Source organism: Pongo abelii, chromosome 8 (assembly GCF_028885655.2).
Source record: "Pongo abelii isolate AG06213 chromosome 8, NHGRI_mPonAbe1-v2.0_pri, whole genome shotgun sequence".
Classification (NCBI taxonomy): Eukaryota; Metazoa; Chordata; class Mammalia; order Primates; family Hominidae; genus Pongo; species Pongo abelii.
Window position 1 is genome coordinate 88,581,210 of NC_071993.2, and position 288,358 is coordinate 88,869,567.

General features: G+C 34.0%; 2 long non-coding RNA genes, 1 other non-coding gene and 1 pseudogene across 3 annotated transcripts; 2 read left to right on the forward strand and 2 right to left on the reverse strand.

Moving 5' to 3' along the window:
* Positions 1-25,462: 25,462 nt before the first annotated feature.
* On the forward strand, positions 25,463-135,836 carry LOC134762012 (uncharacterized). Its single transcript, XR_010141449.1, has 3 exons — positions 25,463-25,503; positions 127,762-127,835; positions 134,283-135,836. It is a non-coding gene; the product is annotated as an uncharacterized LOC134762012 (long non-coding RNA).
* Positions 42,765-45,166, reverse strand: LOC129048298 (uncharacterized). The gene is made up of 3 exons (XR_008510528.2): positions 45,022-45,166; positions 43,219-43,265; positions 42,765-43,116 (listed from the first exon to the last, which is right to left on the reverse strand). It is a non-coding gene; the product is annotated as an uncharacterized LOC129048298 (long non-coding RNA).
* LOC100432922 (glyceraldehyde-3-phosphate dehydrogenase-like) lies at positions 130,530-131,809 on the forward strand (annotated as a pseudogene).
* Positions 135,837-224,158: 88,322 nt separating the features above from the next.
* Positions 224,159-224,262, reverse strand: LOC112135341 (small nucleolar RNA U13). The gene has a single exon (XR_002916637.3). It is a non-coding gene; the product is annotated as a small nucleolar RNA U13 (small nucleolar RNA).
* Positions 224,263-288,358: the final 64,096 nt, after the last annotated feature.

Genomic DNA, 288,358 nt, shown 5'->3' on the forward strand with positions numbered 1-288,358 from the left:
ACTCAAACATCAATCATTTAACTGTACAGCCTGGGACATTTTGGGCATGGCAAATTCTAATGGAGGAGACTGCTGGAAATTCTTAGCCACATAGAAATCTGACTGCTTAATTTTGAAAGCTGCAGAGCTGTTAGTAAATTTTTTTATCTTGTTTTTACATGTAACTTAGAAACTACTCTGAAAAACTCTCTTAATAGTTTTTATGGATGAGTGTGGTGGCTCACGCCTGTAATCCAAGCACTTTGGGAGTCCGAGGTGGGTGGATCACCTGAGATCTGGAGTTCGAGACCAGCCTGGCCAACAAGGTGAAACCCTACCTCTATTAAAAATTAAAAAATTAGCTGAGCTTGTTGGCACAAACCTATATTCTCAGCTACTCGGGAGGCTGAGGCAGGATAATCGCCTGAACCCAGGGGACGGAGGTTGCAGTGAGCCAAGATCGCGCCATTGCACTCCAGCCTGGGCAACAAGAGAGAAACTCCATCTCAAAAAATAAATAAATAAATAAATAAAAATAAAAAAGAAAAGAAAAGAATAGTTTTTACTTTATTTCTCCCAAAATATGTCAAAAATGGCATAATGGCACACTTGCTTTTTCTGTAGTCAAAACCATTTGTAAATAAACTTGAAATGTACAGTGTAGAATCCAAGGGCAGAAAATAAAGGCTGAACATAAAACTAAGAACCTGTCCAGCATCGAGGCAGTGGCTTTTTATCAATTTCTCTCACTCCAGGGCAACATTTGTTCCCTTACTCTTGTACTCTTTTTATCTCTATTGCTTGCCTGTGGCTCAATAATATTATTCTTTATAACAATACGGAGGCCATATGGCTTTGCTCATTTGCTGGATGAGCATCCCTATTATATTCTTCATCTCAATTGGAATCCTCAAGTGAAAGAGGCTTATTGATTTCCAACCAATAAATGGATAAGTTCCACCTAAATCAAGTGTTCATTCATTGTCCAATCCACTGGACCAGGCGGGCTTGAATCATACATGGAAGGAAACTTCCTAACATGCTAAATGGATTGGCTCTCACAGAAGATGATCTTGAGTGAGCAGGTTTCCTTACAAAATATAATATACTAAGATTGTGGTATTCAGACAGCTCTTCAATCTTTAAGGGAACTGTGGAAGTAAACCAGGGGTGACATGGGATTATTAAATATTGTGGACCAGGTGAGCTCTAGGCTTCTCAATGTCACTTAAGGTAACTACCCTGCACTTTCATCTATTTTATAATATTGCCTTTAGTTTTTTCCATGAAAGTATTAGGTTTGGAAAAACAAGAAAAACAAGCTTAAAATTCTTTCTCTAGTGAATTGGTTGTGTTTATAAATCTTTAGCTTAGCCTGAGTCCCCGTTTGTGAAATGTATAAATCCTTTTGATACATTAACAAACACTTGGAAAATGACTTAACTTATTAAGTTGAATTCTCTAATATAAGGGTTATAAGTGAAGGCTTAATTACTCAGCATTACTGAATTCAATATACCTGCCTTTTCAGTTTGCCTAGGGTGACAAATACATTTCCCATTACAGCTTGCCAATGTAACACAGCCTTATTTCATTTTTATTGTAAATAAAAGTACATTCTAATATGTTTTAGCTGAATACAGCAATGTATATATTCAACAGCTTCCCAATAGGGAAAATAAAAAAAAAAGTTATTTCTTTAGCACAGAGCTTTATTTTCCTTTTAGATAACAGAAAAATACTTCATGTGAAATAAAACCTTCTTACAGGTAATGAGACCCCATAGAATTTTAATGAAAGACAATTGAAGACCCATTTTTAAATAAGCCATTAGGAAGAATTAATATAATTAAGAATAGAAAGAATAAGATAAAGATATAAAAACAATTAACCAAGGAATATTTCTATATTTCTTCCTCATTTTCTTGAGTTTTAAAAGATGTTGAAACATTTTGACAGCTATAGAAAATGACCTAGGGAGTTCACTCATGATTTCGCTCTCTGTTTGTCTGTTATTGATGTATAAGAATGCTTGTGATTTTTGCACATTGATTTTGTATCCTGAGACTTTGCTGAAGTTGCTTATCAGCTTAAGGAGATTTTGGGCTGAGACAATGGGGTTTTCTAGATATACTATCATGTCATCTGCAAACAGGGACAATTTGACTTCCTCTTTTCCTAATTGAATACCCTTGATTTCCTTCTCCTGCCTAATTGCCCTGGCCAGAACTTCCAACACTATGTTGAATAGAAGTGGTGAGAGAGGGCGTCCCTGTCTTGTGCCAGTTTTCAAAGGGAATGCTTCCAGTTTATGCCCATTCAGTATGATATTGGCTGTGGGTTTGTCATAAATAGCTCTTATTATTTTGAGATACATCCCATCAATTCCTAATTTATTGAGAGTTTTTAGCATGAAGGGTTGTTGAATTTTGTCAAAGGCCTTTTCTGCATCTATTGAGATAATCATGTGGTTTTTGTCTTTCGTTCTGTTTATATGCTGGATTACATTTATTAATTTGCGTATATTGAACCAGCCTTGCATCCCAGGGATGAAGCCCACTTGATCATGGTGGATAAGCTTTTTGATGTGCTGCTGGATTCTGTTTGCCAGTATTTTACTGAGGATTTTTGCATCAATGTTCATCAAGGATATTGGTCTAAAATTCTCTTTTTTTGTTGTGTCTCTGCCAGGCTTTGGTATCAGGATGATGCTGGCCTCATAAAATGAGTTAGGGAGGATTCCCTCTTTTTCTATTGATTGGAATAGTTTCAGAAGGAATGGTACCAGCTCCTCCCTGTACCTCTGGTAGAATTCGGCTGTGAATCCAGCTGGACCTGGACTTTTTTTGGTTGGTAAGCTATTGATTATTGCCACAATTTCAGCTCCTGTTATTGGTCTATTCAGAGATTCAACTTCTTCCTGGTTTAGTCTTGGGAGGGTGTATGTGTTGAGGAATTTATCCATTTCTTCTAGATTTTCTAGTTTATTTGCATAGAGGTGTTTGTAATATTCTCTGATGGTAGTTTGTATTTCTGTGGGATCGGTGGTGATATCCCCTTTATCATTTTTTATTGCATCTATTTGATTCTTCTCTCTTTTTTTCTTTATTAATCTTGCTAGCGGTCTATCAATTTTGTTGATCCTTTCAAAAAACCAGCTCCTGGATTCATTTATTTTTTGAAGGGTTTTTTTGTGTCTCTATTTCCTTCAGTTCTGCTCTGATTTTAGTTATTTCTTGCCTTCTGCTAGCTTTTGAATGTGTTTGCTCTTGCTTTTCTAGTTCTTTTAATTGTGATGTTAGGGTGTCAATTTTGGATCTTTCCTGCTTTCTCTTGTGGGCATTTAATTGCTTCAAAGAGAATAAAATACCTAGGAATCCAACTTACAAGGGATGTGAAAGACCTCTTCAAGGAGAACTACAAACCACTGCTCAAGGAAATAAAAGAGGATACAAACAAATGGAAGAACATTCCATGCTCATGGGTAGGAAGAATCAATATCATGAAAATGGCCATCCTTCCCAAGGTAATTTACAGATTCAATGCCATCCCCATCAAGCTACCAATGACTTTCTTCACAGAATTGGAAAAAACTACTTTAAAGTTCATATGGAACCAAAAAAGAGCCCGCATCGCCAAGTCAATCCTAAGCCAAAAGAACAAAGCTGGAGGCATCACACTACCTGACTTCAAACTATACTACAAGGCTACAGTAACCAAAACAGCATGGTACTGGTACCAAAACAGAGATATAGATCAATGGAACAGAACAGAGCCGTCAGAAATAATGCCACATATCTACAAGTATCTGATCTTTGACAAACCTGACAAAAACAAGAAATGGGGAAAGGATTCCCTATTTAATAAATGGTGCTGGGAAAACTGGCTAGCCATATGTAGAAAGCTGAAACTGGATCCCTTCCTTACACCTTATACAAAAATCAATTCAAGATGGATTAAAGACTTAAATGTTACACCTAAAACCATAAAAACCCTAGAAGAAAACCTAGGCATTACCATTGAGGACATAGGCATGGGCAAGGACTTCATGTCTAAAACACCAAAAGCAATGGCAACAAAAGCCAAAATTGACAAATGGGATCTCATTAAACTCAAGAGCTTCTGCACAGCAAAAGAAACTACCATCAGAGTGAACAGGCAGCCTACAAAATGGGAGAAAATTTTCGCAACCTACTCATCTGACAAAGGGCTAATATCCAGAATCTACAATGAACTCCAACAAATTTACAAGAAAAAAACAAACAACCCCATCAAAAAGTGGGCGAAGGACATGAACAGACACTTCTCAAAAGAAGACATTTATGCAGCCAAAAAACACATGAAAAAATGCTCACCATCACTGGCCATCAGAGAAATGCAAATCAAAACCACAATGAGATACCATCTCACACCAGTTAGAATGGCAATTATTAAAAAGTCAGGAAACAACAGGTGCTGGAGAGGATGTGGAGAAATAGGAACACTTTTACACTGTTGGTGGGACTGTAAACTAGTTCAACCCTTGTGGAAGTCAGTGTGGCGATTCCTCAGGGATCTAGAACTAGAAATTCCATTCGACCCAGCCATCCCATTACTGGGTATATACCCAAAGGACTATAAATCATGCTGCTATAAAGACACATGCACACGTATGTTTATTGCGGCATTATTCACAATAGCAAAGACTTGGAACCAACCCAAATGTCCAACAATGATAGACTGGATTAAGAAAATGTGGCACATATACACCATGGAATACTATGCAGCCATAAAAAATGATGAGTTCACGTCCTTTGTAGGGACATGGATGAAATTGGAAATCATCATTCTCAGTAAACTATCGCAAGAACAAAAAACCAAACACCGCATATTCTCACTCATAGGTGGGAATTGAACAATGAGAACACATGGACACAGGAAGGGGAACATCACACTCTGGGGACTGTTGTGGGGTGGGGGGAGGGGGGAGGGATAGCATTGGGAGATATACCTAATGCTAGATGACGAGTTGGTGGGTGCAGCGCACCAGCATGGCACATGTATACATATATAACTTACCTGCACATTGCGCACATGTACCATAAAACCTAAAGTATAATAATAATAATAATAAAAGAAAAAAAAAACAAAAAAAAAACAAAAAAAAAAGAAAATGACCTAGGAACAAATATACGCTTTATTTCTGACATAAAATGATATGCTTATTGTATTTCTCATAAAACTCAGCATAAAACTATATACCTGATAGTTATCTAAAAGGAGTTCCTAAAAATAAATATATACATTATTAATATGTGGCATGTGTGAGTTACTTTTGAAAAACTACAAAATTATTCAATATATTTTAACATATGATTTAGTGAGTATCAATATGGTATCCATTTCTTGATTCTGTTTTTTCATAATGCACTTAAATATCTATGTTAATACTTTTGAATAAGTGATTTATTCTATGAAATGTTTTAATGAGAAAAATGAATCTCTATAAAGCAACTTCATTTATATTTTGTTCCTGTCATGTTACATTGCTGAAATTTTGTGTTATACTAGATACGACTCATTTTTAAATATGTAATTATATATGAAGTTCTCAATGTTAATTTCTGGAGGATACAGAATAAAAATAGAAGAAAAGTTAAAAAATGTAAATTATATTTTGCATATGAATAAGAATATTACAAATACCATATTTATATACTATGTTTATATAGCTTTACACTGTGCCAACAGGTATATATGGCAGATATAGAATAATAATATCTCTGCATAAATATAAAATCAAGATACATAATATTTTTAAATATTTTTCATTGAAGTATAATTGACATAAACTGAACATATCCAATGTATATTATTTTTAAAGTTTCGGCATATTGGTGCATGAGAAAACACCATGGCAATCCAGATAATGAACATATTCATTTCCCCAAAGTTACTTTGTGTCTTTAGTAATCGCTAATTCCCCTCTTCCCTACTCAATCTCCATGCAACTACTAATCTATTTCTGATACTGCAGAATGGTTTACACTTGGTAGAATTTTATGTAAATGTAGTCACACAAAATCTATTCTTTTTTGTCTGCCTTTTGCACTCAACATAACTACTCTGTTGATACTGGTAACAATAGTTCATTCTTTTTTAAATTAATAGATTTTATTTTTAGAGCAATTTTAGGTTTATAGAAAAAACTAACAAAGCACAGATAATTTCCATACGCTTTCTTCTACCCTCCATATTCTTTATGATTAATATCTTGCATTAGTGTGGTACATTTGTTATAATTGATGCATCAATATTGACATATTATTATAAGTGAAAGTCCATAATTAGTTTTATATTAGGGTTCACTCTTGGCATTATACATTTCATAGGTTTGGACAAATGCATATGTCATGTATCCACTACTATGGTATTATAAGAACAGTTTTACTTTCTTAAAAATTTCTGTGCTTGATTTATTCATCCCTTCCCTTGGAGACTACTGGAAATTCTGATCTTTTTACAGTTTTTCCCTTTTTAAGAGTGTTATATCATTGGAATTATACAGTATACAGCCTCTTCAGATTAGCTTCTTTCACTAAGTTGTATGCATTCTAGGTTCTTGCATGTTTTGTATGGCTTGATAGCTTATTCTTTTATCACTGAATATCCCATTTTATAGACATACCAGTTTATTGAACCATCACTCACCTGCTGGGGGCATCTTGATAGCTACCAAGTTTTGTTATGAGAAAAGCTGTTTTAAGGAGTCATGTGACATTTTTGTGTAGAAATATTTTTGACTCATTTGGATAGGAGTGAAGTTACTGGTCCATGTGGTAAGACTACGTTTAACTTTGTAAGAAATGCAAAGCTATCTTCTAACGTGGCTGCGTCATTTTGCATTCCTACAAGCAATAAATGAGTTTCCCTTGTTCTTTTGCTCTTTATCCTCAACACAATTTAGTGTCGTCAGTGTTTTGGATTTTAGCCATTTTTGTAGGCATGCGGTGGTATCTCGTTCTAATGAGCAATTCTCTAATAATATATGATGTTGAGCATATTTCATTTGCTTATTTGCCATCAATATGTTTTCTTTGGTGAAATGTCTGTTCAGATCTCCTGCCCACTTTTTAACTGGATTATTTGTCTTTTTTTCCTTTTTGAATTTTAAGAGTTCTGTGTAGTGCTCATACCAGTTCTTAATTGGATACATGTTTTGTAAATATTGTCTCCCAGTCTTGGCTTGTTTTTTAAATATAAACTATGTCTTTCTTAGAGCAGAAGTACTAATTTTTATAAAATTCAATTTATAACATTCTTCTATAGTCTCGCATTTTTATATTTAAATCTATTATCCATTCTTGTATATTGTGTAAACACAATGTCTAGATGCTTTTTTTGTATGTGGATGTCCAATTGTTCCAGCACCATTTGTTGAAAATATGGTTTTGTGTGTGTGTGTGAAGTTATATCTCACATTATGAGCATACCGTGTTGGATTTATTTATTCACCCATTGATAAACTTTGGGTTGTTTACAGTTTATTGTTATTATAAATAAGTTTGCCATGGACACTTTAAAACACATTCTTGTATGTATATATGTTATACTGTTTTCTGCTTAAAGAGCAACAGTAGAATAAGTAGGTAAAATGGTGGGTGTCTATTTAACTTTGTAAGAAGGAATCTATATTTTTTCCCCAGAGTGGCTGTATCATTTACTTTCCTACCATCAGTATTTGAGAGTTACAGTTTTTCTAAATCATCACCAACACAGAAGATGATGAGTATTTTTAATTGCATTTATTCTAGTAGGTGTGGAATGGCATCTCATTTAATTTGTATTTCTCCAATGGCTAAAGATATTGAACATCTTTCGATGTGATTATTTGCTGTCTCTGAATTTCCTCTGGCAAAGTATGTGTTCAAATATATTCTTTTCCTTATTGTTTATTATTGGTCTGTAATTTGCCTTATAAATGAGTTTACATATTTTGGATACACATCCTTTATCAGACATAATTTGGAAATGTCTATTCCGAGTTTGAGTCATATAGGGTAGAAATATAGAATTTTTTGTTTTTATGAAGTCATGTTTATTGTTGTTGTAATTGGTTTTTTTGCTTGTTCTCTAGGTTGTTCTTTGGGCCACATCTAAGAAACCTTTGTCTAGCCAAAAGCCACAGATAATTTCTCGTTTTTTGGCTTCTGGGAGATGTACAGTTAAATTTTATATTTAGAACTGTTATCTAATTTGATTAAATTGCTCTCTATGATATTTGAATTGATGAAAAATTAGTAAATATTAATATTTTTAAAAGTGGCCAAATCTTGCAATTTATATCTAATAGAGAAGAATAGAAAATCCCCCATATTTATTTCCTCTTACTTCATAATACTAAAATTTGTATTTAGGCATTTGGTTTCTCAGATAAACATTACATTCCCCAGTATATGGTTCTATCTGGCTTGGTGACAACATGATGAACATTAAGATGTGAGTAGAAGTAATACATACACTTTATTTTCAGTATCTCTAATTGAATGGAATATAGGCCCATTTATTCTTCCAGTTTATTACACTGAATGTTGACATGTTATTTCCAATATTGAGACAATCAGACAATGACAAGACTTTGAGAGTAACAATGTAAAAATTATAGAAGTTGTCTGAGTTTATCAACAATCCCCTGGATTAGAGCCCCCTACCAGTCCTAGGCCATCTAATATATACACATTTTGTTCAGTAGAAATAAATATATATTTTTTATTGTACTCTAAGTTCTAGGGTACACGTGCACACGTGCAGGTTTGTTACATAGGCATACGTGTGCCATGTTGGTTTGCTGCACCCATTACTCATCATTTACATTAGGTATTTCTCCTAATGCTATCCCTCTCCCCTCCCCACCCACCGACAGGCCCTGGGGTGTGATGTTCCCCACCGTGTGTCCAAGTGTTCTCATTGTTCAATTCCCACCTATGGGAATAAATTTTTAAACCATTTTAAAAAGGTTTTATTACATTCTGATTAAACATTCTCAGAAAGAATAAATAATTTAATACAAGAAGTGGGCCACTTCATGTAACAAAACAAACAAACCACCACTACAAACAACAACAAAAAACACTAATGAATGTGGCTTTAGCTTTGCAACAGCATGACAGACTAGCAAGTTAATGACATTTGTTTGTTTGTTTGTTTTTCTTTTTTTTCTTTTATTATTATTATTATTATTATTATTATTATTATACTTTAGGTTTTATGGTACATGTGCGCAATGTGCAGGTAAGTTACATATGTATACATGTGCCATGCTGGTGCGCTGCACCCACCAACTCGTCATCTAGCATTAGGTATATCTCCCAATGCTATCCCTCCCCACTCCCCCCACCCCACAACAGTCCCCAAAGTGTGATGTTCCCCTTCCTGTGTCCATGTGTTCTCATTGTTCAATTCCCACCTATGAGTGAGAATATGCGGTGTTTGGTTTTTTGTTCTTGCGATAGTTTACTGAGAATGATGATTTCCACTTTCATCCATGTCCCTACAAAGGACATGAACTCATCATTTTTTATGGCTGCATAGTATTCCATGGTGTATATGTGCCACATTTTCTTAATCCAGTCTATCATTGTTGGACATTTGGGTTGGTTCCAAGTCTTTGCTATTGTGAATAATGCCGCAATAAACATACGTGTGCATGTGTCTTTATAGCAGCATGATTTATAGTACTTTGGGTATATACCCAGTAATGGGATGGCTGGGTCGAACGGAATTTCTAGTTCTACATCCCTGAGGAATCGCCACACTGACTTCCACAAGGGTTGAACTAGTTTACAGTCCCACCAACAGTGTAAAAGTGTTCCTATTTCTCCACATCCTCTCCAGCACCTGTTGTTTCCTGACTTTTTAATGATTGCCATTCTAACTGGTGTGAGATGGTATCTCATTGTGGTTTCGATTTGCATTTCTCTGATGGCCAGTGATGGTGAGCATTTTTTCATGTATTTTTTGTCTGCATAAATGTCTTCTTTTGAGAAGTGTCTGTTCATGTCCTTTGCCCACTTTTTGATGGGGTTGTTTGTTTTTTTCTTGTAAATTTGTGGGAGTTCATTGTAGATTCTAGACATTAGCCCTTTGTCAGATGAGTAGGTTGCGAAAATTTTCTCCCATTTTGTAGGTTGCCTGTTCACTCTGATGGTAGTTTCTTTTGCTGTGCAGAAGCTCTTGAGTTTAATTAGATCCCATTTGTCAATTTTGGCTTTTGTTGCCATTGCTTTTGGTGTTTTAGACATGAAGTCCTTGCCCATGCCTATGTCCTGAATGGTAATGCCTAGGTTTTCTTCTAGAGTTTTTATGGTTTTAGGTCTTGTAGAGGGAAATTTATAGCACTAAATGCCCACAAGAGAAAGCAGGAAAGATCCAAAATTGACACCCTAACATCACAATTAAAAGAACTAGAAAAGCAAGAGCAAACACATGCGAAAGCTAGCAGAAGGCAAGAAATAACTAAAATCAGAGCAGAACTGAAGGAAATAGAGACACAAAAAACCCTTCAAAAAGTACATGAATCCAGGAGCTGGTTTTTTGAAAGGATCAACAAAATTGATAGACCGCTAGCAAGATTAATAAAGAAAAAAAGAGAGAAGAATCAAATAGATGCAATAAAAAATGATAAAGGGGATATCACCACCGATCCCACAGAAATACAAACTACCATCAGAGAATATTACAAACACCTCTATGCAAATAAACTAGAAAATCTAGAAGAAATGGATAAATTCCTCAACACATACACCCTCCCAAGACTAAACCAGGAAGAAGTTGAATCTCTGAATAGACCAATAACAGACTCTGAAATTGTGGCAATAATCAATAGCTTACCAACCAAAAAAAGTCCAGGACCAGATGGGTTCACAGCCGAATTCTACCAGAGGTACAAGGAGGAGCTGGTACCATTCCTTCTGAAACTATTCCAATCAATAGAAAAAGAGGGAATCCTCCTTAACTCATTTTATGAGGCCAGCATCATCCTGATACCAAAGCCTGGCAGAGACACAACAAAAAAAAGAGAATTTTAGACCAATATCCTTGATGAACATTGATGCAAAAATCCTCAATAAAATACTGGCAAACAGAATCCAGCAGCACATCAAAAAGCTTATCCACCATGATCAAGTGGGCTTCATCCCTGGGATGCAAGGCTGGTTCAATATACGCAAATCAATAAATGTAATCCAGCATATAAACAGAACCAAAGACAAAAACCACATGATTATCTCAATAGATGCAGAAAAGGCCTTTGACAAAATTCAACAATCCTTCATGCTAAAAACTCTCAATAAATTAGGAATTGATGGGATGTATCTCAAAATAATAAGAGCTATCTATGACAAACCCACAGCCAATATCATACTGAATGGGCATAAACTGGAAGCATTCCCTTTGAAAACTGGCACAAGACAGGGATGCCCTCTCTCACCACTTCTATTCAACATAGTGTTGGAAGTTCTGGCCAGGGCAATTAGGCAGGGGAAGGAAATCAAGGGTATTCAATTAGGAAAAGAGGAAGTCAAATTGTCCCTGTTTGCAGATGACATGATAGTATATCTAGAAAACCCCATTGTCTCAGCCCAAAATCTCCTTAAGCTGATAAGCAACTTCAGCAAAGTCTCAGGATACAAAATCAATGTGCAAAAATCACAAGCATTCTTATACATCAATAACAGGCAAACAGAGAGCCAAATCATGAGTGAACTCCCATTCACAATTGCTTCAAAGAGAATAAAATACCTAGGAATCCAACTTACAAGGGATGTGAAAGACCTCTTCAAGGAGAACTACAAACCACTGCTCAAGGAAATAAAAGAGGATACAAACAAATGGAAGAACATTCCATGCTCATGGGTAGGAAGAATCAATATCATGAAAATGGCCATCCTTCCCAAGGTAATTTACAGATTCAATGCCATCCCCATCAAGCTACCAATGACTTTCTTCACAGAATTGGAAAAAACTACTTTAAAGTTCATATGGAACCAAAAAAGAGCCCGCATCGCCAAGTCAATCCTAAGCCAAAAGAACAAAGCTGGAGGCATCACACTACCTGACTTCAAACTATACTACAAGGCTACAGTAACCAAAACAGCATGGTACTGGTACAAAAACAGAGATATAGATCAATGGAACAGAACAGAGCCGTCAGAAATAATGCCACATATCTACAAGTATCTGATCTTTGACAAACCTGACAAAAACAAGAAATGGGGAAAGGATTCCCTATTTAATAAATGGTGCTGGGAAAACTGGCTAGCCATATGTAGAAAGCTGAAACTGGATCCCTTCCTTACACCTTATACAAAAATCAATTCAAGATGGGTTAATGACATTTGTTATGCCCTAGAAAATATTTGTTGAATTGCCACTTTAATGACTTTATATCAACCAACTCATTATCAACAGTAGAAAAGATGATTAAAAATACTTCAGTATGTTCACGTGTTGGCTTGTTAACATTTTTAAGAGTCTATAAGACAAAAATGCATCCAATGTCGACAAAAATATTTTTCAAATATGTTGTATATACCTACAACTAACTACTTTGTGAACAAAAGTCACTATATAAGTATGTAATTTCTGACACTTAAGAAAGCTTATTGTGCAAAAGAATATATACGTTCTAATACTAAATTCACATATAAAATAATTGACTTATTTAAATAATTTAAGATGCTCTTTTATATATTTATATTAAAACATTACAGCAAATAAAAAAGGCATTATACAGGCTACTTATGGTTTTTGACGTTTTGGTCTATAATACATCTATCAAAGATTGTGGAAATAAACAATATATTCAATTGGATTTAATTGCATTATTACATGCCAAGTGTCGTATACCGTCTGTTTGCACATAACATTTTTAATTTAAGTAAAATTATTATCATAAAGTTATATGAATTTATTTTATTCCACGTTATTATTTATGTATTGTTAGGAACATTTGCTTAAAAATCATATTTGGACACAGTAAGTATCAGATACTTTACATCTTTTGAATCAGTTATTTTATAACAGTATATACTAAACATCATTACTCCTTTACAAACTTAAATAATGCAATGCAAATTGGACAAAAAATTCAAGGAAGATCTGGGATCAAAAATGAGGTACTGAAATATCACATGTACTCCATAATTATATACAAATATTTTGTACCCATAATATTTAAAATACAAAAAATTAAAAGGTACATTTTCCTCAAAGTGCATGCTGCTTTTGCTATGCAAAACTGCAGGATACGGAAAGAAGTGTTTTAAACCACTGAATCATTTTATGTGGAGGATAAAAGGGATGATACCAAATGTACCACTTCATGTAGTGCACTGATACATTCAATATGAATGATGTATTAACTTCAAGATAACATGAGAAAGTTAAATTATCTAACTTATTTCAAACTAGGAAACTAGGGGGTAGTATGTTCTGATTATTATAAGCCAGAATTCTGCTTGTCCGTTTCTATTATTAGAACAAAAGCATAATTTTTATTCTTGTCTTTAAAATAGACACCTTGATATAATTCTCCATAAATGTAGCATGATAGTCTGTTTACAGAATTTATATCATTCCAAGACTAAATTTCTAAAGTGAGAAAATATTAAAGGATATAAATTCACTCCTCTCGACAAAATTCCATATTTGTTATGCAATGGCTTGAAAATGTATGGAAGGGGAGTATGGAAACACTCCATACCTGGAAAGGAGTCTATCCATGCCTTTGAAATAATGGTTATATAGTACTAGATTCTCATCAGTGCCTGGCTATGTAATGTGTATGGCTTAAGATTTTTAAGAAAGAAGGATAACGTGCTCAATATAAATTATTTCAAGCACCTTTATTGGAATATTGAGTCATATATTTGCTTTCTGTAAGTTCTTTTATCTATAAAGTATTAGTTGAGAAAGGCAAATAGAATATGTGGAGGAATTAAAAATTCAATTGGAGGGTGGTAAATGACAACCAAATTTTTCATTCACCACATTAAATGTAAATGGATATTATACTCTATTTAAGCAGCAAAGTTGCTTTGTTTTGTTTTGTTTTGTTGTTGTTGTTGAGACAGAGTCTCACACTGTCACCTGGGCTAGAGTGCAATGGCACAATCTCGCCTCACTGCAACCCCACCTCCCAAGTTCAAGCGAGTCTCCAGCCTCAGCCTCCCATGTAGCTTCTTAAGATGTAAAGATTTTTAAATTAAGAATATTCTTGGGATGAACCATTTTGTGTTGGGTAAAGATTTTTACTTATGTATTTTTTATCATTTTTTTAACTTTTATTTTCAGGTCAATGGCACATGTGTAGGTTTGTTATGTAGGTAAACTAGTGTCACAGAGGTTTGTTGTGCAGATTATTTCACCATCCAGCTATTAAGCCTAGTACCCATTAGTTGTTTTTCCTGATTTTCTGCTTCCTCCCACCCTCCACCTTCCCAGAGGCCCCACTGCCTGTTGTTTCCCTCTATGTGTTCATGTGTTCTCATAATTTAGCTCCCACTTGTAAATGAGAACATGCAGTATTTGGTTTTCTGTTCTTGCATTAGTTTGCTGAGGATGAAGACCTCCATCCAGCTCCCTCCATGTTCCTGCAAAGGACTTGATCTCACTCTGTTTTATGGCTGCCTAGTATTCCATGGTGTATATGAATCACAAAATAAAGATGGTTCTTAACTTTTAAATTAAGATTTTTGAATTAAGATGAATCTTGATTTTTAAATTAGGATGGTTTTAAGATAGTTTTATAGATAGATTAGATAGCTAATCTAGCTGAGCTAGATAGGTAGAGATATCTATTGATAGATATCTCTATCTAGATATAGATAGATAGTTCTCTATATAGACCTATCTGTCTATCCATATATCTATATATGTCTACACATCTCTCTATACACATATAGATATATATTTATATCTACATCTATATTTCTACATGTATATAGATATGTATATATCTATGTGTATATATGTGTATAGATAGATATATACATAGGTATCTATATATGTATATACATGCATATGTATATCTATCTACATTTATATAGATATCATATACACACATAGAGATATATTGGTATGTAGATATATATGTAGATATACATATATAGATATCTACATATATACATTTATACATAGATATAAATAGATATAGAAATACATATTGATGTATCTATATATGTATATATACATATACATATCTGTATCTGTAGAAGGTATCTACTATCTTCTATCTATATATCTTCTATCTTCTATCTATAGAACCATCTTAATTTAAAAATCTTTCATATATGTATATAAAAGGTAATCAAACACAAGCCAAATGAAAATTTGTTTAGCTATGTTAATATCAGACAACAGAGATTTTAAGGCAGAAATTATTACCTGAGAGGAAGATGTATACATCATCCACGTAAAAGAATTAATTATTGAGGAAGTTGTCAAACTTGTGTATTTATATTCATGCACACACACTTAACGCACATGCATGATTTATAGAACTAAATGGAGCAACAGGTACATCTTCAATCATAAAGACTTTAATGTACCTTTTTTGATACCTGATAGCAAAAAGGATACAAAATATCAACAATAATACAGAAATTTAAAGCAGTAAGATTAAATACTTTGACATAAAAACTGCACCCCAAAATAGCAAAACACACATTTATTATAGTGTATTTGGAACATGTTTCAAAATTTACCATAGATGTCTATAGATATCTCTGTCTATCTAGGTAGATAGATGATAGATAGATAGATAGGAAAACAGACAGATAGATAGATAGATAGATAGATAGACAGATAGACAGATAGACAGACAGATAGGTAGGTAGATAGATAGATAGATATAGGCTGAGGTTAGGCCCCAAACAACAATCAATAAATACCAAAAATTTGAAATCTTTGACAGTGTTTTTTGTACAACAATTTTATTAAGCTGGAAATCTATAGCAAGACTTTGAAAGTGAACAAATGTTTGGAAATTAAGCATCACATTTCTAAGTTATTCATGGATCAAAAAAGTAATTACAGTTAACATTAAAATATATTTTGAATTTAATAATAACAAAAGTTAAGAATACTGCTTGTTAAAAGTTGGGAGACTTAGGCAAAACACAGTTTGGAGATAAATATATATGGTTACATAAATATGTTAAAAGTAAAGCTTGAAAATTAAAAATCTAATCATCAATCTCAAAAATTTAAAATGTAAAGTCAAATTAAATCTAAAGAATTAGAAAAGAGAAGATACATAAGAAGCAGGAGAAAAAGAAACAATCACAAAATAAATGAAATCAGCAAAAGCCAAAGCTACTGTGAAAAGACTGATAAAAATATACCATGATGATGCAAGAAATTAAAAAAAGAGTATACACAAATTCCAAACATGAATAATAACAAGGAAATCGTTATGCATTCTATACTCATGAGAGAGAAAAAGAGAATTTAATAAGTAACGTTAAGTCAAAAATTTTGAAATAATTTGATGAAATAGATAACATTTCCAGAAAATCGTTAATAGTGACACAATAATAAATAGCAAATCTGAATAGCTCCACATCTATTAAAAATAAAATTATAATTAAAGCTTTCCAAATGTAGTGAGTCAAAATCAAATAAAATATTAAAAATTTGAAATGTTTCCAGGAAGAAACATTGAATTCCTAATATAAAATATAACATATTATATGCAATCCCTTTACTGAAAATTGTAAAATTTTATTGAGAGAAATTAAACACGTTCAACAGAAATAAAGATGTACCATGTTCCTATGTCATTCCTGGTATTAGAAGAAAGATTTAGTATTTTAAATAAATCTATATTTGTAATACACTGAAAATCACAATACGGTGATTAGTAATAGCATAATTTGTCTGCATTATATTTGGTGGCAACTGAAAAACTGACTATAAAATGCAAATAAAAACACAGTGTATAAATAACTTCGAAGAAAAAATATAATGTGAAGACTTACACTATTAAATATAAAGTTTTTATAAATGTATATTAATTATGACATTATGGAAAAGGTGCAAGTATAGATATTTCAATGAAACAGAATAGAGAGCTCATAAAGAGAACCACACAACAATATATTTAGCTGATTTGTGAAAAAAAATAGTGCTTCAGTACAGTGAAGAAAATATTTATTTTCAATAAATTGTGTCTTTCATACATCCATGCAAAGAAAAATGAATATTAACATCCAACCTCACAACATACACAAAAATTATTTCCTATAGAAGCCAATGTGTAACATAAAACCGTACAGTTTTAAAAAGCAGTATAGAGGTAGCTCTTATTATTTTGAGATACGTCCCATCAATACCTAATTTATTGAGAGTTTTTAGCATGAAGGGTTGTTGAATTTTGTCAAAGGCCTTTTCTGCATCTATTGAGATAATCATGTGGTTTTTGTCTTTGGTTCTGTTTATATGCTGGATTACATTTATTGATTTGCATATATTGAACCAGCCTTGCATCCCAGGGATGAAGCCCACTTGATCATGGTGGATAAGCTTTGTGATGTGCTGCTGGATTTGGTTTGCCAGTATTTTATTGAGGATTTTTGCATCAATGTTCATCAATCCACAGCCAATATCATACTGAATGGGCAAAAACTGGAAGCATTCCCTTTGAAAACTGGCACAAGACAGGGATGCCCTCTCTCACCACTCCTATTCAACGTAGTGTTGGAAGTTCTGGCCAGGGCAATTAGGCAGGAGAAGGAAATAACGGGTATTCAGTTAGGAAAAGAGGAAGTCAAATTGTCCCTGTTTGCAGACGACATGATTGTATATCTAGAAAACCCCATTGTCTCAGCCCAAAATCTCCTTAAGCTGATAAGCAACTTCAGCAAAGTCTCAGGATACAAAATCAATGTACAAAAATCACAAGCATTCTTATACACCAATAACAGACAAACAGAGAGCCAAATCATGAGTGAACTCCCATTCACAATTGCTTCAAAGAGAATAAAATACCTAGGAATCCAACTTACAAGGGACATGAAGGACTTCTTCAAGGAGAACTACAAACCACTGCTCAAGGAAACAAAAGAAGATACAAACAAATGGAAGAACATTCCATGCTCATGGGTAGGAAGAATCAACATCGTGAAAATGGCCATACTGCCCAAGGTAATTTACAGATTCAATGCCATCCCCATCAAGCTACCAATGACTTTCTTCACAGAATTGGAAAAAACTACTTTAAAGTTCATATGGAACCAAAAAAGAGCCCGCATTGCCAAGTCAATCCTAAGCCAAAAGAACAAAGCTGGAGGCATCACACTACCTGACTTCAAGCTATATTACAAGGCTACAGTAAGCAAAACAGCATGGTACTGGTACCAAAACAGAGATATAGATCAATGGAACAGCACAGAGCCCTCAGAAATAATGCCACATATCTACAACTATCTGATCTTTGACAAACCTGAGAAAAACAAGCAATGGGGAAAGGATTCCCTATTTAATAAATGGTGCTGGGAAAACTGGCTAGCCATATGTAGAAAGCTGAAACTGGATCCCTTCCTTACACCTTATACAAAAATTAATTCAAGATGGATTAAAGACTTAAACGTTAGACCTAAAACCATAAAAACCCTAGAAGAAAACCTAGGCATTACCATTCAGGACATAGGCATGGGCAAGGACTTCATGTCTAAAACACAAAAAGCAATGGCAACAAAAGCCAAAATTGACAAATGGGATCTAATTAAACTAAAGAGTTTCTTCACAGCAAAAGAAACTACCATCAGAGCGAACAGGCAACCTACAACATGGGAGAAAATTTTCGCAACCTACTCATCTGACAAAGGGCTAATATCCAGAATCTACAATGAACTCCCACAAATTTACAAGAAAAAAACAAACAACCCCATCAAAAAGTGGGCAAAGGACATGAACAGACACTTCTCAAAAGAAGACATTTATGCAGCCAAAAAACACATGAAAAAATGCTCATCATCACTGGCCATCAGAGAAATGCAAATCAAAACCACAATGAGATACCATCTCACACCAGTTAGAAGGCAGTCATTAAAAAGTCAGGAAACAACAGGTGCTGGAGAGGATGTAGAGAAATAGGAACACTTTTACAGTGTTGGTGGGACTGTAAACTAGTTCAACCCTTGTGGAAGTCAGTGTGGCAATTCCTGAGGGATCTAGAACTAGAAATACCATTTGACCCAGCCATCCCATTACTGGGTATATACCCAAAGGACTATAAATCATGCTGCTATAAAGACACATGCACACGTATGTTTATTGTGGCACTATTCACAATAGCAAAGACTTGGAACCAACCCAAATGTCCAACAATGATAGGCTGGATTAAGAAAATGTGGCACATATACACCATGGAATACTATGCAGCCATAAAAAAGGATGAGTTCATGTCCTTTGTAGGGACATGGATGAAATTGGAAATCATCATTCTCAGTAAACTATCGCAGGAACAAAAAACCAAACACTGCATATTCTCACTCATAGGTGGGAATTGAACAATGAGAACACATGGACACAGGAAGGGGAACATCACACTCTGGGGACTGTTGTGGGGTGGGGAGAGGGGGGAGGGGTAGCATTGGCAGATATACCTAATGCTAGAGGACAAGTTAGTGGGTGCAGCGCACCAGCATGGCACATGTATACATATGTAACTAACCTGCACATTGCGCACATGTACCCTAAAACCTAAAGTATAATAATAATAAATAAAAATAAATAAAAAAAAATTAAAAAAAGTAGTATAGAGGACACTTCTATGACCTTAAGATTTAAAAAAAGATTCAAAAACTAACCATTGAAGGCTAATAAATAAGATAAATAGGTTAATAAATAGTAATAAAATAACATAAAAATAAGAATTTGAAATTATAAAGTAACTCACTGAGAGTGAAAAGGCAAGCAACAGAATGGGAAATGCAATTTGCAAACATAAATACAATAAGAACTCTTAAAATATACTTTTTAAACTCTACAAATGAATTTTTTGAAAAAATAAAAATGTGACCAGGTACGGTGGCTCACGCCATTAATCCCAGCACTTTGGGAGGCCAAAGTGGGAGGACCACTTGAGCCCAGGAATTTGAGACCTGTCCGGGAAACATAGTGAGAGACCTCTGCCTCTACAAAAAATTTTAAAAATTAGCCAGGCATGGTGGCTCTGGCCTGTAGTCCCAGCTACTCCTGAGTATCTAGGCTCTTCTGAGTCTGGGAGGTCAAAGATGCAGTGAGCTCTGATCAACCACTGCACTCCAGCCTGGGTGACAGAGTTAGAGCCATCTCCAAAAAAACTTTTTTAAATAAATAGTTAATAAAAGTACAACCAAATGAAACATCAACAAAGGCCTTTTCAAAGCACTTTTTACCACACAGAATTTAAAAAAATTAAAGAAAAAAATAAACAAAAGGAAATCAAGCTACTTATTACTTATTAGATAAATTCAAATTAAAAATAAAAATAAATTCTACTCTATAATTATGAAAAAGCTAAATTTTAAAAAATAAAGTGTATTTAGGGTTTCTATAGAAGCTGCGCAAATGAAATTTGCATGCGCTGATGAAGGGAATGTAAATCGCTATGACTCTGAAAAATATTCGACTTAATCTTGTAATGAACGTATCCTTTCTACCTCATTGTCCAAATCCATCCTGACTGTATATGCATATATGTGTTTGCGTGTTTGTGTGTATGTATACATATATACAGTGTGTGTATATAGAAATACATACATAAATGTGTACATATACTTCCTCCTAAAGTTATGTATAATAATCTTTCTAGAAGCATAATTTATATTAGCTCCAAACTGGAAAATATATATCAAATATAGAATAAGTAAGTACAATGTGTTACGTTTACACACAAACTGCATGTTGAGTGAAAGAAGTAGCTGTAAAGTATCAACAGATGTGAGGATAATGGTGAGAGGGAGAGTAGCTACTGCGTAAGGGAAAGAAGGAATTTCCTAGAATTCGGCTCAGATTTTATTACTTCACATGAGTCATCTTTATAATGCTGTGCTCACTTTTGGATAATTTTTCAGGCTGTACATTTGATGTTGGTACGTATGTCAGTGTTATACTACAATAAATATTTTAAAAATCAACATTCCAGAAGTGTTATGAAGTGGATAAATTCCTTTAATGTGAAATCATGTTTCTTATATTTTAATTAGAGCTGCCTTTCTAACTGCCTGAAATTAGGCCAGTTAGTAACTTGTCTGTTGAGTTTACTCACCTGAAAACAAGGAGTTAATAAAAGTAGCACCTTCACAGGTTTATAATGAGACTTAAATCAGTCTAATACTTTTAAAAAGCTTATAATTGCACAGACCTACATTAAGTTCCATATAAGTGTATAATAAACAAATAATTATTAATTATTAAATTAATACTACTTGTCCATCCCTATAACAGGTGCTAGGACAATAAATGTTATCCATTCCCTTCCCTTAAGGAAAACAAAGACTGTTAGAAAATATTAATGTGAAAAGTGATAATAGCTATGGAACAGTGTTCTCAGAGTAAGATACTCAAGCTATTTGTATAAGAATCTTCTTAGTGTATTTTTGAATTTATTCTAAAAATTATTGTGAGCAAATTTGGCATTGGGGCTAGAAAAGTTCATTTAAAAAAATAATGGCAATTTTTTTAAATGCTAAAGGTGAAGAGCCAAGGCTGTATATTATGAAAAAAATGACACAACAAGAAGCAACAATACAGGTTTGCTTATGAAGGTCAAGAGAAGCTTTCAAAAATACCAAGATACAGGAACGGGATCTTAGAAAAGAATAGGAGTTTTCCAAATGGTCAAGTAAGGTAAAACTATTCCGTGAAAATTAAACCATATGAGCCAAGGCCAAGAAAACTAAAATTATATGTAATATTTCAAACATTTAAAGTTTGATACAGCAGGAATCTAGTTGCTAATGAGAAGCATTTAGAAATAAAGCAAAAGCCAAATCCCTGTCATAAGATGTTTAGACACAATCAAATAAGCAATGAGAAGACGAGTGAAAAGATTTAATCTCAGAAGAAAGGCACATATATATTTAATCCTAGAAACACACACACACACACACACACACACACACACACGCACACACAGCATCATTGGAAATAAGGCTTAGAATAAATTACCAGTGAAAATGAATGTTGATTTTTTACTATATTTTTATGAAAAGGTTTTATCTCTTTCATATCCTTTGCATATATCCATATATGCAAACTTCAATAATGTAATTTTTATAATGATCACGGTATTGTACTCCTCAATATTTTGACATTTCACTCTCAGTCTTCCTTTTATATAAACTCCAAGAAACTTGGTCAATTATCTCCAGACTTTATAATCTTCTAAATTGCTGCCTTGATCAGCCAAGATCTTTTTGAACTTCAGATAAAGATGCATTTTATCAGCCACCATCCAGTGGGATCAATTTGTTGGTGCCAAAATTGAGATCTCTTTTTAGTCCGTTTGATTTACGTGGAGTCACAAATACCAAGGCATTAATTCCTCAGGGGACTTATCCACCAAACATTCACAAAAACTGTTTTCTTTTTTTTTTTCTTTTCAAGTATTTTGTTGCTTATTATTTTCCAGTTTCTCAGTTGATGTTCACTTCATTCACTCTTGCACTGCTACAATAAGGATTGCTCAAAGAGTTTGTGATAATAATAACTTTCATCTTGGAACATGGTAACTGATTTTTAACAGCCCAACTACTTTAAATCACTAGACATCAGCATTGCTGTCATAAAATTAGTTTTACAAACACTTTCAAATAAGATGAAGGCAGAAACTAAGACAGTGGCAGACGATGGTTAAGTATAAGGGTTGTTAATTAAGTAGAACTGACACATTTCATTATCAAATGAGAAGAAAAAGGAGATATTTTAAGTAACTCTACCATGTGTCTTGCATACATTAATCTAAGAAGGTAACATAGAAAGGAAAATTAAAGAAGAAAAATAATTAAATATTAGGTATTGGAAGTACCTCTTAAAAGTTCAGAAGTTCTCAGTAGACAGATGTATTTGTAGAAGTTTTAAAGAAATAAGTAGTAACAAAAGTGATGTGTGATAACCAAAGAGGATCAATTTCAGAACACTGGTAAAAATAATGTTTAATGAGCGAATCAAGCAACCGAAATGTATGATATGTTCTCCAAAGACTTGTACAATAATGTTCATAACAGTTTTCATTATGATAGAGTAATATTTGGGAAACAACTCAAATATTCACCAAAAGTAGAATGGATAAATAATTTGTGTTTACTCATACAAAAGAGGTAAGAAAATGAATGTACTATAATGATATATAACATTGAAGCAATCTTCCAAACATTATCATGCTGAGCAAAAGAAGCCATACATAAAAGAATGCATACCGTATGATACATTTATATTAAGCTCAAAATCAGACAAAACTAATTTATAGTGTTAGAAGTCAAGATAATGACAAACCTAACTGGTCACTAACTGGAAGAAGTCAAAATGATGATATCTGAGGTGTGGGGGCTGCCCTGTTTGTTGATCAATGTGGTGATTATATGAGGTTGTTCTATTTGGGAAACTCATTGACCTACACTCTCATAATTTAGGACCATTTCTGTGTCTATATTATGCTCCAATAATACAAAGTAGCTAAAAATATAGAAGTAGAATCAGGAGAGGCTATTCCATGAATCCAAATGGAAAAACGGATACGGCATGGTGGCTCACATCTGTAATCCCAGCCCTTTGGGAGGCTGAGGCAGGCATATCATTAAAGCCGTCTAATTAAGACCAGCCTGGGCAACATGGCAAAACCTTGTTTTTACAAAAACATAAAAATTAGCTGGGCACAGTGGCACAAGCCTGTGTTCCCAGCTACTCAGGAGGCTGAGGTGGGAGAATCGTTTGAGCCTGGGAGGTGGAGGTTGCAGTGAGTGGAGACAGTGCCACTGCCCTCCAGCCTGGGGGACAGAATGAGGCCCTGTCTCAAAACAACAAACAGCAGCAACAACAATAACAAATGGGAAAGCATTCTGGAAAGAAGGATGTGACCAGTAGTGCCAGACTCTGAAATCCATGAAGATGAGTATATGTCTAGGTAAACTCCTCAGGTGCCAGGAAAAGCTATTCACAGTGAATTGCTTCACAGAGCGGATATGCTATAAAAAAGGCCATAAGTCTCTTTGGGGAAGGCATGGGGAAATATTTACTGTGAGTGGTGCATCAATAGTGCAGAGTCCTCCAGGCACCCTGTTTAATCAAAGGGCTCTGAGTCAGAAAATTAACACAGAAACTGGGTGAGAGGCTATATGGAGTCCAGCTTTTAGCTGCAGACCTGAAGAATTTCTTGTTATATGAATTAAGCAATATTCTAAAAGGGTCTCTATTTTGTTCTAAGGATGTCAAAATCATTTAGCCACTGCCAAAGTTTTCTTGGTCCAAGGCACTCTGATGACCTGTACAACTCTACCAGCCTTGATTGTAGATATACCCACATTTTGTTTGGTGGTTAAGTTCTATAATGTTGTATCTGATTTTCTGGAATCACATCATTCCTACTGAAATCTGTGAGCACTTCTCAATTGTGGCCTCCTTTATGGTTCATGTCTGGCCCACAGAAGTGAGCAAATAGTACTTTCAGTGATGGAAAATCTCCCCCTCACCCATATGTTTCTTAACGCCTTAGTTAAGGGAGTCTCTTCTGGATCTTCTCATGGAATGTAATTGGGGAGCAAGTGTGCAGAAAACACATGAGAATCCATTCCGTTTTTAGACGGTTCAACCTGTGGGAATGTTTATGATTAATTGGCTCTGAGACAAGGGCATTAATAAATAATGTAATACTGTTGGTTGATTGAACAAATTCTGTAAAGTTAGCACAAAACAATAGCTACAGAAATTACATGTATTTTCATCTGACATGGCTTGGTAATATTAGAGAAAGTATAGGTTTTAGAAATGTTACACTGAATGTGTATACAGGTTGAAGTAGCCATTTTCTCACTAGTTATCAGATAGGTAAGTAGTAGGACAGAAAAGCTCTTTCCTCTCTAAGCTATTCATATTTTCAAGCATTTATTCTGAGTGTGTTAATGATTTGTAAAACACACATGGCATGACTTTGATTTCTCCACTATGAATGGTGTTTCAGCAACTGGGCATCACGTAGTTTCCTTTACAAGTCTCTACGTTTTGCTATAGTCACACATTGTCATTACTTCAAAATGTTCACTTGTATAATTCTTGCCTCTGAACTGAAACATTTTACTCTTATTGTCAATAAGCTCTGCTTTTGTGGTGAAAAGATTATAATACTGGTACATGAGTCTTACAACATTTTCTGCATAACTAACTGGTTGAGATTGTACAGCATTGCTGGAGACCAATGGAAGCAGAGCTATTTATGGAGGTAGACATAAAAATAGAAGCATCCACTGTTGGATTTCCTGGACATATCCCAGCAATAGGCAGAAGGTAAGCACTGAATAAATATTTGTTTAATAACTGAATGGTTGGATAAATGTCAAGTGCCTGGTAGAGACAAGAACAATTAGGACTATGAATAGGAGAGCTTTAAATGAAGCAATATGTTATGACTTAAAATAAAATTAAATGAGGAATTGAAAACTGGGAGTCAAGATTACTTTCAAGAAGCTTGGTTGTAAAGAGAGCAAATCAAAGTTACTACAAGTAAAATTATGAGTGTTTATTTGTTTTAAGACTCACTTGTACATAAGTATAACATAGTGTTACACTTAAGGCTACCCTCTTAGCAAATTTCAAGTAAACAATACAGTATTATTAACTATAGTTCTGACTTCTTTAAAACTTAAAATCTGTTATGGCAGATTTTTGATATGACTAGATTTTCTTTGTAAAAAATTAAAAAAAAATCTCCCAACCATCAACCACAGAGAACTAAAGTTCTAAAGTAGTATTGTCCAGAATCATGCTTATGACAAATATGTGTTAATGTGTTGTATAGAAGTGTCAGAATCTATTTTACTTATAGTTATATTTCTTGTAAAGTTAATCTTTGGGCTGTACTTCATACCATAAGCTTCAATTAATACATGCAAGACTGATTCCCTTGCTCTGAGACCAACAATTGATCAAATGGAATTTAGGTTTATAATAGGATAAACAGTATTATGAAAAGATAAAACAAATTATGACAGCTAAGTCATCAAATATTATAATGAGCATATACTGTCTGTTTCTATCAAAGAGAGAATGGTAAGAGATAATTTTATGCTATGTATTATTTCATCCTCTTCTATCTTCTGCAATTCATAAAGTTATGTGATAGCAGTTTGCAACTTATAGTCTAATAAATATTGTATAATTTAATTGAAATAATTGGGTCATCACATTTAAACTCTCATTACATTGACATTTTGTACTCAGGAAATAATTTGAGATTATTTCAGTTTTCCAAAAGATCATGAGACGTAGTTTGAATTCATTATAACAGTGTAAAAACAGTGTCTTTGAAATACTTTTTTTATAGATAATACACTAAAGCTGAAAACTTTCAGCATTTTTCTCTTTATTTTCCAGTTCTACCATGACCTTAATACATTGACCTTAAGCCAAGGAAACAATTGTTATCTGTGAACTCTCCATTCAATATATCAAATGAGAAAACAGGAGTCATCTTCCTATATTCAAATAGCAAAATGAATGTTTAAAAATCTTAATTTAGAGAAAGATTTGTCATTCGTTATCTGCATGTCTGTGCTCTAGCAGTATCATGTTTCCTATCACATTTTTTTTTCCCTTAGAAATTAGTGGACAGAATTTTGAGAAGGGGTTTTGTTTTATTTTCTTCACAAGTGATTCATGAGGGTCCACATAATTATGTAGAAGCAGAATTGTGTTACTGTTTTGGTTCTTTTTCCTGAAATGCAGTCCCAAATTCTTCTCTTCAGTGACTGACCATCAATTTTACAGAATGAACAATTTCACCCTCCTCATTAGTTATATGCACCAGATTCACTTCTTGTGGGGTCATATTTGGGTCATTGCATTTGGTTAATAGGGAGATTCTGTATTGCAGTATACTCATTTTGATATTGTATTTTTCTCACATAAAACTGCAAAGGAAACTCTTTTCAGAGTGAAGGCAAACCTGCAATCTATGGTTACAATGGAGTAGATCCTGCAAACACCTTGAAGTGCCTTTTTAATGGCTCTTGTATATTGAAATGAGTGCCTAGAGGTCACTATATGTCTATCGTATTGAAAAATGAAATATTTCAGTATACTGAACTCAAACATATAATCTTGTGATTCAAGTGAGTGTCCCCTTTCGCTCTATATCTTTCCATTTCTGCTATGTTTTTTGCTTCCTGATATTACTATTAACTTTATGTCATTTAAACTTTATCATAGCACATGCCTTTCAAATATCTCTTCCTGAATTGTTTCTAGAACCCTTTCTGGTTATCCTTAGTTTTCTCATTTTTAATTGCTAGTATCATTTTTACCAAGATTCTTCTTTTTAACACTCTATATAGTCTGGTTGCCATTCTAGAAGGTAAGTTATTGCCCAGGTTGTACCTTGGTAAGTTTTTAGCAAGTACCTAATTATGTTACCAGTTCAGCCTTGTGAGTATTCTGCCTGACATTATTTATTTTAACAATTCTCAGCTCTTTTGGTGACTTCATCTTCTTCTTGTAACAATTTTTTATTCTAGTTTGAATGCACCCTGAGGGGGAATAATGCCATATTTTCTTAAGCGATTTATTTGTATTTACTCAAACAAAAAGTAAGCACTTATTGTAGATGTTCAAAGTGAATATAATTCAATTGGCCAGATTTGCAACATTTTAAATAGAAAATATTATCTTGGACAGCCTAAAGCTTCACTACATCAATTTCTATGTTTCATCCTCTGAAGTGATTTTCATCCTCTGTTATTTATGTAATTATGGCCTACATAGAGCTAGAAATGTGTAAGAAGTGTAACATTCTAAACTAGCCTTACAGAGAAGCTAGATATCTTGTAAAGAATGTGTAAGAGGAAATAGAAAACAAAAATTCTCTCACTGCTTGATGATACTAAAATTTCTATTATATCTTTTATGAGGTTAGGGTAACATTTGTAACATTATTGAACAAAGAAAGTAGAAACATAATACCATAGGCCAATTTTATCTTGAACTAAAAGTGAGGCAGAGGAAAATGTTAATGCTACTAAATGAGTCAGTGGTTAGCTCAAACCCAGGGTATATTAATAAAATTACGACATAATTATCAGTTTATTTCAGGACTGTAAAGATGGCTATGCATTATAAAATCTATTTTTTAATGCACCAAAGTAGTTAACTAAAGTAGAAAAATACATGGCTATTGTAATAGATAAGCAAAAGTTCAATACCTGGTTTCAATAAAAACTCATTGAAAACTAAGAATTAAAGTAACATCCTATCCTATAAACAGTAATAAAATTTATAATAAAAGTTTTCTTTAAAGGCAGGGAATGAGATAAAGATTCTCACTATCAATATGAATAATATGATTACATGCAACAAGTTGGTAACAGCAATGATTTGGAAACTTGGAGATACAAAATATCCACTTTGGGCAAGAAAATAGCCATTATTATCCTTAAATATTTCTTGTGATTGGTTTCTTGAATATAATAGTAATCAAAACGGGGAAATCCCCATTCAAGAATGAAAGTTGAAATTAGGTAGGAACTCAACTGAAATTTTAGTCACCCCCATCAACAATGGAGACAAGAAATTCTGTATTAACTAGCTTACAGAAGTTTAGTATATATACAGTTTTTTTCATTTATTTCATCAAATTTTCCATATTGATCTTATAAAGAAAAGACAGTTGGGACTGTTAGCATTGTTTGAAACCATGAAAACTATACCTCTTGGACTAAAAGTGAGGCAGGCATGGGACAATGTCAAAAACATAGAATTAAATAGCTACTCTGTAGCCTGAAGGCCTTGGTCAGAAAATGGGGAAGTGAAGTGCTTGGTCAGAAAATGGGGAATTTTGGTCCCCTCCAAAATTCATGTTGAAACTTAATCCCTAATGTGGCAGTATTGAGACGTGAGGTCTTTAAGAGGGCTCCGCCCTCATGAAAGGATTAGCCCATTTATAGTTTTGTGTATTTAAATAGTTAATTAATTAATTGGTTATCATGGGAATGAAACTGGTGTTTTTGTCAGAAGAGGGAGATAGACTTGAGCACAGCATGTTATCATATGCGGCACTCTCACCATGTGATGCCCTGTGCTGGCTCAGAAGTCTGTACAGAGTTCCCATCAGCAAGAAGGCACTCACAAGATGCAGCCCTTAACCTTGGAATGTTCAGCCCCCATAACTGTTAGAAATAAATGTATTTTCAATATACGTTACCCAATCCAAAATAGTCTGTCAGAAAACAGACTAAGACAAGTAGGATTGTGAGGACAATGGAGAGTTGGCCTGACTCTGAGATCTGCACTAGACGTCAGCACACAAATGAGGTACAAGTCACACTTCTACAAATGTATTGCAAATTATCAGTGATTATTTTTATCACATGAATATATTGTCACACATTTATTTGACAGAGTTTGGAAATTAAATAATAATGTGTATCATTGATGGAGAAGGAAACCAGGTTAGGAACACATGCCAATATCCAAGGTCAGAGAAGGATGCAAACCTGTCGGGTAATATTCAGATGAAATGGTCACTCATCAATACGTGAGCAGAACAGATAACACTGTGAGGAAAGAAGATGACTAAAAACAAGCATGTTCTACTGAATAATATTTGTTTAGGCTGGTGCTATTAAATATTCATCAGAAAAAATGTATTCTCCAAGCAGTATGTAAATACTTTTGAGATTCTCCTAGTTCCCATAGCAATAGTAAAAGTGAGAAGATGCTAGCCAGAGAGCTCTCAAATCTCCTTTTTCATCCTCACTTGCTTTTGCTGACCTTGCTTCTTACTATACTGTGAAAAGAAGAAAGTGTCTACAGACTCTAATTACCATATCTACCCTCCTTCTAGAGCCTCTGTTTTTCACCACCTCCTATGCACGAACTATATATTTCCCTGTCTCTACAGACAATTCCTTCATTAGTGCCTTAGATCTTACCCTCTCTCATCTACTACAGAGTGCTGTGGTCTTAATTTTTCCTTATTTCTCCTTCTTGACCAATTTTTCCACCCTACTTCCTTGAAGCAACTTCCATGTCAACTACAGACTAACCTATTTCTCTGCCTCTTCTTCCGACAAAATTTCTTGATAGAATGGTCCATTGTCACTATCTACGGTTATTTCTTTTTTTTAACTTTTATTTGAAGTTCAGGGACACGTGCAGTTTGTTATATAGGTAAACTTGTATCATGGAGGTTTGTTGTACAGATTATTTGGTGACCGTAACAAGTGTCATTTTGAAGTCATGAAAATGGAAGTTTAGTTACTGTGGGTTTAAAAGAAAATGAAAATAATAATGTGTACAATTTGTTTTTCATTTTCTTTTAAACTCAGCAGTAACTAAACTTTCATTTTCATGACTTCAAACCGACATTTGTCAAGGTCACCACATACTTAATGTTGCTAAATCCATTAATCGTTTTTCAATACTCATAAGCCTTAAACAGATCAGAAATATTTGATATACTTCCTCCACCTTGATACACTTTCTCTACTGCTTACAGCTAAGCACTGAAGGACATTTACCTTGGGGGCATTATAACCTTAATACAGTTTTTGGAAACATATTCCAGCAGATGGCAGTACTGTGCCATGAGGAAAGGACACATTTTTGATTTGCACAAAATTGCCATTAGTGCTTCCTAGAGCTGGGTATCACATGGCTTTTGATTTTTCTTCTGTTTTATTTCCAACACCATCTCAATCTCTTTTGGTAGTTTCTCTGCTTCTCCCCAAGGTCTTTACATTGGAGTATTCCAGGCATCAGGCCTTAGACATCTCTTGTGTATTCATGCTACTGCTTTTGATGACCTTACTCGTTACCATGCTCTAAACACTCTTGAAAAGCCAGTAACTCACATATTTATATCTCCATCTCAGAACACTTTCTTGACTTTCCAGCTCCTATTTGCATTCCACTTGAATATTCAATATACATGTGAAAATTTTAAAAAGTCCCAGAACCTGAATTCCTAGCTTCTTCCTACTTATTTACACCTAAACCTGATCCACCTATCCCCATGATGGCAACTGTAACTTTCCATTAGCTCAGCAGAAACTTTGAAGTTATTTTTAACTCATATTTCTTCCCTCACACCCACATTTAATTTATTAGGAATAACATTGGCTCTACCTTCCAATCATAACTCCAATCCCCCAACTTATAACCAAGTCCACAGGTGCTACTCTGGTCCACGCTGCATCTCTCACTTGCTTCACCAATCTTCTGACTCATCTGCCAGTTTCTCTGCCTTCTGTCTTGTCGCCTTTACTCTATTTTCAACACAAGAGTCAGAATAAACATTTTGTAATGGAGTGAGTTTCATTTCTTTGTTCAAAGTGATCCAGTGTTTCTATACCTCACAAAGAAAAAATTCAAATTACTTACCATGTTCTGCTAAGTCCTGTTTTCACTGATCTTTATACCATTCCTGGTCCTCTGGTTACCCTCCCCATTGCCGATTCCAGTTTGCTGTATCACAAACATGCCAGGCATGCCGTCTCTTCAAGGTCATTCAGTGCTTGTTGCTCCTGCCTGGAAAGTTCTTTCCCACCTATTTACATGCTGTGATCCCATTTTAGGAACTGTCAGAACTGGAAATTGTTCTTTACTTGTTTTTCAGCATCTCTTGAAACAGTGACCAAAGCATGGAATGTAAGCTTTTCAGTTGGATATACCCAAACCAAATTTCAAACTTCAACTACAAAGCTAGTTACGTCATGTACAAGGCACAGGTAGTTACCTTTTTTTTTTCCCCAGTAGTTTCCTACCAGTTATAATTCTGTGAAATGATTTACAGCAATTTTTCCCTCCCTGCTTAGCACTCCCAAGTATCTGTTGAGAAATCCAGTATTCTATAATATTTTTTAAAACTCAGCCTGACTCAACTTGTGTGTCTTGTAACTAAGAATCCCAAAAGATAAAATATCCATAGTAAATAAACAACTCCTACAAATCAATAAATGTCAAAAAGCCTCAAAGGAAGGAAACTTTATTAATATTTAAAATTCATCTGTTCTTTGATCCAGCAATTCTTTTTCTGGGAAAGGACTAGAGGAAAGTTCTAGTTCATAAAAACATAACACCAGAATAGTTATTTTGCCAATGCTCATTGTGACTAAAAGAAATTAAGAAGAGCCAAAATATCCACAAATTGGGAAATGTTCAATTTAATCCTTTAACATAACAACACTATGAAATACTGTGTAGCTACTAAAAAGGAATATTAAAATTGTACCTCTTTTTTCAGAAGGTATCTGTAACCCTAAAGTAAAATCAAATTGCACAGAAATATTAATAATATGAGAGCATTTAAAATTATTTTTAAATCATTTTTTTAAATTCATCTGTGAATGAGTGGCTTATAAATGTTTTATGACTTTTATAATTTTTAAAATATGGATTAATGCACATTAATAAAGCATAAGTATCATTTGCTGAGTTCTAGGAATTTATAAAAAATTTGCTAAGACATGACTTTAAATTATCAATGGACAAAACAAATATTCTTTACTCCTGAAAATTCAGTAGTCAACAAAATCGTAATTCATAGCATCAGCAAGAGAATTTGCCATTTGCTTCTGCCAGACAGTAAAATTTTTCTTTCACATTTCTGATAGCCTTTGCAAAGATGTAGGCAGATGTGTTAGGTCTGTGAATTCAAAAAAGATTTTAGGAACATCCAACCCTTCTGCAGGAGTTTTCTTTCTAGAGTCTCCAGTGATTTGGGGCAATTCCCAAGGCATTCATATTGCTCACAAACTGGGTGTGGGAGTTAGGGTAGTTATTAGTCAGTGTCTTTCCTCTTTTTTATTCTCCCCTCTGCTTCATCTAATCTTTGTCACATCTATGTGGCAAGCTGCTTGAGAGAGCCTCATAGAGGCCACTGTTGACAGTGCTTCGAGTTAGGCTATCACTGTCCATGCCTCCTGATGTTCTCATAGCTCCGAGTCTTTTGTCATTCTGTCATGCTGCCAGGCCTGTGAGTGATGGCCTGCTCCAAGAGTTTAGTAGATAATTCAGTTCACCTCACAACCATCAGATTTTCAGGTAAAACTTCCATAAAATATGTTTTTTTAAAAGAATATAAATTCCTCCTTTCTTTTTTTTTTTCTTGAGATGGAGTCTCGCTTTGTCACCCAGACTGGAATGCAGTGGCGTCATCTCGGCTCACTGCAAGCTCCGCCTCCCAGGTTCCCGCCTGCCATTCTCCTGGAGGCCATTCTCTTGCCTCAGCCTCCGGCATAGCTGGGACTACAGGCGCCCGCAACCACGCCCGGCTAATTTTTTGTGTTTTTAGTAGAGACGGGGTTTCACCATGTTAGCCAGGATGGTCTCGATCTCCTGACCTCGTGATCTACCTGCCTCAGCCTCCCAAAGTGCTGGGATTACAAATTCCTCCTTTTCTTAAAGCCTAAATTACAAGAACATTTTTGTCAAAAAACATTAGAAATGCAATTCTGCATATTAACTTGGGTTCACTCAGAATAGCATGTTGTCCAATAGAAGAGAAACAAAATAACAGGTTTATAAAAGACCAGTTTACATATCTACTGTCATTTGATTAAATTGAGTTTTTTATTGTTTCAGTTAATTAATGACAAACACAAATATATGTCTTTCATGGTTTATGTAAGTGTTTCAAACTTCTATTGCATTGCCATATATAATAGGCATTAGAAAGATTTATTTTGTGTCAGATGTTAAGTTTTCTATCAACATTAATGCCTTCAATCATAAAAGTAAGCCCTAGATGTAATGTACTATTATGGCCCCCATTTTATAAATTACTGAAATTCAGAGGGGTTGCCAAAAGGTGGATGGGGCCAGGATCCTCACATACTCAGTTTGAATGAAAATTTATGTTTTTAAATAATACATCACAGTTCTAGACTTTTCACAGCCCACAAATATACCTATTTTGCTATATGAAAAGAAAGAAAACATAAAAATAGGTAAACTATTATTTATTCTTCTCAGCCAAGTAAATAGGCACTCCACTGACAAAGGTAACAATGGTTAAAGGCGATAATATTTAGAAGACACCTTCAAATTGTAATCTTTTAAACACTTATGCAGAAAAAGAAAAAGTTTTAGATCCTCATGTAAAAAACTGAGCCACATTACAGATCATCTTTGAGGATCATGTATGTTTAACCAAACAAAAGACATGAGATTTTCTTGTTTATTATAGGCAATCAATGCAAAGGGAAAATTTCTTCGTCCTCACATAGAATTGATTACAATTTATTATTCAGTGTGAACCCAAAAGTGTAAAAATTGAGCTAAATTAGTGAGAAGTGTTTAATTTTAACACGTTTTTGGCATAAACTTGGTGCTATAGTTTGGATCTTTGCCCCCCTAAAACTCATGCTGATATTTGATCCTCAATGTTGGAGGCAGGGCCTAATGGGAGGTATTTGAGTCATGGGGGTGGATCCCTTATGAATGGCTTGCTGTTGTCCTCACAGTAATGAGCGATTTCTCACTCTATTAGTTCCCTAAAGAGTTCATTTAAAAGATCCTGGCACCTCCCCTCTGCTCTTGCTTTCTCTGTCATCATGTCATTTCTGCATATGATGGATCCCCATCCCCTTCTGCCATGAGTGGAAGCAGCCTGAGGCTCTTACCAGAAGCAAATGTTCATACCATACTTCTTGTACAGCCTGCAGAATTGTGAACCAAATAATCTTCTTTTCTTTGTAAATTATCCAGCCTCAGCTATTCCTTCACTGTCAACACAAATGGACTAAGACACTTGAGTACCTTATTTAATATGATCTATAGGTACTGTCAAGCATTATTATTGCTATTTTTAAAAGAGTATTATCTGCTCCAAGGTTAAACAAAATCAAAAATACAACATTAAAGTTATTCTTAATGATTCAATTTCTTTCTTCTACTATATCCCACAGAGCATTGTTAAAGTGAGAAGCAATAAAGACCTAGTTTAGATAAATTTTTCTGTAATACTCAAGCAAAATAATTCAATGGAGTACACTAAACCACAACATCAGCCATGTCATTTTACAGAAAATGTCCTTAGAATTTGCAATGTAATTATGTATTAATGGAATGCCCCATAGAGGAGAAACCTAAAAGTTATGATCAATATTTAAGTTTCATAGACAAGGAAACTAACTAAAGAATGGTACTTTATCACAAATGATGTATTGATGGCATTTCTTATTTCTCCACATCTCTTTTATACTCAGTAAATTTCACTGAATTAGGGGGACATTTTTATTAAACACCAGAGTATAGAAACCAAAGCAACATGATGTCTGTGAGTTCCATGCCAGAAGCTAGTAGGGTTTTCACTCCCTGAAATGAAATTTCTCTTTCTAGTCTACTACTTTTGTGATCAAGATGCTTTGTAAGAGCTGTACAGTTGATGATCTTTGATATAATTCCCAGGTCTTGATTGAGATCTATGTTATGGTGAAATTTTGGTCTCCTGAGTATGAGGAGCTCAGTAGGTAATTTTCCTACAGGTAAACATATTTTGTTTTTCTCTGATAATGAGATGTCTCCTTTCAGTTATGTCTTGTGCTACAATTGCCATCAATAGATAAGTGGTTTAAGTCAACAGGAGCTGTGCTTTTAATAGGCACAAATATGTGGTTCTACTGATTTTCATTTAAATCTGTATGCATTTGGGGACATAATACCTGTTTACAGGACACAGCATAAATAAGAACATACTTTTGTTGATGAAAATAGGTATCTTGGTTAACAAAAAAATAGATGTGGAATTTAGAAACAAAGCAAATGTTCTAATTTAGTCCATTAGACTCAATGTAAAGAAGTTTGACAGTTACTCCATGGACAGGGGTACAGGATGCATATATTCAGACAAGAGAAGATCTCCTTTTTTTAATATAAGGTAAACCAGATTACATATTAACAAGTCAATTTGGCCTACTGATGGTATTTTTCTGTCGTTTCACTGGTCAGTAGTCTGGTTGCTTTACTCCTGGTATCCATAAGAGGGTGGCTTAGTTGTTGATCAATGGGGTTATTAACCAGTGAGACTTTGATGGCTGTAAATGGCTACTTGCAATTTATAACCACCTGCTTTAGACTAACTCAGCTGTCAGTGCCTGTACTCAGAAATCCAAAGGGATATAAGTATTGATTTTTTTTTTCAGCTTTAGGAAAAAACACTTATGAGCTTGGTCATTGGACATTGATCTGTAAAAGTAGTATTTTTCAACTAAGAATTATCAAAAATATAGAGTTCTAGTTATGAGCCAACTTTCAATTTCACAAAGTATTTCATTCTGAGGACACTGACGTATGAGATGAAAAATGATAAAAATAGAACAAAAGACAGGGATAAGTTGTCATTTAATAAATTAAACATACATAATTTATCTCACCCATGGCGTAGTAATTGCAGGCTTGAATAATTTCCAAAACTTTTCAGTCTGAAAACAAAATCCACACCAACTCTCTTTGGCAAGGTTGACTGTGGCAACAGGGTCGTTGAGGAAAGAAAAGGAAGGAGGATACACAGAGGAAGAAGTTGCTGTGGAAGTAGAGAGAGAAGGCAACATCTCATAGTGGGCTTCTACCTCTTGGTGACAGATTACAGCAAAGTTGCCCTCAGGTTCCTCTTGCCTCAGTGTTGAGATACATGATTGCTATTTTAGCTTAGTTTTCTTTATTGCTGGAATCTTAATTTTATTCTCTGGCTCTTCTAACTTAGGCTGTTTCTTTATAGATTAAGTATTCTGGAAATTGGATTTTCAAGTAGTTATTTTCATCTGACTAGGCAACCCATTTAGTATCAAAAATTGTCCCTGATGCTCTCTATTGGCCTAAACGTTGTTATTAATGATATCAATTACCCACTTCACAGGCACTGTATTTTCTAGTCTTACCAGATAAAGAGGTAAAGTAGAAATAAGGTAATTAATGCTTCTGAACCTTTGTTCAGTTTGGCCTGCTTAGAATGTTAAAGAAATTTTTTTCTTTCCCTTCCTCCCTCTCTCCCTCCCTCCCTCTTTTCTTTCTTTTTCTTTCTTTCTCTTTCTCTCTCTTTTTCTTTCTTTCTTTCTTTGTCTCTCTTCTTTTTTAATGTTTAAATTTTCACGTGGGCTTTTTGGGAAATGTTGAGTTCCCTCTTATACACAGTTGATCACTGGTTACTGTAATTTGGGTCTAAGAATAAATTGACTTCCTCATATGTATCTTTTCTGCTTCTTCCAAGGTATTTCTTACTAATTGCAAAATAAAGTCTTCTCTTCTAGTATTTGGTCTGACCTCAGTTCCTGACACAGAGCTTCTAAAGTCTTTGTAATTTCCTGACTCATATGAGCATCTTTTCTTCTAATGAGGTGGCTCTTGGTGAGCTCCTGGCTGGGGGCTGTTCACCAGAAAGACCAGGCAATAATTAGAATCTTGGAGCTTTCTACCTCACATCCCACTCTGCAAAGAGGGGAGAATAGCTGAAAATTGAGTTAATAATCAATCATGCCTTACATGATGAAGACTCCATAAAAATTCCTGAACTATGGGGTTCAGAGAGCCTCTGGATAGGGGCAGCATATCCATGTACTGGGTGGGTAACACATTGCAACTCCACAGATAGTGTCAGAATTGAATTGAATTATAGAAGACCCAGCTGGTGTCCACTGAATAATTTCTTGGTTTGTAAGCAAAAACCCCCACATATCTGCAAGTTTGTCAGAGTGTTCTATTGAGTAGTGTGCAAAGAGAGAAAAAAACAGAAATACGTAGAGATAAAAAAGTTTGCTTTTTATTTAGAGTAATATATGATTGTATATTCTTCTGTAGAGTTTATACAGTAATAAGCTTGAATTTTTCTTTATAGTATATACTATGATAATAATCATTTACATGTTTACGTATTAATCAGAACTCTTTAGTTTGTAAATGCCAGAAACACCTAAGTCAAGGCAGTTAAATTAGAAAGGGTACTTTACTGATTTGTATCAGTATCAAGTCCATGAACAACACTAATATGGATGGTTATATGCAGAATGCTCAAGTAAACGCACTCACCACACACACACACGCATACACAACACCATTTTCCCAACTCTTCATTCCTCCATCTCTTACTTCCCTAAATATTTAAGCAAATTCTCTCCTCCTTAAGATTGACGTTCTTCAAAAAATTAGGGTCTTCCTCACTAAACAGAATCTCAACTGCAGAAATGAAGAAACTAACTCTAAGTTTCTGAAATCTGTTAATTAAACTTCAAATGACTTGTATTCCTATATGACTTGGTTTAAGATCAAAGCTGCCCAGATACATAATCTGGCTTGGTCTAACACATGGCCTTACAAAAGCCAATTTCACAAAAAGGGGGAGGGGTTAGATAAGTCAGGGAAACAAGGGTGGAGGGAAAGAGATTGTGTTGGTGAGGAAAAAAACCCAGAGGTTCACTGCAAAGTAATTTAAGCACCAAAAGGATGTGATCGCTTCTGTATCTGTTTTAGTGTCAATCTTCATTTATAGACATAGCCGTAGAACCTAACTTAGTGCTGGACAAATTATAGAAGCTCACTAAATACATATAAATGGCTATTTTTGCATCCTACATATGTCTCAGCCATACCCTACTTAAATGCAAATTCCTTTCCTCTTTTTTTTTTTTGAGACAGAGTCTCACTCTGTCGCCCAGGCTGGAGTGCAGTGGTGCGATCACCACTTATTGCAAGCTCTGCCTCCCGAGTTCAAGCGATTCTCCTGCCTCAGCCTCCTGGGTAGCTGGGACTACAGGCTTGCACCACCACGCCCGGCTAATTTTTGAACTTTTAGTAGAGATGGGGTTTCACCATGTTGGTCAAGCTGGTCTCGAACTCCTGACCTTGTAATCTGCCTGCCTCGGCCTCCCAAAGTGCTGGGACTACAGGCATGAGCCACTGCTCCTGGCCTCCTCTTACTTTTTTTGTAACTTTCACTAGCTTTGACTACAGTGAAATACTCTATTTGTATTTCATAACCAATTTCATATCCAAAAGCATATGGGAATATTTATGTCATCATAACAAAATATCAGTGTAAATTTGCATTCTATTTACTACAGTTTTATTTGCCAAGTTATGAACAATTACAAAAATACAAAATGAAATATAAGTATCTCATGTATTAAGAGAATAGTTTTAATTTATTATTTTTCTCATGTGTACAGACACTAAAACATTCTACAACTTTTCTATATTTTATTAAAATTTATATATGAGGCCAGGTGCTCATGCGTGTAATCCCAGCACTTTGGGAGGCCGAGGTGGGCAGATCACCTGAGGTCAGGAGTTCAAGACCAGCCTGGCCAACATGGTGAAACCCCAACCCTACTAAAAATACAAAAATTACCCGGGTGTGGTGGTGGGCACTTGTATAATTCCAGCTACTCAGGAGGCTAAGGTGAGAGAATCGCTTGAACCGGGGGTTGCAGTGAGGTTGCAGTGAGCCAAGATTGTTCCACTGTACTCCAGCCTGGGTGACAAAGCGAGACTCCATCTCAAAAAAAAAAAAAAAAAAAAAAAACAAACTATATATGCATATATAATCTCAATTTGAAAGATGATAGGGCACAAAGCATGTGAACACTTTGGCTTTGTACCAAATGCCACCATATGAGTTTAATCAAAGGAGATAAATTGTTTAACTATATTTCAATGAACAGTACAAAATACCACTACTTTTTAAATTTAATATTCCCTATTATAGGTGTAAAATTTTTGAAAATTTATTCAACAGCTCTAATATGTGATCCTTACTTCTTTTATACATAATATTGGTATGATCTTATTTAATAGGATTATAACAAGAATAGATAAAATATTCCACAAAAAAATGTGATTCACACATACTAAGCACTCAGAAAGTGGTAGCTATTATTATTTTAGGTATCTTCAAATACTGAATATTCTTCCAAATTCTTTGTTTCTAACAGCGAGGATTTAAAATGATATTAGCTGAGTCTTTTATTAAAGGGTACTGAATTGACAGAAGCATTTCAGGAATATCACTGGGAAAAATAATAATTGTAATTATTTGCCTGATAGTTTTCATCACTAAGAGAAAACTAAAATCACCTTCCTGCATAAATTCACCTATTTGACAATTTAATTATTTGAAAAAGCTGATAATATTTCTCCATGGAATAATATTAACAGATACATTTTAATTAATATTTTAGTATTTGTAGTTAATAATTATTCATACAAAACAGTCACTTGCTTATATTATTTGATTTTGTATTAATTACCATATAAATGATAACTCATATTTAATAACAATGAAAGAGATTTTCTAATATTAAGAATGTACGTTCCCTGGAAAAACTTATATTCTAATACATGTACAGAATTCTATAACAGAATGATAAACAGGTTGATAGATACAATGTTTTCAAACAATTAAATAGATTATATAATGATCAATTCTATCAGAGAAATCAAAAGAATATGTGAAAACAAAATGAAAATAAAACAGCATGCGATTTATGAATAGTGAAAAAGAGAACATTAATATATGATGAATTTTTGATGACAGGTATTAAATCACTATAGCTTTTAGATTCCATTCATTTATATAAAAATACATATTTTTATCCTTAAAGAATATTTTTTATCATTTTTGAAATTATATACTTGGCAAATATCTAAAATATACATTTTTTTAAATGTAATTTTAAATGTCAATTTAAAATCAGCCAAGGAATTACACAATACATTTAGGGGGCTTAGAGCAAAAGAAAAATTTAAGAACATATTTTACAACAGCCAATGCAATAAAATAGTGATGTAGGAGGCCTAAAAGTTGTTAATGTACTGACCAAGTAAGAGACAATTTGTGAACTGACAGAGATGAACTTCATTAAATAATTAGTCTATATTTTAACAGGTGAAGAACAGAATGTACGCAAGCTGAGGACGTAGAGACTCCAAGTTTAGATTACTCATTTTACATATGAAACATTAGAAAATGTTGAAAGTGATATTATTTCTTGAAAGAAAAATGACCTAATTGGAATAAACTTAATTAATTCATTTAAAATCTCAACACCAAGAAAGATGTTTTCATAGTTTTACTTACATCTTTTAAGAATGTAGTTGAGGAAGTTCTGCACACTAATTAGACCTCCATGAAGTTGATGGCTTGATGTTTTTCTTCAAAAATTTAATGATACAAACAGACTTAGCACAATATAAATGAATTAGGTTTATATTCTACTTGGAAAGCATTCTACACAGTAAAAAGGCAGAAAACAAAATTCTTCACTAATAGGAAGCTATTTTGTGACTGTGACAGTTGAAAAGCAACACCAAACTTGCTACATTTCTCTCATTCTTGGAACCTAAAAAAGAATAGGTATGGATCTACTAAACCATACTGAAAAATAATGTTTTAAAAAAGCTATTGCACATTTTCAACAAATAACTTAAATGTACTAAGTATACTGAATGTTGAATTTTAAAACTTAGATGTAGACACTTCTTGTAGACCATCATCATATGAGCCTCTGTCTAATGAAACAGTTGATTCCACTATTTATAGGAATAACTTATTTATTCAATATCTACATATGTATTCTGTGCTAGGTAGTGGCATGCTCTGTCCACTGGGGATACAGAAATCAAAATATTTCAGAACTCAAGGAGATTTTATGCCACATAAATGTTGTGGTGTGTCGGCTTTTCTCTTTCTCCTCCACTACTCTTCTCGGAGTCTTGTTCGCATCCTTCCCATTTCCAACACCTGCCACACAATCAAGTTAACTTTTAAAGGGAGGGGTGTTGTAGTATCATTGAAGACGGTAGACATTCTGAGAAGAGGTTGTATTGCCAATATCAATAGTCTGATTTTCTTAGAGATTCTTACTAACCCTAGATATCTAAAGATGTTACTGAACCCCAGTAGCCAAATTCCAGCTCTGTGGAACTCATCCTGGGTTAAACTACTAGAAGGGAATGAATTTTGACTGAACAATTACAGTAGTTAACAAGAAATTTAATTATTTTATTAATTATTTATTACAAAGAAAGAAGATGTTCTAATTTTTAAAATTATGTATTATACAAAGGCATAACAGATTTTCCAGCAGCAACATTGCATGAAAGTTAGCAATAAAATACACATTTTTTCTTCCCAAAGTTGATTATTTCAGCACCTCACCAACATAATCAAAGACTCAGTTTCTATGTAACATTGTGCTCACCATCCTTGGCATGCTGGCATTGCCTTTTAGGCTTATTACCCTCATGACACCAAAATGGTTGCTGAAGTTTCTGGCTTTACCTGCATTTGGAAAACTTAAAGGCAAAAAGGCCTGAAATCACATTTTTAACAAATTGTATACAAAGCACTGAGAACATAGAATCTTGTGTCTAGGTAAATTGTCATTCAATTATGAAATCTTGACAAAAATATTCAGATAAACAAGCTATCAAAAAGCCTGCCACACAAATCCTCCTCTCCCCACATTGGAAACTGTTATTGAAGAGGAGAGACAAATCTATGAGAATCCAAAGAGAGGCAGTGAGTAGTACTGATCAAGTATTACATTATAAGTAGCTGGAAATGGTTATAAGTCATAAAATGCTGAGAAGCCTAGGAATTAAGAGAAAGTCTTCAGATAAAAGTACATTCAGATATTCTGTAATATGTGAATTATTTGTGAGTGGACAATATTATGTAAAATGTGTTTGTGTACAAGTGTGTACTGTGTATGCATGAAAAGCTAAACAACAAATAGTTTAACATGGATGGCACCACTCCTTTTCCTTGCCATTGCATGATCCAAGGATTGCATATTGTAGATCTCACAGTGCTTATCTTGCTCAGACCGATTACCTCTCACAATTGAGGGGAAAAAAATTAAATTGTTACTCACTTACCTATCTTTATAAACTTTCTTGAGCTTAGCGAAATCCCTGGACAAAAATAAGTGCCTAGTATTAGTTTAACTAGATTATGACAGTGACTCAAAATAAATAATGAGACCCCTGCCCCTTTTCTTTCGTTTCTGTACTTACCTTCTTACTGATTGAATTGTTTCTCTTCTTGGGATACTATGTGGTTCCTACATGTACAAACAATAAAAATATAATACATAATAAATAACATATATCTCAAAAGAATCTGAGGAGAGTAGATAAATAGTTCACATAAGGGATTCTTGGGTATTGAAACTGGTAAGTATCTTGACTGTCATGTTAGAACCTACGCAGATGATAACACTGCACATAGAATTTGCATGCACCCACAAATGCATACAACTGAATAAAAGTAAAACTGGATTAATCTGAGTGGATACATTGCATAAATGTTAATATTCCAGTTGTGATATTATACTGTAGTTTTACAAAATTCTAATGTCAGGAAAAATGGGTAAATTTTACCAAGGATCTGTCTATATTATTTATTTATTTATATTTTATTGACGTATAATATTAACAGATGTATGCAGTTTCAGGGTATATGTGATAAATTTAAAACAGTCCAATAATTTGTAAAGATCACATCAGTGTACTTCAGGTATCCATCATCTTAAATATTTGTTTTTTTCTTTATGCTAAAACCATTTGAATTCTTCTCTTTTAGCTATTTTAAAATATACAACAGATTATTGCAAACTATAGTTACCCTACTGATCTGTGTAACACTAGGTCTTACTTCATTTATTTAAGAGGATATGTGTGCCCATTAATCACCTTGTCTTTAACCCTCCCCTTCCCGCACCTCTTTTGCAATTGCGTGTGAATCTACAATTATCTAGATTTTTAAAAAAGAATCTGGTAAGTCACATCTTAGTATGGATATGTCAAAAATTACATTATATTTGCAATTTGCATTTTCTTCTCTATATTGTTTATGAACTGTGTTTTCCTTGTAATAGATTAACAATTATAATCAAGCAGATGTTTAGCGTTTTAGGTAAATAAGGAGTTTGGCATCATGGGATGTAGGAAGCCTCTGACTCCACCTATAAACAATATCATCCTTGTTTGTGTATTAATTTATCCAGTACTTATAATTTATTCATATGAATAGATACAAATTAATTGTGCATAACCTAAAGATTGGTGCATAAATTAGGCAATACATGTGCTATTCTAATTGTAGAGATATGTATACATTTTCATTTAATACCTATCTTTCAATAGAATGTAAGGTTCATGAAACTCCAAGTGGTTTAATGTTTTTTCCCCTTTCCTAGTAGCCTGCCTGGCATTCAATTAGTATTCAACAAATATTGGAGAATGAATGAATAGGTACACAATTCTGTGAAATATATAGAGAAAGATATTTCTGACTGGAGATAGTCAAATAATTTTGAAAAACGAGATGTTTGTAAGAGGACTTGGAACTGGATTAAAAATTATGAGCTAGGAAAGGAGGAAAAGAACATTCTAAGGGATTGCTTAACATCTGCAAAGGCGGGGAAGCAGAAAAAATTAAGGGCAAGACATATTTGGGGAATGGTAAGCAGGATATAAAGGCTTAGAAAAAGAGATTTGAATTAATTTCTGAAACGTTTTATATATCATATAAGTACCGCGCGCTAACCGATTGCGCCACTGGAGCTCCTATCATGCTAGATAATTTTTATTTATTCAATAACCTTGACGTTTTCAGGCAGAGAAAGGAAGCAGTGAATTTTTTATTCTAAAAAATCTAATCTGGTCTTGCTTTATAACTTTGTTTGTGGGGATGAGGTAGAAACTGGCACAGGCGTCTGGAAGGAAGGAGGAATGAGAATATGCCTTAGTTTTCTTGGACTACCATAAAAAAGACAACATATTAGGTGGTTTAAACAACAAAAAATTATTTCTCACAATTTTGAAGCCTGGAAGTCCATGATCAAGGTGTCTGCTGATGCAGTTTCTCCTGAGGACTCTTTTTTGCCTTGAAGATGGCTGTCTTCTTTCCTGTGTTCACATATGGTTTCCCCTCAGTTTGTGTGTTGTCTTGTGTCTTAATCTCCCACTAAAAGGACACCAGTCATATTGGATTAGTGCTCTTGCTTAGAACCACAATTTAACTTAATTATCTCCTGAAAGACCCTATTTCCAAATACAGTCACATTCTGAGGTACTATGGAGTAAGGACTTCCCTATATAAATGTTGTGGTGACACAATTCAGCCCATAATGGAACACAATTATTAATTCTGATGACAAGAGAATTTTCATAATGTATATCTAGACATAAATGCTATGTCTATAGACAGTCATCAAGAAATATTAAAGTTTTTTTTTTAGAATAAAGCTTTATTTTCTGTACATGGAATCAAGTTTTCTGTAGCCCAGCCAGTTCATCAGATAAGAGTATTTGGCTAAACATCTCCAAAACCTTCTCTTTATAGTTCTATTTTCCTCAATCTCCCTTCCAAGATTGATTTTCATAGAAACAGGTGAGAGAGTTTCATTAAGTGATAAACAGGCATTCACACACTAAGCTGTTACCTTTCTTCACCAACAGAAATGTGCTATCATTGTACTTCCTGGCTGTCACATGTGGCATCTCTGTGGCATACCTACTGGCCTTTTTCCCGAGACATTTTCAATGGTTGACTATAATCTCATTATCCTTTTAATTCCATACATTACATCACAACAAAATAAATTTCTAATCATTCACCAGCATCAAAACTACAATCACTTCTCGTGAAATTTCTTCTATTGAATGCACGTAGAATTATTTACTATCGGATGGAAAGTTAAAGACATTTCTACTACAGAATGAAATTCTAGCTAATTAAGTTGGTAATGGAACTTAGATCTATCAAGCATGTTCATATTTTACAATAACTTGAATTAACTAGCTCTAGTGATGCTAATGTGATTTTGACATTATTTTCAGTGACAAAGTCTTAGCCTATTTTAATCAATTAAATCTGCAATTACATTAGAAAGTGTATAAACCATTTATTGAAATTATTATAAAGAAGCAAACAACTGAAAGTAATAAAAAAGGATTCATTTCTGTAACTGAATGCATCGTGGCATCTATCTACATAGTGCTCTCATATTCTTTTGCATATTTCCATAAAAAGACATCCATACAGTATCATAATTTTGCTTATAATATAGTATAAGATAGTGTTATATAGTATACTACATGCATAATATAGTATTTTATTATTATATAGAATATATAGTGTAATATATGCTATATATAGTATATTATTAATAATATAATATATTATTTTATGATAAAATATAATCTAATATAGTATAATATAGTATACTATACTATGTTATATATATATATATTAGAATAGAATATAATCTAGTATACCCTGATATACTGTGGTATAATGTAATATAGTGTAATATAATATACCACAGTATACTATATTTGATTATATTCTATTCTAATCTATTCTGTTACAGTATGGTATAATATATTATAGTACACCATACTATAGTGTACGTAATACAAAACATAATATGATATGGTTTATTTTTCTACTTCTTCCTTTATTCTACAGGCTATGTGAAGATATTTTTGCATCTTATTCTAAATAGGTAATAATTAAAATGACTTTAAATGAATGCCTAGAAAAAAATAAATGAAGTGTCAAGTATAAACATTAACAAACTCACAAGCACTGACACTTTCATTGCCTTATTCATTGCTTTGAACCTCATAAACGACTAATTTTTATTTGTACTGTAAATTAATGACTAACAGTTAGAAAAAAACCTAAAGTAGGATTAAAAATATCCTGAGCCAACATGTATCTGATCTGACCCTAATTCTTTGATGAGCCAAAGATTTTCTCCCAGATGCAAAAGGAAGTCTTTGAAATGCTAAAAATTGGAAGAGAAGGATAAATAAAAAGGCAATTTCTGGATTCTTTGCAAAAACACTTTTTAGAGATTTGTCTACTTGGTGAAATATTATGAAAATGGATTGACGAAACTAAAGTTGATCTGTTAATATAACTATTTTTTAGTTAGTGATAGTAAAATTTCATCTTTATCAAATGTTTGTGATGATTAGGACATTACTTAATCATTTGATTTTGATTTCACTTTTAATTTATAGATTAATGTGTAGGTTACAAAACTAAACATTTTTGCATATCCTATGATGACATGTGAGTGAAATAATATAATATGTAGTGTTTTGAGTCTGTCTTCTTTTACTTAGCATGATGTACTTGGAATTCAGTCATTGTTTCATTTGTCTGTAGTTCATTCCTTTTTACTACTAAGATTATAATACTACATTTATCCATTCTCCAGTTGAGGGACATTTCAGCTCTTTCCAGTTTTTTGCGATTATGAATAAAGCCGCTATAAACATTTGCTTACAGGTTTTGTATGAACAACAGCTTTTGCTTTATTTAAGCAAATACCTGGAGAAGGAACTGCAGGATCAAATGGTTAAGTTTATACAGTATTTAACTTTATTGGAGAGTTGTAAACCATGTTTGTTTTTGTTTGTTTGTTTTGCATACTGAATTTAGTTATCACTTGCTGTGTACCTACCCCCAAAAGTAGGTAGCTTAGAAGAGCAAACATACATTATTTCACAATTTCTGTGGGTTAGGAATTTGGAACTTGATAGCAGGGTAGCTCTAGCTCAGGGTTTCTCATGAGGTTGTAATCAAGATGTTCCCAGGCTACATTCATGAAACGCCTGACTGAGAGGAGAGGGGTCCATTTCTAAGCACTCACATTGATGTTGCAACGTGGTCTCAATTCTGCCACATGGAAATCTTCATAGGGCTGTTTTAGTGCCCTCAAGACATGTTAAGGGAATCTCCCAGACCAAATGATCCAAGAGACAGATCGATGAGAAAGCAGCAATGCCTAGTATAATGTAGTAACAGATGACACAGATCTTCATTTCCACAGCATTTGACTTGATGAAAGTGAATTACTAAGTGCAGACAACATTCAAGGATAGATGAGTTAGCCTCCCATTTGAAGGAGGGAGGAGTGAATATAAAAGGATTACTAGATATATATTTGATAACCACTACACATAGGGATATCTACTATCTCTAGCATAAATTATCAAAGAGCTACCCCTTTTCTATTTAATTGTCTTTGGCTTTCGAAAAGAAATCGAATTACCATACGTATGTATTTTAGGACATTCTATTATTTAGCATTGTTTTATATGCCTCTTTTTTATTCAATAAAATACTGTCTTGATTACTACAGATTTGAAGTCAACGATCAAGTCGTCTAGCTTTGTTCTTACTTTTCAAAACTGTTTTGTCTCTTCTGGCTTCATTGACTTTTCATGTAAATGTTGTCAATTCCTTCAAATGTTCTTTGGAATTTTTATTGGGATTGCTTAAATTTATAGGTCCATATGAACACAACTAAGATCTTAATAATACAGAATCACAATCTATAAATACACTATATTTGTTCATCAACGTAATTCCTATATTTAATCAATGTTTTATAGTTTTATTATTTTCAGGATACATATATTACATGTATTTTAGGAGATTTATACTTAAGCATTTCATGATTAATAATACTACTGTAAATAGTACTTTTTTTCTAGGATCAGTTTCTAATTGTTCATTAGTAGAATGAAAATGTTAACATTTCTTATTAACCTTGAATTCTGAAAACTTGTTTAACTCATTTATTAGTTTTGTTAGCATTTTGTTGGTTCTTCACTAATTTCTATCCAAACAATTTTGATGTTTGCAAATAGATATAATTATATATTTTTCCTTTCCAGTCTGTATGTCTTTTATTTCTTTACTTGCTTTACTGCATTTGTTAGGACCTCCTGTATGATACTATGCAGGAATTGTGATAGTTGATATCCTTGGTTTTTTCCAAACTTAGAGAGAGAAAACCCAGTTTTTCAGCAATATGTAGAAACATTATGTAGAACTGTGTGTGAGCTACAGTTTTTGATTTGTTTGCCTAAGATATCCTTTCTCAGATTGAAAACATGTTCCTCTATTTTTGGTTTTCTGAAAGTTATGTATCATAATTGGATGTTAGATTTTGTCAAATGCTTTTACTACATCTATTATCTTTTTTTTCCTTTAGTGTGCTGATATGGTGAGTTACATTGGATGATTTTCCAATTTTGAATCAATGTTTAATAACCAGATAAAACAAAATTGGTCAAGATATATTATCAATTTCATATGTCCCTGGATTTGATTTACTAATAATTTGTTAAAGTTGGTTGCATCTATGTTCATGGGAAATAATTATCTATAGTTTTCTTTTAATGTAATATCCATATTGAGTTTCAGAGGTGTATTAATTATGCTGTCATAAAAGTGAGTGATTTTGAAGGTGGTCCCTTCATTCTTTATTGGAGAACTGATTATGTAGGATTGATATAACTTCTTCACTAAGTATTTAGTATAATTATGCAAGAAGCTCCATGAATATTGAGATATCTTTGGCTATATTTTTTAACAACAAATTCGATTTTTTAAACAGATATAAAGTTACTCTATTTCTTCTTGGAAAATTTTTGGTAGTTTATTTACTTAAAAAATATTTCCAATTAATCTAATTGGTCAAATTTAAGGACATAGAATTTTGTTAAAGTATTTAATAGCCTTTTAATATTCCTTTAATAGCCTTTTCTCTTTTTTTCTTTTTGTATTTTTTGTCAGGTCTAACTAGAAGTCTATAAACTCTATTGATATTTTCAAATAACTATCTTCATTACAGATTGATTTTTCACCTCTGGTTTTCTTTTCAATTTTTTATCTATATTTTAATTTTTTTTCAAGTTTTTAATGTATATTTTATTTCCTGATGTTAGCTTTACATGTAATTTGCCCTTCTCTTATCACAGATGATTTTTGGACATCTGTATCTTCTAACAAAGACACTGAATTTTATACATTTTCTTTAAGCATTACTTTAGCTTCATCATACAAATATTGGTAAAAAATTTTTTCATTGGCATATATTTTACAGAATCTCTTTTGACTTCCTCTTTGATCCACTGGTTATTTAGATGTATGTTCTTAATTTCTAAATAGTTGGTTTGTTTTTTTTTCAAATATCTTTCTGTTACTGAATGCTATTTAATTATGTCCCAATAATACAGTTTTATCAGATTTCAGTATTTTGAGCTTGTTCTTCTGTGTCACCGGGAATATGATCCACCTGGGTGAATAACACATGGGCACTGGAAAACAATATATAATCTCTGTTTCTACAGAGCATTTCAGGATGTTGGGTAAATTACGTTGGTTGACAGTGCTGTTTACTTCTTTGTACTTACTAATATGTCCTGTACTTTATCTATCAATTCTATGAAAAACTGAGATATAAATTTTGCAAACTTGTCTATTTCTCTTTATAGTTCATCAGTTTTGCTTCATATATTTTAGATCTCTACTTTTAGGTGTATGGACATTTCACATTGTTATGCTTTTCTGAGTAATTGCCCCATCATTATTTATTTATTATTTATTTATTAATCACATTATTATTTATTTATTATTTATTTCCATTCCCTCCTACAGCAACATCATTAGCTCCTCTTTTTCCACAGGGTACGACTTTTATTTTTTTCCATAAGTAATATAGAAGAATACAATCTGCATGGACTTTCGTGTCTTTCCTCAGAAACTGATGTTCTGCTTCCCCAGGCATGCACCATGGGAATGGCTTTCTCCGGTCCCGTCTGTCATTCTGCCTTCAATCTTTCTTATGAGGACAGAGTAACATCTGTATCATGTGTGGAAGCTAGAAATCTAATCAACTTACTTTAATTGGAAATTTCATCCACCGAGTGTTCATTTCACAACCCTTTTATTGTCTGATCTTATACATGGAAATCTTGAAGCTTAAAGAGCTTTTAATTTGCCCAAGATCAGACAGCTAGGAAGTGACAGCGCTATGTTGCTTCTTTATTTTTTACTTCACTTATTTTTCTCTATACGGGGAAAAAATTATATTCAGAAATCAGATATATCTTAAACTGTTGAAATATTTATTAATATCAGTAGATCAATGGAAAGACATTTATATGCAGTTTTTTTCTTTTGCACACGTTCTATAATAATGTGAAAGGCTAGAAAAATATAAAAATGTTTTCTCAAAAACAGGCATATGGATAGGGATATGACAGTAAAATGCTCTTTGATTCTACTCCATTTTCTTGAATAGTGTAATGTAACTCTATAATTCTAATAATTATTATTATTATTTTGAGACGGAGTCTTGCTCTGTAGCCCAGGCTGGAGTGATCTTGACTCACTGCAACCTCCGCCTCCCAGATCCTGGTTCAAGTAATTCTTCTGCCTCAGCCTCCCAAGTAGCTGGATTTACAGGTATGCACCACCATGTCCAGCTAATTTTTGTAGTTTTAGTAGAGATGAGCTTTCACTATGTTGGCCAGGCTGGTCTTGAATTCCTGACCTTGTGATCCGCCCGCCTGGACCTTCCAAAGTGCTGGAATTACAGGCGTGAGCCACCGCACCTGGCCAACTCTACTATTTTCAAGACTCTAATATAGTAACATAATTGCCATATTTGAAAAAAAAAACTTCTAAAACAGACTATAATATCATTACAATATCCAAATGTCCGTAAGGGACATAAAAGCCTATATTTACGAAATTGAAAACAATAAAAAGGCTAAACATAGCAGTAAGATTTAGGAGCAGTGTGAGTTAAGGCTGGATATGGCAGCAGAGACTCAATTATGTAAGGGAAGAACATGGTACATACTTCTAAAACATGATAGTAAGTTTCAACTTTACCACCAGACCAGTGACAGCCATTGAAATACTTTTACAAAGCAAGAGATATGATTAGTTTTCATGGATGACACAATTTCCAATTTTTGTGATATATCTTAATTTCAAAGAGTTGAATAAAATATCTGATAAATTCCACTATTGCCTAAAATGTATTTAAAATCAAAGCTTTTAATCGAATTCTCAGACCATCAAAGGCATAAACATTTATTTTAAAGTATTAGCTTTAAATGTTATCTATCAATAGTTTTTATGGAAAATATAATGGAGAAATAAGGTGAATATAATAGTAAGGTAGCTTAAAAAATCCTCTGAAGTGAGTATTTAAAAATATGACTTCATGATTAGACACATCTATAGCCAAACCCATTTGACTGTATATTACAAGGTCTTAGTTACCATTTAATTAACTGAAGACTATAAAAACACATTGAATGGTACAGTAAGTTGTACTGGTTATCATAATACATTGGTAAGTAAGCGTCAATCATATTGTGGATTTCTAAGTCCTTACTCTTTTTATAGAACAGAAAATATAACCAGGAAGTTTTATTAGGAGATGAAATTAAAATAGGGAAAAAAAGGAATTTAGCAATTATTGTCTCTTCTAATTCAAAATGTCAGCTATAAGAACATACATCTTTCCATATATATAATTTTGAGAGTGGAATAATATGGAGTAAGGGAAGTTTTGTGTTTACATTGTTAATCGGCAAAATATAAAACTTAGTAAAATGCAGAATTAACAAAATTGCCACATTTCGGGCAGATCACAAGGTCAGGAAATCAAGACCATCCGGGCTAACACGGTGAAACCCCGTCTCTACTAAAAATACAAAAAAATTAGCCGGGCGTAGTGGCAGGTGCCTGTAGTCCCAGCTACTCGGGAGGCTGAGGCAAGAGAATCACTTGAACCCGGGAGGCGGAGGTTGCAGTGAGCCAAGATTGCGCCACTGCACTCCAGCTTGGGCAACAAAGAGAGACTCTGTCTCAAAAAATAAAAATAAAATTGCCACATTTAAACTTTTTGTGAGTAGTAATAATAGTAGAACTCTAAAAAAGTTTCATATGTGTTTAGCTACTCCCTAGTCCATACGCAGAATAGTGGAAGATTTCAGAATTCACCTAGTTTAAGATTTGGTAACAAAAGTCAAGGTAGAACAAAGGTTATTTTTAAAGAAGATACTGTAAGAGGCTAGTCCTCCTACACCTAAGGCTCATCTCCGCATTCCTCTAGCCATATGCATGCTTGCTTTCATTTTTATTGCAGTGTAACATAAGCTATAAAGTTTATGAACTGTGTAACTCTTAGGTGTACAGCTTGAATATATTTTATGTATGTATACAGCCATGTAATCACAATCCATATCAACACATAGAAAGTCCAGGTTCCCAGAAAGTGCCTCATGCCCCTTCCCAGTTAATACTTGCCGCAGGGAAAAAAAAAAAAAATTCATTTAAACATCTACCATTATTTTATGCTATTTATCAAGAATTCGTCTTCTTTTGAAATTCATTTAAATTATTAGTATTTACCCTTTTCTGTCTGGTGTCATTCACTTAGGATAATAAATTTTTGATTTACAGCTATTATTCATATCTGTAGTTTGATATTTTTAATTGCTATTTATTATTCCATTATATTTCATTTGCCTATTTATGTTCATTTGGTTTATTCTCAATTTGGGGTTATTATTAATAAAATTATAAAAAATACATTGTTTCACTTATCTTTTAATAGGCATACATGCTCATTTTTTTTTCTTTGCTCTGTAACTAAGAGTGAGATTTCTTGGTCATAAAATTAGCATGTGTCATAGAATTAGCCTCAGTTAATACCACTAAAATGTTCTGATGTAGTTTGACTACATTCTCACAAGGAATGTAAGAAAATTTTAGTTATTTCATATTTTTTTCAAGCCCTGGTATTATCTGTCTTATCTTTTTTAATTTCAACCTTTCTGATAGGTATATACTGATATTTCACTGTAGTTCTAAATTTGTATTCATATGATCAAAGGTGTTACACAATTTTTAATATATCTACTAGCAATTTATATATATATAATCTTTCTTCAGGCTATCTTTTGATTAATATGATGTGTTAAATTTAATGATTATATGTATATACATATATAATTATATTAGAGAAGCATATATGCAAATAGAGGAACATCTGATTAACTATCAGAATTGGGAAATTTGATTTTTTCTATTATTGAGACCTAAGGAAGAAATTGAAGTCATACTTCATAAGCTATTGGAAATAATTTTTATATATAAGAACCCTTTGGAAAACAAAAAATCACACATTCATTTTTCATTAAGAAACATTCGCTGAAAGAAATTTTATCAGCAAGAATCTAAGACCTGGTTCTATAAAATCATTGCCATAAGGGCTTTAAAAGCTCAGGAAATCTAGGACTTGGAGAAGTAATAACTTATTTACTGTTTAAGACCCTAAGGTGACCCTGTAATTTCTACCTGCTTAGTATTCACTTTTGTATAACTAACTCCTCTTAAGAGTGGGAGATACTTGTCGCTTGCAGCTAGTTAAGAGAATATGGCAAAGATGATGAGATATTCCTTCTGTCATTATAGTTAAGTTATAAGACTTCATCTTGCTGCCAAGAAACCAAATGAGCTTCAAAGTGGATTAATCCTAAGTCCAGTCTCCAGATGAGGACACAAACTGGCTAATAACCTGATTGCAGCCATCTGAGATCCTACCTAGAGGATCCAATTAAGCCATGCCCAGACTCTTGACCCACAGTAATTTTGAAATAAATGTGTGTTGTTTTAGGAAGCTAAGTTTGCAGTAATATGTTAAGTAACAATACAGAGCTAATACTGTAACCATTAAATGCATAATTAATATAAAACAATCTACTCAACTACTTATATTTAATTATCACAACAATCAAATTCCCATTCTATCGAGTAGAATTTTGAAGCTTGAAATGATTATGCTTTTTCAAAAGTTCAAACCATTTGGCAGTGTTCAAGCCAAATTTAAATTTGGAAAGCCCATTGCATTTCTTTCATACTGCACACCCTATGTAACATTCTATTCTATGGAAACAGACCAGGGCAATTCTTCAATAATATCAAAGAGCTCAGGCATATTCAAATTATTTTGTCTAAATGTTGTTTATGATGTTGACTGCAGTAGGATGTGAGATCAATGAAAATTGATAGCATAGGCATGATATACTGATAATGAAAGTTGATATGCACAAAAAGTTGATATGCATAGATGTGAGACCTATGAATGCTGGGAAATAAACTGTGGTCAACAAATAGACTCAGTGTAACTCCCCTGTCACAACTTTGTTCTGTCTGCTCCTATTGATGAAGCTGTTCTGGCAGAAAGTAAGCACTACATAGATAGGGTATGAAAACTTGTGAAATCTTGAAAAAAATTCTGGAAAGGGAACCATCTTGAAAATACAGCTAGCTATGAAGAAATTATTCCTTTAGCACCTTTCTGCACTATGTTTCAATATTTCATTCAGAATATATATGTATTCTCTTTGAAGAACATTACCTTTTGCTACTGAATAGCTAAGAGAAACCTTGGGTTTTAAATAAGTAGTTTAGGCTCATTATAATAGCATAGATTATAAAAAGCTGATGGTCAAAATGGAATAAATTTCTAATCCTGTGGGAAGGCTAATAAACTTTATTATTTTGACCTAATAATCAAGACATACATACATATTGTAAGATAACTCCAATAATTACAAAAAAAGTTCAAAGGAGAAATGATTTTTAAATTTACAAATAAAATGTACGTAAGTAGCTCATATTGACATGTAGTAGTTTTAGTAAGAAGACATTATTTATCTTAGTAATGACAAGGTTTCTATTTTTCTAGGTAGAATAGCTGTGGTTTTTACCATTCAACTTTGAGTTGGTAAAGGAGATAATTAAGGCAAACTAGTTTAATAGGAATATGGATAAGCCTGAGTAAGAAAGTCCTTGGAATAGAGGAATGGCATAGATTTTGAAAATATTCAAGTGTATTTGTGTAGGGCAAGTAGAGCAGTGCTGGCCTGATTGTTGTGTGGGTGGAGGGATTCCTGGGGGTGTCACACTCTACTACTAAATATTTCAACTTGAAACATGTGACTTTAACAAAGTTACAAAAGAGATATGACAATGTGATTTTCTTGGGACAAGTCCTATACAGTGTGCGTTGCTCTGTTCCTGCCTTCTTGGTTCAGACCTTGCGTGTATGCAGGTAGCAAACATAACAGAAGTTACTACATAACAGTAAGTCACCATAACTCAGGTCCTGAAAGAAAATATTGAATCTACACCTGTAACGAAATCTAAGAAGTGGAAAACAGGAGAATCACAAAACAACTAGATATGGCCACAGTTCCAACCACATTTCCCCAGGGCAATGTCTGTGTAATTTTATATCAATCTACCCCTGATGCTATTGGAATCCAATAGCATCATTTGACTAACAACGTACATATAATTGGCTGCCTTTATTTTCCTGTTTTATTTCTTCTTTCCCTATTAATGTCTCATAGATTCAATTACAAATAAACTTCTTCCTGTACTTAATTCTAATCAATGCTAAGGTTTTAGCAAACATCAATTTTGCTAAGGGTTTGCTTTCTAGGAGAACCTAAACTACGACATTTGGTGCCAGAATTGATCCTAAGAAGTAAATACTCAGGATACAATTCTGGAATTGATCACCAGACAGCTAAATGGCAACACTGATCTTATTGCTGGTGGGTTTAGGGAAGCAATCACTGTTCCCATATAATTGAATCACTGTTGCTAATACTCTGACCTATGTTAAATTGTTATGGAATCAAGATGGAAGAGGATGCATATGATAATGCAATACCCCTGTTATTCAAGAGTATTTAGTCAGCAATAATTCAAAAAGCTCTGGAGGTATTTGTGGACTATTAGTGTCATTTATGATGTGAAGGCAAAAAATGCTAGGCTTGGGTTAGACAAAGATTAACTCAGATAATGGGGTAAATATAGTGTTAAATGAGCATTCATCTCTTGCAATCACCCCTACCTTTACTCATTGAATCCAAAGAAAAAAACAGGGGTCAAATATCACTATGTCACGTAGAAAGTATTATTTTAGATTTGGTAAGGGAGAAGGTTACAATGTTCTATCAAGGAGGTACAGAACCTCAGAGAATGTGCTTAGAATTTTATTTTGAAGATGGTGGAATGGGGATTAGGTGATAAAAGGCCAGGAAGAATATGGAGGGAATTCTCTTCTGTGCTTTATGACTGAATTTCCAGGCAAGGCACTTGGAGCTTGTTCTCATGCACTGCGGAGTGTATCTTTGAAGTGAGGATACATGATGGCTTACCATGAATGGGGCAGAAATGCTGTAAATACTTTGTCAGAGTGTGGGAGAAACTGTCAAAAAGCTCAGAGATGTCAGTCTGTTGCAACAGATATATTTTATAATATCAGAGAATCTACCAACTTACTAAATTATTCAGGAAGAGCCAAAGGACACACTCTTTACCAAAGCAATAAATAATTTACTAAATAGAGCAGTCACCAATGTTGTTTATAAAGATAATGGTTGCTCTCTTCTGCTGGCCAGAGTTGCTCTTAAGGGATGATTCTGTAGCCAGTGGCAATTGTAACATTCCAAAATAGCATAAGACAGGTAACTGCTTAACTGAGACAAAGTGACATGATACGGTATTGAGTAGTAAGGTCAACATGGCTATCAAAAGACCTTAGACCACAGGGTCTGGGGTGTTGTCTAATAAATCTGTATTGCACTATGGGTGAGCTAGATGACAGCTAAGAAGGACATTACTTGACTTAAATACATGAAAAACCTCAAAAGTAGGTGAACAGAAGGCCAATGTTATCCATAATAGTGAACATAATAGTAGAAAATCTGAATTTATTTTTCAAATTTTCAGGCTTAAGCTAGTTCTCAGACTTAGATGCCAGACATGGAAGGAGAGGCTTAGTCACCTTAAGAAAAGCCCCAGCAATGCCTCAGCAAGCATACATCATAACATATTCACTAATACTTTCATCAATGAGACCTATGACCATTTTCTGGAATAACTGTCCACTCTAGAAAAAGAAATACACAGCTGTTACAAGACTTACTGCATGCAGGTTCTGAGCAGACACTGATAGCAATAGAAAACCAGTCCCATCATAAACCGTATTAGACTGAACTTGTGCAAAGACAAAAACTCATATTGCAGTGAGAGTAAGCTGCCCTGACACCCTTCAGTCATTCTTGTGGTCCCTATGTTCATAGTCAGTAAGAGTATAGTTAGCATTCTGCAGAATAATCATACCGGTTCCCAGATATATGGAATAAAATATACTAAGAAAGAATGGTTAATTGGAAGCTACTGAACTGATCCTGTCTCTAGCCAAGTAAGTAAATTAGAAACGATGTTTCATCCTATGTAGACTGGAAGAGATTGATGCCACACAAAAAGACTTAAAGGAGGCTAAATTAGTGACATCTATCTTATGTCTATTCAATTTATCATCCCAATCCCAGTAGAAGCCAGATGGATCATTTTGCATGGCAGTGAGCCACAGTTAATTATTTGTTAGCCCTAGTCACAACAGCTAGGCTGGATGTAGTATTTTCAGTGGAATAGCTCAACACAACTTCTGAGACTTGGCATGTGTTAAACTATTTAGTCAGTATGCCATTTTTAATTCTCATGAAATAGGACAATGCAAATTAACGTTCACTTGGAAAGGTCAGTAATTCATTTCATGGCTTTGCTCCATTCTTTTTCTCAGTATCCCACTCTCTTTCACAAGAGATCATCTGGTCTCCACATAAGTGCACATGAAAAGTAGAAAATGGCACGTAGTCCAGATTCTCTGGCACGACACATGAATTCTAGTAGTTGGGAGGTAATCCTGCAAAGATTCAGGGTAAACCACATTAGTAAAGATTCTCAAGTTTCAAGGTCCGAACCATGCTAGAACACCCACTCTGAATGAAGGACAGTTTATTGTACCCTGCATCTTCAATGCACTAAGAGAAAGCTAGAGAACTTAGTAGGCCTTTTTGTATGTTGAATATATGTCACATTTGGGAAGGCTCATGTCGCCTACACAGAAAGGTTACAGAGAAGGCTATTAGGTTTGAGAGGTCCAGAGCAAGCAAAGCTTCTTCAGAAAGTTCAGTGCCCTGGGCACCTCTTCTAACACCTGGAATTCAGAGAAGGAATTTTGAGAGAGACACACTTTGGGGCCCATCTAGAACCTCCACTGCCACCACCATGTTTACTCTGTTCTGAGGCTCATTGTGTAAGCATTATGCAACTACCTGGATATTTAATTCCCCTTCTGTGGTAGAAACTGTCTGTGATCATTGACCCAAGACACTAAAATCCACACACGTTCCCCTCACTCCCATGACATCCAAATGATTATTTCTTTTCCAGACTTCTTTGTATACAGTTGTCTAAATTTGATCCTTCAAGTATCTCTCACCAGTCAAACCACTTGCCACTTTCCAGGTTCCTGTAATTAATTAAGACTTTCTATATCCAATTTCTTTTTGAAATTTACTAGTATCCTCTAGACATAGTCAAACCCAATTCTAAATATGCTTTTTTTTTATTAATGTACCCACCTTATGTTATGATAATACCAAGTTTGTTATGGACAATTATAGATATATTTTCTTCCTTGGATAGGTAGCATCCAGTGAGTTTCAAACAGTGAATATTCCTTGTTGTATGTGACCCGGGTTTGTCCCAGAACTCTACAAGTTAATGTAGCGACTCTGTCAGTATGGTGAGGAGGATTGGGGCAGAGTGGATGGGTCTTGCTCTTTTTAATACCTATTTCTAGAATAACACTCTCCTTTTATCTGTTTTTTACTGGATAAAAGGTGCAAAGTGTTCAAAGTAAACAAAATTAAAATATACTGCTTACAAGAAGAAATTCTTAGTAAGTATGAAGTTATATATCTGGCTCTCTAGGGGTTTGCAATCTACTATTAAAAATAGCACTGAAATATTTACAGCTGTGCAACAATGTACATTGATAGTACCGCCCAAATTATTCAGAAGTAAGAGGGTTTTTTTTTTTTTCTAACTGAAAGAGAACTTTTTAAAAAGTGGAAGATAAATCGAATTTTTAAACTTGAAATCTAACGAATACGAGTTTTGTGAATATGAGAGAAAACATATTCTAGGCAGGGAACATCACGTGATAACATCTTGGGTATAAGAATTAGCTTTCTATTGCTGGGGTGGCAATTCAACAAAAGCTCAGGGGCATAAAACAAACTGAACTAATTATCGTACAGTACTGTAGGTTAGCAGTACAACACCAGTCTCATGGGCTGACATCAAGGTGATGGCAGAATATGACATCTTCCGGAGGCTCTAGGGGAGAGTTGATTACCTTGCTCATTCAAGTTATTGGTGTAGTCCAGCTCGTTGTCATAAGATTAAGGTCTTATTTTTGTGTTGGCAATGAGCTGAGATCTGTTCTGTTCCCAGCTCCTAGAGGGAACCATATTCCTTGGTTAAAGTGAAAACTTGCGTTTTTCAACTCACATTTCTTCTTTTGCTTCTTCTGCTTCCAAGAACTCATGTGATTAGATTGTTCCCAATCAGACTATTCGGAGTCATCTTATATTACAATTAACTTATTGGCAATGTTGATTCAATCTGCATCGTCAATATCCTTATACCATATAATATGATGCATTCCTAGGTTCCAGGGATTATTAAGTGGGAACCTTGGGTTGGGGGCATTATGGCATTATTATGTCAACCATAGTCCAGATATCTAAAAAAAAAAAAAAAAAAAGTGCAGTGGTCAGAACACAGAATGAAAACAAAGTACTGATGTGAGGTTATGTTGGAAAGGTAGTAATGGCTAGTATATGTAGACTGTAGTCTTCTAAGGAATGCTGGCTTTATCCTATGTGCAATAAAAATCTATTGAAGGAAAATGAAATTGTTTAAGGGTAAAGAGTGTGTGTGTGTGCGCGCGTGCGTGTAGGCAGATGAGCTGGTGATAATATGATTCAATTTGCATTTTAAAAAGTTGGCTACGTCTATGTTATGAGGAATAGATTGGAGGGAGCACAGCCTGATGGAGGTAGACTAATTAGGAAGCTACACCTGTAGATTATGAAGGAGATGAGTGTAACTTAGATAAGAGTGGGGGTAGTCAAGATAGTGAGGAGTAATTGAATTCCTTAGGAGGTAAAATTGTTAGGAATTTTTATATTCAAAGTGCTGTGAAGTATATTATGTATAGGAATAAATAGGACAGAATTAAACTATAGGCAGGCGGATTTCTGCTTAGCAGGTTCAAGTGACAGTGAAGGCATGGTGAATATATATTTCTGTAGAGCAGGAAGAATGCAATATAAGAGGCTGAAATGAAACATTTCTAACTTGCAAATATTTGAAAATAGAAAATTTCTCCAACTCAGCTTTATAATATTTATGTAAATGGTTTCCAGATCCACTGAATCAGATTCTTGAGGAGACCTATGAATTTTGTATTTAATAAGCTCTAGAGAAGAATCTCAGAAAGCCAGACTGCCACTGACCTACAAAGACTTTGAAACACAGCCCTACATAATCATTATTATTCCTTGAAGATAAAACATACTTAATAATTACTACATTGAAATACATATTATAGAAGAAAATATTTAAAAGATAAAATATAAAAATACAGTGCAAAACAACATTTATACACCTATACTTAATATTTGGGCCTTTAAATTTTAATATTTATATATATTAAAGCCATTTCCTTTGTATTCTGACAGTGCTTATATTTAAAGTAATGAAAAAAGTTTGCTCCAAATTATAATATGGTCTTACTTTATGGGAAGCCCCCACTCAGAAAACATCTGCATTTATTGCCCTGTGGTGTACTCCCTTGGCACAGTATCCAAGATACTATTCACAGAGGAAGTTGTTTCACACCAGTTTGAGGACCTGAAGCATAATGAGAAATATAAGTACAATTCAAATGCTTCTTTTTTTCTGCCTATGAGACTGGGTAGGAAGGAATGCTTAATTTGTACACTTGGGACACATTCTATCAGCAAATAAATCACTTCCTGGAAGCCTGCAACTGTTGACGAGGCACAAGAAATTTTTGAAAAGTAGATTTTACAATTTCTTCTCTTGGGAAGTCTTAAGAATTTTTTTCTTCAGTCACATTCATCTTTCTAACATATAAATACGATTATATTTTCTTGCCTACATCCTATTATTTTCCCGTTGCCTGAAGAACAGATTCTAAACACACTAATGTGATTCTAAAGCCCCTCATTATCTGGCAGTCCTTTCCTATAGCCTTAGCTTTTAGCATTGATTTTCCTTTCTCCTCCATAAGGTAACAGTAGAGAGTTACTAGGCAGTGAAAGACTCAGAAAGAATACGTATGCAAAGAAAAGCATCCTTAGATCCAGTTCCTCTGGAGGGACAACTCAATTTCCTAAGTACTCTTCATATTAGATCATTCTGTATCCTTATAATCAAGAACCCATTTTTGATTACATATCTTGAGTGAGTTTACATTTTTTTCCACCAATGTAAATATAACCATACAAGATGTTCACCTGCCAGAGTCTCAATTACAGCTATCTATAGTCCTGGATTCCACCCAGTTCAGCATCTCGTAGGTTTCCATTTTTCAACAATGCATCATGGTTAGGTAAATGTTATTATTACAAAATGTATGAAAGTGACAGATTTGTTCCACAAGCCTTCACTTTTTACCTCAACTTCTGCTATTTTCTAAGCAAGCATGCTCAGTGAAGATGGTTGTCATTTACTACCGTTGTAGATACAGCATAGATAACTCCTTCCTTGCAAAGTACATCTTGCAAAATGAGTTCAGAAGCACAACTGGAGAGGCATCCAGTGCTTCTCTGACTGTGCTGGGCATTTGCTGAAAAATTGGCAGTACTCTTATAGGTAATCCTGCAGTGTTCAAAATGTTCTAATACTTTAGGTCTCTTGTAGGTCAGGTCAAGGATAAATGTGGAGAATTGTACATTAGGTGTACATGAAATGTGCTCAGAAATAGGCTGCACAGCTCAGAAAAGTGAACAGAAATAGGCTCTCATAGAGCTTATAGAAAACAGTTGAGCATTCTTGCTGCGGTGTTTTGGCTTTAGTTTTTAGGAACAAATTTTTATTCTATAGTACATCCTTTTGAAATAATAAGTTTAAAATGAAACTTTAGGTACTGCAATTTAAATACTAAAAAATGTGGTGATTAAAGTATAATTTGAATAAAATTTTCATTGACATTTAAATCCTATCATTGGGGCTTCTGTGATTATAGTGATTTCACAGAAACCAAGAAAATCAGACGATAAATCCACTGAAGAAGCACCAATATCCACATCAAAGGTCAAATATTTAGAACACTGTGCTTGAAAGCAGTGGAAACATATTCAGCTACAAAACATTGGTTTACCCATTACTGTAAGAAGTCTAACTTTCCATTGACATAAAAATAAAAATCGACCATTCTTGTGCTGAAATGTAAGTGAAATGGTATCTTTAATGTTTTAGCACCATTAGCAGAAGAACAATGCCAATGATGAAATTATACTTATCATCAGTAGCAATAGATGTTTCTAGTAAAAAATCAGGTTATCTATCATTCCTCACGCTGGACAAACAGACTCAGATAAATTCAACTATAGAGTCAACAGGAAACAAGATTTCTCCATGGAATATTCTGCAGCTGTAAAGTGTCCCAACAACTCTTTTATTTGAGTGATTACTATTTTGTTACTCAAGAATGATTTTATATTCTAAAATAGTAGGCCATACAATTTTTTTTTGAAATTATATTAGTAAATAAAACATCTTACTCTCTTCTAGAAGATCTAAGTCACCCTGACATAGCAAAGCAGTCTAATTTCCAACACAGATATAGAACATCAAACAAGTGGCTTCCTGATGTAATATTCCACATTTATCTTAACTTTGTAATTCCCGAGGGAGAAAGACCCTGTGTCAGCTTGGTTATTTGGAACTGATATTGACTCCTTTATATACAGCCCTGCTTTGTTTGTGTCTGTTAAAAATTTTCTTGGCATAAATTTCACCTAAACTCAACCCTTGTCCATGACTCTATTACAATGTCATATGGCCTTTTTTAATTCTAATGTTTGTTGACTAATTTTTGTCTTCTGCCAGGTCAAACCCATTATTGAGCCTAGTAAATTGTTTATTCAATTCAGTTGTACATTTCAACTCCAGAATTTCCATTTGGTTCTTATTATGATTTCTATATATTTATTTATATTGTTTATTTATTGAGACATTGCCATCATGACTTCATGTTCTTAAGGATGTGCTTTAGTTCTTTGAAAATATTTATGATTACTACTTTGAAAGTTTTTTGTCTGCTAAATCCAACATCTGGTCCCTCTCACTGTTTCTATTGCCTGCTTTGTTTATTTCCTTTCTTTCATGTGGTTTCTACTTTCTTGTCTGTTGCATAAATCATCATTTTTTGTTGTTGAAATTTAGATATTTTCGGTAATATATTGTAGCAACATTCTATACTCTTTTCACCCTTCCCCACAGCTTGTTACTGTTGTTCACTTGTGTATTTGTTTAGTGACTGACAGAACTATTTTAATGATGGTACAACCTTGGGTGTGTACACTGTCACCTTGAGATAACAGTGATTTGACAGGGTTCTCTTTGACTGTCTCTTTCCTAATTACATGGAGCTATTAAGCTCCATTAATTAAATGCTGATTGTTCTATTGTTTTCAACAATGATCTGGCACATAAATAACTTCACAGATTGATCAATTTATATTCTGGCTCCTATAACTAGAGAGTGTTTGCAATTTTCCTTTATAATTAAGTGATTTCTCTGGAAGTTTATTTTGTTTCTTCCTTTTTGTTTTTAGGGTATCTGTTACAGATTTTGCTTCATGATTACCATGATGCTCACAGAAAACATAATAATATCAAGTTTTTTAAGCACTTAACAACCTAACTTTCATAGAAAAAAAAAATCTCTGTTTTCACTTGGCCCTCCATTTTGGTGTCACAATTTACTCCTTTTAATATTGCACAGCGTTTAACAAATTATTATACTTATTATTATCTTTAATAGATTTGTCTTTTAACCTTCATCCTGAAAGTGTAAGTGATTTACACACCACCATTACAGTATTAGAGAATTCTGAATTTGAATGTGTCCTTACCTTTTCCAGTGACTTTTATACTTTTACATGTTTTTGTGTTACTCATTAGCCTTCTTTTCTTTTAGCTTGAAGTACTAACTTTAGCACATTTTATAAGACAGTTCTGGTGGTGATGAAAATCCCCATCTTTTGTTTTTCCTGGAAAGTCTTTATTTTTCTTTCACTTCTGCAGGACAGCTTTGCTGGGTACCATATTCTTCAATGGCACAGATTTTATTTTTTTTCCTTCAGCACCATGAATAAATCATCCTACTATCTCCTGGCATGAAAAGTTTCTACTGAGAAGTCTGCTACAGGCATATTCGAATTCCATTTATTTGCGTATTTTATCTTGCCGCTTTGATGATTCACTCTTTTTCTTTGAGCTTTGACAATTTGATTATAATATGTCTTGGAGTAGTCTTCTTTGGGTTGTATCTCACTGGAAACCTTTGACCTTCCTGTACCTGGATATTTATATCTTTTTCCTGGTTTGATTTTTTTGTGCTATTATTCTTTGAAATAAGTTTTCTATCCCTTTATCTTTCTCCATTCACTCTTGCACACCAATCACTCCTGCACACCAATCACTCATACATTTTCTCCTTTAATACTATCTCATAAATCCCATAAGCTTTCTTCATTTTTTCATTTTATTATCCCCTGGCTGTATGTTTTCAAATAACCTGTCTTTGAGCTTATAGAATTTTTTCCTCTTGATCAATTCTGCTGTTAATACTATTACATTTTTCACTTTGTTCATTTAATTTTTCAACTCCAGGATTTCTATTCGATTTCTTTTAATTAGTATTTTAGTCTCTCTTAAATTTCTTATTCTCATCACTTGTTTTTCTTATGTTTTCTAATTGTTTATATGTTCTCGCAGATTTTTTAGCTTTCTTAAGACAGATACTTTGAATTCTTTGTCACACAGTTTATAAATTTCCATATCTTTAAGGTTGGTGACTGGTACCTTATTTTGTCCATTTGATGATGTCATGTCTTCTTGATTGTTCTAAATCCTTGTCATGTGTTTATCTTTGCACATTGAAGAAGTAGGTACTTACTCCATTCTTTGCACTCTAGGTTTGTTGAGGAACATCCTTCAATAGTAAGCCCATCCTCAGATTCTGACTAGGTCATCTAGTGTTGTCCCTAAGCCCTGACCACTGCATTTCTTGTAGTGCTAGTGGAAGCCCTAAACCCAAGACCATCATTAACTGAAACAATGCTGAACTGAACAATATTTTGGCTGCTAAGACAGGGACAGCACTGGGGTATACTCAAAACTCATGGCTGCTGAGGCCAGCCTGTTGCTGTGAGTTATTTGAAGCCCAAGGCCACTGTAGTCAGCCAGTAGTGATGCAGGCTATAACTAACGTTTGTCTCACAGGAGTTATGTGTTCTTGTCTGGTGTCAGAATGGGTTTAGATGCTCAGTCTGTGGTTACTACCTTAGAGTCAAGAGTCATGGGGTAATGCCTAGTGCTAGGTTTTACTATCATGGGCCCAATATGGGATTTTTCAGATAAAATTCTATGCCTACTTTCCTCTTTCTCTCTCAAGTGGATGGTATCTCTTTCTGCACTGTGCTGTCTGGGGTTGGGAGAGGGTTTGTGTGGTAATGTAAAACTGTCCTGCCTGCCCTCTTCAATGTGTCTTTTATCACTGTGCTATAATCAGGTGCTGTGATCTCTCACCTGGTTCTCTTAGCTATTCTGAAGATATTTGGGGACACAGATAGTTTCTCAAATTACTTTTCTGTGGAGGGACAATCACTGGAGGGGGCCTGTTCTGTCATCCTGCTTTGGCCTCTTTTCTCCCACAGACTGGTTCAAATTCAGGAGAGTTTTAGAGCTCTCTGTTTATATGGCCTGCATCTCCACTTAGACAAAGTCTCTGAGCTATGGACCTGGAGCTGATGCCAGGAATAATGACCTGCTTCTTTGAGTCCACTGCTACTTTGGAAGAGCTCTGGTTAGGAATGGCAACTTCTGGGCATTGTTATTTCCCTTTATCTTTATGTAAAGAAGAATGGAAGCTCTACTCTATGAATGAGCTAGGTGGGAGCAGTTGGGCACAAGTATTATCAGCATGCTTCTCTGGCAAAGACCTCATTTATGAGTGAGATCTAGTGGAAGAAGGGAGCCTCCAACCTCTTGGCCAAACTCTCCTGGAATTGCCTCTGTATCAGGTAGCTGGGGTAGGAAGGGAATGAGAATACTGATGTTCCACCCTTACCAGGAATATACCATAGCCTTCAGATGTAAGGTGAGAGAAGAAATCCGATATTCTGGATGTACTTATTAAGAGTTAAAATCCATTATACTGGGGTAGAGGGGCTATAGGAGAAAAGGAGTAGGTTCCAGTTCTAATGTCACAGATTCTCAGTGCACTTACTGAATGTTAGATTTTCTTGAATAATTTTTTTATTTGTAATTTGCCCTTAAGACCATTTCAAGAGACTTCAAATATTCTTTTATCTTTATTTTTCACAATTTACATCTGTTTCACTAGCGAGCATGTCTGTCTGCAGAACTCCTCCCATTGCCATTCTTGAAGTGACAATCAGAACTCTTATTTTTAATCAGATAGGTTATATTCTATTCTTTAACAGAAAACAGAAGACCAGTGATTTCATCCCATAACAATTTTGCTAAAATTCACTAAATGAGGAATGAAATTACTAATTTTATTAGCTTTTTTTTTCTTTTATTTGTTAAAAAAATCCTCAATTCAGTCTAAGGAATAGTGTCTATTTAAATATTTGAGATAAAATATTTATGCATTCTAAGATTGATAATGCCTATTTGTTAGCAGATTTGATCTAATCTTCCTAGTTACCTTGGCTCCTAAAGAAGGAGTATTTGCTCAAAAAATATATTATTATCAATTGAGAAGTGTTGATTAGAATGACAACAATTTCAAATATGTTGACCAGAAAATGCAAATTTAAATAAGGGTTTTAATTGTGTGAAAAAATTAAAACTGATAACAATATACTAGAAAAATTATTTATTCAGATAAACATCAACAGTTCACTTTTGAGAGATAATAATATGGGACTATATACAAAGAATGACTATTGGCTTTTTCATGTTTAGATACTCAAAATGACAATATTATATTTTTTGTAAAGTATAGATATATTATTTAGATATTTATATTTATAAAAATAATTTTTGAATATTAATTATTCTAACAATATAATAAATCTGTATTAATATTATATAAGTATTTTAAAGCAATAATTACTTTAATTATTTTTAGGGCACTACTACTTTATATTTGAGTTGACCTTGCTTGAGTAAAAAGTTACTTTATCTCCCTAATGAAAGGCACCCATGTTAAGACGTAAGTCAAAAATTTAGACTTAAAAAAAATGAAGCAATAGCAACTACTACAAATGTTGTGATTTATCTTAACCAGTGGTATCCAGAAATTCAAACAAATTACAGGAGAAATTTATTAAATTTTTCATTGTACTATTATTTTCTGTGAATTATAAAAAGTAGACTGTGGATTAGAATTGGTTGGTTAAACCCATAGCAGTGTAGAGCAAAGATGAAATCTGAATTATAGACAAACATTTTGGCTTTATAATTTAGGTAGTCAAAAGGAGGCCAAATTTAACCAAAATTTAGTAATTAAAAGATCACTGAATATGCCTTAAAATATGTCTTTTAAATTAAATTTTTCTAAAGGTTTAAAATATATGTATATATAAAAGAGATTATTTTAATGAATCTTAATACCCACATCATCAAGATTGAATGATGTTTAACATGCACCTTGTTTAATTTGTTTATTTTTGATTTACCAAAGTATTTGAATCAAGAACCGTCATCATGGATTGTCAGTATGCAGCTTTTTAAAGAAAGGATTGTTTTTCAGCGACGGAAATTTGAAAGTTTCTTAATTTTATCTAATACTCAACACACTTTCACATTGACAGGTAAAACAAAATAGTATTTTTATCATTTGTTTAATTGAAACAATAAGACAAGTTCTGGGGTACATGTGCAGAATGTGCAGGTTTGTTACATAGGTACACACTTGCCACGGTGGTTTGCTGCATCCCTCAACCCGTGATCTACATTAGGTATTTCTCCTAATGCTATTCCTCTCCTAGCCCCCCAACCCTGATAGATAAGATTTTTTAAGAATAGATTTACTGGTTATAAATCTTTTCTAATCCAACTTCATTGCCTTATCGGAGGAATAAGATCAGGTTTCCTTCATAGTGTTCAGAACTCTACAAATACTATTGCTTCCTTATGGACACGTTAATCTTGTTTTTTAAAAAAAAAAAAATATTTATTCTGTTTCCTGTGAACTGAAAACTAGAGGCAAAGCCCTCAGTATTTTTTTTCAGCCTTATTGCAAGACCATAGTATGATGCTTCTATTTCATTTTACATTATATCATGAAGCACTAAAAGTCCACGCTTAGTGATGGGTCACCAGGTTCAAGTTGTGACAGCTTGAACCCACCAGTGCACCTTTTTTGTTTTCCCTTTATAATGAACAAATAATTACCACGGTAATACATTAATGTCTTGTGAATATCGAGTCACCAAACAAGTTTTCAAGTAATGGTTTTAATATCTGTTGATAATTGTTGACTGCATCAATTATATCTTGAGGGGTATTTAAAAAGCAATTTTATGATATATTTTCCTACTTCTACAAAACTCAGAATTTTTACAGAAAACTGAATCAGAAAAATTCCTGTTCTTTAATTTATCAATTTTCAAAGTAGGTATTTGGTACACTAGCTATTTTAAATAGTGTCAAATTATTATTTTTTAAACTTATTTTGAACTATTGGACTTTTAGATAATTTATGTGTCTCAATCAACTGCAGTAGTCATTAGAAGATTAAATTAAACAATTTTTGTTTTTATTTTTGTTACTCTAATGATCAAGTATTTGCCCTATATGATTCTCTTCAGACCTGCCACCCTATCATTTTGGTTCTGACTCATCAGTCTTTGATATTGTGCTTTTTGGTCAAAAATTTACATTCTAGTTCCAATTTTATGTGTTTCTCTCCTGCCTCAGACATAAATTCAACCATTTTTTCCCAAAGAACATTAATTTCTTATATTTGAGAATGGAATTGAGAGACAAAAATATATCTGGTAATAATGCACATCATTACTGGAAGTTGCTTCCTGGTAATCATTTTAGTATCCAAAATTATGAAATACATATCTAAAAAATAAAGTAACTATAAAGATTTCCTACCACTATTCCTAATTTCCATTTAACATAACACAGTTGTACTCATTTCTTTATAATAATTTTACTTCTATATTTTTTCTTTCAACAAAGAATTTATTCTAAATATCATTTCATAGTATTTATTTTAACACTTTTCTTACAAAATAAATACAATTGATAGTTATTTTTTTTAATCTGAAACTTTAAAATGTCTGTACACCAGAAAAAAGTGAAAATTCTACAGGGTGAAGAACTCAAGGTAGGGAATATTTCTAGAGTTCAAAATTGAAGTTTAGTAGGTAAAAATCATGGCACCAACAATCCCAACACAGAAATAAGTTTAATTAAAATCACAATTTTGTTTTTCTTATAAGCAGCTGTTATCAATTTTATGAGTAATATAGATGGTTAGTAACTTGTATAGAATAAACATTTTGTTGCCCTGCACACAATTTCTTTATTAGTAGTTCTGCAATGCTTTCCACAAAATCAAAATTATAAGATGCTTCCCTGGTAATTTTAAGGTACACCATATACCAGTCCATGCCTTGACTGGTGGTTCTCTGAAAGCCTTTCGACACTTCTTCCTACAAAAAAATTAATTATTCAATGGAACTAGTGACAGGTGATTCTTACATTAGCCCCGCATCACAGCAGTTTGGAGAGCTGCAGGTATACTTGAGTCAAGACTAGAAGTAGTAGGGCTGGGCACAGTGGCTCACGCCTGTAATTCCGGCACTTTGGGAGGCCGAGGCGGGCAGATCACGTGAGGTCAGGAGTTCGAGACCAGCCTGGCCAACATTAAGAAACCCCGTCTCTACTAAAAGTACAAAAATTAGCCAGGTGTGGTGGTGGGTGCCTGTAATCCCAGCCACTCGAGAGGCTGAGGCAGGAGAATTGCTTTCGCTTGAACCCAGGAGGCAGAGGTGTCAGTGAGCCAAGATTGCACCATTGCACTCCAGCCTGGGCAACAGAGCAAGACTCCATCTCAAAAAAAAAAAAATTTAGAATAGCAGCAGTAAAAAGAAAGTCAGAAACAGAGAAAGGTTCTTATACTGAACTCTTCAATGAAACATAGCATTCTAGTTCTACAGAACGTTACACACTTTCACTAGGCTGCATTTTTTTTCACTTTCGTTAAGTAATTTAGCCTTTGTTGTAGCACACTAACCTGCTCTTGCAAACACTGCCAACATTAAAGTAAAACTTATGTTCCTTGAAAAATAGTTTGTATATCTCTGTGTTAGTCTTTTGAATTCTTATAGAGGAATACTTAAATCTGGGTAATTTATAAAGAAAATAGGTTCATTTTGGCTCACAGTTCCGCAGATGGTATGAGAAGCATGCTGCTAGCATCTTCTTCTGGTGAGGGCCTCAGGAGGTTTATAATCATGGCAGAAGGCAAAGGGGAGCCAGTGTGTCACATGGCAAGAGAGGGAGCAAGAAAAAGCTGAGGAGGTTCCAGGCTGTTTTAAACAACCAGCTGTTGTGTGAACTAACTGTGAGAATTCACTCATTACTGCAAGGATGGCACAAAGCCATTCGTGAGAGGTCTTCCTCCATGACCCAAACACCTCCCACTAGGGCCCTCTCCAACACTGGAGGTCACATTTCAACATCCAAAACAGATGACTCTCCAAATGAGTAAAGTAAAACTCTATCACCTTGTGGCAGTGGAAATCAAAATTCATTTGCAGAAGATTTGGGGTTGTTTAATTACAAGGATAACGAAATGATTAGAGAGAGTGACAGCTAGTATCCTAGAGTTTGTGGATCCAATTGCAAATTCAAATCAGTCCAGAATCATTGCTTCTTGGGCCTACCTGCTAGCATATGTACACTCCCCTAAAATATTATTAGAGACAATTCTAAGTTTTAAGCCTGGCTGGGATTTCTAAGACAATCATAAAGATTCTAAGAATCTCCAAATTGGTTGGTTCCCATTTTATACACATGCTCCAAAGAGATTGGGCCTTAAGAATAATAAAATTTGAAGGTTTAATTTCATTTTTGTCCTCATTGTCCCCTCCAACACACCCTGCCCCACCTAATAGAATAAACCTTTATTTGACAACACCAGCTGGGCAGAGGCTGTGAGCTAATCACAACTTCTCTATGGGCATAAAAGATATAAAAGTTATATTATTGGAATGTCTGACTTTTTGAAAACAATAGGATTAGGAAACTGGAAAAATAGTAGTTTTAATACCAGTCATATTTTAAAACTAATTCCTCAAAATTAAACAATTTTGCTGAGCTATAAAAAACTTTGGAACTCATTCACCCCAACCTCTTACTTACAGATTAAATGTGTGTATTGTGTCAATTCCTAAAGTGATTGAGTTACCCTAAGCTAATTAATAACAGGTAGACCTGGAACCCAAATATTTGTACTTGTAATTTAGTGCAAACACCAGGGAACTGCAGTTTAATACAGCTGCTTTCTAATGCCAGTCAATAGGTCAGCTCATTTTGTAAGCATAAATTACTGTCTCCCTAACATTGACTATGTTCTTTCTTACTGGTTTAGGTAGGCTTTTCTCATTCTAGGTTTTGCATTGCTACTTCGGCTTATTAAAAGTAAAAAACAAAAAACAACAATAAATACTATGATAAATCACATAACAGAATTTCATATATTTCAGATATAATGAATACTATTTTTCTCTCTCCCTTCCTCTGCAAAGACCTTATCTTCTCTAAGCGGCAAGCGTGAAAAGGAGAGAAATGATGAGGAAGTAACTGTGATCAAATGTTACTTTCTTAGTTTAGTGCAGACTCCTTTAATTATTTTAATTTCATTCTTGTTTTATGATACTGCAAAGTGATTAATTTCTTTTCATCTTGTATTATTTTCACTTTTTACTTAGTTAAAATCTTAAACTCAATTTCTTACATAAAATTTCCAGGTAGATCAAGACACCAAACAGAGGTAATGGCATTTTACTGACAATCAAGCAATCTAGTGGGGCACCGAACACATTAAAGGGAGTGAAGACTAGAAGAATCAAAAGAATTGGTACCAAGAAGCCAGATTCACAGGGTATTGTGCATCATGCTAGCAACACACTTAAGGTCCAAAGTTAAAAATAAGGTTATCTGGTAGCAAGTAAGGAAGGCAAGAGGGATGTCTGCAGGAGAGAGGGCGTGTATAAACGCTTATATTTAAAGCACCTAGTTTTGAAGACAATATAATACAAAGATGGTTTCCTGAAATGAGGCAATTCACTGGAAATGCAACACAAAATGGCTTTAGGTCTCCTATACCTTCTTAGTGTTGAAAATTTTTTTAAATGTTATTTTGTCTATTTTTCCTTTCACCTCATCTTAATTAAAACTAATCTTTAAATAATCTCCAGGATAATAAACATATAAACTCATATCATCCTCTTTTGAAAAGAAATTTTCTTTTCTGCTTGACTCTTATTTTCTGTTTGCTGAGTGACTTACTTTATATTTAAAATCATGCAAAAGTATGCAGACATGCCATCAACAAGCCCACTGTCTCTAAATGTCAAGTGGACCTCAGTTATTGAAATCTGAAAGCTGGTTTTATATTGCCCTTTTTGAGCAATTTATGATTGCCATATATTATACTACCAAAAATGTAGAGGCCTCAAACCAGTCTGTCCATTACTGTCCAAATCACTGCACAGTAAAAGGAAGCAGTGACTACAGCCATCATCCATGTAGTGTCGACAAATTTCTTACAGATAAAATTTCTGAAATGTGGACAGCCTTAAATTACTCAGTTGACAGAATTTTGTCAAGAACTGTTTGGTAGCTTTTGGCAACCTTGTAGCCTAAACAGATGCCTATCAACGTGCCTGTATCCATTTTATGCCTGATCTGTGAGAGGAGAGAGAAGGCAAAATATACTCTCTTATGCATATTTATCATGGCTTGAAAAGAGAGCCTCAGTCTATTTCACACTTATTGCCACAAGTAATTTAAGTTTGAAATCTTGAATCTTTCTTTCAATTTTGACCAGTAACTTACAAGCCAAGTAATGCCCTGCCCTTACCAATACTCAAACATCAGTATTGGAAAGATGGATTAGTTTCTTAAACCATCAAAATTAGATTAATTAATTAAATGATAATTCCTCGTAGTGTATATAGTTCATAGTCTTTAAAATGCTTTCACATATTCTATTCCTTTACATTTTATGATAACCCTCTACAGTAGAATGCATGAGCACAATTGTTTGCAGCATGTGAACAATATGAGTGTAACCTGTTTTTACATCAGAGTGTCCGTATGTCTGGATGTGTCTGGTACACTGATGAAACAGACACTAGAAGTCTATTTATATTAAGGGACAAAGAAGCTCCTGGGGAAAAAATATTTAGAAGGAAAATAAGCAAAAGCTGCCAAGGTTATTTTAAGGACAATGGATCAAGATTAAAGGAGTAGAATATTTAAATGCATAGTATTGCACTTATATCTGAAATTGATTACAATAAGAATTTATAAAAATATGTCCAGGTCAGAGGGAAAAAAAGTTACAATTAAACTTAGTCTTTATTGTAAGTCTCTGTGAGATGCAGACATCACAGAATATTAGAAGCATTGTCAGTTTCACTGACAAAGTCAGCTCTCTGAATTAAAATTATTATGAGAAAATTAATCCTTTCCACTTATAGCATTATCTAAATATCTTTCTGAAATTATTCCAAATCTTACAGTGTATTAATAACTTAACAGAAGCTCCATTTGAATTGTTTCTTCACATTTTATACTACCATTCCTTAATCTCAGTGTACTCTTAGGTTGATTCCTGTAATTTAAAAGCTATCACAGCACCATTGTCAGTAAGAGGAGTATATTTAACAATAGCGTCTACTTTGCTGAACAGCCATTTTATTCACAGGCCTAATTGAAAGATAATCATCATTAGTGTGTTAATTTTAATTCAGAAGCCCCAAAACTCCTGTCGACTTATACTGTATTAGCAATCACAAATTGTTTACAAGTTGTGGCAAAAAGACTAAGCTTATTATGAACTAGCTCTTAAAGAAATCTTTAAAAATCACTAGAAAACCGCTGAGTGTGGTGGCTCACACCTGTAATCCCAGCACTTTGGGAAGCCGAGGTGGGCAGATCACTTGAGGTCAGGAGTTCGAGAACAGCCTGGCCAACATGGTGAAACCCCACCTCTACTAAAACCACAAAATTTGGGGGTGTGCTGACGGGTGCCTATAATCCCTGCTACTCAGAAGGCTGAGGCAGGAGAATCCCTTGAACCTGGAAGGCAGAGGTTGTAGTGAGTGGAGATAGCACCACTGTACTCCAGCCTGGGCAACGGAGCAAGACTCTGCCTCAAAAAAAAAAAAAGTCACTAGAAAACATCCTTCAATAAAAGTAGACACAAAAACTCTTAATAGAAGGAATAGGGTAATAGGATAAATAACGATACACATGTGACCAGGAGAAGGAAAAGAAAATTATTATTTAGCAATAACAATTTGTTTTAAAAGCTTTTGCTTTTAAATCATTCTCTTTCTTTTTCTAAATCTTATACATTTGTGTTTTTTTTTTTTCCTTTACTCACTGCAATAACTTATTTAACATGATGTGAACATAGTCACATCACTAAATGGTGGAACCTGGATTCATCATAGGTAGCATGGTTTCAAACACTGTGCTCCTAACCGCTAGAGTAATCTGAGACATAATTTTAACATTCATTGATATATTTTTTAGACAGCATGCCTCTTCTAATTTAGTTAATTTTGGTTGCTTTGCAACTGTGATTATTAAAACGTGTACACATTTTTGAAAACGTAATACTCTAATGTCAAATACAAAAAGCTTTATAGTAAAAAGTACCAATCCTTTGCCCACTCTACCTGATTCCCAGTTCCACTCCCCAGAATACTGCATTTAGTTCTTTAAGTGTATATTCTGGTTTGTGCTTCTGTAATTTTTTGGTTTTTATTTTGGTTGTTAATTTTTTGGTTGTTATTTGAATGTTACATACTATGCAGTGGACAAATTATTTCAATGTAGATTTAGTTAAGTGACACATATTTTCCTTGACTTGCATTCCTTTCCTCCTAAAATATTATTTTTAGTTCCTCCCATTGATAAGTAATATTCCTGAAGCATTTATTTTATTCTAATAATTATAAAATAAGTGTCTTTATCATTTTCATTAATAATTATTTTAGCTCTCATGTAATACTTCTTCCCCAAATCTAACATAGATGGTTATCTTTTCTAATTCTGTATATAATTGAACAGTCAAAATGGAAAATCAGTAAGTTTTTATATTATTGTGATCAGAGTTTTATTGTAATGTGAAATGATACCTGATAATATATACTACTCTTGTTTAATTTTGTTGATCCTTAAATTTGTACATACATTTCTCTTTTTGTGCTACTTTCCTTTGACATATCCTTAAATTTAACAAATCTGTGTCATACGATAGTCTCTGCACAGATCCGTCTCTCCACCGCCTCTCACGTTCATTTCTGCTTTAGATTTGTTACTTTCTGAGGCTTTCCGCAGATTTATCCATTCATGATTCATCATTTTTTCCACAACTCTCTTCAGTTGTATTCATTATACCTTATATCTTCTTTCTAAATGTAATCCTTTGTGTTTCTTGAATTCATCACCAAGTAATTTGCTTAGAGTTTGTGGATAAAACATTTCTTCTATAAATACCTTAAAAAATCTTTAGTTTGCCTTCACATTTGATTGATAGTTTGGCTGTTTACAAAAACGTAGTTTCAAAATAATTTTCCTTTAGAAATGTAAAAGCAGAGCAACATTTCTGTGAGGAGCTTGGCAAAATCCTTCTCCAAACTGCAATGATAAAACTTTATAAACATGACAAAAATGATAAATTTCTGGAAATTGACTCAATGCATATGTTTATTTAAAAAATGCACTAGTGGATCATTGGAAGGGATAGTCAATAAACCCACTTCTACTTCTTCATTTTCTCATCTATGCATTCTACCATTTTGAGTCACAACAGGACATGATAGTCATTTATATCGGTTTTATAATCTTTATAAGGCATTGCCTCCAAGTCATTATGTCAACTGCATCTTAGAAGGACATAACTATCAACCTGGAATGAACATTCTGTTGAATCCCCAGATATGCATATTAGCTGAAGTCTTGTATGAAGGAAAGACAAAACCATACCCTGAATTTGTGCAGATTTTGGGGCAACATGAATTGCTGCTCCTTTCAGTGTGAAATAGGTTCAATGTAATCAACTTGCCTCTAAGTAACTGATTGATTTTCTCAAGTAATAGACATCAGCAGCAATTTTTTCCATTCCTTGGTTAAGGGAAACCCATAATGTTGGGCCCATACATAGCCTTGATGTGTACTGCCACAATTACTACTCATGCATTCAGTACTGCAGTAAGGTATGACAGTTTAAACTTACTAGACAACTCATTCTGAACATTTAGTATCTCTTCCTGGTGATTGCTTTCTGGAAGGTATCAATAAGCAAAGATCTTTATGTTTTCTTCCCCACTTAAAACGTCTATCCATGCCATGTGCTATTTTCCCGTTCCTCCTCCTCCTAATTTTTCTCTCTTTCCCATTTCAGAACTCTAGCCAAACAACCAAGTCAGTCACCATTATCCCTGTGTCCATATATTGTTCTAATCACTGACAATTTCCCTTTCCAAACAAGGTGGATATTCAACAAGGGCATTGCCTGCAACTCTGCCTTTTGGTAACATTTCCCTTCCACCCTTCTTCAGAGCCACCTAATAGTACAATTGTCATGTAGCAGCAGGATCCTTTGGCACTAGTGGATGCTGCAGTGTGCCACTCAGACTTCTCTTCATGTGTGAAGTACTCCTTTCTCTGCCACAAGTGTTCACTACTGTTCATCCCCCAGAACAGTCTGGTACATTCACCCTCAATGGAAAAGTCATGCCTGATCAAATAACCAAACAGCCCCTACCCACATTTGACCTGTGAATCAGCCCAGCATGGAGACTGTGTTTAAGAAACTACAAGCTGCTGCAGCTTAGGCAATTGAGGCACTCACAGGCATTGATGACTACAGCTGAATAAACTGCATGGAGACTACAATACTGTGCCCACCTGGAACCTAGGCAATCCACCCTACCTAAATGACACCCTAAGACACATCTGCAAGTGAAAATTTTTCCCTATGAAAGCTACTCTAAAATATAAGAAAAGGTGACTGTTCCACTAGATGCACAGACATCAACAAAGACACAAGAAAAATTAAAAATCAGGGACGCAGAATACCACCAAATAAATATAATAACTTTGTAGTAACTAACCCCAGAGAACAGAAAAATTTTTAATTGCCTGAAAAGGAATTCATTATAACATTTTTTTTTTAATTCAGCAAGATAAAGGAAGCACAGACATAAAATTTGAAAAAAATGAGAAATACAATTCTGTATGACAAATTCCAAAGAGTGAAATGTCATTAAAAAAATGTGGAGTTAAAAGCCTCAGTGAGTAAAATGAAAAGTGCAACTGAGACTTTCAACAGCAGACTATATCAAGGAGAAGAAAAAAGTTTCAGAACTTGATGACAAATATTTTGGAATAATTCTGTCAAGAAAAAAGAAGAAGAAGAAAAAGTAATCAAAGAAAGCCTACAAGATATATGGACACCATTCTGTGAGCATTTTTTTGCATTATGGAAGTTATAGAGAGAGAACAGGTGGAAGAAGGCACAGAAATCTTATTTAAAAAAATAATAGATGAAAACTTTCCAAGCCTTGAGAAACATATGGACATCAAAATCCATGAAACTCAAAGAATCCCAAACAAAAGAGGTTCTTTCTAAAGCACATCATAATCATACTGCCAAACTGAAAGACAAAGAGAATCCTAAGAGCAGCAAGATAAACGCAGCAAGTCTAATACAAGGAAATCCCATTAGATTATCAGCAGATTTCTTAACAGAAAACTTGCAGGCCAAAAGAATGGGATTATACATTCAAAGTGCTGAAAGAAAAAAAAATCCTGCCATTAAGTACAGTTATTTTTCAGAAATGAAGAAATAAAGTCTTTTCTAAACAAATGAAGGCTGAGGAAATTTTTCACTAAACCAGACTTTGCAACAACATGCTTAAAAGACTGCTCCGACTTGAAGCAAAATGGAGTTATTACTATGAAATCACATGAAAGTATAACCCTCACTTTTAGAGATAAACTCATAATCAAATTCATAATACACTATTACTATCCTTGTGGTATAGTATATAATCTTTCAAATCTCTAGTAGAAAAGTTAAATTTCAAAATGGTAAGCTATAATCCTAGTTACAATAAGTTGTCAAGGAGACATAAAAAATGTAAATTATGGCAACAAAATTATAAATTTTATGGTGGGGTAAATGTTTGAATTATATGCATGCAATCAAAATTAATTTTTATCAGTTTAAAATATACTTACATAACTATAAGATTTTTTCATGAAAGTGCCAGATTAGTCACAAAGGAAAAAATTACAATATATACACAAATGAGAAAGAGAAAAGAATCAAATCTTACTACTACAGGAAAACACCTAATCATAAAGTTATACAACACAAGAAGAACAAAAAAACATTTTTTTCTACAAAATATTTAGAAAACAACAGAATGGCAGGAGTAAGCTCTTAGCTATCAGTAATAACCTTGAATGTAAATGGCTTAAATTCTTCAATTAAAAGACACACAGCGGCTGAGTTGATTAAAATAACAAGACTCAACTATATGTTGCCTACAAGAGACTCACTTCAACTGTAAGAGTACATATAAACTGAAAGTAAAGGGAAGGAAAATGATATATCATGCAAATTAAAACCAAAAGAAAGGAGGATAGCTATACTTACCAGAGAAAATACAATTCAATCAAAAACTGTAAAAAGATATAAAGGTAACCATCGTATAATAATAAAGGGGCCAATTTAGTAAGAGGTTATAAAAATTGTAAAAATATTGGCACCCAACACAAGAGCACCAAAATATATGAAGCAAATATAACTAAAATATTTGCTAACTAAAGAGAGAGATAGACTTCAATTCAGTAATAGCAGGGAAGTTCAACAACCACATTCAGTAATGGACAGATCATCCAGACAGAGAATCAACAACAAAAAAATGAGATTTAAACTGTATCCTAAATCAAATGAACCTTATAGACACAGAAGTTCTATGATGGAAGTTCATAACAATAAATGTCTGCATCAAAAAAATTAGAAAGATCTTCGATAAACAACCTAACATTGCACATCCAAGAACTAGAAAGACCAGAGCAAAATTAATCCAAAATAACTATAATAAAAGAAATAATAAAGATCACAGCAGAAATACACAAAATAGAGCTTAATAAAGGAAAGCAAATAAAACAGTTTTTTCCAAAAAAAGATAAAATTGACTCCTTTAACTAAACCAAAAATATGATAATTTTCAAACAAATGCAATCAGAGATGAAAAAGAAGGTATTTAAAACTGATAGCACAGGAACACAAAGAAACTATTATAAAAAACTATATGCCAACAAATTGAGAAACCTAGAAGAAATGTATACATTCCTGAACATATACAACCTACCAAAATAGAGTCAGCAAGAAATAGAAAATCTAAACAGAACAATAACAACTAATAAGAATAAATCAGTAATAAAAAGTTTATCAGCAAAGAAAAACCCAAGACCTGATAGTTTCACTGCTGTATTTTAACAAACATTTAAAAAACCAATACCATTTTTATATAACCACTTCTAGGTTTCTCAATTTTTTTGGCATATAGTTGTTTCAAAGTCTTTCAAATTCATTTCATGAGGCCAGCATCACCCTAATATCAGAACCAGACAAGGATACAGTAAAGAAAAAGAAGTACAGGCCAATTCCCTTGATGAACATAATGGTAAAAATTCTTAACAGAATACCAGCAAATGAAAAATCAAAAGCACATTAAAGTGATTATTCACCATAATGAATTGGGATTTATTCCAGGGATGCAAGGATGATTCACATATGCAAATCGATAAATATGATACATCACATCAACAGAGTAAAGAACCAGCAATATATAATCGTTTCAATAAATGCACAAAACCATTTGATAAAATTCAACACCCTCTCATGATTGAAAACTCTCAACCAATTAGGTATCGTAAAGATCTATCTCTATGTAATACAGGCCCTATGTGGCAAACCTACAGCTAATATCCTGAATGGGTAAAAGTTGAAAGCTTTTCTTTGAAGTTCAGGAACAAGAAACGACTTTCAGTCAACATAGTTCTAGAAGTCCCAGCCAGGGTAGGTAAGCAAGAAAAAAGAAATGAAGTGCATCCAAATTGGAAAGGAGAAAATTAAATTGTCCCTGTTGGTAGAATACATGATTTTATATATACAAAACACTAAATATTCCACTAAAAGCTATTAAAACTAATAAATGTATTCAGTAAATTTCAGTGTACAAAATTAACACACAAAATTCAGTAGCATTTCTCTATGCTAATAGTAAAGTATCTAAAAAAAATCAAGAAAGCAATTTCATTTACAATTACTACAAAAAATTACCTGTGAATAAATATAACCAAGGAAGTAAATGATATATACAATGAAAGCTGAGTATTGATGAAAGAAAATGAAGACTATATAAATAAGTGAAAAGATATTATTTCTTCATGGTTTGGAAGAAGGTATATTGTTAAAATCTCCACACTAGTCAAAGCTAACTACAGATTCAGTTAAATCCCCATCAAAATACCAATGACATTTTTTGCAGAAATAGAAAAAAAATTCTAAAGTTTCTGTGGAACCACAGAAGAATTCAGATAACCAAAGCTATATTGAGCAAAAAGAACAAAACTTGTGGTGTCACACTATTTGACTTCAAAACATATTACAAAGCCATAGTAACCAAAACAGCATGGCATCAGCAAAATAGACACATAGACCAATGGAACAGAATGGGGAACCCAGAAATCAATCCATACTCATACAACCAATTGATTTTTGACAAAAGCAACAAAAATACACATTGGAGTAAAAATAGTCTCTTTAATAAATGGTGCTATGAAAACTGGATATTCTCATGCAGAAGAATGAAACAAGCCCCTATCTCTCAAAATATACTTAAGTCAACTCAAAATGAATTAAATACTTAAATATAAGATGCAAAACTATAAAACTATTGGAAGAAAACATGTGAAAAGTGCTTCACAAAATTGGTCTGGCCAAGAATATTTGTACAATAACTCAAAAGCACAGGCAAAGAAAGCAAAACTAAAGAAATAAGATTATATAAAACTAAACAGCTTGTGAACAACAAAGAAAACATCAACAGAGTTAATGACAATCTATAAAATGGGAGAAAATATTTGCAAATTATGCATCTTATAGGAGGTTAATATCCAGAATATATAGGAATTCAAACAAATCAACTGCAAACAAACACTCTAATTTTAAAATAGGCAAAATAAATACACATTTCTCAAAAGTAGACATACAAGTGAGCAGCAAGTTTATGAAAAAATGCTTAGCATCACTGTATTAGTTGATTCTCATGCTGCTATACCTAAGACTGAACAATTTATAAGGGAAAGAGGGTTATAATTGACTTGCAGTTCCACCTGCCGGGCGAGGCCTCAGGAAACTTACAAGAATGGTGGAAGGGGAGTCAATCCGGTCCTTTTTCACAAGGCAGCAGAAGAGTGTGGTGCTGAGCAAAGGGGGAAGCCCCTTGTAAAACCATCAGATCTTGTTGGAATTCACTCACCATCACGAAAACAGCATGGGGAGAGTGGGAGAACCGTCCCCATAATTCAATCATCTCCACCTTGTCTTGCCCTTGACATGTGGGGATTATCACAATTGAAGATGAGATTTAGGTGGGGACAAACACCCAAACCATATCAGTCACTAATCATCGGGAGATAAATTTCAAAACCACAACAAAATATCCCTTCACATCTATCCGAATGTCTATTATTCAGATTAAAAAAAAAAAGTGCTGGTATAAATGTGGAGAAATAATAACTCATATACTATTGGTAGAAATGTAAATTATTACTTCCATTATGAGAAACAGTATGGGGATTTTCAAAAAATTAAAAGTAGAACTACCATATGGATCCTGAAATCCTATTACTGTGTGTTTATCCAAAAGAGATGAAATCATTATGTCAAAGAGATAACTGGACTTCCATGTTTATTGCAGCACTATTCACAATAGCCGAGCTATGGAGCAACCTAATTGTCCATCAATGAATGAATGCATAAAAAATATATATATACACACACACATACATGTGTATATGTATATACACACACAATGAAACACTGTTCAGCCACAAAAAGGAATAAAATCTTGTCATTTGCAGCAACCTGGATAAACTCAGAGGACATTATGCTAAGTGAAATAAGGCAGCACAGAGAGACAAACACCACATAATCTCACATAGCTGCAAAATTTAAAAATCTGGTTCCAATGAAATAGAAAGTAGCATAAGTGGTCACCAGAATTGGTCAAGGGTGAAAAATTACAGATAGATAGGAATAATAAGACCTGGTATTCTATTACATAGTAAGGTGATTATAGTTCAAATGTTATATTGTACATTTCAAAATATCCAGAAGAGAAGAATTTGAATGGTCTTACCACAAAGAAATGATAAATGTTTGAGGTAACTGATAACCTAATTAACCTGACTCTATCGTTATAAAATGTATACATGTTAGAAATATCACAACATACTCTACAAGCTTTTACCATTATTATGTGTTAATTAACAATAAAATAAACCTTTAAAAGTTGAAATTATCCATGGGCTCACCATGTAACTTTCTGTTTTGTCAATGGCTCCCATCATTCAATGTCTCTTCTATAATATCGGAAAGTGGTTTATCCAGTTTCTCACTTGTTTATAGCAGATCTAGACTATTACCAGTTTCTCTGCTATACACAGCAGCAGAAAACTGATTTTATTTTAATGAAAATAGTACTCATTCAGTAAGCACTGTAAATATTTTCAGAGAAATATTTTTTGTTTGCTCACAGTAAATACAGAAATTTTAGATTTAATTGATTTGCATATTCTATGTTAGATTTCACATGATCAGAAATATGTTAGACAACAATAGAATGTAACAATATTACAAATGTTATTCAAAATTATTTCAATTAATGCAAAGTATTAGGAAAAATATGCTATTTGTAAAATTACCTCAGACTACTTGAAAGAAAATAAGCAAAATAAGCTATAGATAGCTATGCTTAAATTTTAATTCTTGAAATTGCTACTGAATTATTGTAGCAATATATATATGTATTTGCTAACTGAGAAATAAAAATTAATATCTTGCTTTTATATAGCCTAAAAACATTTCCCTATATATTGAGTTGGGCATGTACAATCTTTCTAAGAAGGGGCAATGTAGGGATTTTTAACCCCTTTTGCAGTGAAATAAATAAAAAAACAGTAAATTAGTGATGACTAAATGGGTATCTCAGTTTAAACTTGGTAAAATAAAATTTTAATTAGTTCTTTTTACACAATAATTTTATCTTTCATACACAGCTTTTATGTGATATTGCATTATGGTCATAAATTATATGATACTTTCATCTTTCTCACCTTTAACATCTAAAGCCCCGATTTTAATAAAAATAATTGTTTACATAGCCTTCTTTATGACTATCAACCTTGGATTTATCCTGTGAAAATATCTTTTTACATATATGTATACATCCTCCCTGTTTTCCAAGAAAAAAATTTCAAATATTGTTTTTTGGTCTGTGTATGTTATTATATCTATTATCTGAGTTTTGAAAATTATTCTGCTACAGCAATCCTTTGTTTTAGGGTTCCAGCAGCAGCTTCAATATTTATATTAAATGCTTATTATTTTGACAGTTCAAAGTCATTAAAATGACAGATTACTAGTTTGAGTTCAGAAACCATTGGCATAAAAGGAGTAATGCGTATCTTGCAAAATTTACTGTGCAAAATGGAAGCACATATATTTAAAGCCGTCAATGTTAATTGTATCTTTTTCTGGATGAGCAATAAATAAGTGCTGTTCTGATAACAATGGTGACATGACATAGGATAAAGAGCAGGCATTAGAAAAGCGAGCAGTTCATTTTAGTCACTACGTCCAAAGAGTAGACATTTTCTCTAAATCATACTAAGGTTTCCTTGAAAGTACTGTCAAATACTCATTAAATTTCTCTACATTTCTTTGATGTAACATGTACTGAATGTGTTTTCACCTTTATTTCTACAATTCAGTTATATCAAGTGAATTTTAGAATGTACACAAAAATGATTGTATTTTGTCATTTTATTTTATTTTCTTTTATTATTATTATACTTTAAGTTTTAGGGTACATGTGCACAATGTGCAGGTTAGTTACATATGTATACATGTGCCATGCTGGTGTGCTGCACCCATTAACTCACCATTTAGCATTAGGTATATCTCCTAATGCTATCCCTCCCCCCTCCCCCCACCCCACAACAGTCCCCAGAGTGTGATGTTCTCCTTCCTGTGTCCATGTTTTCTCATTGTTCAGTTCCCCGCTATGAGCGCGAACATGCAGTGTTTGGTTTTTTGTCCTTGAGAGAGTTTACTGAGAATGATGATTCCCAATTTCATCCATGTCCCTACAAAGGACATGAACTCATCATTTTTTTATGGCTGCATAGTATTCCATGGTACATATGTGCCACATTTTCTTAATCCAGTCTATCATTGTTGGATATTGGGGTTGGTTCCAAGTCTTTGCTATTGTGAATAGTGCCACAATAAGCATACGTGTGCATGTGTCTTTATAGCAGCATGATTTATAGTCCTTTGGGTATATATCCAGTCATGGGATGGCTAGGTCAAATGGTATTTCTAGTTCTAGATCCCTGAGGAATTGCCACACTGACTTCCACAAGGGTTGAACTAGTTTACAGTCCCACCAACAGTGTAAAAGTGTTCCTATTTCTCCACATCCTCTCCAGCACCTATTGTTTCCTGACTTTTTAATGATCGCCATTCTAACTGGTGTGAGATGGTATCTCATTGTCGTTTTGATTTGCATTTCTCTGATGGCCAGTGATGAGCATTTTCTCATGTGTCTTTTGGCTGCATAAATGTCTTCTTTTGAGAAGTGTCCCTTCATATCCTTCACCCACTTTTTGATGGGGTTGTTTTTTTCTTGTAAATTTGTTGGAGTTCATTATAGATTCTGGATATTAGCCCTTTGTCAGATGAGTAGGTTGCGAAAATTTTCTCCCATTTTGTAGGTTGCCTGTTCACTTTGATGGTAGTTTCTTTTGCTGTGAAGAAGCTTTTTAGTTTAATGAGATCCCATTTGTCAATTTTGGCTTTTGTTGCCATTGCTTTTGGTGTTTTAGACATGAAGTCCTTGCCCATGCCTATGTCCTGAATGGTAATGCCTAGGTTTTCTTCTAGGGTTTTTATGGTTTTAGGTCTAACATTTAAGTCTTTAAACCATCTTGAATTAATTTTTGTATAAGGTGTAAGGAAGGGATCCAGTTTCAGCTTTCTACATATGGCTAGCCAGTTTTCCCAGCACCATTTATTAAATAGGGAATCCTTTCCCCATTGCTTGTTTTTGTCAGGTTTGTCAAAGATCAGAGATAGTTGTAGATATGCGGCATTATTTCTGAGGACTCTGTTCTGTTCCATTGATCTATATGTCTGTTTTGGTACCAGTACCATGCTGTTTTGGTTACTGTAGCCTTGTAGTATAGTTTGAAGTCAGGTAGTGTGATGCCTCCAGCTTTGTTCTTTTGGCTTAGGATTGACTTGGCAATGCGGGCTCTTTTTTGGTTCTATATGAACTTTAAAGTAGTTTTTTCCAATTCTGTGAAGAAAGTCATTGGTAGCTTGATGGGGATGGCATTGAATCTATAAATTACCTTGGGCAGTATGGCCATTTTCACGATATTGATTCTTCCTATCCATGAGCATGGAATGTTCTTCCATTTCTTTGTATTCTCTTTTATTTCATTGAGCAGTGGTTTGTAGTTCTCCTTGAAGAGGTCCTTCACGTCCCTTGTAAGTTGGATTCCTAGGTATTTTATTCTCTTTGAAGCAATTGTGAATGGGAGTTCACTCATGATTTGGCTCTCTGTTTGTCTGTTATTGGTGTATAAGAATGCTTGTGATTTTTGTACATTGATTTTGTATCCTGAGACTTTGCTGAAGTTGCTTATCAGCTTAAGGAGATTTTGGACTGAGACAATGGGGTTTTCTAGATATACAATCATGTCATCTGCAAACAGGGACAATTTGACTTCCTCTTTTCCTAATTGTATACCCTTTATTTCCTTCTCCTGCCTAATTGCCCTGGCCAGAACTTCCAACACTATGTTGAATAGGAGTGGTGAGAGAGGGCATCCCTGTCTCGTGCCAGTTTTCAAAGGGAATGCTTCCAGTTTTTGCCCATTCTGTATGATATTGGCTGTGGGTTTGTCATAGATAGCTCTTATTATTTTGAGATATGTCCCATCAATACCTAATTTATTGAGGGTTTTTAGCATGAAGGTTTGTTGAATTTTGTCAAAGGCCTTTTCTGCATCTATTGAGATAATCATGTGGTTTTTGTCTTTGGTTCTGTTTATATGCTGGATTACATTTATTGATTTGCATATATTGAACCAGCCTTGCATCCCAGGGATGAAGCCCACTTGATCATGGTGGATAAGCTTTTTGATGTGCTGCTGGATTTGGTTTGCCAGTATTTTATTGAGGATTTTTGCATCAATGTTCATCAAGGATATTGGTCTAAAATTCTCTATTTTGGTTGTGTCTCTGCCCGGCTTTGGTATCAGGATGATGCTGGCCTCATAAAATGAGTTAGGGAGGATTCCCTCTTTTTCTATGGATTGGAATAGTTTCAGAAAGAATGGTACCAGTTCCTCCTTGTACCTCTGGTAGAATTCGGCTGTGAATCCATCTGGTCCTGGACTCTTTTTGGTTGGTAAGCTATTGATTATTGCCACAATTTCAGAGCCTGTTATTGGTCTATTCAGAGATTCAACTTCTTCCTGGTTTAGTCTTGGGAGAGTGGATGTGTCGAGGAATTTATCGATTTCTTCTAGATTTTCTAGTTTATTTGCATAGAGTTGTTTGTAGTATTCTCTGATGGTAGTTTGTATTTCTGTGGGATCGGTGGTGATATCCCCTTTATCATTTTTTATTGCGTCTATTTGATTCTTCTCTCTTTTTTTCTTTATTAGTCTTGCTAGCAGTCTATCAATTTTGTTGATCCTTTCAAAAAACCAGCTTCTGGATTCATTAATTTTTTGAAGGGTTTTTTGTGTCTCTATTTCCTTCAGTTCTGCTCTGATTTTAGTTATTTCTTGCCTTCTGCTAGCTTTTGAATGTGTTTGCTCTTGCTTTTCTAGTTCTTTAATATGTTGTCTGAAGTTGCTGAATACCTGTGAGATGTTAACATTTAGTGTATATTGGGATGTGTAGCCATAGAACACTTAATCTGATTATAGCAGGATTGATGGGTCAGGTAAGAGGCTAAAATGTAAAAAGTAAAGTACTGAAACAATTGCAGAGAGAAGCAGACTTCTAAATTTTGTGTGATATTTTAAAAGAATAAAATGTTGATTTAAAAAAGTTAACGACAAGGCCAGGCGCCGTGGCTCATGCCTCTAATCCTAGCACTTTGGGAGGCCGAGGCAGGCAGATCACGAGGTCAGGAGATTGAGACCATCCTGGCGAACACGGTGAAACCCTGTCTCTACTAAAAATACAAAAAATTAGCCAGGCGTGGTGGCAGCCAGCTGTAGTCCCAGCTGCTCAGGAGGCTGAGGCAGGAGAATGGTGTGAACCTGGGAGGCAAGGCTTGCAGTGAGCTGAGATCGTACCACTGCACTCCAGCCTGGGTGACAGAGTGAGACTCCGTCTCAAAAAAAAAAAAAGTTAACCACAATGCCATATAGTAAGAATATATAAAGAATAATACCATCTTACAAATATCAATGTTTCAGTTGGTTAATGCTTTCGTTGATTCAGCAATCTTGTATTGAATATTCAAGGCCTTATATAGGGAGCTACATCATAAGTAATACAGGCAGTTGTTCAAGTCGTGAATGATTATGAAGATTATAGAATTAGTGGAGATGATGTTAAGGACTACAGTGTAACTAAAGGTATTAGAGATATTCAGATTCCATAGGTGTTTCAGAGGAAAGAGAAATAGCTTTAAACAAAAATTTTAGAAAAAATGGAATTGGTGCTGCCTTCCTCCTTCCAAGGTGACCTCAGCATATTTCACCAGGATTTCCCCCAGCCACCCCCAGTACAACTGGTGCCTACACTTTTCACTGGGACATTTATGGGAAAGCTCACTGGTGTGACTCTGCCCAGTTTTGTCCTCCTGACCATGGACTGAACAGGGAACTCAGGTCACTGGGTATTCTACAGACCAACCCATCACCTGAAGCACCAGAGAGCACATCTTAGTAAAGAAAGATCAAGCTCATACCCATCTGATTGTGCCACAGGCAGCTCTTAGCTATCAGAGCCAACTGTTAGCCTGGAGGTTGAGTTCAGACAAGCAAGTCAATATATAATAATGACAATTTCAATTCAACAAGATATTACTAGATATTACTATCCTTTTTTTTTTTTTTTTTTTTTTTTTTTTGAGACAGAGTCTCGCTCTTTCGCCCAGGCCGGAATACAGTGGCGCTATCTCAGCTCACTGCAAGCTCCGCCTCCCGGGTTCACGCCATTCTCCTGCCTCAGCCTACTATCCTAAAAATATATATGCACCCAACACAGGAGCACCCACATTCTTAAAACAAATACTACTAGACCTGAGAAAAGAGATAGACAGCAATGCAATAATAGCAAAAGACTTCAACACACTAGTAATAGCATTAGACAGATCAACAAGGCAGAAAATCAACAAAGAAACTTGAATTATACTAGATTCTATACAAAATGTACCTAACAGACATTTACCATTCATTCTACTCAAGAACTTTAGAATATACACTTTTCTCATCTGTGCATGGAACATTCTCCCAAACAGATATTATGTTTGGCCATAAGGCAAGTTTCACTATATTCAAAAAAAAAATTGAAATTGTATTAAGTATCTCCTTGGACCACAGTGATATAAAGTTAGAAATCAATACCAAGAAAAACTCTCAAAACTCCACAAATGTGGCTGAGCATGGTGACTCATGCCTGTAATCACAGTGCTTTGGTAGGCTGAGATGGGAGGATCACTTGTGGCCAGGAGTTTTAGACTAGCAAGACCCCATCTTTTTGTACTTTTTTGTAAAAGAAAATTTAAAAACAATTAGCTGGGCATGGTGGCACATGACTGTAGTCCCAACTACTTGTGAGGCTGAGGCCAGAGGATCACTTGAGCTCAGAAGATTGAGGCTGCAGTGAGCTAAGATCATGCGACTGCATTACAGCCTGGATGACAGAGGGAGGATTTGTTTAAAAAAAAAAGCTATTCAAATTTATTTATTTATGAAAACTAAGCAACTTGCTGCTGAATGATCTTTGAGTAAATGACAATATTAAGGCAGAAATAAAAAAAAGTTAATGAATTACACTACAGGCACAACATACCAAAACACCTGGGATACAGCAAAAGCAGCACTATGAGGAAGGCTTATAGCATTAAATGCCTACATCAAAATGACAGAAATATATCAAATTATCAACTTAATGTCACACCTCAAGGGCCTAGAAAAGGAAAGAACAAACCTAAGCCAAACTTAGCAGAAGAAAAGAAACGACAAAGATCAGGTCAGAATTAATTGAGACTGAGACCATAAAAACAATGCAACATATCAATGAAATAAAAAGTTGGTTGTTTGAAAGGATAAACAAAATTGACAGACTGCTAGCTAAATTAACCAAGGGGAAAAAAAAAGAAAATTTCAAGTAAACACAGTCAAAAATGGTAAATGCGACATTCTAACTGATACCACAGAAATATAAAAGATAACCAGAAACTACTATGAGCATTTCTATGTGAACAAACTTATCACCCTAGAGTAAATGGACAAATTTCTGGAAACATACAGCCTCATAAGACTGAACCAGAAAGAAACAGACATCCTAAGCAAACCAATAATGAGTAATAAAATTGAAGCAGTAATTTTTTAAAAATTCTTTTTTTCCCTGAAAAAATAAGCTCAGAACCAGACAGGTTCACAGCCAAATTTTAACAGATGCACTATGAAGAGCTGTTATCAATTTTACTGAAATTATTCCAAAAAATCAGAAGGAGGAATTCCTCCCGAATTCATTTTACAAAACCAACATTACTCTAATATCAAAATCAGGCAAGTACACACATACGAAAAGAAAATTACAGACCAATAACCCTGATGAACATGGATGCAAAACTCAGCAAAACACTAACAAACCAAATCTAACAAAACATCAAAAAGATAATACATGATCAAATATATTTTATTCTAGGGATGCAAGGATGGCCCAACATAGGCAAATGAATCAATATGATTCACCACATAAACAGAATTTAAAATGAAAACCATATGATCATCTCAATAGATGCAGAGAAGGCATTCAATAATATCCGAAGTATATTCATTGTAAAAACCCTCAACAATCTAGGTCTCAGAGGAACATGCCTCAAAATAATTAGTCATGTATGACAAAGCCACAACAAACATCACACTAAATGGGGAAAAGCTGAAGCATTTCCCAGAACTAGAACAAGACAAAATACCCATTTTCACTACTCCTACATGATGTAGTATTGGAAGTCCTAGCCAGTGCAAACAGTCAAGAGAAAGAAATAAAAGGCATCAAAGTTGGAAAAGATGAAATAAGATTATCTCTTTCTACAGATGACATAATCTTATACCTAGAAAACCCTAAAGACTCCTCCAAAAGACTCCTAAACTTGAAAATGATGACTTCGGATACAAAATCAACATATAAAAATCAGTAGCATTTTCATAAAACAAGATAAAGCTGAGAACAAAATCAAGAACCCAACCCTAACTATAGAAACACTGTTACACTGTTGGTGGGAGTGTAAATTAGTTCAACCATTGTGGAAGCCAGTGTGGTGATTCCTTAGGGATCTAGAACCAGAAATACCATTTGACCCAGCGATCCCATTACTAGGTATACACCCAAAGGATTATAAGTCATTCTACTATAAAGACACATGCACACGTATGTTTACTGCAGCACTGTTCACAATAGCAAATACTTGGAACCAACCCAAATGCCCATCAATGATAGACTGGATAAAGAAAATGTGGCACATATACACCAAGGAATACTGTGTAGCCATAAAAAAGGATGAGTTCATGACTTTTGCAGGGCCATGGATGAAGCTGGAAACATCATTCTCAGCAAACTAACACAGCAACAGAAAACCAAACACCGCATGTTCTCACTCATAAGTGGGAGTTTAATAATGAGAACACATGGACACAAGGAAGGGAACATCACACACTGGAGCCTGTCAGGGGTGGGGGGCTAATGGAGGGATAGCATTAGGAGAAATACCTAATGTAGATGGCTGGTTGATGGGTGCAGCAAACCACCACGGCATGTGTATGCTTAGGTAACAAACCTGCACATTCTGCACATGTATCCTAGAACTAGAGTATAATAAAAAAACTCAATCCTATTTATAATGGCCACAAAATAAAATAAAATGCATAGGAATACCTTTAACCAAGGAAATGAAAGACCTCTTCAATGTGTACCACAAAACACTGCTGAAATTGTAGATGACACAAATGAAAAAAAATCCCATGCTCACTTATTAAAAGGATATATTATTAAAATGACCATACTGCTTAAAGCAATTTACAGATTCAAGGCAATTCCTATCAAATTACCAATGCTATTGTTCATAGAATTAGAAAAAACAATCCCAAAATTCATATGTAACCAAAAAAGAAAGTAAAGAGCCAGAGAAATCATAAGCAAAAAGAACAAAGCTGGATGCATCACATTAGCTAACTTTAAATTATATTACAAGGCTATAGTAACCAAAACAGCATTGTACTGATATGAGCATAGATACATAGATCAATGTAACAGAATAGAGAATCTAGAAATAAAGCCACATACCTGCAACCAACTGACTTTCATCAAAGAAAAAAAAATGTACAGTGGGAAAGGATACCATATGTAGTAAACGGTGCTGGGAAAACTGAATAGCCATGGGTGGCAGAATTAAACTGGATCTCTAATTAACTCACAGTGGATTAAAGGCTTAAATGTAAGACCTGAAACTATAAAAATCCCCAAAGGAAACCTAGAAAACACTCTTTGGGACATTGGCCAAGGCAACGACTTTATGACTAAGATCGCAAAAGCAAATGCAACAAAAATAAAAATAGACAAATTGGACTTAATGAAACCAAAAAGTTTCCGCACATCCAATTAAATTAAACATCTGCTCATCAAAAGAAATAATTAACATAGTAAATAGACAACCTCCAGAATGAGAGATAATACTTGCCCACCATGCATCTGAGAAAGTACAAATATCCAGAATCTAGGATAAATTCAAACAACTCCAGAAAAGAAAATCAAATAAACCTATTAAAAAGTGGCCAAACGCCATAAATAGACATTTCTCAAAATAAGACATACAAAGTGACCAACAAACATATGAAAAAATGCTCCACATCACTCATCATCAGAGAAATGCAAATGAAAACCACAGTGTGATACAGTATTACACCAGTTACAATGGCTATTCTGTAAAAAGTTAGAAAACAACAGATGCTAGTGAGGCTATGAGGAACAGGGAATGCCTATACACAGTTGGTGGGAATCTAAATTAGTATTGTCTGTATGGAAAACAGTATGGATATTTCTCAAAGAACTAAAAATAGTTGTACCATTTTACCCAGCAACCTTACTACTAGGTATCTACTCAAAGTAATAGTAATCATTATATCAAAAAGCCATCAGCACTTCTATGTTTACTGGAGCACTAGTCATCATAATAAACTCATAGAATCAATCTGTGTCCCTCAACAGATGACTGGATTTTAAAATGTGGTATATACACACCATGGAATACTATGCAGCCATAAAAAATAATGAAATCATGTCTTTTGCAACAACATGGATGGAGCTGGAGGCCCTTATTCCAAGTAACTCAGAAATGTAAGTAACTCAAAAATCGAAAATCAAATATCACTTGTACTCACTTGTAAGTGTGAACTAAACAGTGGGTAAACATGGACATACATAGGGAATTAATAGACACTGGAGAATCCAAAAGAGGGGAGACTGGTAGCGAAATGAGGGTTGAAAAATTACCTATTGAGAACAATGTTCACTATTCAGGTCATGGGTACACTAAGAGCCCAAATCTCCACACTGCAAATCTGCACATGTATCCCCGAATCTATAAAAATAAAAATTAGAAATTACGTAGTTTTATAGAATATAATATTTCAATCAGATGCAATGGTAAAGTGCCATTTGTGTGGAGTTTTAAGGGATATTGAAGAATAGGTCTGGAATATTGAAAAGCAGGTCTTTAACATTGTTTACCCTGCATTTTTTGAAGGAGAGATTCTCCTTAACAGACATGATTATTTACTTACCTTTAAAGGTATTCTTTTCAGTTTATCAGGTGTCCTTTCATGGCCTGCATGAAGTCTGGCATGCAGTAATTTAATTGCATTGGGAAGCAGGTACCATAACTGAACACCTTGCACTCTTGTTTTAAAGACAATGTGGAATAATGAACTGTCCTATGTTTTGGGGGTCAGACAGACTTTGGTTAAAATCTCATTTTCCAACACATTAGCTCCAGTAAATTATTTCCGTTGGGCAAGCAAATATTTGATGCTGATATCAGACCTCAAGTTTCACTGAATCTTGATAAATGCTTGAGTGGTTAAAATGGTTTAAAATGATAGTTATACACCACATTTTAAAATCCAGTCATCTATTGAGGGACACAGAGACTTATGTTTCAAATTTGAACAACTTCCACTGTAAGGTGTAAATTTTATTTCTCTATATATTATCATTTATTACTATGAGTTATTGAGCATAAATCTATTCCCAGAATGGAATCTCTGCTGAACATATTTATAAATCTGAATTCCCCACACTGTAGAATGAGAAGCATGTGGTCATTCTTTGAGTTCTGTCTGAAATACTCAGGATTTTTTCCCCTCTTATTCTTTTTCCACATTATTTACCATAGTACCTCATGAATTGGATACAAACAAAAAAATTCCTCTTGAATTAGGAAAATAATGAAAGCAGTTAACAAGTACATGCTTCATAATTTAGTACACTATTCATTCCTGTCAGTAATAAGGCATGACCTGGAAATCACTTAAATGATGATAGCTCTATGCCTTTCTTCCATAAGGAGAAATCAGCTGTACACGATAATAAAATCTGCGGAACCTAGATAGTCAATTGAAAGGAAAAACAATTTAAGTCAGGCAAAACCCAATTCTACTCATTTTTTTGAGAAAAAGATTAAGCAAAAAATCAAAATCGATTGTATGACAATGACTCAAAGAAGAAAGAAAATTAAAACTTGTGTATATTTTTAAATATTTAACAAAGTGTTACATTAATAAAAATGTTTCAAAAATTTTTATCTTAGTGGTAAAAGTAAGATGTTATAAAAAAGTATGTTTTTCAAAAGAGTTTCGTCTACATTCACATACAATTGGCTTTCAGTCCTAAACAAAAAATGTATGAATGGCAAAATATAATTCTGATTTTCATGTTTGTCAAATAGTTTTAATTAATATTTGATTTAGAGGAATGTATTTCTTGGAATTCTTAGTGATTTGTGTGTATATAAAATAAATATATTTTTAAATGATATGTAAGACTAAGATAATCATTTTAATGGATAGATAATCTGGAATATAATCCTACTTTTCTATGAGTTAGACAAGCTATAACGCAAATAACTTATGTAATATTTAACTTAAAATTGATTAAAACAATGTAAAGTGTTTGGTATATATCTTAGAGCAGCACCTCGTCTAGAAGTTAGATTATTTTCCCTCTCCAAATATCCACATTAGGCAAAATACATGTGGCATCATGACAACCGGATGGAAAATTTTAGCTTGAATAATTTTTTAATACATCAGGATAATGCTTTTTACTAGTATCCAATAGTTTTAAACCATAACATTTTTCCTATTCCTGGTTCCTCAAAATATTGCATAATTTAATTTATTTCCAAATAATGTACCTAAAATATATTTGCTTCTCTGCCATTCAGATACATAATTTCATAAGTTTAAATCGATAATATATATGGATTTATCAAGGCATATACATAAAACCGATGTTTAAAAATATTGAATGTTTGCAACAGCATATATTCTAGATGCTATTTTAAAGACATTCTGAAAACATTAAAGTATAATATTTGTATAATGTGCAAATCCAAACTTTTGGAGACAATACTTATATTAAAATAATTTGTTGATACAATTAAGCAAAATCCTTTGATACCTGATTATAACATGTGCAGAAACAAAATTATAGACAAATGAACATATACATCAGTTCCAAATACTGCAGTCAATCTTCTCTTTAAGTATCGAATGTAAGGTCTCAAAAATGGGACAATAAATATTTAATATATCATAAAAATTACCACCTAAAAAATAATGTTTCAATTTAAAAACTTTTTTATTTCAATCAGAAATGGTAATATAATGAAGACCAATACTACTTTTAAAAATTCTTAAGTACTTAACTGTAAATTTTAATTTTCTTTAATAGGAATAGAATAATAAGACTCAGAACTTATTCTGAATACATTGACTTCGCTAGTATTCATCAAAACACTATGTGGGATCAAGCCATTTGCCCAGTCACATAACTGGAATCTACAGTATCAGGATTCCGGCCTGGCTCTTTTTAACTCCAGATTGGCACTGTTAAACTCTCCTCATAATGCTTTTGTAATTTGTGACAAACGAGTTGTTGTAATTAAATGAATAAATGAAAACACTGCACCTAATCTCCAGCTATGCTGGGCTTTTAGTCCACATTTAAAAGGGACATTTTATTTTAACTTGAATCAGAGAAATTGGAACAAAACTAAAACTCTTTCCAAAATTAAAATTTTCTTCTATGATTGCTTACTTGCAAAGGTAATTTTAACACTTGAAAGAAAATTAAACTGTTTTGCTTGCCATTAGGAGATTCACTGATAATTACACAGAGAATCCCCTCAGAATCCTTAGATCAAACTCATAGACACAAAAAGCAATTTGGAAAATCTGTTGAGACATGACACAAAACTAAAATTCACCCATATTTCACCATGGCAAAGAGTATGTTTGACATGTAAGTACACTTCCTTTTCTTTAAAAATGTTTCAGTGAGCACGCATGTATACGTTTTTGTGTGTGGTGTATTGGCTTAGTATTAACAAACAGGCATCTAAAAATTTTAACATTAGATTGTGACAATTTCCCCATTCCATTAAGCATTCATCGAAAACGTGGTTCCAATTAACTCAAGGTGATCTTGCTACTTCATTGAAAGCATCTTTGAGACTAACAGTTTTCATATAAGAAAGCTTTAGTTACATTATAATAATAAAGTTATTTTCTGTTATTCGCTATTTGGTTCTATATACAGTAAACAATGTAATTGTTTTGTGGTATTAAATTTTTTTCCAGAATATTTAAGAAGCGGAAGTATCTTCATGGATCCCTAAAATTTATCAGCACAGAAAAAGTGAACCATGCAGAATCTCAACATTTATCCTTAATAATATTAGAAACACTCATAATAACATTAGCTGCTTTTAAAATTTATCATTCATTACTATTGCATATTTTAGAGTGTTCAACTACTTCATATACTATCCTTAAGCATGAAGATGTAAATTGAGAGATTAATTGCACAGGTGATACTAATAGCTGTCAGATACTATATTGTTAAAGGGTAACAACTCAAATTTTTTTAAGTGACATAATCATTCCTCTATATCTCAGAAGGAAAAAATGAAAAAAAAATGAAGTAAGTAACTATTTTGTTCATTCCTTCTCACTCATGGATATACCTAATTAGATATTTGGAAAAAACAGTATGAGAATAAGTGAATCAGTCTTTTTTCCTCTTGTTTTGAAATACTATATCCTCAGACTCCATATGACTCCATTACCTATGTTAGATAAATTGTCCCTATTCTACAGCTTTGCAGTTCTTCACTTTGGCCATGACCTGACAAGTTTAGGAGGATGTCTTAAGAAGCCCCCTTAACCACAGACCTAACCCATATTTTCTAATTATATTTATTAGAAATAAAACTTAAAATATCATACCATAACTTAGGAAGAGAAAGAATAATTATTTTATATCCTGAAATTTCAAACTACATAAATAGCAGAACAAAAGTTAATATGTCATGGAAACAAATATTATCAAAACTCTTCCAGGCTAAACAGATTTTTTCAATCAATAAAATATTCACATTAACAGGAAAATATGTGATAACAATAATGCCTTATAGTGAAATGCTTCAGAGTTGAAGCCCAGGAGAGTGGTAATGGCCAACTCTGACTGATTGCATACGTGTGTCCATTTGTGTTGGTAGGACTGTGTGCAATCTGATCAAAGGCAGTAATAAAATATACTCAGTAATATGGATCACAAAAATAAAAATTAAAAACTGCTTGCTTCATATACAAGTTGTGCAATCAGGGGTGGTACACTGAAATACATGGAAATGCACTAGTATTAAGTCTGAAACCCATCCTGAGAAAAATAAACTACAGCACCCATAGGCTTGTGGATAGGATTTGATAAACTATGGCACCCATACACTTGTGGATAGGATTTGATAAACTATGGCACCCATAGGCTTGTGGATAGGATTTGAGAAAAGCAGGGAATTGCCACATAAGAAGCAAAAGGTTACCTTTTTCTGCTACCTTTGACTTTCCCGTTCAAAGCCAAGACTAGTACTGCCAAAATAATAAGTCAGAAACTCAAGCATAATAACTACAGTGAAATAATCAAATGTGGCTACAAACATGTTATCCAAGACAAGCGTGAGTCAGGGATACTTCAGCTGCAATAAAGATTACTATGGTCAGAGTCAAGGGCAGCAAAAGCTATATTGAAAGTGATCTGGAATAGGGGAAGTTACTGTTAAAGGAGGCAGTATACTCAGGCCAAATCAAGGGTATTATTTGGAATATTTAACAATAATGTGAGAAAAATAGACAATTAACAGGAGATGTTACTTAGGCGAACAAAAACATGCACCATAACATTATATGTTACTCTTCCAGACGTATAGAGACACATTCTCAAAGCCCTTATCCACACACACACACACACACACACACTTGAATTCATTAGTTCTCAGGAAAGTATACAAAAACTCATAGGAGAAGGTGCAGGTGAGTTAAACATGAGCAAATTTTGAAGTTGATAACTTGGAGGATGTATTAGTCTGTTTTCATGCTGCATGTAAAGACATACTCGAGACTGGGAAGAAAAAGAGGTTTAATTGGACTTACAGTTCAACATGGCTGGGGAGGACTCAGAATCATGGCAGGAGGTGAAAGGCACTTCTTACATGGCAGTGTGCCTGAAATTGGTGGGTTCTTGGTCTCACTGACTTCCAGAATGAGGCCACGGACCCTCGCGGTGAGTGTTAACAGTTCTTAAAGATGGTGTGTCCAGAGTTTCCTCCTTCTGATGTTCAGACGTGTTGGAAGTTTCTTCCTTCTGGTGGGTTTGTGGTCTCGCTGGCTTCCGGAGTGAAGCTGCAGACCTTGGCAGTGAGTGTCACAGCTCTTAAAGCAGTGCAGATCCAAAGAGTGAGCAGCAGCAAGATTCATTGTGAAGAGGGAAAGAACAAAACTCCCACAGTGTGGAAAGGGACCCAAGCATGTTGCCACTGCTGGCTGGGGCAGCCTGCTTTTATTCCCTTATCTGAACCTCCCCCCGCATCCTGCTGATTGGTCCATTTTACAGAGAGCTGATTGGTCCATTTTACAGAGAGCTGATTGGTCCGTTTTGACAGGGTGCTGATGCGTGCGTTTACAATCCCTGAGCTAGATACAGAGTGCTGATTGGTGTATTTACAATTCTCAAGCTAGACACAGAAGTTCTCCAAGTCCCCCCAGATTAGCTAGATACAGAGTGCTGACTGGTATGTCTACCAACCCTGAGCTGGACACAGAGTGCTGATTAGTGCATATAAAATCCTCCAGCTACACATAAAAGTTCTCCAAGTCCCCACCGGACTCAGGAACCCAGCTGGCTTCACCCCCGCGCTGGGGTCGCGGGTGGAGCTGCCCGCTAGTGCCGCACCACGCCTGCACTCCTCAGCCCTTGGGCAGTTGGTGGGACCCGGGGCCACGGAGCAGGGGGCGGCACCCCTTGGGGAGGCTCGGGCTGTGCGGGAGCCCACTGCCGGGGAGGGCTCAGGCATGGCGGGCTGCAGGTTCGGAACCCTGCCCCGCGGGGAAGCGACTAAGGCCCGGCGAGAATTCAAGCGAGGTGCCGGAAGGCTGGCAGTGCTGGGGGACCCAGCACACCCTCCGCAGCTGCTGGCCCGGGTGCTAAGCCCCTCACCGCCTGGCGCCGGTGCTGGCGCTGGCCGGCTGCACAGTGTGGGGCCCGCAGAGCCCACGCCCACAAGGAACTCGCAATGGCCCAAGAGCGCCGCACTCAGCCGCGGTTCCCGCCCGCGCCTCTCCCTCCACACCTCCAGGCAAGCAGAGGGAGCCAGCTGTGGAGGTGCTGGGAGCGAGGGAGGGCTGCCAGCAGGCTGTCATCTCTCAGCAGTGGCAAGAGAAAATGAGAAAGAAGCAAAAGAGGAAACCCCTGCTAAACCCATCAGATCTCGTGAGACTTACTCACAATCATGAGAATAACAAGGGAAAGAGCAGCCCCCATGATTCAATTACCTCCTCCTGGGTCCCTTCCACAACACGTGAGAATTCTGGGAGATACAATTCAAGTTGAGATTTGGGTGGGAACACAGCCAAACCATATCATTCTGCCCCTGGCCCCTCCAAATTTCATGTTCTCACATTTCAAAACCAATCATGCCTTCCCAACAGTTCCCTAAAGTGTTAACTCATTTCTGGGTTAACCTAAAAGTCCACAGTTCAAAGTCTTATCTGAGACAAGGCAAGTCCCCTCCCACTATGAGCCTGTAAAATCAAAAGCAAGCTAGTTACTTCATAGATACAATGGGGGTACAGGTATTGGGTAAATATAGCCATTTCAAATGGGAGAAATTGTCCAAAACAAGGGGGTTGCAGGGCCCAAGCAATCCAAAATCCAGCGGAGCAGTCAAATTTTAAAGCTCCAAAAGGATCTCCTTTGACTTGAGGTCTCACATCCAGGTCACACTGATGCAAGAGGTGGGTTCCCATGGTCTTGGGCAGCTTCACCTCTGTGGCTTTGCAGGGTACAGCCTCCTTCCTGACTGCTTTCACAGCCTGGTGTGTTGAGTGTGGCTTTTCCAGGTACACAGTGCAAGCTATTGGTGGATCTAACATTTTGCCTGTTACCCAGTTCCAAAGTCACTTCCACATTTTGGGGTATCTTTCCAGCAACACCCCATTCCTGGTACCAATTTACTGTATTAATCCATTTTCACGCTGATGATAAACACATAGCCAAAACTGGGAAGAAAAAGAGGTTTAGGCTGGGTGTGGTGGCTCACACTTGTAATCCTAGCATTTTGTGAGGCTGAGGTGGTTAGATCACCTGAGGTCAGGAGTTTGAGACCAGCCTGACCAATACGGTGAAACCCTGTGTCTACTAAAATTACAAAAATTAGCCAGGTATGGTGGTGTGCACCTGTAGTCCCAGCTACTCAGGAAGCAGAGGCAGGGGAATCGCTTGAACCCAGGAGGTGGAGGTTGCAGTGAGCCTAGATTGCACCACTGCACTGCAGCCTCAGTAACACAGCAAGACTCAATCAAAAAAAAACAATTAAAAAAAAAGAAATGAAAAAGAGGATTAATTGGACTTACAGCTCCAGGTGACTCTGGAGGCCTCAGAATCATGACAGGAGGTAAAAGGCACTTTTTACATGGCAGTAGCAAGAGACACTAAGAAAGAAGCAAAAGTGGAAAACCCAGACCCATCAGATCTCGTGAGACTTATTCACTGTCATGAGAATAGCACAGGAAAGAGCAGCCCCTATGATTTAATTACCTCCTCTTGGGTCTCTACTGCAACACATGGGAATTCTGAGAGATACAATTCAAGTTGAGATTTGGGTAGGGACATATCAGAGGAGAAAGCTAGTAAAGTAATTCTGATATCGTGGATTGATGTTTTCAAGGAAATGGGAGACTATGTCCTCTGTATAGAATTGTATATGTTAACAAGAGATTCCTGATACAAAACTCAGACACAAAATAATGTAAAATTGTATATTGCTAAATGTACAGTGACAATAAACAAAAGATTACTCTCCAGAATATAGAAAGTACTACATGTAAGGAAAATGAAAAACAATTCTATTTAATATGGATAAAAAAGAATAGTATCTAAGAAAGAGGAAATGTGCAAGTTTATATGTGTGTACAAGAGAGAAAAGCATATGCAATATAATTACTATTGAAAAAAAGGCAAAGTATTTCACATAAAGATACCATTTTATATGTATCATACTGACTTTTATTAACTACCAGCTTGAGTGAAAATTGTTATTATCCCTTTGGAAAATATGTTGGCATTATATTGTTAAGTATAGCTTCTAAGCTAGAAAATTTAATTTAAGTTTATAGCATAGTTTATAGAAACATATACAGTTGGTGAAATGCACAAATATGGTCTTTATGCAATTTTTTACAATTGAAAAAAATCAGCTCGGCATGGTGGGTGGCATATGTAAATCAAGCTACTTGGCAGGCTGAGGTGAGAGGATCACTTGATGCCAGGAGTTCGAGACCAGCCTGAGCAACATAGTAAGACCACCTATCTCTAAAGAAATAATTAATAACTAGCCAAGCATGGTGGCATATACCTGTAGTTTCACCTTTTGGGAGGCTTAGGTGAGAGGATCATTTGAACCCAGGAGTTGGAGGTTGAAGTGAGCTATATTGCACCACTGCACTCCATCGTGGATGACAAAGGGAGAAGTGATTTAAAATTTTTAAGCAATCTTAATTTTTTGCAACAAAATAAATGAATTAATGTTTAAATATTAATAGGATGAGTCTGACACAGCATTTCAAAGGAATGATTCATGTCAGTGCAGACATGAATAATAAAAATTTAAAAAATAAAAGTAAGCCGAAAAATAATGCATCCTACATAGAGTTGCTTATTAACAAAACCAGAACCCAAACATAGTAATCACATACACACAGTCCCACACATAAAAAAGTTGTGTTACATGCATATACAATGCAACTATAGGAAAAATCATGACAATGTGTCTTCTGGTTTTGATATTACAGATAAAATCTTGGACGATGTCATCCTTGTCCTCACAAGAAAAATGTAAGAAACTGAATAGTCATATTCAAGCTACAAATAATCAAAGAAAAAGAGAAAATCTACAGAAAATTATGGGGTTGGGAGAAACAACTTTCCTATATAGGACAAATAATAAGAATTATATAAGACTTTGCTTCAGAAACCATGAAAAGTAGAAAATAGTGGAGTAAAATATATAAACTATTAAAAGAAAAAAATAACCTCAACAACTTAGAATTCAGTATAGAGTAGAATTACTCTACAAAAGTAAAGATTAAATGAAGTCCTTTCAGATAACCAAAAATTGAATTTTGTTGCCAGTAGGCCTAACTTGAAAAAAAGTTAAAATATTTTTTTCACAAAGAAGGAAAATAATATAGAGAAAAATTCGGTTCCATATAAAGAGAATGTTGGAATAGGAATAAATTAAGGTAAAATAAAATTATTTATTTTTATATTATTAATTGATCTAACAAAGAACAGTATGTTCAAATTAATAATTGCATCAATGTACTGAGTGAATGTAACTTTTGGATAAGTGTGATGTATGACAACAATCTTCTAAAAGATGAGAGGAAAAACTGGAAAGACATTGTCATAATGTACTTGCACTACCCATGAAACAGTTTATTGTTATTTGGAAGTAGAATAAATTAGTAATAAATCTATATTTCAAGTTCAAGGGCAACCACTAAATAGTGTATGGTAGTATGTTAATATTCTAATAGAAAAATAAATAGGGTTAGTCACAATAAATGTTCAGTTAAAACCAGACAAGGCAGAAAAAGAATGAAAGAACAAAAATGATAAGCAAACAATATGGGCCATAAATTGAAAACATCTATTAATACAAATATGGTAGATGTCAATCTAATGCCATTATCAAAAATAATGGCATTAAATGTGAATGGACTAAATATCATGATTAAAAGACAGAGATGGGGGTCTTAGCTCAGGATCCATAAGACCCCTGACATCTCAAGGATCTCACCTATAGTACTCCATCTGTTTTTCTCCAGAAGGCCCTAGGAGGCTTGGCTGTAGCCAATGTCACCCTGTGACTTACAAGTACTGAGATATTCATACAGAGTACTCAAGAAAGCCACAGATGCCAGGAAATTAGCATGGCTGTGAAAAAAATTGCAGCACTGCCAAGAGCCTATCTGCCAGCCATTATTCTTAGGCATCATATATTGGATTTCAGCCAAAACTATAACACCAAAAAAAATACTCCACCAATATGCACCCTGTGAAACCAAAGTCAAAAATCCGTCTGCAAATAAAAATCAATACACATCCTTGGTTCTCTGAAAGCACTCAGAAACAAAAACAATGGACTATACTCAACTCACACTGCAGTAAAAGGAACACCAGCCCTTTCAGGTGAGACAGAATTAGTGCAACAACTCTGGGAATTCAAAAAGCCAGAGTGTCCCTTTATATCCAAGTGAGCCCACTAGCTGCCCAGCAATGTTCCTTAACTAGAATAAAGTTACTGAAATAACAGACACAGAATTCAGAATCTGGATGACAAAGAAGCTCATTGAGATTCAGGTGAAAGTTGACACCTAATCCAAGGAATACAGGCAACCCAATAAAATTATCCAGGAGCCAAAAGATGAAATAGCCATTTTAAAAAAGAACCAAACTGAATTTCTGGAACTGAAAAATTCACAATAAGAATTTCATAATAGAGAAAATTGTTAACAGCAGGATAGAACAAGACGAAGGAAGACTCTCAGAGCTCAAAGACCACTTCTTTGAATCAACTTTGAGACAAAAATAAAGAAAGGGAGTTTTAAAAATAAAGCCTCTGAGAAATAAAGGATTATGTAAAAAGGCCAAATTTATGATCCATTGGCACTCCTGAGACAGAAGGAGAGAGAATAAGCAACATAGAAAATAAATTAGAGGACACAGTCTGTGAAAAATTTCTTAATTTAGCTAGAGAGACTGACCTGCAAATTCAAGAAATATAGAGAAGCCCTGCTAGGTGCTATCCAAGACAATCATCTCCAAGGCATATAGTCATCAGATTCTCCAAGGTCAACACAGAGGAAAAAGTCTTAAAGGTAGCTAGAGAGAAGGGTCAGGTCATACAAAACAGAATACCATCAGACTAGCGGTGAGCATCTCAACAAAAATGTTACTATCTGGAAAATATTAGGGGCCTATTTTCAGCATCCTTAAAGAGAAGAAATTCCAACCAGGATTTTCATATCCACCAAACTAAGCTTCGTAAACAAAGGAGAAATAAAATCCTTCTCAGATAAGCAAATAATGAGGAAATTTGTTACAAATAGACTAGCATTACAGCAGGTCATTAAGGGAGTGCTAAACATGGAAATGAAGGAACAACATCTGCTACCACAAAAACAGTTAAGCACATAGCCCACCGACACTGCAAAGCAACTATGCAATAAATTATATGAAACAACCACCTAACAACATGGTTACAGGATCAAAATCTCACATATCTATACTAACCCTGCATGCAAATAATCTAAACACCCCACTTAAAGACATAGAGAGGCAAGCTAGATACAACTCAAGACTCAACTCTCTGCTATTTTCAAGACAACGTCCCATGTAACAAAATCCACAGGCTCAAAGTAAAGGGGGCAGAGAAAGATCTACCATGCAAACAGAAAACAAAAAAGACTAGGAGTCACTTTCCTCCCTCCCTCCCCCTCTCTGTCTTTCTCTTCTCTTCTCTTCTCCTCTCTTCTCCTCCCCTCTTCTCTTTTCTCTTCTCCTTTCTTTCTTTCTTTCTCTTTCTTTCTTTCTTTCTTTCTTTCTTTCTTTCTTTCTTTCTTTCATTCTTTCTTTCTTTTGAGATGGAGTCTCACTCTGTCACCTGGGCTGGAGTGCAGTGGCACGATCTCGGCTCACTGCAGCCTCCTCCTCCCAGGTTCAAGTGATTCTCTTGCCTCAGCCTCCCAAGTAGCTGGGATTACAGGTGCCCACCACCACACCTAGCTAAATTTTGTGTTTTTTAGTAGAGATGGGATTTCATCATGTTGGCCAGGTTGGCCTTGAACTCCTGACCTCACGTGATCCACCTGCCTTGGCCTACAGAGTGCTGGGATTACAGGCATGAACCACCATGTCTGTCCCCACTATGCTCATATTGGATAAAACACACTTTAAACCAGCAACAAGAAGGATAAAGAAGGGTATTAGTAATGATAAAGGACATAATTCAACAAGAAGACTTAACTGTCCTGAATATATATGCATCCAACACTGGAGCACCCAGATTCATAAAACAAGTTCTTCTTGACTTACAAAAAGATTTAGATAGCCACACAATTATAGTGGGAGATTTCAAGAGCCCACTGATAGCATTAAACAGATTTTTGAAGGAGAAAGCTAATAAAGAAATTCTGGAATTTAACTTGATACTTGACCAATTAGATCTAATTAAATATTTACAGATAACCCTACCCAACAACCACAGAATATACATTCTTCTTTCCACACACTGAACATATTCTAAGATTAACCACATATCCACTCAAATAGCAAGTCTGACTAAATTGAAAAAAATCAAAACTATACAAACACACTCTGACCATTGTGCAATAAAAATAGAAATCAATATCAAGATATCTAAAAACTACACAAATACATGGAAATTAAACAACTTGCTCCAGAATAATCCTTGGTGAACAACAAAATTAAGGCAGGAATCAAAAACATTCTTTGACATTGATGACAATAGGAACTTAACTTACCAAAATCTATGAGATTCAACTAAAGCAGTGTTAAGGGGAAGTTTAGAGTACTAAACATCTTCATCAAAAAGTTAGAAAGCTCTCAAACTAACTTTACACCTAGAGGAACTAGAAAATTAAAAAAAACTTCAACACTAACAGGATAAAGTAAATAACTAAAATTGGAGAACTGAATAAAATTGAGACACAAAAATTCATACAAAAGATCAATAAAACAAAAAATGTGTTATTCATGAGAATAAATAAGATTGAGAGACTGCTAGCAAGATTAATGAAGAAAAAAGAGAAGATCTAAATAAGTAGAAATAGAAATGATAAAGATGACTTCACAACTGATTACACCAATATTCAAAAGATCCTCAGAGTCTATCATGAAAATTTCTGTGCATAAAAATTAGAAAATCTAGAAATGGATAAATTCCTGGAGACAGAAAACCTTCAAAAGTTGATTCAGGAAGAAAGTGAAAACTTGAACAATCAAACAAGTTTTAAAATTGAATCAGTAATAAAGAACCTACCAACCCAAAAAACATAGGACCAGAGGCATTAACAGCCAAATTCTACCAGACATACAAAGAAAAAAAATGATACTACTCCTACTGAAAAAACTTCAGAAAATTGAAGAGGGAGGCTCCTCCCAAACTCATTCTATGAAGCCAACATCAGCCTGATACCAAAATCTGGCTACAACATAACAGAACACTAAAACTTCGGGCCGATATCCCTTGTGAACATAGGAACAAAAATCCTCAACAAAATACTATCAAACTTAATCCAACACCACATCAAAAAGATAATAAACCACTATCAAGTGGGCTTTATTCATGAAATGCAAGGCTGGTTCAACATACACAAATAAATAAATGTGATTCACCACATAAACAGAATTGAAAACAAATATATGATCATCTCAATGGATGCAGAAAAATCTTTCAATACAATTCAATATACATTTATGACAAAACCCTCAAGAAACTAGGCATGAAAGGGCATACCTCAAAATAAAAACAGCTATCATAACCTCAAAATGATAAGAGCTATCTATGACAAACCCATAGCCAGTATCACACTGAATGAGTGAAAGCTGGTAGCATTCTCTTGAGAATCAGAACAAGGCAAAGATATCAATTCCAACCACTCCTACCAACATAGTCCTGGAAATCCAAGCCAGAGCAATCAGACAAGAGGAAGAAAGAAAAGACATCCAAAAATGAAAAGAATATGTCAACCTATCTCTCTTCACTGACGATATGATTCTATACCTAGAAAACCCTAAAGACTCTACCAAAAGGCTTCTAGAACCAGTAGATGACTTCAGTAAAGTTCTAGGATACAAAATATATGTACAAAAATTAGTAATATTTCTATACCAATAATGTTCAATCTGAGAGCCAAATCAAGTACACAATCCAATTTATAATCACCATAAATAAAAAATAAATACCTAGGAATACAGATAGCCCAATAGGTGAAAGATTTCTACACAGAGAATTACAAGTCAATGCTCAAAGAAATCAGAGATGACAAAAATAAATGGAAAAGCATTTCATGCTCATGGATTAAAGAAATCAATATTGTTAAAATGGCCATACTGCCTAAACTAATTTACAGATTCCATGCTATTCCTATTGAACTACCGTGACATTTTTCACAGAATTGGAAAAATCTATTCTAAAATTCATATAAACCAAAAGAGAGCCCAGATAGCTGAAGGAATCCTAACTCAAGAGAACAAAGCCAGAGAAGTATCACACTACCTGACTTCAAGCTATGCTATAAGGCTACACTAACCAATACAGCATGATACTGGTACAAAAACAGACACATAGACCAATAGAACATAATGGAGAACCCAGAAATAAAGATACAAACCTGCAACCATCTGCTATTTAACAAAGCTGAGAAAAGCAAGCAATGGAGAAAGGACCCCCTATTCAATCAATGTTGCTGGAATAACTGGATAGCGACAAGCTGAAGAATGATAGTGGACTCCTACCTTTCACCATATACAGAAATTAACTCAGGATGGATTAAAGATTTAAATGTAAGACCTCAAAAAATAAGAATCCTAGAAGAAAACCCAGGCAATACACTTCTTCACATTCTTGTAGGCAAAAAATTGGGGGCTGCATCCCCAAAAGCAATTCCAATAGAGACAAATATTAACAAGTGGAAATAATATTGTTGGGATGTTTGTCTCCTCAAAATGTCATGTTGAAATATAATCCCCAATTTTTAAGGTGGAGCCTAGTGGCAGGTATTGTCATGGGGGTGGATGCCTCCTGAGAGGCGTAGCACTATCCCTTTGATGATAAGTGAATTCTTGTTCCGTTAGTTCATGCATGATCTGGTTGTTTTAAAATGTATAACATCTCCTCCTTCTCTCTCTTCCTTTCACTCTCACGATGTGACAGTCCTTCCCCTTCTTCACTTTTCACCATGATCGAAAGCTTCCTGAGCCCTCAGCAGAAGCTGAGCAGATTCTGGAACCATGCTTCTTCTTGTATAGCTTGTAGAATCATGAGCCAGTTAATCCTCTTTTCTTTATAAATTACCCACCCTTAAGTATTTCTTTACAGTGACACAAAGCCAACTAACACAGGGACCTTACTAAACTAAAGAACTTCTACACAGCAGAAGAAATTATCAATAAGCAGCCTACAGAATGACAGAATATATTAGCAAACTATGCATCTGGCACAGGTCTAACATTCTTGCTCTATAAGGAAGTTAAACAATTCAACATAGAAAAGACAAACAACTCCATTTTAAAAATGGGCATGAACAGACACATCTCAAAAGAATACATACAAGTGGCTAACAAACATGACAAAATTCTTATCATCACTAATCATCAGAAAAATCCAAATCAAACCACGATGAGATGCTATCTCACACCAGTGAAGATGGCTATTGTTAATAAATCAAAAAATAACAGATGTTGGCAGGACTGCAGAAAGAAGGGAACTCTTATACACTTTTGGTTGGAATGCAAATTAGTTCAGACTCTTTGAAAAGCAGTTTGGAGAATTCTCAATGAACTTAAAGCAGAGCTACCATTTAACCCAACAATCCCATTACTGGGTTTATACCCAGAGAAAAATAAATCACTCTACCAAAAAGACATAGCACTTTTTTGGTCATTGCAGTGCTATTCACAATACCAAAGACATGAAATCAACATAGGTTTCATCAATAGTGGACTGAATAAAGAAAATATGGTACATATACACCATGGAGTATTACACAGCCATAAAAAGAATGAAATCATGTCCTTCGCAGCAACATGGATGCAGCTGGAGGACATAATCCTAAGCAAATTATTGAAGAAACAGTAAACCAAATATTGCATGCTCTGACATATTAGTGGGAGATAAATATTGAGTACACGTGGACATAATGATGAGAATAATAAACACTGCATACTACTAGTGAGGGGAAGATGGCAGCAGGGTCCATACGTTGAAAAACAACCTATTGGGTACTATGCTCACCACCTGAGTGATGAGGTCACTACCCCAACCCTCAGCATCACTCAACATACCCATGCAAAAAAACTGCACATGTACTCCTGAAACTAAAATAAAGTTTAAAATTATAAATAAAAAAGTAATAAAGAAGGAGGCCTAAGAGATATATTTAGAATGTATAGAACTGTAAAGACTTACAAAAGTTTTTAATAATGATGTATAAATGAGCAGAGGAATCAATGCAATACAAACTCCAAAATGCATAAAATATAAAAGAAGACATTTATTGAGCACTCACCAGGAGGTAGATATTTTTCAGGTATTGTTTATTTTTTCTCAATCTTTATTATGGTATAACTGACAAAAGTTTTATATATTTAAGATAAAAAATAAAAACATTAAAAAGACAGAGACTCAAAGTGTATCAAAAAAAGAGGACCCTGCTGGACACAGTAGCTCATGCCTGTAATCTCAGTATTTTGGGAGTCTGAGACAGGAGGATCACTTGGGGTCAGGAGTTCAAGACCAGCCTGGGGAAAATAGTGAGACCCAGGACCCAGTATCTACAAAAAAAAAAAAACACAAATATATTAGCTGGACATGGTGGCACATGCCTGTAGTCCTAGCTACATGGGAGGCTGAGATGGGCAGATCACTTGAGACTAGGAGTTTGTGGCTGCAGGCTGGTATGAGCTATGGTCATGCCACTGCACTCCAGCATGGGCAATTGAGCAAGAACCTGTCAAAAAAAAAAAATGTATTTGTCTATAAGAAACCCACTTTAAATATAAAGTCACATATAGATTAAAAGTAAAGGAATACAGAAAGTTATACCATGCTAACATGAATTCAAAGAAGCAGCAGTAGCTATATTAATTACAGAAAGAATAGACTTCAATGGAAAAAGAGTTATCAGGAATAAAAATGGGTATTATGTAATTACAGAAATGTAAAAAATCTAAGAAGACATAAAAAATATATTTTTCATGTATCTAACAATAGAGCTTCAAAATATATAAAGCAAAACTGAGAGAAATGCAAGGAGAAATAGACAAATCCATGCTTATACCAGGAGATTTTAACACCCCTCTTTCAGAAATGGACAGATATCACAGACAGGCCATGTGGCAGAAATTATGACAACCCTCTACAATATGTTTCAGAAAATAACAGTGAAGCGAACACTACTCAACTCATTTTATAAGGTCAGGTATGCAACCATAGTTCAAAATTTAGGAATCAATTAATGTAGTGCATCATATCAATACCCTAAAAAGTAATAATCATATGATCATATCAATAATGCAGAGAAAAACATATGACAAAATCCAACAGTCATTTATGATAAAAGCTCTCAGCAAAGTATGAATATAAAGGTAATTCCTTAACTTAATAAAGAACATCTACAAAAAACCTACACTATCCTTAAAAGTGAAAAATTAGATATTTTCTCCTAAAATCAGAAACAAAGCAATGATATTCTCTCATATCACTCCTATTCAAGATGATACTACTGGAAGATCTAGCAAATTCAGTAAGAAAAAGAAAATAATAACCAGTGTTATACAGATTGGGGATTAAAAAGTAAAATTGTCTTTGCAGTTGAGATGATTTTCTATGTAGAAAATTTCAAAGAATCAAGGAAAAAACTCCTGGAACTAATTAACAATGATAGCAATGTTGTAGGATACAAGTAAAATAAATCAAAGTTAATTGCTTTTCCATATATCAGCAATGAATAATTGAAATTTGAAATGAAAGCAAAATACCCATTTACTTTCATATAAAAATTGTATAAATCAAACAAAATACTTACAACATCTATAAGGAGCAAACAGTAAAACTGTAACAAGGGGAGGAGCCAAGATGGCCGAATAGGAACAGCTCTGGTCTACAGCTCCCAGCGTGAGCGACGCAGAAGACGGGTGATTTCTGCATTTCCATCTGAGGTACCGTGTTCATCTCACTAGGGAGTGCCAGACAGTGGGCACAGGTCAGTGGGTGCCTGCACCGTGCGCCAGCCAAAGCAGGGGTGAGGCATTGCCTCACTCGGGAAGCGCAAGGGGTCAGGGAGTTCCCTTTCTGGGGGTGACAGATGGCACCTGGAAAATCGGGCCACTCCCACCCGAATACTGTGCTTTTCCGACGGGCTTAGGAAACGGTGCCCCAGGAGAGTATAGCCTGCACCTGGCTCAGAGGGTCCTATGCCCACGGAGTCTCGCTGATTGCTAGCACAGCAGTCTGAGATCAAACAGCAAGTCGGCAGTGAGGCTGGGGGAGGGGCGCCCGCCATTGCCCAGGCTCGCTTAGGTAAACAAAGCAGCCGGGAAGCTTGAACTGGGTGGAGCCCACCACAGCTCAAGGAGGCCTGCCTGCCTCTGTAGGCTCCACCTCTGGGGGCAGGGCACAGACAAACAAAAAGACAGCAGTAACCTCTGCAGACTTAAATGTCCCTGTCTGACAGCTTTGAGGAGAGCAGTGGTTCTCCCAGCACGCAGCTGGAGATCTGAGAACGGGCAGACTGCCTCCTCAAGTGGGTCCCTGAACCCTGACCCCCGAGCAGCCTAACTGGGAGGCACTCCCCAGCAGGGGCAGACTGACACCTCACACGGCAGGCCAGGTACTCCAACAGACCTGCAGCTGAGGGTCCTGTCTGTTAGAAGGAAAACTAACAGAAAGGACATCCACACCAAAAACCCATCTGTACAGCACCATCATCAAAGATCAAAAGTAGATAAAACCACAAAGATGGGGAAAAAACAGAGCAGAAAAACTGGAAACTCTAAAAAGCAGAGTACCTCTCCTCCTCCAAAGGAACGCAGTTCCTCGCCAGCAACGGAACAAAGCTGGACAGAGAATGACTTTGACGAGCTGAGAGAAGAAGGCTTCAGACGATCAAATTACTCTGAGCTACAGGAGGATATTCAAACCAAAGGCAAAGAAGTTGAAAACTTTGAAAAAAATTTAGAAGAATGTATGACTAGAATAACCAATACAGAGAAGTGCTTAAAGGAGCTGATGGAGCTGAAAACCAAGGCTCGAGAACTACGTGAAGAATGCAGAAGCCTCAGGAGCCGATGCAATCAAATGGAAGAAAGGGTATCAGCCCTGGAAGATGAAATGAATGAAACGAAGCGAGAAGGGAAGTTTAGAGAAAAAAGAATAAAAAGAAACGAGCAAAGCCTCCAAGAAATGTGGGACTATGTGAAAAGACCAAATCTATGTCTGATTGGTGTACCTGAAAGTGACGGGGAGAATGGAAACAAGTTGGAAAACACTCTGCAGGATATTATCCAGGAGAACTTCCCCAATCTAGCAAGGCAGGCCAACATTCAGATTCAGGAAATACAGAGAACGCCACAAAGATACTCCTCGAGAAGAGCAACTCCAAGACACATAATTGTCAGATTCACCAAAGTTGAAATGAAGGAAAAAATGTTAAGGGCAGCCAGAGAGAAAGGTCGGGTTACCATCAAAGGGAAGCCCATCAGACTAACAGCGGATCTCTCGGCAGAAACCCTACAAGCCAGAAGAGAGTGGGGGCCAATATTCAACATTCTTAAAGAAAAGAATTTTCAACCCAGATTTTCATATCCAGCCAAACTAAGCTTCATAAGTGAAGGAGAAATAAAATACTTTACAGACAAGCAAATGCTGAGAGATTTTGTCACCACCAGGCCTGCCCTAAAAGAGCTCCTGAAGGAAGCGCTAAACATGGAAAGGCACATCCGGTACCAGCCACTGCAAAATCATGCCAAAATGTAAAGACCATCGAGACTAGGAAGAGACTGCATCAACTAACGAGCAAAATAACCAGCTAATATCATAATGACAGGATCAAATTCACACATAACAATATTAATTTTAAATGTAAATGGACTAAATGCTCCAATTAAAAGACACAGACTGGCAAATTGGATAAAGACTCAAGACCCATCAGTGTGCTGTATTCAGGAAACCCATCTCACATGCAGAGACACACATAGGCTCAAAATAAAAGGATGGAGGAAGATCTACCAAGCAAATGGAAAACAAAAAAAGGCAGGGGTTGCAATCCTAGTCTCTGATAAAACAGACTTTAAACCAACAAAGATCAAAAGAGACAAAGAAGGCCATTACATAATGGTAAAGGGATTAATTCAACAAGAAGAGCTAACTATCCTAAATATAGATGCACCCAATACAGGAGCACCCAGATTCATAAAGCAAGTCCTGAGTGACCTACAAAGAGACTTAGACTCCCACACATTAATAATGGGAGACTTTAACACCCCACTATCAACACTAGACAGATCAACGAGACAGAAAGTCAACAAGGATATCCAGGAATTGAACTCAGCTCTGCACCAAGCAGACCTAATAGACATCTACAGAACTCTCCACCCCAAATCAACAGAATATACATTTTTTTCAGCACCACACCACACCACACCTATTCCAAAATTGACCACATACTTGGAAGTAAAGCTCTCCTCAATAAATGTAAAACAACAGAAATTATAACAAACTATCTCTCAGATCACAGTGCAATCAAGCTAGAACTCAGGATTAAGAATCTCACTCAAAACCGCTCAACTACGTGGAAACTGAACAACCTGCTCCTGAATGACTACTGGGTACATAATGAAATGAAGGCAGAAATAAAGATGTTCTTTGAAACCAACGAGAACCAAGACACAACATACCAGAATCTCTGGGATGCATTCAAAGCAGTGTGTAGAGGGAAATTTATAGCACTAAATGCCCACAAGAGAAAGCAGGAAAGATCCAAAATTGACACCCTAACATCACAATTAAAAGAACTAGAAAAGCAAGAGCAAACACATTCAAAAGCTAGCAGAAGGCAAGAAATAACTAAAATCAGAGCAGAACTGAAGGAAATAGAGACACAAAAAACCCTTCAAAAAATCAATGAATCCAGGAGCTGGTTTTTTGAAAGGATCAACAAAATTGATAGACCGCTAGCAAGATTAATAAAGAAAAAAAGAGAGAAGAATCAAATAGATGCAATAAAAAATGATAAAGGGGATATCACCACCGATCCCACAGAAATACAAACTACCATCAGAGAATATTACAAACACCTCTACGCAAATAAACTAGAAAATCTAGAAGAAATGGATAATTTCCTCAACACATACACCCTCCCAAGACTAAACCAGGAAGAAGTTGAATCTCTGAATAGACCAATAACAGGAGCTGAAATTGTGGCAATAATCAATAGCTTACCAACCAAAAAAAGTCCAGGACCAGATGGGTTCACAGCCGAATTCTACCAGAGGTACAAGGAGGAGCTGGTACCATTCCTTCTGATACTATTCCAATCAATAGAAAAAGAGGGAATCCTCCCTAACTCATTTTATGAGGCCAGCATCATCCTGATACCAAAGCCAGGCAGAGACACAACCAAAAAAAAGAATTTTAGACCAATATCCTTGATGAACATTGATGCAAAAATCCTCAATAAAATACTGGCAAACAGAATCCAGCAGCACATCAAAAAGCTTATCCACCATGATCAAGTGGGCTTCATCCCTGGGATGCAAGGCTGTTTCAATATACGCAAATCAATAAATGTAATCCAGCATATAAACAGAACCAAAGACAAAAACCACATGATTATCTCAATAGATGCAGAAAAGGCCTTTGACAAAATTCAACAACCCTTCATGCTAAAAACTCTCAATAAATTAGGTATTGATGGGACGTATCTCAAAATAATAAGAGCTATCTATGACAAACCCACAGCCAATATCATACTGAATGGGCATAAACTGGAAGCATTCACTTTGAAAACTGGCACAAGACAGGGATGCCCTCTCTCACCACTTCTATTCAACATAGTGTTGGAAGTTCTGGCCAGGGCAATTAGGCAGGAGAAGGAAATCAAGGGTATTCAATTAGGAAAAGAGGAAGTCAAATTGTCCCTGTTTGCAGATGACATGATTGTATATCTAGAAAACCCCATTGTCTCAGCCCAAAATCTCCTTAAGCTGATAAGCAACTTCAGCAAAGTCTCAGGATACAAAATCAATGTACAAAAATCACAAGCATTCTTATACATCAATAACAGACAAACAGAGAGCCAAATCATGAGTGAACTCCCATTCACAATTGCTTCAAAGAGAATAAAATACCTAGGAATCCAACTTACAAGGGATGTGAAGGACCTCTTCAAGGAGAACTACAAACCACTGCTCAAGGAAATAAAAGAGGATACAAACAAATGGAAGAACATTCCATGCTCATGGGTAGGAAGAATCAATATCGTGAAAATGGCCATCTTTCCCAAGGTAATTTACAGATTCAATGCCATCCCCATCAAACTACCAATGACTTTCTTCACAGAATTGGAAAAAACTACTTTAAAGTTCATATAGAACCAAAAAAGAGCCCGCATCACCAAGTCAATCCTAAGCCAAAAGAACAAACCTGGAGGCATCACACTACCTGACTTCAAACTATACTACAAGGCTACAGTAACCAAAACAGCATGGTACTGGTACCAAAACAGAGATACAGATCAATGGAACAGAACAGAGCTGTCAGAAATGATGCCACATATCTACAACTATCTGATCTTTGACAAACCTGACAAAAACAAGAAATGGGGAAAGGATTCCCTATTTAATAAATGGCGCTGGGAAAACTGGCTAGCCATATGTAGAAAGCTGAAACTGGACCCCTTCCTTACACCTTATACAAAAATCAATTCAAGATGGATTAAAGACTTAAATGTTAGACCTAAAACCATAAAAACCCTAGAAGAAAACCTAGGCAATACCATTCAGGACATAGGCATGGGCAAGGACTTCATGTCTAAAACACCAAAAGCAATGGCAACAAAAGCCAAAATTGACAAATGGGATCTAATTAAACTAAAGAGTTTCTTCACAGCAAAAGAAACTACCATCAGAGTGAACAGGCAACCTACAACATGGGAGAAAATTTTCGCAACCTACTCATCTGACAAAGGGCTAATATCCAGAATCTACAATGAACTCAAACAAATTTACAAGAAAAAAACAAACAACCCCATCAAAAAGTGGGTGAGGGACATGAACAGATACTTCTCAAAAGAAGACATTTATGCAGCCAAAACACATGAAAAAATGCTCACCATCACTGGCCATCAGAGAAATGCAAATCAAAACCACAATGAGATACCATCTCACACCAGTTAGAATGGCAATCATTAAAAAGTTAGGAAACAACATGTGCTGGAGAGGATGTGGAGAAATAGGAACACTTTTACACTGTTGGTGGGACTGTAAACTAGTTCAACTCTTGTGGAAGTCAGTGTGGCGATTCCTCAGGGATCTAGAACTAGAAATTCCATTCGACCCAGCCATCCCATTACTGGGTATATACCCAAAGGACTATAAATCATGCTGCTATAAAGACACATGCACACGTATGTTTATTGCGGCATTATTCACAATAGCAAAGTCTTGGAACCAACCCAAATGTCCAACAATGATAGACTGGATTAAGAAAATGTGGCACATACACACCATGGAATACTATGCAGCCATAAAAAATGATGAGTTCATGTCCTTTGTAGGGACATGGATGAAATTGGAAGTCATCATTCTCAGTAAACTATCGCAAGAACAAAAAACCAAACACTGCATATTCTCACTCATAGGTGGGAATTGAACAATGAGAACACATGGACACAGGAAGGGGAACATCACACTTTGGCTACTGTTGTGGGGTGGGGGGAGGGGGGAGGGATAGCACTGGGAGATATACCTAATGCTAGATGATGAGTTAGTGGGTGCAGCGCACCAGCATGGCACATGTATACTTATGTAACTTACCTGCACATTGCGCACATGTACCATAAAACCTAAAGTATAACAATAATAATAATAATAATAATAAACTGTAACAAAAAAAGTAAAGAACTAATCAAATGAAGAAATATTTCATGTTCAAGGATAGGAAGACTCAACACTGTAAGATGTCTGTTCTTCTCAACCTGATCTATAGGTTCAACACGATGTTAATCAAAATCCCAACAAGTTACTTTTATAGATCTAGAGATACGAATTTTAAATTTACATGGAAAGGCAAAGACCCAGAGTAGCCAACATAATATTGAAGAAGAGCAATGAAATTAGAGGACAGAAACTAATCAACTTCAAGACTTGCTATAAAGCTACAGTAATCAAATTAATCAAAGCTACATCAATCCATACAGTGTGGTATTAGTGAAAGAATAGATAACTAGACCAGTAGAACAAAATAAAGAGCCCAGAAAAAGACCTCACAAACATAGTTAACTGATCTTTGACAAGGGAGCAAAGGCTATTTAGCAGAAGAAGGGCAGTGTTTTCAAAAAATAGTGATAGAATAGCAAGACATCCACAGGCTGAACATTAATCCAGACACAGTTATTAAACCTTTCACAAACAGTAACTCAAAATAGATCATGGATCTAAATGTAAAATGCAAAACTATGAATTTGAGAGATAACATAGGAGAAAATTAAGGTGACCTGAGTTTGTCTATTTTTAGAACAATATCAAATGAATCATCCATGAAACAAAATTTTGCAAATTGGACTTCAATAAAATTAAAAACTCTTGCTCTGTGAAAGTCATTGTTAAGAGAATGAAAAGACAAGTCACAAAATGGGAGAGCATATTTGCAAAACACTTATCTAATAAAGAAGTTGTATCCAAAATATATTTAAAAACATTAAAATTCAACAGTAAGGAAACAAACAACCCAATTAAAAAGAGGCCAAAATACCTGAACAGACACAAAAAAGATATACAGGTGGCAAAGAACCATATGAACAATACTCAAACACCATGTGTCAGTAGGAAATTGCAGATTAACATAAGATACAACTACATACCTAGTAGAGTGGCTAAAACCCCAAACACTGACAGTACCCAATGCTGGTGAGGATGTGGACCACATAAACTCATTGACTGCTGGCCAGAATGCAAAATGGTACAGCCACTTTGGAAGATAGTTTGGCATTTTTTTAAATATAAGTAAACATACTTTCATATTATGATCCAAATATTGTTTTATGCAAATTAGTAGCATACCTATGTAGAGAGAAAAAAACTTGCACACAAATGTTTAGAGCAGCTTTATTAAAAATTATAAAAAATTGAAGCAATCAGGATGTCTTTCAATAGAGGAATAGATTATAATATGTGGTACATTTATAAAATAGATTTTTTTTCAATAGTATAACGTAATGAGCTATCATTCCATTAAAAAACACCAAGGAATTTACATTGCACATTGCTGAGTCTGAGAAGCCAGTGTGGAACGCTTACATACTATGTGATCCAAATATACGATATTGTGAACAAGGCAAAACTATAGATACAGTAAAATACTGGTGGTTGCCAGGAAGGTATTGCAGGGGATGAGGGTAGATGAGGAGTTGGGAACAGGATGAATAGCTGAAGAGGAAATATTTAAAGCAGTGGAACTATTTTGTATGATACTGTAATGTTGGATACATGACATCACAAATTTGTCAAAATCCATAAAACTGTAGATACTAAGAGGAACCCTAATTTGAATTACGAATTTTATAATAATAAGAATGGTTTCACTACTGACTCATCAACTATGATAAATGTGTCACACTAATGCAAGATAACACAGGAAACTGTTTGTGTATGTGTGTGTATGTGTGTGTATGGGGGAGGTAAATGGAGATCCTCTGGACTTTTTCTCAATTTTTCTCTAAACCTCAAACTGCTCTAAAAACGAAGTCTTCATTTTTAAAAATCATGACAACTATTAAAACAAAATTTAGATTATTATTGAGGTGAAGAGATAGAGAGGAATATAATTAGGAGAGGCATATTAAGGACTTCAAAATAATTATTATGTACTATTCTTTAGGTCGATTGTGAGCAAATGAGTGTTTTATTACTAAATATATCATACCTACAAAAATTGTTGTATGTGTAAAAGTTAAAAAGGATAAATTAAAAGAGTGATAAACTTAATTAGTTTTGTAGGCTCCTTAGATTGTTTACCAATAGATCTTCAACTGATTTTTTCCAATCTTATCATGTAGGAAACTGTAGCACTTTTACTAAAATGATAAGAGAGAGCGTTCGTACTTAGTATATGTTTGTTTTTTTCCTCAGAAATGCTAACCCAAATTAATTTTAGTATATATAATATAATTTTGTCCTCCGTTTAGTTGTTTTGTTTATTTTAACATCTGAGACACAATTTCTCTCTTCCATATTGAAATCATTATATAATTTTTATTTGAGCATGGATATTTTAGTTTTCTATTGAGTGATAAAATATACTACATACCACATTATTTATTTATTATTCATAATATATAGTATATTCAGAAATATATTAACTTCCATTAAGAAATCCATGATCACTGAAACTGCATATTAAAGTAATATATAAGATATAGTCTTCTTACTCTTGGTGGAAATTAATGAAATGGTACATATATGATATAGAATATTTGAATAAACTAACCTAAAAAAATTTACTTTAGGCCTTAGATGTTGTGCTACCAAACAGCATAACTGAGACTGGGCAAATTATAAACAACATAAATTTATTTCTCATGGTTCTGGATGCTGGAAAGTCCAACATCAAGGTGCTGGCGAGTTCAGTGCCTGGCATGGGCTGCCCTCTGCTTCCAAATTGGCAATTTCTTGCTGCATCTTCCAGAGGGTATCAACACTGTGTTCTCACATGGCAAAGGAATGGAAGCAGCAAACTGGTTCCCTCAGCCCTTTTATGAGGCAATAATTCATTCCTGAGGGCCAAGCAATCATGGCCCCACCTTTTAATACTATTACATTGGGGATTAAGTTTCAACATTTATATTACAGAGTACACAAGCATGAAAATAATAAGCACTTTATGTGAAAAGTGGCTATAAATGGCCATTTTATAAATGGGCACCTTCAGAGGCTGAGGTGGAAGGATTGCTTGAGGGTAAGAGTTTTAGGCCAATGGCTGTAAAAGCCATATATGGCTTTCCAGGTATTGCTTTGATTGGTCATATATCTATTCTGGTGATAACCACCTTTCCCAAAGCAAGTTTTAGAGCTATCCCTTTGGATTTGTGCTCACATTTCATAGGACATTTGTTTGAGACTACTTAATCTTTTCAACTCTTTCTGTGTCTGTGAATAAAGTGAGTGGGATGACTAAATAGGGTAATAAAGTTTTAATTAAGAAGTAATGATTGAGACTTTGTGCAATGGCTCACACCTGTAATTCCAGCACTTTCAGAGGCTGAGGTGGGAGCATTGCTTGAGGGCAGGAGTTTGATACCAACCTGGGCAACACAGCTAGACTCTGTCTTTAAAAAAAAAAAAGAAAAAAGAAAAAAAATTAAAAATTAGCCAAACATAGTGATGTGTACCTGTAGTCACAGCTACTTGGGAGGCTGAGGTGGGAGAGCTGCTTGAGCCCAGGAGTTCCAGGTTGCAGTGAGCTATGATCACGCCACTCTTTTTTAAGAGAAAGACCCTGTCTCTTAAAAAAGAAAAAAAGTTGATTGCCAAATAATATACTGTATTTGTGTATGTCGTATGTGGTGTATATGCCATATATTGGCTCTAAAGTTATGTTCAAAAAGGGATTTTAAAATGTTCTGGAACAATGAAAGTGTCATAAAAACAACATGCAACACCTAGGTTATTGCAAAGAAAAGTCATTTTTATTCATAAGATTTGATAAATTTGTTACATAAATAAAATATTTTAAACTTACATTTAAACCTTCATATTTATTTGTAGATCCAATTTTTATCACGGAATTTAATACAATATGCCAATTGAATTTTCAGTGCTGTAAGGTCTGAAACCACTAATTCTATTTCTTCAGAATATATTACAGACCTTGGAAACTTTAGACCTCCTAGGAGTAGAAGTTTACTATAGTAATGTAAAAGGCATGTCTTTTTTTTTCTTAACATCTTTTACTCCACTATGATAAGATAATGTATTTTCTAAGGATCTAACACAAACACAATGCCATTCATAATTCTGATAAACATAATTGTTATCTTGCACGGAATGAGTAAAATTTATTTATTCAAGAAAAATTCATAAAAGTACCTACCTACTATGTACATATACTGAGAGGCTTACATATATTATTTCCAATTTTCCTAACAACCCTCCAAGCAGTTGTGTTCTTTTTGTAACTGCTGTTTATCATTCAGTGAATGAAGAATCAGAGAATTGAAGTGATTTTCTAAATGTCACCATAATGTACAAATTAGCCACACACTAGGCAAACACTTCTCTTTTGTCTATTTCCTTTATATATACCCAAGCAGGATCACTTTTCTATATGATTTATTTCAGCATTTAAACATATTATGTGCAAGCCATTGTTTTCTGAGTTATAGGAATCTGCTGACAATGAAAATATTGTTATCAATCTGTGGGGAAAAAACCTCTTTAGTAGAGTAATTTTATTTTTTTTCCTTTTGAAATGAAACACATTTACTTAATTTGCTAAGAAACCTTTATATTTTCACATGAATTTTATACCTGCCATCTTATGTTTTAGAAAGTTGTCCACTTTCAGCGAATACTTAATGTATTTCTTTACTAAAATTGTTTGGGATCTAACAGTGAATGACCGGTCTGGTGATAATAGAGCAGGTACAATTGACAACTCTGTACTTGCAGATTCCACTGAACCAAATGGACCCACAAGAGTGGCACATTGCCCCTGACAGAAGATCGTTTCTTCTTCTTTTGTTTGAAGATCATGTAGGTGCTTTATAAAATAAAGTTTGCCTGCCTCAGGATTCACCCTAATGTCTCTTCTGGGCAACCAGACCAAAAATAATCCTCAATCTAGTTAGAATGGCATAGTATAACTGAATGGAAGCTGAGCTTTAAAGAGAGAAGAGATTGTATAAAACAAGTAAGTTTCAGAATCTGGTTAATAAGTATTGTCAGAAGCTATTTGATATAGCAGGGAAAACATAAACTTGAAGAGGGGAGAATTTGTTGATATGGGAGAATCCTCCTGTGATACAAGATTTAATACTCTGACAAGAATCTTTGGGAATGATACTATCATGCTATTATGATGTCTCTTTTAATCTTGGATAAAGCAATGACTCATGCTAAATAAAGTAGAAATGCCAAAAATGCTGGTAAAGAAGGTATAAGGTACCTAGGCTTAGATAAGTGAGGATTGTAAAGTACATATTTAACATAAGGCTAGAAAATCCACTGGCCAACTAGATTCATCAGGGATGAATCTAGAGTACACGCCATTTACCAAAGTGATAAGAATGCGCAGGTGAGGGGGCACCACTGTCTTGAGAACCTCAGTGGTGGCTTTTTTTTTTTTGCAGGCTAGGGCTAATAGTAAGTGATGATGCTGTAAAAGAAATTGATACTATGCAGCCATAAAAAATGATGAGTTCCTGTCCTTTGTAGGGACATGGATGAAGCTGGAAACCATCATTCTCAGCAATCTATCGCAAGGACAAAAAACCGAACACCACGTGTTCTTACTCATAGGTGGGAATTGAACAATGAGAACACTTGGACACAGGAAGGGGAACATCACACACCCGGGCCTGTTGTGGGGTGGGGGGAGGGGGGGGAAAGCATTAGGAGATATACCTAATGTAAATGACGAGTTAATGGGTGCAGCACACCAACATGGCACATGTTACATATGCATACATATGTAACAAACCTGCACATTGTGCACATGTACCCTAGAACTTAAAGTATAATAAAAATATATATGTATATATATATTTTATATATATACATATATAAAAAAAGAATTGGTACTCTGAGAGGCCAGGGGGTAGCACTGACATGTCAAAAGCTGCAACAACAGAGTGGTAGTTAAAGGAGCCCATCTTTAGAGATCTAAGGAGATGATTGATGATAGAATACAATGTTTCTACAGGGAGATGCATAAGCATTCAACAAGGGTACTGCTTATGTGATTGTCTTTCATTTGAATGTCTATCAGTTCAACATTATCATGTACTACAATGGACTCCTGATTTCTTCCTGCCACAGTTATTTGTGCACACACAAGTCTTTTTAGTACTTGCTAGCAGCATTTAAATACTCAACGCCCCCAAATTTTTCATTATACTGGATTCTTTATTTATCTCCGTACTGAAATCTGTTGTCACCAAATAAGATTTTTCATCTATCTCCCAAGTGGTTCTCTACATAACGACAAAAATGAATCATTTAAAACTACCAATGAAATCTTGTTGCTCCCTACCCTGAACTGCTTCGATGACTTCGTGTTACATTTAGAATAAAATTCATATTCCAGGACTTTGAGATCCTACATGATCTAATTGTTTCTCCAACTTTAATCTGGTCTACTCTACAGACTGGACTAACTAGGACTAATTACAGACTATTAGTTGGTTTGAACTGACCACAAACTTTCCCAACTGAAACACTGCACATGCTGCTGTCTTTTTATCCTTGGCTGGAATAACTTCCTCAAAAAGTTCTTCACCGAGTGCGTTATTTAAAATAGCCATCCTGCACCATTTTCTGTCACCATCTGTTGTTTATTTAACAAATGATACCTGTGGCAATTTGGTTTTTGCACTTGTTTGTTAACCTTTAGTTAAGCTGTCTTCATACTGAAATGTGCATTATGCAAGGCCAAAGAAGCTGTCCATCTCTTTCATTGTGGAATCCCAGGTGCTCAGCACAGCTTCTAGCACATAGTATGTACTCAATAACTAATTTTGGATAAATTCATCAATGTAAACTGAGAGCTCGAGTTTACAGTCTCTAAATTCCACATGCAACTACAACAATATATGCAAGGCAACAATTATGTGGTCTGCTTATCACTCCTTTTCTCAGAACAACAGCCCCCTTTATAAAACTTGCTCTACTCCAAACAGTTTTGCCCCAAAGAGAACTTTTTCATCCTTTCATTATCCAACCAAACCCTAGCCATGATTAATGTGAAAAAAATAAAACCAACACAAATAGGGAAAAACATATAAGATGAACCAATCCTTGTGTGAGATCCAATGTACTTTTGGTTCAGCTTCCTTTCTTCATTTTTGTTCATTTGTTCAATTTCTTGGATTTTTTTTTTTTAGCCAAAACTCATCCCCTTTCCTTCAAAAACCTAATCCCTTTCCATCAAACTTTAGCCCTAGTTAGATTAGGATCTCTTACACATTTAACTGAAAAAGTTCTAAATAATAAGATACATTTAGATTCTTTGATAGCGAGGCAGAAAATATATAGCACTAATTGTATATTTGCTTGAGTTTTTAAACACAACTACATGTCCTGCTCATCTTATGAGAATAGATGCTCATAAAAGCAAGTTATCCAGCTGGTGAGCCAATGGCTAAGTCTTGGATAGTTTTCTGAATGTCAGTACAAGATGATACATCTTTTCAGTTAAATTTAATTTGCCTTCACAATAAAAATTGAAAACCATTGAAATTTTCTGCATTTGCTCAGTATGTTGTTTCTGATTAATTTTATTGATGGTTTAACTTGGCATTCAAATTTCTAATCAAATGGATTTTCAAAGTCCTGTTAATTAAAATAACAGCATTTACAATGTAGCATGGAAATATAGATGCAAAAAAATACATTTGAGTGTCTTATTGTTAATAGAAGGCCACATATATATTTTAATATCTCTACTGTAATCCTCATTAAGATTACTGTCAGCAAGCTACAGTTCATCATATCAAATGGAAATATAATGCACAGTGATTTCTGTTTCTAATTCTACACTGTTCTTTATGGCCTTATCATTTCTATTTTATTGCAGTTGTTAAGCAGGACAAGAATATGGTATGCAAGCTAGTGTTTTGCTAAGCCATTCCACAGTGCACACTTAGTTGCAATAATAATTCATTTTATATGGTCTTAGTATGTATTATGAAGCTATTTCCCAGAATGAAAATGTTGTTGATATATAAAACAAAATTATGCTTTAGTTTAAATTGTATGCAACAAGAAATAATGGATGAAGTCTGATTTGATTAGCAACCATATCATTTACATATGTATCTTAAGGGAAGTTAGTTTTAAAATTGCATATTTATAATGTGGTTTCCTAAGAAATTTGATAACTGAGATATAAAGAAGTTAAGACATGATACTCTTTTTGTTTCTAAAAATCTTTTTAGAATTTCAGGAGACAAATTATTTAGGGTTATAGTATTAAACTGATAGATTTATAATAATAGCCACTTATATTTTTAACTTATTAACTATTAATAATTATTCAATATTTTATTAATTAAATGAATGGATTTCTACCTGCGAGAAATAAGTTTCAACTGTTTGAGAATAAGTTTTTCAGCTTCAGATAATATAACATGATTTAAAAAATACATATAGAATTAAGAATACATTCTTCAAAGGTTAACTTACACACAATATAATTTCAAAATGCTTTGCTTTGGAGCAAAACAGAAGTCAATATATAAAAAGACATACCGTTGATGCTAATATTTTAGACTCAGTTTTGTCATTCACCCTTTTTGAACCTCAGCATTCTGTTCTACATGACAGCATTAGCTTAAATCTACTCTGATTCTTTTTTTCCTCTTAACCTTTTGTAAAACTAATACGTATACTCTCAGAAGAAGCAATTGAATCTACTAGAATGTTTTGGATTTGGACAGCTTTGATAATTCAGATGATGCAATAATATTTAATATTTGGAATAATCAGAGTTTGGAGTGAGAAAGTACCTTCACATCTCTTCAGTCCAGTTTCTTTACCCCAGATGAAACATCGTTTCTCAGGAAGTTCACCAGAAGCTATCAAAAGGTTGTCTCCACACCTGGATTTAAAGCATTGGTAAGTTTGTATGCTTTTTTCTCACAATTAATTTTTGTCTTTATTCTATTTCTGTATCTTCAGTAAAATTTAGTGGGCTAATAAGAAAAAATTCAAGATTTAAAATATGTATGCTTATTAACAATATATAATTACTTATTTTATCCACACATTTAAATTCATAGATTGTTCTCTAATTCGTTATCTAAGAGGAAGCATGTGGGAGAGCAAAATGAAGTTGCCTTCATGTCATGCTGGCTTTTCCCAGCAAAATGTCTAAGTTCAAAAGGACCTCAAAAGGTGTGCAGAGTGATAAAATGAAGGGGATATAAGAGCACAATATCTTGAAAACACTTGAAGGGCAAAAAATGATCATGAAATTGAAAGGATATTAGTCTTGCTAGTTAAGAAGAGAAAAATAAGAGGAAATGTTCTAAAAGTCTTTAATATAAAGGTAGCATATGTTGTGCTTAGCATCACTGTGATGCGGTCAGAAGGGAAATTCCTATGTAACGCAATTGAACATGGAGGATTATAGGTAGTGTCAGAGAAAACTCCTCCTGTGCCCTAATCATGACACAGAACTAGCAGGTTATTTTCAAACTAGAAGTGGTTATGAGCACAGGAATAAGATAGAACAGGGATAATGGACATTCGAGCCACAACCTTTGTTGATCTGTGACTAAAGCTCAAATGTAGCCTTTCCTCATTAGTAATCTGATGAATTATCCTAGGATAATACAATAAAACAGGACAAGGAAGAATGAGAGCACTAACTTAGAACTTGAGTTAAATAAAATTTTACTTGTTAATGCTGCTGTTCTTGCTCAACTGAATCTGCGGACTAAGATTCATTCTCATTAAATTTGATTTAATGTTACATAAGAGAATGAAATGGATAATTGGGTAACTTTCCCTTATGTATCTGATAGAGAAGATTCAAGAATTTCCTGATGAGCTACAATTTAAAAACACAAAATATATGCAACTGTATGCATGAATCTCCAGAACATAATTCTGAACAAAAAATGCATTAAAAGTATATGTTTATACCCTATGATTTTATTTATATAAATGTAAACACAAGCCGTGGCCTTAAATGACAGGACTGTAGCTACTTTGGGTGTAGAGTAGTGTCTGGGAAGGGGCATGTCAGAGGCTTTTGGTTGTCTCACTAATATTGCTTTTATTCATCTGAATATTGATTATGTGTTTTTTGTAAAGAAAATTGTGATTAATTAATACAGTTGTGTAATAATCTGCATATATTTCTGCTTGCCACTTATGTTTTGATGAATATTTATGTAAAAAGTATTCTGTGTATTTCCAAGTATTGTTTACTCTAAGAATCCAAATGTGTTATAATTTCAGAAAATCTTTATATGTAAATCAGTACAGCAATAAATTAGAATAGAAATACCATAGAACTATAGTAGTTTAATCAAAACTCCAAATGAAAAGTAGAAAAAAACTATGTAAGATAGAAAACTTTACTAGAAACTAACATCAATATTTGTCCAAAATGTAACTTATTTTATTAAAAGGATAAATTTATATATATTTATTTATATAGGTGTAAAATACAATATATACACAGTATATAAATATTGTGTGAAATAATATATACACACATGCAGGTGAATTTCACTATTCAGAGTAGTTATGTTCTATAAATTCACTAAAAATACTGACTTAGAGAACACTAAGCCCCTATGGGAAATACAGGGTTAGTGTCCTGTGCACTCTGGCTACACATTTTCATCAACCAATCAACACATAACCTTGTTTTATGCGTGCTTCAGTCTAAAGACACCTTATTTAATAATAATTGTTAATTCATTAACACTGAACTCACAGCCAATAACACCATCATTTGTGCCTGAACAGATGTCATCTAATACACCTGATTTCTCCATATAGCGGATCACAGTCTTCTAGCACTCAGGAATACTAGAAAGCACTTCAGCACTAGGCTGAGGGGGAGAAGCATTTGAAAGGGTAAAGTCAGCAGTAAAAAGCAAATAGTGCAAAGAATATTACACAAAGAGAGCTCAGAAAGGTCACTGATTAGGATATGAGAATTGAAACAAGAAGACATCTTGTTCTACCTTAGGTGTTGTACATCAGGCAAATCAATTTTTTTGCTGCTCTGAGAATGTTCACAAATGATGGCAAAAACACCTCAAGTATTAACATGAGGATTGCAAATAAATTTTAGCTCATAGGAGAATTTACGAATATGGAATCTGTGAATAATGAGAATCGACTGCAGTTAGTTGAAGCAGTTGTGAAAAATTGAAGGCCAACACCACATCAGGTGTAAAAAATATCAAATTACCAAATGTTAAATGTTAAATTTTCCTCTAATATTTTAATGAATGTCAACATATAATCAACTAATTTGGAATTGCTGTGGGTGAGTTGCTAGAGAAACATGAATATTTGGAAATTTATTCAACTCAAAATTTTTTCCCAAGGCAGACAATTTAGGAGAGCAATTAAAATTATTTGCAAGAGTGAGAGTGGCAACCTGCACTTCAGTATACTGTACCAATGTGGTCATTTTTTTCCCCAGCTCATCACTGCCCCCTAGGTGAAATGAACTGTTAATAATTCAAGAAAGCTTTTAAAATCATTTAAGGCATTTTGGTTTGTACTTGTAATCATTAAGAACAATTTCAGGCTCTCTGCTCTTCTGGTTCGACAGACAGCTGCATCTTCTCATGCATCACCAGCCGCTTCCCTGAGACACCATGGTGAAGGTGAAGGCCAGAGTCAACGGATTTGACTATATTGGGCACCCGGTCACTAGGGCTGCTTTTAATTCTGGTAAAGTGGATATTGTCACCATCAATGACCCTTTCAGTGACCTCAACAACATAGTCTACATGATACAGTATGATTCCACCCATGGCAAATTCCATGGTACAGTCAAGGCTGAGAATGGAAAGCTTGTCATCAATGGAAATCCCATCATCATCTTCCAGGACCAAGATCCTACCAAAATCCAATGGGGTGATGTTGGCACTAAATATTTTGTGGAGTCCACCGGTGTCTTCACCACTGTGGAGAAGGCTGGGGCTCATTTGCAGAGGAAGCCAAAAAGGTCATCATCTCTGCCACCTCTAGTGATGACCCCGTGTTTGTGATGGGCATGAACTATGAGAAGTATGACAACAGCCTCAAGATCGTCAGCAGTGCCTCATGTACCACCAACTGCTTAGCACCCCTGGCCAAGGTCATCCATAACAACTTTGTCATTGTGGATGGACTCATGACCACAGTTCATGCAGTCACTGCCACCCAAAAGACTGTGGATGGCCGTTCCAGGAAACTGTGGCATGAAGGCCGCGGAGCTCTAAAGAACATCATCCCTGCATCTACTGGCACTGTCAAGAACATGGGCAAGGTCACCCTGAGCTGAACGGGAAACTCACTGGCATGGCCTTCTGTGTCTCTACCGCCAACCTGTCAGTCGTGAACCTGACCTGCTGTTGGAAAAAACTGCCAAATATGATGGCATCGAGAAGGTGGTGGGGCAGGCATCGGGGGGCCCGCTCAAGGGCATCCTGGGCTACACTGAGCACCAGGTTGTCTCCTCCGAATTCAACAGCAACACCCACTCTTCCGCTTTCAATGCTGGAGCTGACATTGCCCTCAACAACCACTTTGTCAAGCTTATTTTCTGGTATGACAATGAATTTGGCAACAGCAACAGGGTGATAGACCTCATGGCCCACTTGACCTCCAAAGAGTAAGACCCCCAGACCACCAGCCCCAGGGAGAGCACGAGTTACAAAAAGAGGCCTTCAGCTGCTGGAGAGTCCCTGCCACATTCAGTCCCCCACCACACTGAGAATCTCCCCTCCTCACAGTTTCCATGCAGACACCTTGAAGAGGGAGGGGCCTAGGAAGCCTCACCTTGTCATGTACCATCAATAAAGTCCCCTGTGCTTAGCCAAACAAACAAACAAACAAACAGACATAGAGAACAATTTCAGCTGCAAATAAAAGAAAATAGAGAACAAAATTTCCTCATATTATTTAGATGTTGGGAGGTAGGTCCTTACCATTATAAGTTATTTCTGATTTTAAAATATCATCAAAACCTCAGGTGTATATTTTATATGTTGCCATTTTCTGTATGCCAGAGTTACCATAATAGTTCTAGGAGTTTCAGACATATCGAGGCATCAATTCAATTTTTTAAAAATCTCCAAAGGAAGAAGAAATGTTGTGTTTATATAGTCTTATCTGAACCCTGTAAACAACTTCTTCTAATGTGTGTTTGTTCGTAATGGTGCCACATGCTCATGGCTAAACAGGCACAGGCAAAGAGAATAGCATACTTATGGAGTTGTGGGCTTCTTCTGTGAAACACACAACAGACTGAAGAAGAATGCAAATCTGAATGAATTTTGAAATTCTGTAAGGACATAGGATGGGAAAGTGGATGCTTAGTAAGCAATAAATAACGTACACTACAGAATCATAACTAACACTTCATTAAATGACACTATTGGCTAAGGAAGATGAAATGTTACAATTTAAAATATAATGATTTTGAAATATTTAAGTTATTTTTACCAGCTGTGTTTATTTTTCAGTGTTTTTCTTTTGTTTTATTCAAGTGAAAGTTTTTGTTATATTAACATGAAAGTTGTATTTGAAAAAGTTTTCTGTACTACTCTTTTAACATCAACTTTATTTAGAACTCAGTGCCTTAGGGGACATTTGTTTTTAAAGAGGAGAAGCCCATTCAACTAAGCTTAGGTTAAAAATGGACTTCTGTATGATTTTTATATTCATATGAAGGATTTTTATTAGGCAATATAGTCTCAAAGATGCTGCATGTATTATTTGGAAGGGGAACAGGTTGAGGAATTAGTTCTGAAAATCATTTTGTGATTAAATACGTCACTAAAGAAAATAACAAAATACAAGGTACCATCATAAAATAAAGAATGCCCAAAAATTATAATAATAAAATTATCAGAATATGAACAGGGCTAGAAAAGAAAAGACTTACTAGAACAAAATAGAAAGCAGAACCAACCTATACATGTGTGTATAAATTTCGTCATTTGTATGGTAGTATTTCAAATTTGTGGAATCTAGATCAGTTAATTTGAATAAAAAATACTGGCTGAATTCCAGCTGGAAATCCTGGACTGTCCACTTAATATTTTCATTCTAATAGGCATCTTAACATCACAAGTTCAAAACAGAGTTCACGATTTCTTTCAATCTATCCTTTCCCATTTTAATATATAACAAAACTCTCTACTTGATTATTCAAAATAAAAATCTTAGGGTCTTCCTAGATTTTTATCTTTTCCGCATTTCAAACATTAGGTAAACCAATTACATTGAAAGAGATAACTGTTGTCATTTAAAAATGAAGTATATCTATAAAATTGTATATGGTAGCCCCTGCTTAGCCATGGGGGACACATTTCAAGACTCCCCAGTGGCTGCCTGAAACCAAAAATACCAAATTTAATGTATACTACATATACTATGTTTCTTTGTATAATACATATCTGAAAAAGTTTAATTTGTAAATTAGGCACAGTAAGAAATTAACCATAACTAACGATAAGATAGAATAATTATAACAATATACAGTAATGAAAGCTACATGAATGTAGTCTCTTTCTCTCTCAAAATATTTTATTGTACTGTCTTCCTCATTCTTCTTCTCTTAATCTGTCAATCTGATCACCAAGAGGACTACTGAGTGACTTGTGGGCAGGTAGTATGGACAGCGTGGATATGCTGGGCAAAAGAATGATTCACTAAGTGACTAAGGGGTGAGAGCCAGACAGTGAGCTTTCTGATGAACAGCGTGCAATTTAAAACTTATGAACTTTTGGCCGGGTGCGGTGGGTCACGCCTGTAATCCCAGTACATTGGGATGCCAAGGTGGGTGGGTCACTTGAGGTCAGGAGTTCGAGACCAGCCTGGCTAATATGATGAAGCCCCGTCTCTATTAAAAATACAAAAATTATCCCGGCATGGTGGCTCACACCTGTAATCCCAGCTACTCTGGAAGCAAAGAATCGCTTGAACCCGGGAAGCGGAAGTTGCAGTGAGCCAAGATTGCACCACTGCACTCCAGCATGAGTGTCACAGCGAGACTCCGTCTCAAAATAAACAAATAAATAAATTAATAAATCATGAATGGTTTACTTCTGGGATTTTTCCATTTAATGTTACTAACCGTGGTTGACCAGGGGCAACAGAAGCCGTGGATAACGGGGGCTACTGTGCACAAAAATTACCATGATAGAGTTTTACGCAGTACAAACAAAAAACAAAATAGCACAATTCTATTTACATGTAGTTTGTGTAGAAAGTCTTAAAATAATTGTGACTAGAATTAAGTACAGTAGATTACTATTAGTAATTATTTCTGATGTGACAGATGTGTTGTTATACACTTAGTTTATCACTTTCTCTTCCTAGACACACAAGAAGATATTTCTCAGCCTTTCTTGCAGTTAATACTGAGTCCATGTACTTGGACCCTACACAAGATGTGGGATGAAAGCAGTGAAAGACATTTCCACTACTGGTCCTCTTAAAAATTCTAATACAAACTTCCAGTAACGACCTTGGAGACCCTATGTTCCAGATTGAGAAGTTAAAAGATAGACAAGGGCTACATAGCCTATATCAAGTTTTGGGTGAGTGAGAAATAAATATTGATTATGCTAAGACATTGATTAATATATCTTAGAAGTAGAATAATGAGAGCATTTGTTTCCTAAGGTATATATTATTAAATTCCATGTTGTAACAAACAAACCCGCAAACCACAGTGACTGTATTGTTCCACCATACAGTGTATTTTTTATTGTGGTTAACAAAAGAAAACATATAACATGAGATCTACCCATTTAACAAAATTTTAAGGTTACAGTACCATATTGTTAGCTATATGCACAGTTTTACAACATATCTCTAGAACTATTTTATCTTGCGTGACTGAAATTTTATAACCATTGAACAGCAAATCCCTATTTCCCTCTCCTCCCAGTCCCTGGCAACCACTGTTCTCATTTCTGCTTCTGTGAACTTGATTACTTTAGATGTCTCATAGAAAATTTAGTATATGCATATAACAGTATACTAGTCAGTCATAAAAGAAGGAAACCTGTCACATACAACAACACGCATGAATCTTGAGGATGCTATACTAAGTGAAATTAGCCAGTGCATTTTTTTTAAAACTTTCTGTTGGATCTCTGTAGATGAAAGCCCCAAAAAATACACCTAAAAGTTATTTGTTTCCATTTATATGTATATTCATCCTATATTTGTTATTTTATCTATTCTTTGGAACACTTATATTTTATTTTTCACTAAATTGTACAGATTCTGCCTCTAACATTACTTATCACTGTTGAATCTTTCCTCTGCATTTCAATCTCTACCATTTTTGTTGAGCCTCTAATCTTCTATTGTCTGAATTTGTGCAAAAGCCTTGTTCCCAGTTTATGTCTGTGCACATGCATCACCTATAATTGAGACCAGATTGATTACTATGGAAAGCAAATCAACTTACGTCACCTATTCGTTTAACGAGTTTATTTGACTCCCAAGTTTTCATAGTATATTTTTAAAATCTTCGTAATTTATTCTCAGTCTACTTTTGTGCCTTCATCTCAATACCAAGTTTAAATGTCACTGTTTCTTTGAAGTCTTTTCTCATTAACAAAAATAATGATTTTCTTTCTTTCTAACTGCATATAAACTATAGCTTTACCATAGAGTTTGTAATATTGTTATAATTATTTTTCTTGCTGCCAGTTTATTGAATGGAAACAATGAAAGTGTCTTATTTATCAGTTTACTAGTTACAGTGTAGGCAATGTAGCTTAAGCACCTTAGGTATTAAAAAGTGTGTGCTGTTTACCTATGTAACAAATCTGCACATCCTGCACATGTACCCTGGAACTTAAAATAAAAGTTGATGAAAAATAAAATAAAATATTCTTACGGCAAGCAAAAAAAAAATGTGTGTTAAACAAATTGTTGAATTCTTCATTCACTCTAGAAGTTCTCTTTTTATTTTGAAATAAATTCAAGGGTGTTCTAGTGTTTTACCACCAGCCCCATTATTAATAAATTTTGCATTGCAATGTGTCATATTAGTTATTTGTTTTGACTAACTGAATATGTTACAGGATTCTTATTCATTGAGTTAAATTTAATTTATAGTTTAACTGTGCCTATGACAATGTCTTATTAAAACATACATAATGTAAAAAAAAAACCTAGGTTTGTATTTTCTTGACCAAGAAAATCTAAAATGTGCATTTATAAGCATAATGTAGAACTATTTTTATTTGAAAAAATAAAATTGTATGTATCTTACAAGTAGTGAAACAAGGTTAATTCATTCTTATCTGCCATACTGTCCCCCTCACAATTTATTACTCATAAGCCGTTTACATCATTTGCTTCCCTGTAATTTCTCTACTTGACAACATATAATAATAACAACTATAATAAAATTATCTGTTTCCACACTAAAGTATATTAACTTCTGCCTTCCATGTTCTGTGGAATCTCATGCCAAAGGCCTTTTTGAGCAACTGGGTCTTGACTGCTGCAGCTTGATGATAGAATCAACACGATCTAATGAAGAATGACAGTTGGAAATCAGAGACAGTGTGCAATATAGAAACCATCTTTTTCTCAATGTCACCATGAATTATTTATGTAACTCAAAATATTTTATTTCAGGTTCAAAATAAATAAATCTGCTTTAAAACAAATTTAATAAGCTTATTGTATATTGTAGTTATCTGACACATTTGAGTATTTATTTACGTGTGTAATTATCACGAAAATCTGAGAGAGGATTTATTTTCTAGAAATTAAGCCCACTGCAATGAAATCTCCTTTTAGGTGTTCTAATACTTCTCCTTATAAACATCTTATTACCTTGTATTGATATGTTATATCAAATTTTGAAATGGGCATCATCGTCTAATTTTATTGGAGAACTAAATACTCTAGCCACTGAAAACAGTTTATGAGGGGATTTCTTTTAAAATTCTGTAAGGCTGATGCATCTAATTATCTCAGCTTCTTTCTTTTAAAAATGTATTTGACACAAAGAGAAAAAATGAATAAAAATGTATATGAAAGACAAAGACAGGTGTCATATTTTCTTTACTCAGAGAAAAACAACTTAAAATGCAAGGCAATATTAGTTAATTTAGAGAAAAGGAAGGATGAATTTAGTCAATAATTAGCTATTTTGCCTAATGTCTTTCTTATCATTGTTTAAGGCAATATTTACTTCTGCCTTTAGCAATCTTAGTTTCAGGAAAAAAGAGACATACCTTTACATTTATGAAAAATATAAATGCCAATCCATTTCAAGAAGCTAAATATATGATTATCCCTCACAGGTATACATTAAAAATTTGAAATTCTGACAATTAAAAATAAATATTAGCTACATGTCTTATGTTTTGTCGGTCTGAATATTTATGATATGATTTTTTTAATCCAATATGCTTGTAATAAAATTGTCCATTATGTGTAATTCGGGGAAGCTAAGACTTGCACTGTATTTTTCATTCTTGTTCTTTTTGGAAATGACTGGATAAAGCCTTCACATTACCCAAAGCTCTCTGGTTACACATAGCCCTGACAATGAGATGTCGACTTCCTCTGTCCTGTAATTCATCTGTTGTAGTCTCAGGCACAGTTTCCATCATGTTTTTGCTGCCTTCTTTGGGAGGCTTAATGCTGTTCCTGGAGTCAGTGGCTGATTGTTCTACCATGGCCTTAGCAATGGCATTGACTTTTCTTTGCTATTTTCTACAAGTATGGGGTGGGATAAATTGCAGTTACAAAAAGTAGTCATTGTTGGCCAGGTGCAGTGGCTCATGCCTGTAATCCCAGCACTTTGGGATGGCGAGGTAGGCGGATCACTTGAGGTCAGAAGTTCCAGAACAGTCTGGCCAACTTGGTGAAACCCCATCTCTGCTAAAAACGCACACACACAAAAAAAATACTCAAGCATGGTGGTGCATGCCTGTAATCCCAGCTACTTGGGAGGCTGAGGCAGGAGAATCCCTGGAACCGGGAGACCGAGGTTGCAGTGAGCTGAGATTGCACCATTGCACTCTAGTCTGGGCAACAGAACGAGACCCCATCTGAAACAAAAAAAAAAAAAAAGAAAAGAAAAATGTAGTCATTCTTGCAAACTATACACCAAATAAACGCTAAAAGCCTTTTCTCAGTCTTCCTGTGCTTAATACCATACCTCTACGTGTCAAGGAGCAACTCACTGACCTCAATCCCATCTGAACATCAATGATATCCAGGGAATTTCTTAATTCTCATCCCAGTCTCAACTGGGCATTTGGTCTAAAAATAAAGAGTTTTCTTTTCCTTCCCCAAGATTAGTGGGCATAACAAGATTGACCCATTAAAGCAGACTCTTCCAGAAGTAATGAACAGAATTCCTAAAGAAAAGCCAATGTTTTCACTTTTAAAAGCTAATCTCTTTTTATTTACTAAAAATGAATTAGTTCTTTCTTTTGGCTTCAGAAGAATAATGCATATAACTCATGTTTACAAAATTGCTTATAGTAGTTATACTTTGGTAATTATTACAATGTAGAAGTAAACATAATGCTAAAGTTACAAAGGCTAGGCCGGGCATGGTGGCTCACACCTGTAATTCCAACACTTTGGGAGGCTGAGGCAGGCAGATCATTTGAGGTCAGAAGTTCAAGACCAGGCTGGCCAACATGGCGAAAATCCCATCTCTACTAAAAATACAAAAATTAGCCAGGCATGGTGGCGGGCACCTGTAGTCCCAGCTACTAGGGAGGCTGAGGCAGGAGAATTGCTTGAACCCGGAAGACGGAGGTTGCAGTGAGCTGAGATCGTGCCCTTTCTACTCCAGCCTGGATGACTGAGCGAGACTTTGTCACAACAACAACAACAACAATGTAACAAAGGCTAATCGCCAATTAAAATAACATTGTGATAAAAGACTCTTTAAGATTATTTTTGACTTGAATCGTATTGAAAATGATGTTGACTCTGTCTGAAGACTTTTGAGGACAAAGGTCATTTTATAACACATATATTTTAATTGCATTGCCTGGCATGATGCTGTGTGTCTACTCAGTCCTGTTCTCAGCCCCCCTTCTAAAAAAAAATTCTTTTTGGACTACATAGAACTGGCTATCACTGTAAACCATATCACTCAATCTGAATTTCTAGCTTCTCTTTCTTTTAATATCTGCTGTATAAATTAGTGACAAAATATTTCATAGTCATTTATTATGTGTTGAATGGCGTTCCTTCCGAAAAAAAAGATATGCCTAACTCCTAACACCTGGTACCTGTGAATGTAATCTTATTTGAAAATAGGGTCTTTGCAGATATACTTCTTAAGATAAGATCATCTTGGATTGATGGGCTCTAAATTCAAAATGAGATCCTTATATGAGAACACAGTGGGATGTTTGAGACATATACATACGGAAGGGTGAGACAGAGTGGAAGATCATGTGAGGACAGTGGCAGAGATTAGTTACTCAGCTACAAGCCAAGGAACACCAAGGAATGCCAGCAGCAACCAGAAGCTAGGAAAGAGTCAAGGAAACTTGCCTTTTAGAGCCTGCAGGGGAATCAACCTGCCAATGCCTTGATGTTAGCCTTCTAGCTTCCAAAAGTGTGAGAGAATAAATTTTTGTTGTTATAGGCTACCATGTTTTGGCAATTTGTTACAACAGTCCTGGGAAACAACAGGTAAAAAAACCTCATTCTCTGTTAAGTCTACACCATCACTCTTGGTATTTAATTTTGCTCTCACAACCTAAACTTTCATCTCCATATAGCTAAACACCACTTGTGTATCTATATCTGAATCCATTTGAGTAGTACTACAATCCTACCAAACCCAACTTGCCCAGCACTCCCTTTAACTCTCTCTCATCATTTTACTTGAAAACATTTATTTCAATTATAATGTTTTTGCTAAAATACTGTAATATGTATCTTATTTCAAGGGAGAGGAGGGTCAGAGGAAGAAGGAAGGGGCTATAGTATGTATTTTTAGCAAATTGTTTAAAACCCAGAATTATTTTTCTTTAATCCTGTTATCGAATTGTTCATCAATTCTGGTCATTTCTGTCTCCTGCACATTTCAAATTGCCAATCCTGTCTATCACCACAAACAGAATGAATGTTTGGATTTCCAATATATCTTGAAAGGGCATTTATATCTGCTTGAATTTAAATTAATTTTCCGATTTTAAAATTATCTTAAAGGCTTTTGTAAGTAGTTACAGAACTTTGATTTAGTTTTTCTTTTTTTTTTTCTTTTAGGTTTCCTTTTCCTTTGAAATTTATCGCGATATTTGGTGTACAGACAGTTCTAACTTGTTTTTTCCATATTGTAAGCCATTTGCCCCAGCTTACAATAGAGTTGTTTTCCTAAAACATTTGGAATGCCACATTTAATATATGCTGTATTTTTATGTGCTTATTCTAGTTATTACTAATTATCATTATGAATTTTGTTGAGACATTGCTTTAACCTAGTCATATCAATATGTAATGTCATCCTCAAATAATGGTTATTTTCTAAAAGTCATAAAATATTTTTATTTCTCCTTTGACTAAAATGTAACTAATAATTGGGTTTTTTGTTTGGTTTTGCTTTGCTTTGTTTTGAACTTGTATTTTTCTTTGACGTTCCAGGTATAATAATTTTTGTATTCCAAGTACAAGCATTTAGATATTTTAATCAAAATAGTTTATTGCCATATAGTCAGAGAATTCTATTTTCATAAATATAGTATTTGCAAAAAAGATTTTCTTTATAATTGAATATTTGCTAAATTTTTGAGAATGTTTCCTATGCATTTGAGAACAGGTCTATTTTCTATTGTTAGATCTGGAGTTTGATATATAGGAACAGTTTCATTAACTTTTCTTTGTAAGTTCTGTATACATACTGACTAAATATTATGATTGTATATGACTTGGACTGAGAGAGATAGGAAGTTTTATATGATTTAACATTTGTCTGTCTTCTTGAATCTACTCAAATTTTTGCTTTATGAAAATCGCTGGTGAGTTATTTAGTGCATAATTATTAATAACTGTTAAATGTTTCTTATGAAAGTCACCTTTTGCCTTATAAAATATTCTTCATTTTCACAGGTTCTTTGGCTTGAGTATACCTTTTTTGGTATATGAAAATATTGACCCCATTTGCATTCTCCTGTTGTAACCTTGTACGTCCTTTTTTTGTAACCTTTCTAGTTGTAGTTTCAGATGTACCACTATTATACAGAATAGATTTCACTTCATTAATCAACCTAAAATATTATAAGTTAGTAAGTTAAGCTTTTCAATTTATTTATATGAAAGCTAAATTTGGAATCAATGAGGTGATATGGTTTTATGCCTACGTGTATGTATATGAGGTATATGTGTATATATGTATATAAAGAGAGAGAGCACATATATATGTATTCAAGTGATCAAGGTATTATTTCGTTAGTTTTCTTCTTCTTTGTTATATTTAAGAAAGTAGTTTCCTCTTTTATGATACCATTTTTTTCTTTCTATAAAGATAAACTGAAACATCTGCTACCCATCCTCGTTTCCCACATATTAAAGAGTGATATCTGTATTTATTTCTCTTTACATGCAGGAAGCTGTTAGCAAATTATTATAATTTTATATAATCTTATTTTTCTTTCCTCATTTTTAAATCCTTCTAATTTTTATTTTAGACTACACACCATCTGTGTACTATGTTGACTTTTTTATTCCCGTTATTAACATTTCTATTTAAATATATCCTTATCCACCCCTAGACATTATGTCAAAGCTTCTCCTATAATTTCCTGTTCACATGAGCTCATTACTTAGACTTCCCAGAAAGTGCTCATGGTAATAGTCCACCCTTAATTGCTGCATGTTTAAAATTATTTGTCTGTGAACTTTATTCCTGTAGTGCTGTTTGACTAGATATTAATCTGTGTCTCCCTATATTTTCTTTAGTATGTTTGCTTCATTGTCTGCAGATGTCAATTTTCTATATGTCTGATGTTAATCTGCTTTTTGCTTTTTATTTTCTTTTAAATACTACATATTTTTGCCTGAATGCCTCCTCTTTCTTCTTCCTTTTTTGTTTAAATTTTGAGTAACTTTACTGGACTATATATCAGTGACTTCTATTCTTGATTAGTTTTTCTAATTCACCATTGTGCAATTTCAATATTTATGTTTGTGTTCTTTAAGGAAGTTTTCTAGAACTGTATATTTCAGAGTTCATTCTGCTTTATTTGGTTTTCTTTATTTAAATTCCGATTAAACATACATTTTTGTATCTTGCTTATATTCTATGTAAGTTTTGGATCTTTTCTATTTTATTAAACTTTGATTTGATTGTTTTAATTTTCCCTCTTTATATTCTGTCTTTAGTCTCGATTTTTCTTAGTATTCATTTCACGATGAAATTAGTTCGTTTTTTGTAAGTTGGTTGTCAGTTCTGAAACAAGTTTTTTCTATTAATTTCAAAATATTATCTGAGCTCTAACAATTCAGTTTCCAAATCCTCCTCCTTTTTGGTTTTCTCATATCTAATGTTTGCTGTCTTTCATTCATGCTTTTATGTGTATGTCTAGTATTCCATTCAGAATGCAGAACCTCAGCTGTGTAGGTGAGTGTTTTTAGTGACTTGTTAGGTTATTATAATATAATCATCATAGCTCTCTTTACTTCTCTCTTATTTTCAACAGAGAAGATGAAGTCAATGTGAACCTGCATTGGTGACTACACAGCTAAAACCATTCATATTCTAAACTTTGTGAGAATATCTTTTACAGTGTATTTTTTAAAAATTTTGAGGGTGGTCTGTATTCTATTGTTTTGTTGTTGCTGCTTGCCTATTTTCAATATATGTTTACATGTGAGCATTTGAAGAGATTTGAATAACACATCCTTATTATAATTTTGTTCCAATTAGAAGTCTCCCTCCCTAAGTATAAAAATTAAATTTAAAAATTGATGTTACTAGGTTCAGTTTCCTATTTGAATATCTTAAGTTAATTTTAAGACTGTTCAATTTACACAATATCAGAAAGTCTATATTCTGTTATTTATGTATTTATTTTCTTTAAATTATTAAAAATGATAAACATCATAAGATAATTATTATGGCCCATGATTATGTTATTAACTTAATAATTTCTGAAGTGATGTTTTGTACATACATTTATAAAAGAGGAATTCTGTATTCCTAAACTACAGGCATTGATATTATAACAATCATTTGTACCCATAACAAAAATTTATTTTTTGTAAGAAACATGCTCAACCCATATATACAAGTTGAACTGTACCTTTTAATGTTAATGCATATTGGAAGCTGACAATTTCATATAATTAAACAGTAAATCATAAACACACACACAGGTAATACACAAAGAATGGGTCACTGGCCATTTTTATAAGAACTCTCGCGAGATCATTACCCAGTCTTAGAAGACATTTAGTTTACAACATTATGCAATGGTAACAATTGAACTTATTTATTTATATTTTAAAGTATATTATTACACTGCTAAAATTAGTTATTTTAATGATTTCTTTTTAAAGTCTGGATTTATATTCATTTTGACATTTACTTTTTGGTGACATTTTTATTTCTTTTTTATGATTTGCTTTTAAAGTGGTAATATTTTTCTTCCATGTTATTTTATCTAGTCTTACCCTGGAAACTGTATAACATTAATAATACTGCTTTCACTGTCCCTCAGAATGTATTTTCTGTTTATACAGTTCTTATCTTTTTCCTCTGACTTCTTTTCTGCATTCTTGACCATTCCTATACATTAGCTTGTGATAAAATCCCACCTAGACCTTTTGCCTAAATTCACACCTGATTCTCCAGGAACCTATCAGATAGCTGTAGTAGTTTATCTAATTAAATATTCCCCTCAAACTACCATACTGAAAATTGAACTCAATACCTTATTCAACAGGCTGCCCTCTTTCTTATGAACTCATTTTTACTCATTCAAGTGATTTAAGTCAGAAGCTTGCAATTCATTTTTATAACTCTCATATGTATTCATTCCTATAATTATGGTAATTTTAATACCCACATATGGAAATCTTTGAAAGTCATCTTCACTCATTTCCTACATTTTGCAAAAACCATAATTCAGTCCCTCATTATTGCTTTCTTGGATTATCACAACAGTGCTCTTACCTGATCTTCTACCTGTCTCCAATATTAATCTTCTCTAATCAATTCTTCACATTGCAGACAGTGTGCACTTTTAAAACTTCAATCAGATTATATTGCTCCTCAACTTAAAACTGTTTTATTGTCTCTCACTGCTCTCTTTATAATATCCAGAATTCTGCATATGACTGACCTGACCCTTTAGAATGTTACAGCTGCTTCCAGCCTCATTTCTGTCAATCTCCCCTTCACATGCCCTATGCAAAATAAAATCACAATGAAAAACATTCACTTTCAGAAAGAGTATCATGTTTATTGTTGCCTCTAGGTCATTTTTTTTCTGCTGAATCTTCTTCAAATACCCCAAATGTGAATAATTCTTAGGTTTCTTTATGTGTTAGCTTTGACAACATCTTCCATGAGAATACTACTTTAACCACAAGTCTGTGTTATCTGCCCTCTGTATTTATAGTATATTAATACTCAGCACACAACTTTTTCATTTTTTTTTCTTTTCCTGTATCCCTTAATTGTTCATAAAGTTATTTATGTACCTGCACATTTTTATATCCCCAATGACTAGCACAATGCCTGGACCATAATAGGCACTTGACAAATAATATTTTCAATAAATTAACAACACCCTCGGAGATAATAATTTCACACTAACAATGGAATTCACTTCCTCCCACTTATCATCATTCAATAAGTGAGAGAAATGTGATTATCCAAAATAACACATAAATAGAATTAGAAAATATTAGAACTGATAAGAGTGAAATGCTAAACCAATAACAGCGATTATATCTCTGAAGAAAGTTGGATAAAAGATTATGAAAGTAAGATTTTAAGTTTTTATGGTATTTAAAGAAGTTATTATTAGAAAATATTTTATGTAATATTTAAAATACAGAAGTGAAAGAAACTCTAAATGTGATACACTGAGTCACCTGAATAGATGCAAAACTATTTAATGCTGGGTTCCTATTTAATATGCTCATTTTTCCAGTCTGAAGGCCAAAGAAAGCATGCAAAAGCTTATTTTTCAGGGTTCTTAAGAAAACTCACGTGGTCTCCATGATCAGGCATGTGTTATTGCTGAAGCTAAATGTATCTGGAAACACAGATGTTGAACTGAATTTATACTCTGCTGTAGCTTCCTGTGTTGTGGTAGTCTTGTGTCCTTTGGTAGATTTGAGCATCCACTTACTCAAAAAATACTTGTCCTGGCACAGAAATAACATTTCAATTTAAAGAAGGAAATGGACTAGATATTCTCAATTTCATTCCTTTGGACAAGTCATGTTTCTTCAATTACTCTCTGTGTCCTGGTCTCCTTTTTTCATTTAAACTCTAGGAATATGAGTAAAAGAAAAAAAAATGACAAGATAAAAAAATAGTAACGTGGAAAAAGAGAATGAATGAACAAGAAAGAATAGAAAAAGAGATACAAAATGTTTTAAAGAAAGAAAAAAGGCAAGTCAATAAAAGAAAAGAAACAGATTATCCAAACACATGCAAAACACACGCACAACCAGACGACTACCATGACTACTGTCTCCCCAAATTCCCAATTAACCTGTTAGTGACAGCCGTAAAATATAATCTTGATAAACAGAATTGAAATACTGTGATTTTTATTTCATTTTATATGTGCATGGAACATATATTGAAGTAGACCATATCACACACTCTGAGCTATAAAACAAACCTCAAAAAATTCATAGTAAGTCATATCATACACAGTGTATTCTGTGACCTGTGATCACAATGGAAGAATACTAGAAATCAGTAACAGAAAAATAATTCAAAAATTTCCAAAGACTATGCCAAGACCAGCTCAGTCAGGGAGACCCTAAACCAGCAGCACTAGAGGAATTAAAGACACACACACAGAAACATAGAGGTGTGGAGTGGGAAATCAGGGGTCTCACAGCCTTCAGAGCTGAGAGCCTCGAACAGAGATTTACCCATGTATTTATTAACAGCAAGCCAGTGATAAACATTGTTTCTACAGATGATAGATTAACTAAAAGTACTCCTTAAGGGAAACAAAGGGATGGGCCAAAATAAAGGGGTGGGTTTGGCTAGTTATCTGCAGCAGGAGGATGTCCTTAAGGCACAGATCACTCATGCTATGGTTTGCAGTTTAAGAACGCCTTTAGTCTGAGTGGAAAAAAGGAGTATCTTTGCTTAGAACTTCTTAGGAAAACAAATCAATAAATCTGTAGGAAATAAAAAAAAAAAAAAGAACGCCTTTAAGTGGTTTTCTGCCCTGGGTGGGCCAGGTGTTCCTTGCCCTCATTCCCATAAACCCACAACCTTCTAGCGTGGGTGTCATGGACATCATGAACAGGTCACAGTGCTGCAGAGATTTTGTTTATGGCCAGTTTTGGGGCCAGTTTATGGCCAGATTTTTGGCAGCCTGTTCCCAACAGACTAAATACATAGTTCTACATAATCTATGGGTCAAAGAGAAAGTCTTCAGTAAAATTCAAAAATACAATGAACTAAATCAAAATGAATATATCAAAATTGATGGGACATATCTAAATAATTTCTAAAAGGGAATACTATAAAAATAAATGCTTTCATTAAGAAAGGGAAAGTCTCAAATCAGTAACCTAAGATCAGAAGTCGTGGACATTTAAAGCAGAAAATCAAGAAAAGTAAATGTTAACGGCTGGCTATTTGAAAAAAATCAACACAGTTTGCACACTTCTGGCAAGACTAACAAAGAAAAAGAGAGAAGGCACAATTTACTTGTATCAGGAAAGAAAAAGCAGATGTCACTATAGACCCTGCAAATACCAAAAGGACAACTCTACACACATAAATTTGATAGTGTAGATAACATGGACAAATTCTTCAAATGACACTAATTACTAAATTTATCAAATATGCAATAGATAATTTGAGTAGCCTTAAAACTCTAAAGGAAATTGAATTCCCAGTTAAAAATCTGTTGAAAAGAAATCTTTAGGTCCTGATTGTTTCACTGGTGAATTCTGCTAAATATTTAAATAAGAATTAACATCAATTCTACAAAATTTCTTCCACAAAATATGAGAAGGAAGCATTTCCCAATTCGTTATTTGAAATTAGCATTACCCCAATATAAAAACCAACAAACGCAAAATAAAAACAAAGAAAAAAACTACAGGCCAATTACCAATATAGACAAAAAAATTTAAAAATATTTTCTATTTAAATATAATTATATTAGTCTAATTAGGGTTAATTGCACTAATGCAAGGTTTGTTCAATATTCCAAAATTAATGAAGGTAATCCACAATATAAATAGGCTTAGGAAGGCAAATGATATAATCGTATCAATTGAGAACAAAACTGTCAAAGTCTATACCATTTTAGATAGACTATCAGAAACATAAACAGAATAACTTTCTCAAGTTAGTAAAATTACCTACAAATACCTACAGCCAATATTATACTTAGTGATGAAAGACATAGTGCTTTACCCTTAAGATTTGGAATAAGATAAGGATGTCTGCAACGTGTGGCATATTTGGGGTGATGGAATTTTCCTGAAACTTGACTATAGCAATATCATTGTCCCAACAATATTATTGGAGAACACTTGGCAAAGGATACACATGATTTGAATGAATTATTTTTACATATGTATGTGAATCTACAATTATCTCAAAACAAAAAGCTTAATTAAATATTGACATGAATCAAATTTCTAATTTTGGATTAATCTACCATTTCCAATCATAGTTTCAATAACTAAAACTCAAGCAAGTCAAGATCAAAATGTCAATAAATCTAAAATTGAAATAAACTTACATATTTTCTAAAATATGGGACAGAAGAAGAAAAACAAAATTATTCTCTAAGCCAAAGTTCAGACAAATATTTATTTTGTTGAATCTCTGTATTGGAATGTATTTTTATATTTACACAATAAATAAATTTTTAAAATACACAACTAATCAACTTCCTCTAAGCTGTATTCCAGCATAAAGACAAACATATGTTATAACTTTCAAGTATTTTGTCATTGAACACTTTATTGTGAATTACAAAGTTACTCATGAACCTGTGAATGCATAAACTGTTGAAAAGCCTTTTTTCTACCATAATTTAATAAAATATAGACATGTTTTTCTTATATTTTCTCCTCTCATCATTTCAAATATTAAGCCAGACCCATTTGTCCTTCCCTTATTCAAAGCTTATTTTTCTGGGATAAAACATGAAAACATTAAAAGTAGCTGGTTCTTCTTTTCCTTTTAGAAAATCTGAGTCTTAATGGTTGGGTTTTTGTAGAAAAATTACTTTGAAACAGAAATGTGCACAAATTATAAATATACGGCTCAACACTTTTAAAAAAATACAATGTATATTGAGAAAAAAATACCGATGATATTCTACAACCAAGCTGCTGCCTTCATAATTCACTTCCATCTCTAGCTGCCTCCACACAAGGATAACCTCTATCATAATTTATTTTACTATTGAATAATTATATCATTTTGAAATGTATACAAATGAGATCATGTTACTGAATTATTTCACTCAACAACATGTTTGTAAGATTCCTTCATATTTTGTGTCCATTGGTGCATGATCAGTCCTCATTTCTCAAAAGTGTTCTGTGGTACAATATAAGACAATTTCTGTATGTTCTTGATGGAGATTTAAGTAGTTTTCCATTTTAGGTCATTACAGGTAAGTCTGTTACAATTATTCCAGTTTCTTTTTTGTTGCTGCTGTTGTTGAATATATGTGTGCCTATCTGTTGAGTATATGCTTCAGGGGGAAGAAATGTCTGATTTATAGAAAGTATGTACATTTGGCTATAGTAGATATGACTCAACGATTTTCAGAAGTAGACATACCAATTAATATTCTCACTATTAGTGTATGAGAGTTCTGGTTGCTCCATGTGGTCACCAACATTCTGTATTTTCCTTCTGTTTCGTTTTAGGCATTCTCATAGGTATGAAGAAGCACTCATTTTTTTCTTTCCTTAATTCTCATTTAAAAGAATGTAAACAAAACCCACATTTAATCAGTCATTCAATAATACACTTGAAACTTGTATTAGTGTGTATATATCTCCATATGTTCATAAAAAGTAAAAAAAGTCATAAAATTGTATTTCATCTCCTAAAATTACTCTGAAGACTATTAAAAGATATTATTTTTCTTTTTACCGTCTTTCATTCTCTGTTAAGTCACAAGAACAAAGATATTGAGATAAATAGTATTCAAACAGTTATTTTGGATTAATTTATGGGAGTCTTTGAGGAGGTAGTTAAGAAAATCATTGAACCATGTAAGTGACCTTTGGAAATGTTATCAAGGGATATCAGTTTTGCTGACCTCACATTTTGTTTGTTTTTAATTTATCTGTAGTACAGAAGCAATAGCTACCAGATTGCAAGTCTTCCTGTGTTTGAAAACAGAAAGTATTTACTGAGTGTTATTATCAATACCAATAATCTAACCTTGCAAGGTACACCTGAACTTAAAATTCATGAGCCAACCCTTACTTCCACTGAATTTTCCTTTCTTTGTTCTCTTTTTATATTGATGTTTCACAGAGAAAAAATAATAATAAAAGTTTCAAAATTTTGCAAAAAATATTGCTTCATCTTAAATCCATAACATTATTTCCACTTTAATCATGAATTCTGCATATGACTTTATAAAAATACATTGTAGTCATTAATTTTTCTGTGTTTATTTGTAATTAACATACTTTAAACATTACAAATTATGACATTTAAAACATCTAAATAGAGTAATCATACAATAGTTTTTCCTAAGGCCATAGATATCATTTGGCTCTGTGTCCTCACTCAAATCTCATCTTGAATTGTAATCACGATGATCCCTATGTGTCCAGGGAGGGACAAGGTGAGAAGTGATTGGATCCTGGACATGGTTTCCCCCATGTTATTTTCATGATAGTGAGTGAGTTCTCAGGAGATCTGATAGTCTTATAAGGCAGTTTTTCCTGCTCTTGCTAGCTGTCTCTTTTCTGCCGCCATGTGAAGAAGGTCTTCACTTCCCCCTTCGCCTTCTGCCATAATTGTAAATTTCCTGAGGCCTCCTCAGCCATGCTCAACTGTGAGTCAATTAAACCTCATTTCCTTATAAATTACCCACTCTCCGGTATTTCTTTATAGCAGTGTGAAAATATACACCCAAACTTATATAGAGGTTTTCACCATTTTTATGCATTTATTTTTGTAAGTAATATTTTGTGTTTTCCCAGAGGTGTTAGGAAAGAATTTTCCAAATGTACTAAGTTAGAACATTATATTTGGACCAAATAAAGACTTCGGATTGGAAAAATATTAAACTTAGAACAATAGGAAATAATATTGTTATATTGATATTGTGGCTGTATGTTATAGGTAACATGAAAAAACAGAGTAGGTTTAACTGGCCGAGAGTCATAAATGCAGATAACTTATAGATATACAAAACAAAGTCATAGACTGTATATATTTCTATATAGTTACATAATTACAGCTATAATATAATTTTTTTTCTGCAATAGGGTTAATTTTATGGCATATAAACAAAAATTGTCATTAATATTCTCTTTCCAAATTTCCATACAGTATGTATACAATCATGCCCTTTATAATTTTAAAATTATTTTGTACATATTCATTTCATCTTCCTAACAAGAACCCGGAAAATCCTCAAAAAGTGATTATTAATTAATTAATTTATTTATTTGGCATCCTCATCAGCAAGCACAATGTTGAGGGTATAGTAATTGTGTGAAAAATGTTGCTTGTCTATACAAGTTCATATTTCATCAGGACCATCAAGTTGCAGTGCCAAGCACTTCCCAATTTTAAAATATACGAATCAGTTCTTCCTCTGGCTGAAGGATCCATTTCCTGTGGTTTATATATGAAATAACTCTTATTTTAATGAAAATAGCTCAGTATTCATTAAATATTAGTTGTTTAAATGAATACATAAAAGCAAAACAACATTTCTAACTCTGGTCATACAATTATGTAACTTTAAATCAGTGCTAAAAATATTTATAAGACAGTATAAATGTATGCTGAAGCAATGAGGTAACCTTTCAAGAAGGTATAAATTGGGCACTTAATAGAGCAATTATTTTAAAATGGAAGCATTCGCACTACATCCCTATTTTTAGAAGATAAATAGTGGCGCCTTATTGCTCATGTGACTCAGGAAATTGTACTAAAAATCTTAGATGAAACAGGGAAGAGTGGCAGAGAACTCCCAGTATCTTAGACTTTTTTTTTTTTTTTTTTTTGAGACAGAGTCTCACTCTCTCATCCAGGCTGGAGTGCAGTGGGTGTGGCTTGTCTCCTGGCAACATTCGCCTCCCCTGCTCAAGTGATCCTCCTGCCTCAGCCTCCAAAGCAGCTGAGGCCACAGGCGTGTACCACCACGCCGGGCTAATTTTTTGTATTTTTGTTAGAGACAGGGGTTTTGCTGGTCTCGACCTCCTGAGCTCAAGTGATTCTTCTGCCTTGGCCTCCCAAAGTGCTGGGATTATAGGCGCGAGCCACCATGCCTGACCTTCAATATCCTAGACTTTAATCCATGCCTGGCCATGTGGGAATGTTCCATTTATGGTTTCTTGGTTATTTTTTGTGCTTTTTCTTGCAATGCGTTCACATCTATAAAAAAGTAGATTGGGGGCCTGGTGCAGTGGCTAACACCTGTAATCCCAGCACTTTGGGAGGCCAAGGCAGGCAGGTCACCTAGGTCAGGAGTTCAAGACCAGTGTGACCAACACAGAGAAACCCTGTCTCTACTAAAAATAAAAAATTAGCCGGGTGTGGTGGCACATGCCTGTAATTCCAGCTACTTGGGAGGCTGAGGCAGGAGAATCACTTGAACCCAGGAGGTGGAGGTTGTGGTGAGCAGAGATCGTGCCATTGCACTCCAGCGTGGGTAACAAGAACAAAACTACGCCTCAAAAAAAAAAAAAAGACTGATAAGAAGTTGATAAAGTTCTCTTTATTATTCAATTCAATATTGCACAAGTGATTCTTGAAGGCAATGGACAATTCAGAGATAGTTATTTCTATAGCTTTCTAATAACAACTCTCAAACTAACTTCGAAATGCCAATAAATAACGTCTATCTGGAGATGAGCCTGCTTATGTCAATCATATATTTTCAAAGGAGAGTCCAGTCTAGTTTTGTGAAGATAGTAAAGCATTAAAGTCAGCCACAAAAATGTTCAATTTGTAGAATGTTAGCAAAAGTAGTCATTAATGAAACTGGAAATGTTCAAGAAATACATGCAAATTAGAAAATAAAATGTCAATGTATTTTAAAATGTAATGAATTGCAATTACATAATTGTCTAATAATTGTAGAGTTGATGAAAATAATAATTAAAACACTTTTTTCAAGAGTATTCCTTGATTTTTTTTTTGTTTTATACAATGGTATTTCACAGATGTTCTATTATTTTTTAAAGTCACTCTTAAATAAATTTTTATGCTACACATAATTGCATCAGAACATTGCTATCATCTGCACTTGTCATACATTTAATATTTGATCCTAGATTATTAATTTTAAAAGTCTTACGTTTTCCTTTTTTTCTTTTTAATTATTGGCACAAGAATAATGTTTGTCATATCTCTTCCAGAAGATTAGCTCTTTATATATTCAGGATGGATGCACTAGTCCTCCTATAGTCTAAGAAACAAAGTTTTTTGGGAGATGCAATTTTGCTGAAGAGTTCAACTGCAACAATTAATAAAGAAACAAACACATACTTTTTAAGATGTTAATTGTATCCTTTGTATTTGTTGCTTAAATTTAGCTAGGTTATATGTCTTATATTTGCCAATTCACAAAGTTTCAGAAATTGTCTTCTAGTTAACTTTAAGTATTACTCAGTGCTACCTATTTTCTTTTTCATTTATAAAATCTTACTATTATAGCAAAGAACACAATAATCATCATAATAGAAACATTGTAGAAAATAAGCAGGATAGTTATTATGAACCATAAATGCAACATAGGAATGTTTTTTATTTAAGGTAAAGAAAAATAAGAGATGGAAGACACTAAAAGGAGGCCAGCTTTGGGAAGAATAGAGAGGAGTCAGTACGAACTCCTGCAACTACCTGGCAAAAGTAAGCCTCATTCACAAATGTATTATCTGTTCAACACCAGTTTATACACAAGATCACATGCAATTAATACTTTAGTAAACAATGAACAAATATCAGTGTACTCTCAAACAATAGAGGTAAATGATATTTTAGTTTTACTCAGCTGGATTGCAGCATTCTTCATGCAGCAGACGGAAGTATTTTCAGCAGAGGTGGATGCTGTTTCAACCGATGTAACCCTGCAGGATGAACGGGGAAAGCTCTAGTTACCATCTGCCCTAATAGTCAAAGGCACTAAAATTGACACAGGGTTCAACCACTTTCATTCATTTAGAATTGCTCCATCCAATATGGTAGCCACTAGATGTAGCCACACAGAGTTCTTTAAATATGAATTAGCTAAAATTTTAAAAAGTAAAATTTAAGTTCCTTAGCTGTTACACTGGTCACTCTCCAAGTGCCCAAAGGCTGCTTGTGAGCAGACAAATGTTTCTATCATTGCAGAATGATGTATAGGCCAAAGCTAATCCTGGGAATAACACCTTGCCTGACATTTTAATCTTTTTAAAATCTTTAAAAGCATGACCTATATTTTGTCTGAACCTAATTAGATAAATTTTTCTTTTTATTTTCATCTAAGGGAGAAAAGTTTCATTTAGATTTAGGGTATTAACTGGCTCATTTGACAAGGTAAAGCAAGATCTGGCATAATTCACTGAAATTAAAGTGCTTGTGGTTTGTATGAACACACCACTGAAATGAAAGTGCTAATGGTTTGTATGAAAACATCACAACTGGAAATAAAAAGTATTCACTTTTCATGGCAAACCTTGTCTTTTTCTCTATGGTTCATGGTCTAAGGCCATTTTTTAAGACACTTTGCTATTTCTTCAATACTATTTGGAAAAACCTTTATTACTGATAAAGTATTTAGAATCAGCCTGCTTGTTTCATATAATTGAGTAGATATATTCTAGAGAGTTAAATCATATATTTTAGATTTAGGTTTAACTTTTATGTTTTAGACCTTAAACTCAACCATACATATTATTAATTTCCATATTTCAAGTAATATCACTGCTGGTTCTCTGCCACAGATGGATGGTTCTTTCTTCTATTTTTGGTATTATCCAGGCCCTTTCTCTATAATCTCTTAACAATAATTATAAAATTTGCCCCTTTGTCCTTCATTGTCACCGAAAATAGAGAATTTTAAATTGAAATAGAGACTTACTATGATACCTTTCTAAATATAATGTGTTGATTAGTGGTAAACTCTGGAAAGGCCTCTGGATTTGGACTGAGCCACGCTAACCTCTTTCTTGGTTCTCCAGCTTTCACATGGCCTATTATGAGACTTCTTAGCCTCTGAAATCAGATAAGCCAATTCTCCTAATAAATGTCTTCTCTTCACTTCTTCTTCTCTCTCTTTATATATATATATAATATGTGTGTGTGTATACATATATATATGTACATATATATATGTATACACACACACACACACATACACACACATCTTCTATCAGTTCTGTTTCTCTGGAGAACCCTGACTAAATCAGAGTTCCTAACGGTTTTATTTCCTCTGGAGGATAATATATGTACATCTTACATATGTAATTTAAATTGCTACACATGCTACTTTTAATGCTATATTTATCAAAAAGCATGTAAAGTCTAAGATTATATGGGCCACCATTTAATGTTTTCCAAAAGAGAATTTTGAATAAAGTGAAATTGATTTTTTAAGAATAAGCTGAAAAATTAAGGATACTTACAAATCTCTAAAAACAAAATTAAAATGCTACAATTTGATTAGAAATGATTTAAAAAAATTTAAATGATATCTTATGTATATCTTTTTCTCTATTGAATTCGTAGACTGAGTAAAGTAGACTTCCCCAATGATGTAGATGGGTCCCATCCAATTAGTGGAAGTCTTGAATAGAATAAAAAGGCTGACTTTCCTAGGTGTAAGAAGGAACTTCCTCCTACCTGAATGCATTGAGATGGGACATTGGTCTCTTCCTGCCTTTAGACTCAAACTGAAACTTTGCTTTTATTTAGTGTCAAACCTACCTGCCAGCTTTCACGCTGGAGCTATGCCACCATCTCTCCTGAGTCTCCAGATTGCTGATTGCAGATCTTGGGACATCTTTTCCCCCACAATCATGCTAAACAATTCCTTATTTCATCTCCCTGTCTCTTTCTCCTATTGGTTCTGTTTCTCTGGAAAACACTGACTAATATGACTGAACTCCAGATTAAAATTATGAGAGAAGTATGTAAAATGTATTTGCTTTTAGTAAAACAATAACATTTCTACTTAAATTCTTTTTTTTGGAAGAAAGTAGCTAAGTCTTGTTTTCCTGTAAAAGCATGTACATAGACATTTTGACTCATTGCTACTTTTTTCTTGTCTCAACCTTATTACTTAGAAAATATTGTATTTGTTTTACTTCTGAAAACATAAATGTCTTTTTTACTTCTGATAACAAATGGGCAAATAATGTTCTACCTTCTCTTACTAGCAAATACCATTATTTTTATTTTTTTTCCAAAAGAAACTTAAGTAAATTTAGTCAAGGGACATACTTCAGAGCATATTTTTGGTTAATGCTAATTTTTAATCTTATGTTTGCCTTTTTATATAGGGCTATTCAGATTCCTATATTATTCTGTTTTTACATATATTTATTGCACAATTTTAATTTTAAATTTTACCTGACTACAACTGCATGTTATAAACTCCTTGGTACACAAAATTTTTACAAACAATATTACTTCTTAGTGATAAAAATGAAATTATTAGGTCAAAAATATTTTACTAATTTCATATGTGAAGGCTCCATTTTGATATATTAGTTAGGAAATAAAGTATATTTTTAAAACATTCTTTTTAGATATATTCCTGTATTAGACTTTTTAAACTACAGAGTTAATTATCATAGAATTATAATATGCTTTGATATTTAATATTTGGATTTGTTTCTATTACTCCTGGAACAAATTACCAAAACTGTAGTATACTGTTTTAGTACATTATACCAGTATATTAGTATTAGTAAATCATTAAAATTAATATAGTACTATTTTCTGTTCCTTTATTGTCCTGCCTAAGTGCCTCATAAGAACTTTGAGCCCAAAATTATTATCTCAGGATTCTTTGACAAATTACTGTAATCGGCAGATTAATATAGTTTCTAATGGTCTCCATCTCCTGGGATTCCAGCCCTTGCCTAATAACCTCCCCATGTGTGTGAGTTGGATCTATTGGCTTGCTGCTATTGCATAGAATACAGCAAACATGACGAGATGTTGATTCTGTGATTAGGTGACAAAAGATGTGACTTCTGTCTTTGACTCTTTTCAATGGCTTTTTTTTTTTTTGGCTTTGCACATTTTGATGAAGAAAGCTTCCATGCTGGAGAGGCTCACGTTATATGGAATTCTGGACAACAGCTGTCAAAGTACTGAATCTACCAACAAGCATGCGAGTAAGATTGATTATAACTTGTGAGAGTCTCTGAATAGAAGACCCAGTTAAGCCATGCCCAGATTCCTGCCTGGCAGAAACTTTGAGATAATAAAAGTTTTTTTTGTTGTTGTTTGTTTGTTTGTTTGTTTGTTTTGGTGGTGAAGAATATGTTTCTTATCTTTTTTTAAATTTTATTATTATACTTTATTTTGGGATAATTTGTTATGCAGGAATTGACAAATAATATAAATACTTTTGAAATGTAACTTTTTTATCTTAATAAACATTTAACAAATAATTTGAAGATGGATAATCACAGATACCTCAATTTTTACCAACATAACCAGGACCCCTCTTGTAACTTTGACTAATAAATGATCTTTTGAACATTACCACTTTGTAACTGCATTTTAGACTATGATTTAGTTGAATCACTCAAAGTGTGTAACGTCTTTTAATGTGCACTATCAATTATGTTCTGCCACAATGACCTCATTTTCAGTTCTTAACTATATTCATCTCAGTCTTGTGGGGTGACTCTTTCAAGAAGAATGACTGGTAATACCAAGAACTTCTGTTGTTTCCATAAATAACAGCCAGATTACAGCTAGAACCTCAAGGCTGAGCACACCGTTCATGTTTGGAATCCCAGCCCTTTGGGATTAATAGGCCTAGACAGGAGGATCACTTGAGGACAGGAGTTTGAGACCAGATTGGGCAACAATGCAAGATTTTGTCTCTGAAAAAAAATAAAATAAAATAAGCTGGGTATGGTGTCACATGCCTTTAATCTTAGCTACTCAGAAGCTGAGCCTGGAGGATTGCTTGAGACAAGCAGTTTAAGCTACGATAACACCACCACATCCCAGCCTGGGTGACAGAATGAGACCCTGCCAAAAAAAAAAAAAAAGCAAAAAAAGCGCCAGACTTCAGGATTTCCATACATTTTGCAAAATTCCATACAAACTGCATGCAAATTTTGGGCATATACAATTTTTAAAAAAGAAAATTCACGGATCCTGTCAGACATTCTCAAATATTAAGGACCAGAGCCTAAAAAGACTAAGAAATCAGAGCAAGGGGCTGGACACGGTGACTCACGCCTGCAATCCCAGCACTTTGAGAGGCCGAGGTGGGCGGATCACAAGGCCAGGAGTTTGAGACCAGCCTGGCCAACATGGAGAAACCCCATCTCTACTAAAAATACAAAAATTAGTTGGTGTGGTGGCATGTGCCTGTAATCCCAGCTACTCGAGAGGCTGAGGCAAGAGAATTGCTTGAACCCAGGAGACGGAGGTTGCAGTGAGCCAAGATTGCGCCACTGCACCCCAGCCTGGGTGACAGAGAGGGACTCTGTCTCAAAATAAATAAATAAATAAATAAACAAATAAATAAAAATAAATAAAAATAAATAAGAAATCAGAGCAATGTATATTTCATAAAGTCAGTGAGAACTTTCATATATTTTAGGAAAGCTTTTTATAAGATACAAACCAAAGGTCTGTGTTTTAAAGTTATTACTGATTTATTTATAGATATATTCAATAAATATATACTTGGTGACTAGTATGTATGCTATGCTAGCAAATCGAGATACAACTAGTATTGTAACCCAAACCCTAACTCTACCCTCTTTAGTCTTTTTGTCCTAACTCTCCCCTGTTTTTACTGTATAACAGGTTAGCTACGTTAGTAAGTGTGGCAACACATCGCAGTGTAAGAAGTGCTATAAGAGGAAATCAAGGCCCAATGGGAATATCTAGGAAGTGCAGCCAATGTAGATTTCCACAAGAAAGCTAAACCTTAGATGATCCAAGAAAGATAAAAAGATGCTAAACCATAATATGGAAGAAAGAAGGCAAGTTATACGAACAGAGAAAATTTCAACTGCAAAGATGATAGAGTGTGTTACAATAAAAGCACAGAAGGCAAAGATTTAGTATGATTTAAACACATTTTGTATGGAGGGAGAAATTAGAAGTGACATGGAATCAGTAGGCAGAGAATACATTATGAAGGGTCCGTCATGTTTTTGAATTTAAATTTATTTTGTTTTACATTTCTGATAGAATCAAGGGAAAAGCTGAAAATCCCTAGTTTCTAATTGAATGTTTTAAGAATCCTCTTATTTCTTTTAATTACAAAACAGTCATTCAATTGAAAATATACACATTCTACCTTTTATGCGTTTTGCTTTTAAGATATTTGAATGATTTATTATAATTTTACAGGCATTTCTCTTTTTATTGACACATAATTATAATATGCCTTGTATTTGTCATTATAATAGTTTTAAAATTATCAGTTAATATTTTGTCCACTTTCATTTCATATAAAAATAAACATAATTGTTTCTGAAAATATAATCTCATACAATTTAAATGTTGAGTAAATGAAAAATGTTCTCAAACTGGAAAGTTATAATAATTCAGACTGAAGCCCTGAGAGATTCAAGGCTTGAAATGACTCTTTGAGAATGGTAAGTGAGGCTTCAATCTTAAAAATATAACTTTACTTACAAATCATAAAACATTAATTGCTGTTTACTATATTTGTTTTCTATTTTTTTCCTGACATAGAAAAATAAATTACCAGCTACCACAGTTTTACCATAGACCAATCTAATTACCACATAAGATTTACACTTTCTCTTTGCTTTGTTAATTACAGGCAAAACCTATATTTTAATGTTTTTGAGAATTTAATTTGCACTTAAATCACAACACTTCAATTTATCTTATTCATTTTGAGTTGCAGCTCTTTAAATACTGAATCTGTTATAATATTGCAGAATAGATCACCACACTAAGAAAATTGCATTCCCAGTTTCTTCCCCTTTCAAAGCGCTTGTATCTGCACAAGTTGTCAAGAAGTGGCCAACTCCTTGTTTCACCATATGCTTTTCTCTGTTGCAACAAGACTGAGATATGTATGAGGACAGGGATACAGAAGATGTCAATACATATTTTCAAAGAGTACATAAATGAGTAAATAAATAAATTAGGATCATTTGATGAGGATAGCCATCAAATATGTTCAACACTGATACTCAGAATTATAAAAATAACAATCATCAAAGTAAAACCTTAAGCCTGTAGGTCATAGATCTCATGTTAATTAGTTTACCACACATCAGGATCTGATCTTCCTTTTGGAAGATACCAATGCTGCTTTTGTCAAATTTTGAGTGGCTGACTCATGCTTAAAACACACATAAAATGCAGTCTTATAGTATGATAAATAAGTAAAATATATCATAGGGAATAGTAATTGGTTGAAATCAGTAAATTGTCTCCCTCTGATTACTCTATATGAGAAGTCACATTATAATCAGAAACAGGTTGAAAGTATAAAGGGAGAAGGTCTAGCTATTAAAGACAAGGAGCCAGGGTTCCCTGATGGAAGCTAGAACCATTTAGAGGACAGGTAATGGTGTAGATGCTACCCATGGCAGAGGCAAAGGAGGAGGAACAACCTAACTGTTACCCTTTGGGCACCGACCAATTTCCTACACACTAACTTTCATTGACTGAATCTGATCTGAATCCAGTTGGCAAACAAACTTGAAGAAATATAATTTGCAGTAGTCAACCCCTGAAAAATGGAATAACTAGGGGAAAGATGGGAAACATTCTGAGATAAAACAGGCAAAGGACCAAGAGTGGAATCTGGGGTAGATAACTACATCTGCAAAAGAGACCAGAAAAAGAATAAAAACTTTGGAAAAATCATTAAAGTTCTCTTTAATCATTTTTTGGGAAGACTCTCACATATGTTTTCATTCAATACGTCATGTTTTCAGTATTACTTTGTTTAAAAAATATACTGTGTGTGTATATTTATGTGTGTGTGTATATATATACGCATAAATATATATGTGTGTATATATATGTACATATATGTGTGTATATATATATACATATATATGTGCATATATATGTGTAAAGTACACATTTTCCTTGCAATTAGTTCTTTGATCTATACAGTTTTAGAAGAGTGTCACATAATTTTTAAATATCTTCATGGTGGTTTCATGCTTCTTGAAGTTTTAGATATCTTATTAAAATTATTTATAATTTAATTGCTTGTGGTTAAAAATTTACTCTATGTCATGTTTATTTATTTAAAATTTTGAGACATTTTATGTCTCTGCAGATAACCTGCTATGGGTAATGTTTCATAAATAATTTAAATAAATTCAAACTATGTAGTTGTTGGTAATATTATTCTATAAATGTCAATTAGCTAAAATTGATCGTGTTGAAATCTTCTGTAGCTCTACTTATATTTTGTTTCCTTTTGTCAATTACTAACAGAGAAACGTGTTAAATTTCCAGCTACATTTCAGTATATTATTTCACTTCTATCAAATTTTGCTTTATGTATTTTCAATTTCTGCCACTGGGTTCATAAAAATATTGATCTTTTATTTTTATTGGTGTTCCTCTTCATCTCATGAAATACTCTTTTTTCTTGATATATACCTCATCTGACATTAATATAGTCATATGGACATGGGTTTACTGTTTGCATGGTATAATCTTTCCAGTCTCCTGCATTCTTCTTTTCTGTATCCTTATACTTAAGCTATTTTTCTTATATATGGAATATATAAAGCTTTTTTTCAAAAATCCAGTTTGAAAATCTCTAATTTTTTTTTTTTTTTCTTTTTTGAGAAGGAGTTTTGTCCTGTCTCCCAAACTGGAGTGCAGTGGTGCGATCTCTGCTCACTCCATCTCCTCCTCCTACGTTCAAGCGATTCTCTTGCCTCAGCCTCCTGAGTAGCTGGGATTACAGACGTCTGCCACCATGACCAGCTAATTTTTGTAATTTTAGTAGAGACGAGGTTTCACCATGTTAGCCAGGCTGGTCTCAAACTCCTGACCTCATGATCCACCCGCCTTTGTCTCCCAAAGTGCTGGAATTACTGGCATGAGCCACCACGCCTGGCTCAAATCTCTACTTTGAATGGAATTGTTTAGTTATTTAATATTTACTGTGGCCAAGAAAATGGTTATTGTCATCTTATTTGTTTTTCAATTTATTGTGCCTCTATTTTTGTGCCTTTTTAGTTTGTTTCTTTATTCCTACCTTCATTTGGGTTAAATACTTTAAGCATTTAAATTTATATTCTCTGTAGACTTTTTTTAATATCAATTTGTCTTAACTTCTAAAGGTTACAAAACAATATGATATGCATACTTAACTGACCCCCGTCCTTGTTCAAAAATGTTTACCAGTATAAGAAAGTAAAAACCTTTCAATGGTAAAATTCTACCCTATTTACTCCTTCTGTATTTTTAGTTATCCTCTATTTTATATCTCCATGCTTTATAAATTCATGATGCATTTTGTTAAGTTTTCTTTAAATACTCCATAAATGTTAAGAAATTAGAAAGCAAATTTATAGTAAAATGCCCTTTTGTAGTCACCTATACGTTTACCTTTTCCCTTTCCAGCAGTCTTCATTTTCCCCTGTGTTTTGGGTTTCTTTTGGTATCATTTACCATCAATGCTTTTAATATTTTTTTCTAGTGCAAATCTGCTGAACATATAATTTTTCTCATTTTGTCTCTTTCTGGAAATATTTTATATTGATTGTAAAATGATATATTTTTTAAAAATATAGAATTCTATTTGACTGTTTTTCTAACAGCACTTTAAAGATAACAGGTAAATGGAATTACTAGGGGAAAGATGGGAAACATCTGCCTTCTGTTGTTTCAGATGAAAAGCCAACTATCTCATTTCAATGTTTCTTTTTCCATATTCTGTAGGTGCTTTTAAGTTGTTATTGTTGCTGTTATTCTTTATGTTGTTTTGTTTTCCTTTATCTTTCTCAGCAATTTGACTATTATATACCTCAGTGTGGTTTTCTTTATATCAGTTCTATTTGGGAATTGCTGAACTTCTTCAATGTTTGGGAAATTCTCAGGTATTATCCCATCTAATATGTCTTGTTTACTCACCAGCTCTACTTCTTCCTGAAATCCAATTAGAACTATGTTTTTCCTTTTGCCACTAAACTATAAATCAGAGACACTTTTATTATTTTTTATCTTTGTGTTTCTGCATTAATTTTTATGGATCAGTAGTTAAAGTAACTGGTAAGTTCTCCAGCTAACTTCAGTCCATAGTTAAACCCAATGAAAGGACATCTTAATTTTTGCCTTTCTGCTATAGAATATCTAAGTATTTCCTCTTCAGAGTTTCCAATGTTCTAGAAAATTCCCCAAAATGTTCACATAGTTTTTCCTTTTTCTAGCAATAAATTCTAATAAACATATCTTTATTATTCTAAAGTCCTTATGTAATAACTCCAATATCTGGATCCTTTGTGCTTCTGCGTCAATGACTACTTTTTTGTCTTGTTTATATGCTATTAATATATGTTCTTATTTTTCCTAATATAGTAGTTTATATTTTGTGATTGTATCCTGGATATGTATACAAGAACAATGGAAAACTTGGCAAATAATATTTACACACTGAATATAATGTTCATTTCCTCATCAGGCCATTAGGATTGGGGTTCAGTCCATCTGATGCAGTCCAATTTTTGTGCCCCTACCTATATGTGTCTGCCAAGAGACCTTTTCTGCTGCTTAGACCCCAACCTGCTCCTTCCAGAATCAGTAGACTCAGCCTTTTGTTTGCCAGGTAGTATCTTAGAAGGATGGACTTGTGTAACTAGTATTTTTCTATTAGTCATGTCTCTTTCAGTTGAAAATCACAGAAATTCAACTAAAATTGGTTTGGGTAAAAAAAAATAAAAAGAAAGACAGTTGATAGAAAAATAGAAAGATAAACAGATGAATGGATAATATCTATTAGCTCATAAAATTAAACTTCAGAATATAAAGTGACACTATTACGCCTCAGAGATATATTTAACAAGGAAGCCTAATGTCTGTAAGAGCCTCATGTTTCTCCTGGGTTCTACCTTTGCCTCCATTCTCACCGTCTGTAAGTAAGACTCTCCCACATATCACAATAGCCGTGGCTCTAAGGCTTCACATTCCCAATAGGATGAAAACAAAAGTAGCCCTTTGATCTTGCTGCTCTTATTAAATATCTCCATGGAATGTCTCCAATCAGCCTAGCTCACTTCAATATTATGCTTGATCCAGGTTCAGACCAATGACATTTATTGAAAATTGTAGGACCTATTCTCCCTACACGATCCGAGTAGAAGCAAAGTAAAAAGTAATAAGGGACAGAGGTTCTGAATGTAAAAACAAACTTACACTTTATTATATACTCTTGGAGCTGTTTGAAAGGTATTGTTTGTACCACAAGCATAGTTTTATCAAAATAATAATTTGAGAAGTAAAAACCTCTGAAGAAAAAACCAATTTTTCTCTTTGCCCATTGATCAGAATCAATCATATTGAAATATCTATTTTGTCTGTGTGATACAGTAATACCAATCTAGCCCAAATATTATAATGCTGTTATTGCAACATAGTAAAAAGACAAGACAAAGAAAAAAATGGTAATACTGGATGGGCTGCAGTAGATATGTAATCCATCCTTGATTTTTACCTGTCTTGTATTACTCATGAAAAAGAAGGGTTCATAATTTGTGGCTCAGTGTTTTGACATCTAAAATAGTCATAGGCCATACCCAGGGGCTCACATCTGTAATCCCAGCATTTTGGGAGGCCTAGGCAAAAGTATTGTTTAAGCCCAGGGTTTCAAGACCAGCCTGGGCAACACGGTGAGACCCCATCTACAAAAATGTTTTAAAATAGCTGGGTATGGTGGCACATACTAACAGTGCCAGCTACTTGGGAAGCTGAGGTGGGAGGATCATGTGAACTTGGGAAGTCAAGGCTGCGATGAGCTTTGACCCTGCCACTGCACTCTAGCCTGGGTGAAAGAGTGAGGCCCTCTCTTAAAAAATAAAATTAAATTAAAAATAAAATAATAATAAGTTAGGGGCTTTAGTTTCATGGAACATAAGTTTGTCCTACTAGATTCAAATTTGTTGCTAGAAATTGGGTACTATTTTCTCTTCTTCCTTCTTTGCTTCCATTCTTTCCCTATCAATAGAAAAAGATTTAGGTTTATGTTACAGAAACCATAAATCTTGTTATACACTGTAATCACATTTCTCTATTCAAGTTGCCTTATAGAAAAAAAAAAACTTGAATAAGATTTATAGCCGACTGCTACCAAATGTTTAGTGGCATGCGGTTTATTTACTAACTTCACTCCAGAATCCATACTTTTGAGTTATTATTTTCACTTGACTGCTTTTTTATTTTATTTTATTTTATTATTTTATTTTATTTATGAGATGGAGTCTCACTCTGTCACCCAGGTGGGAGTGCAGTGGTGCAATCTCTGTTCGCTGCAACCTCCACCTCCAGGGTTCAAACAATTCTCTTGCTTCAGCCTCCTGAGTATCTGGGACTACAGGTGCGCATCACCACTCCCGGCTAATTTCTTTGTATTTTTAGTAGAGACACGGTTTCACTATGTTGGCCAGGCTGGTCTCGAACTCCTGACCTCAGGTGATCCACCCGTTTTGGATGCACTCCTCCCAGAATGCTATGATTACAGGCATGAATCCCCGCGACCAGACTTGCTCTCTTAACAGTTTACTTTGCTTGTTAAGGCATGTGTTTAAGTATATTTTTAAAGAAAAAGGCAAACTAATAACTAATTAATTAGAAAAATAAGCATATAAATAAGCCATTTGAATTTATATGTGATTTTTTTAAAATGACAATAGAGGGCATATAAAAGCGTATTTGTTACCTAGTTCCTTTGCCAGATGTAAGTGGATTTATTAGTGTAGGAGAAATAGAATCAGTGTCAAACTTCCCCTAGATTATTTTCTTTTGACTCCCAAGGGCTTCTTATTTGGTCTTTGTAGATAACCTTCTTCTTATCCAGAAGTTGATCACTGACTGAAAAGTACAGAGGTTAAAATGTGAGTTCTGACTCAAAAAGATCTGCATCAGTGTATTACTTTCCTAACCCTGCTGTGACAAATTATCACAAATGTAATGGCTTTACACCACACACATTTTATCTTAGTCTGTAGATCAGAAGTGTGACACAGATCTCACTGGGTTGATATTGTCCACAAGGTGCTGACCTTCTCTTAGGGTGAATCTGTTTCCTTGCCCTTTTCTAGCTTCTTAGAGGCCACCCACATTCCCTGGCCCAAGCATGCCCTCTTCCTCCATCTTCAAATCCAGAGATATCAATACGAGGTTGATTCCTTACCACACAGCATCATTCTGACCTTCTCTTCTGCCTCTCTTTTCCAGATTTTAGGCCTGCTCCAGTGATCTAGGATAATCTCCCTATTTTAAGGTCAGCTGATTGGGAATCTTAATTCTATTGGCAACCTTGATTCTTTTTTGCCAATATAACTTTACAAATTCACAGGTCCCAGGGATTAAGATGTAGACGTCTTTGAGAGACCATTATTTTGTTTATCACAATCACATCCTGAACTCCAGACTTAGATCAGCATACTGCCTCTCCAGCTCTTGGAATCTGTCCACAGTATTACAACCTTTGAAAGCTTCAGTTTCCTTATTTACAAATGGGGATAATCATCCTGACTTCACGGATTTGTTGTTAGGAAATAATGTGGCCATGTGCATAAAAAGTTTCATGTAGAACTAAACAAACAAGAAATAGCCAATAAATGTTAGTTGTAGTATTTCTGACAAATACAACTGAAGGAATGGGACAAATCATTAAAAACGTACATCTTTTTATCTATTCCTCCTAAATTTTCTTAACTTGTTCATTGGCTATAGTTACCGTAAAGGTAATTGGGAAATGTTTAAATATAATTTGAAGAGGCATATCATTAAGTTCATTGTTATATTTTAGTACTGTCGCCATAATTAGTAATCATAAAACATCGGGTTGTTTAACATTATCTCTATACTGCTGCAGAGCTTGACACAGCACGGGTGGGCCCACAAAATGCTAATCACTGTCCAGACAGACTCTGTGGACATTTTAAGGATGCTAGTACCACCCTGGCATCTGCCATGGAAGCAGATGCTATTTGCATCTGTTTGCTATGACAATCACTGATGATGGCAGGAAAAAAAAATCTACATTTTAAGACAATCTGTTCAAATATTCAAGAACATACTTGGCTTGTCAAGGCACTTTTTAAAAGTTGTTGTAAGAGATGAGATTTATAGGAAATATAAATTATTAAGCTACCAATACATTTTTTTTTCTGAGTTTACTACTACTTGTGAATCAAAATGTTGAGTATGGTTTCTAATCAATTGCTCTGTTGAATTCTGACACAGTTTTTGAGAGAGAGAGAGTAAGGACATTATTTTTCTTTTAAGACTTACACTAGAACTACTGACTATATTTGCCGTGTACTGTGAATTTGAATCTTATTGTTTCTATAAGTTTATATATATATGTGTGTATATATATTTATATCTAAGAAAATGAGTTTCGTTATTTTTATAACAAAAGCAGGTTATAATAAGTGGAAATTCAATACTATGTACTGTCTTGTAAATTTAATCCATCAATTAGTATTAAAATGTATTTTATTATATGTATTAAACCTAGGTTATTTTCACTATTTTAGAAGAGAAAATAAATAAAATATATTAATTATCTTGTAGAAGAGAAACAGTTGTTAGTCTACACAGTACTACAAATCTTGTTTCTTTTACTTGCCAAAGCATGAAAAAAAACAAAAAACAAAAACAAAGGCAAGGACGTGCTTAGGTTACATAAGGCAGCTTTGCTATGATTGATCGCAAACACACAGTAAGTTGATCCTTCTGGGCATAGTCAAGGGAAGTTCCCTTCCTGGGCGCTTTTGGAAACGTGATCCTGTGAGCCCTGGATTGTCAGAGTCCACGCTAACTGCGTGCTAGTTAGTACCCACCCTGCTGTGACCCTAAGGTCGACTGTTACCCGGGGAGTCGGGAGGCGGAACAGGAGCAAGCAGGAGCCTCGGAGCGAGTTGGGATGGAGAGAATCGGCTTCCTGGGAAGGAAATGGGAGTGGGGGTAACCAGGAACAGCAGGTGTGCCGACCTCCTCCTTCTACTGGCGCTCTTGGGCACCGCGCGAGGAAGGCAGTGGCGCACCAGCTGCAGTTCCCGGCGCGCCCGGAAGCGCGGGGGGAGCCCTAGGCCCGCGTTTGGCCACCCTCCCGCCGGTGCTCCGGGCTCGCGGTCTGGTGGAAGTCGCAGGGTCGCCCAGAGCCCTTTCGGGAAGCCGCCATGACTGAGCGGAAAACACTTGTTTCCAGACGCCAAGACTTGCGCGCTCCGGCCGCGCGCTTTTCTGCCTAGGAATTGGTGACGAGGGCCGAGGGCCGCCGTGCTGGGGGAGGTTGCGCAGAGGCTGGGGTGCCGGGGCTCCCCTCCCTTGCAGCTCCCAGCTTCGCCCAGTCCCGGGCCAATCGAAAGGGACAGCAGAGGGCGAGGTCCTTTCCGCATCCTTTTGAGTGGAAACCGATTACGCGGGGAAGGAGGTAACAGTTCTTGGTGGAAAATCTCCCACGAACGATTCTGGTTTTGTTAGTGTCGTTCCTCCTTTGGGAAAGCGCGTCAACGGGTCAGTGTAGATCCAGACAGAGTTTTGTTCCCGGAGACTGGATATGTGGGTGGGCGCGGGGCTGACCCTGCGGGGCATGGCGGGGTCAGTTCCGCCAAGGAGTACCCTCTTCACCCACCATGTGAAGGGCGCCCTGCGGGTCTGGCCATGGAGTCCCCAAGAATCTGATCTCCAAGGGATTGGAGTGACCCCTTCATCCTGATGTCCCAGTGATCCCAAATAACCACCTACCAGCCTCCTGAGCCCAACCGGCACCGCAGGCTCCGGGCTAGAAGCTGGTTCTTGCCGCGCGCCGTCTGCGGGTGCGCTGGTTGCGTCCGCCTTTGCATCTCGGTTCCTGTCCCCGCTCGCTCTGCACCCAGACTGAGTCAGGAATACAACCGAAGATTTCCGACTATACTCCCCTGAGCTGGCCAAGAGTGATGTTCCCTGAAATCATGCCCTCCCAAAAAGCCTCAAAAATCAAGGACATGGGAAGTGGGTTTGGGGTGGCGGGTTGTGGTCGCGGAATCAAGGAAAGCCCTCCCCCTCAACCCGAAAGCATTTTGACAGAGTGCTAGGCTTGGAAGACCTGAGACCTAGTGAGAGCAAGAGTATGAGCGTCAACCAAGCAAATTAACTGTCCCCTGATTTCTTAGAAAATTTCACCGGAAACATTTCTATGAAGAAAAATTAAAGTCAGTTTATGTTATTGACGCTTTTCCATAGCCCTTCAATGTTTTTCTCCCCATCCCCACTCCCGACTTCTTTCTGAACCTTCTGGGCGTATTCTTCGCAGAGCAAAATGCCGTAACTGTTGCCAGTTTCCGAAGTTTCTAACACCTTTTGACAGTCCTCTTCGTCAAGTTTGGTCAGACTCTCCCAGTTCAGGACCAACATCAGAGGATGCTCTAGAAGTGGTGCATGAGAGCCTACCGGTGAATGGCCCTGGCTAGGAAGAGAAGGAGGTTACACAGGAGAGCCTACAGATATTTGTAAGCTCTCTTAGTGATCAACCTTCCCAACATAAACGCGCCAGCGCACACACACATACACACACCAAGTGAAAGAGAGAGACAGACTCCTTGACCGCCGCTAGAGGGAGGGCCGCTGGGCACTTGTGCAAAAATGAATAAATATGGACCCTGCTGTCTGGCAGAATTTGTGTTTATGTCACTTTAAAAATACTATTTTTATTTGACAAATCATAACTGTTATATGGTTATGGGATACATTCTGATGTTTTGATATTTGTATATAGTGTGGAATTATTAAGTTAAGCTGCTGTCACTGTTGAAAGGCTTCAAGTGACTAAGCAAGGAAGACCCTACCTTGGTTAGGTTGAAACTAAATAAGGAAAAACGTACAGCTGTAACTGCCTGTCACGGGTTCCTTTGGTCTTGAGATTCTCTATTCTGTTTACCCATTCTTCACTACTTTCTACACAACAAGTCTCAAGGTGCTCAGCACAAAACCTGGGCTCCTAATAGCACAGACAGTATTTTATATGTACATATAATATACACATAATACACACACACACACACACACACGTATTTCCTCAAAGGAATTGTAGGAAAGGACCACAGTAATGTGAATTCCGTTTTTTTCCACCTCTGTTTGATTCTGTGGCTTTAAGTAATAGCTGGTATACCATACAAAAACGTAAAAATAAGTTGGAAACATAATTGATCACTTTAGACAGGAAAAACAAATCCACTCTCCATTATATTTCTGAGTTTTAGAATTTAATTATTCACTGTGTATCTGGAAATAGTTGCAGAATCCTCAGAAAATATCACTTATAGAAGGGTATTACTATAAGAAATACAACTTCCTTGTGCAAAGGCTCTTAAAGTTACTAAAGGGCATCTAAGTATGCAAATCGTCTTAGAATGCAGGGTAATGGTCATTTGAAGACATTTTAATACTTTCATCCATTGTGACTCTGAGTTAGGAAGTAGACAGTGGGGGTTAAGGAAAGATTGAGTATTATCTTGATTGGAATTTCAAGACAGGAAAGTCTAATCCCTTTCTTGTAAAAGACATCTCGATGGATTTCAACTAACTTTGAGAAACGAATCAGAATACCGACTCAAACCAGAGCTAAAGAGAAAAGTGTTTTTTTTTTTTTCTAAAAACCAGGTGTTGAGCTCCTTGGTAACCCAATACTGGGTGCGCGCGCGCAGAGTGGCCAGACCCCTCTCCACGCAGCTCTGGCTCTGTTCAATTCGGCAAGTGCACTCACAGCAGAACTGCCACCAGTATAACGTCTTGACGATGGGCTCCAGGGTTTGACACTCCGCAGCGCCACCAGCTCTGTTTTCTCCCCAAGTAAGCCACTCTCTACCTCGCAAGCAGATCGCCCTGTGCGCGCTACAATCCGTGGGGCGGGGAGACCTGGCGCTCACTCAGCGAGCTCGACTGGTGCTGACGTCCATTCAGGCCTTTAAATGTCTCTGTCCCTGCGCAGGAGGGAACGGACTTTGTAGCAGTCACTTTGCCCGAAGGGAGACGCGTCTCTGCTTTTGCAGGCGGCAGCTCGGACTCCCCTCACTCTTCCCAGCGTTGCGTTTGCCTCTGTCTTTGCCTCGAGTTCCCTGCAGCCTCTCCAGCGGGAGGCGCTTTTGATATTCGCACCCCGGGCGTGAACCAACAGGACTCCCCATGCCCTGTGCTTTTTCAGTGGGTTCGAAGATCAGAGATTGCGAGGTGCGCTCGGTGTTCGCTCAAGGAGCAGGGAGCTTCCTCCCCCTGATTTTGGTAGGGGGTGATTTGTTTTTCCCCCGAAAAGCGTCCTTCCCGCTCCTGAAGCTGCAACTTGTTTTGGTTTCTTCTCAGTCCTGTGTGTGGTTACAACATCAAAGTTTTTCTCCCTTACCCTTCCAAAAATCTATCCTTTTAATCCACTCTCCTCCCCCCGCGCTGTCTCCGCCAGGCCTTCTCGCTGTGCGGTGAGTGGATAGCGGGCGCGCGGTGTGGCAGTGGCGGCGAAGATTGGCGCTATCAGGAGGATCAAAAGGGAAGGATCTGCTGCTGGGGGCTCCCGGGTGACCCTTTGCCAGACGAAAAGAGCTGGGTAAGGGCGCAGAAGAGGAGCCGGAACCTTCTGGGACCCTGGTGCCTGACACTGGATTTTGATCACCATCCTTGTTGTGTGTCTCTGACCCTTTTTTTCCTCAATTGGTAACTAGTCGAGAGAGAAGCGCTTGGCAGGAGCTCTCTGCGGGACCTAAGCTCCCTGGCTGCTCGGGATCCCTACATCCGCTGCTGCTGAAGGAGCAGAGGGGAGGACGCCAGCGGTTGCTTACTGGAGCCTGGAGGTAGGCAAGGGGGTGGGATCCTGATTCTCAGCCCAGATTCCAAAAGGGTTTCTGGTTTCATGGAAACATTCTTCTCACCCTCATTTGTCATCGCACACCCCACCCCCGCTTTTCGGATTCAGGTTCAGGAATAACCAAATCCGTGGCACCCTCACAAGGTGGAAGTACCTTTCACAGCTCATCGCCTGAATGTCTCACTCCTTACATATATGTGTTTGTGTTGGGGGAATGTGAGCTTCTCAGGGAAGTTGATACCTTGCAGATTTTGAGAATGTCCAACTTGATTTTATTCAGTTTCTTAAAGGATGTGTTTCCTGTAGGCAAGAATTATGGGAAATAAATGTCAGTGTCATATACAACTGCAGTAGCAGCTCAGAATTCACCTTCATTTCCCCCCAAAAGTTTTCCCCATGCAAGTTTTCTTAATGTCCACATGTAGTGAATGGAGACTTGGCTTGTTCCATTATATGTAAGCGGGGGGGGGGGGGGGGGGGGTTAACATCCTTCTCTTTTAAATTGGAGGATATCAAAGACATTAGAGTTTCTCTCCTTTATCTCTCTCATCGTTATCTAGCTCTCTTTCTGTCTCTCACTTTCCTACCATCCTGACTTCTTTCCTTATCTTTTCTTCTCTTCCTTCTCTCCTTCCTTCCTTCCTTCTCTCTCTCTCATTTCCTTTCTTTCCATCTGCTGCTCATTAATAAATATAATGTGAATTTAGAAAGAATGGAACACTTTTGCAATATACAGGAATGATAAAAACTTCTTTTCTACCTTGCCTGAAGTTTTTATTTAAGTATCTGATCCTTTTTAGTTGTGAGGTAATTTGAAGGATGACTGAACTAGTATCTTGGGTGCAATTCAGCATGGTAAGATTTTGTATACAGTATGTTTAATTGTTCCTACTCTTACACATTAGCTAATAACAGGAGTTACATGAATTGTTAGAAAAGGCCCTTGATTTTTGGCAAACAATATTTTTGAACTGTGGGGAAATGTTAAAAATCAATATTACAATTTACGTGGCAAGCATATGGATTAATAGATGAGAAGAGAGGCAAGTTAACCTTAAGAGAGTGGTTTAATGAAAAATCAGTGCCTGGAATTTCATATCTACATACAGTGATCAGTGAAATAAATGAACCCATTAGTATTCAGATCTTGAAACACTTGGTTCCATAAAGACACTACTGTACATTTTATTTCTGATCTCATTTGTGGGAATATAATAATATTAGTTGGTTTTATCCACTTTTTCACACATGTGTGCTGTAGATTTCAGGATATCCTATAAAGCAGTGGGAGGCAAGATCCAAGATCTGGCCTCAATAACATTACCATCTCTCCTCTGCAGGGATCCCTTTACATTAAAGTGCAACTAGTGGAATCTGGAACTTGAAGTGCTGCCGCTGCTTTGTGCTTGCTTGCTTTTTTTATTTTATTTATTTATTTTTTCTCTCTCTCTCTCTTGCTCTGTACACTTGTAGCTTCCAGTCTGAACGTAAATCTGCAATGGCCCATGTTACTTGTATTCTTCCTGTTAGGGCAGGTCACAGTTGGGTTGCGCTGAATTAAAATAAATTAATCCTCTGACAGTATAGTTTATACATTTCCTGGGTATATACTATGTATGCCTAGGCTTCCTGCTGAGCCAGGTGTGTCAGAGGACATGGAGAGTATAGGGAGACCAGAGTACCATGAAAGTGGTGAGAGTAGGACTAAATTAGGAAGATGGACAGTATTTAAGGAGAATTAGGACTGTGTAGAAGAGGAGGAAATAAAGCAAAAATCTGAGAGGTGTGTGTATGAGAGAGAGTGTATGTGTATAGAGGATGGATTATCTTCAGCGGAAATCAACCTTATATTAAATCTGCATGAGCAGGTTTATCTCAAAGGGCAGATTTTTTGCATGGTAAATGCTTTGAAAAGACTTGAGAATCCCAAGGGGGGAAAAACAGATCTCATTTGTAACTATTGACTTTCAAATAAACTGTTTAGTTCCAGGCTCTAGAAAGTTTTTCTCAAATTTTAGTGCCTGAAGATGCTTAACAATTGAGATTTACAACTCCTAACACACAAGATACTTGTTCAAGAGGGTCCAATTAATTGCATATCTAACAGGATGAGTGATTCCCATTCTCCTAGTTCAAGAAGTACTCTATGAAATTTACATGCTTAGTGTTAATGAACTTGATTTTTGTGAGGGAGGGTGTCATACTTGCATGTTAATCTAAAAACTTTCCTTAGTATTGATCTTCTTGAAATTTTCTTGCTTTCTTCTATCAATGCCATTATTATTGTCATGGCTGTCCTATTAGAAGATGGGTATTCTCAAATACTAAAATTTTATCATTTGTATATTTGCAGCCTTGGATGGTGGCCCTTTGAGATTTAAACCAGGAAGCACTAATACTGAAGTGACGCAAATGCTTCAGCATTATTAAAATCTTAAGTTAAAAAAAAAATCAGTGTACTGATGGGTTTGGTTAGATGATAGCTTTAACTAAACATTATGATGATCACTTTCTCACTGGAGAGATAAAAACTTTTTAAATTTATTCTCACCTTTTAATTTCATATATTTACATATTTATCTTTTTCCCTACTAATGCAAAGCAGTTCAGGTCACTTTCATGAAATTATACAAAGAGAAAGTAAATTTAACAGTGCCTACAATCACTTTTTTTCTAGTAAATTTCTTCATTTCCATTAATAAAACTTCACAAAGGTAACATACAAGTGAAAGAGATGATTGATCACGTTCTGAACCCAATGGTGAGTTTGGTCATTTTATTGAGTCTATTTTTGAAAATAACATCTCCATGAAATTCTTAATTTTTCCCACTCTTTCCAGCCTAAAGATGCTGTTCATTCATTACTGTGGTCTTCAACCTGTGTGATGTTTATTGACACTATGGTGTCAGAGTTCTAATTTCCCCCTTTTGTACTATTTTCATATACAGTGCTATTTTACAGAACATGTTTTTGTCATCGTAAGCATTAGAGTTTTCTATTAATTAAAAAGTTTGCCCAATAACAGTACAGCATCACATATCAATAGACAAAAAGAATATTGTATTTGCTTATTTTCTTTAAATAACCACTTTAGTCAACTGACATTTCCCAGTTGTCTTACGCTATATCAAAGTGTTGGCTGGCTTCTAGTTTAAACTATCTACATGTCGAAATTAAAAAAAAATGCAGCTTGCATGCATTAATGAAATGTCCTCTCTAATAATGAATGTAATGGAATAATGTGAATTATAAGCTTATTCTTTAATTTTTTTATTGAAACTCTAATAATCTCTTTTGATATTTGGTTGGTGTTACACTAAGAATTCGGAAACCTGGGGAAAAAATTAGGAAACTAGTTTAATTCTCGGAAAATAAACTTAACCTAAAAGAAGTTTGTTTTTGCTTCATATTAACCCCAAATCACAGGCGTTATGATTGATATATTGAGATTGACACATAGTGACAGAGCATCCAGAATTTCTGCCATAGTTCAAGGGCTTCTTTGTAAAATAATTACACAACTGATAGCAAACACAATCAATTTCTATGTAAAAAAATATAAAGAATTTTGTTTTGTTGCTCTAGAAATTCGTTTTCCTTTCACATAGCCCCTTTCCCCATAGGGTGAGAGAGAGATTAGTCCACAGGATGGCACTCTTGTGATGCATAGTATTTTGAATAATTTTACCCTTGAGCCATCTTTAGCTACATTAATACTAATGGAAACATTGACTTTTCTCCAATGATAAATTTTCTGACACTTTTTTTCTTCAAGCCAATGGATATCTATTAGAAGGTGTTAGTGCCCGTTTATTGCCAAAGACTGCCTTTTTAAAAATAATCCCCCAAGAGGATCTAGTAGCCACCACTCCTATCTTTTCTCTTCTCTCTTCTCCTCTGTGCTCTGATGAAAATCAGATTATATCTATAGAATATATATATATATAATCTCTTGAATTGATTTCACATAAATCAGAAATATATATTTTTCATTAACTATAGTGTTATATATATTCTCATCCCTGTCCTATGTTCATAGAATGAGAATGGCTCTTCTTCCATGTATTACATTTGCATTTACATTGAATTCATCCATGTTACCTAAAAAAATCCATTCACACTAATAGTGATTTAATGGATTCCTTAACAAGAATGATTTGTGTTTTAAAAGAAGATCACTAGGAGAAGACAAATCTTAACACATGTCTCCCCTGAAGGTTTTCAAGTCCTTAGACAAAATGAAAAAACAAAACAACAACAACAAAAAAACCACTACAACCTAGTCTCACAAACCACAGCCACTTGTATGTAAGTCCAGTCCTACGACCTAGTTAAGGCCTGAATCTGTTTGATATCCCGTGTCTGGGAGTGCCAGAGCCCCTATTCAAAGTCTTCGGGTACAAATAAGAACTTGTGTAGAAACTCACATTTTAACAATGAGAATAGGACATTAACGTAAAAAAATATATAGAGCAGGAGGTGGAATCCAGGGACTAGCGATACTTCGGAAAGGTCAAACACCTGTTCGAGAACATGTTTGAAAATATGGAGAGCCGGAGGCGGAATCCAGGGACTTGCGATGCTTCAGAAAGGTCAAACACATGTTACATCCTCTGTCTTGGTATGCCATTTCTTGGTATGCCATTTGCTCAGTTTTATGAGTGGGATTAGACTAGAAGACAGCTCTGTGGTACAGAGAGCAAATCCAAGAGGCAGGAGAAATCATGGTGCCTCGGTCCAGCCCTTATTTTCTTTAGGAGTGGGAGTGGGGAGAGGACATTTGCCTGCAGTTTCTGGAGGTTTTTCTTTTGCCAATGTGAGAAATTATTTTATGCTATGCCAACTAAAAGTTTGATTCCTGGTGAAAAGTGATTACTTTTTCTTTAATTCTTAAAACTATTTCATGATAGTCTTCTAAGAATTGCACTTCTTTGGTTACTTTACAGTGGAATCCTTATGGTTGATCAGCCATTCAATTTAAATAAAATATCTTACATTTTATGAAAAATACTCTTACACTAAGATGTTTCTGGACTGCATCCTACAGCTGAGTAAAGTTGGGTAAAATAGAAATATTGTCCTATGTTTTAAAGATGAACAAATCATTAGAAACGATTTATATAACTATGTTTTTTCATTTTTCTAAAGTTCTTATTTGTGAATGACTCAGTTAGGTCTCCACCTCTTTTTCAGTGTTGAATTCCTTTCAAGAATGAAAAGAGGAAGAGAAAGGAAGTACAATGATCAGTTTTGACTTAAGATATTTAACTGTGGGCCAGGTGCAGTGGCTTATGCCTGTAATCCCAGCACTTTGGGAGTTCTAGGCTGGCAGATCACTTGAGCTAGAGTTTAAGACCAGCCTGGGCAACATAGTGAGACCCTGTCTACATAAAATGTATATATATATTATATATAAATATATATAGTTATAAATATATTATATATAAATATATAATATATACATATAAATATATTATATATAAATATATAATATATACATATAAATATATTATATACATATATAAATATATAATGTAATATATAATATATGATATATACATATATAAATATATAATATATACATATATAAATATATAATATAATATATAATATATAATATATACATTTATAAATATAATATATAATATATAATATATACATATATACATTAATATAAACATATATAAATATACATTATATATACATATATAAATATATATTATATATACATATAAAAAATATATTATATATACATATATAAAATATATTATATATAATATATAAAATATATTATATATGCATATATAAAATATATTATATATACATATATAAAAATATATTATATATACATATATAAATCTATATTATATATTTATATTTATAATATATAAATATACATTATATATACATATATAAAATATATGTATATTATATATACATATATAAAATATATGTATATTATATATACATATATAAAATATATGTATATTATATATACATATATAAAATATATGTATATTATATATACATATATAAAATATATGTATATTATATATACATATATAAAATATATGTATATTATATATACATATATAAAATATATGTATATTATATATACATATATAAAATATATGTATATTATATATACATATATAAAATATATGTATATTATATATACATATATAAAATATATGTATATTATATATACATATATAAAATATATATATAGAGAGCGAGAGTACATTTATATTTAACTATGAATGATCTTTAAAAAGGGTTTCAATGTCATTTCCTCATTTTTTATACATTTTTCAAATCAGAAAATCATGTATATGTTAGTATATATGTCCACATATACATATGATGTTAGAGTTTTTCCTATATTTATTGAACTTTTTTTTTATAATTACCACATGTACCTTTTTTCACCTTAACACAGCAGTCCCCAAACTTTTTGGCACCAGGGACCAGTTTTGTGGAAGAAAATTTTTCACAGACCAGGGATGGCTGGGTGAGTGAGTTGTGGGGATGGGGTATGTGAAACTCTTCCACTTCACATCATAAGGAATTAGTTATTAGATTCTCATAAGGAGTGTGCAACCTATATCCCTCACATGCGCAGCTAACCGTTGGGTTCCTGGTCCTATGAGAATCTAATGCCGCTCTGAGTTCTGACAGGAGGTGGAGCTCAGGTTGTAATGCCACCCAGCATTACCTGTCCCGCAGGTCACCACCTGCTGTGAGGCCCAGTTCCTAACAGGCCAAGAGCAGGTAACTGGTCTGCAGCCCCTGGGGTGGGGGATCCCTGCTCTATGGTGTTTTCCACATTGCCATCAAGGACAGACTTTTTTGAATAATTAATAAGTTATTAAATAATCTGTGGGCTTCACTCAAAATGCTTCTATAAAGAAATTTTTAAAAGGACAACTAACAAATAGGCATGTTAGAAACCCATAATTTTCCAGTTTTTATTTCTTCTTTGCTAAAACATAGAAGTTAAATTCTATTCATATTATCTCTACTGTATATTCTCATAGATTCCAATATGCTTAGGAGAGTAAAAATTGAGTTTAGCAATGTTGTGATTTAATAATTTGATGAATCAATAGAATCTAATTGCTGTTTAAAAATAGTTTTCTAACATAAACATAATATATGTATATATTCAGAACAGTTTTTACTAATGCATTATGTATAAAATTAACATTTGCATGACATGTTATGTTCTTTAAAATGGGTTCATAAATGTATGACAAAATTTTAAATTATTTTTAATTTTAAAAGACTTTAGCTGCAAAGAGGTATACATGAATTTGAGCTGTTATCATTTGAGTTGTATTTTATATAGTATTATTTAAAAATTTTAGGAGCATTGAGTTCTTAAAACTTAATATAATTGAAAAATAATATATTAATTATTGTACCACTGCTAGATTATGTATTATTTATGGCTTTGCAATATACTTGAAAACCTAGTACTTCTTATTTTTAATTGTCTTATGTCTGTAAGAAACATTCTACTACATTATTGAAAATGGAGTTGAAAATTTTTAGGGTGCAAATATTCAAATTTCACACTCAGAATTATTGTTTTCCTCCTAAAATTCTAAAAGTTATAATAAGTAAATGTAATAATGTAATAACTAAAATGTGACATTATAATCAATGGGCATTATGATTTGCTCTCTTTAAGGTTCTGAAACATGTATTAACTAAAAAAAAGAGTAAATACTTTAAACTTCTGTAGATGTGTATTCTTGCTGACCATTTTGTATAGATGTGAGGGAATATAATTTATTCTCTATTTTTATAACTAGAGCTATAAAACATATAACCTGTGCAAATGCTTGTAACACACATGCAAAAAAAATAATAATTTTTCAAGAATGCCTACAATTATCAAGCTTCTCACAGTCATTCACTTTGTGAAATATGTTGTGTGTTCTTAGCTTTAAGAATGTTTTTCAATTGGTATTTAGAATACATCTGGACCAAGATATACGATGACATTTTGCATGTATTAAGGAATAACAAACCCATTTTTAAACATCCTATTTCCAAAAATAACAGGTTAAATTTGGTGAAACAGTACAGTGAATCTGTATTATTAACTGGGGGCATATGCTTAGGCAAGGGCATACTGGTTATTATAATGAAAATAGAGGAAGGGATGGGCAAGAAAGGAATAGTACTCCTACCCATCTCCAAATGGGAAAAGAAAGACTATAGATTTGGGAATTAAGTCTTAGAAAAGGAGATTAACTGTGCTAGGCAAAAATTTAATTAATAAATAAAAAGTTGGCCGGTGCAGACTTACTTTAATGAGCTTCAAAATAATTTAAGATGATAGCATTCCAGTTTAATAAATATTATATGTGACTTCTACATTAGATACTATATTTTCATCTGGAAAGCTATATTTTTCTACATGATAAGTAATCAAAAGCACATAGTAGAAATTTTCAAATATGCTGAAAATAGCTACAAGCTACAGAATTTAGATACTGAAAAATAATAATGAATTATAATTATTTTGTGCCAGTTATTACTTTAAGTACATTACATTTATTAACTCACTGGATTCTTGTTACATTACAAACTCCTAGTATTTTCTACAGTTATTGCTAGCTAGGCATTTTATATTCAGGAAAGTTTAAAACTTTGTCCAAAATTTCCCAGTTAGAAAGAGATTGAGTGTGGATTCAAAGCAAGGGTCCAGATACTGTGTTCTTGATTTCTAATAGCTCTTGAGCATATTTTAAATGAATACCACCTGTCATAATTTTAAGACTTTTGTTTGCCATTACTAAAGTTACCTCCAGCAGAGTGTGATTGCTTATTGCCAGAACCAATTATGCTGTAGATTTTTTAAAAATTCTGATGCAGTTTTCACATGTACTATGTAAAAAAAAGCCTTAATTGGTGTTTCTATATTTTACATTCTAAGACATTAATTTTATTACTCCTTGATGCCTGTGTTTTTTTCTTCATTACAGGAAGGAATTCCTGTTTTTAGTATATAAGCCAAAAGAAATATTGGGCTTAGTACATCAACATATGTGGTTGCATTTTTTTTTACAAGTTATACAGGGTTTAGCTGATCCTAAAAAGAAAGTTTCACCTTCATAGTACAGTGTTGACACAGTTTATTTACAATCACGCTTTTGTTATGTGCACATGAACATATTTAATTTTCAACTTTGTTCCAAACTCCCTTGTGTTCCTTTCTGTTTTGTGAAGTGCATTCACAGTTCTTTCTTATTTTTTTGTCATCATGCCTAAGCATATTTATTCTCTTTATCTGCCTTCATCCAGATTGGGATATTGTAGGACAAACAATTTTCCTTATGTCATGGATCTTAATGGGTTGATCTCTCATAGGCCTTTTTAGGTCAGTACACAATACTGGGCGATTGTACAAGGTCAGTAATTGGGCTTCTAGACTCTACTGTTTAGTTTCTCTAAAACTGGACATTTTACTTGAAGCTTCTGTGCTTCAGTTTCTTCACTGCTAATACCACAAGAGTATCACAAGACCTTAATGAGATAATTCAGGTAACATGCTGATGTCAGTGCTTGATACACAGTTCAGACCCTTTAAAAGTAAACATTTTGAACAAGTGTTTGGGGGAATAGTAGTAGAAAAGCACAAAATCAGATACGACTTCTTGGTAGTTTGATGTGTATACAAAGACCTTCTTATATAATCAAAGTGTTTGTCATGATCCTGAAAGGTAAACTATATGAATATTTATTTAAGTAAAACTACAGCTGAAATTGTTCATTTTTCTTTCCTATTAGGGCCCTCCTAGGAATGTTCAGTTTCTCAGCATTAATAGATTCATAGACAAAAGACTACAACAAATAACACTTGCATTAAATACTATGAAAGAATAATCAAAGAAGTTTACCTAAGTAAATTTTTCTGGTGAATGACTAATTGAATTAAAAATGAATCAAGAAAACAAAACATATTAACAAAAGAAGCGCAGTTTTACTGGTGTTCAATTTTTCAAAGCCTTCAAGTAGCTATAATTTAATAAAAAGCAATGCAATAGAAAAAAAATCCTGGATTCTTCTAGAATTGTATTTATTCTACATCACTAACTTGTTGAAAATTATTTGAAATGAAAGCACAGTTATTAGAAATAATTGTATTTCTTTTTATAAACACTGTATTTTATCTTGATTTCATTAGAATTACATTTATAGGATTTACATGCCTTTCTTTCTTCATTTTTCAAAACAAAGCAGTGTCCTTCAGGCTCGTTTGCTACTCAGTAACATCAGTTAAAAGTTAGAGTAAAATTAACTGAAAAGTTTAGATGGAAAATAAAGTCTTAGAATGTTCTAAAAGCTGATGACTGCCAAAGAGTGATTTGTCTGCAGCCAAAATGTCATTACCCAATGCTAAGCTGAACTGAAGGATATAATGTAATCAGTTTTCCCAATTTAAAAGATCATTTTCAGACAGATAATTAGGATAAAAATTAAAAGAAAGAGTACTGAAGAAGTTATTAGGTGATTTCACTCTAAGATAATGTAGAATCAATATAGTTTATCTGGATATGCTTGCACTAATGGTTAGAAAGAGAATGTAAATGCAGTTTATTGCCCTGCCATGGAATTATCTGGTTATGTCAGATCTTACATTCAAGCTCAGTGGAATGTTTGATGGTATAATTCTACTGATACTAATTGGTCTACTGTTCTAGCCATTTGCTTTTGTGTAGTTTTTCAACAGCAAAAATATAAGCATGTTATTGACCTTTCACAAACACACTGCATATTATTTTACAGTATTTTATTGTTTGCAGCAATTACGGTGAAGAGTATATCTTTTTATAAGACAGGTATTACTAATGTGAGTATTCTGTAGTGTTGTCTTAACCTGGGATCTGGTTATGCTCTCTTGATCTAAAACTTGTAAATTTAATCTCTCAGCTCTCCCACACACTCAGTGTGTAATGTGATACAGGAACAGGAAACTGTAGTAAACACTCCTGTTTGGATAGAAAAAGAAAGTTCTGTTTTTCTTTCATATAGGCATTTACAAAAAATACCTGAAGTTTTGTTTATGTTTGCAAAGCAAGCAAGGTTGAGAGGTTGCTTATGAGGTCTAACTGGCTTTGTCTGCTCAGGGATTCTTCAAGCTTAGCTACCATTTTAATGTATTAAGTAATACTATACTAAGTAATGTATTAATGTAATAATGTCTTTAATATATTATAATGTGTTACATTATAATACATGTAACATAATGTATTTAATGTATATTCTACAATACTATATTAAATAATACTTTAATAGGTTTTACTAGCTATCTAGGCAACTTAGTCCATTCAAGTTGACATCTAAAATTAACCACCATACTCACTATTGTAGAGACCAAATATCAACCAGTGCTAATATTCAGTGTTCTTACCTATGTTTTATGACACTGGAAATCATTAGGCACACAAATACTTCTCAAGTCACCTCAGTGCACAGTGTTATCAATATGTCACTGCCACATATCACAGGTTCCTATTCTCCCCAACTGTGATAAAAATTTTCTTGCTACCTTCAAACTGACACATAGGTGTGTTTGTTAGGGACACACCTTATTTCTCATTACAAATTTCTGTATCACTCAGAGAGTTACTCTTTTTTTTTTTTTTTTTTGCTAATTTCAGCATAATACATTGCAATAATGAAAACTCAAAAAATAAAGTATATAATTAATTCTAAAATTGAAAGTTGTAACTATTAATACGTAGTTGTCTGCAATTCATCTAGCTCCTTTTTCTTTAAATAAAACAGACTACTTTTTCATTTATGAATTTGCTATGAACATTTTTATGCCAGTATTTTTCTACCATACAATTGTTTTACCAATATTATGCAGTTTCATTGTATCTATTGGTACAGCCTGGTATCAGGCTGAATTAGATTTACTGTTAAAGTGTGTTGTTACTATTTACAATTATTTAAAAGTGATTTTTCTGTCAATACTTGTAACTTGATTTTTGTCTTAGAAACTGGATTTTCTGCTTTTCTTTAAAAATGTGGAAAATTCAGAAGTAATAGAGCAACTCTGTTGCATGGTAATGGTTGGCTGCAGCAAAGAAACTGTTGTCCCACTTAGATACAACATTCTGACTCCAGATTTCAATTGTCACTGGTGACTCCACCTTAATCTTGGTACCTCTGTCTCAATGTGGCATTGATTTTGCAGTATTACAAATGCAGCTTTCAGAAACATCTTTATATATTTTTGTGCACATTCTGAATTATTTTCTTTTGTGTGTGTGACAGGGTCTTGCTCTGTCGCCCAGGCTGCAGCGATGGAATGATCATAGCTCACTGCAGACTCGACCTCCTGGACTGAAATTATATTCCTGCTCAAATCAACTTAGGTTCATATGAGTCTCCCAAGCAGCAAAGATTCAGGTGCCAGCCACTATGACTGGTATTTTTTATTTTTATTTTTTGGTAGAAACAGAATCCCACTATGTTGCCCAGGCTGATCTGGAACTCCTAGACTCAATTGACCTTATTGCCTCAGCCTACCAGAGTGCTGGTATTATAGTGCTGGTATTAAGCCACCATTATTTTATTCTAATAAATTTCTAGTGGTAGAAAGCTATTGGGTTAAAGTATGCATTGAAGAGAGGGTACTAGTATACAACATATATATTTGCATTTTATTGCAGTAATATAAATTATCCCATTTATTGCTGTTTTATACTGTGCGTTTCTTAAAGGTGAGGTGAGACTGAGTTTAAAACTATGATTATTTTTCATTAATGTACCTTCATTTCTGAAATGATTTCATGACATTTGCAGTGTTTCCAATGAGTAAGTGATTTTTATTGTTTACTACTGTTTTTCACAGTTTGACAGCTTCAATTCAAGTTTTGATGTCTTATTTTCATATATGTAAGTTATATTCTTTAAATGTTGATGTCAAATCTATTAAACTTTTTTATTATAGTCACTGTTCTTAATTATTTGCATACAATTGTTTTACTATACAATCATTTGAATATTCACGTTATGATTTGTATTTTTAAGTCTTGTTTTACTGTTTCCAGCTAAGTTAATTATTTTAAAGGACATCGTCAGAAGTCTGATTTTTTACAATTTTCCAAATAACCCAATATCTAATGACCATTTACTGAATGATTACATTATAAAATTAAAATGTGGCTCCAAATTAATGTTGAGAGCTTCCTATAAAAGGAAAATTATGTTCTTAGAAATAAACAATTTGCTGTTATTTGTGTAGAACATCTTGTGTATTTTAATTAGGTGGTATTAAACGGTAAACTGTCACCCTCCTACCAAGTAAACCTTGGTTGGCCAGTTATGACTATATATGAATGACTGGTATACTAGTTATTAATCAAATTAGACAAAAAGCTATAGAAATAAACCAAAGACTTTGGTTCATTTAAACACCTATGGTTTGAAGTTGATCGTACCCAAATAGTGACCAAACCACTTTAACAAACTGTATTATCAAACTTTTAACATCAATAGAAAATTTTATTTAAATGTAGATCATAGTAATGTTACAATTTTATGTGGAAATCACCTTCAGAAGGAAGGGTATTTTGAATTATTTTACTGTAGGTCTTTTCTGTTATAACAGAAGATACTATTAAAATGAAACGGTCTAACAAAAATTTTTCTAAGTCTTGCTTTATCCCTCATGCACTTAAAACAGTAGAACAAATTCCTTCTCATCAAGTACTTAGGTAGCTACTTGGTTTTCTTTCCAATAAGATAGAACTTTTTATGTTTCACCGTGAAACCAAAATAACTGCTATAAAATTAATGAATATGTTTGAATTCATTACAATCTCTAAAAAAACAGCACTTTCTCTGTCTACCTCTATGTTAGAGATGAGTATAAGAAAACGAACATCTCTGTTTTAGGTAACATCGGTTCAGAGATTGAGTTTACTACACGCTTTCTGACTGTTAAGTGATATATATCTCACTTTTCAAACCTAAAATAAAATTTAAATCATAAAAAAAGAGTAAAAGAGTTTTGTTACTTTTCTTTTTTTTTTTTTCTTTTTTTTTTTTTTTGAGACGGATTCTGGCTCTGTTGCCCAGGCTGGATTGCAATGGCACGATCTCAGCTCACTGCAAGCTCCGCCTCCCGGGTTCAAGCCATTCTCCCGCCTCAGCCTCCCGAGTAGCTGGGACTACAGGCACCCGCCACCATGCCCGGCTAATCTTTTGTTTTTGTATTTTTTAGTAGAGACGGGTTTTCACCATGTTAGCCAGTATGGTCTCCATCTCCTGACCTTGTGTTCCACCCGCCTTGGCATCCCAAAGTGCTGGGATTACAGACATTACTTTTCTTTTAGTTTTAAATGGCTAAAAATGTATTCAGTAATTGAAAGTTGCATCAACACTTGTCCTATGAATGATTTGCGTCTTTTCTATTTTGCTTTGAGCTATGAGGCTACAACTTTCTAGAGAGTAAGAAAAAAATAATACTAGGGACTTAGATGAACTTTCACAGATTCATTCAATACATTTAGTTTGTAGGACATTTGCAAATTCATAGGAGCAGAAAAAGAAATAGGGATCGTTGTCTCCATTATCACAAATAATTATCCTTATGTGTGAACTTTCCCTTGCATCTTTTTGTTTCCCCGATGTCCTTTCAGTGAAAGGGAAGGAGGATGTTGATGTTTAATACAGAGCATACCTGTTTGAAAGTTGAATGTCTAGAAGTGAATAATCAGTTCACAGATTACAAGTTGGGGCATGTATTCGAAAGTCTAAAAGTGGTGTATATCCCAATTATATTTTTTGTTGGTGCTGCCTCTATGGAGTCCAGGTAACCTAATGTGAATATTCACAGATACCTAGGAAGCCTGGATCACAAGGCGGCAGGTAAAGATAGGCTATAGTGTCACCAGTTCCCTTCAAAGAATTTGGATAATTGAGCCAAGAATAATAACTTTCATTTTGGGGCTTAAGATCCAAGGTAAAGAGAAGGTGGTTAGGACACATGAGGCAAAACTAATAATGAATTACTGACTGGACACTGTCTGGGGATTCCACAATTAAGATCTGAGGAGTGCTTGCAGTGAGCCGAGATTGCGCCACTGCACTCCAGCCTGGGCAACAGAGAGAGACTCCGTCTCAAAAAAAAAAAAAAAAATCTGTCTAGTAAATATGTATTGGAGAGTTTCAACTTTTCTGACAGGAAGATAGTATCCTTATAGGGTAGATTGAGAATATCATACCATAGCTTATTAATAATATAGCTTGTATATTGTTTTAATTATAAAGTGTGAGTATTTGAAGTTTATGAAATGATGTGGGAACCATGCAGATACATTAAAGGCAATGCTCAGAATTTGTAGGAATTACACTAGGTTGCTAAGACATAGATTAGTAGAGCTGGGATGAGACCTCAATAATTTTTATTTCTTTTGAAAGTTTTTTTGCCATTGGCACCATTCTGCTATTCTGCATAGTACAGTCTAAAATATATACTTTATGTTTTGCTACTTTGAGAGATTTTGCTTCTATAATCTGAATAAAATCTTTGCAAATATATGATTCACTTTAAATAAAACCCTATATTTTGAAGGTTTTAGGTTTGCCATAAAATTTCAGTATGATGGGAGTTATAAGAATTTTCTTAAAATATCTGAATTTCTTCTTCTAATAAGATCTTACACAACTGACTAAAAATATGAGTATATGCAGCAGTCCCCCCTTTCCTGTCTTCTTATGATGTATTCTTTTGGATATGCCATATTCAATTTTAATTTTCAGGAAACACTTTGGCATAATAGAAAATGAAAAATCTAAATTCAGAGTCTTGGATTCTTGGCTCAGCTCCATCTTAATTTTTTATTTGATAATTAATTATCATATGTATTTATAACATACAATATGATGTTAATATACATGTATACATTGTGGAACATTTACATCAGGTGAATTAACATATCTTTCAACTCACATATTTATCATTACTTTATGGTGAGAACACTTAAAATATACTCTTTTAGCAATTTTGAAATATATAATACATTATTATTAACTACAATTACCCTATTGCCCAATAGATCACTAGGACTTATTTCTCCTATCTAGCTGAACCTTGTACCATTTGACAAATACATCTTCTTTTTCTGTCCATCCCACCTCCTCCAGCCTCTGGTAACCATCATTCTACTCTTTACTTCTATGAGTCTGACATTTTTTACTTTTCACATGTAAGTGACATCATGATGTATTTGTCTTTCTGTACCTGACTTATTTCACTTTACATAAGATCCTCTACATTTTTCTTTGTTTTCACAAATGACAGAATTTTCTCCTTTTTAAAGGCTGAATAGTATTCCATTGTGTGTATACAGTATAACTATGTATATATAATTTTCTTTATCCATTCATCCCTTGATATGCACTTAGATTGTTTCCATATCTTGGCTATTGTGAATAATGCTGCAATGAACATTGAAGTGTTGATATCTAGTCAACATACTGATTTTAACTCATTTGAGTATACAACCAGAAGCAGAATTTCTGGGTCGTATAGTAATTATATATTTTTATTTTTGAGAAACCTCCCTTCTGTTTTCCATAATGGCTGCACTAATTTACATTCCCACCAACCTTTCACAGGTGCTCTCTTTTCTTCAAATCCTCACCAACACTTGTCTTTCATTTTTTTTTTGTAATAGCCACTCTAAAATGAGTAAGGTGAAGTCTCATTTTAATTTGCATTTCCCTAATCAATGGTGATATTGAACACCTTTGAATATCTCTACTGGCCATTTGTATGTCTTCTTTGGAGAAATATCTGTCCAGGTCTTTTGCCCATTTTTTTTAACAGGGTTATTTGTTTTATTGTTATTGAGTTGAATTCCTTGTATATTTTGTATATTAGCTCTTTATCAGACATATGATTTGCAAATTTTTCTCTCATTCTGTGAGTTGTCACTCTTCACTCTGTTAATTGTTTTCTTTGCTGGGTAGAAGCTCTTTAGTTTGATGTAATTTCATTTGTTCTATGTACATTTTTGGTCATATCTAAGAAATCATTGCCCAAACCAATGTCATGGATCAGCTTTGTTTTTTTATTGGCTGTTTAATCTCAGCTTCAGTTTCTAATTTAAGAAATGAAAAGCCTAACTGAAATGATCTCAAGTATTTCTTACAACACTGAGATTCCTTCATTCTACAAATGTACTTTTTTGTGAAAGAATATCTTCTCTTTTGGTAACTTGCATGAAGTGCTTATGTATAATTTCACTCTTTTTAGCTGAAATATCATATTGAGTTTACGTGCCTTAGACAATCACCCAATTGTTCCGTTTAGATGTTGTAGGAAAGATTTCTGGCAAACTGTTTAGTATGGGGTTTGTTGTCACCCCATAAACACTCAGATCTTTAGACATTTTGATGACGGGCAAGTTTGACTCTGGGGGTATAATTGAATTTTCAGTGAGCACTGTCAAAATAAATGTCTAACCACACCCTACAATAGATTAACAGTTAAGTTTTCAACATAAGTAAATAAAACAGAAAAGTCTTAGCCATTTATTTAAATAGCTTTAAGATTTCAAATAGCTTGCTTTATTTAATGAAAGCTTCAACAACTTGAAATGACTCGTACTTATCCTTTACCATCTACCAAAATGTTATTTCTTCCAGCTTTAACACTCTCTGTAACCGAGATTGGAAGTTAAAGTGAGATAAAAACCAGTGAGTCAAAGCGAAGCTAAGTCATTAGAATAGCTTTGTCTCCTTTCTGTCAGCTGAACATGTGAGTAATCACACGGAACTTAAGGGTATATAACCTGTATCACAGTGAATAATGAATGATTTAGTTCCAATTAAGAAGTTTCCTTTTTAAAAAGAACAAATTTAATGGTCCTCATGCATAAATTAAAGTTAGTTTGAAAACATGGTTTTGTTAAACAAATTTAAACTGCTTTTCCTTCACTTCTGAGGAGTTCCTGATATTGACTGGCCTTCCAGCTTCTAGAGCTTGCAACTTCCTCTTGATGTAGTCAGCCATGAAATCTGCAACTGGTGGATTCAAGTTAGGATTTTGTTGTTGTTGTGCTTGGTCTTATAATTACCTAAGATACATCTCTGGAAGTTTTCAGTATAAAATCCACAAGGTTTGAAGAACACATTCTATTTTGCCTATTATTTAAAAATAGTTTCAATTTTTTGCTCCTTATGACAGTTTAAATATTGTTTACAGAGCTATTTCTACTTGCTTTTGTATTACAGTTAACAATATATGATCAGATATTTATTTTCTAAATATTATCTTTACAGAACAGTGCTTTTCAGAGCAATTCCACACATGAAATCTCTGTGTGCAATTGCAAGCTTATGTACCAGATGAAGTGTTGACTCATTTTATGAATTACTTATCATTTTATGCATATGCCTGAGCATAAGCCTAATGTTAAATAGATAGCATGATTATGATTTTTTTCAGATTTTTGATATGTATTATTCTTGCATATACTATGTTATGGACAGTGTACATTAACTTGAATATTTGGATGATACAATATCTTTATACGTAAATGAAGAGGCCTTTCATTTTGACATATGATTCCGATAGTTAGGTGCACAGGGAGATATAAAGATCTGAACAGTGGGCACAATTTTTTGTAATACCTAAGAGTACCTAACAGTACTTTACAGATTATTAAAAATTTTCTCATATTTGACATCAGATGATTACCATGAGAGCTATGAGATGTTAAGGAAGGTATATTTATAGGTATTTATGAATATAAAGATCAAGGTTTGAAAGCATAGTGCATGCCCATCTTCACACAACTTGTAATGCTGGAGCTGCCTCTGGATTTCTCATCTCTTGTCATCTGGTGTAGTGTGGTTTGTATATAATGCAATACATTTATATTGGTTACACTCATCTGAAAATGCAAATCCTCTCTCATCTGTTTTTGCACATATAAAAATTACAATTCTTCCCAATCAGGTCAGATGTCATTTTTACCTTCTGGAATAGCCAACAGTGAAGCATTTAGCAAGGGACACAAGTCCAGAAACAAAAAGAAAAGTACTCAAATATTGTGTGTATATATATGTGTGTGTGTGTGTGTGTGTGTACATATATATATAAAACATATATGTATAGTCCCATAGACAATCGCTTTTGGATTAACAGAAATTAACCCTTCTGGCCTTAAAGCTTGAAACTTACATTTGTTTTATCTGAGTTTCTTCCTCAGGAAAGGATCCCCAGGCCTCTCAGAACATATCAAAGAACAGAAACCAGATCATCACATCCAGACAATGAAATGCCAGGCCCTTTATTCATCATGATTGCTCTTATCCCACACTGAATTCCTTTTATTCTCATACATAGTTACACTTCTTTCCTGCTATGTAAACCCCTCAGTTTTAGTCAATCAGGGAGGTATATTTGAGACTGATCTCCCATTTCCTTGGCTGCAGCACCTGATTAAAGTCTTCTTTCTTGGCAGTAGTCATTGTCTCAGTGATTGGCTTCCTGTGTGGTGAGCAGCAGGATCTAGACAGAACCCATGGTGTTTTGGTAACAGACATATACCAATTATTTATGGATATCTATAGCTTGAAGTAAATTCATATGAAAAGAGATCTAATTTTTACCTAGCCAAGGAAGAGTCTCATCTGTTTTAACACATTTTCTGTCCTACCCAATGAAGTACAGAAAATGTGTTAAAGGAGATAAGACTCTTTCTTGAGTCCTGGAACACAGTTCATTTCTAATTTTTTTGCCTCTTCTCCCTACTGTATTTTATTATCTTTCCTCTCCCCTCTTCCCCCTCCCCTTCCCTCCGCTTCCCTTCCCCTTCCCTTCCCTATCTCTTCCCTATCTCTTCCATCCTCCCTTTCTTCCTTCCTTCCTCCAAATTTTGGAGTGTCTATATTGTTTTACAAATTATAGTCACTCACTGTTTCTCTTCTGTGAAGTTTGTAATTGTTTTTATTCTCTTATCAGTCCAGTTTGTACTCTGTATGTAATCCGTTATTACTTCTGCACTCATAGATGCTCCCATCTTTATCTACAAGCCAAAGGTTTCTTTAAGATCTAGACTCAGGTTTTGTCATTTGACCAGTAGGTGCTTTTGCTTGGATATTTTTATAAATGACTCAAATTATAAAATCTAAAATAATATTAAATATTCTCTCTCTCTTTCTCTTTCTCTCTCTCTCTGTCTCTGTGTGTGTGTGTGTATTTTATAACTTAATTGTTCAGTTTGTCATCTGCCTTTCATTCAAGGAACTTCAGAGTTATTTTCTTCTACCTCTCTTATCCTTGTATCTAGTCAGTATATGAATTTTTCAATACTATCTGAAGATTTTTCTTAAATGAAATTCTTTTTTATTCCTGCTACCTTAATTCAACCTTAATAATTTCTCTGATATGTTTAACAGCTTCCTTTTTTTTTACTCAATTTTATTCCTTATATCATTGTCATAATATATCTATAATTTCTCTATCACCTCTATCTTGCAACCGTTATTATTTCAATCCACCTAATTAACATCACTTACTTGTACTTGCTTATAACATATTGTGTAAAAATCCTAGTCTTGTATATAATTCTGCATAATCTAGTTTAAATCTAATTCTCTTGGCTCCTGTTTTTTACATTATTCCTGTCTACCTCTCTCCTTCAACAACTAGTGACTTTCCACCAAATTCACACATTTCAATGTGACTTTGATTACCTTGTTTTTATCATATCCTCCTCTAATTATCTTACTATACTTTCTTCCTGTAAGATTCAGTTCAAATGCCAACTCTTACTGAAAACTTTTCCTAACTTCTTAGGCTATAATTCAATATATAAGTGTATGTGTTTCCACATCATTCCATTCACAACTCTCTCATAGCACTTCTGCATTTTATTGTAATTCTCTTTGCCAAAATGATCTCGTAACATATGGAGAGCTCTCTGGAAGGAGGAACTGTGTATAATTCCTCTGTGAGGTTCTTGTACATGGAGCATTGTAAAAGCTCCAGATCATTTATTGAATGTGGTTTAGTGAAGAAATACAAGGGCATGGAAAAGGCAAAAGAAGCTAACTTTTCTCTTTTGCTACCCACAGACCTCAGGTGCGGTGGGAAACTACCATAAATATGGCTGAAAATATCTGTACCACAATCCCAGACAGTCTGTAGGATGGAGCCAAAAATAAATAAATAAATAAATAAATAAATAAATAAATAAATAAATTTTAAAAATTTCAAAAAAGGAGAAGGGCAATGCAGCTTAGTGGAAAGCATAAGAACCTGAAATTTATAAGACCTGGGCACTGGTTCTACAATAGCACTCAATAACCAATAGCATATTGTGTAAAAATCCTAGTCTTGTAAGGGCACTTTGTGAAGTGGGCCCGGTTTCTCATATTCTTTCATACTGGGAGAAATGCTAAATAGATAGAAACCAACCTGGATTGCTCTGGTCTGAACTCAGATCACGAATGAATTTAATCATTGAACAAATAATCCCTTAACAGCGGCTACACCATTTAGGATGTCCCTATCCAACATCCAGGCCGTAAACCCTGTTGTTGATATGGACACTAGAATAGGATTGCACTCTTATCCCTAGGGTCACTTATCCTGTTGATGGAATTATTGGGTCAATGTGTAATAACCGACTTACACTAGTGCGGTCTTAGTTTAAGTCGTTTCGGAGGTTGAATTACGCTCCAAGGCCACCCCAACCAAATTTTTTTTTTTTTTTTTTTTAAGACAGAGTCTCGCTCTGTTGCTCAGGCTGGAGTGCAGTGGCACCATCTCGGCTCACTGCAAGCTCCACCTCCCGGGTTCATGCCATTCTCCTGCCTCATCCTCCTGAGTAGCTGGGACTACAGGCATGTACCACCACACCCGGCTAATTTTTTGTATTTTTAGTAGAGACAGGGTTTTACTGTGTTAGCCAGGATGGTCTCGATCTCCTGACCTCGTGATCCACCCACCTCGGCCTCCCAAAGTGCTGGGATTACAGGCATGAGCCACTGTGCCCAACCACCCCAACCAAAATTTTTAATGCAGGGATGATACATTGGGGCCTGTTGGCTTGTTTGAATCTTTATTTGCATTAATGAATTAAAGCTCCACAGGGTCTTCTCATCTTATTTATTTATACCCGCCTTTTCATAGGTAGGTCAATTTCACTGGTTGAAAGTAAGAGACAGCTAAACCCTGGTGTGGCCATTCATACAAGTCCCTATTTAGGGAACAAGTGATTATGCTACCTTTGCAAGTTCAGGATAGTGCAATCCTTAAACATATGTCACTGAGCAGGCAGTGCCTCTAATACTAGCAATGCTAGAGGTGATGTTTTTGGTAAAGAGACGGGGTGAAATGTGCTGAGTTCCTTTTACTTTTTGTAATCTTTCCTTAGAGCATGACTGTATTGGGTTAAAATAAAGATAATAAGATGTCTATTAATCATTTGTTAATATCAGGTTGTTAATTGTCAGAGGATTATTCCGGTCTGATGTAAGCTTATGCAATGGATAGTGTCTTAATGTTACTTACACTAACATTATTGCTTCTACTGAATAATAGATTAGTTCAGTGTAATATTAGCAGTTCGACAGGGTGATTAGAAATGAAGTTAGTCAGATGTTGAGCTTAAACACTTTCTTAATTGGTGGCTGCTTTTAGGCCGATTATGGTGGTAAAATCTTTTACTCTCTATAGGAGGGTTATTTTCTAGTATCTGAAGAGCTGTCCCTCTTTAACAGTTAAACTTACAGGAGGATTAAGTAATTCTGTAGGTTAAGTTTAAAGTTGAACTAAAATTCTATCTTGGACAATCAGCTATCACCAGCCTCCGTAGGCTTGTCACTGCTACTCATGAATCTTCTCACTATTTTGCCACATAAATGAGTGTACTCTTCTAGCTGTTCTTGAGAAGCTCATCTGATTTCGGGGGACTTGGCTAGAGCTCTCTTTGTGAAGTTTATTCTAGTTAATTCATTATTCAAAAGATGAAAGGATTTGTCTTTGCTTTTTGGTGCTTGATATCGTTATTTAATTGTTCCCTTATGGTACTGTATCTATTGCACCAGAATAAGTAATTTCTATCGCCTATACTTTTGTCTAGGGTAAATGGTTTGATTTAAGTAGTTCTAATAATATTTTTTAGCAAGGTTTGGAGCTGGAGCTGGCTCAAAGTGATCAGGTTGTAATGAAATCTTCTGGGTGTAAGCCGAGTGCTTTGGGTTAAGCTACACTTTGGTTTATCCAGGCGCACTCTCCAGTACACTTACTGTGTTATGACTTATCTCTTCTGTATGTGTGTAGGCAATTATTAATAATAGTAATTTCTAGAGCACTACTTGACAAGGGTGATGGGCGTTGTGTGCGTGCCTTTTGGCCTTATTCAATCAAGCACTCTGTTCTTGATTTACTACTAAATCCTCTTCGAACATTTAGATTTCATGAAGGTTATTGTGAGATTTTTCTGGATGTAGAAAATGTAGCCCATTTCTTACCATCCCATGGACTACACCTTGACCTAATGTTTCAATGTGCATACTTGTGTTTACTTTATATATATATATATATATATATATATATATATATATATATATTTAGGGTTTGCTGAAGCTGGTGTTATGTAGGCTGAGTGACAAGAGATGGTGAGGTATATCGGGGTTTATCAATTATAGAACCGGCTCCTCTAGAAGGCTATAAAGCACCACCAAGTCCTTTGAGTTTTAAGCTGCTGCATGTAGTACTCTGGCGAACAGTCTTGTTAATATAACTATTTGTGTTTAGGGCTAAGCATAGTGGGGTTTCTAATCTCAGTTTGTGCCTTAGCTGTTGTGTCCTTGGACATTAAAGTCACTTTCGTAGTATATTTTATTTCAGCTGGAGATTTTTATGATTTAGATGGAGCTTAACTTTATTGACTGCAGACCTTAAACACTCTTTATGCCAAGTTTTATTAGCTTGGGTTAATCGTATGGCCGCGGTGGCTGGCACAAAATTTACCAACCCTAAATATTAGTATAGTTTAGTCATACTTTCACTTATTACTTAAAATTTATCACTGCTGTTTCCCGTGAGGGTGTGGTTGAGCAAAGTGTTATGAGCTGCGTTTATGCGTGCTTGGTACCTGCTTCTTTTGAACCAGGTGATCTGGAGGGCATTCTCACTGGGGCGGGGATGCTTGTATGTGTAATTTTACCGAGAATTCATAAAAAGGCCAGGACCAAAATTCTATGTTTGTAGGGTTTTGCGGACCCATCTAGGCATTTTCAGTGCCTTGCTTTAAATAATTAAGCTACATTAACTGGATGAAAAACATTTGAGTGGTATTTTGAAATACTAGGGGGATGTCAGGGTAGAATCTTGTTGGGTATAAATCTGAAGTGGTCATTTACAGTCCTGGAAGTTTAGGGCCTTTAAAAAAGTTGAATTAGCAGAGGTTTTGGCTGAGGGGCCATTTGTAGTTGAAGTTATATTTGATTTAGGACTATAATATCTGGGATACACGCTTTTCAGAGAGGGATACTTGAAGTATTATATAAGTATTAAGACAGAAATTTAGTTAACATATAAATAGGAGATTTTATTTGGTTGGAGAATATTAGGATTTTCTAGAAAATTACATTAATCGAGGGGCTACTGTTGGAGTGTTCATGGTTAAATTATGATTTTTAGGGTTCTGACTAGGTTCAATTTAAGTATCTTGTTTCTGGGGGTCGGCAAGGGTACCTCTTACCAATTTAACAACGAAGTCAGAGATGGAGGGAGGGTGGATTTTCGGATTTAATCAGAAGGAGTCCTTTAAATTATGCGTGAACGTCTGTGTGTGCGTGAACGTACGTGTGCGTGAACGTACGTATGTGCGTGAACGTACTTTTGTGCGAGAACGTGTATTGATTGTTATGCCCTTCAAGCATGAATGAATTAGCACCTTATGGTTGGGTATGTTGACTCGGAACATTCAAGATAAGTCCAGCTACAATCGATTCTGCAAGGATCAGCCTCCCGCCATGGTAAGTGGCAGCATCCCGAAAATTTAAAAATACTAAATGCATGACAGTGCTCCCGTGACTAGTTATTAGGGTGATAGTCACTAGTACATTGAGATATAAGGTTTGCAAATATTTTCTCCCAGTTTGTAGGTTGTCTCTCCACCCTCCACCCTCCTGTTTCCTTTGCTCTGCACAAGCTTTATAGTTTTACGTAATCCTGTTTATCTATTTTTGCCTTTATTGCGTCTGTTTTTGCTGTACAAACTAAATCCTCAAAAACCTGCATTATCATAGTTAAAAGATTTATTTTTATCATATTCCAAATAGTTTAAAATGCTTTTGTTTGTTTGACATAATGGCATCAGATGTAACATGGCATAATGTCATACTATTACCCTTTCAATTAAAAATCAAAATGTAAAAATTATAATTTTTAAATATGGCAAAAACGTAATGCATTAAAATACATTAAATGGTAAGTAACAAACGCTGTTAATCCCACATATAATCATGCCTTACTTTTATAATGCTTTGAATATTATAAAGTGATTTTCTATCTTTTATTATATTTTATAATAACCTATGGGATAGCCATAGGAGTAGATATAATTTTCTCTGGAGTAGATATTATTTTCTCTGCCTTGCATATGCCAAAAACGAGAGAGGGAGAGAAGTGAAGTGACTTTCCCTATATTACAAAGACACAATGGTGCAGAGTTGAAACTTTACTCATTATTTGAAATACTTTACAATTTTTCTAAAATATAGTGAGATCTAGGGACTGAGTGTTATGTTATACTCAGCGCTGTTTGAAAATTTCTCAGGATACTGGTTCATCCTTTATTAAAACGAACAAACAAAAAAAAGTAGGATCAAATTAAGAAAAGCAGAATGTTTTGGTAGGATTGGGATCTCAAAATAATTATCTCGAAGCCAATAAAGTGTTACATTATTTTTCTTGCTTTATTTTTAATTTTATTATTTTTGCTGTGTCTATATGGTGGTGTAATAACCTGAGAAAGACAGTTCTAATCACACATGCACTAATCACAACCATTCAACGTAATTTTAGAGTAAGATTTAACCAGGACGTAAATTTAAAAGTTCTTAAAAGTATTCAACTTCTGTGTCTATACTTAAGACTCCATCTCTAGGTGTCTGTTGATTATGCAAGTAGGATTAACAATAATTAATTTATCAACCTAATCTTTAAGCAGTGCAAGCATTATTATTAGACTTTCTTAAATGGGCACTATAATATGTATCTTGACTGAGCTTACTTATTTCATAAAAGAATGGTATTTCTAAAATTATCTTAGAGATTTTTGATATTCAATCTCAAATGTTTAATATATTTTCCAAAATTATCAAATAAGGCTGAGCACTCGCATACTCTAATATTTACAGGAAAAATGTAAATAAAAAAACTTGAATTTCTAGGTTCTTTAACAATCTCAATGCCAGGATGAATTCTCTAAGTCTGAAAAAATTGCCATGACTTGGTACTAAGATCAGTATCAATTCAACTATTATTTCTTTAAAAAAATAACTCAAATAAAAGTTGCGTTTACCATTTTGTGCAGTGGTTCTTAATCCTGGTTATTCTTCTATAGTTTTTAAAAATACTGATATCTGGGTCCTTGGCCCAGTGATTCAGCATAAATTAGTCTGACATGTGGCTTTGTCATCACGAGCTTAAACAGTTTTCCAGTTTATATTAATTGGCAGCTGAATTTGAGAACTACTGCTTTAGTCTTTTGAAATGAGGCCAGGTGTGCATATAAGGCCTTACTGTGCAAAGCTTTAAATTTGGGGGACATTTTGGTCATATAAAGCTGGTTAATACAGATGAAGTTTAAAAGAAATAGACTCACCTACCAGATATACTAATACTTTGCAGAAATCAAGATCATTTTGAGATAATTAAAAAGAAGAGAAAAATAAATTTCCTAAATGTTGAATTTATAATTACATGTTCTGCCTTTCTCATGCTATACCATTATGATTGATGGTTAGAATAAAATTCAAAGAATCTGAAACTTATCGTAGCATACAAAATTATATTTGTATAATTTTCATGTTCAACATATTTCAGTGAATTTCAATGATTAAAAATTAATTATCCATGGGTGATATATATGATTATTCTATTGCCAAGACTGTTACATTAAGTAAGGCAGCCAGTTCCCAACAGATCTAGAAATCAATGTTGCAATCTGAAGAAGGCTTTTAAAGTCAATATTCTTAGGTACATATATAATTTTGTTATAGTCTCCATATTATTGCAATTCAGTTCTACAGAAGACCTTTCCTTTCACATCACCAGTCCAGTGACACTGGTAGAGTATATCAAGGGAAATGTGAATTGCCTTCTTAAATTTCCAAACCAAATAATAGAGTGAATTGATTTATATTCCAACATCAAGTATGAAACACATTAGCAATTATGATCCATAGTAAAAATCCTGTTTTTATACAGTATAATTTACTGAGACTCACTTAAAATTCACATAACATTTGATTGAATTGGAAGGTGTTTACAATTGTAATTTTTGCAACATTGGAAATGCCAAATGTGTTTGATTAATATCAACTTCCTGCAGCCACACCTGTATAATATTTATGTCTCTAAATTACTGTTTGTGGTAATTAGCAGTTTTTCCATTGCAATTAACCAACTTCAACTTCGAACATTGTCTGAGATAGCCTAACTTTTTACATTTTTTAGTTGAAATGTTTTAATTATATTTTACTTTGTGATTTTTGTTTTCCTTTCATCTTCTTGAAGTTTAACCTCAACAAAAATTTGAGTTGGTTCTTATTTATTTGCATCAAACAACTCTAAAATGTAATACAAATTATTATCACTCTATCTACATGGAAAAAACATTGTTAACAAATCTGTGAATGATTTAATCATTATAACAATTAAGACATTTACACACACACACACACACATTTCTTCTAAAAAGAATGGTTAAAACCACCTGTACACTGGAAACATATTTTCACATAAATTTGCTCATTATTATTTGTACTTATATTGTGCAAATTATGTCAGTAGCTAGAATGACATGGATTTGACAAGAATAGAGAAAAAGTTGGTTTCATATCCCAGACTCTTAAAACATACTTTTCAGTTTAGGACACAAGCACTCTAAAGATATGTATGTAGTCCTCATGTCTGACATCTAATTCCTATGAGTTTCCTTCAACTAATACTAAATACATGTATAGAAATTGCCATAAACTGAGCTGTATGATGGTAATAATCCCCAAATGACAATTCAATCATTCATATCTTTGGGTTGTCCTAATTCCATTATATAAGGTGGATCTAGTGGTCATTAGATCCCTAGATATGAGGGATCCCTAGAAAAGTATTTTCTTAATCTTAGATAATAATTTTCAATGCTTCAGTGAAAATTGTTTATGGAACTCTTCTATTTTAATCAGTCTTTGAAAATGGCTCTTTCAATGGTTGGTAAGGCAAGTCATCACACAGTACTTCTATATTGTGAAAAAAAAAGCTAAAACAGTAATTAATCTTAATATATTTTAGGTATTCAGTACCTCTTATTTCCAGATGTATACAATAAATTCCTTTTATATCTTAGAGCTAAAACCAGAGAAAAAATTGTCTCTCTCCATAAACTATGCACTCTCTTTTGTCAGATAAAGAAAAAAGTGTAATTCGTCTTTATCTTCTCGGGTATACTATGTGACTTTTAATTTTTATTGAAAAAATTGAACTTACTGATTTTTTCCTGGAGACATAAATTATACATGTTCAATGTCTATAGCATACATAAACAACAGTAAAATTTGTTAGAAACACCTATAATCTCAGCAAACAGAAAATTTATTTTATTTTAGTGAAAATATTACCTAACAACATTTTCGTTTTTGTAAGTATCAAAACTGTCTTGTTAGCATACATTTTCAAAAAGAAATTTTATTCTATCTTCTTTAATAACATACCAGTTTTTCTGTTATAAGTATTTTGAACATATATTTGGGTCACTAAATGCTATTTTAAAAGCATGGATTTCATTTGTTAGTATTCCATAACTAGCAATTATAAAGTTGGACATTCAGATTTATTTCAGTTTTCAATATTCACTTCCAAAGAAAGGTTACAATGAATATTTCTGTAGTTAAATCTAACCACACATGGAAGATTATTTCTTTTAGAAGTAGTATTACGTTAAGGCATTTGACTTACACTTTTAAAATCTCTTTAGAAAATGTTCTGTTATAATGGTCTATTTTTGTATGCCTTGTATTATAATTTGTATCAAATATATTTTTATATGCATGGTATATATAAGAAATGCAAATCTAATTAGATAAAGCAACAAATATATTACATAATTAAATAACAGTTTGACATAGTTTTAAGTGTATTTTTGAAAAAATACTGTGCTAAATTCCTATCAAGTCAGCACTTAAACTAATTCTTGAAAAAGATCCAGAAAACAAAGGAAAACAAAGGTCTCAAATTTCTAGATATTTTAGGTGTACATTCAGGTTTCCAAAAGATAACTGATGTGGTAACTTGAGAAACATGGAATAAAGATTTGGGCACCCCACAGGGAAGCCACACAAGAATAGTCTAGAACCTCTCAGTTAGTAATAAAGGGACCCTGGTATCATTCCTAGTCCTGTAGGGGAGAGGTAGATAATGTACTAAAATCCAAAGACAGAGAAGCTTGTGAGGACAGGGCTGCCTGGCTGGATCTTTGACTTTTGGTCAAGGAAATAGTTAATGCCAGCATTCGTAGAAGCAGGAGGGAGCCAGGAATGTAATTACTTACCACACCCTTCTCTCTTCCTCCAGTTCTTGTTCTTCTCTCTTCCTCCAGTCACTTGCTCCTGCTTTTTATTGGCTGAACCCCACTGACATCAGGCAGTAAGGGAGCCCTGGAAATAATACATTGTATATTTCAGCCTCCTGGGTGCACAGAGCAGGTTTGAGAAGAATAGAGATTGGACTTGCCAGGGCAAATGAAAGATACCGGTGCATTAAGAAATCTCCACAGATATCTTCCTCCTTTTATTTTTTTCTCACGACTGCATCTAGACAAGGGAATTCATTTTTCTACTAGAAATACTTTATGTATATTCATTTATGATTTTCACTCTAAGAGGTATTCTTTCAGTGAGATCTTGAAAATCCTTATCACTTTAATTTACATGTATAGAACTCAATGTCTATGAAAACAAGTGTAGCATGTATACATATATATGTCATATATATAATGTATGTGTATTACACATCTAATACAGTATATCTTAGTATTTAATAATTTATGACTATTCAAATAAATCAACATATAAACTAGAAGTATATATGCATTGCTTTTTAAAAATTTTTTGTTATGTATTATGTGACTGTTTACAATGGAAAAGGACACACAGTGCAGTTTGACAGCTGTGTGTCAAATGAAAGCTAAACATCCTACTCCTAGCCAGGTTTTCCTACCTATTCCTCCTTACTCCTCCCCTGATACTCAGACGTCTTCAGATGAGATTTTCACAGAAAAAGAAAGCAAAAGTTTGTCAAATAGGATATTCCTTTAAATCTTGAATTTTATTTTAATTAATTATGTTTAATTATTGACCCCTTGCTTTTTTCTTTACTGAAAAATGTGGATGATGACCGCTTACCTTTTTTTAATACTGAAAAAGTTCTGCCTATCATAACTTTATTTATTTATTTATTTATTTATTTATTTATTTATGAGAGAGAGTCTCACTTCGTTACCCAGGCTGGAGTGCAGTGGCCTGATTTCCACTCACTGAAGCCTCCATCTCCTGGGCTCAAGCAAGCCTCCTACCTCAGCCTCCAGAGTAACTTAGACTATCGGTGCACATCATTATGCTTGGCTAATTTTTTTGTAGTTTTTAGAGATGGGGTATTATCGTGTTGTACAGGCTGTTCTCAAACTTCTGGACTCAGGAGCTGGGATGACAGGTGTGAGTCACCACACCAGGACAGCCTTAAATATTTTATGAAGCAATGTATGTAGAGTGCCAAACAAGTAAATTGCTAAAATGAAAACTATCTCGATGTTTTTGATGGAAAAGTAAATGTTATTATATAGCTACTAGATAAGGCAATGGGACCTCTTTGTGAGATTTTGTAACTTTAATCCTTTCTTTCTTTCTTTCTTTTTTTTTTTTTTTTTGTTTTTGAGACGGAGTTTTGCTCTTGCTGCACAGGCTGAAGTGCAGTGGCGGGATCTTGGCTCACCGCAACCTCCACCTCCTGGGTTCAAGCAATTCTCCTGCCTCAGCCTCCCGAGTAGCTGGGATTACAGGCATGTGGCACCACGCCCGGCTAATTTTGTATTTTTAGTAGAGATGGAGCTTCTCCATGTTGGTCAGGCTGGTCTCAAACTCCCAACCTCAGGTGATCCACCCACCTCTGCCTCCAAAGGTGCTGGGATTACAGGTGTGAGGTTACTTGCCTTGCCTATTCCTTTATTTCTAACAGTTTTTCATAGTGTTGCTAGAGCAAAATTTTATATTCACCTTTTTGACTTCATTTTCTTCAAAATGTCCCAGTTTTTCTTAGCTTTACAGTTTTTTTTTTCAGAAATGATAATAGAGCAAAGGTTTGGTAATACTAGAGGTTTTATTCTTTTTTCTCTTTGATCTGCCTCAAATGTTCTCACATGGCACATGATCATTATGACTCCCATCTTAATAAAATTATGAATTGACATTAAACTGTTATTGTCATACCAGAACTAAGACACACCATCTCATGGTCTTCTTGCATTTGTGCGAGCTTTCTTTATGTGTATGGGTTTTTTTTTAATTGTTTCATTTTTGTTTTTATACAAACTATGATCTATATTGTATTTTGGCAAGCCATCTATAATACTTGGTAGCTTTGAATTAATGTCAGCTTTGAACAGTAAAAATTTTCAGAAGCAGGCGACTTGCAAATCTCACAAAGAAGTTTGTGGGTTTGGTACCATTCAGATAAGTAAAAGAGTCTTGGCTGCCAGCAACTTCTTTTCTGGAATTCTTTATTGCTGTCTTTGCCATAAATATCTACCAGACAGTCAAAAAATGTAGCCCCAGGTTTGCATTTGCTAATAAGGTGACAGAGGCCTATGACAACTCAAGACCAAATAATATAACACCTCCTACATCAAAGTTTTAAGCGCTTTAAAATAGAGGATCCAAGTTGCTTTGTCCATTAGAAAAGGTCAGCCCAGATTAATCTACCTTCCCACTCACACACTAGGTTATACCTGGCCATATGCTGTCGATTCAGCACTTGTACAAGTGTCAAAACCAAAGCAGTTCATTTGCTCTGCTTTCTTTCTTTTTTCCTCTTATTCTTTTTTTGATATGACTGACATTATTCTGGTTCAATTCAACAAACCTGTACTGAGCACCCACTGTTCAGATACTCTCTCAGACCCAGGCCTCAAGGAACTTGAAAGCTAACAAATGACCTCTTAACAAGAAATTCTTGAGGAAAATACTTAAAATAGTGTAAAAAATTTCAACTGTCAAGAAAGCATCTTTTCAAAGTAGATGGATCTAAATTATCTTTATATCAAACCACCATTGTAAGATGTATTCTTTAAAGTTATTATATCTGAGAAGTCTCCTTTTTCTTTTAATCTTCACAAATGTTTTTTTCTTTTGTTCACTCTGGAAGATTTTGATATATTGGTTTTGAATGACCAGGATTATTTCAGAAAGATTAAACTAATAAAATTTTATAGGCAACAAGAGCAGTGAGGTGGTGAGAGGCATGTAAAACTGTGAGACCATAGCATTTAATGGAAACACTCATAGAAGGGAGCTAAAAATATATATTTTCCATACCAGAGCCTACTTTTCTTACTAATAATACTGAACACAGCAAATCTGAACCTATTTAAATAATTAAAAAGCCTTAAATATGAATATTGTCAACATCAATGTTGATTTTAAATAGAATGTAAACATAATTGAGAAGAATTTGCTTGACAAATCATACAACCTGCATCTTTACTATATTGAACATATTTATGTTGAAGTATTGTGATTATAAAAATGTTTATCTTGAATATATAATTTTCTTCTCTTGTATAACATGTATAATGTATGTAGTACCATTCATAATAGTATGTTTCTTCCCTGTTAACAATACAAAAAAGGTATGTACATGATTAAGTCTTTTTCTTTGAGAGAACATTCAGAAAGCTTAAAAACAAATTTTAAGTGAAACACTAGCAAAACTTTGGCCTTTATTAAAATCGTACTTCTGTTCCTACTTTAACCTGGTTCTGTAGTTTAGATTCTGATTTTATTTGTCAAAAGAATGCCTATGTACCCAATGCAAGTGACATAACATCCTTTTCAATAAGAATACAAATGCATGAATAAATACACATCTATTGCAAATAAAATACAAATAGAAGGAGAGCAGATAATTATCGAGGTATAATATTTTGGCCAAAGTACATCATTCTCTTGTCATAAGAGCAAAAATATATTTACCAGTATAGCATGTTAATAATGCAGCCAATCATATTTTTAATCAGCTTAAAACATACATTTGGTAGAACTTAAGCTTAGCTGCATAAATGAGAGTAATGAACTTAGTTACAGACTTTTTGGACACATTTGCCCCTTTATCTAATTAAAAAGATTAGTAATATTAACATTTAATGCTGCTTTATATTTTCAAAAGGATTAGTTCAGTAATGATTATAAATTTCCCTGGTATCTTTGCAATTATCACCATCCTCAAATTTATAGATGAGGGAATTTTCGGAAGAAAGTTAAGTACTTGAAATAGATTTTGAATCCAATGGGTTTCAGTTACAAGACCGGCCTAGGCTAGTGCAAGGAACTGGTAGCTTGAATTTATTCTAGAAAAGAAGGCAAGGCGTTTGGTCTTTAATCAAATTATTTAAAATAGAAATTACTTAAAATATTTAAAATAATATTATTATTTAAAATAATATTTGAATTCTGGGGTTTGTAGTAAGTTAGATGAGAGTTCAAAAACCAGCTTTGCCACTTATGAGTCATATATTCTTGAGAGAGATACTTTGGCATCTGTTTCTATATCTATTAGGCAAGAATAATCATAGTACTTATGTCATGAGATTTCTGTTCAGATTTAATGAAATGACCCTTTTTGCCCAAGACTTAGAGAATAGAGAGCATTTGTCAAATTTGAGTATTACTATTTGATGATGATGATGATGGTGATGATGATGATGGTGATGATGATGATTTCCAGACAGATTAGGCTGAATTCATACACATAAGTGAGAGCTGGATAGAGTCTTTTACATTTAGACCAAAAATGTGGAGATTTATCCTATATAGAGACCCCATAGGGTGAAAACAACAGATTAAGATCAACAATTGCCTGGCAGAACAGTAGTTCTATGCATAATTTGACAAGCAAATTATCCTGAGTTGTGATGTTTCCATTTTATTTAAAATCAACAGAACAGTCTCTCTCTCTCTCATGTATATATATATACACATATATATACACACGTATATATACATATATACACATATATACACATATATGCATATATACACATATATACACATATATACATATATACACATATATATACACACATATACACACACACACACATATATATATATATATACACACACACACACACACATACACACATACTTGAGATGGAATTTCACTCTGGTTCCCAGGCTGGAGTGCATTGGCGCCATCTCGGCTCAATGCAACTTCCACCTCCTGGGATCAAGCAATTCTCCTGCTTCAGCCTCCAAGTAGCTGGGACTACAGGTGCCCACCACAACGCCCAACTAATTTTTTGTGTTTTTAATAGAGATGGCTTTCACCATGTTGACCAGGCTGGTCTTGAACTCCTGACCTCAGGTGATCAGCCCTCCTTGGCCTCCCAAAATGCTGGGATTACAAGCTTGAGCCAACGCACCCGGCCAGAAAAATTATTTCTAGAGCAGTGAAGTGTTGTAACAGAAGTTTGGCATCTAATGAAAAAGTGTTTATAGTGTTCTGAATCTTTAAAAGAAGATATAGCTGAGAATTTGATTCCTGAAAGGCCAGGAAGCACTGATTTTCTTCAAGAACATTAGTCTCTGTTATCCATGTAATTGTTTACCCCAGGAAGAGTGAATAAAACAATCCCCAGTAATCCCATGAGGCTATAGGATCATAATTTTTAGGTTATTTGCAAAGAGTTATTCTTCTTACCAACTGTCTGTTCACAGGAAGGAAGACAAATGGCTACAATAATTCCATAAATATACATATAAGAAATTAATTTTATATGGTATTAATAATATAGATTAATTTATAATTCTCCATTATCTGAATAGAATATGAAAAAATTTACTAAGCAAGAAGGGTTTACTTAACAAATTAATGATGTCAAAATTTTCCAGGGATTAAAAAAACCTACATATTAATCAAATACTACTTTCAAGTGCGTATGATTTATTCATTTACCTATAATTTATGTGCTAATACAATAATTACTTTTGTTATTTATAGCCTAACATTTTACCAAATTTAAAATCGATCCAACTGTGATCTTCAACAAAATCCTAATAATAAATATAGGATATTTATATCTATCTATATGCGTATCTACATACCTGTATCTATTTTAGAGATGAGAAAGCTGAAGCCCTGGGATTTTAACTGATTTTTATTTTGTTTTTTTGGAGACAGAGTCTTGCTCTGTCACCCAAGCTGGAGTGCAGTGGTGCCATCTCAGCTCATTGTGACCTCTGCTTCCCGGGGTTTAAGCAATTTTCCTGCCTCAGCCTCCCAAGTAGCTGGGACTACAGGCACCCACCACCACGCCTAGCTAATTTGTGTATTCTTAGTAGACATGGGGTTTCACCATATTGGCCAGGATGGTCTCGATCTCTTGATGTCGTGATCTGCCTCGGTCGGCCTCCCAACGTGCTGGGATTACAGGCTTGAGCCACCGCACCTGGCCTAATTGATTTTTTTTTTTTTAAGGAAACTTCCAGAATTGAAATTCCAATGCTGACACTTTTTTACATATACTATTTAGGCTTATGTGATTTTTCTCCCACTCATCTGATGAGACTTGACTTTCAAGACATCTAGCAGATGTAAAATCAGGCAAACTTCACCTCTGAAAATAATAAAAAATGTATTTATTTTTAGAAAAAATGATATAAGGTGGGTGTGGTGGAGCCCAGCACTTTGGGAGGCTGAAAGCAGGAAAGTTCTTGAGCACAAGAGTTATTTTCCAGCCTGGACAATATAGTGAGACCTCATATCTACAAAATATATATTTTTAAAAAATTAGTGAAGCATAGTGGCATGACCCTGTACTCCCAGCTACTGGAGAGGCTGAGGTGGGAAGATCACTTCAGCCTGAGAGGTGGAGGCTGCAGTGAGCCAAGATCACGCCACTGCCATCCAGCCTGGGTGACAAAGCAAGACCCTGTCTGAAACAAACAAAAAAATTGTATATATATATAAAATATTACTTTTCAAAATATATTTATTAAAATTTTCTGAATCTTTTTATATTGTATGTTTTATAAAAGCGGTGAAAAGATTGCATTTATGTAACCGATGTTGTGGAATTCTCTGTGTCAATAAGATAACTGTTGGCCGGGCGCAGTGGCTCATGCCTATAATCCCAGCACTTTGGGAAGCCGAGGTGGGTGGATCACCTGAGGTCAGGAGTTTGAGGCCAGCTTGGCCAACATGGCAAAACCCTGTCTCTACTAAAAATACAAAAATTAGCTGGGCATGGTGGTACGTGCCTGTAATCCCAGCTACTAGTGGGGGCTGAGGCAGGAAGTTCGCTTGAACCTAGGAGGCAGAGGTTGCAGTGAGCTGAGATCCTGCCACTGCGCTGCAGCCTGGGCAACAGAGTGAGACCCTGTCTTAAACATAAATAAATAAATAAATAAATAGGATAGTGTTAAGATCAAACAGAACATACACTTACACAAAACAAGAAACATTATGGGTCAAGTTATATTCTATTGAAGCTATGTAAATTAATGGAAGGAGTTAAAGATACAAACACTTTACACTTGCATAATTCTTCCTGTGAAAACTTTAATCTCTGGCCTCAATATTTTTATTTTACTATAAGCATGTGATTAGTTTTAATGCCCGCTATACTCATTAGTTTGCCCCGTGATTAATGTGCAAAATTATCAGAGTGAATGTTAAATTTTTATAATTCCATTTTAATCAGTCATGGAGATTCATGTTTTAATTAGAAGAGCACCCCATTTTATAATAAAGTAAAGATTGATGGTAGGAAAAATGTAAATAAATCTTGATATTATGAAAGTGATGGTCAAAAATTTATGGAGAAGGAATTTGCTATCCATAGCTTAATTTATGACAATTTCATCATGATAACTTAATAAAAAGTTTTAAATTCCTAATCATGTTTTGTGAATATATTAATGGCAATTACGTATTTAAACTATCAAAATCTAACATCTGCATTTAATTTTCAATATGGTTTTAGATCATTAGTGAAATATTCATCAATAACTCTTTCTGTTCACATCACAATAATAAAGTGACCATTTTGGGATAACTGCTGCCTATGGATTTAATTAATAATTCTTCTAAGCCTCATTTTCAAATGGTTACAGATTTAAGAAGGATTTTTGTGGTTGGCTGACCTGTGGTTCCATTTCTTATTAAGGCTAGGTTCATCAAATATAGCAAAAAATAAAAAATCTATCTATCTATATATATATACAGAATAACCAGTTTGAATTTCAGATCAACCACTATATTTTAGGGACATATTTATATGTCCCTATATTTTATCTGCCAACATAGATATATACAAGGTAAGGCACATAATAATCCCAATTCCTTTTTACTCTTCTAGTCTAAAAATTGTATCTGGTTACATTAAGAAATGTGCATATAGACCTTTCTTTTATAACTCAAGAAGAAAGGAGCAGTTTCTGTTGGGGAAGGCGATCGTAGGAATGCTCAGGAGGATAAATTGCATGGTAGATTGTTTTCTCAGCACTTTTAGGATTAAAGAAAGACAAGCAAGGGCCACTATTTAGAAACTGTTGCTCGTGGATGACTGGATGAGCTTCTCAGCAGGGATGAGACTTTATGAGATTCTAGATTGGTTGCACAGTACAGCACGGCTTTGAGGAGGAAGCCATTCTTGCACCCTGTGTGTGGAACCAGGACACCACTGGGATGAGAAGTGGTGGAGGCCTCCGTGTCCACACCATTAGCATAGGCACGGGACAGAGAATGCTTTTTAAAGGTAGTGATCAGGATTCCCCAATTACATTCCCCATTACATGGTGGCATGTATTCACAGCTCCTCGGTAGGCTGAGGCAGGAGAATTGTTTGAACCCAGGAGGCGGAAGTTGCGGTGAGCCGAGATTGTGCCACTGCACTCCAGCCTGGATGACGGAGCGAGAATCGGTCCCCCATGCCCCCCTCCAAAAACAAATTGCCCACATGTGTAACAATGTGTGTGTGCACGCATGTATGTGTGTGGTAGACTTTAGTGGGTTTCTTATTTAATTACTGGGCCTTCAGTCTTTTTATGCAGAAGCCCATATACCAGGTCCTTCAGACAGTTGTCTAATAAATGTCTTCTACTTTTATCTTTTATTAATATACCTTAATACATCAAGGAACTAAAATTAAGTTTTAATTTGCAGAGATTTTAAATTGACTCATAATCATTTCACGTATTTTTGGGATGTATGTGATGCAGTCCACTATTGAAAATATTTGTACTTATGTGCAGAAAAAAGCAACATGCTAAGATAGAAGCAAAATTTACATTAAAAAAAAAAAACAGAGCAAATAGCCCTCCTTCATACTTAGGTAGTCAGCAATTGAAATGCATTTATAACTGGATATCTATTTAGATTGAAAATTAAACATTTTCAATGTTCCAATGAAAATTAAACATTTTCAATGTTTCAAGGAAAATTAAACATTTTCAATCTAAATAGATATCCAGTTATAAATGCATATTTTTCTGAATATTAGCATTTTCTGTAGTAGTTATTTATTGTCTATTTTTGCTATTACTTAGTTCAAAAATTAGTTTAGTTTTGGAAATATTTTGTCCTTGATTATTTCACACAGTACCAAGTCATAAACTAAACATTTAAAAAAGTCTCCTGTGTGTTTAGTTTCCTAAAAGCACTGCTGACTCTATGTATGGCCATAGGGTAAAGATTCAATGAAAATTAGGCAAAAATGCATATTATGTACATTGAAAATATTGTATAAAATTTTAGTACATTTTTGGATTCCAAAGGAATCATTGACTCCTGATTAAGCTGCATCTTCAGAGAATTGGATAAGCAATGTATCTCATTGTGGTTTTCACATAGAGGAAAAGAAAAAAGGGGGAGAAATATTTCCTCTTTCTTGATGGAAATTGGAGTTTTCCATCTGTGATGGTTCATGAACTTCAACAATGTATGGCCTATACTAAATCAGCCACCAGATTCCAGTGCAACATTCCTCAGGACAGTAGCCTGTGAAGATGCAGTCTGATGCCGATAGAAGAACATCGACTAGAGACAATGGAAGGTGGTGAAAAATGAGCCATTTTTCCTATTATATTGGAAATAGATTTTTATTCGTAGATGTGCATGAACACTTGAGGATTTTTCAGGTAAAAGCCATAGTAATGGCCAGGCGCTGTGGCTCATGCCTGTAATCCCAGCACTTTGGGAGGCCGAGGCGGGCAGATCATCTGAGGTCAGGCGTTTGAGACCAGACCAGCCTGGCCAACATGGCAAACCCCCGTCTCTACTTAAAATACAAAAATTAGCTGTGCGTGGTGGTGGGCACCTGTAATCCCAGCTACTCGAGAGGCTGAGGCAGGAGAATTGCTTGAACCCAGGAGGCAAAGGTTGCAGTGAGCCGAGATCATGTCACTGCACTCCAGCCTGGGCAACAGAATGAGACTTCGTCTCAAAAAATAAATAAAAAAAAAAAAAATAAAGAAGCCATATAGCCATATATTAAGAAGCCATTGGATATGAGTGAGTTATATGAATGATGAATACACAGAAAAACATATAGGCCTTAAGCATAGTGTATAGTGAAAATAGTTAAGAAAATGAAGTATATAACAAAATGTTATTTATATAAATTCACATGTGTGCATATAAAACAACAATATGTGGCCGGGCATGGTGGCTCACGCCTGCAATCCCAGCACTTTGGGAGGCCGAGGCGCGTGGACCACCCGAGGTCAGGTATTGGAGACCAGCTTGGCCAACATGCTGAAACCTTGTCTCTACTAAAAATATAAAAGCGAGGCATGGTGGCGGGTGCCTGTAATCCCAGCTACTCGGGAGGTTTAGGCATGAGAATTGCTTGAACCCAGGAGGCGGAGGTTGCAGTGAGCTGAGATTGCGCCATTGCACTCAAGCCTGGACAACAAGAGCGAAACTCTTTCTCAAAAACAAAAAACAAAAAACAAAAAACAAACAAAAAACAAATAAAAAACATAACAAACAAAAAAACAACAAAAAACCCCAATACATTGCTCAAGTAATCTATGAGTGAATGGATGAATAAGAGTGGAGGGTGAGGGCAAAGGGACATTGGTTAATATTGATTACGATTCCTAGCATAATGTTTGCTGCCCTGATCATAAATATTTTTGACATCTTTTTTTTTCTGAGATCTTAATCATCCACTAATATTAGCTACATATATTTTTGCTTCCTTCCATAATACCTGATTTTGCCACATCATACAACAAAGTTGCTTAGAAAAAACATAAGACAGTGTCTAGCTAGAATCTTGAGGAACAGAAAGTCACTTAAAGAAATCATATAAAAATTTTTAGCTAAGGACAGTTACAGAGATGAGTAGTTAAGGACAGTTACAGAGATGAGTAGTTAAGGACAGTTACAGAGATGAGTTGTACAAGTGGGTGATCCAAGGGAGAGTATGGAACTAATCAGGAATTACTTCCTGAAGGAGCTGATGTTTGAAGTGTTACACTAATAATGCTTTTGAAATCATTTAAAAACCCTCACTTCTACAATAATTATGTCATCTAGCTACTGAAACATCTAAAGTACATTTATAGTGCTTTTATATTATTGTTACTCATCTGAAAGTATTTCAAATTGGAGATGTGTGATACTAATACAATCAGATATTTCTGTGTAATTTACTGTTTCTTTTGAAATTCTAAATTCAGTAACTATAGTTCACATATGCTATATAAAAAATTGTTATTAAATTAAAAAGTATTAACGATTCTCTTTTGTTCCAAAACCACAAAAGTTTGAAAAAATAAACATGTTTTAAAATGGAGAACTAACATCAAGAGCTTGTGCATATTCTTCTGTTTTCACATTGATATGGTTTGGTTGTGTCTCCACCCAAATCTCATCTTGAATTGTAGCTCCCATGAATCCCACATGCTATGGGAGGGAACCCGTGGGAGGTAATTGAATCATAGGGGGGTGGATCTTCCCCCTGTTGTTCTCATGATAGTGAATAAGTCTCACGAGATCTGATGGTTTTATAAATGAGAATTCCCCTGCACACTATCTTTTTTGCCTGCCACCATGTAAGATGTGGCTTTGCTCCCCCTTCTCCTTCCAACATGATTGTGAGGACTCCATGTGGAATTGTGAGTCAATTAGACCTCTTTCCTTTATAAATTACCCAGTCTCGAGTATATATATCTTTATTAGCAGTGTGAGAACGAACTAATACACACATTGAATTAAAACTAAAATCAACGGCAATGAAAGTGCGATTGGTATAATTCAACTAAATATAATGAATGACACATTGGGAATTATCACTTTAAAATATTGTGTTTCAGGCCGAGTGCAGTGGCTTATGCCTGTAATCCCAGCACTTTGGAAGGCGGAGGCGGGCGCATCATGAGGTCAGGAGATCGAGACTATCCTGGCTAACATGGTGAAATCCCGTCTCTACTAAAAATTCAAAAACAATTAGCCAGGCTTGGTGGCAGGCGCCTGTAATCCCAGCTACTCAGGAGGCTGAGGCAGGAGAATCACTTGAATCCAGGAGGTGGAGGTTGCAGTGAGCCGAGTTTGCTCCACTGCACTCCAGCTTGGGTGATAGAGCAAGACTCCGTCTCAATAAAATAAAATAAAATAAAATAAATAAAATAAAATAAAATAAAATAAATAAAATAAAATAATCCTGTTTCAGTTAATTTGAACTTTCAACCTGGCTTAATTAGACAAAGAGGCAATTTAAAACATTCAGAAGTATTTGTAATTTTTTTAAAACCATGGGTATATTAACCTTACCTGTTTTGGTTCTTAAGGTTGAACAAATTTTAGAAACTTTTAGAAATTTTTCACTTTCAATTGTTATGGTTAAATCCAGGGACTGGAAAAGTAACACTTGCTCTCTCTCTCTCCTAACTTTAACCTTTCTTAATTAAAAGGTGGACTTTTTAAAAAGTTAAATTTCTCTTTTCTGAAGGGTTCAGAAATTCAAATCATTGAATTTACTACTGTGAAAAGATTCATTATGATTCTTATTTTTTTATATAAAAGATGTCAGCAAATTAACAACTGAATTCACATTTAAGAATGCTGTTAGCCATAGGTTGTGTGGATTGATCACCAAGGTGAATTTAACATTAGGCTTTATCTCCAAAATTAATTTCTATTGAAACTAATGTTAACTGACTCTTTTCAATTTTCAATATATTTTCCTTTTTTGTCTTTTACCAGGAATATGGTGGTTATCCATAAGAACAGTGTTTTTCATTTTTATATAAAACTTAATGCCATAAAAAGTCTTCAAAATAGTTACTGATAATTTACATGATTTTAAGTACACTAATAAGTTCTAGAGGATAGGGCTGGAATAAATAGTTGTAGTATAAATACATAGTTGACTAAAATAATTATTCTTTCTTTTTCTTCGGGTATCTCCACAGAATTTAGTATAGTATTAAAATTGATATTAGTTATATAAGAACTGCATAAATGTAAAGATCTAAAAATTTTTCTAAACCTTTATATGTTTGTGTATGTACAAATAAAATCTGAAAATAAATTTTGGCCAAGTTTAAATATGAATTCAAATCACTTCTCTTTTTTTTTTTTTTTTTTTTTTTTAAGATGGAGTCACTCTGTCATCCAGGCTAGAGTGCAGTGGCTCAATCTTGGCTCACTGCCACATCTGCAGCCCCAAGTCCAAATAATTCTTCTGCCTCAGCCTCCCGAGTAGCTGGAACTACAGGCACGCACCACCAGGCCCAGCTAATTTTTGTACTTTTAATAGAGACAGGGTTTCACCATATTGGCCATGCTGGTCTCGAACTCCTGACCTTGTGATCCACCTGCCTCGGCCTCCCAAAGTGCTGGGATTACAGGCATGAACCACAATGCCTGGCCTCAAAACACTTCTTAAACAATTTTGAATTTTTGTAGTGAAATATATTATACTTCAAAGCATGTACCCACATACATAGGTTTACATTACAATGAATTTGAGAAATTATTTTTGTTTTGGAGATGAGATGCAAATAAGTCATGTTTTAATAGAATTTTAATTAAACAGGTAAATATTCTTGCTTTCACTATTTTGTCCAACTCTATGTTTTCATTTTAGGCATTTTTTTTAGATATCTGTTATTTTGGTTTTGGTATATAAATGAAAGTTTATTACAAAATTCATTTAATCATCAAGCACATCTACTTTTTTCTAATGGTTCATATTGATTTGAAACTAAAAGCATTTTGTGGATGAATGAAATTTATTAATCTTGTTACAAATCCTTCAGAAAATTTGACCATTACCCCATTTGGGAGTATTTATTTCCATGTAGCATTATATCAAACATGCAACACACATTATCCTTATCACAAAGTGTAATACAGTTGACCCTTAAACAATACGAGTTCAAATTGAATGAGTCTACTTATGTGTGGATTTTCTTTCACCTCTGCCACCCATGAAACAGAAAGACCAGCCCTTCCTCTTTTTCCTCAGCCTGCTCAATGTGAAGATGACAAGGGTGAAGACCCTTATGATGATCCACTTACACTTAATTATCAGCACATACATTATTCTCTTCCTTATGATTTACTTAGTAACATTTTCTAACCTTTATTTTAATAATATGGTATTTATTAATAATACATATGACATGAAAAATATTTGTTAATTCACTATGTTATCACCGACTTCCAGTCAACTACTAACTATTATCTATTAACTGCTAGTAGCAGTTAAATTTCGGGGGAGTCAAAAGTTATATGCAAATTTTGGACTGCACAATAGGCAGCAACCCCCATGTTGTTCAAGAGTCAACTGAATATTCAACTCAAATAAACTAAGAGTATTCAGTGAGGTGCTGATAGAGTGAAAGTGAACAGTTCGTTGTGAAGCATACTACACGTGGATGCCCCATTCTAGAGCATGTTAATTGGTAAAGATGTGAACACAACTATCAAAGCAAGCCTCCTCTCAGAGAGTATCTAACTTTATTTGGTTTGTTCTTTCTGAATGGATGACGTTTTGTAAGTACCTCGAAGAAGGCTGATATTCAAGTGTGGTATTTCATTGCTAGTCCAAAGGGAATTGTTCGTGAATTTCCTCCAAGTGTCTAACAGTATTAAAGTGCAATGTGTTTTTGGTACTTTCAGAAAATGACAATAGCATCTTGGAGAGAAATGCACTACGGCCATGCACACTTGACAACTAAATAGAAGGTGGCAATTACCGCTTATAAAATGTTAACATTTGTTGATAATTTAGCTTTTCAATTAGGAATAAATCTACTCTGAAAGACTAGTCTTTTATAGGCACTTCGTTACAAACTACGGACATAAGTTTTCTCTAAAAATTAATTAATTATTTTATGTTGTTTTCCAGTATGGGGTTGAATTAATGGTATCATTTGGCTACCAAGTCTATTGTCCCCACCTCAAACATTGGAAAATAGACTTTTGAAAAAAACATACACTTTTATTTGGCAAAATTTTATGTGTTGGGTATTTTCTGACAATAACTGAATCTGCATGGTTTTCTATGAAAACATTATTTGTCTTTTTTTACCTCTGATTGTAAGGATGGGCCTTAAGTCCTTATAAGATTACAAATTCGACATATTAACCAAAAACTGTTTGGAAGTGTTTGTTCTGGAAATGTCAAATTTGGACCAATGCGACTATAACACTTTTATATATTAATGAGTGGGCAGTTACAGAAATCAATATTACTAAACTGATTCAGATCATGTGTTATAGATGGAGGTTAACTGCTTCCACTGCAATCCTTAGGACCAGAGGTCAAATAAGAGAGCCAAGGAAGAGCTCTGATTTTTGTGAGTAAAAGCTCTGAGTTGAAATAATTTGAAGGAATTATACACTTTATTACTACTTTGCTTCCTATTTGGAAGTATATATAGAGATAATTATGTTGAAAATAATAATACATTTTCTAGGTTCAACCATCAAGAGATGTTACTAAAAGTCTATTATTAATGAGGTCCTATAGAGGAAGCCAGAAATATAACAATAAGAAGACAGATAAACTATTATCCTCCCCAGGTTTCCTTAGTATAACATCCATCCTCATAGAGTTTTCAGGTTCTTGCAGCAGCTGCATTTGACCCAGGGACATAAAATCTTTATTGTCTATTATATTGTTGGTGCTGTCAAAAATACTATCACCATATTTTTCTTTCTTTTCTCATTAAAAGTATAGAGTTTTACACTTTGTGATAATTGGCACCCTGAAACTAAGGTGTGACTTGTTTCCAAGTTTAAAAATTTTATATATTTGCTGTCCACTAGTAGATTTCAGATTATAAAGGGGAAAATAGAATATTCCCCACTGCCTGCCTACATTATCCTTCATGTTGCCAATAGCAGGAGGCTTGGAAAGCAATACTCTGACATTGTTTTGTGATATTCATTGATAGTTCCAAAGTTGATTGCCTACTCTGTGAAAGGAAGGCTGTTAAGAGGGAGGAGCTTAGGATACTAAGATCTATGTCCTGGTCTCTAGAAATTTGTGGTACGGAAACATCTTTTCCCATGTTCTGCTCCATGGAATAGTATTTCAAGGACATAGAAATATGTTAATTCAGAGAAACCCACGAATTACCACTATTTCATTGCCTTATTGTATATATGGTATGTCAGACTCAAAAAAATTCTGTAGTAGAGAAAACTATCCAGTTATAACTTGCTAAAACTCGTGACTAAGGAATCATTTGACAGTGCACATATTAACATTTAAAGACCAAAGAGTGTTGATTGGGTCTTAGAGTGAAAATGTTGGATGAATATATTAGCTCTGAAAGCAGTTGTTTCAGTCTTCATTGTGGTTTTTTTGTAAGTGACAATAAAACCAAGAATAAATTTCAAAATTTACAGAAATCTTATGGTATATTAATAAGGATACCACACTATGAGCTAGCATGTTTTTCATTTAATGATGGTAATATGAATATTAGCTTATATATTAATATATTTAAAAGAAACTTGTTATAATAATATACAATAATTAAAGCAATGTTACAAATCATTGCTTTCAGATAAGAAATGGAAACATCATAGACCATACATTGTTTTACACAGAAAATGGCTCAGACTTTGATACTAGCAGGATAAGCCATCAAATAAAAACACATCAAAACAGTAAGCATACCTTGTTGGCTTAGTGTGAAGTATATGCTGAGTTATTACATAATTTGATATTGAATCTGAAAATTGTTGCTAATTCGAATTTTCTTTTGTATAAAGTTAAAATGTCAAAAGCTTTGAAATAGACTTTTACATTTGATTATTTTCAAATATAGCAGCTTTTCAATGAGATCATAAAATTCGATGGAATCTCTGTTGTTGCAAATGACAGAATTCCCTAATATACAATAAAGAAACGTAGTAGAATTATTGAGAACTTGTAATTATTTCAAACTTCCATTTAAACTACAATGTTGAGAGAAGAAGTTTCAAGAAGTTTCATCTTGAAAGCCAGATCCTGGTATCTATCTTTCTTCCCAACTGAATATTTTATCAGGAAGCAGCTGCTGGAATATAAGGGACTAGAATTGTTAGATGATCCATCAATTTCTTTCAAGTACAGCTATACTGCCAGTTGGCAGTTGAACATTCCTCACATCTAATTACATTTACCTTTGTTGCTTTAACATTTTTAGAATTTTTGTCATCTAATTTTCTCAGCTCCTTTTCACTTACAAAGAAGCAATATTAGAGAAACTCATTACATCTGCAGCTGCAAACTAATGCTTTCAAATGTATTCCCTTGGTGTTATCATAGCGCTACATATCTTGAAACAGGTGTTTTCCACTTATGCCTCTGTAATGATCCGTTCTTCTTGTCATGTTGTCTAATAGAGTAAATGTAACATCATAATTACTAAAATTTTAAGAATCAATTCACTGCAAACAGATCAATGTATTTGTTCTAGTGACCTCTCTGAGATAATTTTCTACCATGCACTGCTTCTTTGCTTCAGCCATACTAGTCATCTTGCTGCTCTTCAAGTACCCCAAACCACATCAAGTTAGACCTTTTCAATTTCATTATTGCACTTTACACGAACACTCTGTTCCCCAATTATCAGCATGCCTTTTACCTTGATTTCATTCAGCTCACTGCTGAAATGAAACCTTCACAGAGAGACCTGTTTTCTCATAGCATCTGAAATATTGCCCTCAACACCTGCACCACCATTTCCTTCCTTACATGATTTATATTTCATCACAACCAAAATCCGTACATGACATATTCTGTATTTGCTTGTTTCCTCGTTTGTTGTTTATCTCTCCTCACTTACTCCTCATGGACTGTAAATTCCAAGATAGCATAATTGTATGTGTTTTGGTCATTGCGTTTCTTCAGTGCTTAGAAGAGTGCCTGGCATAATGAAGGCACTAAATAATTTTTAATAATTAATATTTAAAAATTATAATATATTAATATACTAGCTAGGTGGTTTATATTGCATAAAGTCCTATTTTCTAAATCCTTGTATTAGTTTCAGAACTAAAAACAAGTGTGAAGGAGACAGAATGTACTGGAGCCTTTTGAATATTCACTATACTTTATATACTCTAATATAAATTACTTTCATTTTATATTAAATATCATAAGGCAGTCCTTTTATGAATATTACTTTAAATAATTCTGGGGTACCTGTGTCCTTTTATGAATATTACTTTAAATAATTCTGGAGTACCTGTATCCAAAAAGAAACCAGAAAACTTCTCTAAACATTCCTGTATGGCTCTAAAAATATCAGCAGTTTTATTTTGCTGATCTCAAAGCAGTTTCCCAAGGTGGAAAACTGCTCTAAAGAGAGCACAGAGTCAAGTATTTGTCTGATAATCATTCCTTGGGAATATTTTAAAACTTCATAAAATATTGAAAACAATTAAAATGATATTTTTATTACAATCAGAATTATTTGAAGGAAGTTTATAGCAAGACACGTGGCATATAAAAAATATCCTAGCGAACTTATGTCATTCTTGGTTCCTTACATACTTTTATTGCTTTGCAAAGATATAGTGCATACGATGATAGAGTATAAATTTCAAGAATCTAAGGCAAGTTGGCATACTTAATCTCAGGCTTGCATAAACTGTAATATCTTTGTCCAATTCCCTACTATCTTTCTCACTATCTTAGTGTTTATTTGTAGCTCATTCTCCCTAAATTTATATTTCAGATTATGCAGTTGTCTCATATGTGTGATAATTTTAATCTAAGCAAAGTCAATGTAATACTTGAAATACAATTATTATATTTTTACCTAATAACAGATTTTGAAAGATTAGTAACTAATTTGAAGAGATTTGTTCTAGTTGCCACCTTATCAGTGGCTCCTATGGTACACATTGATGTGTAATGAAGGAGTTCTTCACTGTAGAATTCTTAAATTATTACCTATTAATAATGATATTTACTTATTACTTTTTTCATATTTAAGCTATATATTTTGTATTTATATGAGAACTAATGTGCTTATAAAGCCATTCACATTTCTTTCCATGAAAAATATTGTGTTCATCCATTTGAGTTGCTATAAGGAATACCTGAGACTGCATAATTTATAAAGAAAAGAGGTTTGTTTAGCTCACAGTTCTACAGGCTGTGTAAGAAATAGAGTGCCAGTATCTGCTCCCGGTGAGGCCTCAGGAAACTTCCAATCATGGTGAAAGGCAAAGTGGGAACCTGTGTATCACATGGCAAAAGAGAGAGCAAGAGAGTGAGTGATGAAGTGTCAGACCCTTTAAAAACCAGCTCTCACATGAACTCATTACTGCAGGGAAGGCACGAAGGTATTCATGCAGGAGCCACCTGCCATGATCCAAACACCTCCCACCAGGACCCACCTTCAACACTGGGGATCACAGTTCAACATGAGATTTGGAGGAGAGAAAACATCCAAACTATATCCTATATTTAGGGAATTTTGCTTTTGATATTGCTTTTATAATAGTGACCTTAAAAAAAGTTTTTACATGGGGAACAACTAAAAGTAATGATTATTGCCTTTGCTAATGCCAAGTTAAACAGACGACAACATTTGAAAGAAGAAATAGTGTATAACAGGGAATAAGGAAGTAGTGATAATAAGTCTGTTTTCAGAAGGTCATGCTTTTCATTAAGTCTGAATGGAAATCAATAGCATTTGAAAACATTTTCCACTTTGCCTTTATGTATATAGGCAAAGATATGATAGATATCTCATAGTAAATCCTGCAGTATAGTATAAATCACTGCATTCATAGAATAAGTAAATATATATTACTTTATACAAAAAGGCATTCTTAAAAGTCATATATAAATCAGATTTTATGCTCTTTGAATATCAAGCCATATATCTCATTGACACTGTAATTTCAGAGATGTGTTCTCAAAGAAAAAAAATTGGTTCCTGAGCTTCAAAATTTCCTATCAGAAAGCAGCAAACTTCTTTCTAACTTAAATTTAAAAATAAATGAATATTTTAGTAATAAATTATTTCTATTAATACTTAAGTGAAAAACTATGCCTACAATCATCCAGTGTTGTATTAGACACTTATGAAGACTAGCTCTAAAATGTGAAGAAAACAGGGTTGTCTTTTATAAAATGTTTTTCTTTGTAAAAATTGTCTAAGAACCTCTTAATAATGTTTGTCTTTCTAATTCTTGTTGGCTGTATTTGTTCCCTGCCAGGTCTTTTCTAAACATGGCTATTACAGATGATAAAGCTGTCAAAAAATGCAACATGAAATTCTAGTATTTTTAAGAAACAAAGAGAAGCTATTTATAAATGCAATGTTGGTGTAAACAATTCAACTAAGAATTTAAGATGAAAGCTCTTCTTACTATCCCATGTTTGAGAAAAAAAAAAGCTCTATTTTGCCCCAATTTAAGACACAAATATGCTTTTTGGATTTGTCTGTGTTTTTGCATTATGTAGGGAAAAATAGCACTATTATGAAAAAGTGAATTTTTTTCTAAATTATTATTATTGCATTACCTCTGCCTCAGGAGACCAACATTTAGTTTAAAATAAATTTACTGGCATTAGGGTGATGATGTATAGACATAGACAGAAATAGAACCATGTTCACATGATTACTCTGAATGAGTTTACATTAAATATCATACTTTTTATTACAGTGTTTTATTGAGCTTTACATTTTCTTACTTCTGAAAATAGCATATTTGGAGAAAACTAAGACCACTTTCAGTAATGTAGAAGGACTCACCCACATTTCCTTAGAAACAGAGTAAAATATTCTGAAGGTATTCTCATCATGATGTTTCATCTGAAATTGTTATTTTTGTTTCATTTTTTTTTGAGAAAATTCTTTGAGAAATCAAGGATGAGTTCTCTGAGTATTTGATACAATTTGGAAATTTCTGTTTGTTTTGATTGTTTTTAAAATTTATTTTTTGAGTAATTAACCTTTCCACACCTGAATAAATGAACACTTTTTGCCCTTTGTTATCCTAGAAGTGGACAGAGTATGGATGAGCATAACACTAAATGTAGGTAACTTATAACACATGTTTATATATGACCTGAAAAGCTAAAGGTTTATCTTGCTGCATTTCCATCTGCAATAAAGGTCTATCACATCTTGTTTGATACTTTTGAAAGTACTGAAGCATCTTATTGCATGGGTAATTTTAATATCTTCATGGTCCATAAACCATATACATCTTTTAAATGAATATTTATGGTAGTCATTCTTAAAGGTATATCTTATAGATCCAGGTCATTAGTAGCTTAGGAGGGACCAAGTTAAACATATTACATGGGAGTATGGTAGATGTGGTGATGCATAACTAGAATTGTGGAGAAAGTGATTTGTCGCCTTATTGCCTCTTCAGAGGAGGACATGTTGTCCCAGCATTAGGGAGTGCTTTCTGCAAACATTCTTTCACTCTCAGCAACACCACTCTCTCCACCATTTCCTCTCTCAGAGATTTCAACTAGCATCAGACAGCTGCCTTGCTCAAAGTTACCCCTCCCAGAATCCTGCGTGCAGTGACAGATGCAGCGAGGACATGGCTTTAAGACCTGGGTATCTTTGCTCAATGATGAATAACGTGAGGTTGTTTTATCTCTAGAGCATCCCTAGTGATCAAGGCTCTGTGCAGATAACTCAAAAAATTACATTTTCTGTTCCAACTTCTGAGTGTGGAATCTGTGAATGACAATATCAATAAGTGGCATTAAACTAACTATATTTCATTAGATACTTGACATCCTCTTTTGGAAGTCCCGATAACATGTCCAGTTAGCTTGTTCAAAGCCAAACTCATAATTCTGTTCTTTTAAACCAGGGTTTTTGTTTGGTTTGGTTTTTTATTTATTTATTTTTATATGTTTATATTCTCCAATTTTGTGTTTTGGTAAAAATACACATAACGTAATTATCATTAATTACATTTATATTATTGTTCAATCATCATTATTGTCCATCTCCAGAACTCTTACAATCTTTAAAACTGAAAAATTTTCCCTCCATTAGCCCCTGGCAACCATTATTTCACTGTCTGTTCTGAGGATTTTGACTACACTGAGTACCTCATATAAGTAGAATAATAGAGTATTTGCCTATCTGTGACTGGCTTATTTTACTTGATATAACACCCTCAAGGTTCACACATGTTGTAGCATATATTAGAATTTCCTCCCTTCTTAAGGTTGAATAATATTCTATTGTATACAAAAACCACATTTTGCTTATCCGTTCTACTCTTGATAGACTCTTGAGTTGCTTCTAAATTTTAGCTATTATTAGTAATGCTATTAACAACATGGGTATAAAATACATACTTAAGAAACTATTGGGTACATACCTAGAAATGGAATTGCAGAATCATATGGTAATTTCATGTTGAATTTTTGAGGATTCACCATATTATTTTTAACAACAGTTTTGCCATTTTATATTTATTCCCACTAACAGTGCACAAGGGTTTTATGTTGTCTGCATTCTTGCCAAATTATTATTTTCTGTTTTATTTTGATAGCTTCCATCCTAAATGGGTATGGGCTTGTATCTCATTGTAGTTTTTTTTTTCATGTCTGATGGGTAAAGTGCCAACGTTGTAACAAGGTTCGAGGGTGGCACAACTTGCACCTGCGTGTGAACACCCAGTCATCACGCTTATGAACTACAAAATAATCTCATTGTAGTTTTTATTTGCATTTTCCTAATGATTAGTGAGGTTGAGCATGTTTTCAAGTGTTTATTTGACATTTGTATATCTTCTTTGGATAAATGTCTATTCAAGTATTTTGACCATTTTTGAATCAGGTTGCTTGTTTTTTGTTATTGAGCTTTAGGAGTGCTCTGTATATTCTGAATGTTAATCCTTTACTAGATATATGTTCTGCAAATATTTTCTTCCATTAGGTAAATTGCCTTTTACTCTAGTGATAATTTTCTTTTGATACAGTCATTTTTATTTCATCTTTTTTTTTTTTTACTTTTTATGAAGCCCATTTGCCTCTTTTTAATTTTGTTGTGTGAATGTCAGGTGTCTTATTAAAAAATATTGCCAAATCTGAAGTATTAAAACTTATCTTTCTTGTAAGAGTTTATAGTTTTAGGTCTTACATTTAAGTCATGGATCCATTTTGACTAAATTTTTGTATATGGTGTTAAGTAAGGATCCAACTTTATTATTTTGCATATGGATATCTCATTTTCCCTGCAACATTTATTGAAAATACTGCCTTTTCCCCATTGAATACTCTTGACACCATAATTGAAAATCATTTGACCACATATGTGAGACTTTACTTCTAGGCAACCTTTCCTATTACACCGGTCCATATGTCTGTCTTTATGCCAGTACCACAATGTTTTGATTACTGTAGCTTTATATGAAGTTTGGAAATCAGGAGTCTGAGTGTTCTAGCTTGTTCTTTTCTAGGATCAATTTAGCTATTTGGAGTCTCTTGAAATTCCTATGAATTTTAGAATGAGTTTTTTGTATTTCTGCTTTAAGACATCACTGGGATTTTGATAGGGATTGCATTAAGTCTATAGATTTGCATTGAATCTGTGGTGTTGACATTATAACAATGTTAAGTCTTCCAATCATGAATATGAGACGCCTTTTCCTTCATTTTTATATTCTTTAATTTCTTTTGGAATGTTTTGTAGCTTTTATAGGACAGGTCTTTTATTTTCTTGGTTAAATAAAAAGTAGTTTATCTTTTTGATGCTATTGCAAATTAAATTATTTTATTAATTTTGTTTTTGGATTATTCTTTGTTATTGTATAGATATGCACTTGATTTTTATGTGGTGACTTAATTTATTGGTTCTGTATTTTAGTGGAATTTTCAGCATTTTCTATAAATAAGATTATGTTATCTGTAAACAATGATAATTTGACTTCTTCCTTTCCAATTTTATGCCTTTTATTTTTCTTTTCCTTACATATTTTTTTCTGGCCAGATCTTTTAGTACTATATTGAATAGTAGTAAGCTCAGGCATCCTTGCCTTGTTGCTTATCACAGAGAGAAAACTATTAAGTTTTTCATGATTGACTATGATGTTTTATATGGGAATTTTATATATGAATTTTTTTTATTAGGTTAAGGTGGTTTCCTTATGTTTCTACTTTGTTGAGTGTTTCTTTAAATCATGAAAGGGTATAAAATTTTGCCAAATGTTATTTATGCATCAATTGAGATAACCGTGTGATTCTTACCCTTCATTGTTAATATGGTATATTACATTTAACAATTTTTGTATGTTGAAATATCTTTGATTTCCATTAATATTAATAAATCTCTTTTGCTCATGGTCTATAATCATTTTAATCTGCTGCTTAATAACTTGTTTTGCTAGTAATTTTTTGAGGATTTTTGCATCAGTGCTTATAAAGGATATGTCTATAGTATTAGGGTAATGATGTCTTATAGAATGAGTTTTGGAAATGTTCCCTCATGACAGCATTTTTGGAAAAGTTTGAAAAAGATTGATGCTAGTTCTTTAAATGTTTTATGGAATTCACTGGTGATGCCATCAGGTCCAGGGCTTTTGATGTCAGGAGATATTTTATTACTGGTTCAGTCTCCTTAGTAGTTATCAGTCTATTTACATTTTTTATTTTATCATTATTTAGTGTTGGTAAGTTTTATATCTCTAGGAATTTTTCCATTTCATATGTAATTAGACTTCTAGGCATACAAGTTTTCATAGTACTCTCTTATAGTCCATTTTATTTCTGTAGAATTGATAGCAAAGTCACCATTTTCATTTCTTATTTTAGTAATTTAAGTCTTCTCTCTTTTTCTCTTAGTCCGTCTAGCTAAAAGTTTACTAATGTTGTTGATCTTTTCAAACAACCAACTTTTGGTTTCATTGCTTTTCTATCATCTATTTTGTCTATCTCTGCTCTACTCTTCATTATCTCCTTTCTTCTACTTGCCTTCAGTTTGTTTTTCTGGTTTAAGTTGTAAAGTGGTTGATTTGAGATCTGTCTTTTTCTAAATTAAAAGAAAATATTTCTTACTTTTAAATGTAAGCATTTATAGCTATACATTTCTCTCAGCACTGCTTTTTCTATGTCTCATAAATTTTGGCATGTTGTGATTTAGTTTTCATTTGTTTCGAAATACTTGTACATTTCCCCTGTTATTTCTTCTTTGATCAATTTGTAATTTAGAAATATATGTTTAATTTCCACACATTTTTTGATTTTTCCACTTTTTCTTTTGTTACTAATTTCTAACTTAATTTTGTTGTAGTTGGCAAAGATACTTCGTATGACATCTTTTAAATCTATTGAGATGTAATTTGTGGCCTAACACATAATCCGTCCTGGAAAACATTCCATGTGCACTTGAGAAGAATGCATATTCTGTTGTGGGGTAGAATATTCTGTAAATATCTCTTACATCTTGTTGGTTTATTGTGTTTTTTAAGTCCTCTATTGTTATTTATTTCTTTACTTATCTTCTGATTGGTTTATCGATTACTAAGGGTAGATTTTGAAGTCTTCAATTATTATTGTAGAACTATTTATTTTTCCTTCAATTATATCAAAATTTCCTTCTAATGGTCTGTTATGTACATGTTGATATTTATTATAGCTTCTTGGGATATTGAACCTTTTATTAATATGTAATGTCCTCTTTTGACTCTTGCAACCCTTTAACAGTTATTTAAAGTCTGTTTTATCTGGTATTAGTATAACCACCCCAGTACTCTGATGGTTACTGTTTACATGGATCATCTTTTTCTATCCTTTCACTTTCAGTCTGTTTGTGTATTCAGATATAGAGTGAGTCTCTTTTAGACAGTATATAGTTGGATCATGGCCATAATCCATGCTGCCAGTATCAGTCTTTTGTTTCAAGGGCTTTGCTATTTAAAATTAATTGTTAATAAGAAGATAACTGTAACTGTCATTTTGTTATTTATTTTCTAGATGCCTTGTAGCTTTTTTAGTATTGAATTTATATTTTGTAGTGAAAATTTAAATTCGTTTCATACCCTTTTAATGTATATTCTATAATTATTTTATTTGTGGCTACCATGAGTATTAACCGCTAACACTCTAAAATTATAATACTCTAATTTGAATATATATTAGCAAAAGTTCAATAATATACAAAAACTCAGCTCCTATAACATCTTCATTCACTTTTTTTAGTTATTAATGTCACAAAATTATGTCTATACATTGTGCATTCAAAAACATAATCATTTTTAATATATTAGTATTCTCTATTATGTATAAAACAAAATGTAGAAGTACAAACCAAAGTTATAATAATGGGAACTTTAGACTAATAATTGTTTAATATATTAGTCTCTTGAAGTCTGTGGAAAATATAAAATGAAGTTACAAACCAATGTTACAATAATACTAGCTTTTATATTGTCCATGCATTTACCTTTACTGAGATATATACTTATTCATATAGCTTTGTGTTACTATCTAATGTCCTTTTATTTTAAGCTGCAGGATTCCTTGAGCATTTATAGCACTTAATGAACTACCTTAGTTTATGTATGAGAATAATTTATATATTCTCTGGGTGATAGGTTATGGAATTTTCATTCAGTGGTAATTTTCAGCTCCTGAATTTTTTGTTCATTTTTAGCCTTTCTGTCTCTATTGATATTTTCATTTTGTTCATCCATTGTTTCCTTGACTTTCTCTATGTCTTCCTTTGGTTTTTTGGACATCATTATAATGGTTATTTTAAAGTATTTATCTAGTAGATCTACCATCAGGTCTTTCTCGGTGACTTTATTTTGCTTTATCTGTTTTCTTTAAATGAGCCATACTTTCTTGTTCCTGTGTGTGTCTCGTGATTATTTGTTGAAAACTGGACATCTGAATTTAATTAAACGGTAAATCTTGAAATCAGATTTTCTCCCTTCCCTAGGGCTTGCTGTTTTTGTTATTATTTTGTTTATATTGTTGCAGGCTGTGTCTGTGGTGAAGATCAGCCTGAGTTGTAAACTTAAAGACTTTTATTAGTATTTTATGAACCTGCACCATTTCTTGATGATACACTGAAACTTTCTGATTTCCCTCATGTATGCAGTTGCTCTGGAAATATACTATTCTTTAATGTTTGACTTCTCAAAGGGGTAAAGGAAAAATGTAGGGGGACAAACAGCCTTTTAAATCTCCTGGAAGTCACCTTAGCCAGGAAAAGTGGGTTTTAGAACAGAAGGGAGTGCAAAACCAATGGCTACCACCTTTTTGTCTCTACCATTGTGCTCAGAAGCAGCAATGAACCATGACAGCACAGAACCTTGATAACTGAAGGATGTGGTCCTTTTTGCTGATGGTAGTTTTTGCAAACTAGAGGCAAGCTGCAGCAGAAATACTTGCACAGCTCCCTGTCTTGGGGTTGAGGGTGGGGATGGATAGTTGCTCCTGAGCTAACAGCTGAAATTAACCAAAATTTATTATCCACGCTTTCTCCTGGAAGTTGTAAGTTTCACTAAATTCAAGAATTCCAAAAGAGTTGTATCAGAGAGATTTTGCCAGTGTAATTATTAGTTATGTGTAAAGAGATTTCCAGTGCTTGCTTTTCCATCATCTTCCCAGAATTCTGTAAACCAGACTCATTCACAATGTTTCCATGAATGACATCACTGTCTATCCAGTCATGTAAAACAAAATTTATACATCCTTCTCTTTACCCCACACGTATCATTTCTCACAAAGTCATTTCAATTTTAACTTCTAAATATCACATAAATGGTTAATTACTATTGTTTGGGTGCCTGCATACTCCTGAGCGCTGATTTCATATCTTTTAATTACATATCTCAGCAAAGGCTTGGTATGCTCAGGTATGCCATGTGGACACTGGGGTTTATAGATGTACGACACACTTCTCAACTAAGTGACAAAGCTGGGTTTATACAGTCAGTTTTGATTCTACACATTTTACTGAACATGATGCCTCACATTTATTTTCTGGAAAATGATGTTAGATTAGGCTAAACAAAAGTTTTAAAACTATTATGAATAAATATTTTTAAAATAATATATACAAGTTTTTATATCAAATACATATATTTCTAATATTTCAAAACTATTTGAATTCATCCTTATAATAACTGTATAAAATAGCTAATCTTATTTCAATTTCACTGATGTATAAATCAGTAAATAAGGGACAACGATGGTATTCCAATATAAATTTCCAGCTAAACTGAAGTTCTGTGTTCTTCAGTGCTTTGTTATAATGTCCCCTTGGAACAGTAAGCCCTTAAAATGCTGACAAAATCATGAATTGTTACAATAAATTCACAAATGTTGCTACTCTTAAGACAACGTGTACAGACAGAGCATTGAAAATATGACAGAAAATCAAAGGATGTCTGTGGTTAATGTGTTATAATATTAAATAAAAAGCACAACCGTAGAAGCTTTGTCAATTAATGACTATTAATAAAAGTCTCCTGACTTGCCTCCCAGACTAAAAAATCATAAAATGACATTTAATATTTTAATTGAAAAAATAATTTTAAACTGGGGCAGTTTCTATTACTAGCAAATGTTATGACTGTAATAATATTGGGTTCTTTTCTTATTTTACTAACCATGCTACTTTCTTTTTTCTATTCTCCCCAAAATGAATCCAAATTCAAGAAATTTGAAAAGTGTCAGTTATTGGCATCTTGGAAAAACAGGCTGCTCTCCTCTTTCCACAAGTTTACTCTGGTATTTCCTTGAAATACTTGGTTTTAAAATGTACCAGGTAAGATGTTTGTCCTAAGGCAAACATGTGGTACTCTCTTCATGTAATTTATTTATGTACTAAGTGGATTAAGAGGCCTATTTGGGAACAGGAACATCTTATCATCAGCCCTCAAATCATACTATTTTGGAATTGTACTCTTTCAAAGACTATAGTTAAGACACCTGAAAAAATATTATTATCATTCATAAAAAATCTTTATTGTCCTATCATGTTCAAAAGTTTAAATACAGACAAATTTTGGATAAATATATTCTAGCTATTCCAGCTAATTCTTAAGCACTTATGATGACAAAGTTTTGTTTGGTGTGATAGAAAAACAGACTAATTTTCCTAAAATTCCAAGGGTTTCACATTAATCTAGTTTTGAAAACTGTAGCCTGTATGTTTCTAACCTGGCTATAATAAAATAAGTTTATATAAAATGTTTAGTGATGTGAAAAGTTGTTAACTTCCCAGTTTTCAAAGGTCATTTTAGACATGCACTTTTACCTGAATTTCTTTCTAAAGATTAATTTCTTAACCTTTGTTCTGTGAAAGTATTTTTCAGGTTACTCCCTAGATAACACCTGAGTTATTTTTAAAATACATTTCCTCTTTTGTCTCCAGAACATTTCTAAATAACCTTCCCAGAGTATCTTAAATGAATTATTGAATTTGTCTTAAAAATAATTTTCACCAAAGAAGGCATATTTCTTAATACTGAAAATAAAATTGTGAAATTTGACTTCCATTTGTGAAATTTTTGCAACAAAAGTTACTCTTTATTTTCCTATGTTTCCCTTATTTGTATATTTCCCTTATTTATATTTACATGTTAGTCTTTATCTATTAATAGCCCAAAAATCTAACACCATTGGCTAAAAAGGATATATTAATTAATGGCACTGGAATACAGCTGGCAGATATGTCACAGGACTTGAAAGTGGAAATGTGAGTAATAAATACAATGTCAACAAAAGAGAAAGTTTGAAGATCATTGATATTACATGGTGACATTACTCTTTTTCATTACTGAATTGATTTACAGATGACAATTCACTGCGTTTTGATAAGTGGTGAAGGTTTCAGTGCTTTCAAAATGCTTACTTTTGGATATATGGTGTCATAATCATCTGGGATTTCCTAAGTTTCAGTATAGAATTATGGGTCAGAATTTCTCAGTGTGTTACTCAGGAACATATTTTTTAAAGCTCCACAGATAATTTTAATTCACTATCAATTAAGGCAATCACTGTTAGACAACCAAGACAGAAGGAAAATAACCAAATTCATTGATATGCAAATGTATGAAGGATGTTTTTGGGTGTGATAAGTCCATTCACAATGTTGGAAAAAACATCAGGCATTCCCAGTCTGAGAATTACTGGATTGTAAAATATTGTGCATATCAAGTGCTGCTTTGTGTTCTGGCCATCTTCCTGCATTTTTTCCTTCATTATATCCTCTACTGGCTGAGGGGAAAAACACTATACATTTTTTCCTGGACCTAAGAGTCTGTCACAATAACCTAAATTATTACAGAAATTTAATTCAAATTTCTAAATGTGGCAGGCCATTTTACAAATGATAGGACATGTTTGTTTGTAAACATTTGAAGGAGGAGAGTAGAAAGTTCACATGAATATCTTTTAATATAACTCTTAAATGCATTGGAAAATGGTTTGTCCTTAATGGCCTACAATGTTCTATGAGTCTAGGAGTATAATCACTGCCTGTTTTATAGTTTTATTTGATTTTTTTTATTTTTTATTATTATTATACTTTAAGTTTTAAGGTACAGGTGCACAATGTGCAGGTTAGTTACATATGTATATGGTGGCATTTGGAGACCTTTTTAGTGATCATTGGAAAGTACAGTGTTTGTAAGAGTCTTTTGGTACTTTGAAATATTATGTAAAGAGAACTGTACAGGATGTTGAAAAACATTTTTCTTTATTAGGGAAAATTCTGTCATTACTGAAGAAAGAGGACATGCACACTTTCACATCTACATGTGTAAGACTGAATTCTGCTGGCAGAAATTTTGGTTCAGTTAACATTCTCCATGAAAAAAAAGAAAATTCAACTCTAGGTTTTTTTTTTCTAGTGAGAATTATTTGTATTACATTAACGTGGAACACAATTTTTACATTTTAATATCAGTGGTCCACTTTAAAACTAGTAAAAACAAACCTGTTAACTATCTTTACTTGTGATAAAGTAAATAATGCTCCGATACTATTCTCCATGACATAATTTTATTCATTTCTCACATATGAAATGCTAATATTCCGCAGCTAGCCTTATAGTGCTTGTCATTTATAATGGCCACATATGATTTGCTTTTGAAAATAGTTTATCATTGTCTCTACACATTGTCTTTCTTTAAAAATAAAACTCTACTACACTGTATTTTGATTATATTCTGTATTTTGATTATATTAATGTAATAAAAGTTGTTATACAACACTTCTTTTCAAAATTTAAAAAACTGTTATTCAATGTGAAGTTTGAATAACTATATGATATTATTTATTATTAATTTAGAGTAATAATAGGCCTATTGACTACATTGGTATACATTTGGTTCTATTCGGGGCGTGGTATTTGTCCTACTTGATCATCTGTGATGTGCCTTACAAAGTGCTGTGTGAGATGTAAGGTGGAAGTGTAGGGCCATAATCAGGAATGAAATACCGTTATAACACCTGAAAGCTTACAAGAAATCTATGGTTATAGAGTCTAGATAGAGAGTTGGCACTGGGAGGTGACATAAGGGAGACTTCTAGAGAACTGTTAATGTTATTTATTTCTTTACCTGTGTGGGGGTTACATAAGTGTTTTCACTTTGTGATGGTTTATTTATACCAATAATATTTTTTCACATATCTGTACATGTATTACACTTCAATTAAAATGCTAACAACAAAAATAACAAATACCTTATAAGCAATACTAAAAGACTATCTCTATTCAAGGCAGGTAAAATGGAAAGAAAAACATTTCAGGAATCTGTGAGGGGGAAATTCTGAGAATAGAAACATATGATATTACTAGGTCATTTGAGTTATATTCTATATCATTTTAACAAGTTTAAAACAAATTTATGGCAATGCTAGATAATGTTATGTATAGTGCTTGGTTTAAAAATTTTGTACAGCTAATAAATAAGTACTTTTGTAATGCACACTAATTGTATGCATAGGCATTATACATTATTTTTATAAATAAAATATTCTGCAGTTGTTTTAAAACAATTCCCTGTAAATTATTTTCATATAAAATAAAAATTAGTTGTAAAATGAGTTCTTTGAATTAATGCAATATTGCGCAGGATCTTGTTCAGCAGCTCAAGCACTCTGAAGGTCTTAGATAGAAGTTGTAGCTGAACACCTGCAGACATAAAGGCAAACCAAACCCATACCCATCATGTGAGTCAATTCCAATCCAGACAAATTATTTCTTCCTTAAAAATAAGATGATCACAATATCATCAACTTGTCCCCAAGAAAGTGATTGATCCTCTCAAACTATAGTGCCAAATGTGGTGTCCAGCATTTGTTTCTGTGGCTGTCAGAATATATAGTAAGCAGTGGCTATAAAGAAATCAGCCCTGGTGAACAGAAGCCCATGCTGTGGAGTCTGGATTAGCCTCCATCTCTGCTACCACAGTCTCTTCACTGAGGCATCTATTATGCCGGCACTGGGCTATCTAATGACAGAGGTTGGCAGATGTCAGTTGGCATAGTCATTTTATCTACTTGGTTGTCTAGTGCCCTCTCCATGGTGAATATTATTTAGTTAGCATTAACACGAGGTTAAAGAGTCTTCATAACTTATTGATATTTCTGTAAGTCCATCAAATAGGTTTTCCCTAATGCTCTTTCTCTCCCATTTAATCTCTGTATACCCAGACCACTAAGTAAACCTCCAAACTCTTTACCACTTCCATATGTCCGTATATTTTCTTACCCGGTTCTTACTTCTTTTCAGAAAACATGAATGAAGTAGTTAGTGTCCATGGGGAAAATTTTTCTGACTTCTGTCCTTCGGGATCACTATTGATTTGGCTTTAAGATAGCAGCAATCCTTCATTACTCTGAAACCCATATTAAGCAAACCCATCTATTAAGCTAGCTGGGCCTTTTTTTCACCTCCATTACTTGGTCATAAGGTAACCCTAATGAATGAAAGCCTGAGATGAGGCAAAAGCCACATTAAGATAATAAGAGATGACAAGGGGGCTGTCGTCTCATGCAGCTTATTTGTATTCTCTGATTCTACCTCTGCCTGATCTTGAATTCATCACTTCTGGCTTATAATGGAATTCACTTCTGGCTTATAATGGCAGTCCTACATTTAACTTGTTGATTTTGACCAAATCCAGTTCATGGTAACCAGTTCTGATCATATAGCCTAATATCACAACATTTTCCAGAAAAGTAAAAATTAGTGAATAATCTAAAACAAACTCTACAAGTCTAATAGTCTTATTATATTATGAAAATATGATAAAAGAAGTTTATAGATCAATCTGCTTATGGGTGTTCACTCAATAAACTTAAATGTTTTAGCAAATCAAATCAAAGATATATAAAAATATATTGCAACTAAGTTTGTATTTTAGTGCTAAATATTGCAGATTAAAGGCAGAAGACATTAAAAGATAGATAAGTTTGGCTATATTAAAACTGGTACAATTGTGAACAGGAATGCTAAAGAATGTGTTTGCACAAAATGTAAGCAGCAGAGAGATAGTCACCAGACTATACAGAGAACTCATAAAGATCAAGAAGATGAAGAAACTTTCCCTCTGCCAATTGGTCAAATTGAATGTGTGAAAACACATTCAATAAAGAGCGAATACACAAATACGCATGATTAATAAATTATGATCGAATACTCAACTTTACTAGTTGTTAAGAAAAATGTAAAAAACTTTTTTGTTTTGTTTTGTTTTTGAGACACAGTCTCCCAGGATAGAGTACAGTGGTGCGATCTAGGCTCACTTCATAATTTGCCTCCCGGGTCCAGGCGATTCTCCTGCCTCAGCCTCCCAAGTAGCTGGGATTGCACGCACACGCCACCACATCTGAATAATTTTTGTACCTTTTTTTTTTCTTTGTAGGACAGGGTTTCACCATATTGGCCAGGCTGATCTCAAACTCTGGACCTTAAGTGATCAGCCCACCTCGGCCTCCCAAAGTGCTGGGATTACAGGTGTGAACCACCACTCCTGGCCCAATGTAAATAACTTTTAAACCCAGTCTACAAAAAATAAGATTAAAACAATCTCATAGTTGCAAATTTGGGGAAAAGCATATAGTATCAGAAACCAATAGGATTTTCCACTTCCATTAGCAGCATGATTTGGCATAAGCATCTTGAAGACCAGGTTCACAATTTATGGTGGAGGCAAAGATATGCAGCAATAGATATCCCAGGAGTTCCATTCTTTAATGTAAATCTTAGGGCCCAAAGCAACTGTCTTCTATGAAAACCAGATGGCATGTGTAATATTTTTCATTATAACATGTCATTATTACATGTCTTATCAAAAATTTGGAAAAGCCTTAATGTTCACAACTAGGGCAATAAATAAGTTATGGTGTAATTATAAACACCACTAGGGCAATAAATAAATTATGGTGTAATTATAAACAACAAATACAAATTAATAATCTAGAGCTATAGTGTGTATATATGGAGAGAGAGAAAAAGAAAAAGTGTCAGATTTAGAACATTTAAAGAAGCTCATTTAAAGAAGTTTAAAATATGCAAAAAAATATATTTTAGAATACATTAAGTATAAAGCAAAACTAGTAAAAAAGGTATCTGAATGATAATGAACAAACACTGGAAGTGATTTCTTTGGATGACGTAAGGCAAATTGTGGGGAGGAAAGATAATGCGACTATAGAGAGCCATTGAAATATGTTTTTAATAATTTTATTCATCATCTGTATGGCAGATTCTCTGGTGTTCTTCATATTATTTTTATTAATTTTCTGTGCATCTACATTTTAGACTATACTTTAAAATCACCTAAAAGGAATAAAAAATCCACTAAGCACCCTCATTACTTCTAACATGTCATTCAAAGAGTGCAGAAGTTCAAAGATAGGATATTTTCTACATCTATAGTTACATTTCTCCTTAATAATTAATTTTAAATCTAGTCCATGTAAAATAAGTGGTCTTCACTTACTTGTTTCTCCTTCTTCAAGTCAAAAATTGAGAAGGCGCATCTCTAGAGAATAATAAAACATTTATCCAGGAGGAAAACTATACCACATAACCATTGCCCATTATCTGTGAAAGATATCCTTATAAATGCAGGATTAAACGAATTTTTAAGTATTGGAGAAGCAGAAGAACTTTGAGAGAAAATAAAAAGGCTTTCTTATATTGAAAGTATTGGGTGATGTAGTTGAAATCAGAAGTAAGCAGCTTTAGGGCTCAGCTCTACTGATGAGCTTTTGAACAAGGGAAAATTATATAATTGAAGAGCCCATTTTCTCATCTGCTTTGAAGATAGGGATAAGCTGATCTATCTTTTTTGATCATTGTGAGGATTAAGTGGATTTGAAACACTCAGCATAGAGTAATTTCTTAAAATAGTAGTTACTGGTAATAATTTTAATTGGTTTAGAAATATCTTCTATGATCCCAAAGATTGTTTTAATGTATCATTTTAAAATGTCTTCAAAACAGAAAATTACTTTATTAATTATAGAAATACTGATTTTCTCCAAATAGTAAGGAAGAAGTAATTGATATCTTCTAATTAACTTTTCTAGACTTTCCCAAACCCATAAACCCTTTTCAGGGGTAAAACATGGACAAATATCAGTTTAGAGGCATACTATAACATACCTGGCCAGTATGCCTCACAACTGTCTGTATCATCAAAAACAAGAATGCCAAGAAGAGCTTAAGGACATAAAACAGCTAAATTTTAAGTGGTATTTTGGATGAAATACTAAAACATAAAAGGACATTAGGTAAAAACTAAGGAAATCAAAATTAACTATGGACTTTAGTTAATATGGTTGTCCCTCATTTTACACAGGGTTTGGTTGCAGGACCACTTGCACTAATACCCAAATCCACATAAACTGAAGTCCTGCATACAGTCCTTCAGAAGCAATATATAGGAATATTTGGCCCCCCATATGTGTGGGTTTTGCATCCCACAAAATCCGTATTTTCAATCCGTGTTTGATTAAAAAATGTCTTCATAGGAGTGACCCTGCACAGTCCTAACTCAAGTTGTTCAAAGTTCAACTGTAATAATATCAATATTGGTTCATTAATGGTAATAATTGTACCTCACTGAGGGAAGATGTTAATGACAGGGGAAACTGAGCATAAAAGAATATGAGATCTCTGTACTTTATGCTCAAGTTGTCTGTAAATCTTAAACTGTCTATTAATATAGTCTATTAATAAATTTAAAAAACCTTTCTGGACTATTTTTACACATCTTATCATCTATTCTTCCATACCTTCAAAAATGAAGAAAAATACAGTTATGCCTAATTTAAAGGTTGAGAAATTGAGACTAGAAAATGTTGCAGCTTCCTAATGCAAATGTGGCACTGGAGAATGTATGCCAGTCTTCCTGAATATTGCTTCGGAATTATTAGGTCACTGGTTTTGAACAGGAATTGAAAAAGTTATTTGGGCTGGACTGAGGTAGCGGGAACAAGCACAAGTTTTACGTATCTTTTGTTATGGACATAAACATTTTCCTGAGTACAGAGTACAACCTTTATTGTGAACCCCAGAAGAATTTAGGTAGTATTTTCTATGAACTGCATGTTAAAACTTGGTTCTGGTTCTTCCTAGACAAATTAAAAACTTATATTTAACATTTCCAAATTGAATCTATTTTTCAGTGCCTTTTATAGTCAAGTTCTTTAAGGACGTATAGATATCAACATCATCATTATCACCATAATCATCTTAATTATGCAGAACTTATATATATTGATCACTTAGTTTGTAACAGACTCTCAACTACATACTCATCATATTAGTTGACTCATGTAATCCTATAATAGTCCTGTAATGTAGTTAAAAGTTTTAGCTCCATTTTTGAGACAAAAAAATTTAAGATACAGGGTTTATGTTACTGATCCTTGTTCTCGCAGCTAATAAACAAGAGGACGAAAATTCAGGCTGAGAAAGTCAAATTCAGAGTCTCCTTGCAACCTCTGTGTTAGATACTACACAGGACAGAAATTGGAAGGAATGTGCCAAAATGACAATGAATGTTCATTAAAAATAGTATTTTTAATGTTTTTATGATGAATAAGTTTTTGTTTAAAGAATAAAAAACACTTCGTTCAGGGTTAGCAAACTATTTTAAAGCCTTTAGTGAGTAATAATGATTTATTTTAATTACTGGATTACATAGAAAGTTTATGTTTAACGAAAATTTAGGAATTACGTTTACTCAATAATTCAGCTATTTATGGAATGCTTCACATTTGCTATGCATACTTTGAGAATCAGAAATCCAGAGGTGAACCACACAAAATAACATGAATTTGGATTTCATGTTTTCTTTTATTACCCTAGCGATAGAAAATAGTAAATGAAATTATGTTGCTGAAAGAATCTAACCATCAGTTATTCTGTGGTCAATGATTATCTCTACTTAATTTATGAAATCAGCAATTTAAGAAAAATTGAGAGGCATATTTATATAATTAAAACTTATAAAAACTTTCATGTGTACTCTGTGTAATTCAATTAATGTATCTCACTTTGTTGTTTATCTTTTTGTTTTGTTTCTTTCCCTAATGGGCTTTTAATTAAATAACCAAAGTGACTGATATAATTCTTCACAAGATTACATGGATTAACATATTTAAGTTTAAATTATTTCTAAAATGTAAACGTTGTTTAGTATTCCCTGCATTTTAAGAAAACAAAATCACATTTATTGGGCAAAAAATGATTTGCTTACTTTTTCTCTTTTAGTACATATATTTATAATAGTTTATAATAAAAGCCATTATGTTTTATAATATTTGTAAGTCATGCATTATTTAATATTTTCAAAGTATATTTTGTATTGGAATTCACTCACTAAATTTAAAAGAATGCATTCAAAACCATAATCATTTTCTCTACCAATAAAATGTTGACTGTAACAACTGTATATTTTTTCAAATTATGAAGTGCTAATTAACTACTTGTTCTAAAAGTATTCTTAGCTTTTGATTTTGGAACACAAACATAGGAATTAAGGTTACAATTATAGTAAGATATTTATATTTATAATACAGCTTTATTTTTACCTCACATAGCACAGGTAATACTAACAATGTGGCTTTAGTTTTAACCCACAAGAAAATAATAGATTTTATAATTGCAAAAATACTGGCAGTACCTTTAAGATTTATTTAAAGACTGTAGTTTCATTTGAGTTTCTATTTTAAGAAATTTTGAAAATCTGTTCACAATAATAAAGAATATGAAAACATTAGCCTCAATCACATGGAATGTAGAAGTGAAATGTCCCAAATCTACTCCATTAAATGATTAGAAAAAATTGATATCATATTGTTATATTAAAGGAAGTTTGAAATTAATATGAGTAATTCCAGAAGGCAATATTTTATTTGATATTTTAAAGCATTTAAGCCTTCCTTGAATAAGTCTGACTACACAGTATGAAGAATAAAGATGTAAAAAGGCAATAAATAAATTTGCTGTGCAATTCAGTGTTTTTGCATATGGATACTTTTTATTTTTTCACTTGTCTTTTTAGTGAGAGTTTAGTTGTGTTATTTAAATAAGGAAAACCTTCAGATATTGGAAGAATAAAGACAAAATAATGCTAAATTTTACACTTAGACAAGTAAAGGGAAAGTGGACATTTTATTACTGCTAAGAATTTTCAAATTAAAAGGACAAATTTAGCTCAAATTCAACATTTATGAATAGCTTTTAAAGTCGCATTATTCCTCTTTGATTTCACAATATGTACATACTCATTACATTCAATTTGAAAACACTAAAAATTATAAATAATAATTAAAATCAACCACAGTAGTAGCTCTCAGAAGTTACTACAGTTATATTGATAATGTGTATTCTTAGAGTCTTTCCTCTATTCATATATCCTTTTATTATATCCACAAATTGAGGTTAATTTGTTTTGTATCTACTTTACTCACATTTCAATATTGCCAACTTTTTTGGGGAACACATCATTAAATATTTTTTACAAGCTGATTTCAAATGTTACGTTTTTTCCTCAAATTGACAAATTACTACTTATAAATACATTTCGTATTACCAGACTGAAAGATTATTTATACTTTCCTGCTATTGAAGAATATTGTAATGGATTCTATATAACCTGTCTTAAAAGCGTTCACATAGAATGCATGTAATTGTAAACTAGATTAGGTAACTATAAAATTGCTATTGTCAACAGTAACTGAAAGAATAAGGAATTAGCAGCTGAATTAAATTTAGCAGTGTGATTCAGTTTTATGAATTGAAAATCTTGAGGTTAAAACTACTACCTACTGGCCGGGCGCGGTGGCTCACGCCTGTAATCCCAGCACTTTGGGAGGCCGAGGCGGGCGGATCACAAGGTCAGGAGATCGAGACCATCCTGGCTAACATGGTGAAACCCCGTCTCTACTAAAAATACAAAAAATTAGCCGGGCGTAGTGGCGGGCGCCTGTAGTCCCAGCTACTCAGGAGGCTGAGTGAGGCAGGAGAGTGGCGTGAACCCGGGAGGCGGAGCTTGCAGTGAGCCGAGATTGCGCTACTGCACTCCAGCCTGAGAGACAGAGACAGACTCCGTCTCAAAAAACAAAACAAAACAAAACAAAAACTACTACCTACTACAGATAGCTTCTATTTTCATAATAGCCTTACAAGACAGAGAGAAATTTTTATATTTTACCCTGCAATGACACTATTCTTAGTATAATAAGTAATTCTCTTATGTATTAACAATCACTGGTGGGTGGTGTACTGTGGTGTCTCAAATATTAAGTATGTGCCTATTATTTTGTATTTCTTTGCTTCAGAAATAAGATTTGTGCCAGGATTTTTCTTCCCTCAAAGTATGCCAAGACATTGTAATTTAACGTACTCCTCTAGAGAAAACAGAATAGAATTCATTACAAAATATTTTGTCTCAAATATTGGAAGGAAGTTCATCTGTCTTTTTTATTATCATATTTACAAAACTGGACATCAAGGTATATATTTTGGGAGGGGCAATTGTTCTTGAAATGTATGAAGCAGAATAAGATAAGATTACAAGGATGGCAAATATTTCCATGGAGTTGTGGTTAACATTTTTCTTTTAAGCTTCTTTGTTCTTGTTTTATTCTTGAAATATACAGTGGATGTATATTTTTTCTTCATTGAGAACATATTTAGTGAAATCATTAATTAAAGATTCCTTTTGCTGTTAATTTAAATAATAGAGCAAAATATTTTGTCTTTTAAAAATGTGAAATAATAGTAAGTCTATTTAAAATTAACATATAAATTTAGACACTTGCAATACAATCAATACTTGCTTCCAGTGTTCCAAGCTGTTTTGCACAGACCTTCGTGCTCAAGGGCATGTTTGCATTACTGAGGCTGTATTCTATAAGAACACTGAGTCCATACTATGACTCATACTCTCAGGCAGTGTAGTCATTTTCAATGAAACCACAAATCTCTTATTGTCCCTAGGACAAGTCACAATGATGATTGATTTTATGAAGAGAAAAGAATCCTAGCTTTTTATTAATATATCACTAACATGTCCTTAAATGAGAGATAACAGAGTGAGTTTCACCACCCATCATTTTTACAACACTGAAGTAGATGAATAAAGGATAGAAATATAAAACTTTGATTGGAAGAATACAATAGATAAGAAGACATGCATTTATTTGTGCAGTAATTTTCCTCTCCCCCTATTCTGTCATAAGTACCAGACATTGCACAAGACATGAAGAGTAAGAAAAAGATTGACACGTATAAAACAAGAAAAATAAAATAGATATGAATTTGTACATAACAATATAATGGGCCAGGCCTCAAAGAGAAGATGGGTGAAAATACAAAATCGTTGAGTCTTTGAGAAAGGGAAAAAATACAAAGTTCACTAAAATGCATGCATGTGCTCACACACACATCCCAACACTCACAGAAACACATGCATGATGCTTAGGATTTCCCACTATCTCCCCTCTAGCCTTTTCTCCTCTATTTGTCGTACCAATTGACAATGATAGAGAACACAACAGTTGCCTTTGTTTCCCACTTTTTCCTCTACTGACAACATTAGTGACAAAACAGGACCTAAGTCCCCTACTCAATCTGTTTAGAAACTTAAGGCAGGAAACATGTTCTCTTCCTATGACAATTTCAAGTCATTAGGAGAAACATTAAAAAGTCAGTGCATCAGCCAAAGACAACCGAATAACCTAAATTGAAAGGCAAAGGAAAATAAATAAAAGAACGGGAACTTCTACTTTTAGCCCACCTCATTTATCACTCTTTCTTTCTCCCTCCCTCGTTCTCTTTCTCTGTGCTGTTGGTGGTGTCCAACTTCAACTTCCTACCTAAGATTCACCCTGCTAGGTGCATAATGCTGACACAGAGCCTCATTAAAAAGAAAATATACTGCGATGTTCAATTGATGCATACCCATCATCTTGGAGTTTTTAATTTTGTTGTACTGAATGTTGTAAGCAAACTCATATTATTTTGTTTTCTATAATAATTTTAATATGTGTAATGGGCTATAAGTAATCAATGTTAAATTACCTTTTATCTGAAAATGATTTGAACTTCTATTTATTGTTAATATTATTAGAGAATATATTTTAGTAATTTAAGCACAGAAAAACAGGAGTATGAATAATTTGAACATTTGCTGGGGAAAAAAAACCAAAAAAACAAACAAACAAAAAACCTCTTCTTCCCTAATTAGATATGTCAATTCTTCAGTAGACTGAATTGTAGCTATGTTTGGTTATATTTTAAAATGAAAACAAGATGATTGAAATGTGTGTTATCCAATGTTATGTTAATATATTTTTATTTCATTTGTGGCTTCTTTGGTACTAATCTTTTTCTAATAAAGTGTGTTAAACCGGTTAAAATACTGAAATTATTCTCTTTTTTGTTTTCTAAACCATCATCTTTTTTTAAGCATTTTATCTCTTTTACTCAAACCTTCCATTTTTAATGCTACTCTAACTTCAGCTGTCATTTTTCTATATATTCTTCAACCCTTACTTCCTGAATTCTTTCTTATTCAAAGACTTCATAGTTCTCTATTCTCTCTCCTCCTTTCACTTCCCATGGTACATTTTGTCTTATCTCCCGACCCTTAAAACTTCCTTTGCTGTGCAGAAAGTACTCATGGAAAAGATTTTGTGTGTACTCTTGCTAAAGTGTATGCTTTTTGAAGGCAGAGGGTTTTAAACTTGATTTCTGTTTTCCAGCTGACACTCAGCTTTATGCTGAATGTCATAGAATAAGCATGACCACAGGAACTGCCTCCTGAGTAATCTCCCTTTCAAGGTTCACTTATTTCTAATCCATTATTTGTGGATCATCCAGAGAGTGACCTTTCAGATTTATATTTCAGACTCAGTCATATTTAAGTTTATCCTTTCATAGCTCTGCATTGCTTTCCATATAGAACTCAAATTCCTTGGGATTGAAACGAGGCATTTACAGTATACCCTCAGGTGACCTCTTAGACATTTTCTTCTTGCCATTATGTCTGTTTGTTATATATTACTGTGTAACAAACCACTCCAAAACTTTATGACACAAAATAACACTGTTCGTTAGGATCACGTTTTGTGTATGTGTGTGTGTTTGTGTGTGTGTGTGTGTGTGTGTGCATTTAGGCATTTAGAGAGGGTTTGGCAGGAGCAGTTTGTTTCTGCTCCATGATGACCAGAGTCTCGGATAAGTGTCTCAAATAGGTGGAGAAAGCTGAAATAATTCATATCTCCCAGTCTGACTTTCATCTGGATTTTTCATTCTTTTTCATGTGATGCTGGCCCTAGAATGACCAGAATGGCTTCTCAACTCACATGTCTGGCACCTAAACTGGGATGGCTGGAATATCTAGGCTTCCTCAGCTCTCTCTTTCTTTCTCTGTCTCTGTCTCTGTATGTCTCTCTGTCTCTCTGTCTCCCTCTCTCTCTCTTTGTCTCTGTCTCTCTCTCTCTCTGTCTCTCTCTCTCTCTCTCTCTCACACACACACACACACACACACCCCCCACGTCCCTGCATTGTTAGCCTGCTTCCTCACTGCAGAGTGATATCAAGGTAGCAGGAAGGTGACTGGCTTCCCTCAGAGTGAACACTTTAAGAGAGCTAGATGAACTTGTAAAGATTTTTATAGCATAGCTTCAAAAATTCCATAATGCCACAACACCTGCCTTCTAGTGGTTAAAGAAATTGGTAAGGCCAGTCCATCTTTAAAGTGAGGAAAATTAGGCTACTTATCTCAGTGGAAGAAGATCCATATTTGTGGCCACGTTTAATGTTTTTTTGTTTGTTTTTTTACTTCAGCCATACAGAATTGAAAACAATTTGTGATTAATAGCACCCACCTTACTCACCTTGCTCTCTATGTGTTGCAGCCTTTATGTAGACTATTGGTGCTGCCAAAGCTTTTCCCTCTCCTTTGTTAATCTGGATATCTCTGTCTCATCCTGCCTTACTCAGATCCAATATGCCATGTCAGAACAATTACCTCTCTTTCACCTGAGTTACACATCCCTTTCTTGGGTCCTCACAGCATCTTACTCTAATGTGTGTATGTTTCTCATATAATTGTTTATCGTATGCTCTCACCACACGCTGAACTTGTGCATAGAAACTGTATCATTGATATCTATAATAACCATGGAGGGGATCCTCTCTGATATGCCTTCATATTAGTTAAAGGGAAGCTTTCAGCCGCTGCAACTTCGGGATCTGCTGCAGCACCCATATCAATGTCCCCGGGCTGCTCCTTGCCAGTGACTGATCCCAGTGGGTACTAGAGCCAGGCCATTCCTGCCTGAGTAAAACTCCTCTAGTGGGTATTCTTCGTTCTGAATCTCCTTATCAGACTTCCTGAGATTTTTTTTCTTTTCAGAACTACACTACATTCAGATTCTTTTCCTATTCTATTTCCCTTCTTTTCCCTTATTCTTTCACAGGTATCAGACCTGCCTCATGGACTGAAAGCTCCCGCTGCCTCCTGCTTCCTTTCCCCTTCATCTTTCCCTGTTGTTTCTCCCAAAAATTTTCTTGTTATTCTAATCCCGTCTGTTCATCTGAGCCTCAGAGGACTTCTGCTGTATTCTAGTGACTATTACTATTCCGAGAACAAGATGGGAGTTCACGTAAGGCTATCAGTAAAAATAGACAAATAATTGAACAAGTAAGCAGATAAAACTATGTCTCCCTTAACCATCTGCATAGTATCCACTCTGAGGAAGCTTGCCGGTATCCTAACCTAAAGGGAAGCTGAAAACAATAACATACTCAGATCGTCTATTTGCTGTTGTGTTATATTGGTAAATAAAACCTCTGGCTTTGTAACATATATATAGTCAAAACTGTTTTGAATTTACGTTTGCCTCCTGTAAACACTTTCTTTAAGACAGAAAATCATAAATGACACTCAATAATGTATAATTTATAATAAAGTTAATAATTCAGAGCAGATATTATATATACTCTTTAAAAACAACACCGAAGTGCATCTTCCATTTTCTATAAATTTGTAATTATTCATCAAATCTTATGAGAAATAGTATCTGTGCAACTAATATACTGTATTATTTGTATTCTTTCACTAACTCATATCAGGAAAAGTATTACCAGCAACAGTCAGAAATATTAATTATGAAAAAATAATGTTTTTTATTTTGTTAAGATCAATTGTACGTGTTGTTCCCTCTATGTACATTTTTCTTCCATATCAAAACCAGTGTTGTTTCTATATATAATTTTAATAAAAATGTTATGGGTTTATCACTTTGCTTGCTGAGGTAAGTAACATGTCACATCTGGTATATCTTTACATTCAGAATTAAAAATAATTATTCAGTGCCATCTGTGAAAACTTTGCCTGAAGAAATAACATCATTGACTTTTCGCTTTATAGGCATTTATTTTATTAATTAAGTTGAAAAAATTTCTGTAAACTTTTCTTATGTCCCAGTGCATCACTTCCATTCCCTTCCAGTATGATAAAATATTAAATGTTGGATAGGAAGTGATAGGTTACAATAAGAAGGTGAGGGAGACAGATAAAAATTTTACATAACCCAACTGAAAAAAATATTTTTAAAAGATTCTCAATAATTATTTTTAAATTTCCTGTATATTTATTCTACTTCTTCTGATAGATTAAATTAAATCTTAAGAACTGAGCATCTTGGCCGGGCGTGGTGGCTGGTGCCTGTAATCCCAGCATTTTGGGAGGCCAAGGCGGGCAGATCACCTGAGGTCAGGAGTTTGAAACCAGCCTGGCCAACATGGCGAAACCCTGTCTCTACTAAAAATACAAAAATTAGCCAGGTGTGGCAGCGTGCACCTGTAATCCCAGCTACTAGGGAGGCTGAGGCAGGAGAATCACTTGTACCCGGGAGGCGGAGGTTGCAGTGAACCAAGATGCCACCACTGCATTCCAGCCTCAGAAACAGAGTGACAGAGCGAGACTTCATCTAAAAAAAAAAAAAAAAAAAAAAGAAAGAACTGAGTGTCTTCATTATTTTTCCACATTAGTTGAAATTCTTATCTTTGAGCCAATTTTAGTGACTTGGAGTGACACAGATTTAGACAGACTAAATATTTTGGTTCTATGCTACTTAACAGCACAGTAGTCTTCTTTAATCATTCATTTGATTCCTTGGACCTCTTTTGCCTCTTGTGGTTGTAAGCAAGTCCAGCTAGAGCATATTTAGGGAACTTTAAAAGGCATTTCTTTGAAGATAAACTTTAAAAAAGTGTACTACCTATAAAGTGTTTATGGAGGAGTTTTTAATTTTTTCCCTTTAAGTCTGGTTCCAAGGTTTGTTGATGCATGTGCTGTGAGATCTGCCTTATACTTCTTTTTGTGTTAGAGCTTTGCTCATTCCTTGCATAAAAGTGACCTCCGCTGATTTACGTGTAAAGTTTTCTTTTCCCTCTCTGTTCTAGGCAATCTGGTGTATATGTGTGTATGTGTTTCTGTGTGTGTCTGCATATGTGCACACACACGCCTGTGTATTGATGACAAAAAATACACCAGATTAAAACTTCAACATCTGTGATACTCCTTCAACGGGGCTTGTGCAGATTTTCCCCTTTATTGTGTATGATGGTGTCCAGTATGAAGTTGTTATAAAAGGAATAACAAAATTCATGCTGGACACCATCATACACAAAATAAGAAAATCTTCTCCCTAACAGTAAGGAAAAAATAAACAGAGATTTTAATACTTGTTATGCCCAGAAGATAAAACAAGTAATGATCTTTATGCCTTGATTTTGGTTTTATATTAGAGAAGATTTTGGAGAACAGACATTTGAAAAATATGAATAGTTCAGATATCTTAATGTGTGCCATTTCACTCTTGGACACTTAAAATAAATTTGATTTGTGAAGAAATCCAGTATTCATTCAGTGTTAAAAGGTTTGACAGTTGTGTGTCAGAAAAGTCAAAATTACCTGAGGAAAACTAAATGTAGTAGATTTCCATGTGTAGCCAGTCCACTAAAAGCCATAATTTCATAATCTCTGTCTATACATACATGTATAAGTGTAACTAGCTACATATATGCATATATGTATACTGTCAGTATAATATATATATGTATAAGATTTGAGGAAAACTGGAGAAAAATGTTTAAACTCAGTTGATCTGCATCTTACCTGGTTCCATGAATAAATGGAGCTTAATCAGAAGTTGTTTACATCAACCACAGTGACTCAATGACTTATACCAGTAAGTAATGTGTCAGTTTTCTTTTTATCTAAATTCTCAAACAAATGAATATTTTAAGGGAGGAATTTACTAATCCTTACATGCAAATAGTTCATATTGGGGAAATTTTTGAAGAAAAAAAGGAAGGAAGGAACACATAGAAATTTTCATCAAGAATAAGAGAAAGTAAACATAAGACTTTGAGAAAATACAATGATATTTGATAGTAGCTCATACATTTATCATTAATAATTCCTATTTTAAAATAAGATCACAATCTTATGTTGCTTGTTGTAATTTGGGGGAAGTATATGGAATCAGATTTTTCTGGTCTGTAAAATGTCAACATCCTGGTTCCCAATGGCTTAAGAAAAAAAAAAGTGGCAAATATATGTGGATTTAGATTCTAGCTCTTCTTATAAGGTATGTGATCTGATCTCTCTAAATGCCGCTTTTGTTATCTGTTAAATATCCTTGGTAATTTTTTCTGACTAGTGTTAGCAATCAAGTACTGATAGAATTCCTGACATATTAAGTAGATTAGCTAAATATTACTTCTATTCACAATTTCTATGAACAACTATTATATATATATAATTGTTGCGGGGTACAGTATTTATATATATACATATATATACAGGCATTATATGAAGTATTTAAATATGAGACAAAATTCTAAGGTAGAAAAAGTGGGAACATTTGTAGCTTACTTCTTTGACTTCTCTATCATTTACTAAGCATGAATTTGTGCATATATATACACATTATATATATATAGACACACACATTTGTAATTATAATTATATGTATACACACAAACATATATAGGTGAGGGATATAGCGTATATATGTACATATACAGACATACTGTACATATGTAATTTTTGATTGACAAAAGTTAAGCATATTAAAATACGTATTAAATACATACATTACATATACTGTAGACATACTGTACACATGTACATATACATATGTATACATATACATACTATATATAGACACACATTTATATTTATATATACATACTAATATATATATTCAAGGGGCATAGGGTATATATGTACATATATGGACATACAGTATATATGTCCATATGTACATATATAGACATACTGTACATATGCACATACATGTACACATATAGGCATATACTGTACACATGCACATATATAGACATATACTCTACACATGCACATATATAGACATATACTGTACATATGTACATATATAGACATATATATAAAAAATACTGATTTCTTTGTGGTTATAGGTTCCAGAGGTCCTTCCATATTTGTCTGTTTCGGTAGGAAGTGGTATGTCAATCCTGTTAGATTGACATGGAGGAAATTTTAGAGATCATTTGCAAACTTTGTTCCATTGTTCCCTCTCAGGTTTATATATTGTATTCTTCTGACTCATTTATTGTAGCACAATTGAGATAAATTAATTCATTTTTTGATATTTGGCATCCTAAAGTAGAAACTTTTTCTTTCTTATAGTTTGGACAAATCACAAATCTCTCCTGAGAGAGGTGGCTATAATATAATCCTAGATTCTGGTACTAACTTTGACCACTTTAAATGATTTCTGAACATCTTCTGACAAAAATGAAAATGTAATTAAATGAATAAATGAATATACAAATAAAAATGATTACTGTCAATTTGCTGCTTTTGAGGATTGGATTTCAGCCTTGCTTTATTGAAAAACCTGTGGATAGTTTAGTTGTTTCATAAAATATAAACAATATTGGTTAAAAGTAAAGTTATGATTGGTAATTTTCTTAGCATGACAAATATAAATTTTTATAAAGAATAATATAAATTAAATGAAAATCTAAAGCACAGTAAATAAAGAAAATGTATACAATCATTAGAGGGATGTTACATAAAACAACGTAACACCTATTCAGATATCTTAGTGAATGCTTAGTATTCCTAAATCTATTTTTCATCCTTAATTTTTAGAAAAACAGTAAGAAGATGTAGATTACTTTCCTTTCTTCATTAAGAAAAGTTTTAATATGATTATAACACTACTGGGTATAATTAGATTAAATGACAGAAGAAATCCTTAGGGATATAGTTGGCACCAGAGTCAACATACCTAGATCTTCTATTTTTTTTCTTTCATAATGTTGGCTTTCTGGATTAGCTTAGAAATTAAAAATGAAGATGCATTTATTTTTAAAAAGTAAATCTCACAGAAGGTAGTCTACTCACACAAATGGACTATGCACTTGAAAAAATAGATTAAGGCACAATCTGAGTTGTATCAATTGGTGATAGCTTTTTACTGTAATTTATACGTGTTTAGCAGCTTGGTTAAAAAAAATAAACGCTATTGTTTGACAGCCTGGATTTGAATTATTGATCCACAATTACATAGATATATTATCTTTGGCAAGCTTTTTATCCACTTCATGCCTCTGTCTCCTGTTTTAAGTAATGAGACTAATGACAGTAACTAACTCAACGAATTGTGAGGATTAACTAAGTTAATATCTGTAAAGTATATACAAGAGTACCTGGGTCATAATTGACACTAAATGTTTTTTTCTCTTATTATGCAACATACTAGAATGCATCCTAAGTTATTGATGTTATCATTTGAAAAATTAAGTGTATTAAAATACATTTTAATGCAATAATAAAAAATCACGACATATAGTGTGAAAACTCTAAATAGCTTAACTTTAGTCTTTAAAAAGGTTAAATTCATTCTGAAAAGTGAGAGTTGGAAATGAGCTTTGGAAATAAAATTGTGTTCAATGACCACTGTCAAAAAATGTTATTGAATATTAATTTGCACATAGTGTTTGGAGTTCTATGAATTACAATGAGAAGTTTCAAGTTTTTTGGAGACATCCTATTAAAGCATTTTACTTTCTTTTGAAGTACTGCATAAAGATGGTTTCTGTAAGGTTTTAAAATATTTTATCAATATAAAATATATTTTGAACTAAAATATGAGGGAATTACAATAAACAAGATAATTGCATAGTAGATGTCTGAGAAAGGATGATGATCATAATGATAATGATAATGATAATGATAGTAAAATGATATTAATGTAAATACCGTAATTATTTTCATTTTGATTATGAAGAATAAACTGGTGTGGCTCAGCTTTCTAGTTAAGGTAACTGTGAGTGGTAGAAATAATAATACAAATGGTGTATTACTTCAAAAACACTTGGTTAATATTTATTATGAGTTAGTGTTTGAGGGAAAAGTGAGGTTAAATAAATACAAGGGGAAATAATAGGAAGGAAGGAAGGAAGCAAGGAAGGGAGGAAGGAAGCCAGGAAGAGAGAAAGGGAGGGAGGGAAGGAGGAAGGATGCAAGGAAGGAAGGAAGGAAGGAAGGGAGGAAGGGAGGAAGGGAGGAAGGAAGGAAGGGAGGAAGGGAGGAAGGGAGGAAGGAAGGAAGGGAGGAAGGAAAGATGGGAGGAAGGAAGGAAGGAAAGGAGGAAGGAAGAGAGGAAGGAAGGAAAGGAGGAAGGAAGGAAAGGAAGAAGGAAGGAAGGAAAGGAAGGAAGGGAAGAAGGAAGGAAAGGAGGAAGGAAGGAAAGGAGGGAGGAAGGAGGGAAGGAAAGGAGGGAGGAAGGAAGGAAGGAAAGAAGGAAGGAAGGGAGGAAGGAAGGGAGGGAGGAAGGAAGGAAGGGAGGAAGGAAGGAAGGGAGGGAGGGAGGAAGGAAAGAAAGAAGGAAGGAAGGAAAGAAGGAAAGAAGGAAGGAAAAGCTTGCCTATTCGTAACATGAACATTTTTATCTATGAAAAACTCTTATTTAGTCTGGATGGGGAGGACTGATTCCAATAAATCTGTAAATGTACAGTGAATATTTATTTGATGACAACAATAGTTCTATTACTAAGTATTCAAATAAAACTGATAAATGTATTGTGACTTAACTTAGAAGTTGCTGACTGTGAAGGTGAATCCTAGGATACAAGGCAAGGAGAATGTCATCTGTGATCCTGCAGACTGATATCAAAAGGCTTGAACTGTGCAGCTCTTTAGAAGAAATGATTATCTGATCCTGGATATCTATCATTTCTCAAGCCATCATTCTATGTAATGAGTTCTAATTTAGAATTGAAGTATTAATAGTTCATGCAAGTGTGATTTTATCATGGTGAAGCCTTGAGGCCTTGGATTTGCTTAATTCTTAAATTATATTTAAAGATAGAATTGTATATTTTGTAGATAGAACAAATCAATAAATAAAAAACAAATATGTGATATCTTCACATCTGTTGAAGGTTTGTGATGTCACAGATGTAGAATCTCTGAAAGATTGTTTTAATAAATAGTATTTTATTACAGGGTCAGGAGAGACAACAACAAAGAAAACACATAGCCAAAAATAGCAGGTGTGGCCGGGCATGGTGGCTCATGCCTGTAATCCCAGTGCTTTGGCAGGCCAAGGGGGATGGATCATGAGGTCAGGAGTTCAAGACCAGCCTGACCAAGATGGTGAAACCCCGTCTGTACTAAAAATACAAAAATTAGCCAGGCGTGATGGCACATGCCTGTAATCCCAGCTACTGGGGAGGCTGAGGCAGGAGAATTGCTTAAACCTGGGAGGTGGGACTTGCAGTGAGCCAAGATCACGCCACTGCACTCCAGCCTGGGCGACAGAGCGAGACTCTGTCTCAAAATAAATAAATAAATAAATAAATTAATTAAATTAAATAAATAAATAGGTGTGCAGTATTGGTGTGTAACTATATAGAATGAAATGTAGCAAATAATTTAAGCAAGAGCAAAAAATGATGGCACAGAATTTGATTGACTATAAAATTATTCAAAAAACTGCATTTCTCTTAAATGTGAAAACATATTAGGGATATGTATTTTTAGCTTAGATTCTCTGGCATATATTGCTATTATTTTCTTTTCTAGTCTTACCTTGTAGTCTGGCTGCACTGGTATCCGCATTAATAATTTTTAGTCTCTGTTAATAATATTTTTTTCCAGGAATGATCTTCAATCTAATCTAAACAATGGCACAAATTCTGTACTATCAAAAAGAAAACACCTGGGAATTTGGGGCTAGATGAGAAGCTCATATGAAAGGACAGGACAGAAAAAAAATCTAAATTTATAAAAATTAAAAGAACTTTAGTGTGATCATCATCACCTAATGACAATGAGGGAGGATGATGTCAACAATGGCTCATGTCTGTAAAAAAAGAATTTGGACTCAATTGTAATAGATATATGCAGATAGAAGTTGCAGCTATACTGAAATCAACTGCTATTTCAGTAAATGAAAAAGTATCGAGAGAAGATGATAAATTTTGTGTTGGGCAACTTGAATTTCATCAGAAAGTACTTAAATTTCTGCTAGAAAGTTAGACATTCAAGTCTGGAAATTAAGTAAGAGAGAGCAGTACAAGCAAATATCTGGTATTGCCAATTTTATATTCCTTCACCATTTTCTCTCCCCAGGTGAGAGAGGAAGGAAGTGAATGAAAAGTGCTTTTTTCCAAATGCTTGTATGCTTATGTCTTTTGTGAGCTCAAGAAGATCTTCAGTGGTTAAGAAAAATGCCGAGGAAAGTAGATATACAAATGCTACTGATATTTGCATATTTTAATATTCTATTTTTCAGTAGAGGAAATTTGGAAACCTTCACATTTAAAGATAGAAACACTTTCAAATACATATTGAAAGAATTCTTTGAGGTACAGCGATGCAAATTAAGCAGATTAGAACTGTTCAATAGGATCTGGGAACTGACAAATTTTGGGGCATAATGTGTGCTCTTCAACAAATATATAGTAAAAATCATTATAAAAGAAAGTACACAAAATATTTATATGATACAGGAATAAACAGCATTAGAAAATTAGAGGATTAGTGGCACACATCAGTTTCATATCTTGATGTTTTAAATCTTGTAATTTATTTCCTGAATATGAAATAAGTATGTCTTTTATGCATCTTAAAATTACCTGGGGAAAGATTGGGGAAACCTAGTAATCGATTGCAATGTGATATAGCCTTTTTAGTATAGATGCTATATAACATGTTGATGAACTCATAGTTGCTTTCAGTTTATCTAACTGCATCAGAAGAGAGGAATAATTCAAAATATATTTTTTTAAAATGCTAGGATTTCCAACATTTAACTGCATTGTATTTTAATATTTTAAGCAAGATGTAAATGATATCTAATGTATGGTCTGATGAATTTTAATATCATCTTTTTTCAAAGATGACAGTTAACATTTAGGTGTATCCCCAAATAGAGTGGAAACAGATATTAATTTGGCATAAAGTAACTTTCCAGAAGAAATGCTGACTCCATTTTAGCCCATAAACTCTCTCCCTTTCTCTGAATTTCTTTAGCATCTGTAAATATAGTTTCATATTGTCTTGTACTTTGGAGTTGTCTTTTTTCACTTTGGTTCACCAAGCGTAGACTTTACAAATAATAAAACTGATAAAAGAGAAAAGAAAAGTTGACTCCAAAGATCATGATTTTGTTGCCCTGGTAGAGGCTTATTCTATTCTCCATCTAATCTAATGATCTTATTCTCACATTTTTTAAAATTTCTATAAATTTACAGTTCCTCAAATGGTCCTGGAAGCATCTTTACAACTCTACCAATTCTGTCAATATTGATCATGTAAATATTTCACATGTATATTTTCTTTGTGTGCATTACAATTATGTTTTTATTTTTTTTTTCAAAATTAAACTTCTATTTTAGATACAGGAGATACATGTGCAGATTTATTACATGGGTATATTACATAAAGGTAGTGAGCAGAGTACCCAATAGGTAGTTTTTCAACCCATGCTTTCCCCCTTCCTCCATCTACTAGTCCGCAGCATCTGTTTTTCCCATGTTTATGTCCATGCGTGCTCAATGTTTAGCTCCCATTTATAAATGAAAATATGCATTTTGTTTCCCTGTTAATTCGCTTAGGATTATGGTCTCCAGCTCCATCCATGTGGCTGTGAAGGACATGATTTTATTCTTTTTTATGGCTGTGTAGTATTCCATGGTGCATATGTAACACATTTTCTTTATCCAATCCATTGTTGGTGGACACCTCACTTGATTTCATATTTTTGTTATTGTGAATAGTGTAGTGATGAATATACAAGTGCATGTGGTTTTTGGTATAATGATTTATTTTCCTTTGAATATATACTCAGTAATGGGATTGATAGGTCTAATGCAGCTCTGTTTTTTTTTTTTTTTTTTTTTTAAGTTCTTTGAGAAATAGCTGCTTACTACAGTGGCTGAACTAATTTACATTCTCACCAACAGTGTATAAATGTTTCCTTTTCTCTGCAACATTGCCAGGATCTGTTGCTTCTTAACTTTTTCATAATAGCCATTCTGACTGGTGTGAGATGATAGCTCATTGTGGTTTTGATTTGCATTTCTCTGATGATTAGTGATGATGTGTATTTTTTCATATGTTTGGTGGTCACCTGTACATTTTCTTTTGAGAAGTGTCTATTCATGTACTTTGCCCATGTTTTAATGGTGTTATTTGTTTTTGCTTCTAGTTTTGTTTAGGCTCACTATAGAATCGGATATTATGCCTTTGTCAGGTGCTTAGCATGTGAATATCTTCTCCCATTCTTTAGGTTGTCTGTTTACTCTCTGATAGTTTCTTTTGCATGGAGGAAATGCTTTAGTTTAATTAGGTCCCACTCATCAATTTTCATTTTTGTTGCAATTGCTTTTAGAGACTTAGCCAAAAATTCTTTGCCAAGATTGATGTTGAGAAAGATATTTCCTAGGTTTTCTTCTAGGGTTTTTATAATTCGATGTCTTTAAATCTTTAATCCATCTTGAGTTAATTTTGGTATATGGTGAAAAGTAAGGGTTCAGTTTTATCCTTCTGTATATGGCTAGCCAGTTACCTCAGCAGCAATTTTTGAATAGGGAGTCCATTCCACATTGCTTGCTTTGGTCAGCCTTGCCAAAAATTAGGTGGTTTTAATCATGAGGCTTTATTTCTGAGTTTTCTATTAGGTTCCACTGGTCTATGTGTCTGTTCTTGTAGCAATACTATGCTGTTTTGATTACTATAGCCTTATGGTATAGTTTGAAGTTGGGTAGTGTGGTGCCTCCAGCTTTGTTCTATTTGCCTAGAATTGCTTTGACTATTCATGCTCTTTTTTTGGTTCCATATGGATCTTAGAGTAGTATTTTTCTAGTTCTGTGAAGAATTAAGTTGGTAGTTAGATAGTGTTGAATCTGTAAACTGCTTTGGACAGTATGATCATTTTAATGATACTTATTTTTCTATTCAATGAGCATGGAATGTTTTTCCAATCATTTGTGTCATCTTTGATTTCTTTCATCAGTGTTTTATAGTTCTCCTTATAGAGATCTTAGCCGTATTCCTATGTATTTCATTTTATTTGTGGCTATTGTAAATGAGACTGTGTTCTTGGTTTGACTCAGCCTGGACATTATTGGTGTATAGAAATGTTACTGATTTTTCTACATATATTTGTATCCTGAAACCTTACTAAAAATTTTTATTAGTTCTAGTAAGATTTTGGTGAAGTCTTTAGAGTTTTCTAGATACACAATAATATCATCAGTAAAGGTAGAGTTTGACTTCAGAAGAGAACTTTCTATTTGGATGCTTTTTATTTCTTTCACTTGTCTGATTGCTCTGGGCAGGAATTCCAATACTATGCTAAATAGGAGTGTAAGAGAGGGCATCCTTACCTTGTGCTAGTTTTCAAGGGAAGTGCTTTCAGCTTTTGCCCATTCAGTATGATGTTCGGTGTGCATCTGTCATAAATGGCTATTACTAATTTGAGGGATGTTTTTACTTTTTGAAAATTTACTTTGACAAGTGTTCATTTGATCAGTGACTGACAAAGAAGGAGATGTGTAGGAATTGGTAATTTTAATGTCCTGAGAAACTGTAAAGAAATGTCAAAGTTACAAAATGGTGGTCAGTTCTGTCTTCCTGAAAGCTCATGATCAATCATGAGTTGAATCATGACAGTAAGATTATAAACTAGACATAATTGCCTTCATGGGAATTCCAGTTTATATTATTTATGTCATGGATTCTGTGAAGGAGAGTTATTAAGGATATTTTACCCTGCTGGCAGAAATGTATACAGCTTGATGTGCAGGAATTCTCCAGCCAAACACCTGTTCCCATCTTGACACCAATCTATCAAAAACTATAGCATTTAACTGCCACCTCCTACACCACTAGAACTGCCCACTGGCTTCAGAGGCAGCCAGAACACAAAGCTGCTTCATCCAGCGTATCTGGGTTTATACTTTTTCTTAATTACGTTTGGCTTTAGGAAGTCTTAAAATACTAGAATAATAGCTTCTTTAAATTACTAGTTTCTAAGTTCAACAAGAGCAAGACTATTTTGTTTTATTCACTTTTGAATCCATTGCACCTATCACAGCACATAGAAGTCACTCAGAAAATGTTTGTTAAATAAATAAACTGCATGAGGTTGGAATTAATGAAGCGACTGAGTATAGCTACCCTTAATTATGGGAAAAAAAGCAGAAAAGATTGTGAAACAAGTTTCACCAAGTATTAAGATGTTTAGAGGAAAAAGGTTTAGATCTGGTTATGCCTCTTACTAGTTTAGTCAACATGAGCAGCTGCCTTAACCCTTCAAGAGACTGTTTCCCAATATGAGAAATTTAAGAAATTACTGTGTACCAGTATGCTATGTCCTGTGTATTAGGTAGTTCCCATGTAGTATTTGCTTTATTGATTCTCTTTTTATATCTTTATGATAAATAAATATTAGAAAATTATAAATAGCTATGTACAACTGTTATTCATAATTTAGATATTTTATTCATTAAATTTCCGAAACAGAATTACTTACAAAGAACAGATCTTTAATTTGATTAAGAAATCTGCTCATTCACTTCTTCATATTCATTGAAAGTCTCCAATAATTTTTCTGCTACTTCTGCTTTCCAGATATAAGCATTTTTCTTTCAATATGCTAATTGTTTTAAGGGATGTCTTACACAGGTCTCTATATAAACACTTTATGACATGCTATCACTTGCTCTATTAACACACATAAGATTAATCTAGTGATGTCATATGTTTCAAAATAATTCTTTGTGGTTAGTAGTTTCTCATTGACATGAATGTGAGAATGATCTGGCAAGTTGGCTACAACATCTGTTATTCAATTACTCACCAGAAATGATTCCTGCACAATAATTTTAGTCACTGCCACAGGTGTGGCTCTCCTTTCTTATCAAGGAAAGATCTTCTTAATGAGGGATATTCAGAAGGTCAAGTTTGAGTTGTAAGAAATGAAGGGTAGTCATATTGCCCATAGAAAAATATGTGTGGCTTTCAGAATTGGTTTCTAATTGAAATATCTTGGGGTTCTGCTTCCAGAGATTCCTATTTATTTTTCAAAATGGTATTCACACATTGGTAAATAGCTCTTTAGTCTACTTTAATAGCCATTAATAAGAGCCATTTATGTAAAAGATTACCTATTTTAATGAGGAAAAACATGTTTGAAAAAAACTGTTGCCTAGCTAACGAATTCAAGTGGATTTGATATAAGATAGATAACACTTGATCATAATGTGTCCTCAGTCTACTTTTTTCCTGCTTGTATGCCAGTAGGCTTTAAAGATAGCAATGAGGAAGATAAAAACCAAATTAACCTATTGAAAGTAAACTTGTCACTACATCTTTTATGCAAATTTGTGAGCAAATTGTAATTCAATAAATTTAAAAATAGCTAAAACACTCCAGTTAGTAACTAGTAGACAGGCATTATTGTTGAAGCCAAAATAAAATCATTCACCTGTATTTATATTTGTAAAATACAATGGTGCTAAAACAAACAAACAAACAAAAGCAACCCTAATTTGTAGACTTTGACAATTGTGATGGTGCAAATACTTCCACTTCAGCCGAAAACAAGTTACCAGCATGGCATCACTGAATGTATAGTTGAAAATAACTGTACACAAACCATTGAAAGCTATAAGAGCCATCAGCTCCACTGGCAGACCTACAACAATTTTATGTATAATTGGTTTTAAAATAATCCTGCTTCTTCTACTATGCATAGAATTTAATTAAATATATTTAGATAGCTTAAAATAATTAATTTTCCAGAGATAGGCCACAAAGACATTTGTATGATGTTCAGGCCCCCAAAAGACAAAAATAAACCAAAGAAAATAAATGATGTTTATATTTATCATGGGGAACAGTTTCCCACTTCTCTAAACTTTATTCTATTAATTCAGGGACTTATGTTGTTACTTTTCATTTGTTAAACATTATAACAATGTAAAAAAGAATATTCACCCAAAGATGTCTAATAATTTAAAGAACATAGCTGAGCAAAGCAAAATCATAGTCATCCTACAGAATCAGAAAAGATCCTCATTCAAGATTTGGCTCAGGTCACGTACACAAGAGGGAAAGATTTGGTTTAGATGTCATAGTAATCTTTCCACGTTCACATATACAAGAGGATATGAATTTATTTAAAATTCATATGTGAAGCTTTTTGGGGAGAGAATGTCAGGACTTCCAGTTGAGCTCAAAATTAACTTGAGATGGATAAGAATAATAATGATGGTTAGGGAATTGTATACGGATGAGGGTTCTTGCTCGTACTCTGAATTCCCAGCACATGCCAAATACAGGGGTTCTGCTCAAAAGCCGACAACAGTTAAACAGTTAAGAAATTGAATTAGACTCCTTATTATAAGAAAGAATGAGCTTAAAAATATGTCATTATTATATACAAATAGTGAAATAAGACACATTAGATTGAAAGAGATGAAAAGTAATGCGACAATGCTCATTTTAATAAAGGTGACTTCACTTGTTATACTCCTATTGCACTCAGATAATTTTTTTTTGTGCTTTGCAATACTCTACATAACATTTCTTTGTCAGTTTTAGAGTTGATTGACTCAGTCCTACTAATCTTGTAAGTAAATACTTTGAGGAGCATTAATGTAGCATATCCATGATTGAAAGCTCAAATCTCTTTATTTTTATGCATGAAACTCTAATTCTGGCACACTTTTGGGGACTGTGAAAAACATATATGTATTTGTGGTAATCAAAATGTATATATATACACACACACACACACACATATATATACACACATATATATTTATTTATAATCCCTAAAGACAGAATTTATGTCAATATTAGTAAAGAACAAGAGAATTTATAATATCAACCCTAATACCTGTATACGTGATCCTAAAAGTAAAGTGATAAAAAAGCAAATGCATCTTGTATCTCTCACATGGATTTGTAAATAAACTGTAATTTAATAGATTTTTTAAATTGCTGCCCAGGTGCAGTGGCTCATGCCTATAATCCCAGCACTTTGGGAGGCCAAGGCAGGAGGATTTATTGAGGACTGGAATTCAAGTCTAGCCTGAGCAACATAGCAGGACTTCATCAAAAATTAATTCAAGGTGGATTAAAGACTTAAATGTTGGACCTAAAACCATAAAAAACCCTAGAAGAAAACATAGGCAATACCATTCAGGACATAGGCATGGGCAAGGACTTCATGTCTAAAACACCAAAAGCAATGGCAACAAAAACCAAAATTGACAAATGGGATCTCATTAAAGAGCTTCTTCACAGCAAAATAAACTACCATCAGAGTGAACAGGCAACCTACAGAATGGGAGAAAATTTTTGCAATCTACTCATCTGACAAAGGGCTAATATCCAGAATCTACGAAGAACTCAAACAAATTTACAAGAAAAAAAACAACCCCATCAACAAGTGGGCGAAGGATATGAACAGACACTTCTCAAAAGAAGACATTTATGCAGCCAAAAGACACATGAAAAAATGCTCATCATTACTGGCCATCAGAGAAATGAAAATCAAAACCACAGTGAGATACCATCTCACACCAGTTAGAATGTCGATCATTAAAAAGTCAGGAAACAACCGGTGCTGGAGAGGATGTGGAGAAATAGGAACACTTTTACACTGTTGGTGGGACTGTAAACTAGTTCAACCCTTGTGGAAGTCAGTGTGGCGATTCCTCAGGGATCTAGAACTAGAAATACCATTTGACCCAGCCATCCCATTACTGGGTATATACCCAAAGGATTATAAATCATGCTGCTATAAAGACACATGCACACGTATGTTTATTGTGGCACTATTCACAATAGCAAAGACTTGGAACCAACCCAAATGTCCATCGATGATAGACTAGATTAAGAAAATGTGGCACATATACACCATGGAATCTATGCAGCCATAAAAAATGATGAGTTCATGTCCTTTGTAGGGACATGGATGAAGCTGGAAACCATCATTCTCAGCAAACTATCACAAGGACAAAAAGCAAACACCACATGTTCTCACTTATAGGTGGGAATTGAACAATGAGAACACATGGACACAGGAAGGGGAACATCACACACCAGGGCCTGTTGTGGGGTAGGGGGAGCAGGGAGGGATAGCATTAGGATATATACCTAATGTAAATGACAAGTTAATGGGTACAGCACACCAACATGGCACATGTAAACATATGTAACAAACCTGCACGTTGTGCACATGTACCCTAAAACCTAAAATATAATAAAAATAAATAAATAAATAAATAAAAAATAATAAAAAAAAAACATTAGCTGTGTGATGCACATGCCTGTAGTCCCAGCCACTCCAGAGGCTAAGATGGGAGGATCACTTGAGCCCAGGAGGTTGAGTCTAGAGTGAGCCACAGTTGTGTGACTGCCCTGCTGCTTGGGCAGTAGAGTGAGAACTTGGCTGAGAAAATTAAAAAATTTTCTTTTTTAAAAGCTAAAGCACTCAGGTAGCAGTTAGTTGAGACCAATATCAGTGTAGCTTGCTTTCTCTTCTGTCCACAAAAAATACTATTAACTTCTTTTGGCACTTGTTAAGCACTCAGAAGTGTATCTTGGTTTTATAAAGAAGCAAATAAGCTACCTCATTGTTGTCAGAAGAAAAAACAATACCTATTATTGAAATATCAAATATTTTATTTATTTTTTAATAATGGATGCACTTTAAAAAAGTACATTCACAACAGCTGAAGACAGGACTTTTAGGGTGCCAAACCATTAAATTTAAGTTGTACATAAAAGTCAAATTTTTGTTTTGTTTGTATTCTCTTTCTCTTTTTTGATTTAATATTAAATTTGATAATAAGTTTGATTTAATAAGAAAGAAAATAAAATTCATATATGTTCATACTTTCATATTATTATTGGTTGAACTGAGTCCCTTACAATATTATATATTGAAGTCCTTACACCTAGAAACTCAGAATATAACCTTATTTGGAAGTAGTTACTGATGTAATTCCTTAAGATGAAGTCATCCTGGAGTAAATAGACCCTAATCTACATAAATGGAGTTTTTATTTTTTTAAAAAGGAGTACTTTGGACATAGGAACTCCATAGGAAGAATGCCATATGAAGATGAAGCTCGATCTACAAGATCTACAAGGTCACTTCTGGTGAGTGACCCACCAGAAGGTAGGCAAGAGGCATGGAGCAAATTCATCCTTACAGTCTTCAGAAGGAACCATTCTGGCTGACACCTTGATCTTGGATTTCTAGCCACCAGAACTGTGAGACAATATGTTTCTCTTTTTGTAAGCCACTCAATCTGTTGTACTTTGTTATGGCAGTCATAAGAAACGAATATACACATGCACCGGAGGCAATGTCACCTATAAAATTAACTCATTCTCTCTTTATTTTCCTGCTGCTGCAAATTTTAACTAGGTAGGAAAAAATTCCCATCTAGCTCCCTTAATTCAACTGAAGTGCAAATAGACCAATCATATTTATACTAATTTAAGCAATGCTTGCCAGGGACAGTAGCTCTTCTTTATACATAATAAAAGCTGCTAGGCAGTGTATAGACAACTGATACAGATTTGTACTGCCACTTCATGACGTTGCCTATAAATATAACCTAGCAGTAATAATAGAAGAATTTTAGCAATGTCTAATTCATTTGAATGATATGGCTTTTGTGACCTAATACCTACTCTGAGAATTCGAAAGTCCATTCCTTTGACTTCTACAAGTGTTCCCCTATGAATCTCTAATTAGGAAATGGCAAGTTTGAAAATATTTACTGACAAGTTTTAATGACACAGTCACAAGTATAAATTATAAACCTGATTGTGTTGTTTGAGTGTGATAGTCTGTGAAAGACCCCAAATCAATAGTAGAGTGGTGCAAAGATGCACTTGAGTAAGAATGAGAAAACACTGCTTGATGGAAAGCACTCATGTATAACAGTGATTTTGTATGGTAGAAAGAGTCTCACAATAAGGTGTTGTGCTAAAGAAAAAAGTATTAAAAGGAAGCCTTGCCAGATATTAAGGAAGCAGAGGGAAATATTAATTACATTCTGGGGCTATTTGAACCTTAATTGACAAATAAAAAATAAATTACTGTGTAAGTATTTGGCTAAAAATGTTAAGAATATTTTGAATTTTCCCATCCACTAAATCCACACAGATTTATCAACCATATCCTGTTTTCTACGTATTGGATATACACAGATGAATGTGTCTTAAACTTCAGAATAATGATACTTTCTACTATATTGAATGAATAAAATAGAATTGTGTTGATTACCTATTCTAAGTCAATGCTTACAAAGTTTATTAGCTAATTTATTAGTCAGATACAACCACTGTCTTGTCTATTTGTAGCAAAAACCTATTCCAGTCCAGAGTCATTCATTATAACTTAGTAATACCATTAAGTGAGGGATACTGAATATCTGAGAAGGAAATAATTTTAAACAAATTGCATATGAAATTAGGTTAACTATAAATTCAAAATGCACATTTACTGATCCTGACAGCTCTCAATCTAATGACTCATTTTCATGACATAGAGTCTTCTCAGGTAATTACCTATTTTGCAGAATGCCGTCAGTCACACAAATGCTGAAGGTGTCAGCTTCAGTTTGCTTCTCTCTGATCTTCTGTGCTACTTGCTGCCACCACATTATTGATTTCACCTTAATTCTGCAGTGATGAATAGTAAAATTATGAAGACAGATTTAGGAGTTACTTTGATTCCATAAAATGAAAATACTTTAAAAGAACATGCTATATTCCTGAATGTATTTCAGTTCAAGAAAAATTACATTTTCTGTCAAATTGCAAAGGTTATATATCTTTGGGTTTTGGAAGTTTAGATAGGGTTTGAAATTGTTTAATGTGTCATAAATAAAAGAGTCTTTCAACTTACAACAAGAAATACATGTAAGCCAAAAGTAGACTTCCTTATAAGCCGAAATACTTTAAAAATTTAGGAATATTGCAATGAATATTTTGATAACATATGATTTATATGAGAAGTGAACAATTTAAAGTGTTTAATATATACAAGCCTCAACCTTGAATAAATGCTCATTCTCAGATTATTTATCTGGTGACTTTCGCTATTATAAAAATTATGATGAGAATAACTTACCTAGGGAATGAAACGTGTCTTCACATATTGTTCATAGCTCGGATGGTTGTAGCAGAGTTTTTATTTTTATTTATTTTATTTTATTTTTTTTAATTTTCTTTTTTTTAATTTATTTAATAAAAAATGTTCTGTAAAAAGCCATTTGTTTTTCTAAATTCTGAGATATTTACAATATTCAATATGAATTGTAATTTTATTTTTGTAACAAAAATTCACAATACCAAAATCCAAATCTGTTACTCTTGCCTATACCTTTCTGTTTTATTCTATACAGTGCATGAAGATCAACCTACTCTGCATTTCAGAGTTCTGTGATGCATTCTTCTCTGGGTGAATGATTTCTCTAAATCTAGGTCATTTTATAAAAGTAATTTTAAAGCAATAGAGTGTAGTAGAGTGGCAATGGGAGGACATATGCATAATCCAGCAAAGGTGGAGACATTTGACATAAAATTACTACTTAATGGAAGTTGGTAATTAAATTTAAAATTTTAGGTTCATTTGTTTAAAAATAACAATTTAAAGCTGTATTAGAGAATGTTTTCATGCAAGTTAACTAATTGCCTTAATTGATGTTTATATTTATTTTTGTTATATTAAAAGTGAAGCTAATCAAAAACCACTTCAAGAGCATTTATTGAATGTCCACTGTGTGCCAGTCATACAGCTGTGCTTTGGGAATAATAAATAAGCTATGGACAGTGACTCCAATACCTCACTGCGTTCTGAGGTATCAGAAACAAATACATGCAATATTTCATCCTACAATAAGATGGATATTTACAAGTGATATGGATAAAGCAGTATGAAATTACCAACCAAGAGAAATCTATTGCAAGATATGTATGCAATTTTAAAATTGTTAGTGATTTCTTAAAGGTAAAATGAAATAGGTGAAACACATTTAAGAACATAAATCAAATATCCAAAATATCATTTCAATGTATAATTATAATTAACACCATTAATGAGATATTGTACATTCTTTTACATACTAAGTTTCCAATTCTTATACCCACATTTCAAGGGCTTAGTAGCTACCTGAGACTGGTGGCCACTGTATTGGAAGTGTGGCACTATGGAATTACAGAGGGAGGAGCTATTTACTTAAATATAACAATCCCTTGTCTCTCCTTTCATTTTGTACCAAATCTCTTCTGAACTCAAAGACCTTGGGCCAGAAGAATAGTGCCCACAAAGTAAACCGGTATTTCCAAATTATTTACTCTATATACTTTTTCTTCAGTACTAAATATTTAGTCAGGAGGTTCTTTAACCGATTTCAATTTCATGGTAATAAAGAATAAGAAAGTAGCTTTGAATTACAAGGTAGCTATTTTTAGAAATGCTGCTGAAAAAAAAAGGTTTTTACATGTATGCCAGTTTTCAGCAGTGTTTTGGGGTAGGAGGCAGCATAGAAGAATAATTAAGAGTATGTTGGCCTGAGACTGTAGAACTGGCACAGTTTAATAGGTTCAGGATATAGTGAAAAGAGTGTGGGCTTTGATTCTAAATCCAGGTTTAAATTTTATTTGTTTAAAACAGGAGATGACATTACTATCCTCAAAACATTATTGTAGGGAAAAAATGCAATTGAGCATGTGTTACTACAATAGAGACTAGTGTATATATGTTGGCCTTAAGCAATGTTAATCAACTTTTCTGCCTTGATTAGCATTGTCATGATTTGCCTTCTATATGGAATCTTATAAGGTTGAACTCATGGAAATAGAGATTAAATCGTGGTTACCAGAAGCTGGGGGTAGGGGGTTGCAAAAAAAGGAAACAAGTTGTTAATCAAAGAGTACAAAGTTTCAGATAGACAGAAAGAATTGGTGTTGATATCTATTGCCCTGTGAAATGTCTATAATGCATTATATATTCCAAAATAACAAAGATAGTAAATTTCAGATATATTTTCTTAAAAAATGATAGGTAAGCAAGGTGATGGACATGTTCGTTTACTTGATTTAAGAATGCAATATTATATACACTTATCAAAACATCACATTGTATTCCAGAACTTCTACAATTATGGTTTATACATAAAGATATTATTAATTTTTTAATTTAAAGACTTTAAAAAAGAAAATTGCTACTTAGATGAACAAATAGAAAAATGAAAGAAAAAAATGAAGAAAATATATGACACCTGTGAAACACTAACAAACTAGTGAATAAACTCCTTGTGGAAGTTCTAGATGGAGGAGAGGGAGAAAAAGTGGCAGAAAGTTTATTTAAAAAACAATTGTTGCAAAATTTCCAGATCTTAGGAGGAATATGAATGTTCAGATTCATGAAGCTAATGGATCCCAAAAAAGGATCAACCCAAAAAAGATTACTCTGAGACATAACATATTAAAACTGTGAAAGACAAAGTTGAAGTTGTTATCAGTTTAAAATAGACTGTAATAACTATGTTTTATGTAAATTTCATGGTAATCACAAATAAAAATTCTCAAGTAGATACACAAAAGATAATTGGAATCAAAATATACCACTACAAAAAATCAACAAATCACAATTAAGACAACAGGGGAGAAAGAAAAGAACAAAGAAACTACAAATCAGTCAAAAAACAATTAACAAAATAGTAATCATAAATCTTTACCTTTACAGTAATTTAATGCAAATGAATTAAATTATCCAATCAAAAGAAATGGTGGATAAGTAATTTAAAAACATCCAATAGTACTCTGCCTATGGAAGACTCACTTTGGTTTGAGGACACACATAGGCTGAAAGTGAAGGGATTAGCAATGTTATTTTATGCAAATGGGTAAACTAAATGGAGCAGTCATGGCTATACTTATATAAAACTAAAGAGATTTTTAGTCAAATCTGTCACAAGAGACAAAGAAGATCATTATATAATGATAAAGAGGCCAATCATCAAGAGAATATAATAATTTTAAGTATATATGCCGTCAACATTGGAGCAATAAAATATATAAAGCAAATATTAACATAACTGAAAGGAGAAATAGACAGCAATACAGTAACAGTATGGAATTTCAATGCCCCACTTTCATCAATGGATAGATCATCCAGACAGAAAATCAATAAGGAAATAGCATATTTGAATAACACTATAGAAAAAATGGACCTATAGAACAAATAAAAATGTATTCGCCATCTCTATTCATCAAGGAAATGCGAATTAAAACCATAGTGAGATATCCCATCTGTTAGAATGACTATTATCAAAAAGACAATTTATAACAAATGTTTGCAAGGGTTTGCAGAGAAGAGAATTCTTAAGTATTATTGGATAAAATGTAAATTGGCATAGCTGCTGTGGAAAACAGTATGCAAGTTCCTAAAAAAATTAAAAATAGAAGTACCACATGATCCAGCAATTCTACTTCTAGATATACAGACTGGTCAGACTTATGATGGTTCAACTTACGATTTTGTAACTTTACGATGATGTGAATTCAATATGCATTCAGTGGAGACTATACTTGAAATTTTGAATTTTGACATTTTCCCAGCTAGCAACATGCCACATGATACTCTGTCATGATGCTGGGTAGTAGCAATGAACTCCAGCTCTCAGCCTTCCATGCTAATGTAAGTGTTCTAACTGCATTTAAGATAGGCTATCCTACACTGTGATGTTCGGTAGGATAGGCGTATTAAATGCAGTTTTGACTTACAATATTTTCAGCTTACCATAGGTTTATTGTGATGTATCACCATTGTAGATTGAGGAGCATCTCTATACCCAATGTAAATAAAATCTGCATCTCTACAAGATATCTGCACTCCCATGTTCACTGCAGCGTTATTCACTGTAGCCAAGATATGAAAACAATCAAAGTATCTGTGGACAGATAAATAGATAGAGAATATTTGGTAGATACAATGGTTTTACTTATGAATTTTTGACTTTAGGATGAGTTTATCTGGATATGACCGTATTATAAGTTCCAGGCCTCCTATGACTTATAATGAATTGATAGTTTCTACTGAATATTGCTTTTGCACCATCATAAAACAAAAAAAAAATCATAATGTGAACTATTCTAAGTTGAAGACCGTTTGCTTTGCTGCCAGTATTAAATGCATTTCTGACTTTAAAATACTTTTGATTTATGATGAGTTTAATGGGGCATAACCCTATCATAAATTGAGGAGCATCTGTATATTCAGTGCATATTATTTAGTCAAAAACAGAAGAAAATCTTGCCATTTGCACCAGCGTGGATAAATCTAAAAGACATTATGCTAAGTGAACTAAGCCAGGTAAAGAAAGAAAAATACCATATGATCTCACTTCTATGTGAAATCTAAAAACAACATCAAATAAGCAGAGAGTAGAATGGTTTTTGCTAAGGGCTGGGGGTTAGTCAGAGGTTCCAAACTTACAGTTGTAATCAAATAAATTCTGGGGAGTCTAATATACAGCATGGTGACTATAGCTAGTAATACTGTATTGCATACTTGAAATTTGCTAGGAGAGTAGATCTTAAACATTCTTACCACAAACACACACACAGACAAACACACACAATAATAACTATGTAAAGTGATAATATGTTAATTAGCTTGATGTGTATATATATATATTAAATCATCACATCGTACACCTTAAATATATACACATTTTGTTAATTATATCTCAGTCAAACTGGAATTTTTTTGAAAAGAATACAGAAGAGTAATCAGAGAGATATATCTCTTATTCATTTATAGAATACTTTCACAACAGAATACTCTATTTGCAATAGATTGTTTGTAGATTATAAAGTATCATTCTCAATCATTGACATGCTCACCGGTAGGCAAGTTAACATTATACTATAGAGAATTCTTTCAGTGGATTGGAAATATTATGTTCTGTTCCTAGAATAAGAATGATTTGTGTTCTTCCTAGAATAAAAAGCATATAAATAAATATATATACATATATATACACACACACAGCTAATATTTTTTTGAAATAATTTGGTAAATTAATTGCTTCCTAGTCTGGTTTTCATTTTCAAATAAATAAAACTCATTTATAAATAATACTTACAGTACTTGTAACTACTGAGTTTTGAGTTTTGCCACGTGACAATGTATATATATATATATATGCCTTGTAAACGTGTCATTCTTCCTCAAAGATGTATGTTATGGTATTAGGTACATTTATCCATTTATCATGCCTTACTGACTTGATTCAAGAGGTTTAGAGAAGTAATATTCAATATCACATATCTATTAAACATTTTCATGTTGCATTACCTCTTCAAGAGGTAATATACATCATATGCTTAGGTTTTAAGTAACAACAAAGAAGTTGCTTGACATTTATAGTAAAAGCTTTTGAGAGAAACAATGCTTTTAATGTAATTTCACAACTGGGAAATTGTAAAAAAAAAAAGATACACATAATGGAATAAATTTTGGAGAAAATCTATCATACATTTTCAATATATAGCTCTATAAATTTTCTAATGATCATAAATGTACTTTTATTTTTTCTTTGAGTTAATTATATGTTTGTAAAAAGTTACAGAAATTATACAGAAAAATATAGTATGCACTTTACTCAGTTTTCCCCATAGTAACAGCTTACAGAACTGTAGTAGAATATCAAAGCTAGGGCTTTGACTTTGATACAGTCAAGATGCATGACAATTCCATCACCACAGGGGTCCTGTATCTTACCTCTTTATAACCACACTCACTTCCCTTCCACCCATCCCCACACACCTTCACTTTAACCCCCAGAAACCTTGAATCTGTTCTCCATTTCTGTAATCTTGTCTTTTCAAGAATGTTATACAAATAGAATTTTACAGTATATAATCTGTTGGGTTTTTTTTTTTTTTTTTTTTACACTCAGCATAATTTGCTGGAGGGAGATCTGTAAGAATTAAAGAAAGAGGAGAGAAACATGAAGGGTGGGTTTTCAGTCAACAGGAACAGGCTTATTTTAAATAAACCTGAGGGGGCAGCTGGCCGAGTTAGGGCAGAGCCACACTCTCTTACAGACTAAGAGTTGTTTTTTTTTTTTGAGACGGAATCTTACTCTGTTGCCAAGGCTGGAGTGCAGTGGTGCAATCTCCATTAAATGCAATCTCGGCTTCCCTAGTTCAAGCGATTCTTCTGCCTCAGCCTTCTGAGTAGCTGGGACTACAGGCGCACGACACCATGCCCGGCTAATTTTTTGTATTTTTAGTAGAGACGGGGTTTCACCATGTTGGCCAGGCTGGTCTCAAACTCCTGACCTCGTATTCTGCCTGCCTTGGCCTCCCAAAGTGCTAGAATTATAGGCATGAGCCACCAGGCCCCGGCCCAGATTAAGAGTTTTTAAGGATTCAGGGTGGGAGAGTTTAACAGAGTCTTGGACTACTTCTGTGTCTCTTTGTTGTGCTTATCTGGGAGGGAGAGTTATGTGTCTGTTCCCATACATCTTCCTGCAGCTGCAGGCATATTCCCTGAGTCTGCTTTTAGCTTCCCTATCTTAGTGCACCTGAAGGGAAAGGAATGTGTTTATTAAGGCCCACTGTTTTACTGGGGCCCGTTGTATGAGGGTGAAGTTTGGAAGTTACCCAAGAGACTGTCCCCCAACCTCCCTCTGTGCCCCAGCTGTCTTATCTGTGTTTTACTGTCTGCTCTTTCTGTCTGCTTGTAGTCAGAAGAGAAGTGATTTCCTTGAAATGCATGAGGCTAGAAAGGGAGCTGGAACTTAAAAGTGGCAGTGTTTATCTGAGATGACAGTGCTCCTGCTTTGTTCATGATCCAGACTGTTACATATATTGTCAAAGATAAACAAAGCCTGACATGAGTTAAAGTAGCAAGGATAGATTTTAATCAGTAAGCTACTATTGCAATACCAAAAAGAGTTCAGCATGAACTGACATGCAATTTGTATAGACAGGTGATTGGGACTTTAAAGAGGGAATGACAGAATAAGGGAGAGGGACTCAGTAGGGTCAGGGAAGTGAAACATTACAAAAGTAGGAGAAGAGAGTTGTTCTATGTGAAACCCATCTTAGTCTGTTAACTGCTGCTAATGGAAGTTATGTTCTCCCTGTCTCCAACAGAGACTGGGAGACAGGGAACTTGTCTTTAATATTAGCCCCTGTCTCTCAGCCTTCAGTTTTCTCAGGTGATATTTAAGGAGAGTTAGGGTCATTTTAGGGATGTAACTTTAGCTGTTAGAAACTAAACTATGTTACTGTTTTGCTCAAATCTTCATAGGCCAAGGTTTAGGTCTAGCTGAAAGAGAGCTCAGACGAGCCTGGCTAGAGTTGGTCAAAAAGATAATGTTTGTCAGTATTAATAGTATGTTCCTTTGTATTGTTGAATAGTACTCCATGGTAGGGATGTAGCACAGCTTGTGTAACCATTAACTTGTATGGATTGTTACCAATTTGAGCTACTAGAAGTAAGCTGTGATAAGCATCTATATACAGGTTTTAGCATGAACTTAAGTTTTATTATTCTATGAGGTAAATTCTCAAAAGTGCAATTGGCTGGAACACATGGTAGTTGCATGTTCAGTTTTGTAAAAAAACCACTATTCTCTTTATTTGGCCATTTTTTGTCCATTTATTTCTTCTACCAGCTTATTTCTTATTTACTAAAACTTTATGCAAATGTATAATTTTAGTAAAATGTAGAACAATGAACTATGAGTAAGAGTAAAAGCCAGGCATTCACATTTTGACTTTGGAGCTCATAGGTTATGGGTTTCTCAGCTATTAAAAGATAACTGTAGAGTTTCCAAGTTAAATATATTAGAGGTGCCTTTTGATCCTAAAATACTGAAAACTAATAGGACTTCAGTGCTCAAAATATTTAATATTTGTTAATTTACATCCTGGTTTTTCTGGAAGTAAAAGAAGCAAACAACAACAAACATCGACCAATTCACAAGTAAAGTGTTAGTTGAAGGACTTGCTAACATTTTACTATTAAATTTGACTCACCAGTTTTTTTCACCTCTCTTACCTCTAAAATCATGTTAAATTACTTTTTTTCAACCTCTTTATTTATATTCTTTTTTTCAAATACCCTTAGTAGTTCTTTAGTGAGTTAATTTAGCTTTATTCCTATATTTCTTTATAAGTGTCATTTCTATTCACAGGATTTGTTCTTCTGTTCTGTACTCATTTTGGAGAAATTCACTAACTTTTTAGTGTCATTTTAAATTTGAGCCTTTATAAGTTGGTAGCAGTTTATGTAAAGTCTCCATTAGCTGATATAAAATTACAGAGGAACAGTTTTGAAATACACAGCCCATGTGATCAAATTCCCAAAAAAATCTGAAATTTTTATTGCCTAAATTGAATGATCTATTTGATTGTATTAAATTTTGGCTTAACTTGCAGTCACAAACCACTAAATATCAAATATTATGAATCCCAAGGCATCTGGTCAAATATTCCTATAAAACAACTTATTACCTACGATCCTTCTTCTCGCCAATTGATTCTAAAATTTATGGAGAAGACTTGAGTGGTAAAAAGTAACAACTCTGTGATTTGCAGATGTTGTGAAGCTAGCAGGAAAAAAAAATGCTTTTAAGTGTTTTCTGCCATCTCCAAGGGAGAATCAGGCAGACATTGCTATTCAGAAGACACAGTCTGCGTTGTGCTCCTCATTGAAATTATTTTCTTTAGTTTTTGATTGATGAGTGGTTAAAGAAGTGTATTAGTCCATTTTTACGCTGCTGATAAAGACATGCTCGAGACTGGATAATTTACAAAGAAAAAGAGGTTTAATGAGCTCACAGTTACACGTGGCTTGGGAGGCCTCACCATCATGGCAGAAGGCAAAAGGCACATCTTACATGGAAGCAGACAAGAGAGAATGAGAACCAAGTGAAAAGGGTTTCCTTTTATAAAATCATCAGATCTTAGGAGATTTTTTCAGTATCATGAGAACGGTATTGGGGGAAAACTGTCCACAATTCAATTATCTCCCACCAGGTCCCTCCCATAACACATGGGCATTATGGCAGCTACAATTCAAGATGAGATTTGGGTGGGGACACAGCCAAACCATATCAAAAAGTATGCATAAAACAAAGCATACAGAAGCCAAGTAATAAGGAAAGCAGAGATAATTTTCTCGAAGAATGAGATTAAAAAGCATACTTTCCAGGGACATAAATATGTGTGGAGCTTAAAATTAGAAGATTGCTCAGTACTTTGGAAATCTGAATTCCTACAACACAAACTAACAAAGGATAAAGGTATATTTTTGAAAATTCTTTTTGAAAGGAAGATGCACAGAAGCCTTACAGAGAATAATAATCCACAAAGGCTTGAATGTAAACAATCATGTGGATTAAATATAAGAGAAGTAGCCACATTAGAATAAGGATATGCACATGTCCAATTTCTTGATTTGCATGATGACTTTTTTTTAAGGTGGCATTTCTCAACCTTTTTGGTTACAGTATATTTTCTTCATTCTTAAGAGTTATTTAGGACCACAAAGAACTTTTCTTTATGTGGGCTATACATATCAATATTAACTAGATGAAAACTTAAATTGTGAATTTCATAACTACTTATTAATTAATTTAAAGGTAATACTAGATCTGCTATTTATTAGTATAAATAGCGTGGTTTAATGAAAAAAATAATATTTTCCAAACAATAGTGGGAAAAAATCTACCTTAATGAAAGACACCTAGATTCTCACATCTGCTTCTGCATTCAATCTTTTACAACAAGTTTTTTTTCTTGGATTATGGGAAATAAGTGTAGCCTTCCACGATTTATAGTTGAAATACAAAGGGGTACTTAGTAGCCTTTTCAGACAGAAAATATTATTCTCAGGTGCTGCTGGGACTCAAAAACAATGCCCCGGCCAGGTGCAGTGGCTCACGCCTGTAATCCTAGCACTTTGGAAGGCAGATCACTTGAGGTCAGGAGTTTGAGACCAGCCTGGCCAACATGATGAAACCCCGTCTCTATTAAAAATACGAAAATTAGTCCGGTGTGGTGGCGAGCTTCTGCAATCCCAGCTACTCAGGAGGCTGAGGCAGGAGAATCACTTGAACGTGGAGGCGGAGGTTGCAGTGAGCCGAGATCGCACCACTGCACTCCAGCCTGGGTGACAGAGTGGGACTCCGTCTCAAAAAAAAAAAATATATGGCCTCAGAAGCCAAAGCTTTTCTCTGACCTTCTTCTGCTCTCCTGCCTGTCAGTCCTATTGTCCACCTAAGCTAGAGTAGAAAGTACAATCTCTCTTTCCCTAAGCAGGTCATAGAAATGGGAACTCAATTTCCCCACAGCCAGCCATAAAACTTAAAAATATTATTCTAACTTTCCCTCTGCCTTTCTGTGTAAAAACTGGTCATAAAGAAATTATTTGACCTCTTTTGTTTGACTGTAGGTCATAAAACCCTTATCAAGGAAAGGTCGTGTCCCATACCCAGAGGGACACAATACGTGCTCAGAGAGGACAGGAAGAATCTAGACAGACAAGTATTGCTGGGTTTCCCCACTCAGTCTGTTAACATTTGATTACAATTTTTTTGTCTAATCATATTTTTACATGGCTGTCTACGCTTCGCCGAACCCAATCATTAAAATGCACAATTTCCCATATATCTTCAGATTTTCATTCTAAAGGCTCCCAGGTACATGTTAATAAATTTGTAAGCCTTTTCTCCTATTAATCTGCCTTTTGCCAGTGATTTTCAGCAAACTTTCGGAGAACAAAAGGGAAGTTTTTTCTTGACCTCTACAATACTATACCAAATCTCATCAAGTGGTAGTTTCTTAAAGGTAGTTTCAATGAGAAATCTGAAACCACTTAACAAAAACTTTTTGTATTGTTTCTAAAAATGCACGCTTCAATCTTGTAATTTGATGGCATCTCTTACCTTGAATGACTTTGTAACGTCATGCATCAGTCATTTGGAAAATATTAGTCGCTGTGTTATGTAGGTATTCATACATTAAAATATTTTATTAGATGAAATCTTCACTCATTCTAAATCCTTAGAAAATTGTGACTATATACTCATGAGAGAATGGTAGTGGGTAAAAAAAAAATCTTATTAATATTTAGAAATTGTTTTGCCTTTGAAGACTCCTCAAAAAGATGCCAAGCAGCCCCATGGGTCTCTAGTCTACCCATTGAGTATCTTGATTTAAAGAAAATAAGATAAAATTTTGCATCTGAGATGTGAAATGTAAATATTTTGATGTTTGGTACACCTTTTTAAAAGTGTAATTGAAGTAGAAGATTAGGAAGGTGGCTACAAAAGATAGCTTCTCATAAAGTATTCTCAAAAATAGTAGTGTTTGGTGCTAATATATAGTTAGCAATAATTGCAGTCTAAATGTCCTTTGCTTGTACAAATATGAAAAGGATACTCAGAAAATACTAAGAAACAGCAAGAGTTATAGCTACTATTCTTTCTACATCTTTATATCAATATAAAAATAAAGTTTTAATAAAAAGTATTTAGGTTATTATAATTAAATGCTTATTCGTGATTAAATTTCACAACATATAAACCCCAAATATTAAATAACTTACGTACATTGTTCCAACATTATCCATCTGTTTTATCACCTGTGATGTAATTGTGTATTTATAACCAAGCATTTCTGACATTTATTTCATTTAATTTTAAAAAATATCTTTAATATGATGTAATATTCTAACCATGAGCTCTAATTGAACGAAAGGTAGATAAGCAAAAAAGGCATAATCAATACTAGAGAATACTACATAGATGACCAAGATCAAGTTTCAGACAGAGCAAGACAAGTTTAGGTTTTACTAGCGGAACTGAGTACAAGAATGCGGTTTTGATGTCATCAGTGAGGCAGGGACACACTACATACACCTAGGTAACTAAGTGAGAGCCTGACTACAGAAAACAGCAGCCTTTTCATAAATCTTTATTTCATCTGTTTCTTACAATATTTCTATGAATGTGGACTGTTGGATCCTCTTAAGTTTCTACAAAGAACATTAATCACATTGTCTTAAAATGTGCTCAACTATTACTTTTAATGTCTTATTACTCTTTTTGCCAGTGGTTGTTCAGTCAATTAATCACCAAAATTATTAGGTGTCAAATATAGGTAAGACAATGTTCCAAATGAAGCCAATATACACACTAGCACTTGGTAATAGGCTGCTGTAAAATAAGTTAAAGATTTAGGAAAATCCTTGAAGATTTATTTCTCCCTTAATTGCTCCCTTATTTCCAGAAGGTAACAAATTGCCATTGTCATCTTGGTTTCCTGTAGAGGAGGAAGAAATTGTATTTAATTACTTCTCCTTCTGTTCTTTCTGCTTTGGGAAAGCAAGTGACTGAGAATGATAAAACACTGAAGCAAATGTCTGAAGAAATATGATATACTAATCCTTCCAGTGGCTTGGCCTAGACCCCTGTGGCTAGAAAACAATCTTTAAATTTAATACACCTCATTCTTCCAACTGCCAATTGTATTTACAAAAGGTGTCAAGGTTCTTAAAATAAAAGGCTCTCTGTGGTATCTGAACAAGGGTAAACCAACAATTTTCTCCCCTAGGTTCACTGGAAGAACTCTCAAGTACCTGTTAGTCATTAACCTTGGGAAAGAGAGATGGTCCACAAAAATCACAGTTGAAGCCCTCCGGGTACCATGCATTATTTGCCCACAGCATGATTCTGTAGCTAAAATCCAGGTTCCAAACACTGTGTGAAAGTGCATTCTAGGAGCGTTAATCCCACAAGACACCCTAGAAAAACAAAATAATTCTTAAAACAAATTAGTTTGGAAAATACTGAATCCTGATTATAGAGGATACAATGCAAAACAGCTTTATTAAATTAAATTGCAAATATGGAAATAAAGTAGCCAGTCTAACAGGGTTTAACTATTCTCAAACTTTTTATAGCAAGACATTATTTAAATTTCCACGAGTCAGTATTCTCATAAATACCATTTTGATTTAAGAAAATGGACTAGTTTTAGGTAAAGTTAATACCTCTCATTTCCAGCACCTCTTTAATTGCATCTTATTAAAGTTTGTTTAGTACTTTAATGGAACATTTTTCAACACTTATCAAAATGTTTTTCCCCTTCAGAAAGAGTTCTGATATTAGGCATAAATAAGAACACTAACCACAAGTTAGTGTATTGTAAGCCCTCTCGCCAAATCCCCTTAAGAATAGCCACTGAAATAGTCACTGAAATAGGGATTTCAATCGCCAGTGAAAAGGTATGAGCGGCATTTATTTGGCTACATTCTTTACTTAAGTAAGGGAATTAATATTTTATAGTCAGTCTTCTCTAGATAATAATAATATCATTTCTAAGCTTCTATATGATTCTCACAAATATACAAACAGCAAATACATAACTGAATCAACTAAGGTTTTGAATTTGAGCTTAATAAAAGAGATTGCTTTATTAGAGGAGCTTTGCATTAAGGAGGAGAGAAATACATCAGACTACTTATTTGCCATATGAATATTATCAAAATTAGTTTTTAAGTCTTCAACAAACCTAGTAAAAAAAAAAGCAACAACAATTTTTGAAACATGTAGCTAAATCCCAAAACATTTAGTAAATTTTGTCCAAATGGCATTTTTATTTTAATGTCAGAAGAAAATGTGTGAGAACAGAGGGTCTCCTACTATCAAACCAGTGTTTTGGTAATACTTTTGGAAATAGAATTAAGAACGATATCAGGTTTTGTTAGTGTTCTTCTCTATGGTGGTCACTGTGCCTAATTTTTTTCTGTATGTCCTACATTACCTTCTACATACAAGGTAATCAGAAGCACATATAGACTTGTTAAAATATGACAAAGAAACTTAGTGTCTGTTACCAAAAAGGATAGATCAGACTTTTTTCTTTCCAAAATGGCTTTTGGTACAATAAATATTAAGGACAGAATATTAGTGAATGCTGTCTTTAACATATAAAATAAGACGTGTGGTGGCTCGTGCCTGTAATCCCACCACTTTGGAAGGCTGAGTTGGGAGGACTGGTTGAGCTCAGGAGTTTGAAACCATATCTCTGAAAAAAAAAAACAAAAACAAAAACAAACAAACGAAAAAAAACAAATTAGCCACTCATGTTGGTGCGTGTCTGTGGTCCCAGCTACATGGGAGGTTGACATGGATGATCACTTGAACCCAGGAGGTTGAGGCTTTAGTAAGCCACGCTCTCTCCACTGCACTCCAGCCTGTAGAAAGAGTAAGATCCTGTCTCAAGTGTGTGAGTGTATGTATATATATTATATATATAGTATATATGTGTATGTATAGATATAAAATAAATGAATACGTACACTTATAAATGCACACAATATTTCTAAAAGTATAATAAAAAACCTAAATCAGTGTTTGATACAGGAAGGATAATTAGTTTGAGGTCTCAGCGGAAGGAAAAATTATTTTCCACTATTCTCTGTTATTTTTACTTTTGAATTTTAAACAGTTTTTACAAGAATACATAAATTTTAAAAGCTAAATTACCAGAACAAACAAGGTAACACCCGAATCTGTACTTAGCAGAAGTTAGTTCATCAAATCTTCCAGTAAGAAGATGGACTTTTAAGATTAGGACACAAGTTATTGAAATATTTGTAGTTTAGAAACTTTTTTTTAAACAATAAAGGGAGAAAAACATGTTCAGCTAGTGACTTTACACTATTGCTTTTCTGAAATTATTCTTTGTAAATTCCACACTCCCACATTCCATACTTTTACAATCCCTTTATAAATTTACCTGAAATATTAAATAACTAAACTTGGGGGAAAAAGTACCAATAATTTGGTTTTGACTTTAGGAGTATGTTATTCCAAATCAATATGTGATTCTACTGTATGAAGAAAAAATTTATCTTTTTCCCATCCAAATATTCAAAAAACATATTGTAGTTATTAAAACACTATCGACATTGTGATAACTTACTATAAGAGAAAATCAACATTTTTTAGAGTTAATATATTCAGTTCAGTAGAATCTTTTAACACATATCTAGCAGACCACAATACAAAAAAAAGTCTCTGTTGTTAATCTGTTATATATTATGAGAAGCAAAAGTGATAGTGGAAGATAGTGGTCAAGTTTTCAATTTGGAGTCAGGAGACTCGAGTTCTAATCCAGCCTTCACTATTAAACTGCAAAGCCATTTGCCAATTTCTTGATCTCTCTAGTTAGCTATTTCTTCATCTATAAAATGGTTAGATTGTCTCCAAGGTTCCTTCCAGCTGGGAGTTTCAATAGCTCTGTGATTTGTGACTCAAAGTCACAGTTGTTTCTTAAGAATCATAAATAATGCTTTGTTCCTGACGTATGACTTACACATTTAGAACCCAATTTTCTGCAAGTTTAAAATTAAATGTAGATTGCTGCCAAAGTCCTTATCAAATTGAATGTGGGGAAATTTGAGAAGTTATGTAGGGAAAAACAAAAGGTAATATGTATTATGACATATTAATTTCGATGATGGTTCCATAAAATATTTGTGTAAATTGTTCTCAATTGGTGCAATTAATTTAATGGGACAGCCGTATAAATCACATGTACATTGCTAAGTGCAGGATTCTCCCCTAATTGAAAAACAGACTAAGGAATTTGATTAGTAACTATAACCTTGAATTCTTTTTTGAGTTATACCCCAGATATTCCTCTGAAGCAGGAGAATGCTGTAAGTCTGAGAGCCTCATTTTCCTTCCACATCTGCTTGGTTTGGATTTGGTTTTTAGGTTTTGGTTTTGGACACCCAGTGTTTATTGTTTTTAACAGCGAACTATGTGCTCTAATATTTGTTACAGTCTTCACCTTTCAACACTGTATTGCAGCAGGGAATTTTATACATTTACTATTTACTATATCCTAAAATCTTTTGAGGGCATTTCAGATCATTGTTCTTGATCCCTGATTTTATTTCTGAATTAGCCCAGACGTTTGGATGTGTGCATACTTTGACAGATTGGTTGGACTTATCTCTCTTTGCCTTACTCCAGTTTCTTAAGTAAGTGCTTTCGCTAACTGCCTGTCATGTATTTGCATCAAGGTTACTAACACAGTAGTATATTAAGTGTATTTTATGTATTTTCAGCTTTTGTGTTATGAAATAAAATTTTGTTTTGTTTTGTTTTGCTTTGCTTTGCTTTGGTTATTTGGACCTGACATTTGAACTTGTAATATTCAGCTACCTTTATGTAGGATAATTTGACAGCAGTTCTGCTTCCTAGCTTTTATCGTGATCACACAATACAATATGACTTCTCACTTTACCTGATTTCTTTATTATAATTATTAATTTTATTATACTACCCTGGATACAGTATAGTGCAGTTCCTAATATTCTTTTGAAATAAAGTAAAAAATTCAATAGAAATAACTTTTGAATAAAAGTTCAATACAATTTTCCCCAACCATTTTAGAAAGCTCACAACTTTGGAAATTCTATGTCAACTTTTAAAATCTGAAGTTATGTTCAAAGAAGTTACATAGAAAAGTAACTCAAAGTTATGTGTATGGTTAATCTCATCTGCAGGTTTATACATTCTAGGTCTAATTGAAGCCCACATAAAACTTTGAGTTAAACACACTGACGTGATCTAACTTCATTTAGAAATATCTTGTCTGAGAAACTTTTTATTTCAGTTTCACTGCTTTTCTAAAAATGTAGCAATGCTTTTTAAACTAACCGAAGTGAAATCTGTACTGATTTCAATTGATAGCCACATAGGATTCTTGTGTGTTTCTTAGTTTGGAAAAAATAATTTGTAATAGAATATATGAAAGGATAAAAAAATGGAACTGCTCTCTTCCCATGCTAATTTCATTGAACCAAAGGATAGCGCAGTCCTTACAGAATGCAGGCATGTATGCATTTCTATTATTTTCTAAAGTCATGCTAAAATTTATGGTATAGCCAAAACATGTAAAATGTATCCCACTTTAATTGTGGTCTACCCCACCAAGTCATAATAAAATCTAATTTTTAAAAATTTTCAAAAAATAAAATCCTAAATAAGGTGTCCGGGATGTTTTTTCTAAAATAAGTAGGGTAACATTTGTCCAGTTTGATTATCAAAATCACTCAAATTACAAGTTCTGATATTATACCTCAGTTTATACATGTAGATATACTTTAGGTTATTTTTATCTTTGAAAAGTGGCACAATGATTACATGTTTTTTTAATTAGCCAGAATAATTTTCATTTGGATATCTTTAATTGATCATGGTTAAGAAAAACACCTCAGCTATTGCTCATGTCTAAATCTGAAGGATTCCATACAACAAACCATTATCTTTTCTATGACCAAGCTTTAGTATTTAGGTATTTGTGGACCCTGAGTCATTAAAATGTCAAATTATTATATAAATCATTCAAATTCATAAAGACCCAAATTGGTCACTTTCTGGACCGGTTTCTCCCAATTGTGCTATATGAAAGTGTTTATATTGAAATGGGAGATCATGCCATTGCACTCCGGCCTGGGCGACAAGAGCGAAACTCCGTCTCAAATTTAAAAAAAAAAATTAAAAAATTAAAAAGAAAAGAAAACTCAAATTACTTGGGTTTCTTTATTTTTATTTTTGTAACATTGATTTTATAGCTTAGATTATAATACTTTAAGAAAGGATATAGAATCCAGTGGTTTCCAAACATATCTGCACTCAGCTGGTTTATGTGTGTGCATGTGTGCATGTGTGTGTTTGTATATGTGTATGTGTGTGTGCATATGTGTGTGTATGTGCATGCTCATGCAGATGTAGATGACAGCCACTTACCTCCCGAGAATTACTGTGCATTATATTATCAAAAGGTAGCCACATATTTTATGATTGTGATATAAATTAATACTTCTTGAATGTTTATTTGCCTGATACATGGCAAATGCTTTACATGCCCTTTTTTCATTTAATCTCCACTATAACCTGTTGAGTGACATTTTTTATGAAAATTATATGGCTTTGATCTTATGCAATTTCAAGAGAAAATTATTGTTATATTTTAAAATTTATAGATGCTGTGGTTAAGATTATCTAAATTCTATTTTAAAAAGTAATTATATGTATACACCTATATATATATCATAATTTAACAAATATTCCACGGTTTTTATGAGCTATGTTACTATTTCATGTGTTAATCTTTAAAGTCACTGAATATTCAATCAGCTTTCAGAAAATTGTAGCCATTATTATAGTTCACAAAATTTTGCTTGTTACTATGCAAAATAAAATAAATCTATTTGATCTGGGCTTTAAAAATGTATTATGAAATTGAGAACTAGACACCACTAAGAAATAGCTCTAAAACAATATCAAAGTGTATGTGAGATATTATATTCTGTATATGTACATGCTGAAGGATTCAGAACCTTGCCAGACACACTTCTACAAATTATACAATCTCTCTGGAATAAAAATTAGAGCCTTGAATAAAGTATTGAGTTTTCCAAATATTACCCTGTTTGTTCCTCCTCGATATCTCTTTTAGTTACCTTATCGCCTTCGTCATCTGACTTTTCTTTTTGAGCCTTGAAATGGTTCAGTTGTGAACCCTTTGGTATTCCAATCAAATACACTTTCTTATGTAGCTCTATACCTAGGTAACTTCATTTGTCTCTTCTAGGTAGATAACAGAGTTCCCAGACACGCAAATAGTATTCTCTAACTTTAGACACATGAGAAGCCTTGTGTTATGTCTTGCATTATGTTATCACATACTGAACTATCTATTCAATAGCTTCCTTGGTACTTCCCAGGAATCTAATATTCAACACATTACATACTTACAACTAGCAGATTTCCTTCTAAACTATGTCTTCTCCAGTGTCCATCCAATCAAAGAATGTACCACCATCTACTTAGTTACCTAGGCCAAGACACCTTCATCTTTCTCCTGGAGGGACACATTAGATAATTAAATGGTATCCTCACACTCATTTTCTACCTCTAATCTGTCTTTGCACTAGAATCAATCTGATGTCAATGTCATCATTCTTGTATCATTCATGTGTTTAAAGCCTTTCATTGCTATTTTTACAACATTTTCATGTTAATGACCAAAATGTAAACATAGTCTAAGGTGACTGAATAATCTGACACCATTTATATTCTAATCCTAATTTAATGCCTCTTTGCTTTTTGTTTTTGTACTTATTTTTCAGTCTCCTCTTTAACTTAGTTAAAAGCCACTTAGAGGTTCAGCTAAAATGTCACTTCCTCAAGGAAGTCTTCATACAGGACAGAATTCTCTAAGACAAGTTTATCTTATGGGGTTTAATAACTAATTGCATAATTATTTATTTTATAAGTGTCATTTTTGGTAGGATAGAAAACTTTTGAAGGACTAGATCGTGCTAGTCTTGCTGATGACTATACCTAGCATCTCTTGCAACATTGCCTGATACATGTTTGTTGAATGAATGAAATGTATAAATAAACTGAATTTAAATTCTCCTGCCATTGCAGACTCCTCAGCTCTAACTCAGATGACAGAGTTTACCTAAGACATGGACTTCTATCTTTCGTATATTGTTTATCATTGTGAATCTGTCCAGCTCAAGATTTTTGAGTCATCTGTGTATTTTTATTCTTTGACTGTGTCACAAAGTCACCATGTCCTCATCTACTAATTCCCTTAAAATTATGTTATATTAGTCTTATTATTTTCTTAAAGAATCCAGATTATCATACCTTATGGTATTCTCCCAATATCTTTATTTTCGAAATTACTATAAACTCTAATTTCAGTTAAATATCAGTAATAAATACCTATGATCATAATTACTTTCACTTATCTTTAATAGCTCTTAATTGCTTAAACCACTAATTAATATTACTAAAATTAATTTTCAAGATGTATTTCCAGATTAATTTTTAGGCCCCAACTCTTATATAAATCTTCTAGTGCAGTATAGATTTCTGTATAAGTATTCAAACATTTCCTGTGTCTTCTCATTAGTTCATATCAAAGTATTCTCTAGAAAAACAAAAACAAAAACAAAAACAAAAAACTTGCCTTCAGAAAAGTTTCCAATGCAAGTCAGAACATTGTAAAGCCCTGAAATTAGCTCTTATGGCAAACTCCTATTTGTTAATACGCTACAAGACATAGTTTGACATGCTTGAAATTAAAAATATTTTGTCTAATTGAAGAACTAAAGCATTAAAGTACATATTTTGATTTGAATTTTCCTAGTATTTTTCAGTAAATAATTTTGTTACAAAAGGAACTCATTTAAATATATGCATTATATCTATGTATTTATTTTCTGAATGATAAAACAGAAAATATTTGTTGAATTATATTGTATATAAGATACAATACAGATATGAAAATAACTGTATAATATGAAAATATTACCTGATGTAATGTTTTTCATTAGTAATAGCCTCTATTATTCATTATTGTATGCTGTTATTATTTGATATACATTTGGGTGAATTTTTTCCTTTTAATTCTAGTTGATGAGAAAAATTCTACTTCTTCCATTTTTTATATGATGAAAAATGAAGCTTATAAAAGCTAAATGACTTCCTAAAGTCACATAGTCAGTTATGGATGTACTGGTAATTAAACCCAAATGTCTTAACTTTAGAATTTTTGATTTTAAACACTTTACCAAATTTTAAATGACATAATTACAATTTTTTGTCTTTGAGACCTTATTTACAATATGTGAGCACTTTTTAGTTATTTTTAAAAATAATGAAATATATCCAACATATTTTAAAATAATTATTTTTAGAGCAGTTTTAGATTTATAGCAAAATTGAGATTTCTCATGTAACACCTGCCCCACATTTGCATAGCTTTTCCTATTATCAACATTCCTCACCTGAGTGATGCTTTGAATTTTTTTTTTTAATTTTACAATTGATGAATCTACAATGATATGTCATTAGCATCTGGAATGCATAGTTTACATTAGGGTTGACATTTGGTCTTCTAAATTCTATAGGTTCGAACAAAGGTATAACATGTATTCACCATTATAGTCATACAGAGTTGTTTCACTGCCCTAAAAATACTCTGTCCTCCACCTACTCATTCCTTGCTTTTGCCTAAGTCCCCTGATCCTTTTACGTTCTCTATAGTTTTATCTATTTTAGAAGTCACACAGTTGGAATCATAGAGTATGTAGCCTTCTCAGATTGCCTTCTTTGGATAAATATCAAGGTACTTGGTTGCTGAATCATAGAGTAAAAATACGTTTAGTTATGTAAACAGCCAGACAATCTCCAATATGGCTGTACCATTTTGCAATGAATGAGAATTCCTTTTACTCCTTGACAAGATTTGGTGTTTTCAATGTTCTGGATTGTGGTAATTTTTATAAGTGTGTAGTGGTTTCTTGTTTCAATTTGTATTTCCCTGATGACATATGATATAGAGCAACTTTTCATACGCTTATTATCTGATTATCTTTTTGGGAGGTCATTATACTATTTCTAATACTCATATAAATGACGTTTTATTCTCACAATATTACCAATAGTTTAAAAATTATCTTCAATGTTGTCCTTTGGCTTCCTATGCTACATTTCAGATTGTATGAAAATCTAAGACTTCAATATAATTAATTAAATTTTATTATCAACATAAAATAAAGGTTCCATTACATCAAAATAAACATTCCATATATTTAAATATATTTTAATTAATACAATATAATTTTAAATTATTTAACTATTTAAAATATTTATTGTATATTTAAATTTATTTTAATTAATAAAACTTAATTTTAAAATTAGAAACTTACTGTATTTAAAATTTAATTCAAACTATGCATATATAAGATTATTACAATTTATGAAAACATTTGTTTATCTCTGTTAATTGTAAAACTTTGTAACTGTATTAAGGAACCAGTGTAGAATTCAGATATTCCCACTCTGAAACCTAGAACTTAACTCATAATAAGCATTAAATATGTGTTTAATAAATTAATAATTCAAAACTAGTCACTGTATTTTTATAAGATGTCTTTCATATTTGAGGCATGGTTTCCTATAAAAACTAATGAATGAGTTAATCTGTATAATTTAGGAAAATATATGTTGTTTAGCTATTGATGTTTAATTTGTCACACATAAAGGTGCTCCTTCAGAAATTTATTTTGCACAGTTAGGTTACATTTTGATAAGCAGTTAATTTATGAAAAATTAACCTACTGAGAATCTGTTTCTTAATATTGGAACTATTTGTTCTTCAAAACAAGAAAAAAAGAATAATAACTATAAATAAATTTTTAGTATGTACTATATTTTAGCCAATGCACTACACTTTCATATTACATCCTTTATTTATAATCACGTTAAGGATAAGAAAATTGAAACTCAAAAAGGAAAGATAGTTTGACCAATCTAACAATCAGCCCAATTACTGTTAGAGCCTAGAATAGAGTCCAGGCATTATTTCACAAGCAATCCTCTATCCCTTGACTCAGAAAACACTGACTGACTGTTTACTAAAGTTTCAAGCACTCTTTTAAGTCTTAAGGTTAAAAAGGAAGTGTGAAAACAAACTTTATCACTGCACAATAAGACATATTTTTACCTGATAATAAATACAACACTCCAATATGACATCCAGGTTATGATGGAGACATACATGTGATCATGATAGTGGATACTGGAAGTATTTCATTGATTCAGAAAATTGATGGAAGCTTTTTTCAAGAAAATATGATTGGTGGGGTTCTAAGCTTGAAAGGGTGCTCTCTGGGCAAAGAGGATGAGAAGGGGTGTTACTGCCGATGGAACAGCATGTGTCAAGGACACTGTAATTAGAGGAAGCATGGTATTTAGGAGGCATGGCATAAAGGACAATATAAGTGGGACAGAAAGAGATTGGAAATGACGTGCAATATGAGGCTGAAATGGCAGTTCAATAAGGAGAAATAATAAAGCCCTGCTGTTTTAAGGCAGGTAGGAAAAATAATAAGGTAGTCATTGTTTAAAATTAATTTTTACTTAGGAGAGGGTTTTCTTACATGTGAATGAATTTTTATTGCAAAGGTTTTTGGTCTAGGTATCACACATAGTTACAAAGACCTACAAGTGGGAAGGATGTAAAGAAATTACATACGAAAAACACATTTTAAAATATTTTTTAAAATTTGGCTATATAGTAAGTTACCTTGTTAAAAGATTGTTTTTTCATTAATTTTCCTTTAATATGTCAAGTACAAAGTAAGCGTGGATGATGGAATGACTGATTAATTGATAAGCAAGAGATTGATTTTAATCTGGACCATGGTACTGTCCATTTCACCATACAATTCACAGGCACTTTAAACAATGCCTCTTCGCTGAGATTCTGTTAGTTTATTGCTACCATTTATTATTTGCACAAATGACATAACTACTCCAAACTTGTAACTTATAGTTGGTATAATTGCACTTTCTGATTCACCTGATCTAACTTGGCAGTTTTAAGATTTCAGAGGAAATAATTAATTTATTAAAATACCCTTTATTTTCTAAAATACTATATAACCATCAAGGGGTATTATCTCATTTCTTGGCTTGTGTTTACTTCACTACCTCAACAATTTTTTTTCTTATTACAGATAAAATTAATAAATACATTATAATAGAGGAAATTAGCAAATACATAATCACTATCC